General features: G+C 45.0%; 5 protein-coding genes, 1 long non-coding RNA gene and 1 other non-coding gene across 8 annotated transcripts; 1 reads left to right on the top strand and 6 right to left on the bottom strand.

The window, feature by feature from the left end:
* Positions 1-3476: 3476 nt before the first annotated feature.
* TCTEX1D2 (Tctex1 domain containing 2) lies at positions 3477-30845 on the bottom strand. 2 transcript variants are annotated; one of them, XM_033213217.1, is made up of 5 exons: positions 30610-30845; positions 29314-29447; positions 19834-19903; positions 9439-9502; positions 3477-3632 (listed from the first exon to the last, which is right to left on the bottom strand). In XM_033213217.1, the coding sequence occupies exons 1-5, from the start codon at positions 30714-30716 to the stop codon at positions 3585-3587; spliced, it is 423 nt and encodes a 140-aa protein (XP_033069108.1). In that variant the 5' UTR covers positions 30717-30845; the 3' UTR covers positions 3477-3584. The 2 variants fall into 2 exon arrangements, with proteins under 2 accessions (XP_033069108.1, XP_033069109.1); XM_033213218.1 differs by having other exon boundaries at positions 3477-3627; positions 30610-30842.
* A 58-nt stretch (positions 30846-30903) lies between these two features.
* Positions 30904-42040, top strand: LOC117084483. The gene is made up of 3 exons (XR_004437474.1): positions 30904-31014; positions 37495-38218; positions 40749-42040. It is a non-coding gene; the product is annotated as an uncharacterized LOC117084483 (long non-coding RNA).
* TM4SF19 (transmembrane 4 L six family member 19) lies at positions 37334-53559 on the bottom strand. The gene is made up of 5 exons (XM_033213215.1): positions 52945-53559; positions 41379-41580; positions 40927-41004; positions 38057-38226; positions 37334-37783 (listed from the first exon to the last, which is right to left on the bottom strand). The coding sequence occupies exons 2-5, from the start codon at positions 41577-41579 to the stop codon at positions 37603-37605; spliced, it is 630 nt and encodes a 209-aa protein (XP_033069106.1). The 5' UTR covers position 41580; positions 52945-53559; the 3' UTR covers positions 37334-37602.
* A 14345-nt stretch (positions 53560-67904) lies between these two features.
* On the bottom strand, positions 67905-145452 carry UBXN7 (UBX domain protein 7). Its single transcript, XM_033213208.1, has 11 exons — positions 145307-145452; positions 119265-119412; positions 114970-115037; positions 105847-105912; positions 103990-104102; positions 86891-87037; positions 84306-84396; positions 83096-83223; positions 77486-77879; positions 76999-77078; positions 67905-70902 (listed from the first exon to the last, which is right to left on the bottom strand). Exons 1-11 carry the CDS (start codon positions 145377-145379, stop codon positions 70741-70743), a joined length of 1470 nt encoding a protein of 489 aa, XP_033069099.1. The 5' UTR covers positions 145380-145452; the 3' UTR covers positions 67905-70740.
* A 20605-nt stretch (positions 145453-166057) lies between these two features.
* LOC117084601 lies at positions 166058-166160 on the bottom strand. The gene has a single exon (XR_004437531.1). It is a non-coding gene; the product is annotated as a U6 spliceosomal RNA (small nuclear RNA).
* A 16381-nt stretch (positions 166161-182541) lies between these two features.
* RNF168 (ring finger protein 168) lies at positions 182542-220239 on the bottom strand. The gene is made up of 6 exons (XM_033213207.1): positions 219403-220239; positions 203486-203562; positions 202606-202785; positions 198444-198565; positions 189328-189409; positions 182542-186216 (listed from the first exon to the last, which is right to left on the bottom strand). The coding sequence occupies exons 1-6, from the start codon at positions 219701-219703 to the stop codon at positions 185263-185265; spliced, it is 1716 nt and encodes a 571-aa protein (XP_033069098.1). The 5' UTR covers positions 219704-220239; the 3' UTR covers positions 182542-185262.
* A 5691-nt stretch (positions 220240-225930) lies between these two features.
* SMCO1 (single-pass membrane protein with coiled-coil domains 1) lies at positions 225931-232125 on the bottom strand. The gene is made up of 3 exons (XM_033213190.1): positions 231920-232125; positions 227324-227473; positions 225931-226460 (listed from the first exon to the last, which is right to left on the bottom strand). The coding sequence occupies exons 1-3, from the start codon at positions 231967-231969 to the stop codon at positions 226016-226018; spliced, it is 645 nt and encodes a 214-aa protein (XP_033069081.1). The 5' UTR covers positions 231970-232125; the 3' UTR covers positions 225931-226015.
* Between the last annotated feature and the right edge of the window lie 3766 nt (positions 232126-235891).

Here is a 235891-nt window from a genome sequence, read left to right as displayed (position 1 = left end):
CGTCAAGACGCGCTGCCCGGCGGCTCCGCTGTGGCCCAGCTGAGGCCGTGTCCGCGCAGGCGGGCCTGTGCGCGGAGGTCCTCCCGCCGCACCCCGCACCCAGGTCCGGGCGCCTTCCGCGGGGACGCCCCGACCGCTGTTGCCTCGCCGCAGCGTCAGCTTTTACCGACGTGGGGATGGAAGGGGAATTTCCGAGCGCCAGCCCCGTCCGCTGAAAACCTGTGGGCTGACCCACCCCCTTCCTTGTTCTGACCCAGGTTGGCTCAGATAATAATAATAATAATAATAATAAAATAATAATAATAAATCCCTAGGGAGCCACTGGGAGCTAGTTGAGCAGGAGTGGATCAAGACACCTGCCGCGGGGTGTATGGTGAGAAGAAACGGTTTCCTTTGCTAGAAAGAACCTTGGGAAGGATCCCTTTTGATCAGTAGATGTAAGTGGCTACACAATGTTATGGAAGAAGACTGTAAAAAATTATTTATTTTTTTAAATTACCAACTGAACTGAAGTAAAAGACATTTTTAACTTATTTACTTGTTTTTTTGTTTTTTTCAAGACGGAGTCTCGCCCTGCCGCCCAGGCTGGTGTGCAGTGGCGCGATCTCGGCTCACTGAAGCCTCCGCCTCCAGGGTTGAAGGGATTCTCGTGCCTTATCCCGTGTAGCTGGGATTACAGGTGTGCGCCACCACGCCCGGCTAATTTTTGTATTTTTAGTAGAATCGGGGTTTCACCATGTTGGTCAGGCTGGTCTCACTCCTGACCTCAAGTGTCTGCCCACTTCGGCCTCCCAAAGTGTTGGGATCACAGGCCACCGCGCCCAGCTAACTTTTTTGTTGTTGTTGCTGCTTTGCTTTTATGGAATTTTTTTTTTTTTTTGTCTACATCAATAATATCCAATCTTTTGGCTTCCCTGGGGCACACTGGTAGAAGAGGAATTGTCTTGGGCCACACATAAAGTAACACTAACAATAGCTGATGAGCTTTAATTAAAAAAAAAAAAAATCGCCCGGGCTGGTGGCTCAAGCCTGTAATCCCAGCACTTTGGGAGGCCGAGAAGGGCGGATCACGAGGTCAGGAGATCGAGACCATCTTGGCTAACACGGTGAAACCCCGTCTCTACTAAAAAAAAAAATACAAAAAACTAGCCGGGCGAGGTGGCGGGCGCCTGTGGTCCCAGCTACGCGGGAGGCTGAGGCAGGAGAATGGCGTAAACCCGGGAGGCGGAGCTTGCAGTGAGCTGAGATCTGGCCACTGCACTCCAGCCCGGGCGACAGAGCGACACTCCCTCTCAAAAATAAAAAATAAATAAATAAAAAATAAAAAAAAATCGCAAAACAAACCTCATAATGTTTTTTAAAAGTTTACAAATGTGTGTTGGGCCGCATGCAAAGCTGTCCTGGGCCGCAGCTTAGACAAGCTTGGTCAACATGCTTAACTTGAAAGTAGCTGAGAAGAGAGGATGGGTGTAACTGTGCATCTGCTGAGGAGCCTCCAGGGGGAAAAAGGATTTAAATCTGAATTTCAAATATGTCTTTGAACATGGTGGATAGACTAAGGTACCCCGAATAAGGACAGTTAGCTGGAGGAGACACCGGGGCCTCTACGGGGAACATCACTACAAAAATAAGAGTTTAGATAGTAACCAACATCAGAATCTCAGAGTCTTAAGGGAGGATGAATTTCATACAGAGGATTGACTTCATATGACCCTGACACTGTGGACAAAGAAAATGGATGGGTGTTTAGGCTAATAAGCTATGTAAGACATAGGATGGCAAGAGCTGAGCAAAAACACTGTGTGAGAAAGATGAAGGCAACAATTCAAAATGTAGGAAAAAGCAGCCAGGCATGGTGGTTCATGCCTGTACTCCCAGCATATTGGGAGGCCAAAGCAGGAGGATCACTTGAGACCAGGAGCTCAAGACTAGCCTGGGCAACATAGCAAGGCCTCATCTCTATAAAAAATAAAGTTACTATTGGGAGGCTGAGGTGGGAGGATCATGAGGTCAAGAGTTTGAGACCAGCCTGGCCAACATGGTGAAACCCTGCCTCTACTAAAAATACAAAATTAGCTGGGCCTGGGGGCACACGCCTATAATCCCAGCTACTCAGGAGGCTGAGGCAGGAGAATCACTTGAACCTGGGAGGCTGAGGTTGCAGGGAGCCGAGATGGCGCCACTGTACTCCAGCCTGAGTGACAGTGAGATTCCATCTCAAAAAATAAATAAATAAAATTACTGGCCAGGTGTGGTGGCTCACACCTGTAATCCCAGCACTTTGGGAAGCCAAGGCAGGCAGATTACTTGAGGCCACAAGTTTGAGATCAGGCTGGCTAACATGGCAAAACCCCATCTCTACAAAAAAAATACAAAAATTAGGCGGGTGTGGTGGTGCCTGCCTGTAATCCCAGCTACTTGGGAGGCAGGAGAATCTCTTGAACCCAGGAGGCAGAGGTTACAGTGAGCCGAGATCATACCACTGCACTCCAGCCTGGGTGACAGAGCAAGACTCCGTCTCGATAAATAAATAAATAAAAATAAACATGTTTTAAAACAGCCATGTGTTTTGGCGTGCCTATAGTCCCAGCCACTCAGGAGGCTGACATGGGAGGATCACTTGAGCCTGAGAGTTCAAGGCTGCAGCAAGTTACAGTCCCACCACTGTGCCCCAGCCTGGGCAACAGAACAAGGCCCATTCTCTGAAAATATAAATAAATAAATTCAAAAGTTATTTTAAAGAACGTAGGGAAAAGCTTTATGCACAAATAAAGCCATGTCTTTATTTTTTATAATAGTGAAAAATCAGAATAAGCAGACCCTCAATAAGGAACTGGCAAAAGTAACAATGGTATAACCTATTGAAATAAATGCCGCTATTAAGTCATGCATCTTAAAATCATAATGCAAATAAAATGACATAAAAACTGTTCATAACATCCTGAGAAATGAAAAATGAGGTTACAAAATTATATGTTTTGTTAAACCTTGGAAATAAAAAACATCGGTAGAAAATATACCAAAATTTTTACCATTGGTTATGTTTGAACAATTGAAATGGATTTTCCTCTTACTTTTTTCTCTGTGTTCCAAGTGTAATAAGAACACAGTAGGGCCGGGTGCAGTGGCTCATGCCTGTAATCCCAGCACTTTGGGAAGCTGAAGCGGACAGATCATGAGGCCAGGAGTTTGAGACCAGCCTGACCAATATAGTGAAACCCCGTCTCTAGTAAAAATACAAAAATTAGCTGAGTGTGGTGGCACTTGCCTGTAGTCCCAGCTACTTGGGAGGCTGGGGCAGAAGAATCGCTTGAACGCAAAAGGTGGAGGTTGCAGTGGGCCGAGATTGTGCCACCGCACTCCAGCCTGGGCGACAGAGTGAGACTGTGAAAAGAAAAAGAAAAGGAAAGGGAAAGGGAAAGACATAGGATAACAAAATCAAAACATTAAAAATATCAGGCCTGAAACACAACAGATTCAGTTGTCAAACTACTCACATCTTTATTTTGTCAAGATAGTTAACAATATTAAAAAGTTCAGATTTCTTCATGGTCATGTCTTTTCCCAGCTTTTCAAAGATTCATTCAGTAGTAGAAACAGCCAAATGCTGCTACAACGCAGAACAAACTGTCCTAAAAAACAAATACAACACACACACACACACATCCAGAATGTTAGTACTAAAGAGGGAATGAGAGCAGCACATGCAATCGAAACTAACACCATCTCAGATCTCTCCAATTTTTTTTTCCTTTTTGAGACAGGGTGTCACTCTATCACCCAGGCTGCAGTGCAGTGGTGTGATCTTGGCTCACTGCAGCCTTGACCTCCTGGGCTCAAGCAATCCTTCTAACTCAGCCTTCAGAGTAGCTAGGACCACAGGGGCATGCCACCACATCGGGCTAATTTTGTGTATTTTTTGTAAAGATGAGGTCTCGCTATGTTGCCCAGGCTGGTCTTGAACTCCTGGGATCAAGCAATCCACCCACGTTGGTCTCCCAAAGTGCTGGGATCACAGGTGTGAGCCACCTCGCCCAGCCACCAATTTTCAATCAGGAAGACTTTTTCCTTCTTCAAGAAGTGAAGGGTTTCCAGAGTATAGCTACACCATTGCTTGCCTGAGGGTAACTACAAAATTGCTAGCTAAAAGGTTAGGATGGGTAAAGAATTTGATTTTCTGAATGTAGAAATAAAATGTGAACTAATGAACTTTAAGTAATACATATTCATAAAATAATTATTCACATATTTCCTGATTTATCGCAGAAATAATGTATGAAATGCTTTGAGTTTCTTGGAGTAAACTGATGAGTAAAATTACTCATCCCAAGAAACCATGTTATAAGTACCACTGATAATAAGAACAACAGGACCTTGTCATAAATTCTGGATAAGAGAAATAGTCTCTGGGTGTTTGTTCTTAATTGATAAAATTTATTCATCCATCTTTTAGTTCAGAATCACAAAATGCTTTCCAGAGCCCAAATTGCTTAAAACACTTGTTAGGCACTTCTTACAAGATTTCCACCTGCCTCAGCAATTCCTGAACCACTAACTTTACCTCCAACCTGGTAATGATGGGATTAAAACAATTTCAACTCAACTACCTGATGATTAACCAAAAGCAAAATTCTTTGGTTTAGCCCAGCTCCCTGGCTCCTTGGGTGGATAACTCTGAATGGTGTTCTACAACAGTGCTGTGATAAAGGACCTGCTTTGTTTTTAACTTCCAGTCCCTCATGGAAGGATGCTTTTGTAAAATGCAATAAAAATAGATAACTCAGAACATGAAATGAAAAAAAAGAATATACAAAATACAGCCCCAATTTTTTTTCTTAGGTTCATTGCACAAAAGATTACTTCGTCAAATTGCTGTAAGATTTTCTACACCAACCCTTATACTCAATGTATGTGCTTACCTCATCATGGACCTGTAACAAACAGGTCACAGGGTGGTGCTGGTTTGTGCACGCCCCCGTGAGTGGCCCTGGTGGTGCTGGTTTGTGCACGCCCCCGTGAGTGGCCCTGGTGGTGCTGGTTTGTGCACGCCCCCGTGAGTGGCCCTGGTGGTGCTGGTTTGTGCACGCCCCCGTGAGTGGCCCTGGTGGTGCTGGTTGTGCACGCCCCCGTGAGTGGCCCTGGTGGTGCTGGTTTGTGCACGCCCCCGTGAGTGGCCCTGGTGGTGCTGGTTTGTGCACGCCCCCGTGAGTGGCCCTGGTGGTGCTGGTTTGTGCACGCCCCCGTGAGTGGCCCTGGTGGTGCTGGTTTGTGCACGCCCCCGTGAGTGGCCCTGGTGGTGCTGGTTTGTGCACGCCCCCGTGAGTGGCCCTGGTGGTGTTGGTTTGTGCACCCCCCCCGTGAGTGGCCCTGGTGGTGCTGGTTTGTGCACGCCCCCGTGAGTGGCCCTGGTGGTGCTGGTTTGTGCACGCCCCCGTGAGTGGCCCTGGTGGTGTTGGTTTGTGCACCCCCCCCGTGAGTGGCCCTGGTGGTGCTGGTTTGTGCACGCCCCCGTGAGTGGCCCTGGTGGTGTTGGTTTGTGCACGCCCCCGTGAGTGGCCCTGGTGGTGTTGTTTGTGCACCCCCCCGTGAGTGGCCCTGGTGGTGCTGGTTTGTGCACGCCCCCGTGAGTGGCCCTGGTGTGCTGGTTTGTGCACCCCCCTGTGAGTGGCCTGGTGGTGTTGGTTGTGCACGCCCCCGTGAGTGGCCCTGGTGGTGTTGGTTTGTGCACCCCCCCCGTGAGTGGCCCTGGTGGTGCTGGTTTGTGCACGCCCCCGTGAGTGGCCCTGGTGGTGTTGGTTTGTGCACGCCCCCGTGAGTGGCCCTGGTGGTGTTGGTTTGTGCACGCCCCTGTGAGTGGCCCTGGTGGTGCTGGTTTGTGCACGCCCCTGTGAGTGGCCCTGGTGGTGCTGGTTTGTGCACCCCCCTGTGAGTGGCCCTGGTGGTGCTGGTTTGTGCACGCCCCTGTGAGTGGCCCTGGTGGTGCTGGTTTGTGCACCCCCCTGTGAGTGGCCCTGGTGGTGCTGGTTTGTGCACGCCCCTGTGAGTGGCCCTGGTGGTGCTGGTTTGTGCACCCCCCCCCGTGAGTGGCCCTGTCCTACAGCACCACCCAGAGTTCTCCAACAGGACCGAGCCCTGTTATCCACAGCAGTTTTCTGCTCAGTGGCACATGATTTGCCCTCCTCTCTCATCTCCTCTGCCTCTACTAATGTTTCCTGGAATCTCCCAAAAAAAGTGCTTTTTTTTTTTTTTTTTGAGACAGAGTCTTGCTCTGTTGCCCAGGCTGCAGTGCAGTGGTGTGATCCTGGCTCACTGCAACCTCCACCCTCCGAGTTCAAGCAATTCTCCTGCCTCAGCCTCCCAAGTAGCTGGAACTACAGGTGCCCGCCACCACGCCCAGCTAGTTTTTATATTTTTAGTAGAGATGGGGTTTCACCATGTTGGCCAGGCTGGTCTTGAACTCCTGACCTCAGGTGATCTGCCTGCCTCAGCCTCCCAGAGTGCTGGGATTACAGATGTGAGCCACCACATCCGGCCTAAAGTTTTTTATTACATATTGTTCTTTTGAATATTAAGTGGCCCCCGCTGGATGTTAATAGGCAGAAACCGTGCTTGCCTTATTCATCATTATCCCTAGCCCCTCCAGTGCAGAAGCTGACACATAATAGGAGTTCAGAACTATTTGTTGAATGAATGAATTGTTATCATCTAAAGATGCATTTTTTGGCCGGGCCCGGTGGCTTACACCTGTAATCCCAGCACTTTGGGAGGCCGAAGCAGGCAGATCACCTGAGGTCAGGAGTTGGAGACCAGCCTGACCAAATAGTGAAACCTTGTCTCTACTAAAAAATACAAAAATTAGCCAAGCATGGTGGCATGCACCAGTAGTCCCAGGTACTCGGGAGGCTGAGGCAGGAGAATTGCTTGAACCTGGGAGGCAGAGGTTGCAGTGAGCCGTGATGGTGCCACCACTCTCCAGCCTGGGTGACAGAGCAAGACTCTGTATCAAAACAAACAAACAAACAAAATGCAATTTTAACTCCAAGAAGCAAAGAAAAAAAATCTTTTTTTTTTTTTTTTTTTTTGAGATGGAGTCCCGCTTTGTCTCCAGGCTGGAGTACAGTGGCACAATCTCGGCTCACTGCAACCTCTGCCTCCTAGGTTCAAGCAGTTCTCCTGCCTCAGCCTCCTGAGTAGCTGGGACTACAGGCACCCACCACCATACCCGGCTAATTTTTGTATTTTTAGTAGAGAAGGGGTTTCACCGTGTTAGCCAGGATGGTCTCAATCTCTTGACCTCGTCATCCGCCCGCCTCGGCCTCCCAAAGTGCTGGGATTACAGGCTTGAGCCACCACACCCAGCAAAAAAAAAACATCTTCTTAGCTTGACTTTTCCCCCAAAGATAGCTGGTAAGTTAAGATTTACACAGTACTTCCCATTGTCCAGCCCCAATCCCTATCGTAGTTAAGCATAAAATAAAACTTTGCTGGGGCCGGGCGCAGTGGCTCACGCCTGTAATCCCAGCACTTTGGGAGGCCAAGGCGGTCAGATCACCTGAGGTCGGGAGCTCGAGACCAGCCTGACCAGCATGGAGAAACCCTGTCTCTACTAAAAATACAAAATTAGCCAGGCGTGGTGGCGCATGCCTGTAATCCCAGCTACTCGGGAGGCTGAGGCAGGAGAATCGCTTGAACCCAGGAGGCAGAGGTTGCAGTGAGCCGAGATCGCGCCATTGCACTCCAGCCTGGGCAACAAGAGCAAAACTCCATCTAAAAAACGTAATAAAAAAATAAAAATAAAACCTTAGTGAGATCATAGAATTTTGGAGCTAAAAGCTACCTTAAAATCATCTACATAAGCAGCTTCCATATCTAGCAGTCAGCAGAATCATGTGGGGAACTTTTTAAATATTCTGATTCACTGATCTAACCCCTGGCTTATTGGATCAGAATCTATCTGAGTAGGTCCCAGTGTCTATATTTTAAACAACTTCCCGAATCATCCTCAGGCAGCCACAGCCAGCCTTCGGGAAAATGTACCTCAGCTTCCTCATGTTACTGATACAATGTGAGAAAAATCCAATGACTTACCTAAAGTCATTCAATTAGAAAGTGACAGAGCTGGAGATGGAACCCCCCCTTTTTTCTTTCTTATTTTTATATTTTTTGATTTTTGAGACAGAGTCTTGCTCTACTGCCCAGGCTGGAGTGCAGTGGCGCGATCTTGGCTCACTGGACCCTCCGCCTCCTGGGTTCAAGCAATTCTCCTGCCTCAGCCTCCCAAGTAGCTGGGATGACAGGCGCCCACCACCACACCTGGCTAAATTTTTTTTCTTTGTATTTTTAGTAGAGACAAGGTTTCACCATGTTGGCCAGGCTGGTCTCAAACTCTTGACCTCAAGTGATCCGCCTGCCTTGGCCTACCAAAGTGCTGGGATTACAAGCGTGAGCCACCCCGCCTGGCCTCCCTCTCTTAATTTACTCAATCTAGTTTCTGTTCTACTCTAACTCTGACTCTATATATTCACAACCTGGGAGGAGATGAATAGAGGATGCAATCATTTCTGGAGTAAATATAAAATAATAACTTTAATGAAACCTTTTTTTTTTTTTTTGATACTGAGTCTCACTCTGTCACCCAGGCTGGAGTACAGTGGCACAATCTCGGCTCACTGCAACCTCCGCCTCCGGGGTTCAAGCGATTCTCCTGCCTCAGTCTCCTGAGTAGCTGGGATTACAGGTGCCCGCCACCATGCCCGGCAAATTTTTATATTTTTAGTAGAGACAGGCTTTCACCATGTTGGCCAGGCTGGTCTTGAACTCCTGACCTCAGGTGATCCGCCCTCCTTGGCCTCCCAAAGTGCTGAGATTATAGATGTGAGCCACTGCACCCAGCATGAAACGTCCTTTTAAAGATTCCTCTTTATTTTTGCTTAATTTTAATAAATGGCTTTAAGATAAAGTAATAAATTTTGTTACTAAAAGAAAAATCACCTTTGCTCATGGAATCCCTGCCATCCAAATTTGTTTGCAATTTAGCAAAGCGTGATTTGTTCGAATGAACAAATAAGTGATTTTAAAGTTTTAGTTATAAATTATTACATTAATAAGGATTATCAGGATTGAGTTTTAGAACACAGTGATTTATGTAAGTGGCTAAAAATAATTTTAAATAATATGCTAAGTAAAGAATATGCTATTCACAAATTCAAACCATGAAAAATTATGTCATATGTAAACATGCAAGTTTCCTTGCCTATAAGCAGCACGCTAGGTTTCGGCTTTAGTTAACACAAAATCTAACAGTAAAATAATTTCATCCAGAAGTCAAAGATGAATGACTAAGACTGCAGCGTCTTTCCATCCTAATCAATAGTGAGTAGTTTGATTTGCAGCGCCCACGTCCTTAGAAAAGGAAAAGAGGTTTCCAAATACACTTACATTCATGAAAACATCATGAGTATAGTTGTCAGTGTCAGCATCCCAGAAACAGCGAGAAGCCATGCTAAAAAATCCAAGAATGAAGAATTATCAACAATCCAACAAGGACCTAAACGACACATATCTGCCATGAGCAGAAGTGTTTCTTAGTCCATTCTCATAGATCTGTACTTCCAAACCTTTCACAGGCTGGTATTCATAGAATATTGTATTTGTACCAGAGAGTATACTGGGTCAGCTAGAGAAACTAGAGTCAGATGGAGCTGCTTGCGACTAGAGGTGACCAGCCAGGGACTCTGACAGCCTCAGGCCCTGCCTCATGGTTATAGGGATCAATACTAGAGATTTGTGTGTGACTTTTAATGAGCTCAGCTCCTGCACAATAACAGGACGAGGAAGGCACAGGAAGAGCCCAACAGATTTAGTCCAACCTGATCATTTTATAGAGTCCCAGAAAAAGAAGCAAACTCTGAACTAGAATTCAGTCTTCTAACTAATTATAACTCCAGAAATCTCTCTACAGAATGCTAAACTCCCTTGAAATTGGATCTTCTCCTCTCTGCAATTCTTGGATAAGAAAAAAATATTAGTCAAAATAAAAGCCAATTAAAAATCGAAACAACTTAAATGCCCAGTAGGACTCGATTGGTAAATGAAATTATGGTATTTCTCAGGATCTGAGAGAATTTTAAAAAGAAGAAATAATGATGTTTTCTGGCAATGAAATTCTATGTAGACCTTAAAGAAAAGTTCTGCAAGCTACAGTGACGTGTCCCTGTAGTCCCAGGAGGGACTCAGGAGGCTGAAGCAGTATCATTGGAGCCCAGGGCTGTAGTATGTGCTGATCACATCTGTGAACAGCCACTGCACTCCAGTCTAGGAGACACAGCAGGACCCTGGCTCTTAAAAAAAAAATTCCAAGAACATGAAAAGCTATTCACAATACAATGTTGAGTGAAAACAATAGGCCGGGCGTGGTGGCTCACACCTGTAATCCCAGCAGTTTGGGAGACTGAGGTGGGTGGATCACCTGAGGTTGGGAGTTTGAGACCAGCCTGCCACATGATGAAATCTCATCTCTACTAAAAACACAAAAATTGGCTGGGCGTCGTGGCACACGCCTGTAATCCCAGCTACTCGGGAGGCTGAGGCAGCAGAATCGCGTGAACCCAGGAGGTGGAGGTTGCAGTGAGCCAAGATCGTGCCACTGCGCTCCAGCCTTGGCGACAGAGTGAGACTCTGTCTCAAAAAATAATAATAAATAATAATAATGTTAAGTGAAAAAAATAATTACAAATGTTTTACATTTCTATTAAACTATGTGTATGATTTATCATGCAAACACTTATTGAGCACTCACTTTGTGCCATTCACTAGTCTGTTTTACGTGTATTAACTCACTGAATCCTAGGAGGTACTATAATTATACCCATTTAGTGAATGTGAAAACTGAGGATTAGAGAAATGAAGCACACAAGGTCATACAGCCAGGTGACGAAGCTTGGCTGTGAGCCCAGGCGGCTCCCAACCCACACCCACAGAGGAAGGTCTAGATAGACCTTACATCACGTCGGTTCTTTTCTTCCTGAAACCAAAGGTCTCGCATAGTCATTACCGAACCCAGCCTACTATCGCAGGGCATATAAACAGAGAAAAAATATATTCCCAATAAAACATGTCCAACTGTCCAGGCGGTGGTGATGTCTTCAGCTTAAGATGGCTGTGACCCTGACACAGCGTGCATGTGTGTGCCAGCCAGCTCATGTGCAGCTCCTTACAGACGCAGCTTGGCTTTTCGGCAACATCTCCTTTCCAGTTGTGCCTCATTTTATGACCAGTTTTTGTCCAGATCCCCTGGAGAATGGGACGATTTGGCTTTTGTTTCTTGGCCAGGAATCGCTTAATTTTAAAAGACTTGTGAGAAGACATGACAAGAAGCAGAATCAAGCACACAACGCGAGAGTTGTTGTTTTGTTTGTGAGATAAAAATACAAAATAGTGAGACCCCAATTCTTTTACTTACTTCTATTTCTATTTCTATTTTAATATTTTGAGAGGGAGTCCCACTCTGTCAACCAGGCTGGAGTGCAGTGGCACAATCTCGGCTCACCACAACCTTCACTTCCCGGGTTCAAGTGATTCTCCTGCCTCAGCCTTCCGAGTAGCTGGGATTACACACGTGCACTACACACACGCCTGGCTAATTTTTGTATTTTTTTGTAGAGACAGGGTTTCACCATGTTGGCCAGGCTGGTCTCAAACTCCTGAGCTCAAGCAATTGGCCCACCTCAGCCTCCCAAAGTGCTGGGATTACAGGTGTGACTTGGAAGAGGCATAATGGTACAGGTTGTAGCAGACGATGCTCCCAAGAACAGTAAGAAAAGCTGGATACAATGAATCAGAGAGCTGCCAAAGCAAACAGGCCTAGAGGAGCCAAAATTCCAGAAAGAGGTGAACTGTAGGAGGTAAGCTGATATTCTGCAGCAGACTTTTTTCCTGGGGGATTTGCCAATTCAGGGCACAGGGCTAGATGCTGAGAATCCAGGCCTTGCCCAGGCAGAGAACCAATTACTGAGGGAAAATTAAACTAGTAGGAGAGTTGGCAGTCTTTACTTTTTTAAAATTTTTTATTTATTAATTCTACTTTAAGACAGAGTCTTGCTCTGTGGCCCAGGCTGGAGTGCAGCAGCACGATCTCGGCTCACTGCAACCTCTGCCTCCCCGATTCAAGCAATTCTTATGTCTCAGCCTCCCAAATAGCTGGGATTACAGGCATGCAACACCATGCCTGGCTTTTTTTTTTTTTTTTTTTTTTGAGATGGAGTTTCACTCTGTCACCCAGGCTGGAGTGCAGTGGTGCAATCTTGGCTCACAGCAACTATCACCTCCCAGGTTGAAGTGATTCTCCTACCCCAGCCCCCAAGTAGCTGGGATTACAGGAGCCTGCCACCACGCCCAGCTAATTTTTGCATTTTTAGTAGAGATGGGGTTTTACCATGTTGGGCAGGCTGGTCTCAAACTCTTGACCTCAAGTGATCCGCCCACCTCAGCCTCCCAAAGTGCTGGGATTACACGCATAAGCCACCGTGCTTGGCCCTAATTTTTTGTATTTTTGGTAAAGACGGGGTTTCACCATTATTGCCCAGGCTGGTTTCCAACTCCTGAGCTCAGGCAATCTGCCTGCCTTGGCCTTCCGAAAGTGGTAGGATTACAGGAGTGAGTCACTGTGCCCAGCCGAGTCGGCAGTCTTAACAACACTAAGGAGGTAAAATGAGAGTCTGGAGGGAAGAAGATCCCATAAAAAAGGAAAAAGTAGAACTAAGCCTATCACATGGTAGGTTTTCTTTTCAAGACATGCTGAATTCAGGCCAGGCGCAGCGGCTCACGCCTGTAATCCCAACATTCTGGGAGGCTGAGGCAGGCGGATCACGAGGTGAGGAGATCGAGACTATCCTGGCTAACACGGTGAAACCCCGTCTCTACTAAAACTACAAAAAATTAGCCAGGCGTGGTGGCGGCGCCTGTAGTCCCAGCTACTCGGGAGGCTGAGGCAGGAGAATGGCGTGAACCCGGGAGGCGGAGCCTGCAGTGAGCGGAGATTGAACCACTGCACTCCAGCCTGGGCAACAGTGGAAGACTCCAGAAACTGTAAGTAGGAACCTAAAAAGCTACGTGTCCTGACCAATATAATGGTCCTCCAGGTATGTCTATGTCCCAACCCCCATAACCTGTGACTATATTATGTTACATGGCAAAAGGGCTTTGCAGATGTTTGATTAAATTAAGGTCTTGAAACAGGGGATTATCCTGGATTATTCGGGTGGGTCCAGTTAAATCACAAGGGTCCTTACAAAAGTCAGAGTCAGAGAGTTGAAGATGCTGTGCTGTTGGCTTTGAATTGGAGGAAACGGCTTGTGGGCTGCAGAGTTCAGGGGCCTCTAACTGGAACAGACAAGGGAACGGATTCTCTGTTAGAGCCTCCAGAAGGAATGCAGCCCTGCTGACATCTTCATTTCAGTTCAGTGAAACCCAGTTTGGATTTCTGACCTCCAGAACTGTAAAATAATATATTTGTGCCTTTTTAAGCACTGGGTTTGTGACAATTTGTGACAGCAGCAACAGGAAACTAGTACGCTAAGGCAAAAGCCTATGACATGAAGAGCAAAGTTTTATGCTGAGGAGACAAGATCTGAAAGTCAGCACCTGTTGCAGGCAGAGGCCTGGAGACGCCTAATGAGCACTCGAGGTTCTGGGTTGAAAGACGTGGAGGGTTGCAATTAAGAAACAAGGGGCCGGACGTGGCGGCTCCCGCCTGTCATCCCAGCAGTGTGGGAGGTGGACGCGGCGGCTCACGCCTGTCATCCCAGCAGTGTGGGAGGTGGACGCGGCGGCGCACGCCTGTCATCCCAGCAGTGTGGGAGGCCGAAGAGGGTGGACCACCTGAGGTCAGGGGTTCGAGACCAGCCTGGCCAACATGGTGAAACCCCATCTCTACTGAAAATACAGAAATTAGCCTGGCTTGGTAGTGGGCGACTATAATCCCAGCTACTCGGAAAGATGAGGCAGGAGAATCACTTGATCCTGGGAGGCTGAGGTTGCGGTGAACCAAGATTGTGCCATTGCACTCCAGCCTGAGCAACAAGAACAAAACTCTTTCTCCAAAAAAAAAAAGAAAGAAAGAAAGAAGGGTGAGGCCGAGGCAGGAGAATCACTCGAGCCAAGGACGTCAAGACCAGCCTGGGCAACATGGTGAAACCCCATCCCTACAAAAACATACAAAAATTAGTTGGGCATGGTGGCTCATGCCTACGGTCCCAGCTACTCGGGAGGCTGAAGCAGGAGGATCACTTCAGCCCAGGAGCCAGAGGTTGCAGTGAGCTGAGATCACACTACTGCACTCCAGCCTGAGCAACAGAGTTGAGACTCTGTATCAAGAAAGAAAAAAAAACAAAAAAAGTGATGAATTTAAGATAGGGCCTTTTTAAAACTGCAACTCTCAGATGAGCTGGCACAAGAAAATAAAATTTTTAAAAAAGATCAAACTGTAACCCAACCTCAATTCAGCTCAGTACCCGAAGGTAAGCAGCCAATACTCTTCCCACACAGCAGAAGAAAGAGTTAAATCCTTTCTGGAAGAAAATAATATCATCTGGAGGTCTACAGTTCTTTTAAACGATGTCTAGGATTCAAACTAGGCATGCCAAGAGACAAAGTCATATACATGATTATCAAGAAAAATACAATGGAAACAAGCTCACACATGACCCAGATACCAGAGTCAGCACAGAACAACATCAAATAACTACTGTGGCCGGGCGCAGTGGCACACGCCTGTAATCCCAACACTCTGGGAGGCTGAGGGGGCAGATCACTTGAGATCAGGAGTTCCAGATGAGCCTGGTCAACATGGTGAAATCCTGTCACTACTAAAAATACAAAAATTAGCCGGGTGTGGTGGTGGGCACCAGTAATCCCAATTACTTGGGAGGCTGAGGCAAGAGACTTGCTTGAACCCAGAAGGTGGAGGTTGCAGTGAACCGAGATGGCGCCACTGCACTCCAGCCTGGGCGACAGACTGAGACTGTCTCAAAAATAGAATAAAATAAAATAAAATAAAATAACTAGTATGACTAAAATGTAGAAAGAGTGGGGAGCAATAGAAAAATATACGAATTGGCTGGGCACAGTGGCTCACGCCTGTAATCCCAGCACTTTGAGAAGCCCAGCCTGGCTAACATGGGGAAACCCCATCTCTACTAAAAATACAAAATTTAGCTGGGCATGGTGTCACATGCCCATAGTCTCAGCTACTTGGGAGGCTGAAGCACGAGAATCGCTTAAACCCGGGAGGCAGACCTTGCAATGAGCCGAGGCCGTGCCACTGCACTCCAGCCTGGGCGACAGAGCGACTCTGTCTCAAAAAAGAAAAATATATAAACTGAAGCACAGACAGGAAAAAATCAGAAAAAAGCATAAGAGACATACGGAATACAGAGAAAAGACCAAACGTACATGTAACCTACGTCCTAAAAAGAGAGCAGAGTGGATGGAGCAGCAGTGTTTTCCAAGAGACCAGCCAGGTCTAGGGCCCCGAGCTCCGTTTCGAATGCCATTCTCCAACACACTGAACAGGGGCTCCTTGGAGAAATGGCTGAATTCTAGGGCTGGGGCAGGGAACGAACACAATGGAGCTCCTTACAGTGCTAGAAAGTAAGAAGTGCTCAAAGAAACCCACAATAGTAGAGTCAGTGGGACACAGGAATCCACTGAAAGCTCTCAGGGGCCAAAGCCGGAGCAGTCAGCACTCCTGGCTCGCTGGCTCCCCCAACCCGCCCAGCTGTCTTTAAAAACTCCGCTCCGCAAATGCTGGGGGGGGCCGATGCGTGAATTACTCTTTCTCCATCCAATTCCCCTGAATCCGCTCTGTCTAGACAGAGGGCAAGGTGAACCCACTGCGCAGTTATAGAAAGAGTAACTTTATAGTGATGAAACCTGAAAAGCATTACCTCAGGCAGGTAGTCAAAGTTCACATGAATAGTGATATGTCATGTTGATAGTATGTTCCACTGATATGATATGACGAGAATGGCATGTGACCTCTGTGATCTTCCTTCCAACAACCTATAACCCCAGACTAATCATTAGCAGAAAAATCCCAACGGAGGAATATTCTACAAAATACCTAACCAGTGCGCCTCAAAAATGTCAAGGTGATGAAAAGCAAGAAAGTCTGAGAAACTGTTACAGCCAAGAAGAGCCTAAAGAGACATTTAATGCGGCATCCTAGACAGTATCCTAAAGCAGAAAAAGGACGTTAGGAAAAATAACTAAAGAAATCAGAACAAAGCTTTATTTGATAACACTGTATCAACATTGGTTCATTGATTTTAACAAATGTTCCACACTATGTAGATGTTAACAACAGGGAGTGCCGTCGCTTCATTCACTTTAACAAATGTTCCATTCCATGGAGATGTTAACAATAGCAAGTCCAGGGGCGGCAGACCATGCCTGTAACCCCAGGGTTTTGGGAAGCTGAGGCAGGAGGGCTGGTTAAGCCCAAGAGGTCAAAGCCGCAGTGAGCCATGATGGCACCACTGCACTCCAGCGTGGGTGACAGAGCAAGAACTGTCTCAATAACGTAATTATTATTCTTATAGTAAATAGGGGAAACTGGGTGTGCAGTACATGCAAACTCTGCAACTTTTCTATAAATCTAAAACTATTTTAAAATAAAAACTTGATTTTTTTTTTTTTTTTTTTAATTTTGAGACAGAGTCTCACTCTGTTCCCCAGGCTGGAGTGCAGTGTCGTGATCTCAGCTCACTGCAACCTCCACCTCCCAGGTTCAAGCAACTCTCCTGCCTCAGCCTCCCAAGTGGCTGCGGTTACAGGTGCGCACCACCACACCTGGCTAATTTTTTGTAATTTTAGTAGAGATGGGGTTTTGCCATGGGGTTGGCCAGGCTGGTCTCGAACTCCTGACCTCAAGTGATCCACCCACCTCGGTCTCCCAAAGTGCTGGGATTACTGGTGTAAGCCACCACACATGGCCAAAAACAATATTTTTTTTTTTTTTTTTGAGACGGAGTCTCGCTCTGTCGCCCAGGCTGGAGTGCAGTGGCGCCATCTCCACTCACTGCAAGCTCCGCCTCCCGGGTTCACGCCATTCTCCTGCCTCAGCCTCCCACGTAGCTGGGACTACAGGCGCCCGCCAACACGCCCGGCTAATTTTTTGTATTTTTACTAGAGATGGGGTTTCACTGTGTTAGCCAGGATGGTCTCAATCTCCTGATCTCATTATCCGCCCACCTCGGCCTCCCAAAGTGCCGGGATTACAGGCGTGAGCCACCATGCCCTGCCCAAAAACTACTTTTTTTAAACAAAGGCAATGGCTAAGAATTTTCCCAAACTGATAAAAAAAAAATCAACCTGGTTGGGTGCAGTGGCTCACACCTGTAATCCCAGGACTTTGGAAGGCCAAGCGTGGTGCTGGGCACCTATAATCCCAGCTACTTGGGAGGCTGAGGAAGGAGAATCTCTTGAACCTGGGAGGCAGAGCTTGCAGTGAGCCAAGATCGCACCACTGCACTCCAGCCTGGGCAACAAGAGCAAAACTCCATCTCAAAAACAAAACAAAATCAACCCATAGATTCAAGAGACTCTGAGAGCTCCAAGCAGAATAAATATAAAGAAAGTAATAGTGGCTAGAGAGAACACATCATCTTCAATTGAATAATAAAGCTTACAGCTGACTTATGAACAGAAACAATGGAAACGACAAGACAATGTAATCACTTATCTACCTACCTACCTACCTACCTACCTATCTATCTGAGGCAGGGTCTCACTCTGTCACCCAGGCTGGAGTGCAGTGGCACAATCACGGCTCACTGCAGTCTCCATCCTCCTGGGTTGAGGACCTCAAGCCGTCCTCCCACCTCAGCCTCTCAAGTAGCTGGGACCACAGGCGTGTGCCACCATGCCCAGCTAATTTTTGTATTTTTTTGTAGAGACAGGGTTTTACTGTGTTGCCCAGGCTGGTGTGGAACTCCTAGGCTCAAGTGATCCTCCTGTCTCAGCTTCCCAAAGTGCTGGGATGACAGGTGCGAGCCACTACGCCCAGCCCTGATGGGAGACTTTATAATAGACGGATCCATCTGACAGTATCTGAACTCCATGATCAACCTTAACCAGGTAAAAAGAGATGACCAGCTGTTTTGTACCTCCTGAGAAGATGCAATAAGATGTACAGAAAACAGTCTTTCCCCAACCTCAAACCTATGGCTAATTAAGACTAGACCTAACTACTTATTTTCAAGAAGTACAGGAAATAGAAGACATACTAAACAATACCATAGGTATATAATCAGTAAATGCCCGAATATAGGAAACTCTACAGGACAAACAAACCAATTTCTTCAACAAATAAATGGCAGGAAAATAAATAAATAAATAAATGACTGGGCACGGTGGCTCACACCTGCAATCTCAGCACTTTGGGAGGCCAAGGTGGGTAGATCACCTGAGGTCAGGGGTTCGAGACCAACCTGGTCAACATGGTGAAACCCCATCTCTACCAAAAATACAAAAATTACCTGGGCGTGGTGGTGAGCGCCTGTAATCCCAGCTACTCGGGAGGCTGAGGCAGGAGAATCACTTGAACCTGGCAGGCAGAGGTTGCAGTGAGCCAAGATCATGCCACTGCACTCCAGCCTGGGTGAGGAAGCAAGACTCCGTCATAAAAATAAAATTAAATGGCAGGATTAAAAGAGGAAAGAGAAATGAGGCAGCAAAAATGACAGACTAAAGTAAATATAAAGCCAGATGCTGTGGTGTGTACCTATAGTCCCAGCTACCCGGCAGGCTGAGGTGGGAGGACTACTTGAGCCAAGGAGTTCTAGTCTGTAGTGTGTTATGATCACGTCTGTGAATAGCCACTGCACTCCAGCCTGGGCAATATAGCAAGATCCTATGTCTTAAAAAAAAAAATCCTAATTTACATATTAACCAAATGCAATGTGTAGACCTTATTTGAATCTTAATTTGAAAAAATTGTAAAAAAGAAAATAATAGGTCTGGCATGTTGGGTCAAACCTGTAATTCCATCACTTTAGGAGGCCAAGGCTGGTGAATTGCCTGAGCCCAGGAGTTCAAGACCAGACTGGCCAAGAGTGTGACCCATCTCTGCAAAAAACTAAATAGAAAATTAGCCAGGTGTGGTGGTGCACATCTGCAGTCCCAGCTACTCAGGAGGCTGAGGCGGGAGGATCACTTCAGCCCAGGAGGCCAAGGCTGCAATGAGCTGTGATAGTGCCACTGCACACCAGCCTGGGTGACAAAATGAGACCCTGTCTCTTTAAACAAAAAAAAAAAAAGAAAAGAAAGAAAATGCATACATACATATATGAGGCAATCTAGGATATCTGAACAATAATAGCATATTTTATGATATTAAGGATTGACAATATTTCAGAGATAATAAAGATATTTTATTTATTTATTTTTGAGACAGAGTCTCGCTTTGTCACCCAGGCTGGAGTGCAATGGCATTGCAATGGCATGATCTTGGCTCACTGCAACCTCTGCCTCCTGGGTTCAAGCAATTCTCTTGCCTCAGCCTCCTGAGTAGCTGGGACTACAGGTGCCTGCCATCACACCCAGTTAAATTTTGTATTTTTAGTCGAGACGGGGTTTCACCATGTTGGCCAGGCTGGTCGTGAACTCCTGACCTCAGGTAATCCGCCCGCCTCAGCCTCCCCAAGTGCTGGGATTGCAGGTGTGAGCCCCCGCGCCGGCCCCCTCGCTCTTGTAAAGACTCTTACTGAACTGTCAGAAGGACAGATACCTCGTAACACAGACGAATAAAACAAGAAGGAAAATCCAGCTACTCACAATACTCCTTCACCTCTTTGTTCTCCAATCACTACTTGCACCACCATTTTGTATCGGTCAAATCCCATTTCTAGAAAGAAAAATAAGGTTGTTTATAAGCACATATGTAGTAAAATTGCTTATTGAGGACAACTTTGCCTAGAAATGGACAAAAGCATTCAATTCACAAGTACTTAATGAATATGATGGTAAGCCTGGGAGTCAGGAGGACATGAAGACAGACCCTAACTGTAACTCACCAAGTGTATAACCTTAGAAAGTGATTTAACTCTCCAGTTTAAGTCCCCCTCATTAAATGGGAATATCAGTACCTACCTCCCAGGGTTGTTACAAGGTTAGATAAGATCTAGTAGTATCTTTGTATTTTTTTTGAGATGGATTCTCGCTCTGTTGCCCACGCTAGAGTGCAGTGGCGAGATCTCAGCTCACTGCAACCTCTGTCTCCCGGGTTCAAGTGATTCTCCTACCTCAGCCTCCTCAGTAGCTGGGACTACAGGTATGCGCCACCACACCCGGCTAATTTTTGTATTTTTAGTAGAAAAGGCGTTTCAGGCCGGGCGCGGTGGCTCAAACCTGTAATCCCCGCACTGTGGGAGGCCGAGACGGGCGAATCGCGAGGTCAGGAGATCGAGACCATCCTGGCTAACACGGTGAAACCCCGTCTCTACTAAAAAATACAAAAAACTAGCCGGGCGAGGTGGCGGGCGCCTATAGTCCCAGCTACTCGGGAGGCTGAGGCAGGAGAATGGCGGGAACCCGGGAGGCGGAGCTTGCAGTGAGCTGAGATCCGGCCACTGCACTCCAGCCCGGGCGACAGAGCAAGACTCCGTCTCAAAAAAAAAAAAAAAAAAAAGGCGTTTCACCATGTTGCCCAGGTTGGTCTCGAACTCCTGACCTCAGGTGATCCGCTCACCTTTGCCTCCCAAAGTGCTGGGATTACAGGCATGAGCCACTGCGCCTGACCAGATATAGTAATCTAAAGCATCTAAACAGTGCTGTTAAATACTAGTCCCTCAATAAACCTTACTTCCTTCCTTTTTCCCCTACTATAAGTCAGCTACTGAGCTGAACCTTCAAGAAAGAAAATAAAGAAGACGTTTTTCTTGCCTTAAAGAACTCACAGTAGTAAAGAACTCAAAGGAAAATAGAAAAATAGGCCAGGGACGGTGGCTCACGCCTGTAATCTCAGCATTCTCGGAGGCCAAGGCCGGTGGATCACGTGAGGCCAGGAGTTTGAGACCAGCCTGGCCAACATGGTTAAACCCCATCTCTATTAAAAAATATAAACATTAGCCAGGCATGGTGGCAGGTGCCTGTAATCCCGGCTACTCGGGAGGCAGGAGAATTTCTTGAACCCAGGAGGCAGAGGTTGCAGTGAGCCAAGATTGCACCATTGCACTCCAGTCTGGGCGACAAGGGCACTCCACCTCAAAAAAAAAAAAAAAAAGAAAAGAAAAGAAAGAAAAAGAAAAGGAAATAGAAAAATAAATTGAGAATGCAATATGCTTATAATTCAAGGAGTGGCATGCGCGATGTACACCAGGAACACAGAGCCAGTGGGGGCAGTTCCTCTGTCTGGGCAGTGGCAAGAAATCGCTGGAGAAGACTTCTTGGAGGATGTGGCCGGCCAATAAGCTGAGCCTTGAGGGCTAAGTGAGAGGGGACCAGGTCAGCCCCATCTCTCCACACGCCTGAGACGGAGGGGCACGCGCACAGCAGGAATGCATGGGATCTCCAGAAAACTGTAAGCTGTTCGGTCAGACAGACAAGAAAAAAAATGAAGATTCCAGAGCAAAATGAGGTGATCCAGCACCATTTAGCTGTTTACCCCAGAAACTACATTCTAGAGCAGCAAAATCCTGAAAATTATCACTAACACCAACTCTGAAGAGAAAAAAACGGAATGGGCATTTTTAAATCTTTCTACTTTTTTGACCAAGGAATAGTGGAAACAGTTTAAAAAAAAAAAAAAAGTGAAATAAGCGAAGCTGAAACAGAGCCAGCTCTCTCTGATGAACATACAGGTTCCAAGATTCCACTGTAAACTGGACCATCTGAAGACTACAGCGATCTCCCATGTGGGGCATGAGCCTAATTCAGAGTGTTTAACAAAATCCTAAAAGACAGAGTCCAAGTAGTTTTTAAAAAACACTGCGCACAACTCAGCTGAGCTTCCTCCTTTCTCTCACCAATTCCGAATCCTACAGAAATGTGTCTAGAATAATACCCAACCCTTAAATCACAGTTCTGAGGGGAAAATCTGAGTCTCAGATATAGTGGGGAGGGGAACTTAAAAAAAAAACCCACATCATATCAGAGCAATGAAAAATCCCCACATCATATCAATGAAAAATCCCCACATCACATCATATCAATGAAAAATCCCCACATCACATCATATCAATTAAAAATCCCCACATCATATCAATGAAAAATCTCCCACACCGTATCAGAGCAATGAAAACTCCCCAGACCACATCAGAGCAATGATGATGTATGGGCACAACAAAATGAAATGCAGCCAAATGGCAATAAACAAAGATGCAGTCGCAAAAACAAGAGTAACAAAGAAGAACGAAGCTACTGCTGGGTGCCGTGGCTCACGTCTGCAATCCCAGCACTTTTGGAGGCTGAGGTAGGAGGATCTCTTGAGGCCAGGAGTTCAAGACCAGCCTAGGCAGCATGACAAGACCACTATCTCCACAAAACATTTTTTTTTTTTTTTGAGATGGAGTTTCACTCTTGTTACCCAGGCTGAAGTGCAATGGCGCGATCTCAGCTCACCGCAAACTCCGCCTCCTGGGTTCAAGCAATTCTCCTGCCTCAGCCTCCCGAGTAGCTGGGATTACAGGCATGTACCACCACACCCAGCTAATTTTGTATTTTTAGTAGACATGGGGTTTCTCCATGTGGTCAGGCTGGTCTCAAACTCCCGACCTCAGGTGATCCATCTGCCTCAGCCTCCCAAAGTGCTGGGATCACAGGCGTGAGCTACCGCATCTGGTCCACAAAACAATTTTTCAAAAAATATTTAAGAAAAGAAAGAAATTTCAAGTGGAAGGAAGGAAGGAAGGAAAGGAGGGAGGGAGGGAGGGAGGGAGGGACGGAGTTGTGTAAGAGAAAAAATTTGACTGGGCACGTGACCAACTTGGAGAAACCCCATCTCTACCAAAAGTACAACATTAGCAGGGCATGGTGGTGCTCGCCTGTAGTCCCAGCTACTTGGGAGGTTGAGGCAGGAGAATCGCTTGAACCCGGGAGGCGGAGGTTGCATTAAGTCAAGATCGCACCATTGCACACCAGCCTGGGAAACAAGACCGAGACTCTGGCCGGGCACGGTGGCTCAAGCCTGTAATCCCAGCACTTTGGGAGGCCGAGACGGGCGGATCACGAGGTCAGGAGATCAAGACCATCCTGGCTAACACGGTGAAACCTCGTCTCTACTAAAAATACACACACACACACACACACACACACACAAAAACTAGCCTGACGAGGTGGTGGGCGCCTGTAGTCCCAGCTACTCGGGAGGCTGAGGCAGGAGAATGGCGTGAACCCAGGAGGCGGAGCTTGCAGTGAGCTGAGATCCGGCCACTGCACTCCAGCCTGGGTGACAGAGTGAGACTCTGTCTCAGAAAAAAAAAAAAAAAAAGACCGAAACTCTGTCAAAAAAAAAAGAAAAGAAAGAAAAAAATCAACCTAGAAAATAATACAAATGAAGGAACAAAGAGTTATTCCTCACAATTAATTCACAATACTAGAACAATAAGAACTCAATCAGGTTATGGATTTTTTTTTTTTTTTTTGGAGACAGAGTTTTGCTCTTGTTGCCCAGGCTGGAGTGCAATGGCGAGATCTCGGCTCACTGCAACCTCCACCTCCCAGATTCAAGTGATTCTCGTGCCTCAGCCTCCTAAGTAGCTGGGATTACAGGCACGCACCACCACGCCCAGCTGAATTTTGTATTTTAGTAGAGATGGGGTTTCACTATGTTGCCCAGGCTGGTCTCGAACTCCTGACCTCAAGTGACCCATCCACCTTGGCCTCCCAAAGTGCTGGGATTACAGGTGTGAGCCACCTCACCTGGCCTGTTTTGTTTTGTTTTTGTTTTTGTTTTTGGAGACAGGGTCTCCCTAAGTCGCCCAGGCTGGACTGCAGTGATGCAATCTCAGTTCACTGCAACCTCCACCTTCTGGGTTCAAGCGATTCTCCTGCCTCAGCCTCCCAAGTAGCTGGGACTATAGGGGTGCACCACCACACCTGGCTAATTTTTTGTCTTTTAGTAGAGTCAAACCACCATGTTGCCCAGGGTGGTTCTCGAACTCCTGAGCTCAGGTGATCCGCCCACCTTGGCCTCCCGAAGTGCTGGGATTACAGGCGTGAGCCACCGTGCCCAGCCTCAATCAGGTTATTAAGCAACATAAACAGATGAAAAGAAAGACCACGGCCCTGGGGAACAAACAGAATACCCAGAAAAGATCATTCCAGAACTAATAAATTCAAATGGCAAGAAAAAAGACACAAATGGAAACAATTACTGGTTTAAGAAAATCACGAGTAAATGGCAATAAAAAAGGAAGAAGCCTAGGCAAGATGGCAAAACCAATTAGCCAGGTGTGGTGGCAGGCGCCTGTAGTCCCAGCTACTTGGGAGGAGGAGATGGGAGGACTGCTTGAGGCTGCAGTGAGCCAAGACTGCACCACTGCATTACAGCCTGGCAGACAGAGTGAGACCCTGTCTCGAAAAAAAAGAAAGAAAAAAGAAATTATGGCAAAGAAAAACTAGTAAATATAGAGGACAAAGATGGCTTCACCTAACAATATTTGATGTGGTGAAGACAAGGAAGGAACAAGTGGAATAGGAAACATATTCAGAAATGTAAAGTAATTTTCGTTATGTGGCAAGAATCAAGTCTGCAGATTGAAAGCTATAAAACACTCATTAGAAAGTCAGAATCTTTAGAAAAGCTACTGAGCATAAAGGTAAAGATGAGGATTCTTTATTTATTTATTATGTATGTATTTGCTGAGACAGAGGCTCGCTCTGTCGCCCAGGCTGGAGTGCAGTGGCACGATCCCGGCTCACTGCAACCTCCTTCACCTCCCAAGTTCAAGCAATTCTCCTGTCTCAGCCTCCCAAGAAATCCCAGCATTTTGGGACGCTGAGACGGGTGAGTCACCTAAGGTCAGGAGTTTGAGACCAGCACACCCAGCTAATTTTTGTTTTGTTTTGTTTTTTTGAGACAGAGTTTCGCCCTTGTTGGCCAGGCTTAAGTGCAATGGTGTGATCTCGGCTCACTGCATCCTCTGCCTCCTGGGTTCAAGCGATTCTCCTGTCTCAGCCTGGGATTACAGGCGTGCACCACTATGCCCGGCTAATTTTGTATCTTTAGTAGAGACAGGGTTTCTCCATGTTGGTCAGGTTGGTCTCAAACTCACAACCTCAAGTGATTCGCCTACCTCGGCCTCCCTAAGTGCTGGGATTACAAGTGTGAGCCACCACGACTGGCCACTAAATGTTGTATTTTTAGTAGTGACGGAGTTTCACCATATTGTTCAGGGTGGTCTAAAACTCCTGACCTCAGGTAACCCAACCATCTAGGCCTCCCAAAGTGCTGGGAATACAGGCGTGAGCCACCACGTCCAGCCAAAGGTGAGGATTCCTTAAGCAGAGAACATCAAGCTGGGCTCAGATTTCTTGACAGACAAGTTACCACTGAATGTCAGAAGGCAATGAAGCACAAGAGTCAAGAAAACAAATTATTACCTCAAAAATATATTTATCCAAAGTATATTCTACTTTTTGCAAGGGGAGGCGGGGGATGGAGTCTCACTCTGTTGCCCAGGCTGGAGTGCAGTGGTGCTATCTTGGCTCACTGCAGACTCTGCCTCCCAGGTTCAAGTGATTCTCCTGCCTCAGCCTCCCAAGGAGCTGGGATTACAGGTGCCCACTACCATGCCCAGCTAATTTTTGTATTTTTAGTAGAGACGAGGTTTCACCATGTTGGCCAGGCTGGTCTCAAACTCCTGATCTCAGGTGCTCCACCCGGCTCCGCCTCCCAAAGCACCGGGATAACAGGCGTGAGCCGCCGCGCCTGGCCCAAAGTATATTCTACTTCAAAGGCAAAAGGCAGGCATTCTCAAACACGAAAGAACCCAGGGAATACAGCAGTTCTGGGTCCTTTCTGAAAACAACTTACAACAAAATCTCATCATCTAAGAGCTGAAATAAAGAACTTTTCCTAGCCACGTCAGAGGCTGAGGCAGGAGAATCGCTTGAGCCCAGGAGGCCGAGGCTGCAGTGATCCGAAGTCACACCACTGCCCTCCAGCCTGAGCCACAGAGGAAGACTCTGTCTCAAAAAAAAGACAAGAAATAAAGAACTCAACCATGAAAGTGACATGGTCAAGGGACTAAACAGGAGACAACTGATCCAGTCACAGAATGAGTATGACATGACTATGGGAAACAGGTCTACAATATCCCATTGTCATTTGTCTATATATATATATATAAAATGTAGAAAAGAAGTCTGTTGTGATGTTCGCCTAGTTTTTTTTTTTTTGAGACAGAGTCTCACTCTGTCACCCAGGTTATAGCACAGTGGCATGATCTTGGCTCACTGCAATCTCTGTCCCTGGGCTCAGGCGATCCTTGCACCTCAGCCACCCGAGTAGCTGGGACTACAGGTGCACACCATCAGCCTGGCTAATTTTTCTATTTTTTGTAAGAGACAGGATTTTGCCATGTTGGTCAGGACGGTCTTGAATTCCTGGGCTCAAGAGATCTGCCCGCCTCAGCCTCCAAAAGTACTGGAATTATAGGCATGAACCACTGTACCCGACCAATATTAATGATTGTTTATTGGTGGTGGCATTCAGGTGATTTTTCTATTTTTCTAGTGTTTAAACTTTGTATAATGAATGTGTACCATTTTTTACAAAAAATCTTAACAATGAACCTTCATTCAAAAGTCTAAAAACAAAAATTCTAATATACTAACAGCAGTTAATTCTGGGTGATGGAAATACACAGGATTGCTATTTTTTTCTTTGTACTTTTCTGTATTTTTTAATTTCTAAAACTTAAATTCAGAAAAAACAATAAATACAAATATTAAATAGTAACTGCCTTTGGTTAATATTTTAAAACTTTAAGGCCCTGGGCGCAGTGGCTCACGTCTGTAATCCCAGCACTTTGGGAGGCCGAGGTGGATGGATCACCTGAGGTCGGGAGTTCGAGATCAGCCTGACCAACAAGGAGAAACCCCATCTCTACTAAAAATACAAAAATTAGCCGGGCGTGGTGGCACATGCCTGTAATACCACCTACTCGGGAGGCTGAGACAGAAGAATCACTTGAACCTGGGAGATGGAGTTTGCACTGAGCTGAGATTGCGCCACTGCATCCAGCCTGGGCAACAAGAGCAAAACTCCATCTCAAAAGAAAAACCTTATGGATACTTTTTTGTATTGTCTCGGTTTATTACAATGAGCATGTATTACTTTTATGAAGATATTCCTTCCCTTCAAAAAATGGTGTCTTCTAAGAAGAGCAGATAGAAATAGGCCAGGCACAGTGGCTCATACCTGTAATCCCAGCACGCTGGGAGGCCAAGGCGTGCGGAACTCTTGAGGGTCAGGAGTTCAAGACCAGCCTGGCCAACATGGTGAAACCTTGTCTCTACTAAAAATACAAAATGAGCCACATGTGGTGGCACATGCTTGAAATTCCAGCTGCTTAGGAGGCTGAGGCAGGAGGATCACTTGAGCCCAGGAGGAGGAGGTTGCAGTGAGCTGAGATCACACCACTGCACTCCAGCCTGGGCAACAGAGTGAGACTCTGTCTCAAAAAGATTTTTAAAAAAAAGAACTTTTCAGATGGTATAACATTATTAACAAGAGAGACCAGGTGCCGTGGCTCACGCCTGTCATCCCAGCACGTTGGGAGGCCGAGGTGGGAGAATCACTTGAGGCCAGGAGCTCAAGATCAGGCAGGGCAACAGGCAAGACACCATCTCTACCAACAATTTAAAACTTAAAAAATCAGCCAAGCATGGTGGCACAAGCCTGTGGACCCAGCTACTTGGGAGGCCGAGATGGGAGGATCACTTGAGCCAGAAGGTCAAGGCTGCAGTGAGCCATGTTCACGCCACTGCACTCCACCCTGGGCAAAAGAGCAAGACCCTATTTCAAAAACAAAACAAAACAGACAGAGAGACAAAGAGAACAGGGTAGCAAAAGCACAAAATATGCTCTACAGATGTAGTTTGGTAGGGGTGGAGGGCTGAGTAAGGGAAGTAGTTAAGGATTAGGGAGGAGAGATGGACTGCGGGTACTAAATGCCAGGCGGAGGAATTGACAGCTTGGAGGAAGAAACAACCAAGAAATAAGGGGAGAGGCGTCCCTGTACTTTCTGGCCTTTCTGAATACTAAGATTTTTTGGACAGTGGTTCCCTACAATGTTTTATTCCACATCTTCACTCTTTCTCACCATCTGTAAAAACTTACATGAGTAAAAGTCACCAAATAATTAGAGAAGGCAAAACACGGAAGAAAAAGTTGTATTTAATAGAATCCACAGCTAACATTCTATTTTTTATTTTATTTTTAATAGAGATGTTTAATTTTTTAAATTTTGCTTTTTTTTTTTTTTTCTGAGACAGAGTCTCACTCTGTCACCCAGGCTAGAGTGCAGTGGCCGGATCTCAGCTCGCTGCAACCTCCACCTCTCGCGTTCAAGTGATTCTCCTGCCTCAGCCTCCCAAGTAGCTGGGACTACAGGCACCCGCCACCACACCCAGCTATTTTTTGTACTTTTAGTAGAGACGGGGTTTCACTGCGTTAATCCAGAATGCTCTCGGTCTCCTGACCTCATGATCTGCCTGCCTCAGCCTCCCAAAGTGCTGGGATTACAGGTATGAGCCACCGCGCCCGGCCTTTATTTTGCTTTTTAATAGACATGAGGTTGACCAGGCGTAGTGGCTCACATCTGTAATCCTAGCACTTTGGGAGGCCGAGATGGGTGGATCACCTGAGGTCAGGAGTTCAAGACCAGCCTGACCAACACGGAAAAACCCCGTCCCTCCTAAACATACAAAATTAGCCAGGCGTGGTGGCACATGTCTGTAATCCCAGCTACTCAGGAGGCTGAGGCAGGAGAATCGCTTGAACCTGGGAGACAGGGGTTGCAGTGAGCTGAGAACACACCATTGCACTCCAGCCTGGCCAACAAGAGTGAAACTCCGTCTCTAAAAAAAAAAAAAAAAAACAACATCAGGTCTCACCATGTTGCCCAGGCTGGTGTTGAACTCCAGAACTCAGGCAATCTTCCTGCCTTGGCATGCTAAAGCATTGGGTTTACAGGAGCGAGCCACCATACCTGGCCCCAATGTCCTTTGTTTAAAGATGGAGAAGGGAGCAAATGGGTACTACTGAGTCTTGGAAGAGAATGAGTCATTTCCAGTTATCACCATGATTACCTTTTAATTTGTCTTTAATGTTTTCTGATAAATGTTTTGTGAGCTGAGGCATTTCTTCTGGAGAATATTCAACATTTGCCAGTTCCTCCTTGAGCACAGCATGGATACAGTCTTTCACCACAGAGGGCCTGAACCTGAATGGAAAAATTTGTGAACACCTAGTCGGTGATTCCAAAACCCCAGCTTACCTTCATACCTCAACTTCTCCCATCTGTCATTAATACCACTTAATCCTTTTTGATATTTTTTATTATAAAATATAAACAAATTAAGACAAATCATAGGCCACATGTGTATCTTCAACCTGGACCTGCACTGAACTTCAACACATTCCAACGCATGCTCCATCTGGAAGTTTATTAGGCAACTCAATACATCCAGTAATGAGCTTCTCATACTCCCCTCTCCCCCAAAACAAAATATATATTTGTTGTTAATCTTGTTTTGCATACTTTCACAAAATAAAATAAAATAAATAAAATAAAAAATACGGCAGAATGGGATTCTGAGTATTCAGAACCTTTTCCCAAGATAACTTGAGCATAGCTTTTTCTGTGTTCATTCTACTCAAGGGAAAATTCCTGTATGAAATTTGTATCACTTTTTCTGTGAGTTACCAAGAGAATAAAAATAAACAAAGGAATTTGTATCACATTATAAGCAAAACTCCTGGTTTCCATATTTGCCAAGCATCAGATTCAGCAATCCGGTTTCAAACAACAGAGGAGACTGGGACGTGTTTTTAAATCTGTGTGCGTGAGTGTGTAAAGTGAGTGATCTTACAGACCTAGCTGAGTGCCCTCTGTTCTAGCCCGTGAGCCTTAATCCCGGGAAGGTCTCGGTGCGGTGGTCCAAGGGCCTCCGGATCCTGCCTGGTAGGACTTTGCACACATGCAGCTCCCGCGCCGGGAGTGAGCCCATCTTGGCACCCGTGCGCACACGGTAACCCTCGAATCACGGCTGAACGGCATCCCACGCGATGGCCTCCTGCCCCTATTCCATCCATCTCCTTACTCAGGACGCCATCCTGGGTTTCCCAGGGCCAACGATTCCCGCGGCGCCACCCTAAGACGCGCCCGGCGCCCCAACACTGTGGCCGTGGGTGGGGTCCCCTGCGGCCCTGCAGCGAGAGGGCCGTCCGGACGTCAGAGCAGGGCCGCCCTCCCGCCTCGCGCCCCCCGCCCCGCAAAGCCCGCGCGTCCCCCGCGCTCCCTCCGTGGCCCAGGTCCCAGGCGAGCTCCGCCCCTCCGACCAGCGCGCTCGAGGTCGCCCCGCCACAGCCCGTCCTCTACCCGCCTCTGCTGGAAAACAGGCCGCAGAATATAGGTGTTCTCCGGCTCCGAGTTCTTAGCCTCGGGCACCCCGTCGCCCACCAAGAAGGACACCCCGGTGGACGTGGCCATGGCCGGGGCTTCTCGGTCCGGGCGTCGCTCGCGACGAAGGCCTGGCGGGTTGCGACAGCCGCCGGCAGCTGGGAAAGCGTCTCCAGGGCAACAAGGCCGCCTTCCGGCCTGGCTGAAGCTCGCGAGCGCCCCGCCCCCAGCCCCGCCCCGCCCTGCCCGCGCCTGCGCACCGGCTGCTGGGCGGGAACTGGTCGCGCCCGGACCCGCGACCGCTTCCACCCGCCTTGGGCGGTATCGGCCACGCCGCGGTCGGAGGAAATAGACGCCGGGCCTGAGGCTCTTGGACCTGAGTTATTAGGTTGGTGCAAAAATCATTGCGGCGGCCAGGAGCGGGGGCTCACGCGTGTAATCCCATCATTTGGGGAGGCCGAGGCGGGAGGATCACCAGAGTCAGGAGGAGTTCAAGACCAGCCTGGCCAACATGGTGAAACCCTGTCTCTGCTAAAAGTACAAACATTAGCCGGGCGTGGTGACGGGCGCCTGTCATCCCAGCTGCTCCGGAGGCCGAGGCAGAATAAGCTATTGAACCCGGGAGGCGCAGCTTGCGGTGGGTGAGCCCAGATCAAGCCACTGCACTCCGGCCTGGCGACAGAGCGAGACTCCGTCTCAAAAAAAAAAAAAAAAGAAGAGAGACTTAGGGTGCATTCCCTGCTTTTTAAGTTATATATTTATTTATTTTGAAACGATGTCTTGCTCTGTCGCCCAGGCTGGAGTGCAGTGGCAAGATCTCGGCTCACTGCAACCTCCACCTCCCAGGTTCAAGCAATTCTCCTCCCTCAGCCTCCCGAGCAGCTGGGATTACAGGCACTCGCCACCACCCCCGGCTAATTTTTTTGTATTTTTAGTAGAGATGGGGTTTCACCATACTGGCCAGGCTGGTCTCAAACTCCGGACCTCAGGTGATCCGCCCACCTCGGCCTCCCAAAGTGCTGGGATTATAGGCGCGAGCCATCGCGCCCAGCCGCACTCCCTGCTTATAAGCACCAGTCCCTGGTCCTGTTTTAGAAGGCTATTGTATCTTGGCCTCTGCTAGCTTCAAAAACTAAGGCCCAATGAGATAGTTTGTGCCTGTAATCCCTGTTTACTGCGGAGGCTGAAAGGGCAGGGATTTTTTTTTTTTTTTTTTGCTTGAGACAGGGTCTTGCTCTGTTGCTCAGGCTGGAGTGCAGTGGCACGCTCACCGCTAACTGCAGCCTTGACCTTTTGGACTCAAGCAATCCTCCCACCTCAGCCTCTGGAGTACCTGGGACTACAGGCGAATGCCACCACGCCTGGCTAATCTTTTTAATTTTTGTAGAGACAGGATCTCACTATGCTGCCCAGGCTGGTATTGAACTCTTGGGTTCAAGCAATTATCCCACCTCAGCCTTCCAAAGTGCTGGGATTACAGGCATGAGCCATCACACCCAGCTGAGATACTGTTTTTCGAGTCCTTGTCGTGTTCTGTAATATAACTACGTGGTTCCTGAAAGAATGGAGGCAAGGAGTCAGCCTACCGCTGTGAACTGTCTTAAGGCCAAGGACCGACCTTTCTCTCCTCGGGGTCCTGCTGACCCATCAGAATAGGGCTGAGCCAGGATGGGGCTCAGGATCGTGGCGAGGATGTGTATGAGTGTGCATGCACTTGTGTGTGCATGCCTAACATCCAAAACTAGATATAAATTATCTTTAAATTCTCCATTAGTTGGCCAGGCGCGGTGGCTCACGCCTGTAATCCCAGCACTTTGGGAGGCCAAGGCGGGCAGATCATGAGCTCAGGAGATCAAGACCATCCTGGCCAACACTGTGAAACCCGGTCTCTACTAAAAATACAAAAATTAGCTGGGCGTGGTGGCATGTGCCTGTAATCCCAGCTACTTGGGAGGCTGAGGCAGGAGAATTGCTTGAACCGGAGAGTCGCAGGTTGCAGTGAGCTGAGATCACACCACTGCACTCCAGCCTGGCGACAGAGCAAGACTGTCTCAAAAAAAAAAAAAAAAAAAAAATTCCCCATGAGTTGTGTGGAGGTGTCAGTACCTTTCCCCAGCAAGAGAAGCTTCTCCATATCAGGCGTATCCTAGCCATGGCCCCGAAACTAACCAGCCAAGAGGGAAATGTGAGACAGGCCCAGGCAGGCTTCCTGGATGTTAGATGCAGGAATAAGATGTGCTCTCTGCTCAAGAGGGTGGGCCTCCTTGTGTCTCCCACAGCCTGTGTGTCCACCTTCCCCATTCCCCACCCTGGCAGGCCCGTCAGGCCTGCAGCCCGGGAGAGGAAAGGGTGAGGTGGTGTTTGAAGGGACCTGTCTCCTACGAGCTTTGCTGGTTGGACTGTCAGATGACAGAACCGTGCCTCTGAGCCCTGGAGAGGGAGGCACCTCTGTGGTCTGGAGGCCCCCAGTGCTTCAGCAACTCCTCACTGACATGGAATAGTCCAGGAATCAAGCTGGGATCCAGGGGACTGGGGCGGGGGGTACAGCGCAGCACTGGACCCCACATTCCCTTCCAGCAGAGCCTGCGTGCGCTTCGTTTCTAGGGGGGTTTTTTTGTTTGTTTCTTCCCAGGACAGAATCTTGCTCTGCCACCCAGGCTGGCGTGCAGTGGTGCAATCTCGGCTCACTGCAACCTCTGCCTCCCGGGTTCAAGCAATTCTCCTGCTTCAGCCTCCAGAGTAGCTGGGATTACAGGCACCCGCCACCACGCCCGGCTAATTTTTATATTTTTTGTAGAGATGGGGTTTCACCATATTGGCCAGGCTGGTCTCAAACTCCTGACCTCATAATTTGCCCACCTCAGCCTCCTAAAGTGCTGGTAGTACAGGCATGAGCCACCACACCTGGCCTGGCTTTATTTTTTTTTTTTAGATAGAGTCACTCTCTGTCGCCCAGGCTGGAGTACAGTGGTGTGATCTCAGCTCACTGCAACCTCTGCCTCCCGGGTTCAAGCGATTCTTCTGCCTCAGCCTCCCGAGTAGCTGGGACTACAGGTGTGCTCCACCACACCCGGCTAATTTTTGTATGTTTTGTAGAGATGGAGTTTCACGATGTTGGCCAGGCTGCTCTCAAACTCCTGACCTCAGATGATCCACCCACTTTGGCCTCCCAAAGTGCTGGGATTACAGGTGTGAGCCACGGACCTGGCCAAAGCCTGGGGTTCTCTAACTCGTTTCTGGGGCCTGCCCACCACTTTTCTTGCCAGTGCCCGTCTTCCAGGTTCTCCCCAGGCTGCTTCTGCCTGCCTTGTCCTCTTCCTGCCCATCATACCACACTTTCCCACCAGCATGTCCTTCATTCGCTCTGACTCCTCTCACCACCCAGCCTAACCTGACTGAAAACCCTGCAGCAGGACAGCAGGAGGCCTCTGCCTCTAGGTGCCGTGTGAGAAGCAGCTGTGAGGTCGGGCTCACCCCTGTCATCCCAGCACTTTGGGAGGACGAAGCGGGCGGATCACCTGAGGTCAGGAGTTTGAGACCAGCCTGGCCAACATGGTGAAACCCCACTTCTATTAAAAAAAAAAAAAAAAAAAAATTAGCCAGGCGTGGTGATGTGCACCTGCAGTCCCAGCTACTGGGGAGGCTGAGGCAGGAGAATCAATTGAACCCAGGAGGTGGCAGTTGCAGGGAACTGAGATCCTGCCACTGCACTCCAGCCTGGGTGACAGAGTGAGGCTCCGTCTCAAAAAAAAAGCAGCTGTGGCATTACAGTTCACCACACCAGCCTGTGGATCCCTCCCTCCCCTGTTCGCTGGGCCAGCTCTCTGAAGACTCAGTTCAGGCCGGGCGCGGTGGCTCACGCCTGTAATCCCAACACTTGGGGAGGCTGAGGCAGGCAGATCATAAGGTCAGGAGTTCAAGACCAGCCTGGCCAATATGGTGAAACCCCCGTCTCTACTAAAAATACAAAAAAAATTAGCCGGGCATGGTGGCGTGCGTGCCTGTAATCCCAGCTACTCAGGAGGCTGAGGCAGGAGAATTGCTTGAACCTGGGAGGCGGAGGTTGCAGTGAACTGAGATCGCACCACTGCACGCCACTCCAGCCTGGCGAGAGAGTGAGACTCCATCTCAAAAAAAAAAAAAAAAAAAAGAATCAGCTCAGGTGCAAGCGAGGCCTTCCTTGAGTTCTCCCAGGTCCTCTGCCAGGAGGTTTGTTGTTCCACCGAGCTCTCATTGCACCTGCATGAGCTCTAGCATGGCCCTTTGCATATGATGCTCGAATCACTGGTAGATGTGTTTGTTTCCGACCTAAACAAGAGCTCTTCAAGAGCAAGGCAGCATCCAAGGGCAAGGACCATGTCTTGGTCACCTTTGGATCCGCAGTATGTATGGCAGTGCCAGGCACAGAGTGGGTACTCATTATATACTATTTGGGTTTTGCAGGGGTTTTTTGGCAGGGTCTCTTGTTGCCCAGGCTGGAGTACAGTGGTATGATCACGGCTCACTGGAGCCCCAACCTCCCAGGCTCAAGCTATCCTCCCACCTCAGCATCCCGAGTAGCTGAGACGATGTCACATACCACCACCATTGGCTAATTTTTTAGTTTTTTGCAGAGACAGTATGTTAGGCAGTTCTTGCACTGCTCTAAAGAAATACCTGAGATGGGGTGATTTACTAAAAAAAGAGATGGCCGGGTGTGGTGGCTCACACCTGTAATCCCAGCACTTTGGGAGGTCAAGGCGAATGGATTGCTTGAGGCCAGGAGTTCAAGACCAGCCTGGCCAACATGGTGAAATGCCATCTCTACTAAAAAAAAAAAAAAAAAAATGCCAGGCGTGGTGGTGGGTGCCTGTAATCCCAGCTACTCAGGAGACTGAGGCAAGAGAATTGCTTGCACCTGGGAGGCAGAGGTTGCAGTGAGCTGAGATGGTGCCACTGCACTCCAGCCTGGGCAACAGAGCGAGACTCCGTCTCAAAAAAACAGAGAGAGATTTAATTGGCTCACAGCTCTCAGGTGTTAACGAGAAGCATACCACCCACATCACTCAGCTTCTGAGGAGGCCTCAGAGAGCTTTTACTCATGGCAGCAGGTGAAGAGGGAGCAAGTGAGTCACATGGTGAGAGCAGGAGCAGGCGAGAGAGAGGCTAGAGGTGCCACACGCTTCTAAATGACCAGATCTTGCGGGAACCCACTACTGCAAAGACAGCTCCAAGTCGTGAGGGATCCACCTCATGATCCACACACCTTCCACCAGGCCCCACCTCTAGCACTGGGGATCACAGTTTAACGTGAGATTTGGGTGGGGACAGATATCCAAACTGTGTGGACAGAGGTGATGCTCCTCAGGGTCTAGTTGTTGAACTCTGGAACACCAGTGAAGAGAACGCTGGTGTATTAGTCTGCCAGGCTGCTGTCACAGAATACCACGAACTGGGCGACTTAAGCAACGGAAATTTATTTTCTCACAGTGCTGGAGGCTAGAAGTCCAAGAACCAGGTGCCAGCAGGTTTGGTGTCTCCTGAGGCCTCGCCCCTGCGCTTGCAGGCAGCCGCCTTCTCACTGGGTCCTCACAGGGCCTTTTTCTTCGAGCCAGTGTAGAGAGCTCTGTTCTCTCTTCCTCTTTTTATAAGCACACTAGTCCTATTTAATTAGGGTCCCACCCTTATGACCTCATTTAATCGTCTGTTGTTTTTTCTTTGAGACGAGGTCTCACTGTCTTGCCCAGGTTAGCCTCAAACCCCTGGTCACAAGTGATCTTCCCACATCGGCCTCCCACAATGCTGAAATGACAGGTGTGAGCCACTGCGCCCAGTCTCATTTCACCTTAATTACTAATTTAAAGGTGCCATCAGGGCTGGGCGTAGTGGCTCACACCTGAAATCCCAGCACTTTTGGAGGCCGAGGTGGGTGGATCACTTGCAGTCAAGGGTTCGAGACCAGCCTGGCCAACATGGTGAAACCCTGTCTCTACTAAAAATAGAAAAATTAGCCGGGCGTGGTGGCGGGCGCCTATGATCCCAGCTACTCAGGAGGCTGAGGCAGAAGAATCGCTTGAACCTGGGAGGTGGAGGTTGCAGTGAGCCGAGATCTTGCCACTGCACTCCAGCCTGGGAGACAGAGAGAGACTGTCTCAAAAAAAAAGAAAAAAAAAAGTGCCGTCACCAAAGACCGTCACACTGGGGGTCAGGGCTTCAACCTACGGATTTGGAGGAAACACGATTTAGTCCATCATAACTGGAGACCTTGAATTTAGAAGGTGGGGGTTGGGGCCAGGCGCAGTGACTCACGCCTGTCATCCAGCACTTTGGGAGACCAAGGTGGGAAGATCACTTGAGGTCAGGAGTTCAAGACCAGACTGGGCAATGTAGCAAGACTCCATCTGTACAAAAATTAAAATCAGCCAGGGAGAGTGGTGTGTGCCTGTAGTCCCAGCTAGTCAGAGGCTGAGGCAGGAGGATCACTTGAATGCATGGGTTCTAGGTTACAGTAAGCTATAGTTGTGCCACTGTACTCCAGCCAGGGGAGCAGAGCAAGACCCTGTCTCAACAACAACAGAAAAACAGGGAGATGGGGGTCGGGTGCTGACTTCACCTGAATTTCACTGTGTGATTTTCTGTAGCAAGCCTGCCGCCCTCTGTGAACCTCAGCTTCTCGACGTGTAACAAACGGCCAATTGTATGGGATTGTCAAGAAGCTGAAACGAGATCCTGGCTGGAGGGTATTTTATGAACTATACATTCCTACACAATTATAATGACTTAGTTATTTGTCCTATCCATGGATCACCTGGAAGATTACAATGTGATTTAAAATGCATTCTATCATTCAACTGGCATGCAGTGAATATTGTTGTCCTTATTTCTCCAGAGATACCTAAAGGGAAAGTTTGTTTATAATTTGTACCCACTCCTTGTAGAAAGGATTCAGGCAACCAATGATGAAAACACTCATGCTTGAACGTGAAGGTTCTGCCTGTCACTTCTCACAGAGGCTGCAGAAAAGGCCCAGGAGGCTGTTGATGACATGAACGACCACCAGGAGAAGCTGGAGCAGGCTGATGCACAGAAGGGCGGAGAAGAGGGACACATGCCAGACAACAGCTGTAGAGGGCTCCAGGCAGACGGAGTTCCAGAGCAAACGGTCATACAGATAATTCCTATCCCAAAAAATAAGGAGACCAGGGGTCGGGCAATAAGTAAGGAAAGCCCAACAGGCAACCCCGGTAGCACACGGGGGCCTGTCCTGACTGGGTCACGGGACTGGGCTCGGGAGGGTGACCACTCCTGCTGCATTTGCAATTTCCTGAGCATCAGAGGAGCAAGATGCTAGGACGTGTGACCCAAAGGAACTTGTCGTTCATCTGTGTGTCTTTTTGTCTCTCTGCCTCTCTCTCTCTGAGAAGACCAAGCCCGAGCCTCCACCCATTTACCTACTATGCAGGTCCTGGAATGGGTAACCGTATTTCCAAGCTTGTGTCTGATTGAAGGATGAAGTGTCAAACATGCAAAAAGGACCATCTTTCAGAGCAACTCCAGAAGTGACGAAGCAAATCAGGGCTCCAAGTAAAGCCAGGCCACTTGACAACAGAGCAGTAAGCACCTGCGGAGTGAAGGAGAAACGGCGAGCTAAGACCGGGTCGCGGCACGGGAGCCTGTGGGGCGGTCCGCACAGGTCTAACGTCTCTGGTCTCAGGCGTTCTGTCCTGTCACGGGGGAGAATTCTATCCATGGCACACAAGATAGAAGCAGTACCCAAAGTGGGGAGGCCAGTGAGCGGTTTCCAGGTAGAGCCAGGAAGGGCTGGGAGAGAAAGGACCAAGAAGGAGAATCGCAGAGTCTTGGCCCCGGATCTCCCTGACTCAGCAAGTTCGCCTGAGCCGCTGGGCAGCTTGGCATCACAAACCTTTTGCAGATTACAGCCATTCGGGCTCTGAGCTGAAGACGCAGGTTATCACAGGCCCGCCTCTGACTCCTCTGAGGAAAAGGTGCATTTTCAAAAGTTCCAGGCTCCCAACTCTGATTTTTCTCTTTTTCAAATCAAGGATAAAAAAAAGGAAGCGAGGGAAGGAAGGAAGGAAAGAAGGGAAGGAGAGAAGTGGGAGGGAGGGAAAGAAGGGAGAGAAACAGCGAGAGAGGAGCTGCAGCCAGACTCTGAAATGACTCCACTTCTGTCGCTGCATTTCTCCAGCCAAGAGCTCCCATGGCGATCGGTGTGTGCCCTCACTGCCCTCCCAGAAAATAACTGGGTTTCCTTCCTTGACAGGTTTCTAGCCTGCTTATATATTGCCTGCCTGCCTGCCTTCCTCCCTCCCTCCCTTTTCCTTTTTTTTTTTTTTTTTTTGAGATGGAGCTTCACTCTTGTTGACAAGGCTGGACTGCAGTGACGCAATCTCAGCTCACGGCAACCTCTGTCTCTGGGTTCAAGCAATTCTCCTGCCTCAGCCTCCCGAGTAACTGGGACTACAAGTGTGCGCCACCACACCCAGCTAATTTTTGTATTTTTAGTAGAGATGGGGTTTCACCGTGTTGGTCAGGCTGGTCTCGGACCTTGTGATCTGCCTGCTTCAGCCTCCCAAACTGCTGGGATTACAGGCATGAGCCACTGTGCCTGGCCCATATTGAATTCTTTCTTAGGGTTCTAGATATTTTTCTCCCTCCTCCAAAAATGTGTATTTTAAAAATTTGAATAATACCTACATAGCATTTTTCTTCAGAGTCATGGAGTCATTTTCCCATTGATGTCAAGCTGGTTTGGAGTTGGAGAGGGATTGGAGAAAGGTGTATAGTAAGTTTTGGCTCTGAGTTAAAAGATTCAAGATGAACTAGTAAGCCTAGGGCAGTGGTTCCCAAACTGGGGTCCCTGTCCAGCTGCATTACATCACCTGAGAACTTGTTAGAAATGCAAAACTTCCTGCTCCCCCGACTCCTGAATCAGAAGCTCCGGGGAGGGAGCCCAGCAATCCATGTGCTGGCCAAAGCCCTCCAGGTGGTTCTGATGCACACTCAGTGTCAGAACTACGTGCCTCGGGGAAAACCAGATGGGACTGAGAACAGACAGTACATGAATGAGGACAGTGAAAGAAAAGTGCAAGTGTTTATTTATTTAGAGAGGGGTCTAGCTCTGTCGCCCAGGCTGGAGTGCAGTGGCGCCATCTCGGCTCACTGCAACCTCCGCCTCCCGGGTTCAAGCGATTTTCCTGCCTTAGCCTCCCAAGTAGCTGGGATTACAGGCCCCCGCCACCACGCCCAGCTAATTTTTGTATTTTTGGTAGAGACAGGGTTTCACCATGTTGGCCAGGCTGGTCTCGAACTCCTGACTTCAAGTGATCTACCCACGTCAGCCTCCCAAAGTGCTGGGATTACAGGCATGAGCCACCGTGCGCAGCCTATATTTAATTTTTTAACATGTAACTGAGTCAGTGGGCTTCCCAACATGTGGGCTGCAGATATCAGAGCAGGCTGTGGAGTTACCGTAAGGCCACAGATTTATGTCTGAGACCGAGTGAGTGTGTGTTTTTTTTTTGAGACGGAGTCTGGCTCTGTCCCCCAGGCTGGAGTACAGTGGCCGGATCTCAGCTCACTGCAAGCTCCGCCTCCTGGGTTTTACGCCATTCTCCTGCCTCAGCCTCCCGAGTAGCTGGGACTACAGGCGCCCGCCACCTCGCCCAGCTAGTTTTTTGTATTTTTTTTAGTAGAGACGGGGTTTCACCATGTTAGCCAGGATGGTCTCGATCTCCTGACCTCGTGATCCGCCCGCCTCGGCCTCCCAAAGTGCTGGGATTACAGGCTTGAGCCACCGCGCCCGGCCAAGATCTTTCAAGTTTATACAGTTGCTGCTGTAATTAATAAGGTACAAATTTATTCTGGGCCTCAGTTTATCTGTAAAATGGAGGGGTTAGATTAGAATCTAGTGATTAGATAATCTCTGGAAAAGTTTCCTGTTCTAAGAAAATATTAGTTAAAATAACTAGGAAAATTTCTATCAATGACACTTGATTACAGTGTCATAACTCAGTCCATATTGTCCAGCACGCTAAGAGAATAGCAGTTCCTCACACTGGTACAGACATCTGGGCTTCACTAAGCACTACTCCCTTGACTTGCTCAGCTCCCATTTTATAGATGAAAGCCTGAAACTGGAAAGATGAAGCAACTTGCCAAGGAACTTAGCAGTACCGAGGGTCACAGTGAGGACCTGACTTCAGGCCCCAAGACCAAAACTGCCTCTTTACCATCCTGCCTCTAGAGTAATGGAGGTGGAGACATTCTCGGTGTTAGAAGAGTGGAATCTGGTGCTTACACTTCGACAGAGCCCACTCTTACTGAAGCAGCCGTATCTCCAGCCCATCAAGGAGATGAGGATAGCGGCAGTGAGTACCTGCAGGAGAGAGAAGAATGTTGAGATGGGGAAATTTACTTTGCCAGCTGTTTCTAGGTGTGCCCACAGCTGTTGAAATAGAGTGGCTGGGCACCTCCCATGAACTCAGTTGTCCTCTTGACTCTGACTCCAGGGACCCACAGTTGGGTGACTAGCCTGATCTAACGCTGTGGATGTGTGGATGTTAACTTTCACACCTGATCTGCCTGGTCCCAAGTTAGTCTTCCTGTCTCTTAAAGCTTCTGCAGACCCAAGACCAGCTTGTTAGAATAAACTTTCCTGCAAGGAATCAAAACACTCTTCCCGTGCCACCTTCCTGCTCCCCGCCAGGGATCTCTTTGAGAGTTCGCGTTCAGGGAACCCCAGACACTTACCATGAGGCCTCCTCCCCAGAGCCCAGTTCCCAGCATGGCATGCTTGCCAATGAGGCCCCTCAACAGGTAGGTCACATCCCAGTTAGGAAAGAGGAGTGCCATGTTGGCCCCAGCAGCAAACAGGGCTGCAGTCCCAAGGCTCAGCCCCAGGATACGGGAGCAAGTCCGTGAGCTTGCCGGCGTGCAGGCAGAGGACAGCATCCTGGAACAGATAGAGAGTCGCGGCAGCTCTGCTGTCGGGGGATGGTCCGAGAGCGTGCCGGCGTGCAGGGAGAGGACAGCATTCTGGGACAGATAGAAAGGGAGTTGCGGCAGCTCTGCTGTGGGGGGATGGGGAAGGGAACTCCAGCAGCATGTGATGGCTGGGGGAAACACTACAGAAACCGCCACCTTCCAGGGACAGACCAATGAGCCAAGCAACCTGCTTAAAAAACTGCTCCTTATGAATCTTCCCCAGGGACTAGGATTTAATTGTTTCCTTTTCTACTAACCCCTGTCCGGACATAAATAGTTTGCATTCCATCATATTTTGTTTATGCCTCTATTACAGCCAGTGATTATTTCTATCTGACAAAAATAAATGTTTAAAGGTGGCTTCGTGATGTCCATTGTCCCCACTTTTATTCAACGTTGTGCCGGTCCTAGCCAGCGCAATACGAAAATAAAAGGAAGCAAAAGCCATACAGATAGGAAAGAAAGAAGTAACATTGCCGGCCAGGCGTGGTGGTTCACGCCTGTAATCCCAGCACTTTGGGAGCCCGAGGTGGGTGGATCACGAGGTCAGGAGTTCAAGACCAGCCTGGCCAACATGGTGAAACCCTGTCTCTACTAAAAATACAAAAATTAGCCAAGCACCGTGACGGGCGCCTGTAATCCAGCTACTGGGGTGGCTGAGGCAGGAGAATTGCTTGAACCCGGGAGGTGGAGGTTGCAATGAGCTGAGATCATGCCACTGTACTCCAGGCTGGGTGGGTGACATAGCAAGACTCCATCTCAAAAAAAAAAAAAGTAACATTGTTATTATTCACAGATAATGTGATCACATTATGCAGAAAATCCTAAACATTATTAGAACTAACAGGTGACTTTAGCAAGGTCATAGAATAAAAGATTAATATACCAAAGTTCTATTCTATTGTATTTCTATATACAAGCAATGACAAATTGAGGATTGAAATTAAAATATATTTACAATAGCATAAAAATATAATACATATGGATGAATTTAACAAAATATCTGCAAGACCTGTATAGTAAGAATTGCAAAGCACTGCTGAGAAAATGAATGGAGACCTAAATAAATGGAGACACACATACCATGCTCCTGAACCAGAAGACTCAAAATCATTAACATGCTCTCCCTAAATTGATGCATAGATTTAAAGCAATGTCAGTCAAAATCCGAGGAGAGTTTTGTTATAGCAATTGACAACCTGAATCCAAATTTATATGGAAATGCAAAGCAGTTTTGAAGATTGGCCAAAGGAATTTTGAAAAACAAAGCTGGAGAACTTACGCCATGTGATTTCAAGACTTACAAAGCTACAGTAACTGAAGACACTGAAGTCACGGCGTAAGGACACATATATGGACTACTGGAACAGGCTGGAGCTCAGAAATAGACCCAATCCATGACAAATGATTTTTTTTTTTTTTCTTGAGACGGAGTCTCACTCCGTCACCCAGGCTGGAGTGCAGTGGCGTGATCTTGGCTCACTGCAACCTCCACCTCCCGGGTTCAAGCGATTCTCTTGCCTCAGCCTCCCAAGTAGCTGGGACTACAGGCGCCCGCCAGCACGCTTGGCTAATTTTTTGTATTTTTAGTAGAGACAGGGTTTCACCGTGTTAGCCAGGACGGTCTTGATCTCCTGACCTTGTGATCCACCCGCCTTGGGCTCCCAAAGTGCTGGGATTACGGGCGTGAGCCACCGTGCCCGGCTGATAAATGATTTTTTAAGAAGATAACAATTCAGTGGGAAAAAGTCTCTTCCACAAATGGTGCTGGAACAATACATACGCAAAACAAAACTACCTTCACTATTACTTCATAACATATTCAAAAATTCACTTGAAATGGAGCTTGGGTCTAAAAGCTTTATAAAATTTCTAGAATAAAACAAAAACACTGGGACCTTGGGTTAGATAAAGGTTTCTTAATGAAATGCAAAAAGCACAATCCACAAAACATGATTAATCAGACTGCTTAAAATTTAAATGTCGGCTGGGTGCTTGCCTATAATCCCAGCTACTCGGAGGTTGAGGCAGGAAAATCGCTTGAACCTGAGAGGCGGAGGCTGCAGTGAGCCGAGATCACGCGACTGCACTCCAGCCTGGGTGACAAGAGCAAGCGACTCCATCTCAAAAACAAAATCATGCTAAATGAAATAAGCCAGACACTAAAGGACAAATATTATATGATTCCACTTATATGAAATATTCAAAACAACAAATTTACGGAGAAAGAAAGTAGATTGGAGGTTACCAGGGACTGTAGGGAGGAGAGAATGGGGAGTTATTGTTTAATGGTTACAGAGGTTTGGGTTTTTTTGTTTTATTTTTTGGGGTTTTTTTTAGAAGAGTCTAACTCTTGTCACCCGGGCTGGAGTGCAGTAGCACGATCTCAGCTCACTGCAGCCTCTGCCTCCCGGGCTCAAGCAATTCTCCTGCCAAGTAGCTGGGACTATAGGCGCCCACCACCACGCCGGGCTAATTTTTGTATTTTTAGTAGAGACAGGGTTTCACCATGTTGGCCAGGCTGGTCTTCAACTCCTGACCTCAAGTAATCCACCTGCCTCGGCCTCCCAAAGTGTTGGTATTACAGGCATGAGCCACCACGCCCGGTGGTTTTGGGAGTTTTTTTGGAGATGCAGTCTCACTATGTTGCCCCAGCTGGTCTTCAACTCCTGGGCTCAAATGATCCTCCAGCCTGAGCCTCCAGAGTAGCTACGACCAGATTCGGACCACTGCCCACGGTGTAATGGTTACAGACTTTCTGTTTGGGGTGACACTGCCCACGGTGTAATGGTTACAGACTTTCTGTTTAGGGTGAAGAAAAGTGTTGGAAATAGATAATGGTAATGGTTGTACATCATTGCAAATGTAATTACTGTCACTGAATTGTACACTTTAAAATGGTTAAAAAGACAAATTTGATGTTACATACTTTACCACAATAAAAAATCAATTTAAAAACTTGCAATTACCCAAATACTTATCAGTGATCAATAGGTGAATCAAGACAAATTGTGTTATCATACACACGAGTTCTATTAGGTAATAAAATGAGTAAATTTCTGATACATATAACAACATGGATGAATCTCAGAAGCATGATGTTAAGTGAAAGAAGCCAGAAACAAAAGACTACTCACATGTTTCTATATAGATGAAATTCTAGAAAAGGCACTTTTAACAGAGAGCAGATGAATGGTTGTCACGGGCTGAGAATGGGGTAGAGGGTTAGTATGGGGCATGGGAAGCGTTCTGAGGGGGTGGAAGTGTTCTGTGTCTAGATTCTGATGGTGAATACATAACTTTATGCACTTAAAATTGGTGCATTGTATTGAATTTTAACTACATATCAATAAAGCTGATTACAATTAAAATGTCATATCTAGATAAATTATAAAATGTCTCTTCCACTGCTTTTCTTATATTCCTTTCTCCCTTTCTCTCTTTTATATGTTCATTGATATGTGAACTTCTTGTTTTTTAGAAAAATATGAATTAAGGTCAGGCGCGGTGACTCACACCTGTAATCCCAGCACTTTGGGAGGCCAAGGCAGGTGGATTACCCGATGTCAGGAGTTTGAGACCAGCCTGATCAACATGGTAAAACCTCGTCTCTATTAAAAATACAAAAAATTTGCCAGACCTGGGGGTGGGCACCTGTAATCCCAGCTACTCGGGAGGCTGATGCAGGAGAATCGCTTGAGCCCAGGAGGCAGAGGTTGCAATGAGCAGAGATCTTGCCATTGCACTCCAACCTGGGCAACAAGAGTGGAGCTCATATATATAAAATATATGAATTAAAACAGACTAGTAATATTTGGGCAGATGCACGTCAATGTGGATCTGAAAAAACTTAGCGTCATGACATCCCCAGGAAGTGGCCTGTTCCCACTGTGCAGTTCTGTTACATGTCTGTCTCCCCTTAAGACTATTTATTTATTTATTTTTAATTTAAAAAAAATTATTTTTGGCCGGGTGTGGTGGCTCACGCCTGTAATCCCAGCACTTTGGGAGGCCAAGGCGGGCATATCACCTAAGGTCAGGAGTTCAAGACCGGCCTGGCCAACATGGTGAAACCCCGTCTCTACTAAAAATACAAAACTAGTTGGGTGTGGTGGTGCATGCCTGTAATCCCAGCTACTCAGAAGGCTGAGGCAGAAGAATCACTTGAACCCAGGAGGCAGAGGTTGCAGTGAGCTGAGATCGCACCACTGCACTGCGTGAAACTCTGTCTCAGAAAAAAAAAAAAAAAAAACATGTAATACAGGTGAGGTCTCCTTATGTGGCCCAGGCTGGTCTCAAACTCCTTGGCTCAAGGGCCCTCCCACCTCAGACTCCCAAAGTACTGGGATTACAGGCATGAGTCACTGCACTTGGCCTCTTGAGGCTCTTGACACTCCTATAACACATTGCTTTGCACTTAATCAGAAAATATGTGTATATAGGCTGGGCACAGTGGCTCATACCTGTAATCCCAGCACTTTGGGAAGCTGAGGTGGGTGGATCATGAGGTCAGGAGTTCGAGACCAGCCTAGCCAACATGGTGACACCCCATCTCTACTAAAAATACAACAAAATTAGCCGGGCGTAATGGCAGGTGCCTGTGGTCCCAGCTACTCAGGGGGCTGAGGCAGGAGAATGGCGTGAACCTGGGAGGCGGAGCTGGCAGTGAGCCAAGATTATGCCACTGCACTCCAGCCTGGGCAACAGAGTGAGACTCCGTCTCAAAAAAAAAAAAAAAAAAAAGGCTGGGCGTGGCAGGCGCCTGTAATCCAAGCTACTCAGGAGCTTGAGGCAGGAAAGTCACTGGAGCCCGAGAGGCAGACATGGCAGTGAGCCCAGATCATGCCACTGCACTCCAGCCTGGGTGACAGAGCGAGAGAAGGGAGGCAGGCAGGCAGGCCGGCGAAGGGAAGGGAAGGGAGGAAGGAAATTATATATATATATATATATGATATGGATCAGAGGCTCTCTCTATGCACACACATATATCATACACATATAATGTATAATGTGTGTATGTACACACACACACACGCACGCAGTAGTCCTCCATATCTGCAGTGGATATGTTCCAAGAGCTTCAGCAGATACCTGAGACCACAGCTCACACCAAACCTTGTATATTCAGATGCTTCTCCACTTACGATGGGGTCGTGCTCCTACAAACCCATTGTAAGTCAAAATATCCTAAGTCCAAAAGGCATTTCATGCTGGCAACATAGTAGACAGTACCTGACTCACAATGGTTCAACTTAGGATTTTATTTATTTATTTATTTATTTAGAGATAGGGTCTTGCTCTGTCACCCAGGCTGGAGTGCAGTGCACAATCATTGTTCACTGCAGCCCTGATCTGGGCTCAGGTGATCCTCCCACCTCAGTCTCTCGGGTAGCTGAGACCGCAGGCATGCGCCACCATACCTGGCTAACTTTTTAGTTCTGCAGAGACAGGGTCTCACTATGTTGCTCAAGCTGGTCTCAAACTCCTGGCCTCAAGTGATCTTCCCACCTCCACCTCCCAAAATGTTGGGATTACAGGTGTGAGCCACTGCGCCCGGCCCCAACTTACTTTTGACTTTATGACAGTGCAAAAGCAATGAGTATTCGGTAGAAACCATAATCCTATCATAACGTGTAAGGAGTTAACTTATGATGGAGTTAGGTCCCTAGAAACCTGTCGTAAAGTTGGAAAATTAGAAGTCAAACCATCATAAGTAGAGGACTGTCTGTACTATGGTTTTTCATATGCATACATACCTATAGTAAAGTTGAATTTATAAATTAGACACAGTAAGAAGTTCACAACAACAATAATAAACTAGAACAGTTACAACAATATACTGTAATAAAAGTGATGCGGATGTGGTCTTTCTCATTGAAAATAGTTCATATAAGTTCTTTAAACTGCAGTTGACTACAGATAGCTAAAACCTTGGAAAGCAAAGCTGCAGATAAGGGGGGATTACTTTACATCACACATAAATAATGAAATATTTCAGAGCATAAAGAATTAAACATTGGGGGAGGGCCAGGGCTGAAAAACTATCTATAGGTACTGAGCTCACTACCTGAGTGACGGGAATTACTCATACCCTAACCTCAACATCACACAATAGACACATGGAACAAACCTGCATATGTATCCCCGAATCTAAAATAAAAGTTGAAATTATATTTTTAAAATTTGCATCAAAGGCCAGGCACAGTGGCTCATGCCTGTAATCCCAGCACTGTGGGAGGCCAAGGCGGGCAGATCACTTGAGGTCAGGAGTTCAAAACATCCTGGCCAACATGGCGAAACCCCATCTCTACTAAAAATACAAAACTTAGCCAGGCATGGTGGCGGGCACCTGTAATCCCAGCTACTCAGGAGGCTGAGGCAGGAGAATCGCTTGAACCCGGGAGGCAGAGGTTGCAGTGAGCCGAGATAACACCACTGCACTCCAGCCTGGACCACAGATAGAGACACTGTCTCAAAAAAAAAAAAAAAAAAATTGCATTAAAAAAGAATTAAACATAACGAGTAAAATATATGTGTAACTTGTGTGGGATAATTAACACCCATGGAAACACAACCAATTGTAAAACATAGGTCATTACCCATCACATCACTGATGTTCCAGGTGTGTACTCTCCAATACTGCCTTCTTTCTGGATTCGTTCCTAGGAACCACTATCCTACATTTCATCTTCATGATATCCTTTTAAAAACAGTTTTACAACTTAGGAACTCAAAATTTTTTTAGAAACATGGTTTGTCAAGTGTTTTCTATTTTTTCAGACTGTAGTTTTTTTTTTTTTTTGGAGATGAAGTCTCGCTCCGTCGCCCAGGCTAGAGCAGTGGCGTGATCTCAGCTCACTGCAACCTCCACCTCCCGGGTTCAAGCAATCCTTCTGCCTCAGCCTCCCCAGTAGCTGGGACTACAGCCGCCCACCACCATGCCCAGCTAATTTTTGTATTTTTGGTAGAGACGGGGTTTCACCATGTTGGCCAGGCTGGTCTTGAACTCCTGGTCTCAAGTGATCCGCCTGCCTCAGCTTCCCAAAGTGTTGGAATTACAGGCGTGAGCCACCGACCCCGGCCAGACTGCAGCTTATGGTAAAGACGACAAACACTGAGACAGAACACTAAGCAGGCTGTTTAGTTTGGGGGTATGCTTTGGCCCCTCTCCCTCACCCTACCCCACAGCCCTCCGTGACCTTTGCTTCCTCTAATCTCAGCCCACACTCATCTCCTGCCCCTCCCCTCCCCACAGGGAACTTTTGGCTGCAATTCTTCGATTTCGTTACGATGAGTTGCCTTGACCGCATGCCCTGTCCATTGGGTATTAGCCCTCCAAGCCATGTCTCCCACAGTGAATAAAGAGCTTGTCCAGATGATCTCAGCAGAGGGGAGGGGTGTCCTGGGAGGGTGGGGGCAGGGGAGGGGAGGGGTGCATCAGGAGGGTGGATGTAGGAGAGGGGAGGGGTGTCCTGGGAGGGTGGGGGCAGGAGAGAGGAGGGGTGCACGGGGAGGGTGGGGGTAGGAGAGGGGAGGGGTGCACGGGGAGGGTGGGGGCAGAAGAGGGGAGGGGTGTCCTGGGAGGGTAGAGGCAGGAAAGGGGAGGCGTGTCCTGGGACGGTGGATGTAGGAGAGGGGAGGGGTGCACGGGGAGGGTGGGGGTGGGGGGGTGCACGGGGAGGGTGGGGGTAGGAGAGGGGAGGGGTGCACGGGCAGGGTGGGGGGGGGGGGGTGCACGGGGAGGGTGGGGGTAGGGAGGGGAGGGGTGCACGGGGAGGGTGGGGGCTGGAGAGGGGAGGGGTGTCCTGGGAGGGTGGGGGTAGGAGAGGGGAGGGGTGCACGGGGAGGGTGGGGGCTGGAGAGGGGACGGGTGTCCTGGGAGGGTGGGGGTAGGAGAGGGGAGGGGCGCACGGGGAGGGTGGGGGTAGGAGATGAACTAACGGTGACCCTTGGCCGGGCGCGGTGGCTCAAGCCTGTAATCCCAGCACTTTGGGAGGCCGAGACGGGCGGATCACGAGGTCAGGAGATCGAGACCATCCTGGCTAACATGGTGAAACCCCGTCTCTACTAAAAATACAAAAAAAACTAGCCATGCGAGGTGGCGGGCGCCTGTAGTCCCAGCTACTTGGGAGGCTGAGGCAGGAGAATGGCGTGAACCCGGGAGGCGGAGCTTGCAGTGAGCCGAGATTGCGCCACTGCACTCCAGCCTGGGCGACAGAGCGAGACTCCGCCTCAAAAAAAAAAAAAAAAAAAGGTGACCCTTACCCCGGCGACCCAAGGGTCCTGGGGCAGGGTGGGATCAGGAATCGGAAGGGATGGCGTGTCTCTTCCCCGTCAACCCTCTGGCTGGCAGGCCACTGGACTCCTCAGTCACAGCAAGTAGCCTGTCCTGCTCCTGGGAGCCGGGCGACTGTGGAGAACAGCCCCCCTCACAGCGGCCCACAGTGCTGCGATGCCCCCGCATGTCCGCACAGCCTCCCTCCAAGAGGGTCCCATCATGCAGTGCGAGGCTTTCAGTGTGTAATTCTGTATTGAGGCAAATTAACCACCCAGGGTGTCAGCAACTCTCAACTTTAACCCACTGCCCACTCAGATGACTGACGGGGGCCCAAGGAAAGATGGGTGTGTGGTGGCCTCTCAAGCAGGTGCTCTAGATCATAGGGCCAGGAGACGCCCTAGTGCAGGAACGCATTCAGTGCCTTCAAATCACACCACCTTTGAGAAAGGACTGTCTAGACACTTCACCAACATCCACCCCCCGACAATCTCTTCTACACAAATTTTCCCATCAGAAAAGTCTTTTTTTTTTTCTTTCTTTTTTTTTTTCTTTGAGACAGAGTTTCACTCTTGTTGCCCAGGCTGGAGTGCAATGTCCCGGTCTTGGCTCACTGCAACCTCCACTTCCTGGGTTCAAGCGATTCTCCTGCCTCAGACTCCTGAGTAGCTGGGATTACAGGTGCCCACCACTACGCCCGGCTAATTTTGTATTTTTAGTAGAGACCGGGTTTCTCCAGGTTGGCCAGGCTGGTCTTGAACTCCTGACTTCAGGTGATTCACCCGCCTCGGCCTCCCAAAGTGCTGGGATTACAGGCGTGAGTCACCGCACCCAGCTCAGAAAAGTCTTAAAGGGGAAACTAAAAATGATGGACAACGAGGGGAAAACTACCAGCTGGAGCATGGCTTTTGGATGAGTGGAATTCAGAGGCCTGGCTGTCCGCCAGTCAAACACTAAAAGCGCTTGCCGTGCTGCGGCCTCGTGTGAATTTCCCCTCCTCTTCCTGACTTTATTCCCCCTAGAAATTGTAACATTTGGAGAAACGCTTCCAAAAATGTGAACCAGGAGGTGAGCAAAGAGCTGGGCTAATTTGATATCTGAAGAGACAAGCAAGATCAGAAGGTAAAACCTTAAAACCAGGCTGTTGGGGAGTTCCTTGTTCTGTCCTGAGGTCCTGGCTAGGTGAGCAAATCATCGGCTAGATGTTAGGGCAACAACAGAAGTGATCGGCTCAATTCCATGGAGGAAGAGAACTCACGTTCTCTGCCCCCCTGGATCGCCCTCGCCACCTAGCAAGCCTTTTCTTTCCTTCTTTCTTCAGTCGGATATTTTTTTTTTTTTTTGAGGCGGAGTCTCGCTCTGTCGCCCGGACTGGAGTGCAGTGGCCAGATCTCAGCTCACTGCAAGCTCCGCCTCCTGGGTTTCCGCCATTCTCCTGCCTCAGCCTCCCAAGTAGCTGGGACTACAGGCGCCCGCCACCTCGCCCGGCTAGTTTTTGTATTTTTAGTAGAGACGGGGTTTCACCGTATTAGCCAGGATGGTCTCGATCTCCTGACCTCGTGATCCGCCCGTCTCGGCCTCCCAAAGTGCTGGGATTACAGGCTTGAGCCACCGCTCCCGGCCCAGTCGGATATTTATTAAGTGATCATTACCTGACAGGCTCTTGCTGGGGGCTAGGGATATCATGACGAAAAAGATGTAATCCCTTTTCTTGAGGAGCTTAAAGTTTACTGGGGACACAGTTAAGGCAAAAAGCAATTCTGGGTTTTTGTTTTTTTGTTTTGTTTTGTTTTTTTGAGACAGAGTTTCGCTTCTGTCGCCCAGGCTGGAGTGCAGTGGCACAATCTCGGCTCACCGCAACCTCCAGCTCCCCGGTTCCAGCGATTCTCCTGCCTCAGCCTCCCTCGTGGCTGGAATTACAGGCACGCGCCACCACCCCAGCTAATTCTGTTTTTAGTAGTGACGGGTTTTCACCATGTGGGTCAGGCTGGCCAAAAAGCAATCCTAATGAAGTGTGGTAAGTGCTAGAGCAGACACGAGCAGGGCCGGAGAAGGCCCCGACCCCAGTAACGTCGGGTGACTATGAGGGGATGGCCAGGCAGTTGTCACACTGTCTTTCTAAAATAATAATTGGCCACAGCCAGCGTCAGGGAAAGACAGTCTCCCAACAGATGGAAAATACCTGAACCTGGTGATCAACAGCTTCCTGATAAGAGCTCAGGGGTTGGGCGTGAGCGCCCAAGCATGTGCACTAAGAAGCAAAATGGCGGAGTTTAGCTGCTTCCTGACGGTCCTCCAGCGCCGCTCCGCTGTAAGGGCACAGCGCCTCCAGTGAGCATGCGCACGACTTCAGTAACCCCACTGCGCATGCGGCCCCTCCCAAGTGCCTGTGCGGCGGCCTTGGGGTGTGCGGACAGCCCACCCCAAGGGAAGATCAGGGGAGAAGAGACGGAGACCGCGGAACCATCCCAGCGTAGAAAACCCAAGTCAAGGGCTGAACAGCACGCTTGGGTCTCTCAAGTCGCGCACTTGGCCCTCTTCCAAGTATACTTTACTTCCTTTCATTTCTGCTCTGAAAGTTTTTAATAAACTTTCACTCCTTCTCTAAAACTTGCCTCGGCCTCTCCCTCTGCCTTAAACCCACTTCTGCCCCTCAGCTGAATGTTTCCCCCGAGAAGGCAAGGATTGGGTTTGCTGCAGACTCGCTGGATTCGCCGCTGGTTGCAGTAAGTACCAGGCAGAGGCATCCAGCTTAAGGCGTCATGGAAGCCCATGGAGGAACCGAATCCTATCTGGCAGAAGCAAAACGAAGCCTCCCGCAGGAAAGGCTGCCCACGCCCGAACTTGAGGGACAGTGAGGTACTAGGCAGGGAAGAGTATCCTAGGTGCAAAGGCCAGAAGTTGACAGACGAGGAAAAAGGAGAAGGTAAGTGAATTGCGCAAAGCCACACAGCCGCCAAGCTGCAGAGCCAGGCCCGCTGGAGTGGAAACAGGCACTCTCCTCTGTGAGGCTGCGCTGTTCCCTGGCCGCCACCTCACCCTTTCATCTCTGCTTACCTGCGTCTGGTGTCAAGAATCAGAATGGGAGAGAAAGAACCTGGAGAAAGGCTGGCTCTTCAGAGTGGGGCTCCACCCCTGCAGCCCCAGGGCTGGACCTGAAGGTTGTCTTTCCAGGACTCTTTCCAGGAGGGCCAGGGAGGCTCTCTATATACGTAGAGGTCACCCAGGCGTGTGTGCGCCCCACGCCCCTGCCCACAGGCCTGCATGGAGGCGCTTCCGCTCCTCGGAGAGCCCTGTCCTGATGACCCACCCTCTGCTCACTTCCATGTGATTCTAAGGCAGGAAACAGGAGGCCTCATGAGCTCCACGGTCCTGCTGAGTCACTGGATGCACCCGTGAGAACCACCTCACCCTCCGCTCTCCCCAGACAGCAACGCTTTCCACACCCCAGCTGTTCCTGTCCTCCTCTGCCACCCCGCAAAGAATCTGGGCTCTTTGGCAGAACAGCACCAAGGAGGGCAGCCATCCCTTTTTCCTCATCACTCTCCTTACCTTGCCCTTGGCTGACTCGACGTGTGGCATGGTTCCTGTACTAGGCTTCTAACTTTTTTTTTTTTTTTTTTTTTTTTTTGAGACAGGGTCTTACTCTGTCACCCAGGCTGCAGTGCGGTGGCGTGATCTCGGCTCACTGCCAGCTCCACCTCCCACACTCAAGCAATCCTCCCATCTCAGCATCCTGAGTAGCTGGTACTACAGGCACCTGCCACCATGCCCGGCTAATATTTGTATTTTTAATACAGACGGGGTTTTGCCATTTTGGCCAGGCTGCTCTCTGACTCCTGACCTCAGGTGTTCGCCTCAGCCTCCCAAAGTGCTGAGATTACAGGTGTGAGCCACTGCACTTAGCCTCCTAATTGTTTTGTTCAAGCCCCAGGCCACTATCATCTTGTACCATACTCTCACCAAATTTCTGAGGATTTTGTGGTGCTCTCTGCATGGGAGATCGGTGACCCTCTATGGACAAGCTCCTATTCAAGATTCAGTTCAAACACTCCAGTGAAGTCTGCCAGGATTTCTTTTTTTTTTTTTTTTGAGAGGGATTCTCACTCTGTAGTCCAGGCTGGAGTGCAGGTGTGATCTCAGCTCACTGCAAGCTCCGCTTCCCGGATTTATGCCATTCTCCTGCCTCAGCCTCCGGAATAGCTGGGACTACAGGCGCCCACCACCTTGCCCAGCTATTTTTTTTTGTATTTTTTAGTAGAGACGGGGTTTCACCGCGTTAGCCAGGATGGTCTCGATCTCCTGACCTCTTGATCTGCCCGTCTCGGCCTCCCAAAGTGCTGGGATTACAGGCTTGAGCCACTGTGCCTGGCCTGCCAGGATTTCTTTACTCTGAGTTAGGTACTTCTTTCTCTATGCTCCCATTGTGTTTTAAACATCTAGATATTATAATGCGTGTATACAGTAAAAGTGCACAAATCTTTTCTTTTTCTTTTTTTTGAGAGGGAGTTTCACTCTTGTTCCCAGGCTGGAGTGCAGTGGCACCATCTCAGCTCACCGCAACTTCTGCCTCCCTGCTTCAAGCAATTCTCCTGCCTCAGCCTCCCAAGTAGCTGGGATTACAGGCATGCGCCACCATGCCTGGCTAATTTTGTATTTTAGGTAAAGACAGGGTTTCTCCATGTTGGTCAGGCTGGTCTCAAACTCCCGACCTCAGGTGATCCACCCACCTTGGCCTCCCAAAATGCTGGGATTACAGGTGTGAGTCACAGCGCCCACCCTAAAGTGCACAAATCTTAATGATAAAATCTGATGAATTTTTACATGTATACCCAGGTGAACCAGCACACAAATCAAGATACAGGACATTCCAGATCCCCACAGGCTTCAGTGTGTCTCCTGTCATTCATATCCCTTGTCCCCTGTGTTAACTTTCATTTTGGCTCTTATAATAATTGGTTAGGTTTCAGTTGTTCTTGAATTTCACATAAATTCAATCAAACAGTTGCCTTTTTAAAACAAAAAAAACAAAAAACAGGGTTTTGCTGTGTCATCCAGGCGGGAGTGCAGTGACACAATCATGGCTCACGCAGCCTTGCCCTCCCAGGCTCAAGTGATCCTCCCACGTCAGCCTCCCGAGTAGCTGGGACCACAAGCAAGCATCACCATGCCAGCTGATTTTTTTATTTCTTGTAGAGATGGGGTCTCACCATGTAGCCCAGTCTGGTCTCGAACTCCTGGGCTCAAGTGATCCTCCTGCCTTGGCCTCCTAAAGTGCTAAATTACAGGCATGCGTCACTGCCCCCGGCCCAGTGTGGCTTTTGTGTGTGGTTTTCTTCACTCAATATTCTATATGCAAGATTCATCCATCATGTAATTTATTATTCTTTTATTGCTGAGTATTATCTCATTGGATATTACAACTTTTTCTACTCTTGATGGACATTTATATTTTCAACTTTTGCCTGTTATAAATAATGCTGCTATGAATATTATTCTACATGTCTTTTGACGGAACTATGCACTAATTTTTCAGAGAATATACTTAGGAATAGGATTGCTATCATAGGGCAGGTGAATATTTAATTTTGGCAGATATTGCCAAACAGATTCCCAAAGTACTCCTACTAATTTACATGCCCACCAGCAGTGTGTGACAGTTTCCATTTCTGCACATTCTTGCAAACATTTTTAATTTTAGGCATTGTGGTGGGTGTTTAATGTAATCCCCTTGTGTTTGAATTTGCATCTTCTTGATGAGTAAGCACCTTTTCATATATGTATTAGCCATTTGAAGATCCTCTTTGAGAAGTTCCTGTCCATGGTTTTTGCCCATTTTTGGTTATCTTTTTTTCTTACTATTTTCTAGTTCATTATAATTCTAGGTATGAGACCTTTATCAGGTAAACTTATTGTGAATGTTTTCCCCCAGTTTGTGGTTTGACTTTTTACTCTCTTTATTATGTCTTTTTTTTTTTTTTTTTGAGACAGTCTAGCTCTGCCATCAGGCTAGAGTGCAGTGCCACGATCTTGGCTTGCTGCAACCTCCATCTCCCGGATTCAAGCGATTCTCCTGCCTCAGCCTGCCGAGTAGCTGGGATTACAGGCATGGGCTGCCACACTCAGCTAATTTTTGTATTTTTTGTAGAGATGGGGTTTCACCATGTTGGCCAGGCTGGTCTTGATCTGCTGACCTTGTGATCCACCCGCCTGAGCCTCCCAAAGTGCTGGGATTACAGGTGTGAGCCACCACACTGGGCCTTAATTATGTCTCTTCATGAAGAGAAAGTACTGATTTTAATTCAGCTCCATTTATCTATCTTCTTTTATGGTCAATACTTTTAGTGTCTGTTCAGGAAATCTTTGCCCATGTCTCACTGGAGTGTGACTCACTTCTCACTTCATGGCTGTGAGGCCCTTGCAGGCAGGGCTAACTCTGTATGTTCTGAGCCTCACACAGAGCTTGGAACATGGCAGGAGCTCCAGAATCACTGGATGAATGAATTCATTCATGCAAATGTGTAAAGTAACACACAGTCTCTGCATGCAGATTTTACTTCCAGTGATGAAAACAATTACTGAGGAAACCCCTGATGCACATATATGAGAAGGGATCATTATAACCGGCTATCACAGTTTATTTTTATTTATTTATTTTTTTTTGAGACGGAGTCTCGCTCTGTCGCCCGGGCTGGAGTGCAGTGGCCGGATCTCAGCTCACTGCAAGCTCCGCCTCCCGGGTTCCCGCCATTCTCCTGCCTCAGCCTCCCGAGTAGCCGGGACTACAGGCGCCCGCCACCTCGCCCGGCTAGTGTTTTGTATTTTTAGTAGAGACGGGGTTTCACCGTATTAGCCAGGATGGTCTCGATCTCCTGACCTCGTGATCCGCCCGCCTCGGCCTCCCAAAGTGCTGGGATTCCAGGCGGGAGCCACCGCGCCCGGCTGAACAAGACACTTCTTGAGGACATCATGTAGGTGAGATAAACAGGCCTCCCAAGGCCCGCGTTGGGTCTGTTCCTTCGTTGCCCCGCGGTGAGCCTCTCGCTGCCGCGGAAGAACGAAGCATCGCGGGCTGGCGGACGGTCCCTGGTCGCGGATGAGGCTTTGCCGGGTGCCCGGGAGGAGCGGGCGGGAGTCTGAGGACGTCCGTGACCAGCGGGGCCCGGGCCGGGAGATCAGTCGCGCCACGAAAGGCTTCCCGAGGCTGAACGTTCGGGAGGGGCCGTGGCCCAGACCTGGAGTCCCAGCACCTCGGCCGCCGGTGGAGCACTGGAGGCCGTGGCCGCCCGCGGGGCCCCCTGCCCGCTGCCTGGACGGAGCCGGTTCATCGCGACAGGGGAGCTGCAAGAGAGAAACAGTAACTCACGCCGAGGCGGCTGTGCGGAGACCGGAGTTTCATTATGACTCAAGTCAGCCTCCCTGAGCGCTGGAGGAGCTGGGTTTTTACGGATAACTTGCTGGGGGGGAAGCCAGTGACCGGGAGTGCGAACTGGTCGGGGATGAGATCCCGGGGAGTCAGAGCTGTCTTCCTGCGCGGAGCCAGTTCCAGGGTCGGGGTCACGAGATCAGACCAGCCAGGTTATCGATCCAGTGGTGCCAGCTGATCCATCAGGTGCAGGGTCTGCAGAATATCTCGAGCACTGATCCTAGGAGCCGTGCAGGGAGGGTCAGAATCGTGTAGCCTCCAGCTGCATGGCTCCTAAACCAGAATTTCCAATCCTGTGGCTAATGTTAGTCTAGTCCCCAGGCAAGAAGGTCTGCTTTGGGAAAGGGCTGTTACTGTCTTTGCTTAAACTATAAATTACAAACTCAGTTTCTCCCAAAGTTCGTTCAGCCTATGCCCAGGAATGAAGGACAGCTTGGAGGTGAGATGCAAGATGGAGTCGGTTCAGTTGAATCTCTTTCACTGTCATCATTTTGCAAAGGCGGTTTCAAGGCCAGAAATTTGAGACCAGCATGACCAACATGGTGAAATCCTGTCTTTACTAAGGATACACAAATTAGCTGGGCATGGTGTGCACACCTGGAGTCCCAGCTACTGGGGAGGCTGAGGTGGGAGGATTGCTTGAGTACCAGATGTGGAGGCTGCAGTGAGCCGAGATCACGCCACTGCACTCCAGCCTGGGCAACAGAGCGAGACTCTGTCTCAAAAAAAAAAAAAAAAAAAGACTCGGCAGAACAGGCTAGACAGATAGATGTTCCATTCTGGGGTATATTGTGGGATCTGGAGGTGGGATTTGAGCAAGAAATTGAGGAAGCTGATAAAATCGAATTCACTGGCAGAAGAAAAAGAGAGAAGATGACACAGCTAGACAACTAGCCAGCTGTTTTCTTTTTTTTTTTTTTTTTTTTTTTTTTTTTTTTTTTTTTTTGAGGCGGAGTTCCGCTCTGTCGCCCGGGCTGGAGTGCAGTGGCCGGATCTCAGCTCACTGCAAGCTCCGCCTCCCGGGTTTACGCCATTCTCTCGCCTCAGCCTCCCGAGTAGCTGGGACTACAGGCGCCCGCCACCTCGCCCGGCTAGTTTTTGTATTTTTAGTAGAGACGGGGTTTCACCGTGTTCGCCAGGATGGTCTCGATCTCCTGACCTCGTGATCCGCCCGTCTCGGCCTCCCAAAGTGCTGGGATTACAGGCTTGAGCCACCGCGCCCGGCCGCCAGCTGTTTTCTAGTGTTCGCCAGATAAGAGTGACAGGACTCATCGGCCTCCTGTGGGTGGACTCCAGACTCAACTGAAAGCTGACGAGAGCACATTCCTTCAATTGGAGGGAGGAAAAGGGGAAGATATGTTGAAAGGGCTGCCATTTATACCAGACCACTGAAGAGGAAGTTACGGTTTTCTCATTAGTATACACACATTGTAAACTTCTACCCACCCAAACCAGATTTCTGCCTCCAACACTGCACTGAAGCTGTTCTTGGTCTCCAGTAATTTCGTGTCTCTGATGAACACTTCACTGTCCTCTTGACTAGACACAGTTGGCCACAGGATCCTTCTTGAACATTCTCACTCTTGGCTCCCTTGGCGCCCCACTCTGGTGTTTTATTGTTTTGTTTTGTCTCCGAGACAGAGTTTTGCTCTTGTCCTTCAGGCTGGGGTGTGGAGTGCAGTGGTGTGACCTTGGCTCACTGCAACCTCCACCTCCCCAGTTCAAGCAATTCTCCTGCCTCAGCCTCCTGAGTAGCTGGACTTACAGGCACCTGCCACCACACTTGGCTAATTTTTGTGTTTTTAGTAGAGATGGGGTTTCACACTGTTTGCAAGGCTGGTCTAGAACTCCTGACCTCAGGTGATCCCCCCACCTCAGCCTCCCAAAGTGCTGGGATTACAGGCGTGAGCCACTGCGCCCGGCTGATAATTCTCCTTTAAATAAAATGTTGGGGAGTTTACTTTTAGGCTGAGACCTGAAGGAAAAAAGAAAGTGACATGCGAAGATGAGGAGAACTTAAGCAGACGAAGTGCCTCGGCTGTGGAGCAGGGAGGTGTTTGATGTTGGGGTTTGACAGCTGGCAGGCAGGGGGCAAAGGGGGTGGCACGAAGCAAGGAGCTTGGACATTCTGAGTGGAATGAGAAGCCAGTATGTGGAGAACGGGTCGGAAGAGAGTAAGAGCAGAGACTATTGCAGTGGTCAAGAAAAAAAGCAGGTCACTCAGACCAGAGTAATGGCAATAGACTGAAAAGTAGGGTTATATTTTATGCATTTTGGAGGTAGAAGTTAAAGGACTTGCTGTTGAATTGGATATGGGGGAATAAGCAAAAGAAAATGACTTAAGTTTCTGGCAGGTTCGTAGGTAGTGGTGTCATTGCAGGTCTGGGTGGGGAGGCGTCATTTTAGATGTAAGAGTGATACTTCCAACTGTAGGCGTAGTGTAAAAAGTCGGACATGTGGGTCTGAAGCTTGGAGGAGACGGGCTGGAGTTAGAGATCTGAGAACTCACTGGCTTTAAAATACATGGCAGTTGGTACTATGAGAATGAGATCACTGAGGGAGAGTTAGAGGGCCAGGTCCTGGGGATCACCACCATAAAGACGCAATCAAGGAGGCGCAGGCAGTGAAAAGAAACACCAGGTCAGGCACAGTGGCTCACACCTGTAATCCCAGCACTTTGGGAGGCCAAGGCAGGTGAACCACTTGAGGTCAGGAGTTCGAGACCAGCCTGGCCAACAGGGTGAAACCCCATCTCTACTAAAAACACAAAAATTAGCCAGGTATGGTGGTGGGCATCTGTAGTCACAGCTACTCGGGAGGCTGAGTCAGGAGAATTGCTTGAACCGGGAGGTGGAACTTGCCGTGAGCTGAGATTGCGCCACTGCACTCCAGCCTGGGCGACAGAGCAAGACTCCGTCTCAAAATTAAAAAAAAAAAAAATAAAGAATTCTCTATTGGCTCCTTTTCTATATATTTTTAAAATTCTATTAGAATCAAATCTGTTTTTCCATGTATGTTTATCGTCCGTGCTCCCAACTAGAAAGTCAGTTTCTTGAGGGCAGAGGATGAATCTGTTTGGCTCCCCATCACATACATCCCTATTATTTGGCACATCTGAAGCACTGGGATGAGAAATGGTTCCACAAGAAAAGGTGGAGCACAAACCCATCGCTGTAGAACTGTGAGCGAAGCAGCAATCCCTTTTTTTTTTTTTTTTTGAGATGGGAGTCTTACTCTGTCACCCAGGCTGAATGCTATCTCAGCTCATTGCAACCTCCACTTCCCAGGTTCAAGCAATTCTCCTGCTTCAGCCTCCCGAGTAGCTGGGATTATAGGCACCACAACCGCGCCTGTTTTTTTTTTTTTTGTTTTGTTTTTTGAGACAGAGTTTCGCTCTTGTCGCCCAGGCTGGAGTGCAGTGGCATGATCTTGGCTCACTGCAACCTCTGCCTCCTAGGCTCAAGCGATTCTCCTGCTTCAGCGTCCCGAGTAGCTGGGATTACAGGCATGCATGTGCTACCATGCGCAGCTAATTTTTGTATTTTTAGTAGAGACGGGGTTTCACCATGTTGGCCAGGCTGGTCTCGAACTCCTGACCTCAGGTGATCCACCTGTCTCAGCCTTGCAATGTGCTGGGATTACACGCGTGAGCCACTGCAGCCAGCAGCAATACCAATTTCTATTATACCATATAATCATATCTCCTGTCTTTTTGTCCATTAATTTAGTAAGTATCTTTCCTTCACTTGTTTAAGCTAAGTCCTTAATTATTAGTAATTACCACTGGTCTGAAAAATTAGACACCTGAATTGCCCAAGTATGTCAAACACAGAATCATACTTACCTAACAAAGTTAGCTTACCCAATGTTTCTGTTAACAACTGGACTAACATTTACAGAGTGTTTACCATAAATGTTTGAAATACCAGGAAGAGCAGAAAAAAGGCTAGCAAACATTAGGTTGACAATTGGACTACAAAGTAACCTTTGTCGATCAACAGGAACTGACCTAAATGAGAACGTGGCGGGGCAAGCTTTTGGAATCTAAATTGTATTACTGAAAGTAATATCCAGAGAGTCTTATCTTACAAAAACACCACCACAAAAAAACTAATACTGAAAAGTTTTTGTTTTTATTTCCAAGATCAAATATTACAACAGGACATTTACATGTATTTATAAAAAAATGCAGCAGTTGAATGTATAGATCAGAGGTTTCCTTGAGTTTGGTCCCTCTCTCAGCACAGTGAGCTGATGTCTTCAAAAGACTTATCGTCCCACTCCCCTCCCTCCCCCACCCCGTTGTCCCCCCCACCCTCCCCGTTTCAAGTTGCAGTATTCATATAAAGCAACTGGGTACAACACAGCAAGAATATTCACAATTTGGTACAGCCCAAACCAGAGGATCACCAACGGACAGCAAGATCCTCTTTTTGGAAATTATTTACCTATAGACTATGTAGATCTATAGATAGATCACACCCAGTTATCTAAGATTTCCCTGGTTTTAGAGCAAGTGGAAGTTCCATTGAGTCTTAGCCAGCAGTTACAGCTCTGCTTTACCTAACGGCATGTTCTTCTCCTCTTACAAGGTTAATTTTCTACCGCCTCCATGTGTCTTCAAATGTAAGGCTTTCCCGAGCACCTTTATTATGACTTACTAGATATACAGGAGGGTCTCTAATGTGTCTTGAACAAACAAATTTAGTGGATGGTCCAGCTGCCCCTTGCTCAATAATCCCAAAGACTTCTTCCCAGCACTGAGAAGAGCTGCAGAAATCAATGGTATCTCCTAGCACCATGGGAGAAAAGGTCCGGAAAACACAATTCGATGTGCATTTTAGGGAGCACTTGCCAGAAACGTTACAATAGGAGCACTGTCCTGGTTATCTTCTTGGATTCAATCACAAATCTAGAGTACAGATGAAATTTAGAGCCTGTCCTGCATTAAGAATGCAAATCTCGGTAAGACCCCCCCGCCCACACACTTTGTCCAGAATAAGCTGAGCACACAACATCCCAGGGAATCTCTAAATACTGTTAGGAACTGCTTTAGAAAACACTTCAAAGCAAATACCCCGAGTTGACTTCACTCAAGTCCCCGACCCACCCTCATCCCTATCCCCCCAGAAATTTCATTCCTTAAGATTAACTTCTCTGAGTAAGATGTAAAGTGAGGTTTGGAAAATGACATGAGACATGTTTAAAAACACAATCAATGAAGACATGCCAGAATTGGACATCCCAGGTGATTCCAAATGCATTGTTCAAACTGAACTCATACAAAGCATGCACAGAGCCTACACAGACACTGCTGAGAGTTTCCATGGAACAATCAATACCTACTCGAAGAAGGACTTTCCGAAAGGGCAAACAAAACAAAACAACACCGGATGTTTACAATTTGTTAATAACAACAACAACAAAAAACCATTCTGGAAAAAAAGATTATCAGAGGAGTGAAGAAAACTGTGTCTAACAGATTCATGCCAAAGCTTGGATGGAAGCCCCTCAAAGTCTAAGTATCACGTTAGCATCAACTGGTACTCATTTCTCTATATCTAAGACTAGAAAATTCTCTCACAGCTTTACTGTTTCCTGGCAAGTGTTTTCAACAGCCTTTCCAGCTGAAGGGACAAACCCAGGAAAGTAACAAGGCCCAAGACCCCAGACGGGGAAGATAAGCAGCCCCTCCGAGAAGCTCGCTACTCATTCACTGAAAGTGGAGGTCACATACTACTTTCACTCTCATTAGCAGGTAAAAAGGGATTTTCTGATGGCAACAGTCACTCCGTGTAAGGTTTAACTTTACAGGGCAGTAAGTTATCAAAAAGTTATCGTTAAAAGCATATGATTAGTGTCATAAACATATTTATATTTGGAATTACACCATTTGATATTTCCATTAAGAATGCAAAGCTTTGAGAAAAGCATCCTGTAAAATCATGTTGCTGAAAACAGCAAAGTATCCAACTGAATGTAAATGGTCTAATGTCATCAACCTGAAACGGACCCTGGTGACAGGCACTATGGAGCCAACTACCTTGATTGAGAGAGAGAAAAAAGCAGGATGGCAGGGAATGGTTCCAGATCAAGAATCTCTCCCTTATCAGTTAAGAGTTCCACACTGAGCCTATGAAAAAAGCAAATTAAAAAGATTTTAAGAAAGGGAGAATTCAATTCCAGGTCAGAATTTATCTAATGATTTGAAATGTTTCCCATTTACCATGTCTAAAAAAATGAATGACTCATGCTAACCCAGTTGGATTAATAACTTCTTTTGATGAGATAAAATATTACTTAGGTTTAGTCCAGCTGAGCTTGACTATTCTTCCCATTTGAAAACCCAAATGACCTTTAGAAGGGATACAAAATACCCAGAGTATTGTGATCTCTAGAGGAAATACAATTAAACAAACAATAAAAACTTGCTGTTTGTTGCCAAAGAATTAAGTACGACAATATCTACAACTTCTCATATTTATAGATTAACATATGATGGTTCTTGGGAAAAATACTATCACTGGTATTTGCCATCTCTAATCCTAGAAGTAAATCTGGTTATCTTTTGAAAATACTTTCTCATTACAGAAATGCTAAATTATGTTTATTAAAGTAGTTTAAATTGGATTACCCAACTCTATTTTGAAATCAATATGGCAAAGAAAGGCCTGTGCCAAAAATCATCACATTTATGAGAATATCTGCAATTTTAAGCAACAAAACAGTAACTGGTAGGCCACAAAGAGAGTAGGGCATCACAGAGCTAGCCACTCTCTATTTGAAACCAGAGAATTCTCCTTAGCTAGAGAAAAAATGAGCTATAAAAGTAAGTTTGCCTCAAAAATTTCCTCCAATTTTATAAAAAATGAAGATTGTTACATATTAAGACTTTGACAGGGAATTTCTTAAACATAGCCAATTACATTAAAAATCATAACTATTTTCAGAGAATGAATGTTAAAAGTGAATGGTGGAGAAGGAAACTAGAAAGCAGGATTACAAGACTTTCTAATTAAGAGTCTCACTGTCACATTCAATAATCCAGCCATGTAAGTTCACCTCACAGGAAAACCACCAAGGACATTAGAATCTCTATTTTTAAAAAGACGTCAAGAAATTCTTGATTCTCTACTGTCTCTGTAGCAGGACTGACACACAGGTGAGTCAAAAACCGAAATAACCATCACTGAAATACCAAATCTCTATACAACAGGAGAAACCGACATACTGGCATGGTACCCTCTGTTGGGTTATTTGCAGTTCTAAAGAACATTCTTGCCACTATTCTAAAATGTGTACTGTGCAACACCACGTTTCATGGCAAGACAATAACTGAAATGCTAAGCAAGGCAATCCAGTGAAGGCGAATGTCCATAGTACACAGCTGTCTTCAGCCTATTCATCAAGGCTATAGTAGCGGAAAACTGCCATGTTCACCAGAAGAGCTGGTTCTTCCTATGCTCATTACATTTTAGTTTTACACAAGACTACTAATTCATCAGCCTGCACCCCATGATTTACTACTGAGTAGTTAAATGATGGTCAAAAAAGGCAGAGAGAGGGTAAGAATCACATAATAAAGATACATTCTATGGGATAAAAACGTTTTTAAAAGTCAGCCTAATTGTATCTTTAAAAAGTTGCTTCTGCCAAAACCAGGCGTGAATCTTACAACTTATACAAACCAACTTCCCAACAGGCCAGTAAAGTACTTTAAGTACACAAGTAAAAACAAAATTTAGTGCCAGTGTTAGTGACATATTTGGTTCCCATTTACATTTTAGTCATACTCAATACTGATTAGGCACACGGCATTAAGTTTTAAAAAATAATGAATTGTTCAAAAGATTATTACTAGACCTATAACTATTATACTCTCTGGAGGTTTCAGTCATCACAGTAAGATTAGGAGCAAGTTACTGGCCAAATGATACCTGAACACAGAAAAAAAAAAACAAAAAAAAAACAAAATGATTAACCAGCACACTTTTAATTAGCCTAGAGAGGCCGGGCGCGGTGGCTCAAGCCTGTAATCCCAGCACTTTGGGAGGCCGAGACGGGCGGATCACGAGGTCAGGAGATCGAGACCATCCTGGCTAACACGGTGAAACCCCGTCTCTACTAAAAAATACAAAAAAAAAACTAGCCGGGCGAGGTGGCGGGCGCCTGTAGTCCCAGCTACTCCGGAGGCTGAGGCAGGAGAATGGCGTAAACCCGGGAGGCGGAGCTTGCAGTGAGCTGAGATCCGGCCACTGCACTCCAGCCCGGGCGACAGAGCGAGACTCCGTCTCAAAAAAAAAAAAAATAAAAAATAATTAGCCTAGAGATAATATGCAATAAAGGGGAGAGACTGGAAGCGTAAAATTTGGAGTGGAAAAAGGACTTCAGAGATAATCTAATTTGCTGGTCTAGAAAAGGCTGAGCACTATTAATCGAGTCCAATTCTCTCATTTTTCAGATGAGAAACTCGAGATTAAGAAGAAATAGAAATGTGAAGGAACAACTAGCAGAGCTGTTCCCCAAGTACACTCACACCCTAGTGCCCTTTCTGCATATAATATGTACTAGGCTGCGCATCTGATTTGTACCTGTAGAGAAATTAAATCTTGCTCATTTTTCAGTTGCTAGTGGCTCCCTCTGGTATTTTTCCGAAGTGTACAAGTGAGATCCCTGCTAGCTAGAAACGTTGACTCCGGGGGATCAGTAATCCTTTCTTACTTGGGTACTGGCTATGCCTTCCTGGCAGAACTTCATGCCCTAAATCTAGAAGTTACGAAAGGTGGAGCTAAAGAAATAGGTGAGTCAAAAGAAAATCTGAGCTACAGTGCTTGCCACTTTTCAGTCTTGTTTAAGACTTTGCTGACTAAAACATACTCTTCCCTTTTTCTACGCTTGAACTAATAGGTAAACATTTACATGCTCTCCAATTATTTCATGTGTAGTGTGTCTCCCTAACTGGATAAAACAGGCAGGAATCAGATCTCATTTATTATTTTTTGAGACAGAGTCTCGCTCCCTCACCCAGGCTGGAGGGCAGGGGCGTGATCTTGGCTCACTGCAACCTCCGCCTCCCGGGTTCAAGAGACTCTCGTGCCTCAGCCTCCCCAACAGCTGGGATTACAGACATGAGCCACCATGCCTGGCTAATTTTTATATTTTTTAGTAGAGACAGGGTTTCACCATGTTGGCCAAGCTGATCTCGAACTCCCAACCTCAGGTGATTCCCCCACCTTGGCCTCCCAAAATGTTGGGATTACAGGCGTGAGCCACCACACCTGGCCAGGAATTAGATCTCAGATTTCAAAATATTTCCAACTTCTATAAAGAACTCAATAGCTAGTTGTTGATGTCTAAGTCAAGGAAGAATTATATACAAGATTTAAAAACATACACACCGAGGGTTCAATAATCTGGTATGGATGGGACACAGAAAACAGAATTGTAGGCTGGGCGCGGTGGCTCACGCCTGTAATCCCAGCACTCTGGGAGGCCAAGGTGGGCGGATCACAAGGTCAAGAGATCGAGACCATCCTGGCCAACATGGTGAAACCCTGTCTCTACTAAAAAACAAAAATTAGCCAGGCGTGGTGGCGCTCGCCTGTATTTAAAAAATAATAATAATAATAATAATAATTGTGTCTTTTCTGAAAAATGTTTAAAAAAAGAAAAAATTCTTTTTTTACCCTTTTCATTTATTCTTGGCAAATAATGCCAAATAGCAATTTTCCTTTCACATCTTCACCAGTGCATCATTTTTAAAAAGCAATAATCAGCCTCTCAAAATAATGGCATAAATAAACATTTATAGGCATAGTGCAAATCCCACAACTTTAACCCAACTACTTCCTCTATATTTATGGGAACAAAACTAAATGATAATTTACAAAGCCCAACCATGAGAAGATAACCATTTGGGTGGCCTGATTCTCTTGCTGTCGGAGAACACGGCATGGATGTTGGAACAGTGTGGACTCTGGATTCCAATTCTGATTTGCCGCTCACTAGCTGTGACATCCTGAGTAAGTTCTCTATACCTATTTTCTTAACATGGGAAGAAAATATGTATTTCGTACAATTCTTAGGGAGACTGAAGAAGAAAATGTACATAAAAGAACCTAGTGCATGCCAGTTACTCAGTATTGTTTCCTGTTCTTTTCTCATTTGGCACTGTTCTTTCTCTTCTCCAGTTCCTTCCGATATCAAATTCAAAAAAGTATTCCTCTCACTTCTTTCCCACTAGTTTTCTTCTTCTTCTTCTTCTTCTTTTTTAAATTTGAGATGGAGTGTCACTCTGTCGCCCAGGCTGGAGTGCAGTGGCACGATCTTGGCTCACTGCAACCTCTGCCTCCCAGGTTCAAGCCATTCTCCTGCCTCAGCCTCTGAGTAGCTGGGATTACAGGTGCCTGCCATCACACACGGGTAATTTTTGTATTTTTAGTAGAGATGGGGTTTCTCCATGTTGGTCAGGCTGGTCTTGATCTCCTGACCTCAGGTGATCTGCCCACCTCGGCCTCCCAAAGTGCTGGGATTACAGGTGTGAGCCACCGTGGCCTGGCCTTCCCAGTAGTTTCCATTCCATCTCCCTGTATTTTTCTCTTATCACTCTTGAAGTCTATCTTTCTTGTTCTTTTCCTCTCTAGCTTTTTTTTTTTTAACACTCTCCTTCAAGCTGTGTCCAACACCCACAAAGAATGACTATTTTTAACTAACCTTACTGACCTCATTTAATCTATTCAATAAAACCTCTGCCCTAAAGAGCAAAGAAACTTGCAGAGGAAATAAGGCAAACTGGAAGACGCAAACTCTGTCAGTGGATTGGACTCTTGAGCAAGGCAATACTCCTTACGGACTCTTCTCATGTACAACCGTAACTATTCCCATGGGCCTCTATATCAACCCTAAGATAATTACACTCCTGCCTCAAAATACAATAAAATCAAGCCCACCACATCTTGTATTGTAGACAACCCAGCTGCATGTTAAGCTGGGTGAAAGTACCATGCCGTCTTTTAAATCACTTTATCTCTACTTAATCATCCCACAGTAACCAAGTTGAAAAAGTCACTTTGGTTTCTCATAAATGAATATGCACGTGCTGAACATGTCAGAAAGAACTACACCCTCTCACTGATGAACATGTTGTCAGTTCCCCCAACTGTTTTATCAAGAGAAGCTAGAAGGTAAAGAGAATGAAACAGAGCCTACAGGAAAAATGGCTGACTTGACATGTTTGAGTGAGTTGGGCTTCAGCTATGACTTTGCTGGAGTACAGATGGGTACCATCAGAGCACAAAGCTGAGCAAACCTCCTCTTCTTACCCTGTGCCTCCCTGAATTTTTAGATTTCTGACCTTGTCTGCTACCAACAAATGTTTTACCCTCCAGTGCACCTTTGATAACATACAGCTCTATTCTTCAAACAGCAAGTATGTTATCCAAGTTCAGAGACACAACTGAGGAATGAACATGAAAACCATCTTTCACTCAATAAATCAGAAGCTGCTAGTTAAGCCTCAAGAGCCTATGAAAAAACACCAAAGTGTAAGTATTAGTCACCAGTCTAAAGAGAGAACTTTGACTCAAGGTAGAAATGAAACTGTAATTATATAAATATATTATAAATATTTATACAATTATATACTTATACATAAGCACTTACACAGACTTAGAAAAAAATGTAAGAACATTAATTCAAAAGGACTCACTGAAGAATAAACAGAATTGTCCATGATTTCCTTGAGGAGATACAGAACTCATTCTTTTGGGAGGGTTCCTCAAAATTCAACCATTAGAAACCATAGTCTATAACTGTGTACTAGCAACACATAGCATCTTTTTTTCTTCTTTTCCCCAATCCCCTAATTGCCAAGAGAGCAATCTTAAAGTAGATGAAAACCTAAAGGTCTCTAAGCAACAGCTGAGGAACTTACGTTCCTCAGATAAAAGAATCAATCTAAATCCTCAATTGACAAAAAGGTCCATTTAATATTTTCATTTTACAAGTTAAAACTTCTAGAATCACGACTACCCCTTCAGAGGATTCCATTTAAGCTCAAAATATGAACTCAGCATAGGGTGAAGTTGGTGTGTAAATGGTATTCTACAGATTCAAGATGGTCTCTTCTAAAAACACAGAAGAAAGCTTTCACCAACTCAAATTTGATTTTAGGTTTTGTTGGCAGAAAAAACCCACAACATCTGAAAATGACTAGTACCCTCCGCCACCCGCCCCCCCTTTTACTAAATGTTGTCTTTTGAATTGAGTTTAAAGGTCTTCCCCTTAGAGAGGCTTTCAGTTCTGATACCTTTTGAAAGAAAACAGCATGCGGACTCATGTTCAATTCAGTCACCACAGCCTTTCAGAGACTATTCCAACCAGGGGCAAAAAATGAACCATTATTTCTAACCAAAAGAACATGGTTAGCAACTCTCAGCTGAATGGTTTTCTTTTTCCCCAGGGACATACCTAAGTATGCCTGAAACAACACAGGACAATCAATGACCATAGTGGTTACAATTACAAGCCATTGTACTACATGATTACTGACCAGCTGCCTTCCTACAGATCACTGCAGACTCGGACAATGGAAGGCTCCAAAGGAGCTAATCTGCTGTGCTAGCAAAAACAGCAAGCATCTTCCTACCCCAGTCACCACGATAGGTTCACTTAATGTCCATTCCTGGACTAGCAGGATCAATACAGAGTAATAAAGAAAACTGTCTCAGCTAGGACAATGAAAGTCACCCCATGCTATATGCTCCATATGTAATACTCATTCTGCCAATAACACATGTCATGGAAATAGTTCTTACAGCTGGGAACATGAAAATCCTTTGAAAAAAGTTTTTAGGTATGATGAACAATAATTACAAGGGATGCTTTTTTCACGGAAACAAAAGCCTGGATATTTTCTTAAGTGATATTTCCTACATGAAGAACACAACAAAACCAAATCCACGTTAGAGAATTTCTTCTCCCTACTACACATGGGGGCTTACAAAAAAGGGAGGGTTATTCTTACTCTGAATCTAGCCATTCCTTTGCCCAAAGAGTCTGGGGAGTAACATTAACATTTGATCCCAAAAAAGTGCCGTGCAAAAGACCACTTACTGGGACACACAATTCCTGCTGCCAGTACTAGGAGAGGTCTTATTCTTACACTTCAATTTGGTCACCAGATTAGGTAAGAAAGTGTAGGGGGAGGGGGAAGAGTACGAAGTGGGGAGGGAGAAAACAGAAGAGAAAGAAACGAAGGGGGAGAAAGAGACTGATTACAGGAGAGATCAAGAAATAAGAGAAGGAAGGTGACTTGCTTGCCCAACTTTGGCTCTGTGGTCCTATGAGCCAAAATGCATACTTAGTGACATGGTATCTCACAGGAAAAGGGAAAAAAGGGGTAAGCTGAGAGAGGTCAAGCCATGGTGTTAATTTCTTTCCTGTACAAAGACAGTCTCTTGAGGACAAAGGCCTGCCTCTTGCAATGTAATATCATAGTCCAGATGAGATAATTTCCTTCGAGGAAAGTTGGTGAGAAGTTCAAAACGTTCATTTGGATATCCTTTAGACTGGACGTGTTTCACCAAAGCCTATACAAACAAGAGAAAGACAAAGCCATTAGATGGAAATAAAAGGAAAGAGCATATTAGTGAATTAAATATAAAACATTCTCTTTTTCATCATATTAGATCAGCTATTAAGTGTAAGTTCTTTCAGATAACCAAAGCTTGCCCTTGTGGAAGGGCCACTAGAAACCTTTGGACGGGGAGAGAAATCTGTACCCAATTACGTACAGCCATTAAGTGATACTGAAATACACAGTTATTATTTGTCTCCCCAATAAATACACCCAGTCACTATTTATAAAATTAAATTATTGTTCTCATTTTTAAACATTCTATCCGTTTTCCTTTCTTTCCTTTATCAAGTGAGGCAAGTCCTTCATTCCACTACACCCAGTCCTCCATTCCACTACACCCGGTCCTTCATTCCACTACATCCAGTCCTTCATTCCACCTACACCCGGTCCTTCATCCACTACACCCGGTCTTCATTCCACCTACACCGGTCCTTCATTCCACCTACACCGGTCCTTCATTCCACCTACACCGGTCCTTCATTCCACTACACCCGGTCCTTCATTCCACTACACCCGGTCCTTCATTCCACTACACCCGGTCCTTCATTCCACTACACCCGGTCCTTCATTCCACTACACCCGGTCCTTCACCCGGTCCTTCATTCCACCTACACCCGGTCCTTCATTCCACCTACACCCGGTCCTTCATTCCACTACACCCGGTCCTTCATTCCACTACACCCGGTCCTTCATTCCACTACACCCAGTCCTTCACCCGGTCCTTCATTCCACCTACACCCGGTCCTTCATTCCACCTACACCCGGTCCTTCATTCCACCTACACCCGGTCCTTCATTCCACCTACACCCGGTCCTTCATTCCACCTACACCCAGTCCTTCATTCCACCCACACCCAGTCCTTCATTCCACTATACCCAGTCTTGCCACCTGTGCACTGAATCTCTCCTTGCCTTCTCAGAAACTGGGCCGTTCCCATCTTTTGCAGGTTTCCTCAACATCTCCCTCTCTGCTTCCCATCAAACTTCAACACTGCCTGCATTTCAGTAACACAGTCTTCAAGAATCAGCCTAATTAATCTCCAGCCAAAGCAAACGGCCAGGAACGCCTGACCCAAGGGATTCATTCACAGGCTAAGCTAAGCTAGTCAGACTCAAGATTCTGTTTCTAGCAGTTAAAAACAGAGGGTGTCAGGGCATGATTGCTCACACCTGTAATCCCTGCACTTCGGGAAGCCAAGGAAGGTAGACAGCTTGAGCACAGGAGCTGGAGACCAGCTTGGGCAACATGGCAAAACCCCATCTCATCAAAAAATATGGGCCAGGCATGGTGGCTCACGCCTGTGATCCCAGCACTTTAAAACGCCAAGGTGGGCGGATCACCTGAGGTCAGGAGTTCGAGACGAGTCTGGCCAACATGGTAAAACCTCGTCTGTACTAAAAATACAAAAAAATTAGCCCGATGTGGCGGTGGGTGCCTGTAATCCCAACTACTTGGGAGGCTGAGGCAGAATTGCTTGAACCCGGGAGGCGGAGGTTGCAGTGAGCCGAGATTACGCCCCATAGCACTCCAGCCTGGGCAGAGCCAGATCTTGTCTCCAAGAAAAGGAAGAAAAAACAAACACAAAACAAAAACCACCAAAAGCTCATCAGCTGTGTTAGATGAAAATGCCCGCAGCATCACCATGATGAACCATGTGGGAGCTGAGGAATAAAGAAAAGCCACCAGTATGCAGAGAATGGTGTGAAGCAGGGAACCCCAAGAGAAAACCTACAGGCCCCAGAAGAGAAACATAGAGGAAAACAGATATGGTTCTTAAACACTTTGCAGTTCCAGCTGCTAGGACCTACACCACTATTCCCTTCAAATAACCCGTCGTCCTTTTCCAGAAGTAATCATTTCAGTTGGGTTTCTATTCCATGCAGGCATGAAACAGAAAAATCTTCACTGGAACATACCTTATGTGGCTTACCTAAGTTAATCTGGGTAGAAAATAAACTAATCAGAGATAAGATTCACAACCGGGTGCTCCCACCTGTAATCCCCACACTTTGGGAGGCTGGGGCAGGAGGATGACTTGAGCTCAGGAATTCAAGACCAGCCTGGTTTACATAGTGAGAACCCTTCTCTACAAAAAAGAATTTTAAAAAATTAGCTGGGTGTGGTGGCACACACCTGTGGTCCCAGCTACCTGGGAGGTTGAGGTGGGAGGCTCACTTGAGCCCAGGAGGCAGAGGTTGCAGTGAGCTGAGACTGGGCCACCAAACTCCAGCCTGAGCGACAGAGCGACCCTATCTCAAAACAACCAACCAACCACCAACAACAAAATGACTCACCACAGTTTGTAGTTATGATCAGACTAAACATCTAACACCTCTTTCTTTCTTTCTCTTTTTTTTTTTTTAAATAGAGACAGAGTCTCACTTTGTTGCCCAGGCTGGTCTCAAAGTCCTGAACTCAAGTGATCCTCCCACCTTGGCCTCCAAAAGTGCTGGGATTACAGGAGGGAGCCACTGCACCTGGCCTCCCACACCTATTTCAAAGAATTATCAAGCAAAACTCACTGAACTGACTCCAATTAATTAGCTTCTCTGCTTCGAGAAAATGCTTCCAATTAGCTATAGAGATACACCCTGTTTCATTGTACTTCCCGTTATTGAAGGTTTGTGGGAGCCGTGTGTCAAGCGCCTCTATTGGCTCCATTTTTCAATCAGCAAGTGCTCACCCGGTGTCTCTGTGTCACCTTTTGGTAACACTTGTGGTGTTTCTCTTTTTCATTATTTTATCTATTACAATATCTGTGAGCATTATCTCTGATGTTACTATTCTGTGTTTCTTTTTTTTTTTGAGATGGAGTCTTGCTCTGTCGCCCGGGCTGCAGTGCAGTGGCCAGATCTCAGCTCACTGCAAGCTCCGCCTCCCGGGTTTACGCCATTCTCCTGCCTCAACCTCCGGAGTAGCTGGGACTACAGGCACCCGCCACCTCGCCTGGCTAGTTTTTTGTATTTTTAGTAGAGACAGGGTTTCATCGTGTTAGCCAGGATGGTCTCGATCTCCTGACCTCGTGATCCACCCGTCTCAGCCTCCCAAAGTGCTGGGATTACAGGCTTGAGCCACCGCACCCGGCTTACTATTCTGTTTTTGGGCACCACAAACCATGCCCACACAAGACTGCAAACTTTATGCTCTGACTGCTCCACCTACTGGGAGTTTTCCCATCTTTCTCCCTCTACTCAGGCCTCCTTATTCCCTGAGACAGGACAGTATTAAAATTAGTCCAATTAATAACCCCACCATTGTAGGCCTCTAAGTACCCAAGTGAAAGGAAGTGTTGTACATCCTCAAAATCAATCAATTGCTAAAAATGATTAAGCTTAGTGAGAAAGGCACGTTGAAAACTGAGACAGACACAACGCTAGGCCTCTTGCACCAAACAGCCAAGCTGTGAATGCAAGGAAAAGTTCTTGAAGGAAACTGAAAGTGCTACTCCAGTGAATAGACAAATGATAACAAAGCAAAACAGGCCGGGCGCAGTGGCTCACACCAGCACTTTGGGAGGCTGAGGTGGGCGGATCACCTGAGGTCAGGAGTTGGAGACCAGCTTGGCCAACACGGTGAAACCCCATCTCTACTAAAAATACAAAAATTAGCTGGGAGTGGTGGCAGGCGCCTGTAATCCCAGTTACACGGGAGGCTGAGGCAGGAGAATCACTTGAACTTGGGAGGTGGAGTTTGCAGTGAACTGAGATCGCACCTTTGTACTCTAGCCTGGGCGACAGAGCTAGACTCTGTCTCAAAAAAAAAAAAAAAAGAAAGCAAAACAGCCTTACTGCTGTACTGCTGAAAAGGAGAAAGTTTTAGTGGTCTGTATGGAAAAATCAAACCAGTCACAACATTCCCTTAAGCTAAACCCTAATCCAAAGCAAGGTTCTAACTCTCTTCAATCCTATGAAGGCTAAGGGAGTTCAGGAAGCTACAGAAGAAAAGCTGGAAGCTAGCAGAGGTTGGTTCATGAGGTTGAAGGAAAGAAGTCATCTCCATAACATCAAAGTGCAACAAGGTGAAGCAGCAAATGCTGATGCAGAAGGTGCAGAAACTTACCTAAAAGATGTAGTTAAGATAATTCATGAAGGTAACAACACTAAATGTGATTTGAGTTTGACAAAACAGTCTTCTGCTGGAAGAAGATGCCATCAAGGACTTTCACAGCTAGAGAGAAGTCAGTGTCTGCACTCAAAGGTTCAAACAGGCTGACTTTCTTGTTAGGGGGTCATGTAGCTGGTGACTTCCAGTTGAAGCCAATGCTCATTTAACATTCCAAAATCCCAGGTCCCTTAAAAATTATGTTAAATCTACTCTGTCTGTGTTCTCTAACTGTAAAAACAAAACCTGGAAAGATAGCACATCAATTTACAGCATGGCTTACTGAATATTTTAAGCCCATTGTTGAGACCTACTGCTCAGAAAAAGGATTCAACATATTACTGCTCATTGACAATGCACTAGTCACGTAAGAGCTCTGATGAAAATGTAAATAAAAATGAATGTTGTTTCCAGTCTGCTAACCCAGCATCCATTCTGCAGCCCATGGATCAAGGAGTCATTTCAACTTTTAAATCTTATTTAAGAAATACATTTTGGCCAGGCATGGGGCCAAATTTCAACTTTGGGAGGCTGTGGTGAGAGGATTACTTGAGTCCAGGAGTTTGAGACGAGCCCTGGCAACAAAGCAAGAAACCATCTCTACAAAAAAGAAAATTAATTGAGTGTGGTGGTCTACTCAGGAGAGTGAGGCAGGAGGATCACTTGAGCCGGGTCGGGGAGTCAAGGTTATAGTCAGTGAGCTACGACCACTGCACTCCAACATGGGCAAGAGACCCCCTCCTTTTTTTTTTAGTTGCAAAGGCTATGGCTGCCATAAATACAGATTCCTCTGATGGATCTGGGCAAAGTAAACTGAAAATCTTCTGGAAAGGATTCACCAGTCTAAATATCATTAAGAACATTCATGATTCATAGGAGGTCAAAATACCAACATGAATAGGACTTTGGAAGAGGTTGATTCCAACCCTCATGGATGACTTTGAGGGGTTTAAGAACTCACTGGAGGAAGTCACTGCAAGTGGGGTAGAAACTGCAAGAGAACTAGAATTAGAAGTGGAGGATGGCAATGGGACTGAACTGCTGCAGTCTCATGATCAAGCATTAAAGGGAGGGGAGCTGCTTCCTATGGATGAGCAAAGAAAGTGACTTCTTGAGATGGAATCTACTTCTGGTGAAGATGCTTTTAACACTGTTGAAATGACAACAGAAGATTTAGAATACCGCATAAACTTGGTGGATAAAGCTGCAGGAAATTTGAGAATGACTCCAGTTTTGAAAGAAGTCCTACTGTGGGTAAAATACTAGCAAACGGCAACACATGCCACAGAGAAACTGTTTGTCGAAGACATTGCCAATTGATGCAGCAACTTTACTGCTGTCACATTTTCAGAAACTGCCACAGCACCCATCACCCTGATCAGTCAGTAGCTATCAATTTCAAGAGCCTCCACCAACAAAAAGATGACTCACTGAAGATTCAGGTGATCATTAGCACTTTTTAGCAAAAGATTTTTAAAATTAAGTCATGTGCCTTTTTTTAGATGTAAAGCTACTGCACACTTAATAGACTACAGAATAATGTAAACGTAACTTTTTTTTTTCTTTTTTTGAGACGGAGTCTCGCTCTGTCGTCCAGGCTGGAGTGCAGTGGCCGGATCTCAGCTCACTGCAAGCTCCGCCTCCCGGGTTCACGCCATTCTCCTGCGTCAGCCTTCGAGTAGCTGGGACTACAGGCACGCACCACCATGCCCAGCTAATTTTTTTGTATTTTTAGTAGAGACGGGGTTTCACCATGTTAGCCACAATGGTCTCGATCTCCTGACCTTGTGATCCGCCCGCCTCGGCCTCCCAAAGTGCTGGGATTACAGGCGTGAGCCACCGTGCCCGGCCCAAACGTAACTTTTATATGCACCAGGAAACCAAACAATTTGTGACTCGTCTTATTGCAGGGGTCGGAACGGAACCAAAGCAAGCCTGTACTTACTAGCAGTTTAGCTTGCTCTGGAAGAGTGATCTGTTCCCTTTTTCCATCTGGATACCGCAACATCAGCTGTGCTTTTGGTCCTAAAGGAAGGGTTTTAAAAAAAAAAAAAAAAAGGGATACAGGAGTTTAAGACAGAATATTAGTTTAAATAAATATGTAAATAAATACAACCATTCAGCAATTATTCAAGTGTTTTGCTGGAGTGCAGTGGCACAGTCTCAGCTCACTGCAACCTCCGCCTTCCTGGTTCAAGCCACTCTCCTGCCTCAGCCTCCCAAGTAGCTGGGACTATAGGCACCTGCCACCATACCTGGCTAAGTTTTGTATTTTTAGTAGAGACAGGGTTTTGCCATGTTGGCCAGGCTGGTCTTGAACTCCTAACCTTGAACTTTTGAGATGGAGTCTCACTCTTGTTGCCCAGGCTGGAGTGCACGCCCAGCCCCAATATCCAAGTTTGAAGTAAATTATGTCTATAATGTTAACTCACCATTTATATCTATCCCCTCCACTACTCCATCTGATTTTTCAGGTGGCATCTCGAGTATCTCTGAATCCACGGCTGGCAATCCTTGGTGGTTTGTGGCTGTTCCAGGATCAGTTCTGACTGGGGGCTCAGTCAGCGGCCTTCTATTCTCCTCTTTTCTATGCCCCAAATCTTTGTGGGGAGACTTTCTGGACTTGGCAAGATTCTCTACCTCTTCTTCTTCATCAGAGCCACAAACGGATATGAACTCCTCACTGCCAGAAAAAAGTTCAGACTCAGATTCTTCATCTGAGCGGCTATCCTGTTTTGTCTGTGTTGAATCGAAATGTGTTTCTTGTAAGGAGGCTCTGATGGCAGCTTCTAGCTGGCTGTCTTCACTTGCATCTATAAGGCTCTCCTGTGAGATGGAGTCATAAAACACAGGAAGAACAAGTTAAACCAAAAAACAGGGCAAACAGCATAAGAAATATCATAGCTTGCCATTCATTATTATGTTCTGCTGACTGTATCCCTTCTATTTTAAGAGCAAGGACTGTGTCTTACATAGCCAAATTGGAATGGAGATATATATACGTGTGTGTATACACACACACACAAGTTTTTGTTGTTTTTTGTTTTATTTTGTTTTTGAGATGGAGTCTCATTCTTGTTGCCCAGGCTGGAGTGCAGTGGCGCAATCTTGGCTCACTGCAACCTCAGCCTTCCCAGGTTCAAGTGATTCTCTTGCCTCAGCCTCCTGAGTAGCTGGGATTACAAGCGCCCGCCACCATGCCCAGCTAATTTTTATTTACTTATTTTTTTGTATTTTTAGTAGAGATGGGGTTTCACCAGGTTGGCCAGGCTGGTCTCAAACTCCCGACCTCGGCCTCCCAAAGTGCTAGGATGACAGGCGTGAGCCACCGCACCCAGCCTATATATATCTATATATTTTTTAAGAGACAGGGTCTCACTATGTTCCCCAGGCTGGTCTTGAGCTTCTGGGCTCAAGTGATCATAGGCATTTTTTTAAATATCGAAATGAAAGCCAGGCGTGGTGGCTCATGCCTGTAATCCCAGCACTTTGGGAGGCCAAGGTGGGTGGATCAAGAGGTCAAAAGATCGAGACCATCCTGGCCAACATGGTGAAACCCCATCTCTACTAAAAACGATTAAGCTTAATGAGAAAGGCATGTTGAAAGCTGAGACAGACACAAAGCTAGGCCTCTTGCACCAAACAGCCAAGCTGTGAATGCAAGGAAAGGTTCTTGAGGGAAATTAAAAGTGCTACTCCAGTGAATACACAAATGATAACAAAGCAGGACAGGCCGGGCGCAGTGGCTTACACCTGCACTTTGGGAGGCTTGAGGTGGGCAGATCACCTGAGGTCAGGAGTTGGAGACCAGCCTGGCCAACATAGCGAAACCCCATCTCTACTAAAAATTCAAAAATTAGCTTGCCATGGGTGTGCGCCTGTAGCCCCAGCTACTTAGGATGCTGAGGCAGAAGAATCAATTGAACTCGGGAGGAGGAGGTTGCCGTGAGATCGCGCCACTGCACCCCAGCCTGGTGACAGAGCAAGACTCCATCTCAAAACCAAAACAAAACAAATATCAAAATGAACAAAATCAAGAAACGTTTATCTATTACCTGCCTAGAGAAAGACAAGAATTAAAAGTTTTAACTATAAAGTCAAAACACCACTCTTTAAAACGACTAAAACATAGAGACCAGTGTTTACTTTGTTCACCACTTTATTCTTCAACTAGTAATTCCATTAATTATAATGAAGGTTTTCATTATGATAACGAGAAATGCAAACTTTGACAGTTTTTCCCTTGATAAAGTTCTAATGCCACAGATTTTACAAACTTAATGAATCACAAAATAATGCTGTTTGAGTGGAACTTACTTAGCTCTTGACTCAAACATACTATAGAGGAAAAAAATTGTAAGATAATGTAAAGGTGAACACTGGATATCTCACGATATTACAGAATTACTGCTAATTTTTAAGGGTATAATAATGACATTGTGATAGTATTTTTAAAAATAAAAAAGCCTTTATCTTTTAAATATAAATCCCAGAGTATGTATTAATGAAACAATGAATTCTGAGATTTACTTCAAAATAATTCAGATATAGGATCTAGAGGAAAGACTGCCCATCTGTTGACAATTACTGAAATAAGCTAATGAATACAAAGAGGCTCAATAAACTACTTCAACTTTGAATATGCCTAAAATTTTCCACAATAAATAGGTAAAAAAAAAATGTGGGTTGCTAATAAAAAACTAAAGAAACCACATTTTGTCTTTTACTATCAGGCAATCATGTAGCAAAAAATTAAAGGGAAAAACGTTGTTTTGGTTTTTGTTTTTTTTTGGAGACAGGTTACTCTGTCACCCAGGCTGAAGTGCAGTGGCGCAATCTTGGCTCACTACTCCCTCCACCTGCCAGGCTCAAGCAATCCTCCCACCTCAGCCTCCCAAGTAGCTGGGACTACAGGCGCATACCACTATACCCGGCCAAAAGAAAATTTAAAAATAAACTAATTTACCACCCCTAAAAAGCAAGTAAAAGTGTCTATGTGACATGCAATGGCTTAGGTGGATTGTAAATTTATAGCAATGACATTGCACAGATAGCATGTAGCTTGATTTTAAAAATTGTGGCCATGGCAGATACTATCAGGCTCCTATTGAATTTCATTCTCCTCTGATTTCCTTACTTACAGCACCCTAATTAAGTCTATAAAACATGTTCAACTAAAAAATTCATTTTACTAATTTCTCTTGTAGCTAGAAAACAGTATTGAGCAATAGCAGTACTTATCAAAAAATTACAGAATTAAATGCTTATATTAGAAGAGAGAAAGGTATCAAATTAATGACCTAAGCTTCCCCACCTTAAAAAAAAAAAAAAAAGAGCATACATCCAGGAAAAGAAAATAAAATTAAGCCCAAAGAAAACATAAATTAATAAATGACCTAGAAAGCAAATACAATAGAGAAAAACAAAAAAACAAAAACACCACCAAAATCCCAAAGGCAGTTGTTGTTGTTTTTTTTTTTAAGAGACAGAGTCTTACTGCTGCCCAAAGACTGATCATAGCACAGCACATTCCTGAACTCCTGGGCTCAAGCAATATTCCTGCCAAGCAGATGGGACTATAGGCACATGCCACACCCCCGCTGGTTCCTTGAGATCAATAAAACTACTAAGCCTCTAGCCAGACTGTCGGGGAAAAAAGGGAAGCTACAAATTACCAAAAACAGAATTAAGAGAGGGGACAACTATCATCTCTATAGTCATTAATGGCATCACAGGGACTATAATGAACTCGTCAATATAGTAAAAGGAACAAATCCCTAGAAAGATGCAGCTTGCTGAAGCTTATCCAAGAAGAAACAGATAACGAAGTAGTCAGGTATCCACCAATAAGACTGAATTTGTAGTTTAAAACTTTCCACCAAAAAAACCTCTAGGCCCATGTAGCTTCACTGGTAAATATCATCAAACATTAAGGAAAAAATAATAACAATTCTACAGACACTACTGCAGAAAACAGAAGAAGAAGAAACACTTCTCAATTTATTGTGAGGTCAGCATTAACATGCTACCAAAAGCAGAACACGACACTATGAAGCATTCCATGGAAGAGAGGAAACAACAACAAGAAAGCTCCCAAAAACTGTACATCAAGCAGGAAGCCTGAAGTCAACAACATTTCTATACTACCCCTTAGGGCTTTTCCTTCAACAGGCACTTTATTATAGGTGATAACTGAAGGAAGTGCTCCTCACATCTTCTAAAACTAGTTTTAGGCTGGGCATGGTATGGTGGTTCATGCTTATAATCCCAGCACTTTGGGACGCCAAGGCAGGAGAATGGCTTGAGCTTAGGAGTTTGAGATCAGGCTGAGCAACATGGCGAGACCCTGCCTCCACAAAAATAAAAAATTAGCCAGGCAAGATGATGCACACCCGTAGTCCTAGCTACTCAGGAGGCGGAGGTAAGAAGATCGACTGAGCCCAGGAGTTCAAGGCTAGCCAAGTTTTTTTTTTTTTTCCCATGTTCTCTCAAGGTTGCAAGGACTACAGTGAGTTAATATTATGCCATTGCAGTCCAGCTTGGGCAACAGTGTGAGACCACATCTCAAAAAATACAATACAATACAATATAGTACAACACAACACAACACAATAAAAATTTTGCTGGGTGTGGTGCTTATGCCCAGAATCCCAACACTTTGGGAGGCTGAGGCAGGAGGACTGCTTGAGGCCAGTTTGAGGCCAGCCTAGACAACATATGGAGACCTCCGTCTCTACAAAAATTTAAAAACTTAGCTGGCATGGTGATGCACATCTGTGGTCCCAGCTACTTAGGAAGCTGAGGTGGAAGGATTGCTTGAGCCCAAGAGGTGGAGGCTGTAGTGAGCCATAATCACACCAGTGCACTGCAGCTTGAGAAATGGAACAAGATCCTGTCTAAAGAAAAAAACAGGCCGGGCAAGCTGGCTCACGCCTGTAATCCCACCGCTTCGGGAGGCCGAGAAAGGCAGATTACTTGAAGTCAGGAGTTCGAGACCAGCCTGGCCAACAAGGCGAAACCCCGTCTCTACTAAAAATACAAAAATTAGCTGGAGGCGGTGGTGCATGTCTGTAATCCCAGCTACTTGGGAGGCCAAGACAGGAGAATCGCTTGAACCCAGAAGGCGGAGGTTGCAGTGAGCCGAGATCACACGACTGCCCTCTAGCCCTAGTGACAGAACAAGACTCCGGCTCAAAAAAAGGAAAAAAAAAAAAAACCCAATAAAACAAAACTACTTTTATCCCTACAGCTATCAAACCCAAACAGCCACGAAAACCTATGTGAGACTGCTGTATCTCTGCAAGTTCAGTCTCTTATTTGCAACTCATCTTGATACCAATCATCAAACATGTCTACCTAGTAATAGTGTATTCTAGAAATTAAGTATAGAAATAAATTCTAGGAGGGACAGAGAGCCAGGCCCTAAAACTGTATTAACCAGTAATAACACTCAACTATACCACGAGAGTTGTTCCGACAAAAACTAAAACACCACTTCCGGCCGGCTATGCTGGGAGGTACCTGCAGTCCTAGCTACTCGGGCAGTTGAGGTGAGAAGACTGCTTCAGCCCAGGAGTTCCAGGACAGCCTGAGCAAAATAGCAAGATCCCATCTCCAGAACAAAACACAAAACACACAAAAAACCCACCACTTTCACTGCTGTTTAGACCTGGATATCAGAAGCCCTCCCAGAGCTGTCCCTAAGGAAGTAGATCCCTCTACCACTAGGCTTGCCAGATCAGTCCTCCTGCTCAACCTATTCACATGGCTTCCTTCTAAATCCAGATCTGGAGGCATCTGCCTGCACTCTAGCTGCAAGACAGACTGGGAGGAGTATGAGTATCGTGACTTCATAGAGAAGATGGAACTCTCAAGTGGGAAATTAATCAAAATATGAGGAGGATAGCTAAGATGCTATAGCCACAAGTGACAGTTGTCCACTAGTTCGATTATCGTTACCATCTTAACATCAAACATTTTATGTAAGATGCTTATGACCAATTACCTTTATTTTCCCATCACCACCTCCTAATTATACTTACTGAACGGGCACATTTTTTGGGGGGACTGCTAGAAAGTCCATCCAGTTGTCCATGTTCACCCAGAAATCCCGTCACTTGGTCCAAGAAAGAAGATACATCTAACTGGTGCCATTCTACTAGCTTCTGACCTAAAGATTAAAAACCAGGATATATAAATATAATATCTATCATCTTTCTGAACGTTCTCATTAAGTATCTCTTTCAGCATATGCATAATTAAAGTGTACTGTAAAGACACATCCTCTCCACCAGCTTATGCTATATAGTGTCTTCATAACCTAGAAGTCACATCAATTATACAACATATGGAGACCTCCGTCTCTACAAAAATTTAAAAACTTATTTGGCATGGTGATGCACATCTGTGGTCCCAGCTACTTAGGAGGTTGAGGTGGAAGGATCGGTTGAGCCCAAGAGGTGGATTCCCACTCATCATGATAGAGCAACTATCTTATCTGCTGCTATCACTTACTGCCATTTAGGAAGAAGAGATTCAGAGAAAGCAATATTATATAAAACACAATCAATTAATAAAACCAGCTCCACCCTCTGCTTCTTGGGTGGGATCACAACTAGTATCTGGGCAATCTTAACATTTTAATGATTAAAAAAACTTGAAAAAATTCCTTTAAAAAGGTAAGATGAATGTATCAGTTATTCTTCAAAAGAACAGAACTGCACAAACATAAAATACTACCATCTCCTGGCCGGGGGCGGTGGCTCAAGCCTGTAATCCCAGCACTTTGGGAGGCCGAGACGGGTGGATCACGAGGTCAGGAGATCGAGACCATCCTGGCTAACACGGTGAAACCCCGTCTCTACTAAAAAATACAAAAAACTAGCCGGGCGAGGTGGCGGGCGTCTATAATCCCAGCTACTTGGGAGGCTGAGGCAGGAGAATGGCGTAAATCCGGGAGGCGGAGCTTGCAGTGAGCCGAGATAGTGCCACTGCACTCCAGCCTGGGCGACAGAGCCAGACTCCATCTCAAAAAAAAAAAAAAATACTACCATCTCCCAGTGTTGCCAGAAAAAGATGTCTTACTACATACATCAATAGATGTTTAAATAATTATAAAGGGGAAAAAAAACAGGAAACCTTCACCTAAATTACTATAATTCTGAAAACAGATCCAGTCAAATATTAAAGATCAATTGAGATAACTGAAAGACAAGTGATAGGTTAAAAGCTGCATGCTGATAGAAATCTTACCTGTCCGTGGGTCCAATATGGAAACATAGGGGAAATCCCCTAACTTATAAAACTGTATGTATCTCTGACCTTCCTCACTGTCATGATAAACCTGTTAAATCATTGATATAAAAAAAAAAGTCAGCCTCTAAGAAAATAACCAACTATAACCTTGTTATATACCAACATCAATTAGCTCTCCAAATATACCTCTGGCATATGTATTAAGATCTCACTCCTACACTAAAGAGATAATGAAGGTCATCTGGTTTGAACTCCTTCAACTTTCTACTTTCAGCACCCTCTGGGAATTTATCATAAACATATCAATCCATTCCTCTTCCTTTCCCAGTTCAGATGAGGTATTCTTCTTCCCACTCAAGTTATCTGTCAACCTATGTCATTCATAACTCTCAACCATATACATCTTAATAAATCGCAATGTATTAAGATTATGGGCCGGTTGTGGCGGCTCACGCCTGTAATCCCAGCACTTTGGGAGGCCGAAGCGAGTGGATCACAAGGTCAGGAGATCGAGACCATCCTGGCCAACATGGTGAAACCCCCATCTCTACTAAAATACAAAAAATCAGCTGGGCATGGTGATGCGTGCCTGTAGTCCCAGCTACTTGGGAGACTGAGGCAGGGGAATTGCTTGAACCTGGGAGACAGAGACTGCAGCGAGCCGAGATCGCGGCACTGCACTCTAGCCCAGCGACAATGCAAGACTCTGTCTCAAAAAAAAAAAAAAAAAAAAGATTATGGCTCTGCATGGTGACTCGCACCTATAACCCTAGCACTTTGTGGGGCAGGGGACAGCTTGAGGACAGGAGTTTGAGACCAGCCTGGGCAACATAGCAAGACCTCATCGCTACAAGAAATTTGTTTTTGTTTTTAAATTGGCCAGGTTTAATGGTGTGCACCTATAGTCCCAGCAATTCAGGAGACTGAGGTGGGAAGATCCCTTGAGCCTATAGGGGTTAGAGGCTGCAGTGAGCTATGACTGTACCACTGTATTCCAGCCTGGGTGACACAGCAAGACGAAAGAAGAAAGAAAGAAAGAAAAGAAAAGAAAAGAAAGAAAGAAAGAGAGAGAGAGAGAAAGAAAAGAAAAGAAAAGAAAGAAAGAAAGAAAGAAAGAAAGAAAGACAGAAAGAAAAAGAAAGGAAAGAAAGGAAAGAAAGGAAAGAAAGAAAGAAAGAAAGAAAAAAGGATTATAAGCTCCAGAGTCCAGCACTGTGTTAAGCAATAAGCTGCTCGATCAATATTTGTTGAATAAAATACAAGGAATTTTACCATTAAAATTACATTAAATTTAGGAGCCTGTAAAATATAAACAGGCAAATTAATAACATTAATAGCACATCTTACAGTAGGGGAAAAAATTAAGTTCATTTGTAAGTTTTTATTTTCTATAACTTTTCACAAAATAAAAAAATTGAGCTGGCATGGTGATTCATGCTTGTAATCCCAGCACTTTGGGAAGCCAAGGGAAGCAGATGGCTTGGGCCCAGGAGTTCGAGACGAGCCTGGGCAATATGGCAGGACCCCATCTCTACAAAAAAAAAAAAAAAAAAAAAAAAAGAACCATTATATGGGCATGGTGGTGCATGTTTGTGGTCCCAACTACTCAAGAAACTGAGGTGGGAAGATCATTTGAGCCCAGGAAGTCAAGGCTAAGCCATGTTCATGCCACTGCATTGCAGCCTGGGTGACAGAGCAAAACTTTGTCTCACAGTAGGGGAAAAATGATACAAGGTCTCTAACCTTATCTCATTAGCTAGGAAGACTAAAGTGACATGTCTAAGAACACAGAATTAAAAAGTATCAAACCCAAGCTAAAATCTAAGTCTTAGCCAAATGCCTCCAATGACCTCAAGATCTTCTATACCTGCACTGTCTCATACAGCAACCACTACCCAGAAGTGGCTACTGAAGCACCTGAAATTTGGCTACTCCAAATAGAGAAGGGATTTAAATATAAATACAAACCATATCTTGAAGACTTAACACCAAATAAAAGCAAATCATCTCATTATTTTTTTATTAGTTATACAGGTATATTGATTTAACCAAATATATTATTTAAATTAATTTTGCCTATTTTGATTAATCTTTTTTAACTTGGCTACTGGAAAAATTTAAATTATGTGTATAGCTTACATTATATTTCTACTGAACAGTACAGTTTGTTTGTTTTGTGTTGTTTTGAGACGGAGTCTCGCTCTGTTGCCCAGGTTGGAGTGTAATGGTACAATCTTGCCTCACTGAAATCTCTGCTACCTGGGTTCAAGTGATTCTCCTGCCTCAGCCTCTCAAGTAGCTGGGATTATAGGCGCCCGCCACCACGCTCGGCTAATTTTTTGTATTTTTAGTAGAGACGGGGTTTCACCATGTTGGCCAGGCTGGTCTCGAACTCCTGACCTCAGGTGATCCGCCGGCCTCAGCCTCCCAAAGTGCTGGGATTACAGGCGTAAGCTACTGCTCCCAGCCGGTTTTACCTTTTTTTAAATGTCTTAATTCATTATAACCCAATTCCATTCCCTCAACATCCCACACTACAAAAGTAAAATTCTACAAAAATTCTGATTAACTCTCCTTCTCACCTGCCAGAAAATGAAATGTTCCCGGATAATATTCTTCACAGCTTCATTGCTCCACACGTCGCGGTTGAGGCACTGACAGGCAAAGTCTTGCACATTCTGAATGTTTATCATCAGCCACTTATTTTGCATCTGGCCACACTCTTTGGCCTGCAAGAGTAAAGTTACACATTTGTTAGAAATAATTTCTACTTGGTGACAGATGTTTCCATAGTTGTTCAGAGGTTGTCTTTCACTAAAAATACTAAGTTTTTGCCCAGATATAACATCTAGAGTTTCTAGATATAACATCTAGAATTATATATATTCTATATAATTACTTTGCATATGCATGTATAACTATACTGTCCATTTCGAGCACTTCTCAAATTTAAATTAACTCATTTCTCTTTTATCCAGTTATCTGTTATAATGGCTGATGTTCTTCTTTCTTTCTTTTTTTTCTTGAGACAAAGTCTAACTCTATTGCCCAGGCTGGAGTGTAGTGGTGCAGTCTTAGCTCACCACAACCTCCACCTCCTGAGTTCAAGTGATTCTCCTGCTTCAGCCTCCTAAGTAGTTGGGATTAAAGGCGTGCCCCAACATGCCTGGCTAATTTTTGTATTTTTAGTAGAGACAGGATATCAACATGTTGGCCAAGCTGGTCTCAACTTCTGACCTCAAATGACCCATCCACCTTGGCCTCCCAAAGTGCTGGAATCACAGGTGTGACCCACTATGCCCGGTAATGGCTGAATTTTTAATGTATGTTTAAACATCTTTACCCGAAAAGGATTCAACAAACTTAAGATCAAGTCACATAATTTTATTCTCTTGCAACCTCCATCAACAAAAAAAAAAATTTTTTTTTTTTTTTTTTTGAGACGTGTTTCGCTCTTGTTGCCCAGGTTGGAGCACAATGGCACGGTCTCGGCTCACTGCAACCTCCACCTACTAGGTTCAAGTGATTTTCCTGCCTTAGCCTACCGAGTAGCTGGGATTACAGGTGTGTGCCACCATGCCTAATTTTTTATATATTTTTAGTAGAGAGACAGGGTTTCACCATGTTGGCCAGGCTGGTCTCGAACTCCTGACCTCAGGTGAGGCAGCCATCTCAGCCTCCCAAAGTGCTGGGATTATAGGCGTGAGCCACTGTGCCCAGCCAAATATACTTCTTTTTAATGAAAGCAATTGGTGTGCATATTTTATTTTGTTTTCTTCAACATCATTTCTAAAACATTTTTAAACATCATATTAATCTTAACTATTAGGCATATATGCTATATTGGAGAATCACCCTAAACATTTTAGTAAAAACTGCTGAGAGTTTTTTCTCTTAAGAGTTGTCTTCCTAGGAGTAGATTTCAAAAATTGGGATTACAAGGTCAAAGAATGTTTGAGAATGATCCCCAAACAACTCTACGATTCATACCACAAATATCAATATATCAATCGTTAGTGTGTGCCTTTTGCCTGTCAGTCCCTTGTCAGCATAAAGACCCATGAAATGCTGCTGAGTGGAAAACAATGGCAGAAAAGCAAATGAGCAAATAAATGCTGCCCCAAATCTCTGCCTAGGAAAGAACAGTGACACAAAACCATAGTTTTGGAATAACTTTATCCTAGAACAATATTCTTCTCCAAATCAGTGTGACATGGGAAAATCTTAAGAATCAATGAATTTGGTGTAATAACAATCCAAGAACACACTGGACATCATTTTGTGGGTATTGAAAAATGTAAGACGGAGAATATCTTCTGTTTTAAGAAGGTTAACATCATCTCACAAATAGCTTTTTTTTGTACGAATCCCCCAGAATAAATTATTTTCTTTTTTTGTTGTTTACATATTTTGTAGAGATGGGGGTTTCACTATGTTGGCCAGGCTGGTTTGGAACACCTAACCTCAAATGATCCTCCTGCCCTGGCCTCCAGAAGTCCTGGGATTACAGTTGTCAGTCACCCCACTCAGCCCCAGAATACATTATCTTCTAATATTTGCTTACTGATTCCATGGGTGAAAACCCAAGGTCTAAAAAGAAATATCCTTATATTGAGCCAGGAAGCTGCATTCAACTGGTCAAAGGCTTATTTTAAAATATACAAATATAATAATTTCTTGCTTATAGGAAGTAATATTTCCATTTACTTCCTTATAGGACAAAGATTTAAAAAGTGAATGATAAATGAATAATCAAACTGCTTTAACTACAGAAACAGTATTTGAAAATAAACGGAAAAATGACCATACATTCTAGAGACAGACTAGAAAGCACATATTCCTATAACAGGGTAAATTTACATAAGTCTGCCCCAAAAACACTGACAAGAAAAAAATGTACAAAACTGAAAATGAGTAAAACTCCAGAGTTTAAAATGGAAGAGTCTTTTTTTGTGTGTATGCTTTTAAAAATTTGTTTACTCACATTCATGCTTTCATTATCTCAGATTTATTCATTCAACAAATACTGAGTACTCACCATGTTTCAGGTACAGTTAGAGATACTGAAGTTATAGCAGTTCTAAAACATAAAAAATTCCTGCCTTCATGAAGCTTCCAATGGGGGAGAAACCTAATACTAGCAAAAGAAACTTGGAAATGATACAAACCACACTGAAGATACTGTTAAAAAGTTGTTACTGCTAAAAGGAAGGGTCCAAAGACACAATTTTCAAACAAAACAACAATATTGGGAGGGAATAAAAGAGTCTTGAATAGGCCGGGTGCAGTGGCTCACACCTGTAATCCCACCACTTTGGGAGGCGGAGACAGGTGGATCACCTGAGGTCAGGAGTTCAAGACCAGCCTGACCAACATGGTGAAATCCCGTTTCTACTAAAAATACAAAAATTAGCCAGACATGGTCGTGGGCGCCTGTAATCCCAGCTACTCAGGAGGCTGAGGCAGGAGAATTGCTTGAACCCAGGCAGCAGAGGTTGCACTGAGCCGAGATCGTGTCATTGCACTCCAGCCTGGGCAACAGAGTGAGACTCCACCTCAAAAAAAAAAAAAAAGAAAAGAAAAGAAAAAGAAAAAGAAAGAAAAGAAAAAAAAGAGTCTTGAATAAGTCTAGAGAGCTCATGTACAACACGAGGACTAGACTTAATAATATTGTCTTACACACTGAAAATGTGCTCAGAGTAGGTTATTAGATGCTCTTACCACACACACACACACGTAAAAAGACAATTATGGAAGGTAAGGACAGGTTACTTTGCTTGACTGTAGTAATCATTTTACTATTCTTCATGTTATACATCTTAAATATGTACAGTAGGCTGGAGCAGTGGCTCACACCTATAATCCCACTGCCTTGGGAGGCCAAGACAGGAGGACTGCTTAAGGCAAGGAGTTCGAGACCACCCTGGGCAACACAGCAAGACCCCATCTCTAAAAAGATTTAAAATAATTAAATATACACAATTTAAAAAGAGAGAATCTTAAAAAAAAAATCTAAGTATACCAATTATGTGAGTCAAGGACTGGAGGTGAGAGTGGGCCATGAGAAAAATAATCTCCTCATGGAAGATTATCATGGAAGAAGATTACTGGAATCCTTGGAATGGATTAGGTTGTTCTGAATCAACATTTCAAAACCATTACAATGGAGACCCCAGAGTAAAACAGTGGGAGACCAACATCTCTCCCAGCACCAGTCAGATCAGGAAGGCATGATAAACAAGGGTTTCGGCCGGCGCGGTGGCTCACGCCTGCAATCCCAGCACTTTGGGAGGCCAAGGTGGGCTGATCATTTGAGCCCAAGAGTTCCAGACCAGCCTGGCCAACACAGCGAAACCTCATCTCTACTAACAACACTAAAATTAGACGAGGGTGGAGGTGCATCCCTGTAATCCCATCTACTTGGGTAGCTGAGGCACAAGAATTGCTTGAATCAGAGGTTGCAGTGAGCTGGGATCACGCCACTGCACTCCAGCCTGGGCAACAGGGCAAGACTGCCTCAAAAAAAGAAACAAAAAGAAAATGTAGGATTTGAACACATTTAGTATGTTTCAGTAAATATATATACATAAAGTCAAGAAGAAAATACATTAAAATATACACAGTACTTTTTCATGGAAACGGAAATTACAATTTCATTTTTCCTTATTCATTTTCTAAATTTCAATGATTTGTCTAATTTGAATAAAATTAAATGTAAACAATATATAAGTTTAACCAGAAAAATGTTATATATTGCCAGACGCGATGGCTCACTCCTGTAATCCCAGCACTTCGGGAGGCCGAGGTGGGTGGATCACCTGAGGTCAGGAGCTGGACACCAGCTTGACCAATATGGTGAAACCCTGTCTCTACTAAAATCACAAAAAGTAGCCGGGAGTGGAGCTGGACACCAGCTTGACCAATATGGTGAAACCCTGTCTCTACTAAAATCACAAAAAGTAGCCGGGAGTGGTGGTGTGTGCCTGTAGTCGCAGCTACTTGGGAGGGTGAGGCAGGAGAATCGCTTGAACCCAAGAGGCGGAGGTTGCAGTGAGTCAAGATCACGCCACTGCACTCCTGCCTGGGTGACAGAGCAAGACTTCGTCAAAAAAGAAAAAGAAAATTAGTACTAAGTAGGCTCTTCTTTACATCTTCGGCTACATATTTTAACTTGCATTTATACTAAATACTTTTGAAATTAACAAAATACTCTCAGGGCTAGGTGCACATGTAATGGGATAGCAATTTAAAATGTGGATTTTTTTTTCTCTCAAGAAATTAGAAATATTGGTCAGGTTCAGTGGCTCACACCTGTAATCCCAGAACTCTGGGAGGCCAAGGCCGGTTGACCACTGGAGCTCAGGAGTTCAAGACCAACCTGGGCAACATGGCAAAACATCATCTCTACAAAAAATACAAAATTTAACCAGGCATGGTGGCACATGCCCATAATCCCAACCACTTGGGGGGCTGAGGTGGGCAGATCACTTGAGCCCAGAAGTTGGGCCTGCAGTGAGCTTAGATTGTAAGGGAGGAAGGGAGGGAGGAAGGGAGGGAGGGAGGGAGGGAGGGAGGGAGGAGGGAGGGAGGAAGGAAGGAAGGAAGGAAGGAAGGAAGGAAGGAAGGAAGGAAGGATGGATTACAGAAATTATTCTGATTCTTTCTGCACAATATTCTTTCTGGCATAATCACGATTTCATCAAGGCTAATTAACTGTTTTAGGCCCTGTGGACACACAACAGTCAAGAAAACGAAGTCCCTGTGTTCATACAGTGGGGAAAGAAAACATAGGAAACATACCCTTGCCCAGGTCAGACCATTTGGCCTAAGTGTTTGGCTCACTCAGCTGGTTTTCTTTTCTTTTTTGTTTGAGACGGAGTCTGGCTCTGTGCCCCAGGCTGCAGTGCAGTGGCGCGATCCGCTCAGCTGCTTTTCTTGGCTGTGCCAGCTCTTTCCAACACCGGTATGTCCACACACTGTATTACCTGCTCTTCCCTCAGACCTCCCCACCGTCCCTATTCCCTCACTTCACTAAGGTTTCTATTCATATCTCATCCTTTCAGAAATCTTCTCTAATCTTCCTAATACAGTCCTTTCTCCTCACAATTACAAACACATGTGGAACCTATGAAATCAACCCGGCTTTCAATTTAGCTGTAAGAAGAAACAGAATTTGGCAACATGGACACATCTACTTGCAGAGGACACTACAAATTTCCAGATGCTTAACTCAATTCAGACCACACACATAAAATGGCCCTGAACAAACAAAAAACAGCCCCCCTCTCTCCTTCCCTTATTGTATTTTATTCTCCTTTTTTTTCTTTTTTCTTTTGAGACAGGGTCTCACTGTGTTGCTCAAGGTGGAGGGCAATGGCACCACCACAGCTCACTGCAGCCTCAGCCTCCTGGGCTCAAGCAATCCTCCCACCTCAGCCTCCTGAACAGTTGGGACCACAGGTCTGCACCCACCATGTCCAGCTGATTTTTTCTATTTTTTTTGTAGAGACAGGGTTCCACCATATTGCTTAGGCTGGTCTTGAACTCCTGGGCTCAAGTGATCTACTCCCTTCAGCCTCCCACCAAACTGCTGGGATTGGTACAGACATGAGTCACTGCGTCCTGGCATATTTTATTCTTTCTCCAAGCAACTACCATAACTTGAAATGAATGTCACACTCTCTCTCCATCAAAGATAAACATATGTATCAGCTCTTCCCTCTTCCATGCTGTTTTTTTTTTTTTTTTAAGTGAAAGCAAGTTTATTAAGAAAGTAAAGGAATAAACTATGGCTATTCCAGAGGCAGAGCAGCCCAAGGGCTGCTGGTTGCCAATTTTTATGTTTATTTCTTGATTATATGCTAATCAAGGAGTGGATTCCTTATGAGTTTTCCAGGAAAAGGTTGGGCAGTTCCGGGAACTGAGGGCTCCTCCCCCTTTTTAGAGGATACAGGGGAACTTCCTGATGTTGCCATGGCATTTGTAAACTGCCAGAGCGCTGGTGGGAGTGGAGCAGTGAGCATGACCAGGTCACTCTCATTGCCGTGTTGGTTTTGGTGGATTTTAGCCGACTTCTTTTTTTTTTTTTTTTGAGACGGAGTCTCGCTCTGTCGCCCAGGCTGGAGTGCAGTGGCCGGATCTCAGCTCACTGCAAGCTCCGCCTCCCAGGTTCTTGCCATTCTCCTGTCTCAGCCTCCCGAGTAGCTGGGACTACAGGCGCCGCCACCTCGCCCGGCTAGTTTTTTTTATTTTTTAGTAGAGATGGGGTTTCACCAGGTTCGCCAGGATGGTCTCGATCTCCTGACCTCGTGATCCGCCCGCCTCGGCCTCCCAAAGCGCTGGGATGACAGGCTTGAGCCACCGCGCCCGGCCTGAGCCGACTTCTTTACCGCAACATGTTTCATCAGCACGGTCTTCGGGATCAGTTTCTTGTGCTGACCTCCTATCTCATCCCATGACTTAGAAAGTCTAACCGTCTGGGAATGCAGCCCACTAGGTCTCAGCCTTATTTTACCGAGCCCCTATTCAAAATGGAGTCGCTCTGTTTTAAATGCTTCTGACAGTTCCTCCCTCCCTTTAAGAGAACCCTTAATCCTAAGGGTTGCAGAGGGAGAAAGATTCACCTGCTGTAACTTCTTCATGCTTAACAGGGACGATGATATTCCTGGCTATTAGACCTCTTGCATTCAGAAGAGACAGGACCTCAGTCTGAAAGCATCTGTATGGCGAGCACCATTTGTAACTCGAGTCCCAACAGAAGGTGGCATCCTTCAGCCAACTGGTGCTCACAGACGATTTTCCTTTGGGTCGGGGGTCTCTTCAGTATCATCCCTTCTGTGATTCGCCAGAAAGATGTTACTGGGCCCCACCACTTAACCAAAGTTAGCCTTTGGGTTGGGGGTTTCCTCAGTATTGTCCCTTCTGTGGTTGCCAGAACAATGTTACCAGAAAGGGGTCCAGACCCAGATCCCAAGACAGGGTTCTTGGACCTAGCACAGGAAAGAATTCAGGGCGGGTCTATAAAGTGAAAGCAGGTTTATTAAGAATGTGAAGGAACGAAGAACGGCTACTCCATAGGCAGAGCAGCCTTCCGTGCTGTTTAGTAAGCAAACGTGGTGGTAAGCCGACTGGAATCATGCAGACAAGGGCACGCAAGACACAGGGGATGGCAGAGCAAGACAGAAAAAATTCTGCAGCTCTGATCACTTCACAGAGCGAGTCCTGCTGACGGCCTGGACTCCACCTGCTGAAGCTCTGAAGCTGCTGTTTGTGTGGGACATTCCAAGACGGCTGCACAGGAACAGCTCCATCTGCAGCTCCCGGCATGATCAACGCAGAGGGATGACTTCTGCATTTCCAACTGAGGTACCTGGTTCACCTCGCTGGGACTGGTTGGACAGTGGGTGCAGCTCACGGAGGGCGAGCTGAAGCAGGGCAAGGCATCACCTTACCCGGGAAGCACAAGGGGTTGGAGGATTTCCCTTTCCTAGCCAAGGGAAGCCGTGACAGACTTCCTGGAAAAACGGAGCACTCCCACCCAACTACTGTGCTTTTCCCAAGGTTTTAGCAACCGGCAACAAGGTGATTCTCTCCCGTGCCTGGCTCAGTGGGTCCCACGCCCACGGAGCCTTGCTCACTGCTAGTGCAGCAGTCTGCAAGGAGGAGGCCTGGCTGGGGGAGGGGCGTCCGCCATTGCTGAGGTTTGAACAGGTAAACAAAGTGGCTGGGAAGCTCCAACTGGGCAGAGCTCAACAAGGCCTACTGCCCCTAAACTCCACCTCTGTGGGCAGGGCATAGCTGAACAAAAGGCAGCAGAAAACTTCTGCAGACTTAAACGTCCCTGTCTGACAGCTCTGAAGAGAGCAGTGGTTCTCCCAGCATGACAAGTGAGTGCTGAGAAAGGATAGACTGCCTCCTCAAGTGGATCCCTGACCCTCATGTAGCCTAACTGGGAGACACCTCCCAGTAGGGGCCAACAGATACGTCATATAGGCAGCTGCCCCTCTGGGACGAAGCTTCCAGAGGAAGGATCAGGCAGCAATATTTGCTGTTCTCTAGCCTCCACTAGTGATACCCAGGCAAACAGGGTCTGGAGTGGAACTCCAGCAAACTCCAACAGACCTACAGCTCAGGGACCTGTTAGAAGGAAAACTAACAAACAGAAAGGAACAGCATCAACATCAATAAAAAGGTCAAGTACACCAAAACCCCTTCTGTAGGTCACCAACATCAAAGACCAAAGGTAGATAAAACCACAAAGATGAGGAGAAGCCAGAGCAGAAAAGCTGAAAATTCTAAAAATCAGAGTGCCTCTTCTCCTTCAAAGGATCGCAGCTCCTCGCCAGCAACAGAACAAAGCTGGATGGAGAATGACTTTGACAAGTTGACAGAAGTAGGCTTCAGAAGGTCGGTTATAACTTCTCTGAGCTAAAGGAGGATGTTCGGACCCATCGCAAGGAAGCTAAAAACCTTGAAAAAAGATTAGACGAATGGCTAATTAGAATAAACAGTGTAGAGAAGACCTTAAGTGACCTGATGGAGCTGAAAACCATGGCATGAGAACTTTGTGACGCATGCATAAGCTTCAATAGCTGATTTGATCAAGTGGAAGAAAGGGTATCTGTGATTGAAGATCAAATTACTGAAATAAAGCGAGGAGACAAGGTTAGAGAAAAAAGAGTAAAAAGAAACAAACAAAGCCTCCAAGAAATATGAGACTATGTGAAAAGACCAAATCTGCGTTTGATTGGTGTACCTGAAAGTGACAGGGAGAATGGAATCAAGTTGGAAAACACTCTTCAGGATATTATCCAGGAGAACTTCCCCAACTTAGGAAGGCAGGACAACATTCAAATTCAGGAAATACAGAGAACACCACAAAGATACTCCTCGAGAAGAGCAACCCAAAACACATCAACTGTCAGATTCACAAAGATTGAAATGAAGGAAAAAGTGTTAAGGGCAGCCAGAGAGAAAGGTCAAGTTACCCACAAAGGGAAGCCCATCAGACTAACAGCAGATCTCTCAGCAGAAACTCTACAAGCCAGAAGGGAGTGGGGGCCAATATTCAACATTCTTAAAGAAAAGAATTTTCAACCCAAAATTTCATATCCAGCCAAACTAAGCTTCATAAGTGAAGGAGAAATAAAATCCTTTACAGACAAGCAAATGCTGACAGATTTTGTCACCACCAGGCCTGCCCTACAAGAGCTCCTGAAGGAAGCACTAATGCATCAACTAACGAGCAAAATAACCAGCTAACATCATAATGACAGGATCAAAGTCACACACAACAATCTTAACCTTAAATGTAAATGGGGTAAAGGCCCCAATTAAAAGACACAGACTGGCAAATCGGATAGAGTCAAGACCCATCAGTGTGCTGTATTCAGGAGACCCATCTCACGTGCAAAGCCACAAACAGGCTCAAAATAAAGGGATGGAGGAAGATCTACCAAGCAAATGGAAAGCAAAAAAAAAACACAGGGGTTGCAATCCTAGTCTCTGATAAAACAGACTTTAAACCAACAAAGATCAAAAGAGACAAGGCCATTATATAATGGTAACGGGGTCAATTCAACAAAAAGAGCTGACTATCCTAAACATATATGCACCCAATACAGGAGCACCCAGATTCATAAAGCAAGTCCTTAGAGACCTACAAAGAGACTTAGACTCCCACACAATAATAATGGGAGACTTTAACACCCCACTGTCAATATTAGACAGATCAACAAGACAGAAGATAACAAGGATATCCAGGACCTGAACTCAGCTCTGCAACAAGCAGACCCAATAGACATCTACAGAATTCTCCACCCCAAATCAACAGAATATACATTCTTCTCAGCACCACATTGCACTTATTCCAAAACTGACCACATAGTTGGAAGTAAAGCACTCCTCAGCAAATGTAAAAGAACAGAAATCACAACAAACTGTCTCTCAGACCACAGTGCAATCAAATTAGAACTCAGGATTAAGAAACTCACTCAAAACTGCACAACTACATGGAAACTGAACAACCTGCTCCTAAATGACTACTGAGTAAATAACGAAATGAAGGCAGAAATAAAGATGTTCTTTGAAACCAATGAGAACAAAGAAACAACGTACCAGAATCTCTGGGACACATTTAACGCAGTGTGTAGAGGGAAATTTATAGCACTAAATGCCCACAAGAGAAAGCAGGAAAGATCTAAAATTGACACCTTAACATCACAATTAAAAGAACTAGAGTAGCAAGAGCAAACACTTTCAAAAGCTAGCAGAAGGCCAGGAATAACTAAGATCAGAGCAGAACTGAAAGACAGAGACACAAAAAACCCTCCAAAAAAAAAATCAATGAATCCAGGAGCTGGTTTTTTGAAAAGATCAACAAAATTGATAGACCACTAACAAGAATTAAGAAGAGAGAGAAGAATCAAATAGACGCAATAAAAAATGATTAAGGGGATATCACCACCAATCCCGCAGAAATACAAACTACCATCAGAGAATACTATAAACACTTCTATGCAAATAAACTAGAAAATCTAGAAGAATTGGATAAATTCCTGGACACATACACCGTCCCAAGACTAAACCAGCAAGAAGCTGAATCTCTGAATAGACCAATAACAGGATCTGAAATTGCGGCAATAATTAATAGCCTATCAACCAAAAAAAGTTCAGGACTGGACGGATTCATAGCCAGATTCTACCAGAGGTACAAGGAGGGGCTGGTACCATTCCTTCTGAAACTATTCCAATCAACAGAAAAAGAGGATCCTCCCTAACTCATTTTATGAGGCCAACATCATCCTGATACCAAAGCCTGGCAGAGACACAACAAAAAAAGAGAATTTTAGACCAATATCCCTGATGAACATTGATGCGAAAATCCTCAAAAAAAAACTGGCAAACCGAATCCAGCAGCATATCAAAAAGCTTATCCACTATGATCAAGTCGGCTTCATCTCTGGGATACAAGGCAGGTTCAACATAAGCAAATCAATAAACATAATCCATCACATAAACAGAACCAATGACAAAAACCATATGGTCATCTCAATAGATGCAAAAAAGGCCTTTGACAAAATTCAACAGCCTTCACGCTAAAAACTCTCAATAAACTAGGTACAGATGGAACGTATCTCAAAATAATAAGAGCTATTTATGACAAACCCACAGCCAATATCACACTGAATGGGCAAAAACTGGAAGCATTCCCTTTGAAAACCAGCACAAGACAAGGATGCCCTCTCTCACCACTCCTATTCAACACAGTGTTGGAAGTTCTGGCCAGGGCAATCAGGCAAGACAAATAAATAAAGGGTAGTCAATTAGGAAATGAGGAAGTCAAATTGTCCCTGTTTGCAGATTACATGATTGTACATTTAGAAAACCCCATCATCTCAGCCCAAAATCTCCTTAAGCTGGTAAGCAACTTCAGCAAAGTCTTAGGATACAAAATTAACGTGCAAAAATCACAAGCATTCCTATACACCATTAACAGACAAACAAGGAGCCAAATCATGAGTGAACTCCCATTCACAATCGCTTCAAAGAGAATAAAATACCTAGGAATCCAGCTTACAAGGGATGTAAAGGACCTCTTCAAGGAGAACTACAAACCACTGCTCAGTGAAATCAAAGAGGACACAAACAAATAGAAGGACATTCCATGCTCATGGATAGGAAGAATCAATACTGTGAAAATGGCCATACTGCCCAACGTAATTTAAAGATTCAATGCCATCCCCATCAAGCTACCAACGACTTTCTTCACAGAATTGGAAAAAACTACTTTAAAGTTCATATAGAACCAAAAAAGAGCCCGCATTGCCAAGACAATCCTAAGCAAAAAGAACAAAGCTGAAGGCATCACGCTACCTGACTTCAAACCATACTACAAGGCTACAGTAACCAAAACAGCATGGTACTGGTACCAAAACAGATTATATAGACCAATGGAACAGAACAGAGCCCTCGGAAATAGCACCACACATCTACAACCATCTAATCTTTTGATACTGACAAAAACAAGAAATGGGGAAAGGATTCCCTTGAATAATAAAAGGATTCCATTTAATAAATGGTGGTGGGAAAACTGGCTAGCCATAGGTAGAAAGCTGAAACTAGACCCCTTCCTTACACCTTATACAAAAATTACAAGATGGATTAAAGACTTAAATGTTAGACCTAAAACCATAAAAATCGTAGAAGAAAACCTAGGCAATACCATTTAGGACATAGGCATGGACAAAGACTTCATGACTAAAACACCAATAGCCACGGCAACAAAAGCCAAAATAGACAAATGGGATCTAACTAAACTAAAGAGCTTCTGCACAGCAAAAGAAACTACCATTAGAGTGAACAGGCAACCTACAGAATGGAAGAAAATTTTTTCAATCTATCCATCTGACAGGGCTAATATCCAGAATCTACAAAAAAACTAAAATGAATTTACAAGAAAACAAACAACCCCATCAAAAAGTGGGCAAAGGATATGAACAGACACTTCTCAAAAAGAAGACATCTATGCAGCCAACAGACACATGAAAAAATGCTCATCATCACTGGTCATCAGAGAAACACAAATCAAAACTACAATGAAATACCATCTCACACCAGTTAGAATGGCGATCATTAAAAAGTCAGGAAACAACAGATGCTGGAGAGGATGTGGAGAAATAGGAACACTTTTACACTGTTGGCGGGAGTGTAAATTAGTTCAGCCATTGTGGAAGACAGAGTGGTGGTGATTCCTCAAGGATCTAGAACTAGAAATACCATTTGACCCAGCAATCCTATTACTGGGTATATACCCAAAGGATTATAAATCATGCTACTATAAAGACACATGTACACATATGTTTACTGCAGCACTATTCACAATAGCAAAGACTTGGAACCAACCCAAATGTCCATCAATGAGAGACTGCACTAAGAAAATGTGGCACATATACACCATGGAATACTATATAGCCATAAAAAAGGGATGAATTCATGTCCTTTGCAGGGACATGGATGAAGCTGGAAACCATCATTCTGAGCAAACTATTGCAAGGACAGAAAACCAAAGACCGCCATGATCTCACTCATAGGTGGGTATTCAACAATGAGATCACTTGGACACGGGGCAGGGAACATCACACACCGGGGCCTGTTGGGGAGTGGGGGCTGGGGGAGGGAGAGCATTAGGAGAAATACCTAATGTAGATGACGAGTTGATGGGGCAGCAACCAACAAGGCATATGTATACCTACGGATCAAACCTGCATGTTGTGCACATGTGCCCTAGAAGTTAAAGTATAATTAAATAAATAAATACATAAATAAGCTACTGTTTATTTTTTTCCCGGTCTCTCTCACATGCAGTCAAACCTTTATTCTCCATCACCTAAACATAGATCCTGCAACACAAGGACTCAATAAATATGCATTGAGTGAACAAGTGAATTAATCAGTCTCTCTCATCTGGTTAGCATGAGCCAGAAAGAATCCTTGAACATGATCTACCTCTAGTTACACTAGTTTCTAAACCTGCAAAACTGTTGGCTCACATTTACATCTAATATTGAGGAACAAACCTATGGGCCCTCCTTGGTCAGCCAAAGAGTATCCCTCTAATTTTTAACATTTATCTTTCTAAACTTCAATGACTTAATTTTGCATGTTATCTCCCTAATTTTTATAAAACTAATACATGTATCATTAACCATAATGAAATACCTGCTTTTGGAAGGGAATGTTTATTTCATTTAAAATCTTGCAGATGGTTAAGCATAATATTATCAGTGAAAAAAAAAAAAATTGACTGCGGTAAACACAGGCCATGAAATACAAGGCAAAAAAGGTGATATAACCTACAATTATATCAACATCAAAAGAGATTCCTATTTTCCCTTAATGAGCAAGCAGAAGAGTAACTGCTTCTTCACTCCAAAGTGATCAAATTAAATCAAGCTTAGTTACTGCATCATGTCCTAGAGCAACTCAGAAGCTAATAAAAATAGAAAACATGCCAAAACAAACTAAGATCCTTTTCTGCCTTTCATCTTGCTGCTATTCTCTCTCTCAATGTCTGTATTATCACCAGAATACTAGGAAGAACAGGCAGCTGCCACGTTGAGACCATGAGGGAAAGATGAAGAAAACTGAGGCGACATCTAACCTGACATCTTTGAAATTATGAATGAACACCAATAATTTCTTCAATTCTAAGCTTATTACTGACAAAAACAAATCACTGTTTCATCAAATTATCATCATTTGGGTTTTCTGTTTCATATAGCCAAACCGCTTCCATGGTTTTCTGATTCAGAAAATTGAAACTGGAGAGCACGCTGATATGGTTTGGACATTTGTCCCCTCCAAATCTCATACTGAAATGTAATCCCCAGTGTTAGGGGTGGGGCCTCATAGGTGGTGTCTGGGTCATGGGGGCGGACCCCTCGTGAATGGCTTGACCCCTTGCTCCTCGCACCATGTGTTACACCGGCTTCCCCTTTGCCTTCCGCCATGACTGCAAGCTTCCTGAGGCCTCACCAGAAGATGATGTCAGCACCATGTTTTCTATAGAGCCTGTAGAAACGTCAGTCAAAATAGTATCTTTTTCTTTATAAATTGCCCAGTCTCAGGGATTCCTTTCTGGCAATGCAAGCAAACTAACACACAAGCTAACAATGAAATTCCTTCTCCTAAATACTTCATGTATGACAGTGTAGAAGTATATCGAAAGACAAATTTTTAAAAAATATAATCCTAACATGTTCAAATGTGCAGCTGATATACATCGGTTGTTTATTTTAAGAAATGGGGTCTCAGCTCATGTCTGTAATCCCAGCACTTTGGGAACCAAAGCAGAAGGATCACTTGACACCAGGAATTTGAGACGAGCCTGGGGAACACAGCAAGAGCCCCCCTCCACAAAATACTTTTTAAATTGGCCAGGTGTGGTGGTGGGTGTCTGTAGCCCTACGTATTTGGGAGGTTAAGACCAAGGGATCAATTGAGACCATGAGTTGGAGACTGCAGTGAGCCATGATTCTGCCACTGCACTCCATCCCAGGTGGCAGAATGAGAACCTGTCTCAAAAAAAAAAGAGAAAGAAAAGGGAAAGATAGGGTCCCACTATGTTGCCCAGGCTGGAGTGCAGTGGCTTTTCATAGGCACGATCATCACACACTACAGCCTTGAACTCCTGGACTCAACGGATCCTCCCACCTCAGCCTCCCAAGTAGTAGTTCGTGCCACCTGTCGGGCTTGATATACATTTTGCAGTTCTTCTTTGGCCTACATGATCCTAACAGGTAAGACTTAACTGAAGGCCAGGCGTGGTGGCTCACGCCTGTAATCCCACACTGTGGGAGGCCGAGGTGGGCGGATCACGAGGTCAGGAGTTTAAGACCAGCCTGGCCAATATGGTGAAACCCTGTCTCTAAAATTAGCCAGGCGTGGTGGCGCGCACCTGTAGTCCCAGCTACTCAGGAGGCTGAGGCAGGAGAATTACTTGAACCCGGGAGGCGGAAGTTGCAGTGAGCTGAGATTGTGCCACTGCACTCCGGCGAGACTCCATCTCAAGAAAAAAAAAAAGACTTAACTGAAATTTAAGTGATTTACATCTATGGAAATGCTATTGTAACTCAAAAGAGCATTAACATGCTATTCAACACAAAAAGGCAAGCTGTGTGAACACAACAGAAGAGTATCTAAAATCTTTACTAAACTCCTTCATTTAACATATAATGTGTTCCCCCTAATGCACAAGAACGGGTCCCAAGGATTATTAAAAAGAATTATCTTCCCTCTGCCCTCAGTAAGTCTGTAAGTTAGCAGACAACCAAGTAAACATACTTTGGAAAGTGTTTCTTTGGGTTTAGTCATGATAAAACCAAGAAGAACTGAGGGTGAATGTGTTCTCCAATTAGAGATACTCTTTTCAAACACACTAGGATCCGCACAGAAATATTTAGGCAAAAGATACCTATCAACAATTTACAAATGGCTAACAAAGCACACACACTATTCTCAGTAGTAGTCAAAGATATACGAACAAGTGAGATATTTTAAAAAGCTATCAAAATGGCAAAGATTCTAAAATGATACCACACAAGGCTAATCAAAGGATTTCATCAAACAATCTCATACACTGCTGGTAGAAACATATTCCATATCTTGCTGGTAGAAATATATTTCATATATTGCTGGTAGAAATATAAATCAATGTAACCTTTAGGCATATCATATAGATATACTTATTATGATGCCAATTCCCTATACACTGACCATGGTTTTTTGCTCTTATAAAAATAAAAAATGTCACTGAAGGCCAGGTGCAGTGGTTCACACCTATAATCCAAACACTTTGGGAGGCCGAGGCGGGAGGATTGCTTGAGCCCAGGCATTCGAGACTAGCATGGGCAACACAGTGAGACCCTGTCTCTACTAAAAAAGTTTTTTTAATTAGCTGAGTGTGGTGGCACATGCCTGTAGCCCTAGCTACTCGGGAGGCTGAGGTGGGAGGATCCCTTGAGTCCAAGAGTTCAAGGCTAAAGTGAGCTATGATTATGTCACCACAGTCCAGCCTGGATGACAGAGCCAGACCCTGCCTCTAAAACAAGTAATTTTTTTAAAAAGGCATTGAAAATGCAAAAGCATTCCTAGTTAAGGCACTGACTCTCCAACAACTTACTGTTTCAAAGCTGCCTTTATGCATCAAATCAATGGGTGGCCGGAATAGATCTGCAAGGGTAGTTAATTTCTTATCGATAGCGCCTCCATTTCTTAATTCTTGTTCTTGCCGAACTATAACACAGAAGAATGGAAAACTTTCAGTTAGCCATAAAATATTCATGAATCACATTAAAAAAAAAAAAAACTTCTGTCAATTGAAGGAATTGCTGTCAATATGCTTGACCTCAAATACAAAGATCTAATGTTGACTCTGAAAAAAAAATGCAAAGGGAGGTAAGAGGAGTCTTAAGACTTGGTGGAATTCCCTATTCCAAGGATACAAAGAAAATTAACTGAAAATAGTCACATAATCAAAGTAACTTCTTCACATATTCAGAAACTAACTTTAACATGGGAGAGGCTGAGTGCGGTGGCTCACGCCTATTAATTCTAGGGGTGGCCAAGGTGGGCAGATCCCCTGAGGTCAGGAGTTTGAGATCAGCCTGGCTAATACGGTGAAACCCCGTCTCAACTAAAAGTACAAAAACAAACAAACAAACAAACAAACAAAAAACAGCCATGCGAGGTGGAGCACACCTGTAGTCCCAGCTACTCAGGAGGCTGAGGCAGGAGAGTGGCCTGAACCCTGGAGGCAGAGGTTGCAGTGAGCAGAGATCGCGCCACTGCACTCCAGCCTGGGCAACAGAGCGAGACTCCATCTCAAAAAAAACAAAACAAAACAAAAAGCATACGGGAAAACTTTCATCCTCATTTATCTAGTTCTGAAAGCAATGTAAATTCATCTGCTGTTTTTAGCTATGTTCTCAATCTTTAAAGACTCTGGGCCAGCCACGGTGGCTAACGCCTGTAATCCCAACACTATGGGAGGCTGAGATGTGCAGATCACCTGAGGTCAGGAGTGCAAGACCAGCCTGGGCAACATGGTGAAACCTCGTCTCTACTAAAAATACAAAAATTAGCCAGACGTGGTGGCACAAGCCTGGAGTCCCAGCTACTCGGGAGACTGAGGCCAGATAATCGTTTGAACCTGGGAGGTAAAGGTTGCAGTGAGCTGAGATTGCACTACTACACTCCAGCCTGGGTGATACAGCGAGTCTCCATCTTAAAAATAAATAAAAATAATAATAAAAAGATTCTAACAGTGGAGATGATGACCACTGTTGTCACCTTCCACTGGGAGGACACAGGATTCCCCAGATGACTTGAGTCAGTTCAGGTTCCCCATCAATTCTCTCCAAAGTTACAAGACCTATTTGTGCCTCAATGAACTCATTATAAATAAACCACAAAATCAAGCATGGTCCAAGGGTTTCTCATATATCCTCTTAACATAACTGTCCTTTCTCTAGAATTCCACTGCTAAATCAATACTAGAACCTCTAAAAGTATAAGACCAAGATTCTCATTCTAACTTATTACACAAAAATATTTCAAACAACTGTAGCCAAAATATTAATAGGCTGCTCTGGGTGGTATGGCTTTTTCTCCTATTTTTCCATCTCTTACAATAACCATCTTCATTATATATTCCTTTCATTGACAGAAATCAGGATCCTGAGGGAAATAGGTTTATTTTATTATAGTAAGCATTTTAAGTATTTATTCACAAGCGAATTAAGTTTATCAGTTACCAGATTTCCTACATTATCTCCATCTCCTTTACTATTTTTCTATAACCAAATAGGTTAGAATTTGGAACAATTCAGCTCAGGGGAGAGTTAATCATATCCTGGATCCATAATTTCACTTTTTAAATAAGGTGAAAACTTAAAGTAATTGGGCCTAACAGCAATCATCTTTTTCTTTTTAATAGGAAGAGAAGAGGGAGATGATAAACTGGTCCATAGATACCTACTAGTTTCAGTCTGAAAATCCCGGAAACCATCAAAAATTGAACGTGCAGGCCGTCGTCTTTTAGGAGCTTTAGGGGAGAAAAAACAGAATTGAAAAATTTAAAAATTAATTTTGAATCTTAATTCTAAAAATGTCCTCATCTAAAAGTATTTTTTTTAAATAAAAAATATGAAACCCTTCACGAACTGCATGTCACCCTTGCGCAGGGCCGTGCTAATCTCTGTATCATGCTAATCTCTGTCTCGTACATGTACAATTTTAGTACATGTGCTGCCGAAGCGAGCAGTATTTCTTGCTTTAAAACACTCAGATTCATAATGGTGCCTTCCCTCAAAAAATAAAAAAGTTTAAAAACTTTCAAATCATTCATGTATGATTAATCCGAACATCTTCCATTCAGCCACCTTGTATTACAAATGAAAAAATTCAGGCCCAGTTAAAAGAGACTTGATCAAACTTGTGTAAAAAGTTTACTATCGGCTGGGCATGGGGGCTCATGCCTTTAATCCCAGCACTTTGGGAGGCCAAGGTGGATGGATCACCTGAGGTCAGGAGTTTGAGACCAGCCTGACCAACATGGTGAGCCCACCTCTACTAAACACAAAAAATTAGCCAGGCGTGATGGCGCATGCCTGTAATCGCAGCGCATGCCTGTAATCCCAGGCTGAGGCAGGAGAATCACTGGAATCTGGGAGACAGAGGTTGCAGTAAGTCAACACTGTGCCACTGCACTCCAGCCTGGGCAACAAGAACGAAACTCCATCTCAAAAAAAAAAAAAAATTTACTATCCTGGCCAGGCACTGTAGCTCATGCCTCCTGTAATCCTAGCACTTTGGGAAGCCAAGGCGGGTGCATCACCTGAAGTCGAGTTCGAGACAAGCCTAACCAACATGGTGAAACCCTGTCTCTACTAAAAATACACAAGAACTAGCCGGGTGTTGCGGTGTGCACCTGTAATCCCAGCTACTTGGGAGGCTGAGGCAGGAGAATCACTTGAATCTGGGAGGCGGAGGTTGCAGCGAGCCGAGATCACGCCACTGTACTCCAGCCTGGGCAAGAACAGTGAAACTCCGTCTCAAAAATAAAAAAGTTTACTATCTTAATATCCAAGTGGTGACGTCAGAAAGAAAGAAGATTTTGAAGACACCGCCACGTAGAGATGAAGCCACACACATGCTGCAGATATCCAATTCAGGTTACAGCCTTCAGGATCTAACTACCCTGCTATATAGAGTAACTCCACACTCTAAACCGTAAGACTTACGGACTGTTCTTAGGGATTGGACATACGTGCAGAACCGTCAAGACAAAAAACATTTTTAATTTTGGAAACTTTTTTTCACAGTTACACAACGGTTTAATGACAGAAAAGTAAACAGACCCACCTAAGGTATTCTACTACCCCTGTAGGGTGTCTATCACCCAGTCTTTAAATAAAGGCTTTTCATGATTCCCTCAATATGGGTAAGTTATTAAGTTGGCTTATGACAAGGCTGGCCAGCATGTAACCAGAATAATTCTCTGTTGAGAAATGATTAGTATCAAGATTAGACAGAGACTATAGAATGCCCTAACCCGTGTCAAAACATATTTCCCAATAACTCGTGTTTGTGATTACACAGGATAATTATTCATATCCAGCACTACCGAGTAAAAGGCAAAACAAAGCAACAAAAAATGCTGAACATATTAAAAACTTCATTTTTGTTTAAAACATATTCATATGCGTATGATTCCTGTGTATATGTGTATCAGTATTTATGTTAAACAATCACATTATCATCTCTGGGAAAAGAGATTTTGTAATACACTATCATGTTTTATTTTTTAGTTTTTGAGACAGTGTCTCGCTCTGTTGCCCAGGCTGGATTGCAGTGGTGTGATCATGGCTCACTGCAGACTCCAATCTCCTAGGCTCAAGCCATCCTCCTGCCTTAGCCTCCCAAGTAGATGGAACTACAAGTGTGCAGCACCACATTCAGTTTTGTTTTGTTTTTTAAGAGACAGGCATGTCACTATGTTGCCCAGGCTAGTTTGGAACTCCTGGGCTCAAGGAATCCTCTCACCTCAGCCTCCCAAAGTGCTGGGATTACAGGCATGAGCTACCATGCCTAGCCTGAATTAATTAATTAGTTAATTAATTAATTTATTGTGACAGAGTCTCACTCCGTTGCCCAGGCTGGAGTGCAGTGGCATGATCTCAGCTCACTGACCTCCGCCTCCCAGGTTCAAGGGACTCTCTTGCCTCAGCCTCCCTAGTAGCTGGGACAACAGGTGTGTGCCACCACGCCGGGCTAATTTTTGTATTTTCAGTAGAGAGGGGGTTTCAACATGTTGGCCAGGCTGGTCTCCAACTCCTGATCTCAAGTGATCCACCTGCCTCGGCACCAAAAGTGCTGGAATTACAGGAGTGAGCCACCGAGCCTGGCCTGAATTTTATTTTTAATTTAAATATTGCACTCTGTGTCCCTCTCTACCTTCCTCCCTCCCTCCCTCCTTTCTTCATTTCTATTCAAGAAAAAGCAAGAAATGTCACACTTTTCAATCTTGGAACTATTTTTGATCAAGAGCTCCTATTTCAAATGTATATGGCTTCTAGCAGGAATAATAGAACCTGCCAAAGAATGCCTCTAAAACTAGTTATCTGGCCCTGGTGCAGAGACATGCAGCTATAGTCTCAGTTGCCCAGGTGGCTGATGTGAGAGGATCGCTTGAGCCAAGGAGTTCGAGTGCAGTCTGTGCAACGTACTGAGGTCCTGTCTCTTTAAATTAAAAAAAAATAATAATAATAATAATATTTTTTTTAAAAAACTGGATATCTGATACTTTTTAACTCTAACAATTAAGAAACTGGCTGGAGGCTCGGCGCTGCGGCTCACACCTGTAATTCCAGCACTTTGGGAGGCCGAGGCGGCCAGATCACCAGGTAGGGAGTTTGAGACGGTGAAACTCCGTCTCTATTAAAAAAACAGAAAAAATTAGCGTGGTGGCGGGCGCCTGTAGTTCCAGGTACTGGGGAGGCTGACACAGGAGAATGGCGTGAACCTGGGAGGCAGAGCTTGCAGTGAGCCAAGATCACGTCACTGCACTCCAGCCTAGGCCACAGAACAAGACTCCGTCTCAAAAGAAAGAAAGAAAGAAACCAAGGATGTCTTAGAATAAGAATAGTTGCCTAAGAAAGTATATGATTTTAGGAAGGTAGCACATAAAAGGTAATTTTCTTCTACCTTTAAACTGCCAAAGGTAGGTTAGTCAATATTCCACATGATTTCACATCACCTTTCCAACCTCCCCCTTCTCCATAAGGCACCAATCCGGGTATACTCACTAGTTCCTCTTATTGCTATCCTTCTACCCAATTTCTTTTACTTCTTGGGCTGATATCCCTCTTCCCATTTGTCTTCCATTCATTTACCCTATTTGTAAGCAAAAACCTCTCCTCAGACCACACCACCTCTTAGCCCTAGGCCTATTACTGTTACCTGCCTTTTCAATGTGGTCTCCTGGCTCTTCCAAGCCATCTGTCACAAGCAAACATCAGTCCTCTGTCCTCACTCTACTGCCCACATAATAGAAGTACTGGTCACTGAAGTCAAAGAGACTAAGCTATAAAGAGCTAAAAGAGATTCAGAAGGAGCTTCAAAGTCAGCATAGGGGAGAGACAGCTGGAGAAAAAATGTCGTGAGAAGAGTGGCACTGTTTTACATGTCCACATAGCTGTTCGTATTTGGCTTCAGAGAAGACATCTGGATCTTCAGATCTGCTTCTGCATTCCTTTAGATCTGCTGCTATTCTTTTAGTTCAAGTATAGAAAGAAAATTAAAATTTACTCTCACGCAGACACGCAGTTGTAAAAGGGGGGAGTGGGCTTTTTGTTTTAAAAGATGGGGGTCTCACTATGTTGCCCAGGCTGAAGGGCAGTGGCTATTCACAGGCACAATTCCACTATTGATCTGCACCTGCTCCGTTTCCTCTTCCTCAGGTCATCTGGTGGTCCTCCACTGCCAGCAGGTCACCATATTGATTCCGAACTTAGTGCAGACACCCAATCAACATAGGGCCCTACAGCCAAGAACTCCTGGGGCTCAAGCCATACTCCCATCTCAGCCTCCAGAGTAGCTGAGACTACATGCCTGTGCCACCATACCCAGCAGCGAGGAGTGTTTTAAAGTCTTAGATGATTGTGGATATTCTTCTTTAATAGTACACCAATACTTAACCAATGGTAGTTTCTTAGAGGACAGCTGCAAAGTGGAATCTGAAATCTTATCAATGAGCTTTTCATACTGTTTCATTATAACCCACTGTACTATGTGGTAGGCAGTCTCTAAGACAGCCCCCAATTTTCCCTGTCTTCCAGCATTCGCACCCTGTGCGTGAATACCTTGAGTACAGGCAGGATGGAACAGAATGTAGCAGACTGATGGGATTTCACTTCCAGATTACGTTACAAAAAGAGAATGGCTTCCATTTTGGGCTGCCCTCTCAGGCTCTCATTTGCTCTGTGGAAAATGGATGCCCCCAGGCAATAGACACGTGAATGAGTTTAGGAGATCCTCCTCCATTCAGGCTTTGAGATGAATGGTAGCCTAGCTGACAGGCTGACCACACCCTTGTAGGAGACCCTAACCAAAGGCCACACCCAGATTACTGACCCAAAGAAACTGAGATTGTTTTGTTTTTTATTTTTTTCAGGCAGTTTAATTTTGGAACAATTTTTTACTCAGCAATAAATATCTAATACAATTCATCTCGCAGTCTGAATGGATCTTTTACCTATGCACAACTCTGTAGTATCATGCACTGGTTATTCAAAAATACTTGTTTGCTGAGTAATGGAAACATTTCAAATATTAATGGTTTCATTATACAGTATTTTTAAAATCATCTGTTTCATGTCACCACTGATCTTAACAGAAAGCCTTCAAGTATTGGGAAAGTATCAAGCTCACAAAGGTAGGTACAAAAATTTTTCTAAAATCCTGTTTTTTGCCTGAAAGTTCTTTTTTAAGGTATTTTATCATTTTTTTTTTGAGACGAGGTCTCTCTGTCACCACTGGGCTAGAGTGCAGTGGTGCAATAATGGCTCACTGCAGCCTTGACCTCAAAGGCCCAAGCCATCTTCTCACCCCTCGGCATCTTGCATAGCTGGGACTACAGGCATGTGCCACCACGCCCAGCTAATTTTTTTCTTAATTTTTTTGTAGAGATGGGAGTCTCCCTATGTAGCGCAAGCTGGTCTGGAACTCCCAGGCTCAAGAAATCTCCCGCCTCAGCCTCCCAAAGTAATCCCAAAGTGTTGGGACTACAGGTGTGGGTCTCCACATCCGGCCAAACCTCTTTTTTAAAATCACTGATAACAAACACTCTCAGTTGTACTGAAGTAACAAGCTCACATTTTCAAGAAAATGCCAACTGTCAAAGTGTAAACGGATAGTTCATCAGTGATTTTTCAAGTAAAAAGAATGTTCCATGAAAAAAGCTCCCTACTCTAACGATCACACAAGTGCTTTCCTTAAGGTAATCATAGTACCTCATTATACCAAACTGCTTTGTGCATACACACTATTTCAAACTATATTTTAAAACTGTGTACTCAAGGGTCAAGATTTAATGAAATTAATCATTTTTACTGCTTCACCAAGAACATCATTAAAGAAATTTGCTTTTAAATCAGTTAACTTTTTTTTTTTTTTGAGTTGGGGTCTCAGTGTTGCCCAGGCTGGTCTCAAACTCCTGGGCTCAAGCAATCCTCCCGCCTCAGCCTCCCAAAGTGTTGAGATTACAGGTGTATGCCACTGCACCTGTCCTATTTTTCTTTTAGAGACAGGGTCTCACTCTGTCACATAGGCTGCAGTGCAGTGGCATGATCATAGTTCACGGCAGCCTAGAACTCCTAAGCTCAAGCAATCCTCCCACCTCAGACTCCCAACTAGGACTACAGGCACGTGCCACCACACCTAACAATTATTTTTATTTTTTGTAGAGATGCGTCTTCCTATGTTGTCTGGGCTGCTCTCCAACTCCTGGTTTCAAGTGATCTTTTCAACTGTTGCCTCTTTTTATTTGAAAAGAGTTGCATCTTTTCAACTGTTGCATTCTTTTTACTTGAAAAATCACTGACAAACTATCAGTTTACACTTTGACAGGACTGGGATTACAGGCATGAGTCACTGCACCTGGCCCTGCCTTTTAAATGTTTTTGCAAACTTCATGTAGCAGTGAAGAATTCACTATCTAGTGATACAGTCTGAAGCCACTGCATGAATTCAACCAAGAAGCCAACGGTATGACTCATCATTGTTTCTGAACTATCAGTCTAAATGTCACCACAATGAAAATAATTTGATGTCCAGTACCATGGTGCCTGCCTATAATCCCAGCTACTCAGGAGGCTGAGATAAGATCACCTGAGCCTAAGAGTTCTGGGCTGTACTGGGCTATGCCAGTCAGGTGTCTACACTAAGCTCAGCATCAATATAATTACCTCCAGGGAGTAGGGGGACCACCAGGTTGCCTAAGGAGGGGTGAACTAGCCCCGGTTGGAAACAGAGGTCAAAACTCCCGTGCCGATCACTAGTGGGATCACGCCTGTGAGCAACCACTGCACTCCAGCCTGGGGCAACACAGCAAGACCCCATCTCAAAAACAAACAAACCAACTCTTAGTATTATTATTGTAAACTGTTTTAACGTTACAGACAACCTGAAAGGGTATTAGGGACCTGAGACCACACCTGAACGGTGATTTAAATCAATACTGCCTTAAGAAAATAGTTTCTAAAGACCCATTTCAAGTTTAACATCTAATAATAAAAGGTAAGAATGACTTCCTAACTGTAAAAAGTCATTCTTAGCATCCTCCTTAACTGTACATCAATTCAGAGATAAAAAAGGAAGAAAGCGGCCAGGTGCGGTGGCTCACGCCCGTAACTCCAGTACTTTGGTAGGCCAAGGCCAAGGGGGCAGGATTGCTTGAGATCAGTCCCATAGCAGCCAGGGCAACACAGCAATGCCCTGTCTCTACAAACCAAACAAAACAAAACAATTAGCCAGGCGTGGTGGCACACACCTACAGAAGGCTGAGGCGGGAGGAATTCTTGAGCCCAGGAGTTTGAGACTGCAGTAAGCTAGGATTGCGTCACCGCACTCCAGCCTGGGCAACAGAGACTCCATCTCTGTAATATAAAAGAAAAAAAAAAAAGAGTAAAGTGGGACTTTCAAATGGAATTCTTTTGCCTCTGTTCAAAAGCAATATAGTACAGAATTTACTTCCTATAGTTCCACTTGCTCAAAGATCCTGTATTATTCCTTGCAATAAAGAGAAGATAAAGCTTCCAAGGGCATTACTCTTTTGCTCCAGATCTATTCCTAGCATTTATATTTGTAAAATTGTGAGCAATCTGGTATATCAACAGCATAATGACTATCCGCATTGAACAGCCAGAAAGCACTTCATTACACTACAGTATTCAGACTTTACAGCTTTCCTCTTGCCTTTTATTTCTGAATCTAGACAGTATATTCTTTTGTTTCTTGCTATAATAAACACCAAAGCTGCCAAGTTAAAAACGTTTATCTCATAAAAACTCTCAACTAAAGTACTTTATCAAGTCAAAAGACATACATATAATTTTATTCATCCTTTTGTTACAACGTGTATTTCCTCCTCTGTTTTAGTCTACCCATGAAGGCTACATATGTACCATCCTAAGTGAATTAGCGCAGGAACAGAAAGCCAAATACTGCATGTTCTCATAAGAGCGCTAAACCCTGAGCACACACGGACACAAAGAAGGGAAGAGGCGCCAGGGCCTACTTGAGGACGGAGGACGGGGACTGGAAAACACCTATCAGCCAGGCATGGTGGCTCGCTCCTGTAATCCTAGCACTTTGGGAGGTGGAGGCGAGAGGACTACTTGAGCCCAGGAGTTTGGGACTAGCCTGAGCAACATAGCCAGACTCTGTGTCAGAAAAGAAAAGAAATGAAAAGAAAAGAAAAGAGGAGGGGAAGAAAAGAAAAAAAAAGAAAACAGAAAAGCTACCTATTGGTTACTATGCTCATTACCTGGGTGGTAATCTGTACACCAAACCCATGCAACATGCAATTCACCCATGTAACAAACCTGCACATGTACCCCGAACCTAAAAAAAAGTTGGAAGGAAAAAAGTTTATGTCTCTTGTACTCAATTGTATTTATTTATTTGAGACAGAGTCTTACTCTACTGCCCAGACTAGAGTGCAATAGCACAATCTCGGCTCACTGCAACCTCAGCCTCCCGGTTTAAGTGATTCTCATGCCTCAGTCTCCCAAGTAACTGGGATTACAGGCATGTGCTACCATGCCTAATTTTTGTACTTTAGTAGAGATGGGATTTTGACATGTTGGCCAGACTGGTCTCGAACTCCTGGCCTTGAGTGATCTGCCCACCTCAGCCTCCCAAAGTGCTGGGATTACAGGTGTGAGCCACCTCAACACAAAGTATTTCTCTGCATAATTATTCTCAATATATACTATATACAGTTTTCTGTCTTGGTCTGACCAACCAGATTATAATTCCATCTTGTATTTTTTCTATATAAACTCATGAATAACACGTAAACTCTTTGGTTTACAAAAGGGAAATACGTGCTTATTTAACTATAAATTAATCTGATTAAATGTCCCATTCTCTATCACCGGTCTCTATCCAGACTAATATCCTAATTTTTTACGTGAATTAGGGGTTACTGTGCCCTTCATTCAAATTAGGATTAGCACTTCTAGAAACTGAGAGAGAAAGTATGGCCTATCTAGAGAGTAAGGACTTGGCAGTCAGGCAGGTATCCAGAAAGGAAAATGATCAGAACCTTTTATCATTATGCATTCCCATTACAAGGCGGCATATTCTTCTTGCTAACGTTCCTCCTTTTGGCCTTTTCCAACAAATATCAATTTGAAACATCTGCTTCACTCTTTGTGAGTCAACCGTGCAACTTTCTCGACAGGACTATAGAAAAACAAGGTAAGAATTGACACTACACTTCTAACAGTCTCGTAGGAAGCTTTCACATCTTTTGATGGTTTGATTAAAATCCTAAAGAACAAAATCAAATAAAGCTAAGGGAAAAAAGTGAACTTACCACCAAATAATGGTTCTGGTTCCACCAGTATTTCCTGCTTTTGAGGAATTGGGGCACGAACTTCTTCTCTATTAAAAAAAATGGGAAAATAAAAAATGAAAACTGTTTTCTGCTACCTGTTTGCTTCCTGTAATTACTGTGAATATTTCTGCTACCTGTTTGCTTTCTATAATTACTGCGAATATATTCAAATTAACTTAGTGACTTTTAGAAGCACAGTAATAATGATAAATTTAAGTTATTTTGTTGGTTTTTTTTTTTGGCAGGGGAGACAGTGTCTCACTCTGTCGCCCAGGCTGGAGTGGACTGACACGATCTTGGCTCACTGCAACCTCCACCTCCCAAGTTAAAGCAAATCTCGTGCTTCGGCCTCCCTAGTAGCTGGGACTACAGGCATGCACCATCACATCTGGCTAATTTTTTTTCGTATTTTTAGTAGTGACAGGGTTGCGCCATGTTGGCCAGGCCGGTCTTGAACTCCTGAGCTCAGGCAGTCCACCCACCTCAGCCTCCCAAAGTGCTAGGATTACAGGCATGAGCTACTGCATCCGGCTGATAAGTGAGTTTTAGGTGGTTTCCACATAAAGCTCAAGTGGAAATGAGTACCTGGAATAGATAGCTCAAATGGTTTAGAAATAAAAACAATTTCCCTTTCCCTCTCAAGTTTCCTACTTTAAATTCTGTCAGAAAAAAAGAAAAAAATTTTCCCCCAAAAAATCAGGCAGAAATGAATAGAAAAATATAGGCTTAATAGAAGCAATATCACATTACTACTACATCAAAGAATAATTAAATCATAAGGACATATTAAAATAAACTTTAAAAGGCAGTGAATTTCATGCTAATTATGAAAGAGGCTAACAGGTATGATCTTGGATTATTTACTAAAAAGATCTTAATATACAGAACAAAAAAAGTAATTACTCATCTTTTAAAAGCCTATTTTCTTCAAAGTTTACATTCACAGGGTTTACTGATAATCCATCTCTTCCAGTAAGAAAAAACTCACTCAGACACACTGTAAAAATGGTGTGTGCCTTTAAAGAACAGTTTATTTTAGGTTGGGCACGGTGGCTCATGCCTGTAATCCCAGTGCTTTGGGAGAGGAGGCGGGAGGCTCACTTGAGCCCAGGAGTTCGAGACCAACCTTGGCAACATAGCAAGACTCCATCTCTAAAAAAAGAAAAAGAAAAAGAAATAGTTTTATAGTTGTAACTCAAGTATTGAACTTTGCTGATTAATGTTCACAGCAAATAGTAACTTCCTAATTTTCATTATCTTCCTGCTTATATTAAGTATTATATAAGCATGTAAATTCCATATAAATTTATGTTAGCCCTAATGGTTTTCATTCAGGTGTTCTGAATAGTAACAACTAAAGATCTTGTTTTTGATATTTAAGCGTTGGAACTCCAAAATATCCTTTATGAAATGAAGTAGGAATACTCATTTGTCAACAATAACATCCTGTAATCAAAGAACAACCAGTTAAAGAAATTTCCAGTAAACCATGTGACTAAAGGATAATTCAAAATTATGTTAAGTACTCTTTCCTAGTGCTCACACACAAAATTTCAATAATCTGAAGAAACAGACAATACATCTATAAGAGGAAGCTCTGTCAATCCTTTCATCAAAAGGAAATAGGCCGGCCAGCCATGGTGGCTCACACCTGCAATCCTAGCATTTTGAGAGGCCAAGGCAGGTGGATTGCTTGAGCTCAGGAGTTCAAGATCAGCCTGGGCAACAAGGCAAAACCCCATCTTTACAAAAAATACAAAAATCAGCCAAGTGTGGTGGCATGTGCCTATAGTCCCAGCTACTTGAGGGGCTGAGGTTGCTTGAACCTGGGAGGCGGAGGTTGCAGTGAATCGAGGGCAGTGAGCAGAGATCACACTCCTACATTCCAGCCTGAGTGACAGAGCAAGACTGTGTTTTTAAAAAAAGAGCTAATTATCTTAAGAAAACTGGCCGTTGGCTGGGTGCAGTGGCTCACGCCTGTAATCCCAGCACTTTGGGAGGCCGAGGCCACTGGATCACGAGGTCAGGAGATCAAGACCATTCTGGTTAACATGCTGAAACCCGGTCTCTACTAAAAAAAAATACAAAAAATTAGCCGGGAGTGGTGGCGGGCGCCTGTAGTCCCAGCTACTCCGAAGGCTGAGGCAGGAGAATGGTGTGAACCTAGGAGGCGGAGGAGCTTGCAGTGAGCCGAGATTGCACCACTGCACTCCAGCCTGAAAAAAAAAAAAAGAAAACTGGCCGCACACAGTGGCTCATGCCTGTAAACCCAGCACCTTGGGAGGCCGAGATGGGCAGATCACGAGGTCAGGAGATCGGGACCATCCTGGTCAACATGGTGCAACCCCGTCTCTACTAAAAATACAAAAATTAGCCAGGCATGGTGGCGTGTGCTGGTAGTCCCAGCTACTTAGGAGGCTGAGGCAGGAAAATCACTGGAACCCAGGAGGTGGAGGTTGCAGTGAGCCGAGATCACCACACTGCACTCCAGTCTGGCGATAGACACTCTGTCTCCAAAAAAAAAAAAAAAGAAAGAAAGAAAACTTCTACCTAAACAAAACCTTCCATTATTGTTATACCTCGCTTTATAGCATACATATATATATATATATATATACACACACACAATTGTCTCAATCTTAGACAACTGAATTGTTCTATAAACAAACTTTAATCTAACTAAATGCATCAATTAGAGGGGTGGATTAAGCAGTACAGTTGTCCTTACATGAAAAGACTTGATTACCACATTATCAGAGGGTATCTGTACCAAGATTGTCAGCTACCAAGAATGGAAGGACGGAATAGAAAAAAGTGAATAAAGAAAATCATACTTTAGGAATTAGGAGCCATTATCGAATGTTGATCAATTAGCAATACAAACTGTCTAAGCCAAAATATATATAGGGGAATTCATTAGGAAAAGATACTCATTTACCAAAACTATTTTTCAACACAATTGAGAAAACATGTTTTATACAATGAGAATAAATATGCTCTCCCAAATCAACTATGAATATTTGCTATTCAAGTTTCTGTATTAAGTGGTTTTTTGTTTTTGATTTTTTTTTTTTTTTTTTGAGACGGGGGTCACTCTGTGTCATCCAGGTTGGAGTGCAGTGGCACAATCATGGCTCATTGCAATCTCAACCTCCCAGGCTCATGTGATCCTCCCATCTCAGCTTCCCAAGTAGCTGGGACTACAGCTGCGCACCACCACACCTGGCTAATTTTTCTGTTTTTTGTAGAGACAGGGTTTTGCTATATTGCCCAGGCTGGTCTCAAACTCTTGGGCTCAAGCCATCCTCCTGCCTTGGCCTCCCAAAGTACTAGAAGTACAGGCATGAGCTACCATGCCTGGACATTTTTTTTAAGTATTAGGTTCTCATACTGATTTCTGTTAAAAGTCTGAGCTATATTGGGAGTGAAATACATGGCCAACATTTACAGAAAAAACTCTACACGGTATTATTTTTATTTATTTATGTATTTATTTTTTGAGACAGAGTCTTACTCTGTCACCCAGGCTGGAGTGTAGCAGCGTGATCTCTGGTCACTGCAACCTCTGCCTCCTGGGCTCAAGCAATTCTTGGGCCTCAGCCTCCCGAGTAGTTGGGATTACAGGCACCCGCCACCACGCCTGGCTAATTTTTTTATTTTTTTAGTAGAGACAGGGTTTCACTATGTTGGTCAGGCTGGTCTCGAACTCCTGACCTCATGATCAGCCTGCCTCGGCCTCCCAAAGTGCCGGGATTATAGGTGTGAGCCACCACGCCCAGCCTAGTTTCAAACATTTTTCATGGCAACTCAAAACATTTCTGTGAATGTAGAAAAATCTATAATTGGGAAATCTGAGCTTTACTGCTACTTAATGCTGTGTAGCTTGGGGAAATGGCTATGCCTCTGCTTCCTTATTGGTAAAATGTTGATAATGCCATCCAATAAGGTTTCTGTTTGTTTATCTGTTGCTGCCATGAGGCACACAAGCCCTGCTGGCCACGGGCCAATCCTAGCAGAGCAGCACCACACACTCCCACCAACCCCATCTCCCTGACTTCACAGAGCCTATATGGTTCCTTTGAGGATTCAATAAGGCAAGACAGTATCTAAAGAATCGAACGTATGTAACTACAAAAATTTCCACTTCATACTTTTTCAGAGGCTTTCAGCCTTTCATTTATTTCAAAACCAGAGAATTGACCTAGCTTTGATAAAAATACAACTACTTAATTTAGGCGATGGACAGCTCCTGACAATACACATTAAATTCGTACTCTGGGTGTGGTCTGACAGCAGAGACACTTGCTGAACTGGTACTGGGCTCTTCAGCGATTCCTCCACCATCCAAAAACATAGTGACTGCCATTTCCAGATTATTGTTGCACGCTTCAAGCATATGTTTTCCTACACTTTCACTTGCACCTGAAACAGTAAAAAGACAGGAAAAACGTTAAAAAAAAAAAAAAAAAAAGACCACCTCTTTTTTCAGCTCATATTAGAATTCCCAAGTAAATCAATAGTATTTTTCCCTTTTAGAATGAATTTCTTGTGAAATACACCGAGCTAGAAAAAAATGCACACATTCTTGAAGTGAAATACACAGAGCTAGAAAAGAATGTAGAAGCATTAAAGAGTAATCATCCTTCATAATAAAACAAAAACTAAATATTAAAGCATTTTTTGGCCACTTCTGTTTTTTTGTTTTTTGTTTTTTGTTTTTTGTTTTTTGTTTTTGGCCATTTATTTAAATGGCCAAAGTATATATTTGGGAATAAGCTGAAAAAAGATAAAGAAAAATGAAAGACTACGCTCTAGAAAGTTAGAAATGCTTTGTTAGAAAGAATACATTTCAGTTAGCATTTCTGTTAAAAAGAAAGCATCAGGATGGGCACAGCAGCTCACACCTGTAATCCCAACACCTTGGGAGGCCGAGGCGCGTGGATCACGAGGTCAGGAGTTGGAGACCATCCCAACCAACATGGTGAAGCCCCGTCTCTACTAAAAACAAAAATGTGCCAAGCATGGTGGTATGCACCTGTAATCCCAGTTACTCGGGAGGCTGAGGTAGGAGAATCGCTTGAACCCAGTAGGCAGAGCTTGCAGTGAGCCAAGGTCATGCCACTGCACTCCAGCCTGGGCAACAAAGCGAGACTCTGTCTCAAAAAAAAAAAAAGGCATCTTTAATACCAATGACAAACAAGTGAGAAGGAACATTTTTTGTCTAAGACATAACTAAGTCAAAATCTGGTAAGAAATGTCAATCTTCATCATTTAAAAATGTCCCTATTACAAACTAACTCATTTGTAAATAAAGTAAAGCTAACGGACTCTGCTAAATGAAATGTAAATTGGTAAGGTCCTTTAAGAAAACAATTTTACAACATGTATTCCAGAAACAAAAATACTCATTCCTTTTTTGACTCAGTAATTTCGGCTTCTAGTCAAAATAAAATCAAATCTACATAAAATACTATATGCATAAACATGTTCATACACATGTCCAGCATAGCTTCAGTTTATATTGAAAAGTTGGAAACAACAAAAATGTCTAATGACAGAATGTAAATTGAACATTTTATGGCCACTAAAAAGCACCTCAAGCTTTCCATTTGGGATGAATTTTCTTCTATCTGAATTACGTCCCTTAGAATCTCCTTCTCTTGATGGTAAATGCTCTTAAGTTTTTGCCTGAAAATGTCTTTATTTCGCTGTCATTCCTGACAGTTTTACTGGGTATTCCATTTCAAAGCTGACAGCTATTTTCTCCCAGAATATTGAAGACAGCATTCCAATGTCCTCTGGCTTCTGTTGTTGCTGCTGGGAAATCAGTTGCCAGACTACAGAAAAATGTTTTTATAGCAATCTGTTGTTTCTAGTTGCTTTTAAGACCCTCTGTCGTTAGCCTTCTGCAATTTCACTCTGATTTGTCAGAGCTGATTTTATTTATCCTCTCTGGTATTCAGTGGACCTCTACCACTTGAAGATTGTCTTTTATCAATTCTGAAAAAGTCGCAGCAATTTCTATTTGATCGCTGCCTCACCCTCCATTCACACTTATTTCCTCTGTAACTCCAATTAGATATATGTTACAACTCTTCACTCTAACCTTTATGTCTCAACCTTTCTTTCACATGCACATTGTCTCTTTAGCTCTCTATGTGCATTGTGGGTAATCTCTTCAATGCTATTTCGAGTTCACACATTTTCCCTTTAGCTGTGCCAAACTGTTTCTTCCCTTGCTCACTGAGTTTTTGATTTCAGCTAATTTTTTATAACTGGAAGTTCTGTTTTGTTTACTTCCTCATCTGCTTGATCATGTTTTGGAGATCCTTAATTCATACTTCTATTTCAATCTTTCATTTCTTCAAGCATATTAACCAAACTTATTGGAATCACTAAGGGAAAATATAAAATTTCTACAGTTTCTATAAGTCACTATCTCATGTTTCTGCTGGATCTTGCTCACTGTGCCACAGTTTTTGTCTGATTTGTGATTTTTTTACTGTGATGTCATGTGCCTTGAAATTCTAATCTGCAGAATTCTGAAGCTTGGGTTGAAGGTACATTTCATCCTAAGAGGATATGATTTGACAGACTTTTCAAGGCACCCACGGGCACTACCAGAGACCACTTTAAACACATTTCTGACTTGGAAGTTTTTCAAGACCACATGGGAAATGTGACTGTAACAATCCTGTCTCGGCCTCCCAAGTGGCTGAGATTACAGGTGCCTGCCACCACGCTGGGCTAATTTTTGTATTTTTAGTAGAGACAAGGTTTCACCATGTTGGCCAGGCTGGTCTTGACCTCCTGACCTCAGATGATCCGCCCGTCAGGTGATCCGCCGGCCTTGGCCTCCCAAAGTGCAGGGATTACAGGAGTGAATCACCACACTAGGCCTTAAAAATTTTTTTGAATACATACATTCTTCAGCACTGTTTTTCTCAGCAGCAGGGTAATTCATGTTATCACTCTACATTATCCTTACTGCAAGAAATCGAAGTGCTAACTCTACTCTTACTGTCTCTCATTTGTTTTCTCTTCTGTACTACTGTCTCTAAGGCAAATCCTTAATACTTACCTCAATTACTTCGACAGGCTCCTAACTGATCATTATTCCATCTTCCACCTTGCTGCAGAGGGTATGTTCCAAAATGTAAGTCTCATTGTATCATCCTCCTGTTTAAAATCCCTTAATGGCGACCAGGCATGGTGGCTCACACCTGTAATCCCAGCACTTTTGGAGGCCAAAGTAGGCGGTTAGGAGGTTAGGAGTTCGAGACCAGCCTGATCAACATGGTGAAACCCCGTCTCTACTAAAAATACAAAAATTCGCCAGGTGTGTTGGCACACACCTGCAATCCCAGCTACTCAGGAGGCTGAGGCAGGAGAATCACTTGAACCTGGGAGGCGGAGGTTGCAGTGAACTGAGATTGTGCCACTTCACTCCAGCTTGGTCAACAGAGTGAGACTCCGTTTCAAAAAAACAAAAACAAAAAATATCCCTTAACGGCTTTCTTCTGATGCCTGCAGTATAAATTCAAGTCTTTATGATCTGGAAAGCCCTTTGTGATCAGGCCTCAGCTTATTTCTCTGGCTTTGCCTTTCTTCTTTCTCATCCTACATAGTTTACTACAGTCAAATTCATTACATGCTTGGAATGCCCTTATCCTCCCCATCATCCCCTCATCTAGTTCATGCACGCTGAAATCAACAGAAATGTTATTTGTTGATTTGTATACTAGCCTACCTGCCCATTCCCATCCCTGAGATAACGTTCTATTATATCCATGGATATACTACTAGTAAATGCTGGTTTATTTTCTGGCTCCCCCAAAAGAATAGACGGTTCTTGAACAGAGGAACTGGTTTTCTTGCCTTGGTATCTCCCAGCACCTGGCATCAGGCTTGCTTGCATGTGATCAATGTCTGATAAACTTAGTGATATCTCATAGTACTTTAACTCATTAGCTATATACTAGAGAGAGAGGGAGTAGGCCTTAGTCAAAACCAGTGGCAACCCTTTCATAACAATTTAATTTTGTACTTTGTGCATATACTTATGTTTTAAAATTAATTTATAAAGCAGTATGGTTACACTGTGGAAATAAATAGCAAACGGATATGCTGGATTAATGGATTTAAGATAGATTTAAAAAGAAGTGAAAATAACATGCTTCAAAACACTAGTGGATGGCCGAGCACAGTGGCTCACACCTGTAATCCCAGCACTTTGGGAGGCCGAGGCAGGTGGATCAGCTGAGGTCAGGAGTTCAAGACCAGCCTGACCAACATGGTGAAACCCCTTCTCTACTAAAAATGCAAAAATTAGCCAGACGTTGTGGCAGGCACTTGTAATTCCAGCTACTCGGGAGGCTGAGGCAGGATAATCACTTAACCTGGGAGCAGAGGTTGCAGTGAGCCACTGCACTCCAGCCTGGGGCACAAGAGTAAGACTTCGTCTCAAAAACAAACAAACTAGTAGATGACATGGAGTAGCTATGGCCTTTTCTGAAAACTGATAAAGATATATATTTAAGGTGCAAATGAAAACAACTGAATAAACTCATTTCATAAAATATGACTGAAAAAAGGCAGCCAGGTGCGGTGGCTCATGCCTGTAAACCTGGTACTTTGGGAGGCTAAGGCAGGTGCATCATTTGAGCTCAGGAGTTCCAGACCAGCCTGGCCAACAGGGTGAAACCCTGTCTTCTACTAGAAATACAAAAATCAGCCAGGCATGGTGGCAGGCGTCTGAAATCTCAGCTATTAGGGAAGACGAGGCAGGAAAATCTCTTGAATCCAAGAGGCAGAGGTTACAGCAAGCTGAGATCACACCACTGCACTTCAGTTTGGGTGACAAAACGAGACTTCATCTCAAAAAAAAAAAAAAAAAAGCCCTGAATATACAATGTATGTAATAATTTCAAATCAATAAAAATTACCCAAGAAAGCACCTGATCATTTCACTTAAATCTCTAGAAACGCACATAGTTGACAGTCAACTGTTTTTTTAGTACCAGCTTATACCCATTAAAAAGGCTACTATTAAAAAACAAAAAATAACAAGTGTGGGTGAGGATGTGGAGAAACTGGAACCACTATGCACTCTTGATGGGAATATAAAATGGTACAACTAGGGTGGAAAACTATGGCAATTCCTCAAAAAACTAACAACAGAATTACCATATGATCCAGTAATTTCACTGCTGGAGACACACCCAGAGAACTGAAAGCAGGGTCTCAAAAAGATATTTCTATGCCCATTTTCATAAAGCATTATTCACAGTAGGTAAAACATGGGGCCCCCAAGCACCCATCACCACATGAACGGATGAACTAAAGCAGTATATTCATACAGTGGAATATCATAGAGCCTTAAAAAGGAAAGAAATTCTGACATGAATGAACCTTGAGGACATTATGCTAAGTGAAATAAGCCACTCACAAAAATACAAATGCTGTATGATTCCACTTATGTGAGATATTTAGAGCACTAAAAATCACAGTCAGAAAGTCGAATGATGGTTGCCAGGGGCTGGAGGAAGGTAGAATGAGGAATAGGGAGTTACTGTTTAATGGGTATACAGTTTTAGTTTTACAAGACAAAGAGTTATAGAGAGAGTCGGTGGTAATGGTTACACATTATTAATGTACTTAATACCACTGAACTGTACCCTTAAAAATGGTTAAAATGGGCCAAGCACGGTGGCTCGCAGCTGTAATCCTAGCACTTTAGGAGGCTGATGTGGGCAGATGACTTGAGGTCAGGAGTTTGAAACCAGCCTGGCCAACATGGTAAAACCCCGTCTCTACTAAAAAATAACAAAAATTAGCCGGGTGTGGTGGGCACCTGTAATTCCAGCTACTAGGGAGGCTGAGGGAGGAGAAGCGCTTGAACCCAAAGTGCAAAGCTGCGGTCACTCCATCGCACTCCAGCCTGGGCAACAAGAGCAAAACTCTGTCTCAAAAAAAGGTTAAAATGATAAATTTTGTTATGTATATGTTAATACAATTTTAAAAATTGAAAAAACAAACACCCTTTTGGGAAATTAGAGAAAAACAATTGCCTTTCATTTGGAGTCTGCCTTTTATCGGGGTCTATATGGTAATTTAAGTTACACAGGACCAGGGAGGTTTTTCCAAAGAGCTTCATATATTACTCAAATTTGAGAAACATTTAGACTTCTCACTCCCCCAAGTGAACATCCCATCAGTTAACCAAAGAGGCCTATAGTTCCTTCTAGTTAATACCACTCCTATCCAGCCTTTCCTGTGTCCACTGCCACAGTCTCAGTTCAAGCCCTCAACATCTCTTATATGAATTACTGTATCTCACACCTCTTGGCTCCTTTGATACATAGTCACCCCTCCAGTATCCATGGGGCATTGGTTCCATTACCGCCCAAGGATACCAAACTTTGAGAATGTTCAAGTTCTTCATACAAAATGGTACAGTATTTGCAAACAATCTATACTTTAAATCATCTCTAGATTACTTATAGCACCTAATACAATGTAAATGCTATTACACTGTACCTAATACAATGTAAACAGTTGTTATACTGTAGAAAATAATGATAAACAGAAAAGTCTATAAGTGTTCAGTAGAGATGCAACAATGTTTTCTTTTTCCCTGAATATTTTGTTTCTTTTTGCTGGAGTGCAGTGGTACCATCTCTGCTCACTGCAACCTCTGCCTCTCAGGTTCAAGCAATTCTCCTGCCTCAGCCTCCCAGGTAGCTGGGATTACAGGCGTCTGCCAACACACCCAGCTAATTTTGTATGTCTAGTAGAGACAGGGTTTCGCCATGTTGGCTAGGCTGGTCCTGAACTCCTGACCTCAGGTGATCTGCCCACCTTGGCCTCCCAAAGTGTTGGGGATTACAAGGCATGTGCCACTGCACTGCACCTGGCCTTTTCCCTGAATATTTTCAATACACAGGCTAAATTCACCAATACAGAACCCGTGGATATGGAGGGCCGGGTGTACCTTCAACACAGCAAAATAATGTAAGTTCAATTGTCTATCTTCCTATTTCAACAGTTCTGTCTTACTGACTGGAAAAGTTTTAATCCCTCTCAAGCTGCATACAAGATTTGTTCCTTATCCCTCCCATTTTATATCCCTCTACTCTCATCTCACCTCTGTATCATCCCCTCAGCCACACGGACCTACCAGCATCATCTAGGCAGTTCCCTTGGTAGGACTTTATAAAGCCCTATCTTTGCATGATTTGGATAGCGGTTGGGACAACCAACCAAACACCCACCTTTCTGTTACATTCTGAACATTTGCCCTCCCTCCTCACTCTGAAGCAGGAACAAATATATACTTTTCCAGTGAGTCGTAATCTCTACCCTTGTCTCTGCTAGCTCTTCTGTCTCTCAAACTTTAAAAGCTCACTCAACTAGCGCAGATCTCACTTTTGTCATCCCAGTTACTTCTTCCTAAGTTCTCAGTGGAGCTGCACCAAAAGTTAAATTGTAGTATATACAAATTTAACATTCTAAATATCATAAAACACTTTAAAAAATGAAATATCAAAACAAAAATACAAATGCAACTTTTTGAAGGAAAGGAAAAGTTCTAATATCCCCACAGCCAACCTTATGTTATGCAACTAAATACAAATTCTTCGGGCAAAAACAGCACAAATTTGATAAACAATTTCAAGACACATATGCTACCACACTCTTACTCATAAAACCTGAGGTTTTCAGTGTTTCCCTAATATTTGTACACTGTCTCCAGTTACATTGTGTTGTATTATCATACTTCTTTTTTTTTTTTTTTTTTGAGACAGAGTCTTGCTCTGTTGCCCAGGCTGGAGTGCAGTGGCGCCATTTTGCCTCACTGCAACCTCCGTCTCCCAGGTTCAAGCGGTTCTCCTGCCTCAGCCTCCCGAGTAGCTGGGACTACAGGCGCCGCCACCATGCTCAACTAATTTTTGTATTTTTAGTAGAGATGGGGTTTCACCGTGTTGGCCAGGATGGTCTCAATCTCCTGACCTTGTGATCTCCCCACCTCGGCCTCCCAAAGTGCTGGGATTACAGGCGTGAGCCACCACGCCCGGCCATATTATCATACTTCTTAAATGCTAGTCTATAAAAGTTCAGTGGGCCAGGCACGGTGGCTCATGCCCAGCACTTTGGGAGGCCAAGATGGGTGGATCACGAGGTCAGGAGATCAAGACCATCCTGGCCAACATGGTGAAACCCCATCTCTACTTAAAAAAATACAAAAAAAAAAAAAAAAAATTTGCTGGGTGTGCTGGCATGTGTCTGTAATCCCAGCTACTCGGGAGTCTGAAACAGGAAAATCACTTGAACCAGGGAGTCAGAGGTTGCGGTGAGCTTAGATTGCGCCACTGCACTCCAGCCTGGCAACAGAGCGAGACTCCCATCTCAAAAAAAAAAGGCTGGGCGTGGTGGCTCACGTCTGTAATCCCAGCACTTTGGGAGGCCGAGGCAGGCGGATCACGAGGTCGGGAGATGAACACTATCCTGGCTAACACAGTGAAACCCCGTCTCCACTAAAAAAATACAAAATATTAGCCAGGCATGGTGGTGGGCGCCTGTAGTCCCAGCTACTCGGGAGGCTGGGGCAGGAGAATGGTGTGAACCTGGGAGGCGGAGCTTTCAGTGAGCCCAGATCGTGCCACTGCACTCCAGCCTGGGCGACAGTACAAGATTCCGTCTCAAAAAAAAAAAAAAAAAGTTCAGTGACTACTGTACTCTACCATTTTAATTTAGACAGCAGCTGAAAATTAAAGGTTTCTTACAGGAAGACTACTGTTGGCTGCTTGTTCTAGCAGAGATGCACAATCTGTTAACATCTGCCTCCCAATGAACCCTAAAACTAGCTTCTCAAGGTATGGACCGAACTTCCTTTTCAGAGAATTAAGTGGCCAAATTTACACTATTTTGGCTCTTGTCTAAGTGCTCATACTGCACTACAGCACCACAAAAAAGCAGAAAGAACATGTTGATGGTGAAATTAAACTCACTTCTGCCATAACAGCAACCAACGCTGGCTATTTTCACTCACAAACTTATCTGGTCACAGGAAATTCAACTTACACCAGGCATGGTGGCTCATGCCTGTAATCCCAGCACTTTGGGAGGCTGGTGGGGGGCAGATCACCTGAGGTCAGGAGTTCGAGACCAGCCTGGCCAACATGGTGAAACTCCGTCTCTGCAAAAATTAGCCAGGCATGATGGTGGGAGCGTATAATCCCAGCTACTCGAGAGGCTGAGGTGGGAGAATCACTTGAACCCAGGAGGCAGAGGTTGCAATGAGCTGAGATCGCACCATTGTACTCCAACCTAGGTGACTGAGCAAGACTGTCTCAAAAAAAAAAAAAAAGGAAATTCAACTCAAAAATGCCACTACATACAAATATTGTTGCCACCCTTTCCACCACCCTTCACCTACCAGAACTCCAATGCCACTGCCAGGGGAACCATTTAGAGAATTTGTGGGTTCTGATGAGAATCAGAAACTTGTGAAGTCAATCCTCAAGCAAGCAGGCCTGTCAACATTTTAGTCTGCCTAGCCCAAAAGTCTTTTCCTAAGTGCCTATTTTTTTTTTTCATGTTATTATGCTGCCTAAAATACTTCCAATTCAGAGATTAATTTGGGTAAACAAACATCCTATTTAAAAATATGAAGACTTACTAGAGTTAAGGATGTATCAATCATTTCATAATCTAAATTAATTCAATCACATTGCCTTCTCTTAGAAGCTAGCAACAATGAATTTAGAGTTGATACATAGAGAAAAAGGGTGTTAATTTAGAAGAAGAGGGATATAAGTAGCTTTAGTGTCACAAGTGCCTTTCAGGGAAGAGGTAAGAAAGGCCTGCAGTACCACGTGAGGGCAACTTAGGGCATGAAAAGACATTAAGCACCTGGAGCCACAGACACAGCAAGAAGTTAAAATTAATGTATAAAAACCTTTGCCTCTGCCCTGCCTTTTTTTTTTTTTTTTGAGATGGAGTCTCGCTCTGTCCCCCAGACTGGAGTACAGTGGCGCAATCTCGACTCACTGCAAGCTCCACCTCCCGGGTTCGCGCCATTCTCCTGCCTCAGCCTCCAGAGTAGCTGGGACTACAGGCGCCCGCCACCACGCCTGGCTAATTTTTTCATATTTTTAGTAGAGACGGGGTTTCACTGCGTTAGCCAGCATGGTTTCGATCTCCTGATCTCATGATCCACCCGTCTCAGCCTCCCAAAGTGCTGGGACTACAGGCATGAGCCACCGCGCCCGGCCTGCCTCTGCCCTGTCTTATGCCCAGTAACAAAGAGAAAATATTCTTCAAATTCCCTTCTGTACTCATGCTAAGGAATACAGAATAGACATGATTTAGTAAGAGCCTGGAAACTACTCAGATAAACCTGGGTTTGACTCCTACTTCTGTCATTCACTAGTGTGACTCTGAGCAAGTTACTAATTTCGCTAGGCATCAGTTTCCTCAGTTATAAAATGGGGATTTATCAACTTCATGAAGTGCCACTGTGAATTAAGAGAATTCAGCTGGGTGTGGTGGCTCACACTGTAATCCCAGCACTTTGGAAGGCAGAGGCAGACAGACTGCTTGAGCTCACAAGTTTGAGACCAGTCTGGGCAACATGGTAAAAAACCCCATCTCTACAAAAAATAAAAAGATTAGCCAGGCGTGGTGGCAAGTGCCTATAGTCCCAGCTACTCGGGAGGCTGAAGTGGAAGGATTGCTTAAGTCCAGCAGTTTTGAGGCTGCTGTGAGCTATGATCATACCACTCCAACCTGGGTGACAGAGTAAAATCCTGTCTCTTAAAAAAAAAAGAAAATTCACATTAAAGAACTTGGGACACCTCTCAATCAGCAGTTAGCTATTAATAGACTGGCCAGGCACAGTGGCTCACTTGAAGTCAGGAGTTCAAGACCAGCCTGACCAACATGTGAAACCCTGTCTCTACTAAAAACACAAAATTAGCTGGGCATGATGGTAGGAGTCTGTAATCCCAGCTACTCGGGAGGCTGGGGTGGGAGAATCGCTGGAACCCGGGAGGCAGAGGTTGCTGTGAGCCGAGATCATGCCACTGCACTCCAGCCTGGGCGACAGAGCAAGACTCCGTCTCAAGAAAGAAAAGAAGACAAGGCAAGGAAGGAAGGAAGGAAAGGAGGGAGGGAGGGAGGGAGGGAGACAGACAGTCCCAAGTTTACAGTACTCTATATATAAATGACATGGACGTATAAAGTGTGAATATATATAGCTTATGGAGAAATACATTTTTGACAGTAAACAGGCAGAGAAAAACATCTCATTTTTCTTTTTCTCACTCATCTGATGCTATGAACATGTGTCTCATTCGAGTTAAACACTCATTTTTTTTAAGAGCGGTACAATGAAGACAGCAAAAAACTATTACACTAGAAAGTGAATGGTATGCATAGAGAACAAAATGATACATGCAAGGGATCTGCCTCAAAGAAATCTGTAACAGCACTCCAGTGTGACTGAGAAGCATTGAGAGCTGATATAAAGGCAGTAGAAAACTAAAGAGAAGTACAGTATGTATTCTAAAATTTCTAAGATTCATAGGTCTATAGAGTTAAACATTACAAGAGAATTTATTAAAAGGATTCTACAGCGAATGGCATTACAATGCACAACAAATAAAACTATAGTAAAGGAAATAACAACTGTAATATTTTGGGGCAGATGATGTCAACACTCAGGGTCCAGAGTTAGAGGATGGGGAAAGACTATTTTGCCATCCTTTCTACAGTCTTCACACAACCATTTAATGTGAGAACCTAACCTTTAGGGAGCATATCCTGAGATGGTGCTACCATACCTAACCATTCCTGAGATGGTTAGGTTCTCACATTAAATGGTTGCGTGAAGACTGTAGAAAGGTAACAATCTGAGGTCAGGCGTGGTGGCTCATGCCTGTAATCCCAGCATTTTGGGAGGCCAAAGTGGGAGGATCACTTGAGTCCAGGAGTTGGAGACCAGCCTGGCCCACATGGCGAAACCCCATCTCTACTAAAAATAACCAAAATTAGCTGGGCCTGGTGGTGGGCGTCGGTAGTCCCAGCTACTAGGGAGGCCGAGGTGGGAGAATCACTTGGACCCAGAAGGTGTAGGTTGCAGTGAGCCAAGATCATGCCACTACACTCCAGCCTGGGCAACAGAGCAAGATCTCATCTCTAAATAAATAAATAAATAATGTGACAGGATGACTTCCATCTTTGGATTCTGTCAGGACAGTGACCTGCAAGAGCTTTCCAAAAAAAGTGCCACTACACACACAGATTTTTTAAAAAGGAAGCACATGCTAAATCTTGGTAAGTCTTAACAAAGGTAGTGTTAGAAAGAAGTCCATGAAGCAAAGTATACCATTCACTTTCTTAAATAAAGCCAAACTAAGCCATCTGTTCCTGTATCATCAGTTGTTCTTAGCGTAACACTTAGTGAATCATTTTAGAAACAGGAGCTAACTGAAAGAGAATTAAAGGTTCCAGTGGTTCTCAGTGTCAAAGCCCTGGAGGCATTCAGTAACATGAGAGACCATTTCTGGTGTTTCATGCCTGGGGAGTTGGGGACACTACTGGAATTTCGTGGAGAGAAGCCAGGGGTGATGTGGTGGACTGAAAAATGTCCCCCAAAAGACTACTCGAACCTTCATTTCAGACTTCCAGCCTCCAGAACCATGACAGAATAAATGTGTGTTAAACCACTCAATTTGCGGTAATTTGTCAGCAAGGCAACTAAAAGTGTTAAACTTCTGGAATGGATAGAACTGTCCTACTGTAATTGCCTATAACACTACCACTGAGCTACACAGAGGAATACGAAGAAGTGAAGGTTAACTGACAGGGAAGACGTTGAAAAGTAAGGAGGGCTAAATGATGTAAGGCAAGGAACAGTGATAAACAAGTTTAGTGAAGTTACACATTTTACCTACATTTTACCTATACACCCGAGAGGTGCTTAACAATTACTGATGGATCAGCTGTAAAGAATTTGGACTTACTACAGTTAGAAGAACATAACTTTTTTTTTCTTTTTTTTTTTTAAGTGGGGGCTAATAAAACAAGTTTGACAAGTTTACAGATTTAAACTCTTTGCAAACTTGTTAAAAATGGGCTTATTGGGACTGGGCACGGTGTCTCACGTCTGTAATCCCAGCACTTTGGGAGGCCAAGGTGGACGGATCACCTGAAGTCAGGAGAGACCAGCCAACATGGTGATACCCCATCTCTACTGTAAGTACCAAAAAAATTAGCCAGTCGTGGTGATGCGTGCCTGTAATCCCAGCTACTCAGGAGTCTGAGGCAGGAGAATCGTTTGACCCTGGGAGGTGGAGGTTGCCGTGAGCCAAGATTGCACCATTGCACTCCAGCCTGAGTGACAGAGCAAGACTCCGTCTCAAAAACAAAAAAAAAAAAAAAAAAAAGAAAAAAAAAAAAATTTAAAAATGGGCTTAGTTTGAGGCTCCAATATTGTAGGCAGCAGCAGGGTAGCTTAATCTAATCCAGTCATCTGTACCCATGACAGGAGTCCTACTTTGTTTCTCACCACATGAACCCCCTTCTGAAACTTCCTTTTTCTGTCCTTCTCTCCATCTGTCTTACACTTGCTAATGAATGGCACCAAAGGGCATTACTTAACCCAGCCGTGGCACACAATTTATGATGGCCATTTTCATGCTGCTATCTTCTAGTTTATATTCTTACGCACACTATCTACGCTACGCTCAGTGCCAAAAGGACAGTGACCATCTCCTCACTACCATCCAAAAACCAAAGTACAGCAGCCACAGAGACTTTTAAAACAATCATCCTCATCCCTCTACAGAAATGACAGGGACAAGAGGTTACTTTTCCGCTCCACATTTTCCCCAGCAATGATACCAAAGTAAGCTAAACTACTTGCCAAGGATATGGGAGTGGATGATAGTTGTGAGAAATAAGCTGAAATTTTAACCTCAGCCTCTAATCCTGGAGTTTTAAGCTTTCAAATATTGAAAACATTTTTAAATGCATACCAAAAAAAACTAAGTGAGTACAGAGAAACTGAATTATTAAGTTAGGGGATAGATAGGGCAAACATTCATGAGTTCACAAAAGGACCCAGTGGTGCGGGAACTAGTGCTAATGGTGGGAAATGCATGCGCCTAGGAGCCAAGATGCCAGAGTTCCAGTTCCTGCTCTGCCATCACCTAGGCCAGTGCTACCCAAACGGTAGTCCTTAGACCAGCTATCTCTTACTAGTCTGTGACAAGATAAAAATACAAATTCCAGTGGGAGCATTCAGAAACATTTACAGCAATTTGATAGAGTAATTTTATGTCTGTTGAATCTAATTAAAAGTTGGGGCTTGAAAGATTTATGGATGGTGGCCAGGCGCGTTGGCTCACACCCGTAATCCCAGCACTTTGGGAGGCCGAGGCAGGCGGATCACAAGGTCAGGAGATCAAGAGCATCCTGGCCAACATGAAGAAACCCCCGTCTCTACTAAAAATACAAAAAATTAGCTGGGTGTGGTGGCGGGCGCCTGTAGTCCCAGCTACTTGGGAGGCTGAGGCAGGAGAACAGCTTAAACTCAGGAGGTGGAAGCTGCAGTGAGCTGAGATTGCACCACTGCACTCCAGCCTGGCAACAGAGCGAGACTCCATCTCAAAAAAAAAAAAAAAGATTTATAGATGGTACGTTATTACATGAAAAATGCCCCATATCATTAGTCATCTGAGAAATGCAAATTAAGACCACAATGACATATCATTACACACTTATTGAAATAGCTTTAAAAAAAAAAAAGGCCGGGCATGGTAGCTCATAGTAATCCCAACACTTTGGGAGGTTGAGGCGGGCAGATCACTTGAGGCCAGGAGTTCAAGACCAGATTGGCCAACATGGTGAAACCCTGTCTCTAATAAAAATACAAAAATTATCCAGGCATGGTGGTGTGCGCCTGTAGTCCCAATTACTTGGGAGGGTGAGGCAGGAGAATCGCTTGAACCCAGGAGGCAGAGGTTGCAATAAACCGAGATCACGCCACTGCACTCCAGCCTGGGTGACAGGGTGAGACTCCATCTCAAAAACAAAAAACAGGCCAGGCGCGGTGGCTCACGTCTGTAATCCCAGCACTTTGGGAGGCCGAGACGGGCAGATCACAAGTTCAGGAGATCGAGACCATCCTGGCTAACACGATGAAACCTCGTCTCTACTAAAAAACATACAAAAAACTAGCCGGGTGAGGTGGCAGGCGCCTGTAGTCCCAGCTACTCGGGAGGCTGAGGCAGGAGAATGGCGTAAATCCGGGAGGCGGAGCTTAAGTGAGCTGGGATCCGGCCACTGCACTCCAGCCTGGGCAACACAGCGAGACTCCGTCTCAAAAAAACAAAACAAAACAAAACAAACAAACAAAAAAACCCCAGGCGTGGAGGCTCACACCGGTAACCCCAGCACTGTGGGAGACCAAGGCAGGAGTTTGAGACCAGCCTGGGCAACACAGGAAGACCTCATCTATACAGAAAATAAAACATTAGCTGGGCATGGTGGTGTGTGCCTGTAGTCCCAACTACATAGGAGGCTGAGGCAGGAGGAGCACTTGACCCCATGAGCTTGAGGGTGCAGTAAGTTATGACAACACGGCTGCACTCCACCCTGGGCAAGAGAGTGAGATTTTGTATCAAAAGAAAAAAAAAGACAACTAAAAATACCAAATGATGGCAAGAATACAGAACTGGAACTCTCTTTTATTATTACTATTATTTTTAATTTTTAATTTTTTTTTTGAGACATAGTCTCGCTGTCGCCCAGGCTGGAGGGCGGTGGCACCATCTCGGCTCACTGCAACCTCTGCCTCCCAGGTTCACGCCATTCTCCTGCCTCAGCCTCCCGAGTAGCTGGGACTACAGGCGCCTGATGCTACGCCCAGCTAATTTTTTCTATTTTTCAGTAGAGACATGGTTTCATCGTGTTAGCCAGGATGGTCTTGATCTCCTTACCTCGTGATCCGCCCGCCTCGGCCTCCCAAAGTGCTAGGATTACAGGCATGAGCCACCGTGCCCGGACTATTATTATTTTTTTAATAGAGATGGGGGGGGTCTCTCTTTGTTGTCCAGGTTGGTGTCAAACTCCTGGCCTCCAGCAATGCTCCCACAGCCTCTCAAAGCCACTATACTTTCCAAAGTGACTTTAGAAGGTCACTATACCAGAAAGCCACAAATTCTTTGTCAGCTTCTTAGAAAGTTAATATAACTATTATTATACGATCCAATAAACACACTCCTAGGTATTTTTCAAAAGATATTCACACACTTGTATACTACTGTTTCTGGCTTTATTTATAATGTTCCCAAACTGGAAAGTATCCTTCATTTGATAAATGCATAAACAAACCACAGTACAACCATACAATGGTATACTATTCCCCAATAAATAGGAAGGAGCTACGAACCATGACAACATGAATGAATCTTAAATGCAATAGCTTAAGAGCAAGAAGCCAGATTCAAAAGGCTACATATTGTGATTCCACTTACATGACATTCTGGAAAACAGGAGACTAAAAACAGATTAGGCTACAGGCAGCCCAGCCCGCCAAGTCCTCGTCTGGCTGCACGCCAGCCTGACCGAGCCACAGCCAGAGGACACAACAGCCCAACCTAGAGGGCCCGTCACCACCTGGTCTGGGGATCGTCCACCACAAGGGGCTGAGGTACAGCTGCCCTGGGAGGGCAGAAGGCCAGGCATGTGGCTAAACTGGCAGGTCGCCGCAACGCGTAAATGTTTCCACGCCAGCAAACATTTACTGAGCATCTACCATGTATAAGAACACTGGCAACAGGCCCTCCAACAAGCCGGTCCCTGAGAGGAGCGTGTGGATAGTGCCTGTGTGGGCCAGCGGACCCTCTCTGGAGCTGCAGGGCCAGGTATCCCACTGGGATGGGTGGAGCTGGCCCCTCACCCGCTCCAGATTGTGGCCTGGCCACTGTGCCTCTTTTCTTGGCTGTGATGGGCATAGGGGTACTTGTTCCCCTCCTGCCTGACCATCAGGTGCCAGCTGGCTTCACTGTATCCTTGGGAAACTGTGGAGCTGGGGCATGGAAGAGTAGGGACATGGCAGAGGCCTGAAACTCGGCTCAGAGCCTCAGGGAGCATAAGGTGGGGCACAGCAGGACAATCCCAGTCTTGGAGACCAGTTGCTTACCTGCCTGGCCTTCAACCCCCATCTGACTTATCCACCTGACAGGGTGAGCAGATAAACCCAAAGTACCTTGGAGCACTTCAAGTCCTGCACAGATGTGAATTTTATCAACACTAAGATTCTGAAGTACCACAGGGACAGGAGAGCCATCTTGAAGCTAATTGTGTTAGCTAAACAAAGGACAAATTAGAGAGTAATTATTATTCCATTTACAAAATAATTTTTCACTTTTCTTTTCTTTTTCTGTTGAGACAGAGTCACACTCTCATCCTGCCCAGGCTGGAGAGCAGTGGCACGATCTCGGCTCACTGCAAGCTCCGCCTCCCAGGTTCCAGCGATTCTCCTGCCTCAGCCTCCCGAGTAGCTGGGATTACAGGTGCTCACCACCATGCCCGGCTCATTTTTTGTATATTCAGTGGAGATGGGGTTTCACCATATTGGCCAGGCTGGTCTCAAACTCCTAACCTCGTGTGATCCACCCGCCTCAGCCTCCCAAAGTGCTGGGATTACAGGTGTGAGCCACCATGCGTGGCCACTGATGTTTTAAGTGCCATGATATTCTCCTGGTTTTCCTCCTACATCTTTGGTTTTTCCTGAGTCTTCTCTGCACTTTCCCCTTTGCAGTCCCCCAGATGTCGGTGTCCCCTCAGCACTGTGTCCTGGAGTCTGCTATTTCCCACACTACACTCTCTCCTGCAAGGTCCCATCCTTTCTCTTTTCCTAATTTTTTTTTTTTTTTTAGAGACAAGGTCTCTCTCTGTCACCCAGGCTGGAGGGTAGCAGCAGGAGCATAGCTCACTGTAGCCTCAAAGTTCTGGGCTCAAGCAATCTTCCCAAGTCAACCAGGATTACAGGCGTGCACCACCAGGCCCAGTTAATTTTTTTTTTTTACTTTTTGTAGAGACAGGCTCTTTGCTATGCTGTCCAAGCTGCTCTTGAATTTCTGACCTCAAGTAATCCTTCTACCTTGGCATCCTGAAGTGCTAGGATTACAGGTGTGAGCCACTAGGCCTTGCCTCATCCATTTTTACAACTTTTTTTTTTTTTTTTTTAAGACAGAGTCTTGCTCTGTCACCCAGGTTGGAGCGCAATGGAGCGATCTGGGCTCACTACAACCTCCGCCTCCCAGGTTCAAGCAATTCTCCTGCCTCAATCTCCTGATTGGCTGGGATTACAGGCACACGCCATGATGCCTGGCTAATTTTGTATTTTTAGTAGAGATGGGGTTTCACCATGTTGGTCAGGCTAGTCTCAAACTCCTGACCTCAGGTGATCCACCCACCTTGGCCTCCCAAAGTGCTGGGATTACAGGTGTGAGCCACCGCGCCCAGCCCCATTTTTATAACTTTAACTGCCATCAATATGACAGATTTCTCACACTTCTTTCTAGATCCAAATATTCATCTGCTTGAACAGCTCCATTTGGAAGTCTTATCAGCAGCACCTTAACTTATCCAAAACTGAGCTAACCGCCTTCTCCCCACACCTTTCTGCTATTCCATACCTTCATAAATAGCCCTGTTACATACCTCGGTGTCCAAAACAGAATGCTAAACTTCATTTTGACTCTGATTTCTTCCCGTATCTTTTGGAGTCCACTTCTCTGCCACTAACTTTTTTCAGGACACCACTATCTGTCTTTCCTGGGTTAATACAACAGTATTATACTGATTATACAATACTGATCTCTGAACCTATCTCTTCTCCACTACAGTCAAGTAATTCTTTAAAAAAAAAAAAAAAAAAGGCCAAATCAGATGTAACTCCTTTTTAATAAATACATTTTTAATATATTTTGTAGAGATGGGGTCTCACTATGCTGCCCAGGCTGATCTCAAGCTCCTGACCTTAAGGGATCCTCCCACCTCAGCCTCCCAAAGTGCAGGAATTATAGGTGTGAGTCACAGTGCCCAGTCTCACTCTTCTAATTAAAACCCTTGACTCCCCACTATTCTCAGAATAAAGCCAAGATTTTTTTTAACACGGCTTACAAGGCCCAATCCAATCTCCCATTTATCTCCTATAAGTCCATTTATTGCACTAGCTGTGCTTTACTCATTTGGAATGATCAGTTCCCTAAACCTACTGTCTCACCTCTCTCATCTCTGTCTGTATATATGTCTGCCCAATTCTCTTCCAAGTCTCTGCACGTTCCTCCTACCAGAAACATCTTCCAGATTTTAGGGATTTAGATAAAAAATTATTTCTTCTGGGAAGCCTTTCTTGACCTCCCTCTTTAGTGTTCCCGTATCAGCTCCTTACCATTCTCTCACTGGATTCTAATACCTGTTCATGTGTCTCTATTCCTGTTAACCTTTAAGCTTTCTGAGGACAGACACCATGGCTTGCTCACAATTGTATCCTTAAGTTATGAACCACGCCTGGCACATAGCAGTCTATGAATAAGTAATGAATTTACTAGTAAGGTTGCACTTGCAACTCAAAGTTACCTCCCTTAAATTTCTGAAACTTCAGCCGGGCGCGGCAGCTCACGCCGGGAATCCCAGCACTTTGGGAGGCTGAGGCGGGTGGATCACCTGAGGTCAAGAGTTTGAGATCAGCCTGGCCAACAAGATGAAACCCCATCTCCATTAAAAATACAAAAAATGTAGCCGGGCATGGGTGTCTGTGGTCCCAGCCGCTTCGGAGGCTGAGGCAGGAGAATCACTTGAACCAGGGAGGCAGAGGTTGCAGTGAGCCGAGATCGCGCCACTGCACTCCAGCCTGGGTGACAGGGTGAGACTTGGTCTCAAAAAACAAAAAAAGAAATCCTGAAACTTAATTATCACCTATTGAAACTATTGTTAAAATTCCTGAAGTTTTCTCTTAACATCTATAATACTGTGACCACCTTTCCAGACACAGAGAACTTAATCACATTTTAATATTAACCCAAGAGAAAGGAAATGTTCCGTACAAAAGAATATGAATGAAGCTGGGCACAGTGGTTCACACCTATAATCCCAGCACTTTGGGAGGCCAAGGCGGGAGGATCACCTGAGTTCGGGAGTTCACGACCAACCTGACCAAAATGGAGAAACCCAGTCTCTACTAAAAATACAAAATGAGCCGGGCACGGTGGCGCATGTCTGTAATCCCAGCTACTCAGGAGGCTGAGACAGGAGAATTGCTTGAACCCAGGAGGCAGAGGCTGCAGTGAGCTAAGATCATGCCTTTGCACTCCAGCGTGGGCCACAGAGTGAGACTCCGTCTCAAAAAAAAAAAAAAAAAAAAAAAGGAATATGAATGGAAATTGGCCATCAAGCTAAATACTACAAACATGACAGTTACTAATTTTTATAATAAATATGTACTCAACAATTTGAAAGATTAAGGCCTCTTCTACAACTGAGGTTCGATAATTTTCTGATGTGATTGCCACTATACACAAAGCTCTATGAATTTCTGTACCAGTAACCTCTTGTACTCTTCTTAGCCTCTACTTTCTATGCCCTCACATTTGTCCTTACCTTCTAGTTTATTTTGCACTTGTTCTATAGTGTCTATGTATCCCTCATCTTCACTCCATGAATTATTCTGATTACACATGTGCACTAGTGTATATGTGTGGTAGATGTCAGCCCAAAGTTGGTGCTAATGGAATACTGCCATGGCTCAAAATACTTTTAATTTTATTTTATTTTATTTTTTTGAGACAGAGTCTCGCTCTGTCGCCCAGGCTGGAGTGCAGTGGCCCAATCTCAGCTCACTGCAACCTCTGTCTCCTGGGTTCACGAGATTCTCCTGCCTCAGCCTCCTGAGTAGCTGGGATTACAGGCGCCCACCACCACGCCCAGCTAATTTTTGTATTTTTAGCAGATACAGGGTTTCACCATGTTGGCCAGGCTGGTCTCAAGCTCCTGACCTCCAGTGATCCACCTGCATTGGCCTCCCAAAGTACTTGGCATTACAGGTGTGAGCCACCACACCCAGCTTCAAAACATTCTTTAAAAATTGCTCTTTCAGAATAGATCCAGCCACATATTTTTCCTTCATGTTTTGAGAATTGATATGACTTCTGAAAGTGTTCAACAGTAATTCAAAGGCATGTATGATAAATCAGAGGACATCAAACAGTAGTATTGTAAAATGTGGAATGACTATGAAAGTACCAAGACTGGTTTTCTTAGGTAGCAGTGAGCTGAAATCACGCCACTGCACTCCAGACTGGGTGACTTAGTGAAATTCTGTGGGGTGGGGGGGGGACCCAAAAAGCAAGCATAAATGGCAAACCATGCTGTATATATAGCTTCTCAGTATAGTTACTACAAAGGTCGTAACTTCTCTTGGCCACCTGCTTATCAGTCTGACCATGCAAAAACTGTTTACGGCATAATGTTAGTGAGAATTCCAGAACTGTGTCTTTTAGTTGGGCATGGCAGCACACACTTGTAGTCCTAACTTGCTCTGAAGGCTGAGGCAGGAGATCACCTGAGCCCAGACGGTAAAGGATGAAGCAAGCTATGACTGTGCCACTGTACTCCAGTACTCCAGCCTGAGTGACAGAACAAGACCATCTTTAAAAAAAAAAAAAAAGAAAAAGAAATCTCAGAAATTGTATATACTATGATCTACAATGTAAAAATAAGTATATAAACAAGAAGTGGAATATGTAAAACAAATATTGCTGTTGTGAGAAGGATTAGTTCTTTTCCCTTTTATCAAAATTATTTCAGCCAGGTGCAGTGGCCCAAGCCTGTAATCCCAGCACTTTGGGAGGCCAAGGTGGGTGGACTGCTTGAGCTTAGGAGTTCAAGACCAGCCTGCGCAACAAAGTGAGACCTGTCTCCACAAAAAATATAGAAAGTTACCCTGGAGGCTGAGGGGGGAGGATCACCTGAACCCAAGAGGAGGAGACTGCAGTGAGCCATGATCAGACCACTGCACTTCAGTCTGCGTGGCAGGGTAAGACCCAATCCGTCTCAAAACAACAACAACAACAACAAAAGTTGTTATGATATTGTCTTTTTAATAATCTCTTTTTTTAATCAGCCATTACTGAACCAGGCGCACTGATGTGCACCTGTAGCCCCAGTTACTGGGAGGGCTGAGGCAAGAGGATGGCTGAGCCCAGAAGCTGGAAAACAGCCTGGGCAACAAAGAGAGGAGACCTCCATATCTTAAATAAAAAATTAAAAATTAAAAAAATCAAAAATCAGTCATTATGTCATACTCACTGAATCAGAGAGAGAGCTGTTCTATTCAGTAAGAAATAAGACTTTTCTAAAATCTTTCAATTTTCCGTTCTATTTCTAAATGCCAAAGAAAAGATAAGACTCACATTTATTTTAATTTTTTTCTTTTTCTTTTTTTCGCTCCTGCCTAAGGAATAAGGACTCACATTTTTGATGATGCATTTGTTTTTAGAATGTTGAGCTTCCAAGTAAAACCTCTGTGAAATCAGGCCGGGCGCGGTGGCTCAAGCCTGTAATCCCAGCACTTTGGGAGGCCGAGACGGGCGGATCACGAGGTCAGGGGATCGAGACCATCCTGGCGAACACGGTGAAACCTCGTCTCTACTAAAAAAAAGTACAAAAAAACTAGTCGGGCGAGGTGGCGGGCGCCTGTAGTCCCAGCTACTCGGGAGGCTGAGGCGGGAGAATGGCGTAAACCCGGGAGGCGGAGCTTGCAGTGAGCTGAGATCCGGCCACTGCACTCCATCCAGCCTGGGCGACAGAGCGAGACTCCGTCTCAAAAAAAAAAAAAAAAAAAAAAAAAAAAAAAAAAAAAACCTCTGTGAAATCAGAGCATAAGCGATTAAGGTCACTATAATTCATCTAGCAATAATAAATGTAAAATACCTTTTAATCATAAACACTATGATTTAAACATATGTGTAGAGAACTCCAAAAAATTCTTTTTAAGGCATGTAAAAAAGGCAAAAAGAAATCAATCATGTGTTTCTTTTTTTTTTTGAGACAGAATCTCGCTCTGTCACCCGGGCTGGAGTGCAGTGGCCGGATCTCAGCTCACTGCAAGCTCCGGCTCCCGGGATTATGCCATTCTCCTGCCTCAGCCTCCCAAGTAGCTGGGACTACAGGTGCCAGCCACCTCGTCTGGCTAGCTTTTTGTATTTTTTAGTAGAGACGGGGTTTCACCGTGTTAGCCAGGATGGTCTCGAACTCCTGACCTCGTGATCCGCCCGTCTCGGCCTCCCAAAGTGCTGGGATTACAGGCTTGAGCCACCGCACCCGGCCTCAATCATGTGTTTCTAATGGTTAATCACTAACTTGTAAGAAGAATCCCAAAAATTATCAATAGAAATTCACAGTATTTCAAGAACACTCTAAGGTATCTTCCCTCTGTAGATTTTCAGATATCATTGTCTACTGATTCAGGGCCTCCAACTTGATCCAGAAATCAAGCTGTGTAGACTAACAGAAACAGAATTAAAGCAATTAAGTGAGTCAGTTCATCTCATCACACTTTGGTTTTTTTGTGCACCTAATAAAAATGTTGCAACAGAAGTAGTAAAGTGGCGTTAAACCAATCAGAGTTTGGGAAGACTAGTAATTAGCATAAGAAACTGAAAATTAATTAAGTGGCTTTTAGGGCCAGGCACGGTGGCTCACGCCTGTAATCCTAGCACTTTGGGAGGCTGAGGTGAGTGGATCATTTGAGGACAGGAGTTCAACACCAGCCAGGCCAACATGTTGAAACCCCGTCTTTACTAAAAATACAAAAATTAGCCGGGCCTCGTGGCAGGCGCCTGTAGTCCCAGCTACTAGGGAGGCTGAGACAGGAGAATGGCTTGAACCCGGGAAGTGGAGGTTGCAGTGAGCCAAGATCCTGCCACTGCACTCCAGCCTGGGAAACAGAGTGAGACTCTGTCTCAAAATAATAATAATAATGTGGCTTTTGGCCGGGCGCGGTGGCTCAAGCCTGTAATCCCAGCACTTTGGGAGGCCGAGACGGGCGGATCACGAGGTCAGGAGATCAAGACCATCCTGGCTAACATGGTGAAACCCCGTCTCTACTAAAAAATACAAAAAACTAGCCGGGCGAGGTGGCGGGCGCCTGTAGTCCCAGCTACTCGGGAGGCTGAGGCAGGAGAATGGCGTGAACCCGGGAGGCAGAGCTTGCAGTGAGCTGAGATCCGGCCACTGCACTCCAGCCTGGGCGACAGAGCGAGACTCCGTCTCAAAAAAAAAAAAAAAAATGTGGCTTTTTTTCCTTCTTTTTGTTTTTTGAGAAATGGTCTTGCTCTCCTGCCAGGGATGGAGTGCAGTGGCATGATCAACTCACTGCAGCCTTGAACTTCTAGGCTCAAGCAATCCTCCCACCTCAGCCTCCCCAGTAGCTGGGACTACATGTCGGTGCCACTACATCCAGCTCACTTTTTTTTTTCTGTATAGATGGGGCCTCACTATGTTTTGCCCAGGATGGTTTCCAACTCCTTGCCTCATGTGAATCTCCAGCCTCCGTCTCCCAAACTGCTGGGATTACAGGTGTGAGACACCACGCCAGGCCCAAGTGGCATCATAAACCATCTCTAGGAAATCTAAAGAAAGGATTAATAGTGATATTCACTTCTCTATCAGATTCACTGCGAAAATTTTTCTATATAAGCATAACGCATCAACACTAACTTACATACACAATAATCTTCTCCACAGCAATGATTTGTTAGACATTATGAAATCCTTTATATATTTAATATAATAATTCAATCCTTTATATCTTCAGTAATCCAGTCACAAAGTTTAAAAATATTAAGAGAAGTTATCATGTAACTCCTCACCCCAATGTTATTACAAATTTTACTTTACTAACTTTGACCTGATGTTCCACGCCCACAAGCTAGTTAACAATGCGCCAAATATCTCGTTATCACTGCAAAGTAAAAAAATAAAGCTAGCTTTAATATAAAACTTTAACTAGTATACAATCTGTAGTAGTTAAAACAATACAAAATTTTACTTAACCAGATATTGCACGTTAAACTCTAGGAACATTAACATGGAAACATTCTCCGCATCTAACAAATTCCGAGCTAAAGTACAGATCCGTTGAGAAAGGGAACTAACATTCTGACCTCCTTCCAAAATGACAAACTAGAACGGCAAAATTACACTCAGGCACACTGGAGTACTCTTCCCTCAAATCCCTCCACAGAGCACTTCATCATTTGCTCCGCCCTCTAATAACTCATGCAAGAAAAGTTCAGCACCATCAGAGAGAAACAAGACAGAATTCAGAGAATGGCTTTAGGGCCTTTCCTCCAGGCGGTAAGAGGATCTGCGTGTGCCCTTCGCAGGGGTCTAAAGGGAGAGCACAACCTAGGCCTAGGGTTTCGGGGATACTGACACCCAGAAACAGATTTACTCTCAAAGAAGTTTCTGCCGCCATCCCTATCTTATCAGCAGGAGGCCCCGGCGCCATCGTCTCCGTCTTTATGATTTTATTATGGGGAGGTGGGAAACGCCACCCAGGATTCCTCCAGGCCTCCCCGATTCAGCTTCGGGGTTCCCCCTCCTTCTTCCCGCTAAGCCTCAGTCCCTGAGGTCCTCAGCACCCCCGCTTCTGGCGGCCTAGCCCCCGTGAAGTGTAAAGGCACGGCCGACCCCACCGGCCTCGCCGTGAAGGCGGGAGGGCCCGAACCCGCCAGGGCCACGGCGATGGCTCCGAGGGGCCCGGAAAGGGGAAGGGCAGGCCGGGGACCGGGGCAGAATGACCTGGCCGGGGAAGAAAGGAAGGAGGAGGTGAGGGGAGGCACCGCACCGCAGGCTGCACAGAAAGGCGAAGATGAGGAGGGAGGAGGAGGAGGGCGGTGGCCCGGGTGCGGCCCCCCACTCCTCCCGCCCCCGGGTCCCCGGGCCGGCGGGGGCGGCGGACTCGGCCCATTCCCAGGTCTGGGCTGGCGGGGGGTGGGGGGATCTCCCTCCACACTACTAGGAGACAGAGAACGAGGGTCTCGGGAGCGCGGGGGGCTGCCTCCCGCCGGAACCCGGAGACCCCGACGCCGTCGTCCCCTCTTCCTCAGGAGGGAGGACGGGAGCGGTGGGTAAAGCCCGAAGGAGGAATGCCTGAAGGTAAGGGGAAGCCCGGGGCAGACCCGCCGCCCGCTCCGGACCCCCCCCTCCACCTTCCGGTAACCGCGTCTCTTACCGGTGATGGCGGTGAACTGTTGAATTAACCCCTTCAGCGCCGAGGACGCCGCGGAGCCCCCGTGGGCAGCCATCTTACCGCCGCCGCCGCCGCCGCCGAACAACAACACAGACACACACGGACTGCCCTCCCCCACCTCGCCGCGCGGTGTGCGCAGGCGCATTGACCGCCCTCAAGCCCCGCCCCCGAGCCCCGCCCCTCCCCCAGCTCTCTGCGCAGGCGCACTTGCCCACCGGCCCGGCGCGCTCCCCGCTCTCCGGTTGGCTGCTCGGTTGCTGCCTGCCCGGTGCATCGTTTTTGCCACTGCTGGTGCTTGCCTCTCCGGGCTCCAAGGCTACTCTCGCAGGCGCAGTGTCGATTCCTACATTCCGAAGGAAGCTTCGGTCTTGGCAGATATTTCGCATTTCAGCTTCGCGAGCTTTATGGACAGGGCCAACTCCGGTAACTGTATTTTTTCTGCTTCGCAGTTGCTCCGCGCTCTGTTAGGTCCCATCAAAATACAAACCCTACCTCCTCGCTTTGAAGCGACTCTCCCCTTCCCCGCCCCCCAGCCTCCAGACTAATGGCTTAGCTCACCGACTGTGGCGAGTGAAATTCCAGAACCCTACATGCCAAAGAAAGCACCTAGCGCAGGGTTGACACCCAGTAGGTTTTCATCAGCGGTTATTTAGTCTGCTTTCCTTAAATAAATTGGCCATCACGTTTCCCGTTAGCGTCTTAGTGAGACCCCAAGAGGTGTCATGTGTATAAAAAGAAATTCTGTATATGCAACAGAGTTAAGAAGACATATAGAAAGGAGACTGGAAAAGTGTGCTCAAAACGCTGGTAATGGTTACCTTCAGAGAGGAGAACGATCGGCACGATGGTCAAAGCAGACTTTACTTCGAGTTTCTTATTTATCTTTTTATTTTTAAACAAACATTATTGGCCGGGCGCAGTGGCTCATGACTGTAATCCCAGCACTTTGGAAGGCCGAGGTGGGAGAATCGCTTGAGGCAAGGAGTTCGAGACCAGACTGGGAAATATATCAAGAATCCATCTCAAAAAAAAATATATATATATATATATATGTGTGTGTGTGTGTGTGTGTGTGTGTATATATATATTCGTGTGTTACTTGAATAATTTTAAGTATTTTGTAAAACAGTTACATGAGTGGGGTGCGCTCAAATCTAATGATCCCCCACCTTGCCCATAAAGTTAAAAGAGATTCCGTGCGGCCGGGCGCGGTGGCTCACGCCTGTAATCCCAGCACTTTGGGAGGCCGAGGTGGGTGGATCATGAGGTCAGGAGATCGAGACCATCCTGGCTAACACGGTGAAACCCCGTCTGTACTAAAAATACAAAAAAATTAGCCGGGCATGGTGGCAGGCACCTGTAGTCCCAGCTGCTTGGGAGGCTGAGGCAGGAGAATGGCGTGAGCCCGGGAGGTGGAGCTTGCAGTGAGCTGAGATTGCACCACTACACTCCAGCGTGGGCAACTGAGCGAGACTCCGTCTCAAAAGAAAAAAAGAGAGATGTCGTGTGATTCCGTTTGTTTTAGCCTCCCACCTTCCAGCCTCCACCCACATATTTTGCATCTTCAGAGGAAAATAACCCAATAAAAGATGGGATGAGCTATCTGAAGAATTGACACATCTTAAGAGTAAATGTGCTATTGGGGAGAATTTAAATAGCCATGTCAAATCAAGGGGTATAGTTTTTTGTTTTGTTTTGTTTTGTTTGACAGGGAGTCTCGCTCGGTTGCCCAGGCTGGAGTGCAGTGGCGCAATCTCAGTTCACTGCAACCTCTGTCTCCCGAGTTCAAGCGATTCTCCTGCCTCAGCCTCCCAAGTAACTGGGATTACAGGCACAAACCACCACGCCCGGCTAATTTTTGTATTTTTAGTAGAGACGATGTTGACCAGGCTAGTCTCAAACTGCTGACCTCAAGTGATCCGCCTGCCTCAGCCTCCCAAAGTGTTGGGATTACAGGCGTGAACCATTGCGCCCGGCGGGCTGTAGTTTCAAGAAGATATGATTAATGTAAAAGAAAGCAGACTCCAGTAATCCCAGCACTTTGGGAGGCCGAGGCGGGCAGATCACCTGAAGTCAGGAGTTCGAGACCAGCCTGGCCAACATGGTGAAACCCCATCTCTACTGAAAGTACAAAAATTAGCCGCTGTGGTGGTGCAGGTACCTGTAATCCCAGCTACTTGGGAGGCTGAGGCAGGAGAATCACTTGAACCCGGGAAGCGGAGGTTGCAGTGAGCCTAGATCATGCCACTGCACTCCAGCCTGGGTGACAAAGCAAGACTCTGTCTCAAAAAAAAAAGTATTTTAAGTTAAATGACAGATTGGTCCTGGCACTGCCTTCCAGGTTGCTGTAGTTCTCTAGATGGGCCGAGGAAGGACAGGGACCAGTCATCAATTTCAGAAGCTGATTCCTTCACATTTGATGCAGAGGTGCAAAAACACGCAAGGGAAGAAAGTCAAATCAAGAAAGTGTTACCTCTGTCTCCCTAACCCTTCATCCTAAAGGCTGAGTCACTAGCCAGCCATGCATAATCAAGCTCCACATAAAATGGTATAACACCATTAACTAAAAAACTAACACAGTGATTACTGTACCTCCATCAGATGGAGAAGCTAGCAATGAGCTCTGCAGGTTTACCAGGTTTATTTCCAGAGTCTTATAATTCAGATTTAATGATATGATTTAGATTAACAGTGCAAGAAAAGGTGATAAAGGCTGTGGCATCCACAACTCCAGAAGGCATTTTTTTTAGAAATTAAAAAATAAGATAAAAGAAAATGAGACAGGGGGCCAAAAAGATTCCACGGTGGGGGGTGAGGGGGAAGGAAGGGAAGAAAATGAGACAATTTCCATGGACAACCAGGGAATTAGGAAAAATAAATAACAAATTGATGAATAATACCACCTTGAAAAGCTTTTTTGGATTATTAAAGAATATGAAGGACTGACCGGGTGCAGTGGCTCACACCTGTAATCCGAGCATTTTGGGAGGCCGAAGCTGGGGATCACCTGAGGTCAGGAGCTCCAAACTGGCCTGACCAACATGGTGAAACACCGTCTCTACTAAAAATACAAAATTAGCTGGGCGTGATGGCGCGTGCCTGTCATCCCAGCTACTCGTGTGGCTGAAGCGGGAGAATCTCTTGAGCCCAGGAGGTGGAGGTTGCGGTGAGCCAGGATTGCGCTACTGCACTCCAGCCTGGGCAACAGAGTGAGACTCCATCTCAAAAAAAAAAAAAAAAGAGAATATAAATATGAAGGACAGGTGCGGTGGCTCATGCCTGTAATCCCAGCACTTTAGGAGGCCAAGGCAGGAGGATCACTTGAGGAGCTCGAGACCAGCCTACGCAACATAGGGAGACCCTATCTCTGAAGAAAGAAAAACAAATTTTAATTATCCAGGCATGGTGGTGCAAGCGTGTAGTCCCACCTACTCTGGAGGCTGAGGTGGGAGGATCACTTGGGCCCAGGTGGTCGAGGCTGCAGTGAACCGTGATGGCACCACTGCACTCCAGCCTGGGTAAGATATGTGGAAATCACAAGGAACAGTGGAGGATCTCATACTAGTAACAGTAGAACTGTCACAACCCATACGTCCAAAGAGATGAGAACAGACAGAAGTTAGAGAAATCCCAAATGAGGTTTTCTTGTAGAGCAAACCACCATGCAAGAAGCAATGACCTTCTGTCAAGGGACATGAGCAGCTTGAGGCGATCTCAGAGAAGAGCCCAGGGAAATAAATACCCTGACCTCGATCTCCTTTTCCATCTCCTGCCAGGAATCCTCAATGGCCGAACCCAAATGGAAGGCAGAAGGCACAGCGAGCAGCCCCTGGTAGTTCCCACAGGCAGCCCCGTGGGCAGAGGGCAGGATGGGAAAGAGGAAATGTGTGGGCACAGATTTACAATGGAATGGTCATGGAAAGACATTTCAAAACTTGTGGAGCTTTCTGGTTTGTTGGGTCTTTTTTGTTTCATCCTGTTTTGTTTTTTGAGACAGTCTCTTTCTGTCACCCAGGCTGGAGTGCAATGGCAAGATCTTGGCTCACGGCAGCCTCTGCCTCCTGGGTTCAAGCGATTCTCCTGCCTCAGCCTCCCAAGTAGCTGGGATTACAGGAGCACACCACCATGTCCGGCTAATTTTTGTATTTTTAGTAGAGAAGGGGTTTCACCATGTTGGCCAGGCTGGTCTTGAACTCCTGACATCAAGTGATCCACCTGTCTCAGCCTCCCAAAGTGCTGGGATTACAACAGGGGTGAGCCACAGACCTGGCCCAAAACTTGTGGAGTTTTAACAGAAGCTAAAGGAAAATATATAACCTTAACTGGTTATATTAGAGAAGAAGACTGGAAAATAAGTAGCGCAGCATTTAATCAAGAAGTTAATAAAGGGACAACAACTCAGCAAACAGGGAAACATGACAGAAAAATATGAAGAAAATATGATAAAGAGCAGAAACTGATAAAATAGAATACAAAATACGGAAGAGAGGACTCATAAAACCAAAAACTGGTTCTCTGAAATAACAATATTGAAAACCTTTGACAGGCCAGGTGTGGTAGCTCATGCCTGTAGGCCCAGCACTTTGGGAGGCCGAGGTGGGCAGACCACCTGAGGTCAAGAGTTCCGGACCAGCCTGGCTGACATGGTGAAACTTCGACTCTACTAAAAATACAAAAATTAGCTGGGCGTGGTGGCAGGTGCCTGTATTCACAGTTACTCAGGAGGCTGAGGCAGGAGAATCACTTGGACCCAGGAGGTGGAGGTTGCAGTGAGCCGAGTTTGCACCATTGCACTCCAACCTGGATGACAGAGTGAGACTCCATCTCAAAAAATAAACAAAAAATAAAAATAAAAATAAAACCTTTGACAGATTAAGAAAAAAGAGACACAAACAATATTATGAAAAAAAGATATAGCAGATAGAGCCGTGGCTTGAAAAATAAGAGAATATTATGAATAATTTTATGCTGATGAATTAGAAAATAAATTACAGTTTCCTAGAAGAAATAATTAACAAAATGGGACTCAACTATGCGTAGACTTATGACCATTAACAAAATGAAGTCTGCCACACAAATAACCACACCCCAGTAATTTTACAGGAGATCACTACCAAAAAAGTTAAGAAACAGATTATCCCAAACTTACACAAATGCTTCGAGATAAAGAACAGTGGGAACAAATAGCTCCTTCTATAAGGGTAGCATAACCCTGATATCAAATCAAACAAAATAATAAATGAGAACTCATCCACACTCATGACTACTCAAACAGATATCTTAAATTAAACCAGAATTTAGAAATCCACATATTCACACATACATGTACATATGTTTTTATTGGGTTTACTTCAGGAATGCCAGCATAATTTTACAGTAAAAAGCTCTTTCAAACTGGGCACAGTTGCCCACCCCTGTAATCCCAGCTACTCAGGAGGCTGAGGTAGGAGGACCACTGGAGCACAACTGTCTAGGAGTTTGAAGCTGAATGAGCTATAATTGCACCCTGTGCACTCCAGCCTGGACAACAGAGACTCCAGATTAAAAAAAAAAGAAGAGCCAGGCGCGGTGGCTCAAGCCTGTAATCCCAGCACTTTGGGAGGCCGAGACGGGTGGATCACGAGGTCAGGAGATCGAGACCATCCTGGCTAACACCGTGAAACCCCGTCTCTACTAAAAAATACAAAAAAAAACTAGCTGGGCGAGGTGGCGGGCGCCTGTAGTCCCAGCTACTCGGGAGGCTGAGGCAGGAGAATGGCGTAAACCCCGGAGGCGGAGCTTGCAGTGAGCTGAGATCTGGCCACTGCACTCCAGCCTGGGCGACAGAGCAAGACTCCGTCTCAAAAATAAATAAATAAATAAATAAAAATAAAATTAAAAAAAGGAAGAAGAAAAAACTCTGTCAATATAATTCACCATAGTAAAACAAATAAGAGAAATTATTTGATTCATTTGATCAGACACAGGAAAACCATTGATATAAATGCATACCCATTCACAAAATTTTTTAAAAATCTTAACAAACGGCCGGGCGCGGTGGCTCAAGCCTGTAATCCCAGCACTTTGGGAGGCCGAGACGGGCGGATCACGAGGTCAGGAGATCGAGACCATCCTGGTTAACACGGTGAAACCCCGTCTCTACTAAAAATACAAAAAACTAGCCGGGCGAGGTGGCGGGCGCCTGTAGTCCCAGCTACTCAGGAGGCTGAGGCAGGAGAATGGCGTGAAACCCGGGAGGCGGAGCTTGCAGTGAGCTGAGATCCGGCCACTGCACTCCAGCCCGGGCGACAGAGCAAGACTCCGTCTCAAAAAAAAAAAAAAAAAAAAAAAAAAAAAAAAAAAATCTTAACAAACTAGATAAAGAAACTTCCTTAATCTAATAAAATGTATCTACCTTGATTCACGCCTATACTCCCAACACTTCGGGAGGCCTAAGTGGGAGCATCGCCTGGAGCGCAGGTGTTCGAGACCAGCCCGGGCAACATAGTGAGACCTCATTACTACAAAAAAAAAAATTTTTTTTTAATTATTCGGGCATGGTGGCACATGCCTGTGGTCCCAGCTCCCTGGGAGGCTAAGATGGGAAGATCAATTGAGCTCAGGAGGTTGAAGCTGCAGTGAGCCATGACTGCACCACTGCACTCCAGCCTGGGAGATGGAGTGTGACCCTATCTCAAAAAAAAAAAAAAAAGCTATATTCGTGTATGGAAAGACTCAATATTATAAAGATGCCAGTTTTCCATATATTAGTCAGCAAATTCAATTTAATTTCAATCAAAATCCCACAGAGTTTCTCAAGCATTTTTGTAAGGTTATTTTTAAATTCACGAGTAAAGAGTCAACAATAAACAAAACACTTTTGAAGTAAACGGACACTTGGAAGTCTTGCCCTACTTCATATCAAGAATTTTTATAGTCCGGACGGAGTGGCTCACGCCTGTAATCCCAGCACTTTGGGAGGCCGAGGCAGGCGGATCACTTGAGGTCAGGAGTTCAAGACCAGCCTGGCCAACATGGTGAAACCCTGTCACCACTAAAAATACAAAAATTAGCCGGGGGTGGTGGCACGTGCCTATAATGCCAGCTACTTGGGAGCAGAGGCAGGAGAATCGCTGGAGCCTGGGGCCAGAAGTTGTAGTGAGCCAAGATCACGCCACTGCACTCTAGCCTAGGTGACAGAAACAAGACTCTGCCTCAAAAAAATATATATATATATTATAAAGGTGTAGTAACTAAGACTACTCACACTGTGTGGTGTTGGTAGAGAGTAAACAAATAGCGTACAGAATAGAGAGTCCAAAAACAGACACAAATATATGCAGACACTGGCAGAAGTGGCATTACTAACCAGTGGAGGATAGGATGCACTAGGACCCCAGGACCAGGTAAAATTGGATTCCAATCCCAAATCAGATACAAAAATAAATTATATGTTTCTGAAAGATTTAAATGAGAATAACAAAATGTAAAACTTTCTCTTTTTTGTGGGGGTGTTGGGGGACAGAATTTCGCTCTTGTCGCCCAGGCTGGAGTGCAGTGGCGCAATCTCGGCTCACCACAACCTCTGCCTCCCGGGTTCAAGTGATTCTCGTGCCTCAGCCTCCTGAGTAGCTGGGATTACAGGCATGCATGCAGCACTACGCCTGGCTAATTTTGTATTTTTAGTAGAGACTGTTTTCTCCATGTTGGCCAGGCTGGTCTCAAATTCTGGACCTCAGGTGATCTGCCCGCCTTGGCCTCCCAAAGTGCTGGGATTACAGGCGTGAGCCACTGCACCTGGCCGAAACTTGACAACTTTCACAAGAAAATATAGGGGCTTATTCTAGTGATTTCAGATAGAATTGCTGTGCACAACTTAAAGGGGATGTCATCCACTCTGTGTCCCAGGAAATGCCCTGCACACAACATGACAAAACTGGACAGCCTTGAAGTTGTGGATCACGAAAGTCCAGATCGAGGAAGGGGAAGATTTTATAACGAAGACATAAAATCAGAAACCATAATGGCAATGACTAATAAAGTTGACTTCATTAAAATTAGAAACATCTGTTGGTTGGTCAGGTACGGTGGTTCACTCCTGTTACCCCAGCACTTTGGAAGGCTGAGACAGGTGGATCCGTTGAGGCCCAGAGTTCGAGACCAGCCTGGCCAACATGATGAAACCCCATCTCTACTAAAAATACAAAAACTAGCTGGGTATGGTAGCACACACCTGTAATCCCAGCTACTCAGGAGGCTGAGGCAGAAGAATCACTAGAACCTGAGAGGCAGAGGTTGCAGTGAACTGAGATCTCGCCGCTGCACTCCAGCCTGGGCAACAGAGTGAGACTGTCAAAAAAAAAAAGACAGACAGACAGAAAGAAACATCTGTAATGTAAGAGGTGAAACTGGGATTTGAACCCAGACAAAATGAATTGAGAAAAAGTTTGGGGACGTGATGTGCATAGCAATTATTATATAAAAAGAAATTATTATATAAAAAGAATAAAAATAGTTATTTTTTCAGCACCTCTCAGGTGGGCCAATCTTGCTACCACCAAAAACACATATTATATTGTGGGACGGGCATTAAGTTGTTTAGGGTATTGGATATTATATCAGGAAAACCCAATTTAGCTAGCTTAAATATAGGACATCGGGTAGGGCCTATGTCTGGCACCACAGGGCTCCAGCTCTGCCTCTGATTCTCCTGACTTTCCCAGGTCTGTCTGAGCTTTGTTCTGGGCTGGTAGCAAGATAGCTGCAGTAGTTTGAAGCATCACCTCCAGGTACAGTAACATGCAAAGGAAGAAGCATCATCTAGTCTATTCTGTGAGAAAGGACGTATTTCCTAGAAGTCTCTTGGGAGAGACATTCCTTCAGAATTCATCAGAATTGAGTCTGAATTGAGTCACAATTCTGTTCTTAAACCAGTCTCTGCCAAGGGATGTGAGATAAACATAACTGGTGTAGTAAAGCATATGGCTTTGTGGAGGAAGGTGGATACCTCCCCAAAGTTTGGTGCTTTTAAGGAGAAAGAAGGAGGGGAATGAATGTTAATTAGGCAATTAACAAAATCCGCTCCATTCACGAAGCTTCACTACGAGCACCGTGGAACATTCCTGCACTTCCCTTCGTTCTGATTCCACCTTTGCCTAGAGTCTTTCTGATTGACACTTAACTTTTCCAAATTTCTTGATACTAGGAAAGTACTGAATGAGTGTGTCAGTCACTGAAAACATCTCTCTCTCAATATGAAATTTAAAAATCGATATTTTGGTTTAGGGTTAGGGTTTTCTGTTCCTCTGATTTTTGCTATTTCTAGAACGTTCTATAAATGGAATCAATGCAGTAGTCTTTCGAGTCTGGCTTCTTACACTTAGCACAATGCATTTAAAATTCATCATGGTGGTGTCTGCGTCCGTATTTTTTTCCTTTTCATTGCTGAGTATCATTCCATCATAAGGATGCATCCCAGTCTGTTTATCCATTCCCCAGTTGAAGTGCATTTGGGTTATCTACAGTTGGGGCAATTATGAATAAAGCTACTATAAACACATGTACAAGTTTCTGTATGAACATAAGTTTTTATTTCTCTTTGAAAAACACCTACATGAGGAATTGCTGGCTCATATAGTGAGTGTATTTTTTTTTTTTCTTTGAGACGGAATCTCGCTCTGTCGCCCAGGCTGGAGTGCAGTGACACAATTTTGATTCACACAACCTCCGTCTCCCAGGTTCACGCCATTCTCCGGCCTCAGCCTCCCAAGTAGCTGGGATTAGAGTCACCTGCCACCACGCCCGGCTAATTTTTGTATTTTTAGTAGAGATGGGGTTTCGCCATGTTGGCCAGGCTGGTCTCAAATGCCTGACCTCAGGTGATACACCCGTCTCAGCCTCCCAAAGTGCTGGGATTACAGGCATGAGCCATCCCACTGGGCTGTGAGTGTATGTTTGACATTATAAGAAGCTGAAAAACTGTCCTGTGATTCCTTATTTTTTATTTAATTTTATTTTTTCTTAGAGTCTCGCTGTGTCACCCAGGCTTGAGTGCAATGGCACAATCTTGGCTCACTGCAACCTCCGTCTCCCGGGTTCAAGCATACTCTCCTGCCTCAGCCTCCCAAGTAGCTGGGATTACAGGCATGAGCCACCACTCCTGGCTAAGTTTTGTATTTTTAATACAGATGGAGTTTCTCCGTGTTAATCAGACTGGTCTCGAACTCCCGACCTCAGGTGATCCACCCACCTCAGCCTCCCAAAGTGCTGGGATTACAGGTGTGAGCCACCGCACCCGGCCTGGCCTGTGATTCTTAAATGTCAATTTGGGGAAGATATCTGGCAACCATGACTTTAACCAACTGATCCAACTTAACATTAATAAGAGTGGGACAACCTGATAATTTTGATGTGGTGTGTTAGGAAATGTGCAGTATGACATATTCTTGGCAAAATTGTACCAATCAAGCCTCTAGGCCTAGTTTCCAGACTACGAAATGTACAGGAAGATCAAGATACAAATTAAAGGGGACCATGGGGAAGCACCCAGGCAAAGCTAGGCTGTGGGCATTCATAACACAACTGTCCCGGCCCCTTCAAAAAGTGAATGTCAGCCGGGCTCAGTGGCTCAGCCTGTCCATCCAGCACCTTGGGAGGCCGAGGCAAGCAGGTCGCCTGAAGTCAGGAGTTCGAGACCAGCCTGACCAAAATGGCGAAACCCCAATCACTAGCAAAAATACAAAAATTAGCCTGGCATGGGAGGGGGGGCGTGCCTGTAATCCCAGCCACTAGGGAGGCTGAGGCAGGAGAATTGCTTGAACCTGGGAGGCAGAGGTTGCAGTGAGCTGAGACTGTGCCACTGCCGTCCAGCCTGGGCCACAGACCAAGACTCTGTCTCAAAAAAATATATATATTATTTTAATTTAATTTAAAAGGCCAGGCGCAATGGCTTACGCCTGTAATCGCAGCACTTTGGGAGGCCAAGGTGGGAGGATCACTTGAGGTCAGGAGTTGGAGACCAGCCTGGCCAACATGGTGAAACCCCATCTCTACAAAAAATACAAAAATTAGCCAGGCATGGTGGCGGGCACCTGTAATCCCAGCTACCTGGGAGGCTGAGGCATAACAGTTGCTTGCACCTGGGAGGGGGAGGTTGCCACTGCACTCCAGCCTGGGCAGCAGAGCGAGACTCTGCCTCAAGAAAAAAAAAAAAAAAGTGAAAGTCAACAAATAAAACCCAAAGCAACAAAAAGTCAATGTCACGGGTGGAGAACAGACGGGGAGAGAGGGAAACAGGGGAACTGCTATGAATGAAAAGAGAATAAAAAGACATTACAAGCAGATGCAAAACTTTGATTGAATCCTGGTCATTAAAAAAAAAAAATCTATGGAAGACGTTTTTGGGGAAATACAATTATAAAGGGACTCAATATTATGAAATAACATTACAAAGTTAGAATTTTCTTAGATGTTTTAATTACATCATAGTTATAGAAAAGAGTGTTCTTCTTTTTTTTTTTTTTTTCTTTTTGAGAGAGAGTTTCACTCTTGTTGCCCAGGTTGGAGTACAATGGTGCGATCTTGGCTCACCACAACCTCCACCTCCCAGGTTCAAGCGATTCTCCTTCCTCAGCCTCCCAAATAGCTGGGATTACAGGCACATGCGCCACCATGCCTGGCTAATTTTGTATTTTTAGTAGAGACGGGGTGTTTCTCCATGTTGGTCAGGCTAGTCTCAAACTCCCTACCTCAGATGATCTGCCTGCCTCGGCCTCCCAAAGTGCTGGGATTACAGGCATGAGCTACCGCGCCCGGCCCACATAATTTTGTAAAAAACAATGATAATAATAAGCAGCTCACAGTAAAAAAGAAAATGTGTAAGTACACACACAAAAAATCCAAGTACCATGTAGTAGAAGCAGTTTGAACAACAGATAGAATGAACAGACTTGCAAATACTTCAATACTGGAATTTTAGACATAGATTATATAATAACTATGTGGCCGGGCGCGGTGGCTCATGCCTGTAATCCCAGCACTTTGGGAGGCCGAGGCGGGCAGATCACCTGAGGTCAGGAATTGGAGACCAGCCTGGCCAACATGGTGAAACCCCATCTCTACTAAAAATACAAAAAATTAGCCAGGCATGGTGGCAGGTGCCTATAATCCCAGCTACTCGGGAGGCTGAGGCAGGAGAATCGCTTGAACCCGGGAGGCAGAGGTTGCAGTGAGGCGAGATCACACCATAGCACTCCAGCCTGGGCAACAAGAGGTAAACTCCGTCTCAAAAAAAAAAAAAAGAAGAGGAAATTAGGACACACAGAGAGACACCAGGGGCAAGAAGCACACACAGAGGAGAGACCACAGGAACACATGGCAAGAAGGCAGCCCTCGCCCTCCGCAAGCCAAGCACAGGGTCCTTTGGGCGAAACCAAACCTACCAGCCGTGATCTTGGACCTCCAGCCTTAGGACTGTGGGAAAATAAACTTCTGTTATTTGAGCCCCCAGTCTATGGTATTTTATTATGGCAGCCCTAGCAAAATAAGGCAATTCCCCACCTTTGCTGGCCTTGGACTTGGACTTTTTTATTTCACAGCCCCTTGGGGTTTCACCCTGGTCGTCCAGGCTGGAGTGTAATGGTGCATTCTCGGTTCACTGCAACCTCCGCCTGTCAGGTTCAAGCGATTCTCCTGCCTCAGCCTCCTGAGTAGCTGAGATTACAGGCAACCACCACCATGCCCGGTTAATTTTTTTGTATTTTTAGTAGAGACGGGGTTTCACCGTGTTGACCAGACTGGTCTCAAACTCCTGACCTCAGGTGATCCGCCCGTCTCAGCCTCCCAAAGTGCTGGGATTGCAGGCATGAGCCACTGTGCCCAGCCACCACTTCCTTTTCTTTTATTTTCTTTCTTTCCTTTTTTTTTTTTTTTGAGATGGAATCTCGCTCATTTGCCCAGGCTGGAGTGCAGTGGCGTGATTTCAGCTCACTGCAACCTCCACCTCCCGAGTTCAAGCGATTCTCCCGCTTCAGCCTCCCGAGTAGCTGGGATTACAGACATGAGCCACCACACCCTGCTAATTTTTGTAGAGACAGGGTTTCACCATGTTGGCCAGGCTGGTCTCAAACTCCTGACCTCAGGTGATCCACCCGCCTTGGCCTCCCAAAGTGCTGGGATTACAGGTGTGAGCCACCACATCCGGCCTTCCTTTTCTTTTCTAAGATTTGATTTGTCCCACTCATTCCTTACTATCTTGCCACCTCTGTGATGATTTTAAGAGGGATATTTGTTTGTTTTAAAACAATATCCAGCTTTTCAGTTATTCTCATTGTCTATTCAAATACCTTCCCCCACAGATCAGCTAAAAGGTAGAGAAGTCACGAAATGACAGCAGAGGGACAGGGGAGCTGGTGAGGAGAAAACGTGAAGGACAGGGGAGCTGCTGAGGAGAAAACGTGAAGGGCAGGGGAGCTGCTGAGGAGAAAGCGTGAAGGACAGGGGAGCTGCTGAGGAGAAAGCGTGAAGGGCAGTTTCATGGCAGAGGGACCGAGGAGCTGAGGAAGAGGAAAAAGTGAAGGGCAACTTCAAGGTTTTTAAACCTGGGAGGAGATTTTAAAAAGGTTTCAAAAAAATAAAAGTAGAAAACAAATTAAAACAAACAAAAAAATGATAAAAAGTTTGTTTCTAGCAAGAGATCAGAAAGAAAAGCAAATTTTCAGACAACAACCGACTTTGGTTTTTATCTGTACTGGACATGTATAAGCTTTTTTTTTTTGTCATTTGTTCACTAAACAGTACAGTATAACAACTATTGCATAGCATTTATATGTTTTGTGTTTTGTTTTGTTCCTTTGAGACGGAGTCTCATTCTGTCGCCCAGGCTGAAGGGCAGTGGTGCGATCTCGGCTCACTGCAACCTCCACCTGGGTTCAAGCGATTCTCCTGCCTCAGCCTCCTGAGTAGCTGGGATTAGAGGCGTGCGCCACCGCACTCGGTTAATTTTTGTATTTTTAGTAGAGATGGGGTTTCACCATGTTGGCCAGGCTGGTCTCAAACTCCTGACCTCAAGTGATCTGCCCACGTGGGCCTCCCAAAGTGTTGGGATTACAGGCGTGAGCCACTGCACCTGGTCTAATTTTTGTATTTTTTGTAGAGACAGGGTTTTGCCAGGTTGCCCAAGCTGGTCTCGAATTTCTAACTTCAAGTGATCAACCCATCTCGGCCTCTGAAAGTGCTGGGATTACAGGCGTGAGCCACCGCATGCGGCCAGCGTGCATGTTGTTATTAGGTACCCTGAGTAACTGAGACGTGATTTAAAGTACACAGGAAGGTGTATGTAGGTTATATGCAAATAGTACACATTTTATATCAGGGGTTTGAACATCCTCAAATTTTGGGGGTGTCTGTGTGTGTCTGTGTGTGTGTGTGTGTGTTTTGTAAGACAGAGTCTCACTCTGTGTCCCAGACTGGAGTGCCCTGGCGCAATCTCTGCTCACTGCAACCTCTGCCTCCCGGGTTCAAGCGATTCTCCTGCCTCAGCCTCCTGAGTAGCTGGGATTAGAGGTGATTGCCACCAAGCCTGGCTAATTTTTTTTTTTTTTTTTTTTTAGATAGAGTCTTGCCCTGTTTCCCAGGCTGGAGTGCTGTGCCATGATCTTGGCTCACTGCAACCTCCGCCTCCCAGGTTCAAGTGATTCTTCTGCCTCAGCCTCCCGAGTAGCTGGGATTACAGGCACCCGCCACCACACCAGCTAATTTTTGTATTTTTATTAGAGATGGAGTTTTACCATGTTGGCCAGGCTGGTCTCGAATTCCTGACCTCAGGTAATCCTCACCCCACCTCAGGCCCACCTTGGCCTCCCAAAGTGCTGGGATTACAGGCATGAGCCGCCGCACTGGGCCCCAACTAATTTCTTAGGGTTTTTAGTAGAGATGGGGTTTCACCATGTTGGCCAGGCTGGTCTCGAACGCCTGACATCAAGTGATCCGCCCGCCTCAGCTTCCCAAAGTGCTAGGATTACAAACGTGAGCCACCGTGCCTGGCTAATCCTCAAATTTTGATATCCAAGTGAGGTCCTGGAACCGATTCCCCATGGACATGCAGAGAAAATTGTAATAGTAAGACATCAAAAGGTAAGAAAGGAATAACATTTTCAATCAAATGAGAATTGCTATATTGTAAGTGTGTATCTTCATACACAAACTCATGTAACAGGAAATATAAGTTTATTTTTCTACAACTCAGTTTAACAATTTAATTTTTATTATTCCCATCAGCACCATAGGAAAAGTAACAACGAAAAAAACTGTTATTATTCCCAGACCAGGGAATCTTTATGTAGTCTAAGGATGGGATAGCCTGTTTACTTGTCATCAATTCTACCAAATCTATCGGCCATAGCCTTTTTGTTGTTGTTGTTGTTGTTGTTTGAGACAAGGGTCTCACTCTGTCACCTGGACCAGAGTGTGGTAGCATGATCATAGCTCACTGCAGCTTCAAGCTCCTGGCCTCAAGGGATTCTCCCATTTCAGCCTCCCAAAGCACTGAGACACACATAAGCCATGGCACCTGACTATAGCTTGAGTTTTGTTGGACCCACCTGAGGCTTAGATTTTAAAATTCAAAAGCTGGCCAGGCATGGTGGCTCAAGCCAGTAATCCCTGCACTTGGGAGGCTGAGGTGAGTGGATTGCCTGAACTCAGGGGTCTGAGACCAGCCTGGCCGACATGGCAAAACCCTGTTTCTACTAAAAATACAAAAATTAGCCCAATATGGTGGTGTGCACCTCTTGTCCTAGCTACTCAGGGGGCTGAGGCGGGAGGATCACTTGAGCCTTGGGAGGTTGAGGTTGCAGTGAGCCATAATCTCCAGCCTCGGTAACAGAGGGAGACCCTGTCTCCAAAAAAAGAAAAAAAGCAAAAGCTGTGGCTGTGGCTGTGGCTCACACCTCTAATCTCATCACTCTGGGAGGCCAAGGCTGGAGGATGCCTTGAGACCAAGAGTTCAAGACTAGCCTGGAAAACATAGGAGACCTTGTCTTTACAAAAACGTTTTAAAAATGACTAGGTGGGGTGGTACACACATGTAGTCCTGGCTACTCAGGAGGCTAAGGTGGAAGGATCACTTGAGCCCAGGAGCTGGAGGTTACAGCGAACTACGATCATACCACCATACTCCAGCCTGGACAAGAGGGCAAGGCTTTGTGTGTCTCTCTCTTTTTTTTTTTTTTTTTTTTAACATTTTCATTTATTTATTTCAGAAGAGAACTAGAGTGAAGACCTTGTCTCTCAAAAAAAAAAAAAAAATCAAAAGCTTACAACTGATTCCTTTCTTCCCTCGTTCCCCTAACCTGCTACCATGTCAATGGCATTAGTTAGGAATGCTTTTGGCTGTGAATAACAGAACAGTTGAATACCAGAGGCTTTAGTGATTGAAGACTGTTTCTCTGGAATTTTTTGTTTTTTTTTTGTTTTGAGATGGAGCCTTACTCTGTCGCCAGGCTGGAGTGCAGTGGTGCGATCTCAGCTTACTATAACCTCTGCCTCCCAGGTTCAAGCAATTCTCCTGCCTCAGCCTCCCAAGTAGCTGGGATTACAGGCCCACACCACCACGCCCAGCTAATTTTTGTATTTTTAGTAGAGACAGGGTTTCACCATCTTGGCCAGGCTGGTCTCGATCTCTTGACCTCATGATCCACTCACCTCGAACTCCCAAAGTGCTGGGATGACACGGTGAGCCACCGCGCCCAGCCTGTTTCTGTTACATAACAAGAAGGCAGGCTGGTACTGGTCCAGTTAGGTCAGAGCCGATAACTCTTGGCCTTTTGCTCGTGTCTGCAGGAAAGCTTTTGCAGCTCCAGCCATGGTGCCAGTGCTTAAGTCACCAACATGGAAGGACTAAGCAAGAGTTTTCCCAGAGCCCCCCAGCGGATTCCTGCATTTTTCTCTTCGGCCCTGATTGTGTTATAGGGCATAATTGCAAAGGAAATTACTTCTCACCCAAGTCCCTCACCTTATGATAATGGAATCTGGGTATTTGTCTAGATTTAATTCCACAGAAAAAGAACTCCCTCTTTTTTTTATTTTTCTGAGGCGGAGTCTCGCTCTGTCGCCCAGGCTGGAGTGCAGTGGCCAGATCTCAGCTCACTGCAAGCTCCACCTCCCGGGTTTACACCATTCTCCTGCCTCAGCCTCCCGAGTAGCTGGGACTACAGGTGCTGCCACCTCGCCCGGCTAGTTTTTTGTATTTTTTAGTAGAGACGGGGTTTCACCGTGTCAGCCAGGATGGTCTCGATCTCCTGACTTTGTGATCCGCCCGCCTCGGCCTCCCAAAGTGCTGGGATTACAGGCGTGAGCCACCGCGCCCGGCCCCAGGAATTCCCTCTTACAAAGCAATTCAGCGCTATGGTGGTTTAAAAATATTATCGACCAGGCATGGTGGCTCACACCTGGGAGGCTGAGGTGAGAGGATCACTTGAGGCCAGGAGTTGAAGGCCAGCCTGGGCACATAGAATGAGACCTCATCTCTACTGAAAAAAAGTCAGCACGCCTGACTGCACAGTGGCCAGACCCCACGCGCATGGGCAGGCCGGGAAAAGGCAGCACAAGTTCCGACTCCAGTGTGTGGGCCTGGCAGCCTGGCCCCCAACCTTCAGGACCTCCCAGGCCTGAGGGTGGGGGCTTCACCAGAGATCTATCCCCTTCCACCCAGGAACGTGTCTGCCTCCCGTTCCCATTCATGGTGCCCAGGCTGTAGGTGCCAGGAGGTGCCTGCAGGCCAGCACCGAGCTGCCCTCAGTCTCCCATTGGCTTCCCTCTGATGCTTGTCAGCACCCAAAGTCTGGAGGGGGCTGAGACGGCCGGGGACTGGTGTGTCAGCACTGCTTTGAGTATGTGCACACCTGGCCAGGCTGTGATAGCACCCAGGCTCAGCCCCAACTTTGCTCTGCGATTGGAGCAGGTGCCAACAGCAGGGAGAAGCCAGACAGCAAGAGCAGGCACTTCTGAGCCTGTGAGGGCTGGCGGGGCCTTCTCGGGCCCCCAAGAGTGCAGGGATGCCTAGGTCTGCAGCGGCGGTTTGGGCGGCTGCAGCTGTGTCCAAGGTGGGGAGGGGCGGGGCTCCTGCCTGCTAAGTGGCGCGGGAGGCCCAGATTTGCAGCCACAATTTGGGCAGCTGCACCTGGGGAGCTCCCCCCCGCCCACTCAAAAGGGGCTGGGCTCCCACCTGTCTCTGGCTCCCACTGGTTCTGTGGAGTGTGCAGCCCTGGCCATGCCTCCCTGCTGCAGCCGGCGTGATAGGAGTAGCCTCTCCAGATGGCCACCTGCTGTCATCAGGAGAATCCCTTGAGTCCAGGAGTTGAGCTGGCAATGAGCTATGAATACACCACTGCACTCCAGTCTGGGTGACAGAGCAAGAAATAATAAATAAATACAGTATGAATTGTTTGACATACCTTTCTTCAAAAAATGATTCCTTCCCTTGACTGCAGCCTGATAAAAAAAGGAAACAAAATGATACCTACTTTCTCTCCCCTTTTGAGTGGGGCCATATTTAATGACTTGCTTTTCATGAAAACGTGGCAGAAGTGTGAGACCTCCAAGATGAGATCATTAAAAACATGGCAGCTTTCATTTTGTTTGCTTGTACGTCACTCTTCCTGGGGAAAACCAGCTGCCGTGTCATGAAGACACTCAAGCAGCTCAGGAACTGAGGCCTCCTGCCCACAGCCAGCGCTGACTTTCCAGCCCCGTTCAAACATTCAGATCCTGCAGCCCCAGCTGACATCTTCGCTAGAACCTGAGAAGAGCCTTGCCGGAACCACCCAGCTAAGCTACCCCTGAATTCCTCACCCACAGAAGCTATGTGAGATAATTTATTATGTAAGATAATACATGTTTATTGTCATTTGAAGTCACTAAATTTTGGAGTCATTTGTTACACAGCCATAGATAATACAATACGGCTCCTCAAGTCTTTCGAGAAGCCTGGATCCAAGGCGATGTGCTCACCTGCATCCACTTGCCTGAGTCCCTCTTTCTTCTCCCCTGTAGAGTTTTCCTGCTGGAATAACGTTTCCATTCCCTCTGCTCACCAGGGACATGACTTCCGTTGAGCTAGGTGCCTCATCTGATGGGTCTCGTATGCCTTTAAAAAAGGGCAGATTCAGCCAGGCGCGGTGGCTCACGCCTGTAATCCCAGCACTTTGGTAGGCCGAGGCGGGTAGATCACAAGGTCAGGAGTTCGAGACCAGCCTAGCCAATATGCTGAAACCCCATCTCTACTAAAAATACAAAAATCAGCCGGGCGTGGTGGTGTGCACCTGTAGTTCCAGCTACTCAGGAGGCTGAGGCAGGAGAATCGCTTGAACCCAGGAGGTGGACATTGCAGTGAGCCGAGATCGCACCATTGCACTCCAGCCTGGGCAACAAGAGTGAAACTCCGTCTCTAAATAAATAAATAAATAAAATGGCAGAGCCACCAACTCAGCTTAAAAGCAACAGGAGCCTAACGGCCAGCCATGCCATCTGTCACCTTCCTTCTCAGACGATACAGGCCAGTTTCATTCAGGGCGCTGGTTGTCTACCCAAGGGGTAAGATGATCACCAACTAATCTAGGCTCTTTGAGGACTCTGTGGCTCTTTTTTTTTCTTTAACATCAATAGAGACAGGGTCTCCTTATGTAGCCCAGGCTGGTCTCAAACTCCTGGGCTCAAGCAATCCTCCCACCTTAGCCTCCCAAAGTGCTGAAATTACAGGTGTGAGCCACCACGCCCAGCTTTTTTTTTTTTTTTTTTTTTGAGACGGAGTCTAGCTCTGTTGCCCAGGCTGGAGTGCAGTGGTGCAATCTCTGCTCACTGCAAGCTCCGCCTCCCAGGTTCAAGCGATTCTCCTTCCTCAGCCTCCCGAGTAGCTGGGACTACAGGCGCCCGCTACTACACCCAGCTAATTTTTTGTATTTTTAGTAGAGACGGGGTTTCACCATGTTAGCCAGGATGGTCTCGATCTGCTGACCTCGTGATCCACCCGCCTCGGCCTCCCAAAGTGCTGGGATTACAGGCATGAGCCACCGCGCCCGGCTCCAAGAGAAAAAAAAGCTGTGTGTTTGTTTGTTTGTTTGTTTGCTTGTTTGTTTTGAGATGGAGTCTCGCTCTGTAGCCCGGGCTGGAGTGCAGTGGCCGGATCTCAGCTCACTGCAAGCTCTGCCTCCCGGGTTTATGCCATTCTCCTGCCTCAGCCTCCCGAGTAGCTGGGACTACAGGCGCCCGCCACCTCGCCCAGCTAGTTTTTTTTTGTATTTTTTTTAGTAGAGACGGGGCTTCACCTTGTTAGCCAGGATAGTTTTGATCTCCTGACCTCGTGATCCGCCCCTCTCGGCCTCCCAAAGTGCTGGGATTACAGGCTTGAGCCACCGCCCCCGGCCTGTTTGGTATTTTTTTTGAGTCAGAGTCTGATACTGTTGCCCAGGCTGGAGTGCAGTGGTGCAAACTCAGCTCAATGCAACCTCTGCCTCCCAGGTTCAAGTCATTCTTGCACCTAAGCCTCCCGAGTAGCTGGGATTACAGGCACGCACCACCATGCCCGGCTAATTTTTGTATTTTTAGTAGAGACGGCGTTTCTCCATGTTGGCCAGGCTGGTCTTGAACTCCTGACCTTAAGTGATTTGCCCACCTCAGCCTTCCAAAGTGCTGGATTGCAGGTGTGAGCCACTGCACCCGGCCTCTTTTCTTTTTTAAAAAAAGAATTAAAAACCTTAAAACTTTATGGGACACTTGACAAATTTTAGTGTCATCCTTGAGCAAGGGCCATGATAATCTTCTTTGTATTGTTCCCGTTTTAGCATATGTGCTGCTGAAGCAAGCATGGCCACCATTCTTTTTTTTTTTTTTTTTTTTTTCTGAGACAGAGTCTTGCTCTATCACCCAGGCTGGAGTGCAGTGGTGCAGTATCAGCTCACTGCAACCTCTGCCTCCTGAGTTCAAGGGATTCTCCTGCCTCAGCCTCCCAAGTAGCTGGGATTACAGGTGAGCGCCACCATGCCCAGCTAATTTTTGTATTTTTAGTAGAGTCGGGGTTTTACCATGTTGGCCAGGCTGGTCTCAAACTCCTGACCTCAAGTGATCCTCCCGCCTCAGCCTCCCAAAATGCTGGGATTACAGGTGTGAACCACCGTGCCTGGCTCTCAGTTCTAATTCTAATCTAGGGTTAGTTTTTTTTGAGTCATATCAAATAGATATGGGACCCCTGGAATTCCAAGACATCCTGGACGAACTCCACAAATAACTGATACTAACCTTGAGCCAGAAATAGTTGTACAGTAGCTTTACTATCCTATAATTCAAGGTTATTTTTATTGTTAGCCTCCTTCCTCTGCAGTAGCAAAATCTAGTTTCAGTTAAATTGGTTTCCTCAAGCACTAAGTGATGCCTACATTCTAAGGGGAGTTACTCTAGCACACACACGTCCTGCCTCGGGAGGCACGTGAGCTTTGTCATCCACCCACACAACGATCCTTGAATTATCCTCATGGTCTCTGGGCTGCTTCGCCCCCTCCAAGACGAGGGGCAGTGCTCTCCCTCATTCTCATCTGTAGGTGCTGCCTAAAAGTGTCTGGCCTACCGGTCTGTGTCACCCTTGATCATACAGGAAAAGCTGGGGCAAGGAAAACTCGGAGTTTATCTAAGGCTGTCCCCCTTGCTCTGTTGTTTTGGAGCTTGCAGGGGTCTGGGGCTCAAGTTGTCGTTCTCTAGGAGCTCACACTGCACCTGAACTTGTAATGCTTCTTTTTTTTGAGATGGAGTCTTACTCTGTCACCCAGGATGGAGTGCAGTGGTACAATCTCGGCTCACTGCAAACTCTGCCTCCCAGGTTTAAGTGATCCTTTTGCCTCAGCCTCCTGAGTAGCTGGGATTACAGGTGCCTGCCACCACGCCTGGCTAATTTTTGTATTTTTAGTAGAGATGGGGTTTCACCATATTGGTCAGGCTGGTCTTGAACTCCTGAGCTCAGGTGATCAGCCTGCCTCAACTTCCCAAAGTGCTGGGATTACAGGTGTGAGCCACCGGGCCTGACCATGAACTTGTAATGCTTCTTCACCACCTCTTCCAACCCAGGAAGTCTTTATCTGGTTTGAGGTCAGGGAACCCTGTCTCACTCAACATCAGGTATTTTTTTTTTTTTTGGAGACGGAGTTTCGCTCTGTCCCCCAGGCTGGAGGGCAGTGGCATGATCTCGGCTCACTGCAAGCTCCGCCTCCTGGATTCACGCCATTCTCCTGCCTCGGCCTCCCGAGTAGCTGGGACTACAGGCGCCCACTACCACGCCCAGCTAATTTTTTTTGTATTTTTAGTAGAGACGGGGTTTCTCCGTGTTAGCCAGGATGGTCTCCATCTCCTGACCTTGTGATCCACCCGCCTCAGCTTCCTAAAGTGCTGGGATTACAGGCGTGAGCCACCGCGCCCAGCTTCTTTTTTTTTTTTTTTTTTGAGAAGGAGTTTTGCTCTTGTTGCCCAGGCTAGAGTGCAATGGCGTGATCTCGGCTCACCACAACCTCTGCCTCCTGAGTTCAAGCGATTCTCCTGCCCCACCCTCCTGAGTAGCTGGAATTATAGGCACCTGCCACCATGCCCGACTAATTATTTGTATTTTCAGCAGAGACAGAGTTTCACCATGTTGGCCAGGCTGGTCTTGAACTCCTGACCTCGTGATCTGCCCGCCTTGGCCTCCCACATTGCTGGGATGACAGATATGAGCCACCACGCCCAGCCAACATCAGGTATACTTACAAATCTATTTTCTTGTGTTGAGTTCATTCTGTTTCTCTCTGAAAGGTAGATTTTTGAAATGCAAAAGCATGAAACTAACTTCTTTTTCTCCCAGATGAACCCTTTCCTGAAGGAAGAAATGGAGAATGGCCCAGATGACTAAATGAGGGAAGGATCACGTAATCCAAGGATAGGGTAAAATATTGGTTAATATTTTTAAAACTTATCCTATCATGCATATGCGATGTCATTGAATCTTTTTAACAATTTTATGAGAAATAACTTCTATTTTATAGTTTAGGAAACATTCAGAGAGGTTAGGGCTACACAGCTAGAAGCAGAATTTGGCCAGGCGCAGTGGCTCACGTCTGTAATCCCAGATACTGAGGCAGAGGCAGGAGAATTGCCTGAACCCGGGAGGTGGAGGTCGCAGTGAGCTGAGATTGTGCCATTGCACTCCAGCCTGAGTGACAGAGCTAGACTGCATCTCAAAAAACAAACAAAACAAAAAATAGAAGCAGAATTTGAATCCATGTCCATCTGATTCTAGGATCCTGTCCTTGCCATCTCCTCGTACAATACCTACAGGCATTTAAAAGTGTAACTTGAGTGTTCCAGTTCTTATCAGCCTAGGGGTGCAAATAAGGTCACATTAGCACTTACCAACAACTTTGCTGGCAGCTCACCCCTCATTTGCTCACATAGAACCTCAGCTTCCCTCAAAACGCCTCCCCAAAAGATTATTGTAGCTATCCAAGAATGAGTTTCCTTTATGAAGTACTGCGGCTCCCTCGTCTGTAGTCCTTGGCAAGGAGAACTGACACAAACATGATATTCTTGCTGCTTGCTGTGCCATGAGTAATAAAGTCCTTTCTCTCATGCTAGGAATTGATTGTCTTCTGCCAACATTCATGAAGCAGTAATAGGCTAACTTACTAGCTTGTTAGTAGTAAAATCATCCCAGACCTGACACATGGCACAGGCTTGAGGTCAGGTGCTATGTGGTGGTAACCACAAGAAGCTGTTCGGAGCCCAGTGAGAACTGAGTGCTATAGACCGGGCCCAGTGGCTCCTGCCTGTAATCCCAGCACTTCGGGAGGCTGAGGCAGGGGGACTGCTTGAGCCCAAAGGGTTTGAAATCACCCTTAGCAATACGCGGAGATTTTTTTTTTTTTTTTTTTTTTGAGATGGAGTCTCACTCTGTTGCCCAAGCTGGAGTGCAGTGGCGTGATCTTGGCTCACTGCAAGCTCCGCCTCTCAGGCTCAAGTGATTCTCCCACCTCCACCTCCCGAGTAGCTGGAGTTACAGGCTCTTGCTGCCACGCCCGACTAATTTTTTTGTATTTTAGTAAAGATGGGGTTTCCATCATGTTGCCCAGGGTGGTTTTGAACTCCTGAGCTCAGGCAATCCACCCGCCTTGGCCTCCCAAAGTGCTGGGATTACAGGCATGAGCCACCACGCCTGACCAATACAGGGAGATCTTGTCTCTATAAATTTTGTTTTTTAAATTAGCTGGCCATGGTAGTGCATGGCTGTGGTCTCAGCCACTGAGGAGGCTGAGGTGGGAGGATCATTTGAGCCAGGAGTTTGAGGTTGCAGTGAGACATGATCATGTCATGGCACTCCAGCCTGGGCAACAGAGAGACACTTTTCCTCTAAAAAAAATCTGGAAGAAAGAACTGGTTGCTATAGCAGTGGTTGCCATAAGAAAAAGGTAAACCAAAGGAATCCAAAGAGGTGTCTCTACTGTCTCTCTGCAAATCTCATTAGCCACTGTCCTGCTTTCTGTCAACGGAGACTGGGAAAGCTAGCGCTCTCAAGCAAGAACTTCCTTGACGGTTGGGCGTGGCGGCTCAATCAAGTCTGTAATCCCAGCACTTTGGGAGGCCAAGGCAGGCAGATCACCTGAGGCCAGGAGTTCGAGACCAGCCTGGCGGTGAAACCCCATCTCTACTAAAAATATAAACATTATCTAGGCATGGTGGCACACACCTGTAGTCCCAGCTACTTGGGAGGCTGAGGCAGGAGAATCACTTGAACCCAGGAGGAAGAGGTTGCAGTGAGTCAAGATCGTGCCACCGCACTCCAGCCTAGGGGACAGAGTGAGACTCCATCTCAAAAAAAAAAAAAAAAGAAAAGAACTGCATTTTCTGGTTTGAAATAACTGATATGAGATAACTTTCTTTCTTTTCTTTTCTTTTTTTTTTTTTTGAGATGGCGTTTCACTCTTGTCGCCAAGGCTGGAGTGCAATGGCGTGATCTCGGCTCACTGCAACCTCCACCTCCCAGGTTCAAGCGATTCTCCTGCCTCAGCCCCCCAAGTAGCTGGGATTTTAGGTGCATGCCACCACACCCGGCTAATTTTGTATTTTAGTGGAGATGGGATTTCTCCATGTTGGTCAGGCTGGTCTTGAACTCCCGACCTGGGAGATCCACCCACCTGGGCCTCCCAAAGTGCTGGGATTACAGCCACTGTGCCCACCCACGCGCTGACTTTCAAAATATGAGGCTGTCAATGACTGTTGATTTTGAGGTGTATTCAATTAACCAAGTTGTCCCTGACTGATTTGATAGATTTATAACCTGTTCTAGTGGTTACTTGTTGGCTGTAGAACAATCTGTCTTTTCCTAGGAGTGTGGGAACTCTGATTTGCATTTGGAAATGTTTCTGTAACTCATTATATAGAAAGGGTCAATCTTCCTAATATACAAAGACCACCGAAGGCCGGGTGCAGTGGCTCACCCTCATAATTCCAGCACTTTGGGAGGCCAGTGTGGTAGGACTGCTTGAGGCAAGGAGTTGGAGAATGGTCTGGGCAACATAGTGAGACCCTGTCTCTACCACCCACCCCACCAAAAAAAAAAAAAAAAAAAAAATTCAGCCAGTTATTGTTGCTCACGCGTGTAGTCCTAGCTAATAGGGAGGCTGACATAGAAGGATCGCTTGAGCCCAGGGGTTCAAGGTTGCAATGAGCTATGATCACGCCACTGCACTCCAGCCTGGCAACAGCAACATCCTGTGAAAAAAAAAAAATCTAGAAATTGAGAAGAAAATGACCAACAAACCAATAGAAAAACAGGAAAAGAGCTCAAATAATTACAAATGGCTCAGAACACTGGGGGGAAAAAAAGCCTAACCTCAAACTCAGTCATAATAAATGTTTTCACTTTCTTCTTTTATTTTTTTTTTCGAAATGGAGGTTTTGGTCTGTCACCCAGGCTGGCGTGCAGTGGTACGATCTCGGCTCACTGCAACCTCTGCCTCCCAGGTTCAAGCAATTCTCCTGCCTCAGCCTCCCGAGTAGCTGGGATTACAGGCATGGTTGCCACCACGCCCAGCTAATTTTGTATTTTTAGTAGAGACGGGGTTTCTCCATGTTGGCCAGGCTGGTCTCAAACTCCTGACCTCAGGTGTTCTGCCCGCCTCAGCTTCCCAAAGTGCTGGGATTACAGCCGTGAGCCACCGGGCCTGGCCACAAATGATTTTTTAAAGCCAAAGAAAAGAGGAGTGGTCAGTTCAGAACCCTTTTGGTTGCCATAGAAACTTAAGGCTTTTGCTGTTACGTAACATTAAAATTGCCACTTCCTCCTCTAAAGACCTAAGTCTGAGATAATTAGCTTTCATCTGTTCTCAGACTGTGACCTATTCTTCCCAGCCCCAAAGGAACATTTGTTTTTAAGATCATGCTTTAAAAAGTACTACTAGTTTGCGCCCAACGCGTGGCAAGTAAAAAACAAAAAGTACTATTCGTTTAAAAAGTTAAATTCTTCTAAAATCAAACTAGTTAAATTCATGTCATTTTTAGCTTTACCCAAATAAAAGATTTAAAATAAGTTTTCTAAGCATTTGCCAATAGAAGGAATCCATTCACTTTTTGTTTATAAGATTCTTTTCCACGTTGCCCAGACTCTTCTCCAACTCCTTGCCTCAAGCAGTCCTACCACATTGGCCTCCCAAAGTGCTGGGAGATTCTTGAGATTCTGAGATTTTTAAGCACTGTTTTCCAGTCAATAAACTGATAATAGTGTTGTACCAATTCTAGCACCTCGAGCTGTCTGTGGGTGGAAAGGTTCTCTCGCATGTTAAAACCAAGTTGATTGAGTATCATGTCAGTGCCTCCTGCTAGAATTGTTACACAACTTCTCTCTTGATTTGTTGTAATGTAGGTTTACTCAGGAGAGTTACTTCATTATGGTCTATTTTTAATTATTCCAATGCCTTCCTTTTTTTTTTTTGAGACAGAGTCTTGCTCTGTTGCCCAGGCTGGACTGCAATGTTGGTTCACTGCAACCTCCACCTCCTGGGTTCAAGAGATTCTCCTGCCTCAGCCTCCCAAGTAGCTGGGACTACAGGTGCCCACCACCATGCCTGGCTAATTTTTGTATTTTTAGTAGACATGGGGTTTCACCATGTTGGCCAGGTTGGTCTTAAACTCCTTACCTTAGGTGATCCACCCACCTCGGCCTCCCAAAGTGCTGGGATTACAGGCATGAACCACTGTGCCCAGCCTGATCTGTCTATTAAAAGGAGGTCATTTGCTGGGCGCAGTGGCGCACGCCTGTAATCCCAGCACTTTGGGAGGCCGAGACAGGCAGATCACGAGGTCAATAAATCAAGACCATCCTGACCAACACGGTGAAACCCCATCTCTACCAAAAATACAAAAATTACTTAGGCATGGTGGCAGACTCCTGTAATGCCAGCTACTCAGGAGGCTGAGGCAGGAGAATCGCTGGAACCCAGGAGGCGGAGCTTGCAGTGAGCCGAGATCGCGCCATTGCACTCCAGCCTGGGTGACAGAGCGAGACTCCATCTCAAAAACATAAAATAAAATAAATAAAAATAAAGGTTCTCCAGTTTTCTCCTATAGATCCTTAATGAGGCTTAACCTCTCCTGGGAATTTGTGAATAAGCATCATTTTTCCACACATACTAATCCATCTTGTCTAGATAGGAGCATTATAGGATTTTGCCTTAGACATTTCAAGACACCTTAGTCCAGAATCTATTAAAGGAAAACATCTCTGGTGTGTTTTCTTTCCCTCTCTTGTCTTGGAGCGTCAAACCTGCCATTCCAAACTCTGCTGATATAAAAACCTTTTGCCCAGACTCCTTTGCCAGTTGGCTTCCTGTAAAGTTCTATCAATAAGCGGTCCCAGGAAGGAGGAAGGGCAAAGGCGGCTTCTTTTTTTTTTTTTTTTTTTTGAGACAGTGTCTTGTTGTGTTACCCAGACTGGAGTGCGGTAGCCTGGTCTCGGCTCACTGCAAGCTCCACCTCCCGGGTTCAAGCGATTCTCCTGCCTCAGCCTCTTAAATAGCTGGGACTACAGGCGCGTGCCACTGCACTGGCTAATTTATTGTATTTTTAGTAGAGATGGGGTTTCACCATGTTGGCCAGGCTGGTCTTGAACTGCTGATCTAGTGATCTGCCCCCCTCGGCCTCCCAACGTGTTGGGATTACAGGCGTGAGCCACCGCGCCCAGCCAAGGAGGCTTCTTTCTTCTTTGTTCCTCTTGTCCATGTTGCCCAGCAGTGCCAGTTGACTCCAGCCTCCAAATTCTTCCAGCTCTTCTAGAAATAGACTCACTGGGACCTTTCAGAGGTAGCAGCAGCAGCTGGGAGGTACCTCCTCAGAGGTCTGCACACTTCTTCAGGGTCTGCAGGGTCCACTTACCCCAGCCCTCAACTCCTACCTTCTAGTCATCGAAACCCTTCCCTTTTGTTTCTCACCTTTGAAGTGGGAGCCACTTCCTCCACTTACCGCCCTTAGGTGATCTCAGTGTTCCCCTTTCCTCCAAAACCTGTGTAACCAATTCCCTCTACTGAATACCCTCTGCTGAAATCCTTATCGTTGTTTCTGTTTTCTCCACCAGACCCTGATCAATATGCCCAGTTATAACCAGCGTGAACAGAGCTCTCCTCCTCATCCTGCAACTCAAGAAGTCCGTGGTGAGTCAGTCTGACCTGATGTAAAAAGACACACCTGAACATTTCATGAGCCTTAAGACATGGAAAGCAATGATGAGAAGTATGGACAGGGGCCAGGTGCGGTGGCTTACACCTGTAATCCCAGCGATTTGGGAGGCCGAGGCAGGTGGCTCACCTGACATCAGGTGTTCAAGACCGCCTGGCGAAGAGGGTTAAATCCCATCTCTACTAAAAATACAAAAATTAGCCGGGCCTGGTGGTGGCAGGCACCTGTAGTCCCAGCTACTTGGGAGGTTGAGGCAGGAGAATTACTTGAACCCAAGAGGTGGAGGTTGCAGTGAGCCGAGATGGCGCCACTGCACTCCAGCCTGGGAGACAGAGCAACAGTCTGTCTCAAAAACAAAACAAAACAAAACAAAACAAAAGAAAAAAGAAAGTATGGACAGGCAGACTCAATTTATGATCTCTCCCCGAGACTTCGGAATTCAAGCTGTAGGGATGCAGCCTAATTGTAGCAGCCTGACACCACAAAAGTCAAGGCTGCCCCAAACTCACGTTGAACTCAGGGTCCATGTTACAAATCCTGCCAAAACCAGGCAAAATATTCAGGAAAAAAAATCACACTGAAAATTTAAAGTTATGATTGTTTATGATGATCTTTACACAGGAAGAAGAAATGGGTAAAAATACAATACAGGCTCACCTCTCCCACAATAGAGACTCAACTCTCCCAAAACACACACTCAACTCTCCCACAATAAAGACTCAACTCCCCCACAATACACACTCAACTCTCCCACAATAGACTCAACTCCCCCACAATACACACTCAACTCTCCCACAATACACACTCAACTCCCCTACAATACACACTCAACTCCCCCACAATACACACTCAACTCTCCCACAATAGACTCAACTCTCCCACAATACACACTCAACTCCCCCACAATACACACTCAACTCTCCCACAAGACTCAACTCCCCCACAATACACACTCAACTCCCCCACAATACACACTCAGCTCCCCCACAATATACACTCAACTCTCCCACAATAGACTCAACTCCCCCACAATACACACTCAACTCTCCCACAATAGACTCAACTCCCCCACAATACACACTCAACTCTCCCACAATACACACTCAACTCCCCCACAATAGACTCAACTCCCCCACAATACAGACTCAACTCCCTGACAATACACACTCAACTCTCCCACAATACACACGCAACCCTCCCACAATACACACTCAGCTCTCCCACAATACAGACTAAACTCCCCCACAATACACATGCAACTCTCCCACAATACACACTCAACTCTCCCACAATACACACTCAACTTCCCCACAATACACACTCAACTCTCCCACAATACAGATTCAACTCCCCCACAATACAGACTCAACTCCCCCACAATACACACTCAACTCTCCCACAATAGACTCAACTCTCCCACAATACAGACTCAACTCTCCCACAATAGACTCAACTCTCCCACAAGACAGACTCAACTCTCCCACAATAGACTCAACTCTCCCACAATACACTCTCAACTCTCCCAAAATACACACTCAACTCTCCCACAATACACACTCAACTCTCCCACAATAGACTCAACTCTCCCACAGTAGACTCAACTCTCCCACAATAGACTCAACTCCCCCACAATACACACTCAACTCCTCTACAATACACACTCAACTCTCCCACAATACACACTCAACTCTCCCATAATATACATTCAACTCTCCCACAATACACACTCAACTCTCCCACAATACACACTCAACTCTCCCACAATACACACTCAACTCTCCCACAATATACATTCAACTCTCCCACAATAGACTCAACTCTCCCACAATACACACTCAACTCCCCCACAATACACGCTCAACTCTCCCACAATAGACTCAACTCTCCCACAATACACACTCAACTCCTCTACAATACACACTCAACTCCCCCACAATACACACTCAACTCTCCCACAATAGACTCAACTCTCCCACAATAGACTCAACTCTCCCACAATACACACTCAACTCTCCCACAATACACACTCAACTCTCCCACAATACACACTCAACTCTCCCACAATATAGACTCAACTCTCCCACAATACACACTCAACTCTCCCACAATAGACTCAACTCTCCCACAATAGACTCAACTCCCCCACAATACAGACTCAACTCTCCCACAATACACACTCAACTCTCCCACAATATACACTCAACTCTCCCACAATAGACTAAACTCTCCCACAATACAGACTCAACTCTCCCACAATAAAGACTCAACTCTCCCACAATACAGACTCAACTCTCCCACAATAGACTCAACTCCCCCACAATACACACTCAACTCCCCCACAATACACACTCAACTCTCCCACAATAGACTCAACTCTCCCACAATACACACTCAACTCTTCTACAATACACACTCAACTCCCCCACAATACACACTCAACTCTCCCACAATAGACTCAACTCTCCCACAATACAGACTCAACTCTCCCACAATAGACTCAACTCTCCCACAATACAGACTCAACTCCCCCACAATACACGCTCAACTCTCCCACAATACACACTCAACTCTCCCACAATAGACTCAACTCTCCCACAATACAGACTCAACTCCCCCACAATACACGCTCAACTCTCCCACAATACACACTCAACTCTCCCACAATAGACTCAACTCTCCCACAATACAGACTCAACTCCCCCACAATACACGCTCAACTCTCCCACAATACTCAACTCTCCCACAATAGACTCAACTCTCCCACAATACAGACTCAACTCCCCCACAATACACGCTCAACTCTCCCACAGTAGACTCAACTCTCCAATAGACTCAACTCCCCCACAATACACACTCAACTCCCCTACAATACACACTCAACTCTCCCACAATACACACTCAACTCTCCCACAATACACACTCAACTCCCCCACAATACACGCTCAACTCTCCCACAATACAGACTCAACTCTCCCACAATACAGACTCAACTCTCCCACAATACACACTCAACTCTCCCATAATACACACTCAACTCTCCAGTCTTTTTATTTTTTCTTGTATGTCCTTCCAAATGGATCCTGTCTTTAAAAAAATGAATAAAATTTTAAAAATATAATAGAGATGGGGTTTCAACATTTTGCCCAAGCTGGTCTGGAATTCCTGGGCTTCGTCAATCCTCCCAGCTCGACCTCCCAAAGTGTTGTGATTACAGGTGGGATTACTCTGCACCTGCATGATCCTGCCTTTTTAATACCTCCAAGTTTTTGGTGTCTGTTTTCCAAACTTTTATCCACACCACATATGCAGAGCTAGTATGAGAACTTGAGTAAGTCAAGAGGTATTTCTGAGAATCAGTTTCTTCTGGAGCCAAGGTCTTTAGTGACCCAGGATGCATCTGGCAGGGAAGAGGTAAGTGGAGCCTTCATCAGAAGACACATCACTGCAATCTGTTGGACACCATATCTGGGGACTGACGGCGGCACAAAGTCACGGACGACTCCAAGAAGCGAGACTTCCAAGAAAAAAGTGGGACTGGCAGAGCAGTGGGGGTGGAGAAGAGCCAGAAGGAAGGAACTGTCACTTATTAAGGACTGTTTTTCTCAGGGCCATGCCAGCTGCTTTACACATGACTTAGCCACTCTGGTGGTTACATTATGACGTCCATTACAATCTTCTTCTTCTTTTTTTTTGTCAGACAGATTCTCGCTGTGCCGCCCAGGCTGGAGTGCAGTGGTGCCATCTCTGCTTGCTGCAACTTCTGCCTCCCGGGTTCAAATGATTCTCCTGCCTTAGCCTCCTGAGTAGCTGGGATTACAGGCATGCACCACCATGCCCAGCTAGTATTTGTATTTTTAGTAGAGACGGGGTTTCAGCATGTTGGTCAGGCTGGTCTCGAACTCCTGACCGCAGGTGATCCACCCGCCTTGGCCTCCCAGTGTTCTGGGATTACAGGTGTGAGCCACCGCACCCAGCCTCATCACAAATTTAAAAGTGATGTAATGAAAGCTAACTAGCTCCCGCAAGGTCACACAAGTAGAGATCAAGTTAAAAAGAAAATTATTTTATTTTTTCCTTCCTGCATGACATGACTCTGGTTTGATTCTCAAACTCATGTCAAAGTTACTGGGCCTGCCAGGCATGGTGGCTCACACCTGTCATCCCAATGCTTTGGGAGGCCGAGGTGGGAGGATTGCTTGCAGCCAGGAGTTCAAGACCAGCCTGGGCAACACAGTGAGACCCCCATCTCTACCAAAACAAATTGTTTGAATTAGCAGGGTGTTGTGGGATGTTCCTGTAGTCCCAGCGACCCTTCCACTTGGGAGGCTGAGGCAGAAGGACTGCTAGAGTCCAGGAATTGGAGGTCGCAGTGAGCTATGATCGCACCACTGCACTCCAGCCTGGGGAGCAGAGTAAGACTCTGTCTCTCAAAAAAAAAAAGAAAAAAAAAAAGTTAACGGATCCTATAGTTCAATTTCCTTTTTCTTTTTCTTTTTTTTTTTTTTTTAAGATACTCTCACTCTGTTGCCCAGGCTGAAGTGCAGCCTTGACCTCCCAGGCTCAGGTGATCCTCCTGCTTCAGCCTCCCAAGTGGCTGGAACTACAGGCTGAAGCCACCATGCCCGGCTGGTCTTTTTTCCTTTTCTTTCTGTAGAGATAAGGTCTCACTATGTTGCCCAAGCTGGTTTCAAACCCCTGGGCTTGAGCAATCCTCCCACCTCAGCCTTCCAAGTAGCTGGAACTCCAGGTGCGCACCACTACACCGGGCTAAGTTTTACATTTTTTGTAGAGTTGGATTCTCATTATGTTGCTCAGGTTGGTCTTTAACTCCTGGGCTCAAGTGATCCTCCTGCCTCAGCCTCCCTAAGTGCTGGGATTAAAGGCATGAGCCACGTCACCCAGCCTTGTCTTACAAAGTAGCTCATACTAGCAGGGAAAAAAGTGGCTGCAAACATCAGTTTGCCTGTTAGGTTTCCCCTCCAGAATCTTAGCCCCTTTGGCCCTCATGGTTTCAGTAGCTCACTCATGCTTTTAAGTAGATGATTTTATATTTTCATCTGGCTTCTCCCATTGTTCACAGGATTCTAAGTGTGCTGCCATCCAATCTGAAAAGCCTAAGTTTCGCTTTTCAAATATTTTTAAAATAGTTCACTAAAGCTAAATAAGTCAAAAATTCCTCACAATGCTATTTTCCTTTCTTCCTTTTTCTTTCCTTTCTTCTCCTTTCTTCCTTCCTTTTCTCTTTCCTTCCTTTTCTTCCTTCTATCCTTTTTTCTTTCCTTTTTCTCCTTCCTTCCGTCCTTTTCTCTTTCCTTCCTTTTCTCTTTTTTTCTTCCTTCCATCCTTTTTTCTTCTTTCCTTCCTTTTTCTTCCTTCCATCCTTTTCTTCTTTCCTTTTTTCCTTTTCTTCCTTCCTTCCTTTTTTTTCTTCTCTTTCCTTCCTTATTTCCCTCCCTCCCTCCTTCCCTCCTATGCTCCCTCCCTTCCTTCCGTTTATCTTTTTTTTTTTTTTGAAGCAGGGTCTCACTGGCTGGTGTGCAGTGGTACAATCTTTGAATCTCAGCTCACTATAATCTCCGCCTCCCAGGCTCAAGTGATCCTCCACCTCAGCCTCCCGTGTAGCTGGGACCACAGGCGTCTCCACACTTGGTGTTTTTTGTAGAGAAGGGGGTTTCACCATGTTGCTCAGGCTGGTCTCAAACTCCTGAGCTCTAGCAATTTGCCCACAGCAGTCTCTCAAAGTGCTGGGATTACAGGAATAAGCCACCGCACCTGGCCTCTTTTACCCCCCCCCCTTTTTTTTTGACAGCGTCTTGCTCTGTCGCCCAGTCTGGAGTGCAGTGTTGCAATCTGGGCACACTGCAACCCCACCTCCTGGGTTCAAGTGATTCTCCTGCCTCAGCCTCCTGAGCAGCTGGGATTACAGGCGCCCGCCACCACGCCCAGCTAATTTTTTTGAATTTTTGGTAGAGATGGGATTTCACCATGTTGGCCAGGCTGGTCTCAAGCTCCTGACCTCAGGTGATCCAACTGCCTCGGCCTCCCAAAGTTCTGAGATTACAGGCGTGAGCCACCGCGCCTGGCCCCACATTTTTGCTTTTCAAATGTTGGGGGGCCAGAGAGAGAACGACACACTGTCTCAAGAAAAGAAAAAAAAAAAAAAAAGAAAGAAAGAAAAGAAAAAGAAAAAAAAAAAAACCTGAAACAAATAAAATCTTTCTTGAGACAGGGTTTCACTCTATGACTAGGCTGGAGTGCAGTGGTGGAATCTTGGTTCACTGAAGCCTTGGCCTCTGGGACTCAAGTGACCCTCCCACCTCAGCGTCTTGAGCAGCTGGGACCACAGGCATGCACCACAACTGGTTACTTTTTCTACTTTTTGTAGAGATGGGGTTTCACCATGTTGCCCAGGCTGGTCTCGAACTCCTGACCTCAGGTGATCTGCCCGCCTTGGCCTCCCAAAGTGCTGGGATTACAGGCGTGAGCCACCACACCCGGCCAAAAATAATTTTTTTAAAATTAAAAATAAATAAATAGTTTTAAGGGGAGACAGACATGTAACAGAACTGCACAGTGGGAACAGGCCACTTCCTGGGGATGTCATGACGCTAAGTTTTTTCAGATCCACACTGACGTGCGTCTGCCCAAATATTACTAGTCTGTTTTAATTCATATATTTTATATATATGAGCTCCACTCTTGTTGCCTCAGCCTCCCAAAGTGCTGGGATTACAGTCCTGAGCCACCGTGCCCAGCCCCTATTTTCTCTTAATGCTGAAAAAGCTTTCCTGAATTATAATTTTTAAAACTTAAAAGGCCAAAAAGGGCCATTTACAGTGGTGCAGATTGAGATTTATAAGCTTCCTTTATCTTGCAATATCTTAAGAACACTTAAAGTTTCTTTTGAGACGCAGTCTTGCCCTGTAGCCCAGCCTGGAGTGCAGTGGAGCTATCTTGGCTCACTGCAACTTCCGCCTCCTGGGTTCAAGCGATTCTCCGGCCTCAGCCTTCCCAGCAGCTGGGACTACAGGCCCTGGCAACACACTTGGCTTTTTTTTTTTTTTTTTTTTTCAGTAGAGACGGGGTTTCACCATGTTGGCCAGGCTGGTCTCAAACTCCTGACCTCAAGTGATCCGCCCACTTCAGCCTCGCAGTGTTAGGATTACAGGCGTGAGCCACCAAGTCCAGCCACTTACTGCTTTCTTCAGGTGTTTTCTGGGTATTGACCCTGACTTTGGGGGTGGTTGGAGTTACGTAAAACAACATCGCAGACTTCCTATACAGACTTTGAGATGGGGTCTTGCTCTGTTGCCCAGGCCGGAGTGCAGTGGCATATCTCTTGGCTCACTGCAACCTCCACCTCCTGGGTTCAAGTGATTTTCGTGCCTCAGCCTCCCAAGTAGCTGGGACACGGGCACCCGCCACCACACCCACCTTATTTTTATATTTTAGTAGAGATGAGATTTCTCCACGTTGGCCAGGGTGGTCTTGAACTCCTGACCTCAGCTGATCTGCCCACCTCAGCCTCCCAAAGTTGTTGGGATTACAAGGCATGAGCCACTGTGCCCACCCCCCTCAACCTTTTTTTTTTGAGGCACATGTCACCATGCCCGGCTTATTTTTATTTTTTTTGAGACAGGCATGAGCAACCATGCCCAGCCAAACATTTCTCGTACATGTCATTCGGCACACATGTGAAGACAGCCGTACGAAATTCCCAGAATTGTCAAACTTACCTCCACAGGGATTTTCAGTGATCTATTCATACCAAGCAACGTGTAAGAATGCCTAGTTCCTCGCACTCTTGCCAAGATTAAAAACAAAAAACAAAAACCTGCCTTATGTTTGCTAATCTGAAGGATGAACAAACTTATGAGTATTAGTGTAATATTATGCATCTTTTCACCTAAGATTTAAGAACCAGTTATAGTTACTTTCTTGTGAATGATGTTTCTTGGGAACATAAGCATTTCTAGTTTTCCTATTGAGGACTTTTTTTGTTTTTTGAGACGGAGTCTCGCTCTGTGGCCCAGGCTGGAATGCAGTGGCACAATCTCAGCTCACTGCAACCTCTGCCTCCCGGGTTCAAGCAATTCTTGTGCCTCAGCCTCCCGAGTAGCTGGGATTACAGGCATGCGCCACCATGCCCAGCTAATTTTTGTATTTTTAGTAGAGATGGGGTTTCACCATGTTGGCCAGGCTGGTTTCAAACTCCTGACCTCAGGTGATCTCCCCACCTCGGCCTCCCAAAATGCTGGGATTACAGGTGTGAGCCACCGCACCTGGCCGAGTTATTGGTCTTTTCTTAATGAACTGGCAGATACTTTACATGAAGGAAATTAGCTCTTTGTGATGAATTGCAACTATTTCTTCCCAAGTTTGCCACAGCTTCCAATTTCCCTTGATGGTAGTTTTTGTTATGCAGAACTTTTAATTTTTATGTAGCTGATTTTTATATATTTTTAAGTTGTGGTAAAATACACATAATAATCCATTTTTATTTTTAATATTTTATTTTTCAGATTCTCAGCCTCTGCACAGCCTTAGTACTCCCTGAGAAATTCAACGTTTGCATATCCTTTCCACAAAAATGAGAGGAAAATGAACCAGTACATGCTAGTGACTGATACATTTATTAGTTTCCAACAAAAAGTCATACATGGTAGGCACAGTAGAAGTACTAACAGAGAAATTAGTTTATCTTGAAACCAATTTTAGTCAGGAAGACTTCTTCACAGAGAATTAGCTGAATATGTAAATACTAAATATATCATACCATGTATGTGATACATTTACACCTAAATATACCACACCCTCCTTTTTGGTCACAGACTATTCCAGGAAGATTAAATAGATAACTTTTAATTTGAGGCATTCCAAGAATGTCCACCCTAAAACTTAAAGTGAAATTGCTCTTAGAGAAATATTGATTTGATGAGAAGATTGATCTTGGTCTGTCTTAGCCAAATTGGGTTTATTTATTTTTACTTAACAACCAATGTGATAGTAAGAGTTGCAAACTACACTTCATTTAACTACAATCATTACTCAGAGGGCAACCACCTTAAGAGGCAAATGAAATTTTAAATTAGCACAGAATTTATAATTACCCAATCAACATTGATATAGATGCCATCAAGTATGCAAAGATTAACAACATTTCTATTACCAAACTTAGGGGAAAAAAAACTTAATGACATACAAAAATATTGGCAAATTTAAGCTAGAATTAGCTCTAGGACATTTTATCGTATTTTCAATTAAAAGAATAGATTACTAGATATCAGCAGGAACGCTGTTAGAGCTGTTTTTTTACTAATACTTGTTCATGTTAATGAAACAAAAGATCAATCATCTCTGAGCTAAATTTCACAAAATGAAATCAGTGTCTTCTGATTTAACTGTCACGAGTTAAGAAAGGGCAAAACCCAAGCACCATACTTTCTATTACTGTTCATAAACTCAAATAAAAGCAGTATCAACACAAATGAACACACAAAGAAAACACATGGTTGTTTCAGGCTCCACAACATAAGATACTGTGAGGTAACTCTCCTGTAAGACATTCCCATTTTTCTCTGGAATAGCAGATGAATAGAAATGCAGGTTTCCAAAAATTCACACAATTTAGTAACTAATTTTGATTTTGAAGCCTGATAGTAGGGGGTGAAAAGCTATAAAACCCAAATGTTTCCTGTGTTCTTTCACAAAGGACAGGGGAAGAGGATGCTCTGCCACACGGCCCCTGCTGCGTCATTCTGGACCAGTTTCAATGACCCGGACTGTCAGTCACCCCATCCAGCCTCATCCTCATCTGGACCAGATTCTGACCACCCAATCAGTTTCAATGATCCGGATTTTCAGTCACCCCATCCAGCCTCATCCTCATCCGGACCAGATTCTGACCACCCAATCAGTTTCAATGATCCGGACTGTCAGTCACCCCATCCAGCCTCATCCTCATCCGGACCAGATTCTGACCACCCAATCAGTTTCAATGATCCGGATTGTCAGTCACCCCATCCAGCCTCATCCTCATCCGGACCAGATTCTGACCACCCAATCAGTTTCAATGATCCGGATTGTCAGTCACCCCATCCAGCCTCATCCTCATCCGGACCAGATTCTGACCACCCAATCAGTTTCAATGATCCGGACTGTCTGTCACCCCTTCCAGCCTCATCCCAGCTCTTAACTCCTTCTGCGTAGTCCAGTTTCCTTTCTGGCAACTAATTCCCAATTTCCTAGAAAACCATGATTTTCTGATTTAACACTGATTCGAATCCACTTTAAACCAAAGGGAACAGGCCAGGCATGGTGGCTCATGCCTATAATCCCAGCACTCTGGGAGGCCAAAGCAGGCGGATCACCTGAGGTCAGGAGTTCAAGACCAGCCTGGCCAATATGGTGAAATCCCATCTCTACTAAAAATACAAAAAAAAAAAAAAAAAAAAAATAGCTGGGCATGGTGGCACTTGCCTATTATCCCAGCTACTCGGGAGGCTGAGACAGGAGAATCACTTGAACCCAGGAGGCGGAGGTTGTAGTAAGCTGAGATCGCGCCACTGCACTCCAGCCTGGGCAACAGAGCAAGACTCTATCTCAAAAAAAAAAAAGAAAAAAGAAAAGAAATATCTGGGATTTCCCACATATGAATATGAATCCAAATTTTGAAACTCCGTCAAACAAAACAAAACAAACACCAAAGGAAATGCTACAATGCCGAAAACTGAATTAAACTGGAGATGGAAATTAGATTACTTTAGGAAAATACCTTTTGCGTACTCTGTAAAACATGGGACAATAGCAAGAAAATACATTTTAAACCCTGCATGGGTTCCTTAATTACTTAGAATAGTACAATCTTGCTTTGATCACCAGTCATGACGAAAAGGTGAGCGAAGGCCATAAAACATGCCTTTTTTGGAAAGACAGTGGCACGTGGAGACTTCCTGGAGTTGGCCAAAGCTTAAGCTATCTATAGGAATTGTAAAACTTAATACGTATCCGTTATTAAGGAAACGACAGGGGACCCTCGCTTACCGCTGAGCTGTGCAGAAGCACATGTGTCTATGCAGCCCTCACCACCACACAAACCTTTATTAAGGACAATGAGCGTGCCCAGAGAGCAGCATGAGTAACACGTGGATAACGATTCCATGATAGAAAAGGGCTTCATGGTCCAGCTTTACTAGATCACAAAGCACTCCCTTTACCAGGCATTACTTTGTGCATCTCTGAAACATCTGAAAAATACTTTTCTGTGAAATGCTAGGCTGTAGGGAATGAGCACTTTTGGATACATTACACTGATCTCTAGAAGAATTTGGCATCTTTCTTCCATTCACTGAATGCTTCAACTGCATCTTTAAAGACAGGTGCCTATTTTCGTCCCTGGAGCCTCTCTGCGGTTTTGGATGCTCTGTATGAGTTTGCCTTCTGGAGTTCCTGTCTCTGGGATTCCTCCTCTGTCCATCTGGCACTCTGTCTGGAGGGGAGGACGGAGCGCGGAGGTGATAGCCATCCGGGGATCCTTTCTGCCGGTTTGGCACCATCTGCTCTTTATCCACCTCCTTCTGAAGTTGTAACGCCAGTAACCTGTCCTGTTCCTCTTGTTTATGTCTCTCAAACAGCAGATGCTCCAAATCTATCAGTTTCCGGGTAAAGTTTATTTCTGTTTCCTCTTGATCTGGGGAACACTCGGGGGACATTTTTCTTCTTTTTGCAGGAAAGCATGGATCCTTGACTGCTTCAAAGGAAGATTCTTGGTTTTTTCCTTTGGAAATATCCTTATTGATCAGTAGGCCCAGCTCTTCGTTTTCTGCCTCACCTGTGTTGTTTCCATTTGTCCGGGTCCTCCCTGATGTTGGGGCACACCCACTCTCCGTTCTGCCACAAGGCGTGACTGCAGTTTCTTCAGGGTCGGGAACGCTGGTTTTAGGTCCCTCGTGACTTAAGACACAGAACTCTTTATCATGATTGCCTGCTCTTGTTTCGACGTTTCCTTCGTGGTGCCATTCAGCACCACAGGCACATAACCATGGCATAGGTGGCTCTGCTGAAGAATCTGCACCTTGTTCTCCAGTTTCAAGGGGTATCTGTGGAGAAAGTGTCGGCATATCTTCTATTTCTGTGTCTTGCCCTGTTGGGCTTTTCATATCACTACTGTCAATGTCCTGTGGAGAACAGAAAAAGACTGAGTGACCTAGGGGAAAATATCACATCGTAAGATGTAAGTCTAATTACACTGATACTACAGCGGAACTGTCACTACGCAGTATTATTACTAATAAGGTATATTTCTTTCGTTTCTTTTTTTTCCAGAGTCTTGCTCTGTTGTCCAGGCTGGAGTGCAGTGGCGCGATCTCAGCTCACTGCAACCTTCACCTCCCAGGTTCAAGTGATTCTCCTGTCTCAGCCTCCCAAGTAGGTGTATATTTATTCTTCATAGAACTTTTATTTCATGGGCAAATTTTGATTAAGCTATTACTTTATTTTCACTCCCATGAAAACCTACAGATTAAAACCCATAGACTAGATTCCAAATATGGCCAATAGCTGGTATCAGGACCTGACCTCCTTTCACCTTACAAAGGTCTGCCAGGGCCAGGCGCGGTGGCTCACGCCTGTAATCTCAGTACTTTGGGAGGCCGAGGCGGTCGGATCACGAGGTCAGGAGATCGAGACCACAGTGAAACCCCATCTCTACTAAAAATACAAAACACTAGCCAGGCGTGGTAGCAGCGTCTATAGTCCCAGCTACTCGGGAGGCTGAGGCAGGAGAATGGCGTGAACCCGGGAGGCGGAGCTTGCAGTGAGCCGAGATCGCGCCACTCACTCCAGCCTGGGCAACAGAGCGAGACTCCGTCTCAGAAAGAAAAAAAACACACACAAAAAACAAAGGTCCGCCAGCACAGGGGTTTTTAACCCTTTTCTGTACTGTGGACCCTCCTTTTGGCATTCAGGTGAAGCTTACAGACCACTTCTGAGAATAATGTTTTTAACTAAAAAATTAAGATATATAGTAGCTTTACAAAAGGAACAATTTATATTGTAACACAATCATTAAAAGGTTTAAAAAAATGTGATGTAATAATGTGCATTAATCCACTAAATAATAAGATCTACCAGCCAGTCTAGTAACTCATAATATCTAATTATCTGTGTCATCCCTGAGGTAGTACCACCCACTCTCTGTTTTGCCACAAGGCGTAACTGCAGTCTAATATCAACGTAGAGATATGTATAAATGGTATTTAAAGATATCTGTAACATGGCCGGGTGCAGTGGCTCACGCCTGTAATCCCACCACTTCGGGAGGCTGAGGCGGGCAGCTCACCTGAGGTCAGGAGTTTGAGACCAGCCTGGCCAACATGATGAAACCCCATCTCTACTAAAAACACAGAAATGAGCCGGGCGTGGGGGTGGGCGCCTGTAGTCCCGGCTGCCGGGGAAGCTGAGGATGCACTGAACATGCACCGCACTCCAGCCTGGGCGAGAGATTCTCTCAAAAAAAAAAAAACAAAACAAAACAAACAAAGCAAAAAAAAAAAAAAAAAAAAAAAAACACCTAGTGTTTGGAAGACAAAGCTTGGGACTTCTATAAGTTACTTCTATAAGTAACTTGACTGGGTGTGTTTCTTTTCTTTTTTTTTTTTTTGAGACGGAGTCTTGGCTCTGCCACCCAGGCTGGAGTGCAGTGGCCGGATCTCAGCTCACTGCAAGCTCCGCCTCCCGGGTTTACGCCATTCTCCTGTCTCAGCCTCCGGAGTAGCTGGGACTACAGGCGCCCGCCACCTCGCCCGGCTAGTTTTTTTTTTGTATTTTTAGTAGAGACGGGGTTTCACCGTGTTAGCCAGGATGGTCTCGATCTCCTGACCTCGTGATCCGCCCGTCTCGGCCTCCCAAAGTGCTGGGATTACAGGCTTGAGCCACCGCGCCCGGCCGACTGGGTGTGTTTCTTACCAAGACCCTGGAAGCTACACCCATTGTTAGAAGCAATAATTGATGCTTACGGGGCACGCGGCCTCCAAGTAGTTAATACACTCACTTGTGTGGCCTTTTTCCAGGCTGTCACCTTGGAGCTCTGCTGCTGAGGACTCCTGCTGAACACACGTGCCTGATGCTGCCTTACTAGCACACTTTTCCTCATCTTGTAATATTCTTCTTTTTTTTTTTTTTTTTCTGAGGTGGAGTCTCGCTCTGTCAGCCAGGCTGGCGTGCAATGGCATGATCTCGGCTCACTGCAGCCTCCGCCTCCGGGGTTCAAGCAATACTCCTACCTCAGCCTCTTGAGTAGCAGGGACTACAGGTATGTGCCATACCTGGCTAATTTTTTTTTTTTTTTTGTATCTTTAGTAGAGATGGGATTTCACTACATGGGCCAGGCTGGTCTCGAACTCCCAACTTTCCACCCACCTCAGCCTCCCAAAGTGCTGGGATTACAGGCATGAGCCACTGTGCTTGGCCTCCCATCTTGTAATATTCTTTTTTTTTTTGAAACGGAGTTTCGCTCTTGTTGCCCAGGCTGGAGTGCAATGGCACGATCTCGGCTCACTGCAACCTCCACTTCCTGGGTTCAAGCAATTCTCCTGCCTCAGCCTCCTGAGTAGCTGGGATTACAGGCACGCACCACCATGCCTGGCTAATTTTGTATTTTTAGTAGAGATGGGGTTTCTCCATATTAGTCAGGCTGGTCTTGAACTCTCGACCTCAGGTGATCCACTTGCCTGAGTCTCCCAAAATGCTGGGATTACAGGCGCGAGCCACGGCATTCTGGCTCCATCTTGTAATATTCTAAATGAAGCTGGTGCCAGATATAAGTTATTCAGTTTTGTGAGTCTGGATTACATAGGTCAAGGATCAGGAGTCTATGGCTCACGGACCAAATCCAGCCTCCTGACTGTTTCTGTAAACAGTTTTACTGGAATGCATTCAAGCTAATGTGTTTACATATTATCTGTAGATGCTTTCACACTACACCAGCATAGCTGAGAAGCTATGACACAGACCATACTAACTGCAAAGGCGAAATTATTTACTCTCTAGCCCATTAGAGAAAAACTTTGCTTTTTAAGGTAGATTTGCTTTTTATAGTATGTTTATTTTAAAAATTGTAGTTTCCTTTAGAGAAAAAGTGCTTTTTCTCTAGGTGAACCTAAGAGGACTTAGAAAGGGTGTCTAATTAACTATAGTGGCTTTTGTTAAAAGGTAGAAAACTATGGATATCAGTAATCTATAGCATTAATAAACTAGCAAAACTCAGAACATCTTCAGTATCAACATACCTTAGATATGGAGTTTTCCCTGACTTCTTGTACAGCTTCAGAGTGTGAGGCTGACCCACACGGAAATTTAGGTGTCAAATACCTGAAAGGAAAGTTTACCAAAGTTTGAATGTTTTGAAAGGTAGATGGTAGGTACCCAACATAATAAAGCTATTTATACTGAAGGTTGTCTGGTTTGCTGCTTGACTGATTTATCAGAGTGTATTTCATTTCCACGCTTCAGGTATTTTGGTCTAATGCCAGGACAAAACTTAAATGGTTAAGTATTGATATTTTAGTGAAAAACAGAAGAGGAAGTAAAAGTCAAATCTAAATATTTCTTTTCTCTTTTTTTTTTTGAGATGGAGTCTCCCTCTGTCACCCAGGCTGGAGTGCAGTGGCGTGATCTCAGCTCACTGCAACCTCCGCCTCCCAGGTTTAAGTGATTTTCCTGCCTCAGCCTCCTGAGTAGCAGGGATTAGAGGCACACGTCACCACGGCTGGCTAATTTTTGTATTTTTAGTAGAGACAGGGTTTCACCACGTTGGTCAGGCTGGTCTTGAACTCCTGACCCTCAGGAGATCCACCTGCCTCGGCCTCCCAAAGTGCTGGGATTACAGCCGTGAGCCACGGCGTCTGGCATAAATATTTCTTTTTTCTTTTTTTTTTTTTTTGAGGCGGAGTCTCGCTCTGTCTCCCGGACTGGAGTGCAGTGGCCAGATCTCAGCTCACTGCAAGCTCCGCCTCCCGGGTTTACGCCATTCTCCTGCCTCAGCCTCCCGAGTAGCTGGGACTACAGGCGCCCGCCACCTCGCCCAGCTAGTTTTTGTATTTTTAGTAGAGACGGGGTTTCACCGTGTTAGCCAGGATGGTCTCGATCTCCTGACCTCGTGATCCACCCGTCTCGGCCTCCCAAAGTGCTGGGATTACAGGCTTGAGCCACCGCGCCCGGCCTGGCATAAATATTTCTTAATTCTTGAAAAAAACTGAAAAAGGCAGATAGCATCAAAACAATGCAAGACTCTATAGTCTTCACAAAAGTAATGAAAATGATGCTTTAAGCCAGGAGAAAGGATATGATAGCTTCTTCTTTATGCCAGAAATGTGGCTGTTCACTACATTTTAAATCTCTACTATTGGGAAAAAGTCCACAGTTAAAATTCCTTACTATTCTGGTATAGAGATGTCATCATATACACTTTTATATCAACTCTCTTCTTTTTTTTTTTCTGAGATGGAGTCTCGCTCTGCCACCCAAGGCTGGAGTGCAGTGGTGCAATCTCAGCTCACTGCAACCTCCGCCTCCCATGTTCAAGCGATTCTTCTGCCTCAGCCTCCCAGGTAGCCGAGATTACAGGTGTATGCCAGCACGCCCAGCTAATTTTTGTATTTTTAGTAGAGACTGGGTTTCACCACGTTGGCCAGGCTGGTCTCGGAGTCCTGACCTCAGGTGATCCACCTGCTTCGGCCTCCCAAAGTGCTGGGATAACATGCTTGAGCCACTGTCCCTGGCCCTCAACTCTTTTCTTAGAAACACATATCTTTACGTTTCTTTTTTCTTTTTTTTTTTGAGAAGGAGTCTCTCTCTGTCGCTAGGCTGGAGTGTCGTGGCGTGATCTCGGCTCACTGCAACCTCCACCTCCCAGGTTCAAGCGATTCTCCTGCCTCAGCCTCCTGAGTAGCTGGGACTACAGGCATGCGCCACCACGCCCAGCTAATTTTTGTATTTTTAGTAGAGACACGGTTTCACCATGTAGGCCAGGATGGTCTCGATCTCTTGACCTCAGGTGATCCACCCACCTCGGCCTCCCAAAGTGCTGGGATTACAGGCGTGAGCCACCATGCCTGGTCATATCTTTACATTTCTAAGAATCTTCAATATAATAAGCTGTTTGCCACTGAAAACATTAAGTTTTTAATATAATGGAAAATGTTATAAAAGAAGGGGGAATAGGGGAATAGAAAAGGCAGGCTACAAGATGGTAGGTATAGTTTAAAAACTGTAAAATATCAAAACACTCACATAACTATGTTTAAAAATGGCAGAAATTTCCCAGAATGTTGGTTGTCTCCAATTGGTGGTAACTTTGGGTGATTTTCAAAGAGCAGCTAGCTATTACTTTTAGAATTAAAGAAAAAAAAGTGACTATAAATAATACACAAATCTGTAAGTTACACAGTGTCAAAAGCACCAACAAGTAGCATATGGAACAATAAAACCTAAACAAAGATCTCATATAAAGAACATTCATTTATTCAATTCAATTATTCATATAAATGAATATTCCTTGCGGGCAAACAAGAGTACCTAACCCATGTATTTAGTTATATCAATCTATATATTTACTATGTAAACTTTGAAGAACAAGAACCAAATTTTCAGTTGAAAGGAAGCTTAGTCTCATTTAGTTTCTCAAGGCAGAAGAATTGATTCCTTCTGCCAATGCTGATGCTGGACCACTAGTTACCGAGTATACTAGTACCAAAGCATCAGTGTTCTAATTGTTGTTTTGAAGTTCATAAGCAAAGAACAAAATGTTGTTACTTATCCAACAGAATCACTGAACATTCATTAACTCTCTTGGATATTCCTTATTTATAATAACCAAGTAATGTATGAATACATGCTCATCCTAAAAAATAAGCAAAACTGGCCGTGGTGGTTCATGCCTGTAATTCTAACACTTTGGGAGGCTGAGGTGGGAGGATCGTTTGAGGCCAGGAGTCCAAAAACTGGACAACACAGCAAGACCCATCTCTACAAAAAATTAAAAAGAAAAATTAGCTGGGCATAATGGTGTGTGCCTATAGTACAGCTACTCTGGAAGCTGGGGTGGGAGGATCGCTTGAGCCCAAGAGTTTGAGGCTGCAGTGAGCTATTTTCTTGCCACTACGGCCTGGGTGACAGTGAGACCCTGTCTTTTAAAACAGAAATATGGGAAATATATGTCATCAGCCCTTTCCCTTCCCATGTTTTAAGAACTTTTTTTTTTTCCTTTTTACCTTGCATCTGAATTTTTGGGATCCATTTCTATTTGCTTCCTTTTACATTTTATATTAAGTTTCGCCTAAAGCTGCCTCCTTACATATTTTAGGTTCAGCCCAAAGGTTTCTCTGTACATAGTGAACTACAGCCTAAATGGAGGTGTAAACAGCCTGTAACATAGTCTTGTGCCAGTCACCAAGTTTTGGCCAAAGGGGGCCAACTGTTCAAATTAGGCAAATGCCAAGCTGTAGCCACTCCGGCTGTTTCTGCACCTCACTTTTGCTTTCCGTGTATCACTTTCCTTTTCTGTCTGTAAATCTTCTTCCAACATGTGGCTCCACTGGAGTCTCTCTAAGCCTACTGTGGCTCCAGAGGCTGCCCAATTTGTGAACTGAACTTTGCTCAATTAAACTGTTAATTTGTCTAAGGTTTTCCTTTTAACATATATAATCAATTTTTTAAAAAAATACGACTTCTGGCCGGGCGCGGTGGCTCAAGCCTGTAATCCCAGCACTTTGGGAGGCCGAGACGGGCGGACCACGAGGTCGGGAGATCGAGACCATCCTGGCTAACATGGTGAAACCCCGTCTCTACTAAAAATACAAAAACTAGCCGGGCGAGGTGGCGGGCGCCTGTAGTCCCAGCTACTCGGGAGGCTGAGGCAGGAGAATGGCGTAAACCCGGGAGGCGGAGCTTGCAGTGAGCTGAGATCTGGCCACTGCACTCCAGCCTGGGCGACAGAGCGAGACTCCGCCTCAAAAAAAAAAAAAAAAAAAAAAAAAAATACGACTTCTATGAAATACATACTATCGTTTTTATTTATTTTTTGGGGGACACAGTCTCGCTCTGTCACCCAGGCTGAAGTACAATGGCACGCGCCTCCTGGGTTTAAGCAACTCTCCTGCCTCAGCCTCCCAAGTAGCTGGGATTATAGGCATGCACCACCAGCGAATTTTTGTATTTTTAGTAGAGACAGGCTGGTCTCGAACTCCTGACCTCAGGTGATCCACCCACCTAGGCTTCCCAAAGTGTTGGGATTACAGACATGAGCTACCACACCTGGCCACTGTTTTATTTATTTATTTTTTTGAGACGGAGTCTCACTCTATTGTCCAGGCTGGAGTGCAGTGGCACAATCTCAGTTCACTGGGTTTTAAGCAATTCTCTCTGCCTTAGCCTCCTGGTAGCTGGGATTATAGGCACTCGCCACCATGCCTGGCTAATTTTTGTATTTTTAGTAGAGACAGGGTTTCGCCATGTTGGCCAGGCTGGTCTTGAACTCCTGACCTCAGGTGATCCACCCACCTCAACCTCCCAAAGAGCTGGGATTACAGGCTTGAGCCACTGCACCTGTAAGGCAGGGTCTTGCTCTGTCACTAAGGCTGAAGTACAGTAGCACCATCACAGTCACTGCACCCTTGACCTCCCAGGCTCAAGTGATCCTGCCACCTCAGCCTCCCAAACAGCTGAGACCACAGGCATGCCACGCCCGGCTAATTCTTGTTATTTTTTGTAGAGACAGGGTTTCCGCATGTTGCCCAGGCTGGTCTCAAACTCCTGGGCTCAAGTGATCCACCTGCCTTGGCCTCCCGAAGTGCTGGGACCGCAGGTATGAGCCAGCACACCCAGCCTCACACTCTTTTTCACACTCTTTTTTTGAGATGGAGGCTCGCTCTGTCACCCGGGATGGAGTGCTGCAGTGTGACCTTGGCTCATGCAACCTCCGCCTCCTGGGCTCAAGCAATTCTCCTGGCTCAGCCTCCCCAGTAGCTGGGATTACAGGTGCCCACCACCACGCCTGGCTAATTTTTTTGTATTTTTAGTAGAGACAGGGTTTCACCATGTTGGCCAGGCTGGTTTTGAACTCCTGACCTCAAACAATCCGCCTGCCTCATTCTCCCAAAGTGCTAGGATTACATGCGTGAGCTACTGCACCCGGCCTGTGATTTGCTTTTTTCACTAATGTCTTAAGATCTTTCCAAGTCTGCCTTATGAAAACAAATAGTTTATGAGAGAACAGTCATACAACGTATGTAAGAATCACAGCACAGCATGGTTATGGGGAGGGGGACACTGACTGGAAAGGGAAAGGGCACAAGCAAAGCTTTGTAAATATTTCCTGTCTTCATCTGTAGGGTGGTTGATACACACACAAAAATTCACCAGAAAAGTGTACTTAGCATTGGTGCACCGTCTTTTTAAATTTAAATTGTTTTACTTTTTCTTTTTTACCCTGTCTTATGGTGCTGAAGACTGGTGCACTTTAAAATATGTGTTTGCTGCTCTGTGGTCCATTAAAAACAAAACAAAACAAAACAAAAAACATGTTGTTCTTCTAAAACATTTAAACATTTCGATTACCATGAAAGCCTATATGCTTATTACATGGTTGAAGGGAAAAGAAATCATTGGTTCCAAAGTCTCCTACGGGGCCTCCTCATCTCCCACCTCACACTATCCTGAGTTTCTTATATCTTACTTTTTAAAACAGATTCACCACACTTTTGCATCTCCAAACACTTTACTGATTAGCATTGTATGATTCTGAGCGAGACTCTGTCTCAAAAAAAAAAAGAAAATTTGAAAAGTTGGAATTCTGACTCGAATTGCACTAATTGTATCGATCCGTTTGAGGAGATCTGACCATTTTGTAGGATTAGGCATCATCTTCTAACCCATGAATACTGTACATTTAATATAGTACGATGTTCTCCGTGGGTCTTACAGATTTGTAGTTTTTTGAGACATGGTCTTGTCTGTTGCCCAGGCTGGAGTGCAGTGGTAATATCACAGCTCACTACAGCCACAACCTCAGGCTCAAGTGATCTCCTGCCTCAGCCATCTGAGTAGCTGGGACGACAGGTGCGTCATCACGCATGGTGAATTTTTAAAAATTGTTTAAGAGATGGGGTCTCCCTCTGGTGCCCAGGTTCGTCTTGAACTCCTGGGCCCAAGCAATCCTCTCGCCCAGTCTCCCGAAGTGCTGGGATTACAGGCATGAGCCATCATGCTTGGCTCAGATTTTAATACATTTATTTCTAAGTACTTTTATTTTCTGATACTATTATCGACAGAGTATTTTTAAAGTTACATTTGACAACTGACTTTTTGTATAGATTTTATATCTGGCAACCTTGCTAAACTCTTCATTCTAAAAATGCACCTCTGACTTTTTGGGTTTTCTACATAGATAGTTATACTGCCTCTGAAGAATGATAGCTGCTTTTTCCCTCCTTTCCAGACTCATATGTTTTATCTCCTTTTATTGTGTTACTGTGCAGACTAAAATCTCCAACATGAGTCTGAAAACAGGTGGAGAGTAGTAAGCCACCTTTGTGTTTTCCTGACCTTAAAAGGGGAATGGCTGGGCCTGGCGGCTCACTCCTGAAATCCAGGCACTTTGGGAGGCTCAGGCAGGAGGATCGCTTGTACCCAGGAGTTTGAGGTTGCAGTGGGCCATGATCGCACCACTGAGCTCCAGCCTGGGTGACAGAGCACGCAAGACTCTGTCTCAAAAAAAAAAGAAGGAAATAATTTCCATGTTCCACTATTAAGTATGATATGTGATGGAAGACTTTGGTAGATATCCTTCAACAGGTTAAAAAAGTTTCTGTTACCACTTCATTAAGAATTATCATCTCATGTATTTCATATTCATACAGCTAATGGAATAACTTGCATTGATTCATTTTCTACCATTAAACCAGCAATATATTCCTGGAATTGTCTTTTTAAATACATTTTCAGCTGCTGTTTTCTTTTTTGAGACATGATCCTAGCTCACTGCAGCTTCGACCTCCTGGGCTCAAGCAATTCTCCCACCTCAGCCTCCCAAGTGGCTGGGGTTATAGGCAGTGCCACTGTGTTTGGCTAATTTTTTTATTTTGTGTAGAGACGGTGTCTTACTATGTTGCCCAGTCTGGTCTTGAACTCCTGGCGTCAAGCAGTCCTACTACCTCAGACCTCAGCCTCCTAAAGTGCTGGGATTATAGGCATGAGGCACTGTGCCCAGCTTTTTTCTTTCTTCTTTTTTTTTTTTTTTAAGAGACAGGATCTTGCTATGTCGTCCAAGCTGGTCCCAAAGTCAAACTCCCTGGGCTTAAGCAATCCTCCTGCCTCAGCCTCCCAAGTAGCTGGGATTACAGGTACGTGCCACAACACCTGGCTGCCCTTTCTGATATGGCATGTAAAGCCTTCTCAATACCACTTTAGCCACATACCAGTTTTCACGCATATTTTCAGTTCTGTATTTCCAACAAAATTTACTCTTCAATCAACAAGTTGTTTAGAAATTTTTCTTAATTTTAAAACTATATAGTCCTGTTATTCATTTTTTTTTTTTTGAGATGGAGTCTCACTCTGTCGCCCAGGCTGGAGTGCAGTGGCACGATCTGGGCTCACTGCAAGTTCCGCCTCCCGCGTTCACGCCATTCTCCTGCCTCAGCCTCCCGAGTAGCTGGGACTACTGGCGCCGCCACCACACCCAGCTAATGGTTTTGTATTTTTAGTAGAGATAGGTTTTCACCATGTCTCGATCTCCTGACCTCATGATCCACCCACCTCGGCCTCCCAAAGTGCTGGGATTACAGGCGTGAGCCACCGCACCCGGCCCTGTTATTCATTTTTAAACTTTTGAATTGCGGTGGAATTCACATAAAATGGAACGCCACATTTTGTTTACCCATGCATTTGTTAATGGACATTTGGGTTGTTCTACCTTTTGGTTATTTGAATAATGTTGACACAAATACTCATGTACTAGCATTTGTTTGAACACTTGCTTTCAGTTCTTTTGGGTACATACCTAGGAGTGGAACTGCTGGGTCATGTGCTAATTCTGTTTAACTTTTTGAGGAATCACCAACTGTTTCCTGCAGCAAGACACCACTTTACATTCCTACCAAGCAATGCGCAAGGATTCCAGTTTCTCCACATCTTTGTCCACACTTATTCTTTTCCCTTTTTGTGGATTATAGACATTCTAAAGGGTATGAAATGCTATCTCACCGTGGTTTTGATATGCATTTCCCTAATAACTAATGATGTTAAACGTATCTTCGTGTACTTATTGGCCATTTTGTACATCATGGAAAAAACGTCTACTCAAGTCCCTTTGTCCAGTTTTTACTTATTTGTCTTCTGTTGTTGAGTTAGAAGAGTTTTCATATATTCTAGGAAACAGACTTTATCTGTTTTTAATATTGTTACAACTTTAATCCGTCAGTTTCTCAATTTTTACTTTTAAATCCTGTTTTTTCTTGTATTTCTGGTAATTTTTTATTTTTATGTATTTCAAAGTATATATTTAGATACATAAAGATTCATGAGTTATATAGCCTTAAGCAGAATATTGTATCCATATGAAATACCTCTGCATTTTAGAGGTTTTCTCTTCATTTTTACTTTGCACATCATGAGAACTGGCAACCCTGATATTGTCACATCTTTTTTTTTTTTTTTTTTTTTTTTGATAGTACCTCCCTCATTTAACATTCCCTTCTCCTAAGCTTCCTCCCACCCCAAATCCAAAATTCCAACAAATCTTGGAAGGAGGTGAGTTACTGCACATATTTCCTCAGTTAAACCAGAAGTCCTTATGTATTTTTCAAGTCTACATTGTGGTTTTTAAACTTTTCCAACTATGAATTACACGGGAAAGCTGATGTTCGCATAAAGCCACCAACTCCACCTAGTACCTGAGCCTGGACAGTGCTGTGGTGAAGCTCAGTTTCGCCACCTGGGACTACTGGCTCCTGCATTCGGTGTAACAGAGAAGAAATACGAAGACAAACTGTAAACTCCTTCAATGAAGATAAGCCTATCCGGGACCAGTTTTATTCATCTGAATTTAAACCAAGAGGAAGAGGAATCCGATGGTTCACTTTGAGAAAAGTGGGAATCCTGAGCCAGTAAAAGTATAAATCTGCACAATAACTGGCTGAGTGAAAAGCCTGGCACATTTCACCTCTCTCTTCATGCTGGCCAACAGGAAGCTGTGAGAGTAGCTCTCTCCTTTTCACTTTACCTCAACCTCAGACTGTTTTCATACAAAGTTCATGGACCAAACTTTGAGACTCAGTAGTCTATATGAACAGAAAATGCTGGCATATAGTAGGAGGTCAATAAATAATTCATAGCCACGCTCACTTACTTCTGAATATTTCCAGGGTTTCTTTGTTTGTTCTTACTTTTCTTTTCAGACTTGGGTGTAACTGGATCAGATTTTCTGGAATTCAAGGGAGAAGCCGAGATACTTCCCTCACAGAAATTGTTCTTCAACAATAGAAAAAGCGTAACAGACATTATGAGAGAGAACTTTATGATAAAATAAGCTATTAATTTGACTAATTCAAAAATTCAAACAGCATTTTTCAGAAATTATAGTTACATTTAAATTCTATACATCCCTTGAAGAATATTGGCCATGCACAACTCAGAATAAACTATGTTCATCCAAGTTGGTCTAAGTTAATTACATTTTTATTATACATCATCAAGCACAAAATAATGCATAATACTAATCTCATCAGCTGATAATTCCTGTTGATTTTTCTTTCCTTTCTTTTCTTTTTTGAGCCAGAGTCTCGCTCTGTCGCCCAGACTGGAGTGCAGTGGCGCGATCTCGGTTCACTGCAAGCTCCACCTCCCGGGTTCACGCCATTCTCCTGCCTCAGCCTCCCGAGTAGCTGGGACTACAGGCGCCCGCCACCTCGCCCAGCAAATTGTTTGTATTTTTTTAAGTAGAGACAGGGTTTCACCGCGTTAGCCAGGATGGTCTTGATCTCCTGACCTTGTGATCCACCCACCTCGGCCTCCTAAAGTGCTAGGATTACAGGCGTGAGCCACCATGCCCAGCCTTTTTTTTTTTTTTTTTTTTAAAAAGACAAGGTCTCACTCTGCTGCCGAGGCTAGAGCGCAGTGCAGCAATCACGGCTCCTTGCAACCTTGACCTCCCATGTTCCAGTGATCCTCCTGCCTTCACCTCCCATGTAGCTAGGACTACAGGCATGAGCCACCATGCTTGGCTAGGTGGGTTTTTTTGTTTTGTTTTGAGACAGTCTTACTCTGTTATCCAGGCTGGAGTGCAGTGGAGTGATCATAGCTCACTGCAGCCTCAACCTCCTGGGCTCAGACAATCCTCCCATCTTAGCTTCTCGAGTAGCTAGGACACAGGCATACGCCACCATGCCCAGCTACTTTCTAAAAAATGTTTTGTAGAGATGAAGACTCACTATGTTGCCCAGGCTGGTCTTCAACTATTGGAAACAAGTGATTCCCCCACCTCAGCCTTCCAAAGTGTTGGGACTGTAGGTCTGAGCCACTGCGCCCAGCCTGTTGATGTTTTTAATAAATAATTTTACATAATTACTTTTATCTATATGGACATATTCAAAGAGCTGTGGATATACCCGCAAGAAGAGTTCTATGTAATAATATTTTAGTTCTGGACTTTAAGGGCATATCAATAAAAATCATAAATATTTACTTGCTGTACCAGTCTCATAAGTTTCTTACTACCCTAATGGAAAAGTTCATATATGGTGATGATGAATATTTGGCCTTAAACCACCAAACTTTCATAAATAAATAGAAAATTATTGGGCCGGGCGCGGTGGCTCAAGCCTGTAATCCCAGCACTTTGGGAGGCCGAGACGGGCGGATCACGAGGTCAGGAGATCGAGACCATCCTGGCTAACCCGGTGAAACCCCGTCTCTACTAAAAAATACAAAAAAAATCTAGCCAGGCGAGGTGGCGGGCGCCTGTAGTCCCAGCTACTCGGGAGGCTGAGGCAGGAGAATGGCGTAAACCCGGGAGGCGGAGCTTGCAGTGAGCTGAGATCTGGCCACTGCACTCCAGCCTGGGCGACAGAGCGAGACTCTGTCTCAAAAAAAAAAAAAAAAAAAAGAAAATTATTCTAGGCTGGGCATGGTGGTTCACGCCTGTAATCCCAACACTTTGGGATGCCGAAGTGGGTGGATCACACAAGGCCAGGAGTTCAAGACCAGCCTGGCCAACATGGCGAAACCCCATCTCCACCAAAAATACAAAAATTAACAGGGTGTGGTGGTGCCTGTAATCCCAGATACTCGGGAGGCTGAGGCAGGAGAATTGCTTGAACCGGGAGCTGAGGCTGCACCACTGCGCTCCAGCCTGGGTTACAGAGTGAGAGGCTGTCTCAAAAAAAATTAGTTAAAAAGAAAGTATTCTACAATATCAATAAATCTACTCATAAAAAATAAGTTAAAAAATTATTCTATAATATCAATAAATCTACTCTTATAATACCATGGGAAAACTAGATATATTTCTTCCCTATTCCAATTATTATTCCATTGGTCAATGACTTTTAGTTTCCTGATTGTGTATCTTTCTAAAGTGATTCTACTCAAAAGACACATAAAAAGGTGCATATAACCCAAAATTTGGGTATATTATGATGAATGGTATGCCTCTCAAAAAAGAAAAAAATTCCCAATTCTGAGTATACTCGTTTTGGTAAGAGAGTGTGTGTGTGTGTATATAAATATATGTATATATATACACATATATAAATATATGTGTATATAAATATATGTGTCTATATATGTATATATAAATATATGTATATATATAACACATATATATTTCATTCTATTGTACTGTATTTCCCAGAGTAAGACCTGTCTCAAAAAACAATACAATAGAATAAATACAATAGACAATAGTCCTTGTATTACCCATGATCTGATGGTAAGTGTATGTTGAGATATCTGTTATTTGAAAGCTGAGGAATTGTTTTCAGAGATGCTCAAACCTGAATGTTTCGCGCTTCCCTAGATGCCTCTGAAGATAGACTTCCCTAGGTCCCATCCCTGGAGACCCTGATTTAATAGATTTGGAGTAAATAGGAGAGTTCGTATGTCAACCGCACTCCCAGGTTCCTCTGCCAGGCTTGTTCAAACCACTAGGCTCCACTGTACCCTCTGATCTTAAAGTATGTGTTTTATCACACACCCTTTAATTCATTGTTTTACAGGCAGCAATTTAACTACAGGAAGCATAACATCCAAGTTTAATACATTATCTAAAAATTTAATGTGCTTTACTTTCAAAATGTGATTTACATCCATAAAATGGAATATTGTTCTACTCTTTAAAAGAATTAGATTGACTATATGTAGTAATATGAAAAATCTCTAAGATGTATCAAGTGGAAAAAATGCAAGCAGCAAAACAGTGTGATTGCTTTTTGTATAATCCTTTTTAGGTGAACAAAGAAAAAAAGCTTTTTTTTTTTTTGAGACGTTCTTCCAGGTTGAAGTGCAGTGGCGAGATTAGCTCACTGTAACCTCAAAACTCCTGGGCTCAAGGGATCCTCCTGCCTCAGCCCCTCCCAGTAGGTGGAGCTACAGGCAGGTACCACCACACTCGGCTAATTATTTAATTTTTCTGTAGAAACAGGGTCTCACTTTGTTGCCCAGGCTGGTCTCAAACTCCTGGGCTTGAGCGATCCTCTCGCCTCAGCTTTCCAAAGTACTGGGATTATAGGCCTGAGCCATTGCACCCTGGCAAGAAAAAAGTTGTAAGAAACTGTTAATAGTGGTTACCTTTGGGGAAAGAGACTGATATAAATGGAAAAGGAACGGGAGTGGAGAGGTGAAAGAAAATTTAAAAGGAGGCTTTCATTCTTCACTGAATAGCTTTCCTACATATAAAAAAGTTTTTAAACAATCTGCAGTGACTCACACCATAAACCCAGCATTTTGGGAGGCCGAGGCAGGTGAATGGCTTGAGCCCAGGAGCTTGACATCAGTTTGGGAAACATGGCAAAACTGTGTCTCCATAAAAAACTAGCTAGGCATGGTGGTGCAAGCCTGTAGTCCCAGCTACTCGGGAGGCTGGAAGGGTCACCGGAGCCCAGCGGTCGAGGCTGCAGTGAGTCATGATTACGCCACTGCACTCCAACCTGCGTGACAGAGTACGACCTGTCTCAGAAAACCAAAAACCCCAAAAACCTGGAAGAGCAAATATGTAACAATATGCAAAACAATTTTACTTTAAGTAAAGAGAAAATGTCATCAATAGCTTCTAATTATGGCAACGCCATCTCTTCTGTTCTTTGAAAACCACAGTCAAAGCAATAGGAATGCTAATAGTTCGCTTTCCGTATCAGCAGGCTCCGAACACTCAAATTCGACCAGCCTGGGGTGGAAAAAGACAGTCTTTGTGGGATGCAGACCTGGAAACACAAGGAGCTGATTCTTCCTATGAGTGGGTTCTGCAGTGCATACCAAGGGGGGACCACACCTCAACGTTCTCGCCTACAACTTACAATATCAATGCTTAGCTTTCTTGCCAGTTCTTCATCACTTCTCAGTTGCTCTTCCATCGCTCTTCGCCTTTTTTCTGCCTGTCTTTTTTCCTCTTCTTCCTCCTCTGCCAACAGTCTCTGTATGTATTCTTCACTGGCTCTGTTCTCTTCTTCCTCGCTGGCCCGTCGCTCTGCCTCCACCTTAAAAGTGATTAATAAAGAGCAATCCTTTTCTGAACGCTTTGGTATACTTGCAATATTTCATAATAAGAATAAAGTAGAAAAAGAACAAATTGGGAGAGATTTAAATGATCTCAAATGGAGTAGATTCCCGCAAGATAGCTGTCCCATCTCGGCCTCCCAAAGCACTGGAATTACAGGTGTGCGCCTCCGCACCCAGCCTGAGATGCATTACAAGTGAGAATTACACACAAAATTTTGAAGACTAACAAAAAAAGAGAAAAAGCTCTATTTATGTAAAACTTCACATGTAATTAAAACGTAACGCTTCACTGTAAACACTGCTTTTTAGGTACTTCTTCTACTTAGGAGCTTCACAGTCAGCCCTTTAGCCTTTCCTCATCTAAACCCATAATCTACCACCCTTTTTCTTTAAGCTCAAAACTTTAGGGAAATTAAAAAACGTCCTGGTATGGATTAAATTAGGAAAAAAAGAGTTAAAAATTTTCCTTAATATGTAAATGCTTAGGGAACACTATCACATAAGAGCATTTATCATGTAGAAGTAAATTATGGCAAAAAACAAAGCCCTTATAAAATATATTAAAATTATCCATATTTCAAGATATACTAGTTATATAAGCACACAAAACTAAATTAAAATCTGAAACTAAAAACACAGCAGAGAAATATTCCAAAAAAAAGAATATTTAGCACCTACCTTACTTATTTCCTCTTCATATTCTCTTCTCAATTCCCCAGGTTTACTTAACAGACGAACTGGCTGACAGTCATCAGCTATTTCATATCAAAAAATAAAATAACATTACAGACAACACAATTTTATGGTAACTTTGGTCTTCCATTAAAACTTACTAATATTAAAATGAAAAATTAAAATATACAACTATTAACAACTACAGCAATATCTCCTTTTGGAATTCCATTCTTAAAATTTATTATTTTTTTTCTAGATTTACTTATTTTTTTTGAGACAGAGCCTTGCTCTGTTGCCCAGGCTGGAGTGCAGTGGCACAATCTCAGCACACTGCAATCTCCATCTCCCAGGTTCAAGCGATTCTCCTGCCTCACCCTCCTCCTGAGTAGCTGGGATTATAGGCATGCACCACCACACCTGGCTAATTTTTTATATTTTTGGTAGAGACAGAGTTTCACCATGTTGGCCAGGCTGGTCTTGAACTCCTGACCTCAAGTGATCCACCCACCTCGGCCTCCCAAAGTGTTGTGACTACGGGCATGAGCCACTGCGCCTGGCCTGGAATTCCATTTTATAAGGTTGGAGGTTTAGGGTTTTGGGTTTGAAATGGCACATGAATGCATATACTTAACCCTTCCTCTAAACTCCATTAAAATGACAGTAAAGAAATTTTTAAAAACTGTAATCCTACAACAGCAGAGATTAGCAGAGGAAGTTAACCAATTAAAAAAAATTTTTTTTTTGGAGACAGAGTCTTGCTCTGTCGCCCAGGCTGTGCAGTGGTGCAATCTCAGCTCACTGCAACCTCTGCCTCCCAGGTTCAAACAATTCTGGTGCCTCAGCCTCCTGAGTAGCTGGGATTACAGGCATGCCCCACCATGCCCAGCTAATTTTTGTATTTTTAATACAGACTGGATTTTGCCATGTTGGCCAGGCTGGTTTCGAACTCCTAACCTCAGGCAATCTGCTCACCTCAGCCTCCCAAAGTGCTGGGACTACAGGCGTGAGCCACCGTGCCCGGCCCTACTTAAAATAACAAATTTCTAGAAAATGGGAAGGCAACGAAATAGAGATAATTGATACAGCAGAAATGAAGGAAAAGAAATCCTTGGAAGGGAAGACTACAGCTGAGGTAGAACTGGAAGGGAATCTGCCTCCTATTTGCCTAGAGAGAGGCTCAATAGAGTCTAGAGTGAGGAAGAGGGGGACCAAAAACAGAACTCGGGGTTTATAAGCCATTAAATCAGAATCACTGACTTACTGGCATTTCTCCCTGAATATGGGTGCAGGTGCACACACGCATATTCTTTAAAGAAACAGATCTAGAGAGAGCCAGGGCAGCTAATGTAAGAGGTGGTGACCCAGAGCAAAGTCCTCTGCAATCGGGCAGTTAGGGATGGCAAAGCACAAAGCCAGGTTTCCATCGGCTGGAACTCAACATCTGTCCATCACCAATACCCTTCTATGTACACAGAGCTTTTTTCCTGGGCCTCATTCTCAAGCCTAAAAGCTAACCCAAGGAACATCAGACATTTGAAATACATCTGCAGGACTAGAGAAACAGTAAGCTATACAAAGAGAAAAAATCATCGATGGCCGGGCGCGGTGGCTCAAGCCTGTAATCCCAGCACTTTGGGAGGCCGAGACGGGCAGATCACGAGGTCAGGAGATCGAGACCATCCTGGCTAACACGGTGAAACCTCATCTCTACTAAAAAATACAAAAAACTAGCCGGGCAAGGTGGCAGGCGCCTGTAGTCCCAGCTACTGGGGAGGCTGAGGCAGGAGAATGGCTTAAACCCGGGGGGCGGAGCTTGCAGTGAGCTGAGATCTGGCCACTGCACTCCAGCCTGGGCGACAGAGCGAGACTCCGTCTCAAAAAAAAAAAAAAACAAAAAAAAAAACATCGCCCTGGAGTTGAAAGATAATTCCGGGTCAGAAAATAACCTAAATGCGTGTATGTATCCTCAGCAAATCTGACAAGAATGTCATTCTATAAAACAAGACACTGTTTTATAAAGTGTAAAACGGGAACACCCAAAAAAGAGAACCCATCTGCCTGTTTCAAGGGGCAGCTGCTACGCAACTCCAGCTGACTACGACTAGCAGGAAACTCAGGCCTGTTCATGCCATACTTTTGCTTTCTCAAGAAAATCCAGAGAGGGCAGGGGTGGATGTTGAGAGATGACTTAATGGGTACAATGTACATTATCTGTGTAGTAGATAACCTAAAAAGCCCTGACTTCGCCACTATGCAATCTATACATGTAACAAAATTACCCTTGCAACCCATAAATGGATCCAAGTGAAAAGAAAAAAAAAAAAAAGAAAATCCAGCAATCCAAATGTTAATAAGAAATCTTCCAACTTAAATATTGGCATTGGATGGACCACAAAAAAACATACACACAGGATTCCTATGGCCTGCAGGCCAGCAGTTTGAAAAGTCTGCAATAGAGAAACTAAAAAACAGTGATGTGACTCCAAAACAATTAGGGATGCAGTATGCTGAATTCTCATTTATTTTGGTCACTAAGGAAGATCTATTCAAGACAATACAATGGTATATACAGGAGAGACATATATAAGGCTCCTTAAAAAGCAGGACACTCAGCTGGCTTAAACTGAGACCTAGATCAGCAATCCTCAAAGTAGAATCTATAAAACTCTGGAGGTATCTGAGACTTTTTTCAGGGAAACTGCAGAGTCACACTATTTTCATTTAAAAAATTAAGGTAAGCTGGGAACGGTGCCTCACGCCTGTAATCCCAGCACTTTGGAAGGCTGAAGGTTGAGGCAGGCGGATCACAAGGTCAGGAGTTCAAGACCTGCTTGGCCAATATGGTAAAACCCTGTCTCTACTAATACAAAAATTAGTCAGGTGTGGTGGCGGGCACCTGTAGTCTCAGCTACTCGGGAGGCTGAGGCAGAAGAATCGCTTGAACCTGGGAGGTGGAGGTTGCAGTGAGCCGAGATTGTGCCACTGCACTCCAGCCTGGATGACACAGGGAGATTCCATCTCCAAAAACAAACAAACAAACAAAAAAAACACCCAAATAAAACAACTGACAGTAGACCGGGCACAGTGGCTCATGTCTGTAATCACGGCACTTTGGGAGGCCAAGTCAGGTGGATCACTTGAGGTCAGGAGTTAGAGACCAGCTTGACCAACATGGTGAAACCCTGTCTCTACCAAAAAGTACAAAATTAGCTGGGAGTGGTGGCGGGCGCCTGTAATCCCAACTACTCGGGAGGCTGAGACAGAAGAATTGCTTGAACCTGGGAGGTGGAGGTTGCAGTGAGTTGTGACTGTGCCACTGCCCTCCAGCCTGGGCAACAAAGCAAGACCCAGTCTCAAAAATTCAACAAATAAATAAAAGGCAGGGGTGCTGTGGGGGCAAAAGGCCAGGTGTGGTGGCTTTATGCCTATCAGCCCAGCACCTTGCAAAGCCAAGGCAGAGTCACTTGAGCCCAGGAGTTTGAGGCTGCAGTGAGCTGTGATTGTGCCCGTACACTCCAGCCTGGGCAACATAGTAAGACCCGGTCTTTAAAAAAAAAAAAAAAAAAAAAAAAAAAAGACGGGGGGCAAAGGACTTACATAGACATTTCTCCAAATATTATATACCAATGACCAATAAGCACATGAAAAGATGTTCAACATCGATAGCCATCAGAGAAATACGAATCCTAACGACAGAGATCCCGCTTCATAGGACGGCCAACACTTGGTTTTTATAATAGTCATCCATTAAGATATATACACACACAATGGAGTATTCGGCCAAAAAAGGAAACGGGATCGACACGTGCTAGAACACGACGGACCTTCGAGACACTATGCTGTGCCAGACAGCCAGACACCAAAGGACAAATACTGTATGGTTCCCCTCGTATGAGATACCAGAGTAATTAAACCCGCAGAGGCAGAAAGAATGGAGGCTGCCTGCGGCTGGGGGAGGGGTGAATGGGGAATTATTGTTTAATGGGCAGTTTCAAGTGTGGAAGATGAGAAAGTTCAGAGATGAATGGTGGTGACAGCTGCACAAAAACATGAATGTACTTCATGTCACGCAACTGTACATTTAAAATGGTTAACATGGCAGATTTTATGTTATGTATCTTTTACAATAAAACCAGAAAAAAAGTAAATCACTTTACACATTAGATACAATAAAATAGTAGCTAAGAGGCTGGGCACAGTGGCTCATGCCTGTAATCCCAGCACTTTGGAAGGCTGAGGCAGGAGGAACACTTGAGCTCAGGATATCAAGACCAGCCTAGTCAACAGAGCAAGACCCCATCTTTGTTCAAAAAAAATTTTTTTAAGTAGCTAATTTAGGAAAACAATAATGAAGGCAGATGTATTATATTAGAAATCAAAGCATATCATTAAGCAGAATTAAACTAAACGTGTGGTACTAACACAGCTACTGATAAAGAGATAGTTAAAAAAACAAAAAGCCCGGGCCAGGTGCCGTGGCTTACGCCTCTAATCTCAACACTTTGGGAAGTGGAGGCAGGTGGATCACTTGAGGTCAGGAGTTCAAAAGCAGTCTGGCCAACAAGGCAAATAAACCTATCTCTACTAAAAATACAAAAATTAGCTGGGTGTGGTGGTGCATAGCCCACTGCAGCCTCCCATTCCTGGGCTGAAGCAATGATCCTGCCCTGGCCTCCTGAAGCACTGACGTAACATGTGTGAGCCACTGCACCCAGTCCACGTGCTATGTAGCTGGTAATTCCAGCTACTCAGGAGGCTGAGACAGGAGAATAGCTTAAACCCGAAGGCAGAGGTTGCAGTGAGCCGAGTTCACGCCACTGCACTCCAGCCTAGGTGACAGAGTGAGACTGCGTCTCAAAAAAAAAAAAAAAATTAAATACATAGCCCCAAATTGCTCTGGAAAATAAACATATGATTAGTGAAATAGTACATATATCCATGTTACTGGATTATTACCAAGTAGTGTGGCTATCAGTGGCAATCAAAGGCAGGGGGAGTTAAGATGCCTACCTCATACAGTACTCAAATTCAAGGTGGATTAAAAAGTTTTTAATGGAGGCCGGGCACGGTGGCTCAAGCCTGTAATCCCAGCACTTTGGGAGGCCGAGACGGGCGGATCACGAGGTCAGGAGATCGAGACCATCCTGGCTAACACGGTGAAACCCCGTCTCTACTAAAAAATACAAAAAACTAGCCGGGCGAGGTGGCGGGCGCCTGTAGTCCCAGCTACTCGGGAGGCTGAGGCAGAAGAATGGCGTGAACCCGGGAGGCGGAGCTTGCAGTGAGCTGAGATCCGGCCACTGCACTCCAGCCTGGGCGACAGAGCGAGACTCCGTCTCAAAAAAAAAAAAAAAGTTTTTAATGGAAAAAACAAACTATAAATGACTAAGAAGAACATATGAGATAAATTCCAAAACAATTAAAACTTCCATGTGATGAAAGACATCATGAAGTTAAAAACAAACTAGACGTTACTTGCAAATACATAAATCACCAAAGAATTAGTGTCCAGAATATAACCAGAACTTCCACAGATCAATTAAAAACCACAATACGCAAAGGAAAGGCACATGCAGTTTACAGAAGATGCCCAACTACAGCAAGCGGAGAACTGCACTTTTGTTAAACCATGGAGTGACAGATGTTTAAAGTTTATTTATTTCTACACAAACAATCTAAATTAAGATCAGTAAGTTACTCAACTGCAGACACAAATTAAAATTGTCTTCATTCGCCTGTTTCTTTTTTTCGGAAACAAGATCTCACTCTTGCCCAGGCTGGAGTTCAGTGGCACGATCAGAGCTCACTGCAGCCTCCAACTCCTGGGCTGAAGCAATTCTCCTGCCCTAGCCTCCTGAAGCGCTGTGGCATACAGGTGTGAGCCACTGCACCCAGTCCCTTTGCTATTTTTTTTTTTTTTTTTTGAGACGGAGTCTGTCTCTGTCGCCCAGGCTGGAGCGCAGTGGCCGGATCTCAGCTCACTGCAACCTCCGCCTCCCAGGTTCAAGCAATTCTCCTGCCTCAGCCTCCCGAGTAGCTGGGATTACAGGCCTGTCCTACCACACCTGGCTAATTTTTTGTATTTTTGGTAGAGACGGAGTTTTACCATGTTGGCGAGGCTGGTCTCGAATTCCTGACCTCAGGTGACCCACCTGCCTTCCAAAGTGCTGGGATTACAGGCATGAGCCACTGCGCCTGGTCTTGCATTTGCTATTTTTTTTTTTTTTTTTGAGATGGAGTCTCGCTCTGTGGCCCAGGCTGGAGTGCAGTGACACAATATTGGCTCCCTGCAAGCTCCGCCTCCCGGGTTCACGCCATTCTCCTGCCTCAGCCTCCGGAGTAGCTGGGACTACAGGCGCCGCCACCTCGCCCGGCTAGTTTTTTGTATTTTTAGTAGACGGGTTTCACTGTGTTAGCCAGGATGGTCTCGATCTCCTGATCTCGTGATCTGCCCACCTCGGCCTCCCAAAGTGCTGGGATTACAAGTGTGAGCCACCGCACCTGGTCTTTTTTTTTTTTTTTGAGACAACAGTCTCACTCTGTCACCCAGGCAGGAGTGCAGTGGTGCAATCTCAGCTCTTTGCAGCGTCCACCTCCCAGACTCGAACAATGCTACTGCCTGAGCCTCCCATGTAGCTGAGACTACAGGCGCCTGCCACCACACCCAGCTTTTTTTTTTTTTTTTTTTTGTACTTTTTGTAGAGAGGGGTTTTGCCATATTGGCCAGGCTGGTCTCAAACTCCCAGGCTCAAGCGATTTGCCTGCCTCGAACTCCCAAAGTACCGAGATTACAGGTGTGAGCCCCTGCAACTGGCCTGCTTGCTCTTTCTTAATTCTAATTTTATGAGGAATTTGAATATCTCAGTTTTATAGAAAGTGACTATACAATTTCTGCCATCTGTTGGAAACAACTCTCGACACTCTTCAGCTCTGGTTAACTCTAAAATTTCTGTTGAAACCCACTTCAGCTAAACGTTCCTACTACACTCGATATTTTGCTGCTTCACAGCAAGTGTTCTTCCGAGGCAGCCGGGACTCATTTGAGGAAATATATCCCCATGCTTTTTATTTTATTTTGAAGGAAAAATCCAAGTTAGTTAAAGACCCGCATGTATAATACTGGATGAAAAATAAAAATAAATAATAAACCTTAACTTGAACAGTTGAGCTGTTCATAAAACTGTCCTCCCATCACTGAACTAGACTGCTTGTAGCACCACGTAAATGGCAGTTCCCTTCTCCCAATTAAATCTGCATTCCTGGGCTGGGCACAGGGTGCAAAACATGAGATAGTTAAAAAATAAAAAGCCCAAAATTGCTCTGGAAAATAAGCATATGATTTGTGAAGCAGTATATACATTAGTGTGGCTGGATCATCACCAAGTAGTGTGGCTATAAATGGCAATTGGGGCAAAGTGCTGACTCACGCCTGTGATCCCAGCATTTTGCGAGGATGAGGCAGGAGTATGAACTCCTGCAGGAGTTTCACCACATTGGCCAGGCTGGTCTTGAACTCTTGACCTCAGATGATCCGCCCGCCTCTATGCCCTCTCTCTACACAGAATAAATATACGGAGGACGGGTACGATGGCTCACGCCTGTAATCCCAGCACTTTAGGAGGTCAAGGCGGGTGGATCATCTGAGGTCAAGAGTTCGAGACCAGCCTGGCCAACGTGGCGAAACTCCTGCAGGATGAACTCCTGAACTCAGGAGTTCAAGACCAGCCTGGGTAATATAGTGAGACCCTATCTCTACAAAAAACTAAAAAAATTAGGCTGGCATAGTGGTGTGTGCCTGTGATCCCTGCTACTCAGGAGGCTGAGGTGGGAGGATGGCTTGAGCCCAGGAGGTGGAGGGTACAGTGAGCCGAGTTCGCTCCTCAGCATTCCAGCCTAGGCGACTGAGTGAGACCCTGTCTCGAAAATAAAATAACATAAAATAAATTTGCACTTTCTGCCTCAATATTTTGAAAATTTTCAAATCTACAGAAATTGCAAAAATAGTATGATAAACCCCCATTCAACCTGCATTTAGATTCATGAAGTTTTTAAATTGCCACATGGTCTTTCGTGTGTGTGTATTTTCTGAACCATCTGAAAGTTGCATGATCATAACCCTTCACCAAATCCTTAAGTGTACACCTCATAAGAGATGCTGTCCTTATCTCCTGATCTTGATATACAACGATCAAGTTCCACAAAATTAACAACGATATATTACCTATCATATCAATGATAAAAATTTCACCCACTATCCCCATAATGTCTTTAATAGCAATCTTTGTCCTAATCCATGTTCTAATCCAGGGTCATGCACTGCATTTAGCTGTCATTCTCTTTTAACCTCCCTTTAAACTAGAACGATTCCTAAGGCTTTGCCTCCATGACATTGACATTTTTGAGGTACTAACAACTACGTTTTATAGAATTTCAACTTGGATTTTTGTCTTCTCACAATTAGATTCAGGCTATGCCTTACACTCATCCTGTCAGGAGGCCACAGTGTTTGTCTGTTCCATGGATAACGTTAATTGTGATCACTCCATTACCACGACAACAGGCTTCTCAACTGTATCCTTTACCCTTTGTAATTAATAAGCAATCTGTAAGGTGATATTTTCAGACTATATGAGTCTTCAGTTCTCCATCAAATTTTCAAGGAGGCGTTTTGGCATCCATTTGTGATTCTTGCCTGGATCAATTTTTACGATAGTCGCAAACAGAAAGGAAATTTAGACATTCTAAGGCTGATTCTTCCCTACTATAGGATTCTTTTTTGAGAAATCCAAATGTAAAACACACCTGTCTCCATCACACTAATTCACTTTCAAATACTTCATTTTTTAAAGCTATTTCATATATGTGCTTTCTTACAACCTTCCTTCTATACATTAAGAATACATAAAGTAAATGAGTAGATTCACTTTATGTGTTATGTGTTAACAAAGTTAATTTTATAAATTATCAATGGACAATACTGAACATTTAAAAAATTTTACTTAAAACAGTCTCAAAAGTCATAATATAATCAGGGATAAATATTAGTTTCTTAGGGCTGCCATAGAAACGTACCACAAATTGAGTGACTTGAAAATACAGAAATTTATGGTCTCACAGTTCTGGCTAGAAGTCCAAAATAAAGGTGTCAGCAGGGCCATGACACTTTTGAAACTTGTAGGGGATCCTTCCTTGCCTCTTCCTTGCTTCTGACGCTGTGCTGATAACCTTAGACATTCCTTGGCTTGTAAACACATCACTCCAGTCCTCCAGACTTGCGTGGTACTCTGTGTCTTTACATCATCTTCCCTCTGTGCGTTTCTGTCTCTGTGTCCAAATTTCTCCTTTTTATAAGGAAACCAGTCATAATGGATTAGGGCCCATTCTAATGACCTTATTTTAACTTCATTACTGAAAAAAATTGAAAGTGACCTACACAAACGGAGAAATACACTATTTTCATGGATACAAGGACTCTATTGTTTGGATGTCAATTCTCCCCAAATTGTTCTATGAAGTTCAATGCAACCCCAATCAAACTCCTAACAGGCTGTTAGTAGAAACTGGTAAGTTGATTTAAAAATTTAAATAGGTGGCTCAGGCCTGTAATTCCAGCACTTTAGGAGGCTGAGACGGGAGGACTGCTTAAGGTGAGCTGTTCAAGACCAGCCTGGGCAACATAGCAAAACCCTGTCTCTACAAAGAATAAATATACAGAGGAAGGGCACGATGGCTCATCCCTGTAATGGGAGGTCGAGGTGGACGGATCATCTGAGGTCAAGAGTTCGAGACCAGCCTGGCCATTGTGGTAAAACTCCTGTCTCTATTAAAAATACAAAAATCAGCCACGCATGGTGGTACATGCCTGTATTCGTAGCTACTCAGGAGGCTGAGGAAGAAGAACTACTTGAACCTGGGAGGCAGAGGATGCAGTGAGCTGAGATCACGCCACTGCATTCCAGCCTGGGTGACAGAGCAAGGTTCTGTCTCAAAAAGAAAAAAAAAGATTTACTCTAAATTCACAGAAATTAAGACAGTGTGACACTAATATTACAATCAACAGATCAATGAAACAGAATAGACCCACATTATATTTTTTAAAAAGTCTTTTCAACAAAAGGTACAGGAATAACTGATACCCATATGGGAAAAAGTTAACCTCAACCTCCTCTTATACAATATTCAAAATTAATTTGAAATGGATCAAAGACCTAAACATAAAAGCTAAAACTGGCCGGGCGTAGTGGCTCACACCTGCACTTTGGGAGGCTGAGGCGGGCAGATCATGAGGTCAGGACTTCAAGACCATCCTGGTCAACATGGCGAAACCCCATCTCTACTAAAAATAAAAAAATTACCCTGGCATGGTGGTACATGCCTGTAGTCCCAGCTACTCGGGAGGCTGAGGGAAGAGAATCGCTTAAACCCGGGAGGTGGAGGTTGCAGTGAGCCAAGATAGCGCCACTGTGCTCCAGCCTGGGCGACACAACAAAATTCTGTCTCAACAACAACAACAAAAAAAGGTAAAACTATAAATCTTTCAGAAAAAAACATAGCAATATCTTAGCCTGAGGGTAGCAAAAGGTTTCTCAGGCCATAAAAAGCAGTAAACTATAAAAGGAAAAGTTTAGAAGACTTCATGAAAATTAAGAATTTCAGTTCATCAAAACAATTAAGAATACCTGGCAAAGTACCAGTATTCAAAATATATAAAGAATGTCTGCAACTGAATAATATAAACAATTTAGGGGCAAAAGAATTAAACAGACACTTTACAATGGAAGACAGCAAAACTGCCAATAAGCACATGAAAAAGAACACTATCATTAGTCACCTGGAAATTGAAATTAAAACAGGATACTACTATCAATAATAAACAACAACTGGAATGGTTAAATTTTAAAAGACAGATAACACAAAAAGTTGGTAAGATGTACAGAAACCAGAACTTGTATGCTGTTGATAGGATTACAAAATGACACAACCACTTTCAAAAAAGATCTGGTAGTTTCTTCTTTTTTTTTTTTTTTGAGATGGAGTCTCGTTCCGTCACCAAGGCTAGAGTGCAGTTGCGCGATCTCGGCTCACTGCAACCTCCGCCTCCTGGGTTCAAGCAATTCTCTGCCTCAGCCTCCCAAGTAGCTGGGATTACAGATGCCTGCCACCACGCCCAGCTAATTTTTATATTTTGAGTAGAGATGGGGTTTCAGCATCTTGGCCAGGCTGGTCTTGAACTCCTGACCTCGTGATCCACCCGCCTTGGCCTCCCAAAGTGCTGGGATTATAGGCGTGAGCCACTGTGCCTGGCCGGTAGTTTCTTAGAAAACCAAACGTGTACCTACTCTATGTTGCATAATTCCAGCTCCTCAGTATTTACCGAAAAAAACCCTGAAAACATCAGGCCACACATACTCACACACAAAAAAACTTGTGCAAGAATCTTCTCAGCAACTTTATTCATAATATCCAAAACTGCAAGCAACTGAGGCATTATCGGTGGAGAATGGCCAATAATATACAGCATCGTCAACAGCAGAATAATACTTAAAAAACGACTACCTAGGCCGGGCGCGCTGGCTCACGCCTGTAATCCCAGCACTTTGGGAGGCCGAAGAGGGTGGATCACCTGAGGTCAGGAGTTTGAACCCAGCCTGGGCAACATGATGAAACCTCGTCTCTACTAAAAATACAAAAATTAGCTGGGCATGGTGTTGCGTGCCTGTAATCCCAGCTACTCAGGAGGCTGAGGCAGGAGACGGAGGCTGCCGTGAGCCGAGATCCTATCACTGCACTCCAGACTGGGTGATGAAGCGAGAGTATGTCTCAGAAAAGGAAAAAAAAAAAAAATTGAACCTTATGATGAATAACCCCCAAAGAGATATGCTAAAGTCCTAACTCCCAGTAACTAAGAATGTGCTCTTATTGGAAACAGGTTGTTGCAGATATAATGGAGTTCATACAAAGAGTAGAGGGCCTTCAATCCAATAGAACTAGTGTTCCAGTAAGAAATCAGAGACACACAGAGGAGACGGCCATGTAAAGACAGACACACCGGGAAGCTCCATGTGCTAATGGAGGCAGAGACCGGAGTGACTCAGCTGCAAACCAGAACACCATGGATTGCAGCCACACTGGAAGCTAAGGAGAAGGGCACAGAACAGATTCTCTCCTAGAACCTTCAATGTACATGTCCCTGCTCTCTGCTGGCATCTTGGGTTTGGAGTTCTCGTCTTCAGAACTGAAAGAGAATAAACTTCTGCTAAGTTTGTGGTACTTTGTTACGGTAGCCCTAGGAAATAAAAAGAATTCCATTTATATGAAGTTCCAGAACAGAAAAAACTCATCCATGGTGGATAAAAACTAAAACAGGCCGGACGTGGTGGCTCACACTTGTAATCCCAGCACTTTTGGACGCCGAGGCAGGCGGATCACGAGGTCAAGAGATTAAGACCATCCTGACCAACACAGTAAAACTCTGTCTCTACTAACAATACAAAAATTAGCTGGCCATGGTGCCGCATGCCTGTAATTCCAGCAACTCGGGAGGCTGAGGCAGGAGAACGCCCACAATTAAAAAAAAAACCTGACTAAATGACAGGCAAAGTTGTGGCTTTTCTAGGTTTTGGGAGAAAAACAGAAACAAAAAGAATGAATGAGCAAAGGATTTGAATAGATATTTCATATTTCTCCAAAGATGATATACAAATGGCCAATAAATGCATGCAAAGATGCTCGCCATCCTTAGTCATTGGGGACATGCAAATAAAAACTACAATGGGATAGTATCTCATATCCATTACGATGGCTACTATCAAAACCCAGAAAATAGCAAGTGTTGACGAAGGTGCAGAGAAACTGGACACCCATGCACTGTTGGTGGGAATGTAAAACGGCACAGTCACTGTGGAAAACAGTATGGTGGTTTCCAAAACCAATTACACATAGAATTACCATATGATCTAGAAATTCCAATTACCATACGATCTAGAATAGAAAACAGGCCCCTGAACAGACATTTGTACACCCAAGTTCACACCAGCATTATTTCTAATAGCCAAGAGTGGAAGCAACCAAAGTGACCACTGACAGATGAATAGGTTTCTTTTAATGTAGCATATACATACACTGGAATATTATTCAGCCTCAAAAGGAAGGGAATCCTGTCACATGCGATATGGATGAACCTGGAAAACATTATGCTAGGTAAAACAGACCAGACACAAAAGGACAAATACCTATGAAAATTCCACTTACAGGAGGTACCTAGAGCAGTTGCGTTCACAGAAATGGAAAGGAGAGCGGTGGTTGACAGGGATAGGGGGAGGGAGGAACCATAAGCTTAATGGGTATGGAAATTCAGTTCGGGAGGATTAAAAAGATCTGGAGATGGGACGGTGGTGATGGATGCACAGCGGTGTGAATGGAGGTGACGCCACTGAACCATATCATTGCAAATGGTTAAAATTTTCCTCCCTTCTTTCTACTCAAAAAGAAAAGCATTTTTAAGTGGTTAAAATGGTAGTCTGGTTATATTTTACCACAATTTTTAAAAACAGAGTTAAGATACCAGTTCACATGTACTAGGATGGCATGGAAAATAACAAGTGTTGGTGAGGGAGTGAAGAAATTGGAAATTTCATACTCTGCAAATGGAAATGTAAAATGGTACAGCTACTGTAGAAAACAAATGTAGCAGTTCCTCAAAAAGCTAAACATAGAATTACCATAGGATCCAGCAATTCTTAGATATGTAGACAAAATAACAGAAAACAGGTATTCAAACAAATATGTGTACACAGATGTTCGTATTGCCAGTATTCAAATAACGAAAAGGTGAAAAAACCAACGTCCATCCAATGGATAAACAAAATGTAACAAATATATCCATAAAACAAATCATTATTCAGCCCGAAAATGAAGTACTGATCCATGCCACACTGTGCATGAACCTCAGAAACACGCTAAGTGAAATAAGCTAGACACACAAGATCCTATATTGTGTAAGTCTCTTATATGAAATACCTAGAATTGCCAGATTCATAGAGACAGAAAGTGGAATAGAAGGTGCCAGGGGCTACGGGGAAAGGTGAAATGGGCAGTCAGTGCTTCACAGTTACAGTTTATCTGAAAAATTTTGGAAACAGTGGTGATGCTTACATTGTGAATGTAATTAATTCTATTGAATTGTACTTAAAAATGGTTAAAATGTCAGTTTGTTATATATATTTTGGACAATAGTTTAAAAATTAATAATGCAATATACCAAAAACCACTCAATTGCACACTTTTAAAAATTTTATTGGATTTATGTTACCCAGACTGGTCTCAACTCCCGGTTCAAGCGATCCTCCCGCCTCCGCCTCCCAAGGCTAGCATTACAGCTGTGAGCCATCGCGCCCGGCCACACCGCACACTTCTAGTAGGGAACTGTCCGGTATGTGAGTATTTCAATCAAGTTGTTTTCCTTAAACTATTGTTTAAAAATGGTAAAACGAGGCCGGGCGCGGTGGCTCAAGCCTGTAATCCCAGCACTTTGGGAGGCCGAGACGGGCGGATCACGAGGTCAGGAGATCGAGACCATCCTGACTAACACGGTGAAACCCCGTCTCTACTAAAAAATACAAAAAAACTAGCCGGGCGAGGTGGCGGGCGCCTGTAGTCCCAGCTACTCGGGAGGCTGAGGCAGGAGAATGGCGTGAACCCGGGAGGCGGAGCTTGCAGTGAGCTGAGATCCGGCCACTGCACTCCAGCCTGGGCGACAGAGCGAGACTCCGTCTCAAAAAAAAAAAAAAAATGGTAAAACGGCAATTTTGGTTTTTTACCACAATAAAATACATACATGTTTAAAAGGCAGGTACACATATAACTGTGACCAAAAACAATTTTTAAAAAAGACCTGTACACGAGAGAGCACAAACACCATGTCCTGCGCCCGGACAGGAGCCACTGCACGGCTTATCGCTCACACTAGCGGAGGAAAGAGTCAAGGTTCAGTTTGGGGCTCCTGAGTCCACCGGGTGTAGGGGTTAGTGATAAAAAAGCGATTTTAGACTCGTTGCATGATTTTTTTTTTTTTTTTTGGTGGGAGGGGACGGAGTCTCCCTCTGTGGCCCGGGCTGGAGTGCAGTGGCGCGATCTGGGCTCACTGCAAGCTCCGCCTCCCGGGTTCCCGCCATTCTCCTGCCTCAGCCTCCCGACCAGCTGGGACTACAGGCGCCGCCACCACGCCCGGCTAATTTTTGTATTTTTAGTAGAGACGGGGTTTCTCCGTGTTGGCCAGGATGGTCTCGATCGGCTCGTTGCATGATTACGAGAATAAAGAATTACGTGAATGGAGATGTACAGATAAGTAAATCAGAGGCCGGGGGCGAGGGCTCACGCCTGTAATCCCAGCACTTTGGGAGGCTGAGGCGGGCGGATCCCTTGAGGTCAGGAGTTCGAGACCAGTCTGGCCAACATGGTGAAAATCCGTCTCCACGAAAATACAGAAATTCCGGGCGCGATGGTGCGCTCCTGTAGTCCCAGGTACTCGGGAGTCTGGGGCAGGAGAATCGCTTGAACCCGGGAGGCGGAGGCTGCAGTGAGCCGAGACCGCGCCACCTCCCTGCAGCCTGGGCGACAGAGCGAGACCCAGTCTCAAAAAAAAAAAAAAAAGAAGGCTCTAGACGGGCAATTCTTTAATTTTTAAAACAACAAACACCAATCAAACAGCGCGGGCATTGTGACAAGGGACAAAATCTTGCCCTTGACTTTATAACCCATCGACATTTGGGGACCCATAAACTCCCAAACCTCTGAGAACTATTTAGACAAATACCAGTGGGGCTTTTTGGTTTGTTTGTACTTTTTAAATGGAGAAGTGATGATTCACTTTTTCAAAGATTTGCGGCTTTTAGCCAATAAACACGCCGGGGTTTACTCACCCACTTCCTCGGATTCTTGCCCAGACGCTCTGAGCTTGCACTCCCGGGGATAGTGTTTCTGAATGATCTTCCACAGATCCATGTTGACGAGAGAATTTCTTCGGGTGTGGTACCGAGTCCACGAAGACACCCGGCGGCGACAGAAGGGGCAGCATAAACTCGCCTTCTCGACGGTCGACTGGAAGCACGGTCTACACAGCGTGTGGCTGCACGGCAGGGTGACGGGCTCCACGAGGATTTCCATGCAGATCCCGCACTGGCACTCGGACCGCGAGGGGATGGCGCCTTTGGGTAGAGCCATTTTAATGTTAATAAAGTCGACTAAACGACGACACCTGCGCGAAAAAGAATCCTATTTTCGGCCAACCACAGAGAGAGCAAAAGCACAGTTTTGTGTTTCAATATCGTGCCCAGAAGCGTATCAGAATTCGGAGAACAGGGGCATCCAACACGTCTTGAAGCAAAAAGGCGCTCTCAGGGTCAGGCAAACGAACACCGCGGAGGGCGACGTCTTTGTCCATTTTTAAGGCAAACGTCCGGCAAGCCAACGACTGCAGGCTTTCGTCGGAGGAGCCGGGCTGCTCCGCGGCGGGAACACTGCGGCTGCGGCTCCCGGAGCAGCGAGGGGAACGCGCCAAGTCCCCTCCTCCCCTCATCCGGAGAGGATGCTCCGCTCAGCTCGGGGCAGCCCGGCCCCGGGACGCGGCTCCGGGAGGAACCCCGGGCTCCGGCTGCTGCAGAACTTCCGCTTTAGCGCTGCTGCGGGTGCGCCGCGCGACTCCCGGGTTCAGCTTTCCGGCGCCTGGCGCAGTTTCCCAGAGCTCCGCGCCCCGGTCCTTCTTACGCAGCCAGAAGCCCTATTCGTTGCGGCAGCGCAGCGGCCACCGGGCAAGCGCTAGCAACGTCACAACCGCCCGCCAAAATCGCACTTCCCACCCAGAAAACTGCCAAAGGGCGGACGCTCCCGGGGCGGGACTTCCGGGATCTGCGCCCCGCCCGCCCAGCCCCAGACGGCCCAGCCCCGGCGTCGCAGCTCCTGTGGTGCAGCCTGGGTGGAGCCTGACTTTTCCCTGAGATTTCTGCGAGGCCTCGGACACCCCTGGTTTCTTGGTTTCTGGGTAGAAAAAGGGAAACCGCAAAACAAATTCAACAGCCAAACACGGCCGGGCGCAGTGGCTCACGCCTGTAATCCCAGCACTTTGGGAGGCCCGGGCGGGTGGATCACCTGAGGGCTGGAGTTTGAGACCAGCCTGGCCAATAGGGCCAAACCCCGTCTCTACTAAAAATACAAAATCAGCCGGGCCTGGTGGTGCGCGCCTGTAGTCCAGGTTACTTGGGAGGCTGAGGCAGAAGAATCGCTTAAACCTGGGAGGCGGAGGTTGCACTGAGCCGAGATCGTACCACTGCACTCCAGCCTGGGCGACAGCGAGACCCTGTCTTTAAAAAAAAAAAAAAAAAAAAAAAGGCTGGGCGCGGTGGCTCACGCCTGTAATCCCAGCACTTTGGGAGGCCGAGGCAGGCGGATCACGAGGTCAGGAGATCGAGACCATCCTGGCTCACACGGTGAAACACCGTCTCTACTAAAAAAAAAAAAAATACACACACACATAAAAAATAAAATAGCCGGGCAAAGTGGCGGACGCCTGTAGTCCCAGTTACTCGGGAGGCTGAGGCAGAAGAATGGCGGGAACCCGGGAGGCGGAGCTTGCAGTGAGCAGAGATAGCGCCACTCACTCCAGCCTGGGCAACAGAGGGAGACTTCCTCTCAAAAAAATTTTTAAAAATTTTTAAAATGCCAAAAATTTTTGTAATACTTACCTCAGTACCCTTGTGAGTACGTTTTTGTTTCTATTGATTTGTAACGAAGCTGCTTAGGTCGCTTTCCAAAATTCTTTAAAAAACATCTCCAAGAAATATTGTGGTCAGAGAATCCAGAAACCTGGGACAATTTAACACACGCTTACACTTCTTTCTGTATGGCCCAGACACTTAAAGTCTGCAGCCCAGAGTAGGTTGTTTTAGAATTAACTGCCTTCCCTTCTAAAAGGGCTTGAGGCCCTTTGGCTTGGGCAACAAAAGTCAAGGCTGTCTCGGTCTGAGAGCTTAGATATATTATTCATGGGCATCATTTAGATAATATATAGTTTAAGTTTCAACAGTCAAAATTCTACAAAGGAGATTAACAAGAATATAATTTCACATTTTATGCATGTTGAAGTAAGTAACCACGCTGGGCCGGCCTGAGGTTTTTATGGTTTGTTTTAGAGTTGGTGTGCTGGGCCTGAGGTTTTTTTCTCTTTTGTTTTAGAATTAGGCTTTCACATCATTTGAACCCAGGAGGCGGAGGTTACAATGAGCCAAGATCACCCCGATGCACTCCAGCCTGGGGGACAGAATGAGACGCGTCTCAAAAAAAAAAAAAAGGTGAGACTCGTTTTGAAAAAAAAAAATGCCAGACTCGGTGGCTCCTGCCTGTACTCCCAGGACTTTGGGAGGCTGAGGCAGGCGGATCACTTGAGACCAGGAGTTCAAGACCAGCCTGGCCAACATAGTGAAACCCCCGTCCTTACTAAAAATACAAGTAGCTGGGCATTGTGGCAAGCGCCTGCAATTCCACTTACTCAGGAGACTGAGACAGGAGAATCGCTAAACCTGGGAGGCAGAGGCTGCAGTGAGCCGCGATTGTGCCACTGCACTCCAGCCTGGGGGACAGAGCAAAATTCCACCTCTAAAAATACAAATAAATAAATAAATAAAAGAATTGGGGTCTCACTGTTTTGTCCAGGCTGGACTACAACTCCAGAGTTCCAGGGATTCTTTTGCCTCTGCCTCTGGAGTAGCTGGGTCTAGAGCTTGCAACGCCATATCCAGCTCCAGACCTGTATTTTTTGAGGGAACATTCAATCAGTGTGAAGGAAGAGAAAAGAAAGTCACTGTGCATGAAAGCAGACTTTAAGTTGTTTTGAGACTGTGGAGAGCATTCAGGCTGGGTAGAGGAACAGTTTCCAGGTGGAGAAAAACAAGGAGACATGGGTCCTTGGTAGAAATCTTTGGGAGCTTTTATTTCAATGTGGGTTCAGAAGCCTGTTATTGTCTGTGATAGCTCACACCTGTAATCCCAGCACTTTAGAAGACCAAGGTGGAAAGATCACTGGAGCCCAGGAGTGCAGGTCCAGCCTGGGCCACATAGTGAGACCTGTCTCTACAAAAAATGAAAAAAATCACTGGATGTGCTGGCTTACACTTGTACTGTCAGCTACTCTGGTGGCTGAGGTGGGAGGATCACTTGAGCCCAGGAGGTCAAGGCTGCAGTGAGCGGTGATCATACCACTGCACTCTAGCCTGGGTGACAGAGCAAGACCCTGTCTCAAATAAAAGAAAAAAAAAAGAAACCTGGGACTGTCATCCAGTTGTCTACAGTATCGGTCCCTTAGCTTGGAATTTCAGGCTCGTTTTCTGTTCGTTTGTTTGTTTTTTTGAGACAGCGCCTCATTCTGTCACCCAGGTTGGATTGCGGTGGTGTGATCTCAGCTCACTGCAACCTCCACCTCCTGGGTTCAAGCGATTCTCATGCCTCAGCCTCCCAAGTAGCTGCAGTTACAGGCGCGTGCCTTGTAATACCACGTGCGTTGTAATACCATGCCTGGCAAATTTTTGTATTCTTAGTAGAGATGGGGTTTCACCATGTTGGCCATGCTGGTCTCAAACTCCTGACCTCAGGTGATCCACCCACTTTGGCCTTCCAAAGTGCTGGGATTACAGGAGTGAGCCACTGCACCCAGCTTTCAGGCTTCCTAATATGTCCACAACGTGCTTTTCCCATGGAATCTCCCATTATTCTTTTAAACATGCAACTGTGATTTATTCTGTGTCATCCATACATTTTGATTTCATGACATTGCTTTCTCAGTTCATCCTAAATGGGTTACTTTGTGGCTGTGCCTACTTCAAACATCAATTTGGTGGCTCACACCTATAATCCCAGCACTTTGGGAGGCAAAGGCGGGAAGAACACGAGGTCAAGAGTTCCAGACCAGCCTGGCCAATATAGTGAAGTTCCATCTCTACTAAAAATACAAAAATTAGCTGGGCATGGTGGCAGTTGCCTGTAATCCCAGCTACTCAGGAGGCTGAAGCAGGAGAATTGCTTGAAACCGGGAGGCAGAGGTTGCAGTGAGCCAGATCACACCACTGCACTCCAGCCTGGATTGACAGAGCATGACTCCCTCTCAAAAAAAAAATTCACTTCTTCCAGAGTGCACTTTTACGTGCAATTTAATGCACTTCCCACCACCAGTGATGCCCCTTTTCTAAATTCACCCAATCATATATTGCCCAGTGATACTGATTTTTATTGCAGTTTTACTATTGAACTCCTAGATTTTGATTTCTATCTTCAGGTGCTTATGTCTTGTGTAATGGATATATTTCATGTACTTCCTCAGATTTCCTTCGCCTTGTTTGTTTTCTGTACCCGTAATCATTTGTTCTGCTTGGGGCTCACCAGTTGCATTTCTGGAATCTCTGGCTTCTCCTGCCACTTCTGAACAATGCGGGAGCTGATTTCTCAGTGGCTGCTAGGGCCTGGGTAATGCATGCTGGGAGTATGGGGGGTGGTCACTCCCCACGGAGTAACTTTTGCCAGCTGAAACCAATGGACTGAGTAAGCACAATACTTAAATTCCCTTTTCTCCTTCCTTCCGAGGATGCGAGGATGGTTTCTGCAGTGTGTCTGGAGACAGGCAAGACTGAGTGAGTGTACCTGCTGAAAAAGCTGCTGTGTCTCTTCTGGCTCATTTTCAAGGTGGGGCCGGCAAGGTAACACATCACCATGTATTACTTCACGTCCTCCTCTACCTAACTTCCTTCCAGCTTTTTTCACTCTGGCTGTCCTGAATTTGTACCTCCCAAATAAAGCACTGGCACTTAATCTTTACCTCGAGGGCAGGATCCACATTTTTAATGTTTGTGTTTCCACAGCACCTAGTATGTGGCATTTGGTATTCAATAAATATTACAAATAAATGATCAAGATGTAAGAATTCCCTTTCTGGTATAAATAACTATGGTACTTCATTAGAGAACAAATACACATTAAGATACAATTTATAGTTTCTCATGATGTATATTTTAGGTGTTTTTTGTTTTAATTTATGAAAATAGAGATGAGGTCTCGCTATTGTTACAGCTCTTTTACTCCTGAATTTGATGAGTTCTGAGTTCTTGTCCCATGACTGAGAAGAATGAGGTACACAGACACTGGAGAGTGAGTAAGGCAGAGTAGAATTTATTGAGTGACAGAAAGCCTCTTGACAGTGAGAGGGCACCCGATGGTGGGTTGCTGGCCACGAGCCTGAGTCTATGGGTTTTTGTGGGCTAGAAATGGACAAGTGCATGCTGATTGGTCTGTGGCTATGCTTGAAAAAGCACCATTCAGAAATAGGCACGATAGTATAAGGACCAATCGGGGAAGGGTAGGTATGTGTAAAATAGGTGAAGGATAAGGACCAATCAGAAGAGAGGGTGCCAGACGAGAATGGGAGCTCTCAGTCTGGTTCATGGATTTATCCGGAACTCATAGCTTGGTTTTCAGGCTTTAAACTGTCCTTGGCTTGAAGGTTGAGTTTCACCAGGGACCCATCCCTGTCTGCCTAGGAATTTACCTGCCTCCTGTTGCTATCACTGTGTTCCCCAAGCTGGATTCAAACCCCTGAGCTCAAGTGATCCTCCCGCCTTGACCTCCTAAGATGCTTGGATTAGAGGCATGAGCCACCATGTCCAGCCTTGTTTATTTTTTAAATAGGTAATACACATTCACATGGTTTAAAGTTGAAAATGTACAAAATGGATGAACAGTGAAAAGACTTCCTCTTATCTTTGACCACTAGCCTCTTAACTTCCTTTCCTGACAACTAATGTTATCACTTTCTTGTGTATCTCTGCAGAAGAAGTTTATGGATATATAAACTAATATGCATTATATATATATGCATATATATATATATATATATATATATTTGATTTTGCACCTTTTTTCCACTTAGCAATATATAGGAAATAAACATTTGAAAAGAACAATACATTTGGTGATAACTTCATATCATTACACAAAGAGCTTCTTCATTCTTTTGTATGGCTACACAGAAAGTATCTATTGTATCCGTTTGTCATAATTTATTTAACATCCCCTCACTCTTTGCTATAAAAATAAGACTAGGCCGGGCGCGGTGGCTCAAGCCTGTAATCCCAGTACTTTGGGAGGCCGAGACGGGCGGATCACGAGGTCAGGAGATCGAGACCATCCTGGCTAACATGGTGAAACCCCGTCTCTACTAAAAAATACAAAAAACTAGCCGGGCGAGGTGGCGGGCGCCTGTAGTCCCAGCTACTCGGGAGGCTGAGGCAGGAGAATGGCGTGAACCCGGGAGGCGGAGCTTGCAGTGAGCTGAGATCCGGCCACTGCACTCCAGCCTGGGCGACAGAGCGAGACTCCGTCTCAAAAAATAAAAAATAAAAAATAAAAAATAAAAAGACTGTAATACATTATGCATACTTTTGGCCATTTCCAAGATAAATTACTGGAGGTGGAATCACTGGGTCATAGGGTAGCAGGTTAGTTTTTGACGGACGGTATCAACTCTTTGAGGGGTGACTTTTGCTCTGCAGGGGTCCTGGCTGCTTTCCCCTTCTCAATTACCTGCACAGCCCTCAGCAAACTGTCCTGCAGAGCCTGGTTCTTTACCATGTTAGTAATCAGGAACGTGATGTCCCTGATGTACATCTGCCTCGCTTTAGCAGTATAGTGTTCTGCCTTGTGACCGTGTGCAATAAAGAAGGTACAAAGTGCTGTGATGTCTCCTTCTTGCAGCCCACACTCCTCCAGAATGGAATCCCACACAGCTCTAATGCGCTCGTTCTTAACTTTTCGTCTGAGTACGGAGGCTAAGGTTGGAAGACCTCTCACCAGGTCTGGCAGCTTCTCAAGCACACGAGTATGCAAGCAGATAAGTACTTCAATGACGCAGCTGTATAAAATATTCAATTCCATTGAAGTGAACCTACAAAAAATATGCTTCTTAAGCAGTCAAAAATAATTGATATAGAAACAGAAAATGAATTCTTTTAGGATAACTCAATATGGACCCACTAGGAGAACCAGCTGTCGTAATTTAGAAAATATTTACTTTAGAATTTAAATTCAAATTCAAATACTTACCTTTTTTTTTTTTTTAGAGATGGGGTCTCACTTCGTTGCCCAGGCTGTTCTCAAACTCCTGAGCTCAAGTGATCCTGTTGCCTCGGCTTCCCAGAGTGCTGGGATTAAAGGCATGAGCCATCATGCCCTGCCAATACTTACTTTAGAATTAATGCAGATAGGCTGGGCACAGTGGCTCACTCCTGTAATCCCAGCACTTTGGGAGGCCGAGGTGGGTGGATCACCTGAGGTCAGGAGTTTGAGACTAGCCTGGCCAACATAGTGAAACCCTGTCTCTACTGAAAATACAAAACTTAGCTGAGTGTTGTGATGCACGCTTGTAATGGTAGCTAATCAGGAGGCTGAGGTAGGAGAATGGCTTGAACCCGGGAGGTGGAGGTTCCAGTGAGCTGAGATTGCCCCACTGCACCCCAACCTGGGTGACAGAGCAAGATTCCGTCTCGAAAAAAAAAAAAGAAAGAAAAAGAAAAAGAAATTAATGCAAATAAGGCTTTGGCAAGCAAGAAACTCTGTGAAGAGATATGTACCATAGTTCCTGGCATATAAAGATATGCGCAAATTAATCTTTTTTAAAAAACATAACCTAAGAAAATATAATTGCTTTACAATCCATTGTGGGAAAGATACTAAAAAATTCAATTTTGGAATGACCACTGGAAGCTCTCAAAGCCACAGAATCCCACTGATTTCTCAACCGATACTCACCTGAGCGCCCGAACTGCTGTCCACATCTCATCTTGGGCTGCTTGGCTTGCCAGAGTCTTACTATGATGCTCGAATTTCTGCATCAGGTTATCCTTGGTGAAGTCTAGTTCTTTGAACTGTGCTTCTAACGCTTGGAGTCTGTGGTCTACTCTATAGGATAACAGAACCAAGGGTTAGTTTAGGTTACAGGACAAAACTAAGGTTTTGCTTTAAGCTGAGGCTCTAATACGTTATACAACCACTACCAAATTTGGATAACTTTTTTTTTTTTAACTTTTACTTTGAACTGTGAAGGGAAAACGGGTAGCTATTTGAATTTGAAAGTTTCGGCTGGGCGCGGTGGCTCAAGCCTGTAATCCCAGCACTTTGGGAGGCCGAGACGGGTGGATCACGAGGTCAGGAGATCGAGTTCATCCTGGCTAACACGGTGAAACCCCGTCTCTACTAAAAAATACAAAAAACTAGCCAGGCGATGTGGCAGGCGCCTGTAGTCCCAGCTACGTGGGAGGCTGAGGCAGGAGAATGGCGTGAACCCAGGAGGCGGAGCTTGCAGTAAGCTGAGATTGGGCCACTGCACTCCAGCCTGGGCGGCAGAGTGAGACTCCGTCTCAAAAAAAAAAAAAAAAAAAGAAAGTTTCAACAAAAATGGTTCCATTTGCCATTCCCTCTAGCCACCATCCTTATCCTTTCATCCCATGTATAGCAAACCTTTGAACTATCTAATTACTTGAATTGCCTGTCATGTCTTGTTTTTGTGTTATACCTTACGCTTTATTTGTTTATGTATGTATGTATTTATTTTCTAATACAGAGTCTCACTCAGTCACCCAAACTGGAGTGCGGTAGCACAATCACTACCTCCCAGGCTCAAGTGATCTTCCCACCTCAGCCTCCTGAGTAGCTAGGACTATAGTTATGTGCCACCATACCTGGCTAATTTTTAAAAAATATTTTTTGTAGAGACCAGGAATTGCTATGTTTGGCTGGTCTCGAACACCCGGGCTCCAGTGATCCACCTGTCTTGGCCTCCCAAAGTACTGGGATTACAGGCATGAGCCACCATGCCCAGGCTATATCTTATGCGTTAAAGACTATTTTATGTAAGCATTACTTTGGTGTTCACAGCAACCACAAAAAGTAAAGCAGTCCTTTTTACTATTTTACTATTAAAGAAATTGAGTCTCAAGAGGATTGAGACCTAATGTCCTAAAGTTAGCTAGTGCTGAGACCACTATATAATAAGGTGACTTTTTCTACCCTATTCTAGTTGTCCAACTCTAACCCTTTCTTCTAGAATCAGCTCAAATCCACTGCCTTGTTAAATTCCCCTTCTACCTGGTGATCTCCTTGCCCGCCTGCTTCTCGCTTACAAGCACTGACCCTGTGAACCCATCTCCCCACCTCCTGCTTTACTATTAGGGTTAGCCTTTCATGAACTAAACTGTAAGTTCTTGGAGGGAAGGAATCAGAGACTATTTCTTAGATACCTTTATGCCTGTCTCCCAATACCCAGCAAAGGTCTTACACTGTAATAAAAGTTTTCCTGTATGATTGACATCTTTGATGTGAATGAAATGCTGAGTTTTGTAACCCAAAATGAGGATTTGAGTAGCTCTGAACAGCCGTGACCATCAGAGGGTGCTGTGGCACCAGCATTATGTCTAATTAATCACAGAGACTGGAGCGACACACCTCACTTGTCTGAGCCACCCGGATTGTCGTTATGAGGGAAGTGATGAGTCAACACACACGCTACTTCTCTGAGCTTCCGTGTCCCCAGTGACCCGAATACCTTTGTGACTGCCCAGCATTCTATGCTTGATCATCTTTTATTCTTGGTTCTGAATTTCTCTCAAGGCTAATTCTCCTTCAGGTACTACATCTCTCCTAAGCTTTAAACCTGTATTTTCTTTTCTTTTTTTTTTTTTTTTTTTTTTTGAGATGGAGTCTCGCTCTATCACCCAGGCTGGAGTGCAGTGGCACAATCCTGGCTCACTGCAACCTCTGTCTCCCAGATTCAAGCGATTCTCCTGCCTCAGTCTCCCAAGTAGCTGGGACTACAGGCGCCACCACACCCGGCTAATTTTAGTATTTTTAGTAGAGATGGGGTTTTGCCATGTTGGCCAGGCTGGTCTCAAACTCCTGACCTCAGGTGATCCGCCTGCCTCAGCCTCCCAAAGTGCTGGGATTACAGGCATGAGCTACCATGCCCAGCCTAGACCTGTATTTTCAATATGTTTTGTGCATCTCCACAAAGATGGAGATGTCAAACTCAACTCTCCTAAGCTTAACCTACTAATACCTCCCCCATCTTCAGAAATTATTATGAAGAAATGTCAACTGCTTTACACATAGATAAAACTCAGTATAAAATGTTCACTTTGTAGGAACAGAAGACTGTGTGACCTAATATGCCTGCAATTTCTGTCTACAAGGCAAAGCCATGTGATTTGAGCCGCGTGCAGTGGCTCACACCTGTAATCCCAGCACTTTGGGAGGTCAAGGCGGGAGGATTGCTTTAGTCCAGGGGTTTGAGACCAGCTTGGGCAACAGAGTGAGACCTCATCTCTACAAAAAATAAAAAATTAGCCTAGTGTGGTGGTGTGTGCACTTGTGGTCCCAGCTACTGGGGAGGTTGAGGTATGAGAATTGCTTGAGCCCAGGAGGCCAAGGCTGCAGTGAGCTGTGATGATGGCACTGCACTCAGCTTGGGCAACACAGCCGAGACCCTGTGTCAAAAAAAAAAAAAAGTCATTTGGCATATACTGTTTGTATTAACTTCTAGACCTTTAAGACTATATTGCTCATGGTCATCTGTAGTTTGAATCTTAGAGAGGAATTCTAGCTTGTCAATCAGTATAAAAATGTACAGTTGCAGTTCTTTGGAATCCTCTCACCAAAGGACAGTCCCAGGCCATTCCACAAAAATCTAATCCACAAAAATCTAAACCAACATGCAAATCTGAGTGCAGCCTGTTTTGTTTTGTTTTGTTTTGTTTTACTACAGTTCCCTAGTCCCGTTATTGACCTCACCATCCAACCATTTCTTTTTTTTTTTTTTTTTTTTTTTGAGGCGGAGTCTCGCTCTGTCGCCCGGACTGGAGTGCAGTGGCTGGATCTCAGCTCACTGCAAGCTCTGCCTCCCGGGTTTACGCCATTCTCCTGCCTCAGCCTCCGGAGTAGCTGGGACTACAGGCGCCCGCCACCTCGCCCGGCTAGTTTTTGTATTTTTAGTAGAGACGGAGTTTCACCGTGTTAGCCAGGATGGTCTCGATCTCCTGACCTCGTGATCCACCCGTCTCGGCCTCCCAAAGTGCTGGGATTACAGCTTGAGCCACCGCGCCCGGCCCCAACCAATTTCTTGAACTAGAAATCTCAGAATAATTCTCAACTTTTCTTCTTCCCCCAGTTTATGTCTCTCTAACCCATTCCTGCCTCTCCATCTCCACTAAATGAGTTTCTCATCATCTTTCACTAGGACTCAAGATTACGGTAGCCTAACTGGACCCCTGTTTTCCATTTCCTATCCATCCTCCAGACACATTCTTCTAAAACACAATTCCAATTCTGTAACTCAGCTGATTACAAATGGTTGACGTTATCCTGGCTTGCCCAGTGATCTACTCAGAGGCAAATTGGGTCTCCTCGGCAGGAAAGTCAAGGGTCTTCACCCTTTGCTCCTGTCTTCCGCCAGTCCCCTCACCCATCCTAGTCACCAATACATGAGACATCTCTTGTCATCTGCTTGAATACTTCATGTGGTTCCAGGCTTACATATGGCTTATACCCACTGTTTCCTCAGCCTAGAATTCCTTCCCATATTTTTCTCCCTCATAAGCTCCTACTTGCACTTTAAGATCCAGCTTAAATGACCCTATATGAAGAGTTCCTTTCTCTAGTGTCAAAGGCAAAATTGGTTGATCCTCCCTTCATATTTGCACAGATCTTTAGGAACATCACCGTTGAAAGGTCAGTCACATTAAATTATAAATATTTTTCAAACTTTTCTCTTTCCTACAGGTTGTGAGCTCCTTGTGAGCTCCTTTTACCTTTTTTTGTAAATCTAGAATTTAGTACATGCATACATTCAATGGAGTTACCGCACCTGGGAGCAGACTTTTCTTTATTGTTAATTTACATAGGTTTGAGCCTGGAAGACTTAAACCACTGTAATAGAGATGGAATTCTTTTTGTGGATGGCGTCTCGCTCTGTTGCCAGGCTGGAGTGCAGTGGCGCGATCTCAGCTCACTGCAACCTCTGCCTCCCGGGTTCAAGTGATTCTCCTGCCTCAGCCTCCCGAGTAACTGGGACTACAGGCACCCGTCACCATGCCCGCCTAATTTTTGTATTTTTAGTAGAGGCAGGGTTTCACCATGTTGGCCAGTATGGTCTTGATCTCTTGACCTTGTGATCTGCCCACCTCAGCCTCCCAGTGTGCTGGGATTATAGGCGTGAGCCACCGCGCCATCCATAGAGACAGAATTCTAATGAGCATGTCTGTAGTTCTTTGTTTATTTCTATTCTTCATTCTTCTCTTACCCATCTTCCCAGAATAGCAGACCCAGGCTTGCTCCCTCCCTATAGCCCTCAGCAACCTTTTCATTGCCTCCGTCAAGGATATCAGGGTTGTGGTTTCATTGTTCATCTTCTTAAGGCAAAAGGAAAGAAAATAAAAACAAAGCAAAACAAAAAAGCAATAAATGTTTGAATCCAGAATTTTCTGCTGTCTTCCTCTCAGCAACAGGCAGCAGTAGCACGAGCACTCAATCTACATTCTGCCTGAAAGGTCACTCAGTACAAGAAGCTTTTAATAGCTTGCACATCCAAATATAGTTTCAAAGAACTGATCCTGTGAACACAGGTGTCCTGGAAGGCACTATCACATTTGCCTTTGAAAACTGAACCATACTACATCAACACGGAGCAACAACCACGTATAATTATGACTCTGTGTACATGACTGTAATGTATATACAGATACATTAATGTAACATACAGGATTAAGTTACATGGAAATGTTACTGTCATATTTTAACAGCTTCATTATTCAATTACAACCTAAATTAGGTTTAAAGAGTGCCCCAGATCTTTTATGATGATGATATCAAACAAAAAACCTAACCATCATTAGAAACTACTAAATGCTTGTTATGGCTGGGCATGGCGGCTCACTCCTGTAATCCCAGCCCTTTGGGAAGCCAAGGTGGAAGGATTGCTTGAGCCCAGGAGTTCAAGACCAGCCTGGGCCACAGAGCGAGACTGTCTCCACAAAAAAATACAAAAATTAGCCAGAAGTGGTGGTGCACACCTGTAGTCCCAGCTACTCAAGAGGCTGAAGTGGGAAGACTGCTTGAGCCCAGGAGTTTGAAGCTGCAGTGAGCTATGATCATGCCACTGCACTCCAGCCCGGGCAAGAAAAAAAAAAAAAAAAAAAATATATATATATATGTATATACATACACACACATATATATAGAGAGAGAGAAAGACAGAAAGAGAGAGAGAGAAAGAGAGAGAGAGAGAGACACAGAGGGAGAGAGCTTCTAGTATTAGATTAGGAACTGAATATAAATATGGAAATAAAATAGGACTCCTGTTTTCATGAGATTTAAAATCGAATTGGGAAGATAGAATATATCCTTAAATAGAAAATGTATATGGGATGTGTGCTAAGTACATAGAGACCATAAAAAAAATAGAAGATGGGAGACTAAGTCACTGAAATCATGGGTCGTTGGGGAAATGCTCACACTGAAGGTGGTACTTCCCTTGGCCTTAAAGGTCAAGGTCTTTGATTATCAGAGAAGAGCGTTAAGGGTGTTACAAACTGGAGACATTGGTGAGCAAAATCACAGAGGTGGCAAAGTAAATAATGTGTTCAGGAAACAATGAATAGGTATGTTTTGAGCAAAAGATTCATATAATAAAAAGAAAATAACCACACCATTTAAACTGGTAAGAGCGATGTCACGTATTTGTTCTTTCATTGAATAATTTATTCACTTATTCAATATTTACTGAACATCACAGATATTAACCGAATGGATAAAACCTACGAATGGATGAGCAGCACTATTCCAGGCACTGGTAATATAGTGATAAGTAAGGCAAAAATCCTTGTCCTCAAGGGGCATGCTCGCAGGGAGACAGCACATAAGGATTACAAGAGAGGGGATACTTCTAGCTAGCCTGGTAAGTAGTTTGGACAGATGTGAGCCGTTGGTTCTAGAAGATTAATCCAGGGCTGGGCGCAGTGGCTCACACTGTAATCCCAACACTTTGGGAGGCCAAGGCGGGCAGATCACTTGAGGTCAGGAATTCGAGAACAGCCTGGGCAACATGGCAAAACCCCATCTCTACTAAAAATACAAAAATTAGCTGGGTGTGGTGGCACACACCTGTAGTCCCAGCTACTTGGGAGTCTGAGATAGAAGAATCACTTGAACCCAGGAGGTAGAGGTTGCAGTGAGTGGAGACAGCAATTGTGCCACTGCACTCCAGCCTGGGTGACACAGGGAGACTCCATCTCAAAAAAAAAAAAAAAAAAGAAAAGAAAAGATGAATCTAGCAGTGATATTGTAGTATAATATGAAATATATTTGGTCTTTGTCCGCATTTCACAAAGCTCCTAAAACCCTGGGAATTTCCTGAGTGATAGGAGTGTCCTTTGTTATTCATAATGAGCCCCTTTTGATCACATGTGAGTTTATGCTAATGAGGTGATTTAGGGTGGTGCAACTAGATTAGCCTCCAGATGGGACTGGTCACTAGTAAGACCAAGTGATTATAGGTTGGAACTTTCAGAGCCACTCACCAACCTCTAGGAATTGGAATGAGTGAGCTGGAGATTAAGTTCCATAGAAACTCTTGGACAATGAGGTTTGATGAGCTCCTGTGGTGTCACAGAGAGGGTGTGGAAGCTCTACAGCACCCTCCCCCATACCTTCCTCTATGCATCTCTAACAGCACCCCCCATATCTTCACCTATACATATCTAACAGCACCCCCCCATCCCTTCCCATATGCATCTCTAAAACTGCCTGTTCATCTGTGTGGCATTCACATAGCCACACCTAGTCAAACCAATCCCCTGGGCTCTATGCAAATCAGACACCACCTCCTCGAGCCCTCCTGACATAACCAACTGTTTCTGCTAAAGGAGGTTATTCCATTTGGAGCCCTCCTCCCTCTGTTTGGGGGAGCTGTTCTCTTCCTTCTTGCCTATTGAACTTTCCACTCCTTAATCCAGTCTATGTGTGTCTGTGTTGCTAATTTTCTTGGCATGTGACAAAGGACCCTGGGTATTTCCCCAGACAATGGAGCCGTATCACCACGCTCAGCTAGTTTTTGTATTTTTAGTAGAGACGGGGTTTTGCCATGTTGATCAGGCTGGTCTCTAACTCCTGACCTCAAGTGATCCACCTGCATCAGCCTTCCAAAGTGCTGGAGACAAAGGAGCCTGGCACAAGACAAAATACCCTGGGTGTTTCCCTAGATAATGGAGCCATATCATTTTTGGGGGCTCATCCAGAATCCCAAGGTACAACATTCAATGGAGCAGTGAGTAGAGGAGTGGACTCAAAATCTGTCCTTTCATTCTGAGGCTCTTGGTCTCCATTTAAAAATCAAATCAAATCAATAACAAGCATCCATCAGCCAGTTAAAGACACGTTTAGTGTGACTGCCATTCTTAGAGACTTGGATGTCAGGCTTACTGGGGAGAACATGGAGACCCCCCCCCCAGTACCCACAGATCATTGGGCACATTGGTCATGCCTCAAACCAGCTTCCTTTCATGAGGAAACCTAACCATCCTGTGAGGCCAGGAAAAGTTCTGAAGCAATTGAGAATTTCTGGCCAGTGCACGCCCTTGTATTATTCAAATGCTTCTGGACTGGACTCAGCCTCCAATAACCTGCCCACGTGTTGGTAAAGGATCCCCAGCTAGCCTGTTGGAAAATTTCCCTTCTTAGAAATTTCTGTCTGTGATCACTATGTCTCTTATTTTCTCTGTGTGTCAAATGGGATGGAATTTTTGCAGCCCAGGGAAGTAATCCTGTTAGGGAAGATCAGGAAATGCTGTAGTAACCCTGGATATAGCTCAGGATCTTGCCATCTTCTAGGAACAGAGGGCCTCCCCCTTCCCCCACAGTGAGGTCACGCACTACTGTTCCTCTCGCGAGCACATGGTATTTCTAAACCAACAGCGTCACCTCGTGGAAATAGAAATCCCCTCCATAAGACACATTGTTGGTCCACTGTAGCTTCCCAATTTTTCCATTTTGCAGCTTTCTTTATGCTGCTTCTGTGAATGGGAAAATTCTGTCCCAACAATTAGGAGTAAAATGTCCTCTGAAGCCAAATTTTAGTCCTGATACTGTCCCATCAGCAGGAAAATCACAATTAGGTCCTTTAGTCCCTTTAAGGCACCTATTCTGGCTCCAATTAAAACAGTACTTAATTAGTAAGGGGATTTTTAAGTACAGAAGTTAACCCAAACCATTTTCTAAGGGTAAATGCTTTAGCATGGGCCATAATAGCAGCCAATCTAGCACATTCCCTCTGTT

Source organism: Trachypithecus francoisi, unplaced genomic scaffold (assembly GCF_009764315.1).
Source record: "Trachypithecus francoisi isolate TF-2019V2 unplaced genomic scaffold, Tfra_2.0 Lachesis_group0, whole genome shotgun sequence".
NCBI lineage: Eukaryota > Metazoa > Chordata > Mammalia > Primates > Cercopithecidae > Trachypithecus > Trachypithecus francoisi.
The sequence above is the reverse complement of the archived record's forward strand: the minus strand, read 5'-3'. Positions and strand labels throughout refer to the sequence as shown.

What these genes read in the sequence shown, in the direction of transcription:
- TCTEX1D2 (XM_033213218.1), bottom strand. Translation starts at nt 30,716, where the DNA reads ATGGCCACGTCCACCGGGGTGTCCTTCTTGGTGGGCGACGGGGTGCCC. An exon ending in CATTAAAGACAAATTAAAAG is followed by an intron (nt 19,904 to 29,313) that starts GTAATCATGGTG and finishes TTTTCTTTCTAG; the next exon opens with AAATGGGATTTGACCGATAC. An exon ending in CTCATGATGTTTTCATGAAT is followed by an intron (nt 3,628 to 9,438) that starts GTAAGTGTATTT and finishes TTTTTAGGACAG; the next exon opens with TTTGTTCTGCGTTGTAGCAG.
- TM4SF19 (XM_033213215.1), bottom strand. Translation starts at nt 41,579, where the DNA reads ATGCTGTCCTCTGCCTGCACGCCGGCAAGCTCACGGACTTGCTCCCGT. An exon ending in AGAGTGGGCTCTGTCGAAGT is followed by an intron (nt 38,227 to 40,926) that starts GTAAGCACCAGA and finishes TTCACTCCGCAG; the next exon opens with GTGCTTACTGCTCTGTTGTC. An exon ending in TTCCAGGACCTGCATAGTAG is followed by an intron (nt 37,784 to 38,056) that starts GTAAATGGGTGG and finishes TTTTTGGGATAG; the next exon opens with GAATTATCTGTATGACCGTT.
- UBXN7 (XM_033213208.1), bottom strand. Translation starts at nt 145,379, where the DNA reads ATGGCTGCCCACGGGGGCTCCGCGGCGTCCTCGGCGCTGAAGGGGTTA. An exon ending in ACCAGAACCATTATTTGGTG is followed by an intron (nt 105,913 to 114,969) that starts GTAAGTTCACTT and finishes TCTCCCCTAAAG; the next exon opens with CTCCTAAAAGACGACGGCCT. An exon ending in ATAAAGGCAGCTTTGAAACA is followed by an intron (nt 87,038 to 103,989) that starts GTAAGTTGTTGG and finishes TTACTCTTGCAG; the next exon opens with GCCAAAGAGTGTGGCCAGAT.
- RNF168 (XM_033213207.1), bottom strand. Translation starts at nt 219,703, where the DNA reads ATGGCTCTACCCAAAGGCGCCATCCCCTCGCGGTCCGAGTGCCAGTGC. An exon ending in GCAAGAATCCGAGGAAGTGG is followed by an intron (nt 203,563 to 219,402) that starts GTGAGTAAACCC and finishes GATATGAAATAG; the next exon opens with CTGATGACTGTCAGCCAGTT. An exon ending in AACCCTGGAAATATTCAGAA is followed by an intron (nt 189,410 to 198,443) that starts GTAAGTGAGCGT and finishes CTTTCCTTTCAG; the next exon opens with GTATTTGACACCTAAATTTC.
- SMCO1 (XM_033213190.1), bottom strand. Translation starts at nt 231,969, where the DNA reads ATGAACAATGAAACCACAACCCTGATATCCTTGACGGAGGCAATGAAA. An exon ending in TTGACGGAGGCAATGAAAAG is followed by an intron (nt 227,474 to 231,919) that starts GTTGCTGAGGGC and finishes GTTATCCTATAG; the next exon opens with AGTAGACCACAGACTCCAAG. An exon ending in ACAGCAGTTCGGGCGCTCAG is followed by an intron (nt 226,461 to 227,323) that starts GTGAGTATCGGT and finishes TATTTTTTGTAG; the next exon opens with GTTCACTTCAATGGAATTGA.